At 41.8% G+C, this 229,378-nt stretch overlaps 6 protein-coding genes and 1 long non-coding RNA gene across 23 annotated transcripts; 3 read left to right on the top strand and 4 right to left on the bottom strand.

Annotated features, from left to right (window-relative positions):
- The first annotated feature begins 4,879 nt into the window (after positions 1-4,879).
- Positions 4,880-29,226, top strand: NPC1 (NPC intracellular cholesterol transporter 1). Its single transcript, XM_015855421.2, has 25 exons — positions 4,880-5,082; positions 11,614-11,736; positions 12,952-13,058; positions 13,494-13,669; positions 14,542-14,709; positions 15,349-15,598; positions 17,446-17,522; positions 17,977-18,347; positions 18,658-18,884; positions 19,299-19,399; positions 19,658-19,760; positions 20,461-20,650; positions 21,034-21,216; positions 21,926-22,040; positions 22,563-22,690; positions 22,782-22,922; positions 23,401-23,490; positions 23,601-23,791; positions 24,569-24,684; positions 25,238-25,367; positions 25,669-25,869; positions 26,134-26,365; positions 27,013-27,126; positions 27,842-28,004; positions 28,615-29,226. Exons 1-25 carry the CDS (start codon positions 5,002-5,004, stop codon positions 28,695-28,697), a joined length of 3,861 nt encoding a protein of 1,286 aa, XP_015710907.1. The 5' UTR covers positions 4,880-5,001; the 3' UTR covers positions 28,698-29,226.
- On the bottom strand, positions 29,136-41,113 carry RMC1 (regulator of MON1-CCZ1). Of its 2 annotated transcripts, none has more exons than XM_015855422.2 (20): positions 40,801-41,112; positions 39,385-39,461; positions 38,735-38,819; positions 37,755-37,811; positions 37,124-37,210; positions 36,597-36,737; positions 35,300-35,403; positions 34,864-34,953; positions 34,657-34,762; positions 33,869-33,980; positions 33,454-33,498; positions 33,027-33,080; positions 32,115-32,243; positions 31,697-31,803; positions 30,910-31,029; positions 30,675-30,752; positions 30,409-30,513; positions 30,255-30,323; positions 29,895-30,120; positions 29,136-29,313 (listed from the first exon to the last, which is right to left on the bottom strand). In XM_015855422.2, the coding sequence occupies exons 1-20, from the start codon at positions 40,975-40,977 to the stop codon at positions 29,234-29,236; spliced, it is 2,049 nt and encodes a 682-aa protein (XP_015710908.1). In that variant the 5' UTR covers positions 40,978-41,112; the 3' UTR covers positions 29,136-29,233. The 2 variants fall into 2 exon arrangements, with proteins under 2 accessions (XP_015710908.1, XP_015710909.1); XM_015855423.2 differs by having other exon boundaries at positions 29,249-29,313; positions 29,895-29,947; positions 40,801-41,113.
- A 725-nt stretch (positions 41,114-41,838) lies between these two features.
- On the bottom strand, positions 41,839-52,433 carry RIOK3 (RIO kinase 3). Of its 2 annotated transcripts, none has more exons than XM_015855439.2 (13): positions 52,220-52,433; positions 51,280-51,401; positions 49,885-50,030; positions 49,670-49,774; positions 49,473-49,582; positions 49,128-49,271; positions 47,601-47,728; positions 46,923-47,114; positions 45,882-46,041; positions 44,888-44,968; positions 44,711-44,800; positions 43,957-44,064; positions 41,839-43,073 (listed from the first exon to the last, which is right to left on the bottom strand). In XM_015855439.2, the coding sequence occupies exons 1-13, from the start codon at positions 52,424-52,426 to the stop codon at positions 42,972-42,974; spliced, it is 1,695 nt and encodes a 564-aa protein (XP_015710925.1). In that variant the 5' UTR covers positions 52,427-52,433; the 3' UTR covers positions 41,839-42,971. The 2 variants fall into 2 exon arrangements, with proteins under 2 accessions (XP_015710925.1, XP_015710926.1); XM_015855440.2 differs by having other exon boundaries at positions 46,923-47,111.
- Positions 52,434-53,981: 1,548 nt separating this feature from the next.
- Positions 53,982-104,149, top strand: TMEM241 (transmembrane protein 241). Of its 8 annotated transcripts, none has more exons than XM_032442693.1 (15): positions 54,008-54,156; positions 54,566-54,612; positions 57,119-57,196; positions 63,674-63,770; positions 66,971-67,048; positions 68,195-68,220; positions 69,674-69,725; positions 70,965-71,013; positions 72,259-72,304; positions 73,236-73,271; positions 79,229-79,263; positions 80,503-80,572; positions 81,981-82,074; positions 87,411-87,515; positions 100,703-100,767. In XM_032442693.1, the coding sequence occupies exons 1-14, from the start codon at positions 54,085-54,087 to the stop codon at positions 87,468-87,470; spliced, it is 840 nt and encodes a 279-aa protein (XP_032298584.1). In that variant the 5' UTR covers positions 54,008-54,084; the 3' UTR covers positions 87,471-87,515; positions 100,703-100,767. The 8 variants fall into 8 exon arrangements, with proteins under 8 accessions (XP_015710921.1, XP_015710920.1, XP_032298584.1 ...); XM_015855429.2 differs by lacking the exon at positions 87,411-87,515 and adding an exon at positions 103,476-104,149 and having other exon boundaries at positions 54,009-54,156; positions 68,198-68,220; XM_015855428.2 differs by lacking the exon at positions 87,411-87,515 and adding an exon at positions 103,476-104,149 and having other exon boundaries at positions 54,009-54,156.
- Positions 104,150-113,080: 8,931 nt separating this feature from the next.
- On the bottom strand, positions 113,081-169,148 carry CABLES1 (Cdk5 and Abl enzyme substrate 1). 2 transcript variants are annotated; one of them, XM_015855404.2, is made up of 10 exons: positions 168,529-169,148; positions 145,143-145,214; positions 142,483-142,575; positions 136,198-136,275; positions 127,828-127,927; positions 126,168-126,324; positions 125,202-125,305; positions 116,228-116,334; positions 115,149-115,356; positions 113,081-113,957 (listed from the first exon to the last, which is right to left on the bottom strand). In XM_015855404.2, exons 1-10 carry the CDS (start codon positions 169,020-169,022, stop codon positions 113,817-113,819), a joined length of 1,554 nt encoding a protein of 517 aa, XP_015710890.1. In that variant the 5' UTR covers positions 169,023-169,148; the 3' UTR covers positions 113,081-113,816. The 2 variants fall into 2 exon arrangements, with proteins under 2 accessions (XP_015710890.1, XP_015710891.1); XM_015855405.2 differs by lacking the exon at positions 136,198-136,275.
- A 236-nt stretch (positions 169,149-169,384) lies between these two features.
- Positions 169,385-188,445, top strand: LOC107310083. 2 transcript variants are annotated; one of them, XR_001553472.2, is made up of 3 exons: positions 169,385-172,167; positions 177,215-183,348; positions 185,785-188,445. It is a non-coding gene; the product is annotated as an uncharacterized LOC107310083 (long non-coding RNA). The 2 variants fall into 2 exon arrangements; XR_004306197.1 differs by lacking the exon at positions 185,785-188,445 and having other exon boundaries at positions 169,385-171,291; positions 171,876-172,167; positions 177,215-184,621.
- A 259-nt stretch (positions 188,446-188,704) lies between these two features.
- On the bottom strand, positions 188,705-222,738 carry RBBP8 (RB binding protein 8, endonuclease). Of its 6 annotated transcripts, none has more exons than XM_032442691.1 (20): positions 222,605-222,738; positions 218,091-218,212; positions 217,118-217,341; positions 211,724-211,766; positions 208,428-208,523; positions 207,674-207,786; positions 206,889-206,964; positions 204,385-204,554; positions 203,204-203,302; positions 202,045-202,142; positions 201,286-201,413; positions 199,787-200,672; positions 199,579-199,705; positions 198,980-199,077; positions 197,980-198,094; positions 197,026-197,196; positions 196,184-196,253; positions 195,075-195,171; positions 190,990-191,131; positions 188,705-189,301 (listed from the first exon to the last, which is right to left on the bottom strand). In XM_032442691.1, the coding sequence occupies exons 3-20, from the start codon at positions 217,227-217,229 to the stop codon at positions 189,204-189,206; spliced, it is 2,739 nt and encodes a 912-aa protein (XP_032298582.1). In that variant the 5' UTR covers positions 217,230-217,341; positions 218,091-218,212; positions 222,605-222,738; the 3' UTR covers positions 188,705-189,203. The 6 variants fall into 6 exon arrangements, with proteins under 6 accessions (XP_032298582.1, XP_015710885.1, XP_015710887.1 ...); XM_015855399.2 differs by lacking the exon at positions 222,605-222,738 and adding an exon at positions 218,530-218,609; XM_015855401.2 differs by lacking the exon at positions 222,605-222,738 and adding an exon at positions 218,530-218,603 and having other exon boundaries at positions 218,091-218,196.
- Positions 222,739-229,378: the final 6,640 nt, after the last annotated feature.

Raw genomic sequence — 229,378 nt, 5'->3', positions numbered from 1 at the left:
CCATTTTGTTCTGACTGTGTTGACAAGGCATTCTCACTGGACTAATGCTTTAATGTCCTGCTTTTAATGTTTGAGGCCNATCTAAGCTGCTGTTAAATAAACCATTTTGTTCTGACTGTGTTGACAAGGCATTCTCACTGGACTAATGCTTTAATGTCCTGCTTTTAATGTTTGAGGCCATTCACTCAGAGCTGCTCCAAGCTCTGCATAGTGCTGCACTTTGTCATCGAGCAGGGAACAGCACTGCAACCTGTGCTGTGCCAGCTGGGAACACAGCTATGTCAGAGCATATTTTTACCATGGCAAATGTTTCACTGACTCAGATACACAGATAGAGCCCAAAGATAAACAGGTTGATCTTCAGGTGCACTGTAGATCTCAAACCTGACTCCTGTTCCTCCTCCCCAGTCAGATTTTGGCAGTGTCCACAGGAACCTCCTCTGATGGTTCTGCCTGTATTCTCCATTTTGACAACAAATCCTGAGTTAAACATCAAATGGCAGCATGTTGCTCACAGGCACAATAACCTGATGTTAATGCAAACTCACGGCCTTAAGCAGCCATTAGTAGGGTAAACTTCTGAATTTGTTACTATATTAGAGTTTATGCATGGTATCTAGCATGGGTACACACCTTAGGTATTTGCTTGTGGCAACCTATCAGTTATCTTTGAACTCTGCTGCAATAATAAGATGCCTTTCCATACTGTTTTCCTTCAGCAGCTCCCTGATCCATACCTGTTTTTGTATATCATGGACTGCTTTTTGCCATGGTGCCATGTTAAAGAAGAGCAAATTGTCCTGGAAGCATCAGAACCCAGTCAGATAATAGCAAGTCTGCCACAAACTTAGGTCAAGCTTTGAATCCTTTGAATTCAATTCCCAAGCTTATGCAAATAGATAATATATATCTCCACCTAGAAGGTAGTTATGTCAAAAATAAATGCAGAATACATGTGACTATAGGACTTGCTAAGTTTAGATTGGGATACAGTGGAACAGGTTGGTGGAGCAGCCATACAAATACACCAGGGCAGATACAAAGATGAAAAGATAAAAGGGCTTGATTCAGCATCACCTGACACACTACACTTATATTTAACACTAGTGGCAGCTTCAGGCTGATTACTGGTAGCTCCTTTTGGTAGCATTTGATCCCATGTGGAGAGTCTGAAGCCAAGAGCATCTGACCAAATTAATAGCTACACTGAGGTGAGCGTAATTAAAAGTCAAACAGGCCTCCACAGGTAGGGAAGGTTAACTAATGAAAAAAGAAAAAAATTGCTTACAACTTTAGGTAGGAAACATCAGCTTCGGTTAGTGCAAGTATTACTCTGATTTAGCTCGAGAAATAATCTTGGAACATGCTGCAGTGGTTTCAACTGGCTCTACAAAAATGTGGAGGTGTGAGAAACTCAGGGAAACCTGCAAACTCACCTGTTGTAGCTTGTCTCCACAAAGGTTGCGAGATTTCCAAGCAGAATATCCTGCCTTCCTATGCGCTTGTGGATTGTGTTGCTTAACGCAGCTCCCACTTCTTGCAATGGCTTCTGGGTGCTATCGCAACAGAAATAATAAAGGCTTGTAATAAATGATGGGGGGAAAAAAAGCAGCAATGGACATTTTAATTGACTTTGCTGCAAAGCAATCAGGTAATTTTTCCATCTGGCTGTGCAAGTCATTCTTCAGACAGATTGCAATCTGGAAATTGCACGGTCATTAACACTAGATGACACAAGTCTCATTTCTGCACTGAGTAAAGCGATGGAAACACTTCTGAATGCAAAGCTCAGGGCTTTCTGTCAAAGCAGAACAAGCAAAACAGGTGCTTATTTTACACAAGCTTCCAGGCAGACACTTCTGTGCCAAAATGATAATGCAGTGAGGGAAAGTGTTTATTTGATTGTAGTGGATGATTGAATCATGGTCATTAAGGTAGGAAAAGACCACTAAGACCTTCTAGTCCAACTGTCAGGAATAGTTTGGTGTAGCGGGGCACCAAACGTCATCCTACGGTATGAATTAATATTGGCACCTTCTTACAGGCAGGAAAACTTAATTATGTGTATACCAATTGAGAACCAAAATAAATATCCCCTTCCTTCCAAGGAGACAATCCTTGAAAGCTACGTATAACCTTGGGCTTAAAAGGAGCCTTAAAAAATGTAACTTGACAGATGTCCTTAAGCAAGAACAGCTGGCAGTGGGGACAGGCACTTCTGTGCCACAGAAAAGGCAGTGAGCTGCTGGCAGCATTGATCTGAGTTAAATACTACTTTTTCCTGATTCTAAGCTAACTTAAAGATGAAACAAAGTGCTGACTTCATAACCAACAACACTTGCAACACTCATGCCAGAGAGCTGCTACATCTAGCTTCGTATCCTCATCCCCTAATTGTGGCAGAGAGCTTCAACCAAGACTAAGGGCTGCAATAGGACTGAAGAAATACCCAGCCCTGTTCTGTGGGCTGGTAGTATGCAGAAGCAACACAAACGCAGATAAATGCTCAGGTTTCCACATCTGCCAAGAAAAAAGATTACAAAACTCACTCTGACCAAGACAGGTTTAGTCTGATCAGAGTTTGTTAATAACTCTTTTATTATTGTAATCCACTTTGCTTACTTACTCTTGGGAGTGTAGAAAATCTGGAGGCACTATGTGAAGGGATTGCACTGGAATAACAACATGAATGTACACAGCCTTCTAAACATAGATATCAAGCCAGGATTCAGAGAAAGGCTGAAGTATTACCATCTCTCTGTACTGTAGTAGACAAGTTATATGGTGTATGGTGTTATGGCCTTAATTAGCTCATGGTGGAAACTGCCACAGCAATTTTGCAGTAAAGAATATGGTGGTTGGACTGGACAACACACTGAACATGACTCAACAGTATGAAAAACCAACCACTTCATAGGTTGTACCAACAAGGGTGTAGCCAGTAGGTCAAGTGTTGTTATTCCTCACCGACTCATAACGCCACACCTGGATTCCTGTGACCAGTTTTGAGCTCCCCATAGTTAAAAAAGACACTGATGATCTGGGGCAAGTCCAGCTCAGTTCCTGCATGCTGGCTGAGATAACTGTGGCTTTTCAACCTGGCTCAGGGGACATATTACTGCTCCTCAAGACTATGTAATGGAAAGATGCAGGGCAGCTGGAGTCACGCTCTCCTGACAGGCAAAGTGGTAGCACAGACTCAAGCTGGAATACAGATAAATCTCATTAGGTACAGGACAGAATATTTTACTATCTGTGTAGTCACACGGTGGAACAGTTTGCTCAGAGAGGCTGCAAAGTCTCCATCTCTGAAACAATTAAAACACAAGTGGAAAATTCCCTGTCCAACCTGACCTAAATGTGCTCTGCTTTCAACAGAAAGCTGAACTACAGTGACCCTCAAGATGTTCCTGCCAACATTAATTAGCCTGTGAATATACGATACCAAGGAGAACCTGCATTTTTGTCAGCAGATGGCAATAGCATCTAAATTACGTATTTTATCCCATGAGTATAACGTGCACTAAGGAGCAACAAAGGCAAAAAAGCAGCGGGGGAATCAGTAAGAAGCTGCAGTGAATGTGCCACACCTGCTTGTCGCGTTTCCTTTGAGGCAGATCTGAAACAGATCAGCAGAGTGGAATCTCCTTACACCCAATGATTGCAACAGCGGTCAGGCCAACTGATGTCAGCAGGTCGGCACGGCAAACAGACTCCTGCAAGGCAAACCCAGGGGCAGCAAAGTCCCTGTGAAATCAACACCAAGAGCTGATTTCTGCCGTGCAACCCGAGCTGCCTCCCTTCGACATTATTTTTATTGCAGCTGCACTGCCAAATGGCCAAATACACATGGGACTGTGAGAGTAACGCTTTGAATTTGTGGGTTTATAAGTTTAGAGACAAAAAAAGAGAAGCTTTTGCCTAAGCTGTTACAGTAAAAATACATTATAAGCTATGTGATTAGTACTTCCACGCTTATAAGAAAATAGCAAACATACTGTTGGTACAACCCACACCCTCCCATTCTAAGGAGGCACAATTTTGTTCTGAAGACAGTGGAGCACAGCACGCAGCTGTCACTAAATGTTTAGCCGTGTGGAAAGTAGCAGCAATGGCAAGCCACGAGACTCAGGCAGATCACGAGACCCAACTAAAATAAGTACTTATGAGTTCCCCGAACAGCAAGTTTACTTCCATCTCCAGGGACTGGCTTGCTCAGGACGCAACTATCAGGCGGCCAATGTGACAGGGCTACTTCTGTGGTCATACCACTGTTGTTGAGGCAATGACCGCAGGCTTGAGCCACTGGCCAAACCAAGCCTGCCTCACCTCGACGCACTGCCATCGTTCAGGGCACTTTGCGAGCTGTGGGCACCACAGAATTACAGAATTATCAAGGTTGGAAAAGACCTAGAAGATCATCTAGTCCAACCATTACCAATACTTCCCAGCTAAATCATATTCATCAACACAACATCCAGACGTTTCTTGAACACTCCCGTGGTCGGTGACTCCACCACCTCCCTGCGCAGTGCATTCCAATGCCTGACTACCCTTTCTGAGAAGTAATACTTCCTAATGTCCAGCCTGAATCTCCCCTGGCGCAGCTTAAAACCATTCCCTCTAGTTCTATCACTGATTACACAAGAGAAGAGGCCAACCCCCAGCTCACTACAACCTCCCTTCAGGAAGTTATAGAGAGCAATAAGGTCTCCCCTCAGCCTCCTCTTCTCCACTACGGACTGTATCCATACGGCACCGTGAGGGGCGGCCCGGCCATGGCGTGAGGCGCGACCCCGCCCGCCGCCGGGGAGTGTCGGTCCGCTGTTGGCGGCGGTTGGCGGAGCCGAGCGGGTGCGGCCCCCCCTGCGGGCTGGAAGCGGCTTCGGCGGGACTGTAGCACCGCCCGGCTTGGTTGGAGGAGCGGCCCTTCCGGACCTGCGCGGCCATCTCTCTCTTTCCTTTCTGCTTCTCCTCACTGCCGCCCGTTGCTGCGCCGCCATGGGGGGCCCGCAAGGCAGCCCCGGGCCGGGCACCCGCCGCCTGCTCCTCTTTCTTCTCCTGCTGCTGTCCGTAGCACAGGTATGGGGGTACGGGGGGGAGCAGCGGCGGTTCAGCTGGAGCCGGACGCCTGCGATCCCGTCATCAGGCTGTGTTGTGAGGCTACCGGAGGGGCTGTGGGGTGGTGGCGGCTGGGCTGCGCGGTGTCACCGCAGGGTTGGCTTGGGGGCCCGGCCGGGAGCGCCGCTGAGCCCCGGAGAACGAGATTGATTTTAGCGAGCTTTGTGCCCCGCTGCTGGAGAAAGCTGCGATGAGCCCTGTTATGCAATGCTGGCTGCGTGTGAGTAGCCGTGCAGTCACATGCCTGTGTAGAGCCTTGCGAGTGTCACCGGTGCCTGGTGCGGTTTGCTGCCAGTGTTTACTGTGGAAGGTGGTAGCTCCCCGTGAGGCCTCCCAGTCCGCTGTGCTTCTGTGTGCTCCGAGTTGGAGTCCCTTTGCTAAGTTGCTTTGGGATGGGGACGCCTTAATTACTTTCTCAGACAGTTTGTTTATCTCGTTGTCCAAGGCACCAGTGGAAAAACTTCACTCATAGAAGCTCATCAGTTTATCAGTGACTTGTGGTCTCCAGGTGGGCAGCTGATAGACTTTGCACCTGCCAAGCGCTCCTTTCTGTCATGGTTTTGGTTTTTACTCAACAACGTGAGGATGAGGTGTGGCCTGGGCTGGTACAGTACTAAGAGATGCTGTACTTCAACAGCTCAGCATCCTCCTCCCACCAGGGGTGTGACATGAGTTCCACTGCAGAAAGATCTTGTTGATTTCTACAGCAGAGGATGTGGCTCTGTGGTTTATAAAAGGTTAATATGGCAAAGTGACGGTACAAAACTGAAGGCTGTATGCCTGATGGAAGAAGGCAGAATTGGAGTGGCAGAGCAGGGGAATGAAAACAAACTCGGACTTGAAGTTGTTGCTGTTATCTGTTATTTACAGCCTAACATTCCACAAAGTAGACCTTGATATCTCTCAAAGAGAAGCTGCACCTTCGGCTAGGCTGTATTTGTGTAGTTCTTGCTTGCAGGAGAGAAACTTTTTGAAGGTTTACGCATCCCCTCTCAAGCATACTGGTAGAATATTTCCATGCTTTCTGTTGTGGTGAGGGCCAAACTCATCTCACCTACCCTGCTGCTGGCTGGGAGCTTAACTACCTGCCTATAAGCTGCATTGAGAGCCTCGGCTCTTTTATTATCAACGTCTTAATGTGCTAGGTGGCATTTTGTGTGCTTAGCATCAGCTGATGCAGTTAGTAATTATACCAAAACGCAGGCTGTCAATTAGTGGTTAAGCAAGGCTGGACACTTGTTTCCCATCAGTAACTGGGATCCCAAGCTATGAGGTCAGATTAACTTAAATGATTCTGAAATCCTTCCTGGTGGACATTAGTGGCTGATGCTGCTCGTTCCCTGCCTTGCCAGGTGGTCTGTAGTTTTGTGTGTGGCCTCTGGTGGGAAGGTCTGAAATGCTTCTGTGGGGGAACCTGCATGTCAGGGATTGCAGCATAGCTTCAGAACAGGACGGGAAGAGTAGATGCTTCCTGGAAAATCAGGAATGACTTGTTTGTAGTCATTCTGGATGGAAAGTGAGAAAGATGTTTTAGGAGTGGAGAGATGACTGAGGTGACTGAGTGGAACAGTGCCTGACCTGGCAGTAGCCAGAACATGCCATCTAGGTGTTGTTCCTGTTCCTCTGCAGGGCATCGCAGATATTTTCTTGTGCCAGCTGCTGTTAGGGCCTTGTGCTTTCAGTCTGTGCATGTAGTAGTGCATCTGTCTTTTCTCCCAATAAAATCAAGCCATTGTCAGTTAACACCAGCCTGCTTCCCTGGATACTCAACTACCATCATTATTGTAGGTTTCTCTTCCTATGGAACCATCATGTTCCTGTGATGTGCTTGTATAACTCCAGACTTAGGACTTGTTTTGCCTGGCCAAGAGTACCTAATTATTTTTCCTTCCTGAGGGGAATAGTTGCTTACCCATGGGCAAAGGAACAAGAGGAAGTTAGCTGATGGGGCTTCTCTAGACTGGTTGCTTTTGAACAGAATACTGGAAGAGACAGTGTAAGAACTAGAAATCTGTAGAGTCTTCTTTAGCTCAGGGATCCCCTTCTGATAGGGAGAGCTGTCAGATAGTGGGCAGATTTATGGACTCAACCTGCTTGTCTGCCTCCATAAGCCAATGCTGTTTATTAAAGATGACACAGTACCATGTTCCCTTAGAGCTCAGTTCTTCAAGCTGGGGCATTATTCCACTGTTGAGGGTGGTATGGACTAGATATCAATGGAGTTAAAAGGGGAAGAATGTTATTTCTTGAAATTGCTTGTCTTGCCATCAAATATCTCAATATCATTTTCTATGTTAGATGAAGGAAGGGGGAAACAGCTGTATCTGATGCTGCTGCCTTTTCCATACATTAGCGATCTTAGTTTGGAGAGCCAAACAAAGTTCTCTTGTTTTCTGGAATTTGCAAGGTTACAAGTAGCCTCTGTTTCTATATACAGGGATGTTGTTGTTCTTTGTCTGCTTCGCAGCTACATAATCACTGCTGATAGCTCATGTTTCTGCAAGCATTGAAGGTTATGGGTTTGTTTCAAAGTGCAGTTGGAGAAACTTGGACCAAAGCAAATGTGTTTATGATCTGTTGAAACGCCGGTTCTATTACAAACAAATGATAATGTCTGGGAACAGGAAAGTTGTAACAGAACCTGTGTGGAGTGTTATTGATAGTCATGGAATGATAACGTGTTCTTATGTACAAGTTTGCTATTGGGATTCCTGGAGCCCAGACGTGAGGTGAAGCTTTTGTTTAGACAGAGAAATTCAACCAGAAGTAGGAGTTTACTTTCCTCAGCTCTGGGTAATGGGAGGATAGTGTTAGTGCCAGGTGGTTTCTGAACTCTGCTGGGGGCAGGGGGAAGCTGCTTTAATTCAAAGGTAACTTTCTATTGCTTGCAAGAGTACTCATGAAAGACTCATTTCAAGATACTGAGGACTTGATGTGGTCATGTGGGCTTGCGGTGAAGCCTTCTGGAGTATCTTGTGTTGTTTAGAGGGGAATTAGCTTTTCATTGTGTCCTGGGACCAGGGGAACTTCTGCATGTTTAAGCATGATGATTAAGAGACTTGGAAGCCTGACTCTATCAGCAGCAGCTTTGTTGGCTGTGACTTATTTACAATGCCAGTTACTCATTTGTATCTTTTCCTACCTGTGAAGGTATGCTTGTCTGGAAGAGTGGAGAGAACAAAGTACTTATTGTGACTTACCCTCTGTTAGAGGGCTTTGGGGAAAGAACTTTCAGCTCTATCTTATCAGTGATGAAGTAGTTATTTAGTGACTGGTAGTATCCCTGCTTGCTCTCTGATGAGCCCAGCACTCTCCCATACTTTGTAGCTGACTCAGAGGTGAGCGTGCTGTTCGATTGCCGCTGTCTGAGGGCTGTGTTGCAGACTTCTGACTGATGACTTTTTGATTGGCTTTTATGCATACTGACCCAGTTCTTGTAAATCAGGTAACACCTGAGCCCTATCAGCCCAGGGAGGTAATTCAAACTCCTTTTAGTGAGATCCTGCTGGGTCACATTGTGAGTCTCTGTTCACTGGAATTGGACTATTGGTGTTTACACTGAAGTACAATGAAGTTTTATAAGTTACAGTTCTAGGTCTAAGTGATCTATTACAAGCAACTGACACATTCACCCTCTCTAAACGGGCCAAAAGTCTGAGAGAAGTGTCTTGTTTTTTTCCACTGTAAGTTTTATCCATCTCAGACTTCAGTAATGAGGCTCTAAGCTGTATATTCAAATTACAAGTATAAACAGCCACTAAGGCAAAATACCTTGTCTTGCTTTATTTTCTTAAGTGTTTAGCTGAATGCTTCTTCTTGCATGACCTCTCGTGTGAGGAAGCTGCTTTATTTTTCATCCTGGAAATGATAGCAGAAAGACTTAAAGGTGAATTTGTTATCATGTAGTTGTCTATAATACAGTCCATACTTGATTTTGTTGTACCTGTGTAGTTAAAACCAAGGAGCTGCTAACTCAGAATAGTAATTGCATTGGTAAAAGCAGCAGAACTTACCAGTCTGCCTGATGTGTTAACTGAAATTAAAGTAAAGCTTCCTACTGTAGAAGTGCCCTCCCTGAAAACCTGAAGATTTCTGTGTGAATAGTGAAGTTTTCTTCTTTGGAAGAAGTCTCTTCAGAAAGAGGAGGTTGAGCTCTGGAATTTCACAATCAAGATGTGTTCAATTCAGAAACTTGGTGCAGCACAGAAGGTGTTTTGAGACATGATTGCAAACCATTCTAGACTAAATGTGACGACCTGATTGAGATACAAGAAATGCCTAATCCAGTCCTCACTGGTAGTAATAAGCAGCTCAAGTCTTTGCCCTTTCCTAAGAATAGTAGTTAGTCTTTGTTTCTCGAGGAGGTGATTCAGTTGCTTCTGACGTTGGTGTAAGTCTTCCTTCTGCTAGAAGGTTTATTTGCTGATAGAACTGGTCTGTATAGATGCAAGGAAGCAGAGGTCGAGTTGATGACTTCGCACATAGTTGGATGTAAGCTTAGACACTGAGTTTTGTTATTTGTGAAATGAATATACATTGTGTTTCTATGGGCAGTCTCCAAGTTGCTATTGTGATTTAGCTTCTTGGCTTATCACAGAATGACCCGGGTTGGAAGGGACCTCAAGGATCATGTAGTTCCAACCCCCCTGCCTGGCAGGGCCACCAAACTTATGCTGGATGTTAGACATATATAAGAATATGGGAATACTTAACAGCTGGTTACAGATTTAGTTACAAGAAATACTTAAGTAGATAAGCAAAGTAGCAGCAGTCTTGTGTGGTACTTGGGTTGAATTCTGAATCGCTGGTTTACAGTGAGTGACTTGGGTTTGAGCTGTGTTCCTAGGTTAAGTTAAAGGGAGAAACTAACAAGTTCAGGTAAGCAAACATTTATCAGACATGAGAATCCAATTACTAGTATGCCTTTGCAAAGAATTTGGTGTGATTCAGCATAGGAATGGATGTCATGGAAGCACTATTGTAATCATAGGTAGCTCTAGGATGTGATGAATGCAGCCTTTCAGGGTCCTCCCCAGTCAGTAAACAGATTTATTCATGGTCCAGCACTCAGTTCAGCAGTCTGCCCTTGCTGCATAAGCATATGATGTTTCTACAGATGCGAAGTCAAGGCTGTTCAGGAGATAAAAATAGGTCAGTTATCTTTAAAACCGTACCACACAGTGTTCTGATGCTTGTTTGCTTGCAGGAACACAGTACATGTTTATGCGGTCCACATTCTGTTTGCATCCCAGGTGTTTAGCAAAACTCTAGAGCTGTTCTCAAGCTTTCACTATAAACAGTTTGTTGTTGTGTTCATTCTTAAAGGTTTTAACTTCAAGAATAAATACCCTGATTTAGTGCTTCAGATGTCTCAGTGCAAGCACTAATGAGCAGAAATTCAAGGCATTCAAGGTGCAGTTGTGCGCTTTCAATTCCCTTTATTTTATGCATACAGTAAAGAACTGATTTGAAGTTCTTTAGTAATATCCAGTCCTAAGGATCTGTAAAATGCTGCTTTGCCTTCCCTGTTTGGATGTGGCGTGTTTTTTGTCCACAAGTGCTGATGGAGGGCATCCCTTCGGTTTCTTGCAATAAATGATGTTCTATGGTGAGTGCAGAGCCGTGAAGTCCTGTTTTGGAATCCTATTATGCCGTTGCTTCCTCTGAATCTGTCAGTGAGTGGATGAATGTGCAAGAAGGACTAAAAGGTTGTAGGGAGAACTGAAAATGTTACGTGTGGACAATGTACTTCCTTTCATGTTCACTGACTCACACTCTAAAATAAGTTTAACCCGCTAATCATGTGCACTGTTCTACATGAAGAAACAGTTTTTTCCCTTTTGTTTGGGAATGCTTTGCAAGTATTGGTTTAGGGTTTTTCTTCAGTAACTCTTGCACTTAGGAATTATGCAGTCTGTGACTGGGCAGAGAGGGGTGGAATTCTGAGCTGGAGGTACAACGCTGTGTTCATATATGACCTCATTGCAGCCTTTCATTATCTGAAGGGAACCTACACCCAGGAGGGGAGTAAACTCTTCGAAAGGGCTGACAATAGCAGGACATGGGGAATTTTAAATTGAAAGAGGGAAGATTTAGGTTGGATGTTCAGGGGGAAGTTCTTCACTAGGAGAGCCCTGGAACAGGCTGCCCAGGGAGGTTGTGGATGCCCCGTCCTTGGAGGTGTTCAAGGCCAGGTTGGACGGGGCCCTGGGCAACCTGATCTAGTAAATGTGTATGTTTGGTGGCCCTGCCAGGCAGGGGGGTTGGAACTACATGATCCTTGAGGTCCCTTCCAACCCGGGTCATTCTGTGATATATGCCATGTCAATACATGCTTTCCTCGATGGATGCTTTCTGTAGCATGAACATCTAAATTACAAGTTATCTAATCTGGGTTATAAATGGCTGTTGGAATAGTAGTGGAGCAGTAATATGCAAACTGTCTAGAAGTTGAAAAATTCATTAATAATTACTTACCTGGTGTTGATTTAGGTACTTCCACAACAGTGCATCTGGTACGGAGAATGTGGAGTTGCATCTGGAGACAAAAGATACAACTGTGCTTATAATGGACCACCTATAGATCTACCAGAGGATGGCTATGACTTGATGCAGGTGAATACACTTCTCTTGTACTTCTGAGTTCTGTTTCGGGTTTTGTTGGACCCGCACTGTGACTTTTAGCCATATCATATTCACTTGGTTGAAAGGTAAACGTTGATTCTCTCATTTCTCAGATCTAGCTTGTAGCCCCAGCTGTGTGAAGGTGATAGACTGCTGTTTCTATACAGGTATATGAGATGCCTCCAAACCATGTGATCTACATACAAACTTTCACAAACAAAATCTTAAATGTAGGAATGCTGCACTTTCCTGCTTATTTTCTCACTGCTTTGAGCACTTGCACTACTTAGTCTGACTGTTTTTAGGACTCTGATTTGTGACATTTATCAGTTATGTCCTTTGTATTTCTAATGGAGAAGACTAAAAGTGTATTCTGGCAGATAATTGTTCTGATCCCTTCCTTAATTAGGAAGGCAGTGACTGACACCAGCCATTCAAATGGAGCAAACTTTGTCCAAGTTCTGTTTCTGCAGCTGTGTCTAGTATTAAACAGTGTTTCCCTATTGGGGTTTCTGTTTTCAGAATGATGAAAAATGAAGTTAAAATAGTTTCTGGATTTGATGCACAACATAGGATGATATTGCCAGACTTGTCTTCTGGCAGATGGTGATTTGAAGCTTTAGTGTGGAATAACTACAAAGTAATGGCTTGGCTGTCAGCAGTAACAAATTAAATATGTAGGTGAGCTGACTGTGTTACACTTTTGGAGGACTTAATAACATAGAAGAAATGTACGGTATAGATTACACTAGTGTTAAAATAAATGCATTACTTGTTTATAAACTGGCTATTAAATAGTTCTTCCAGGTAATCGGTGACTCTGCTTAGTGGCTTGCCTTCTAAGGCTTGAGAATCTGATGCTGTTCAGGAGATGCATTGAAGGATAAGCTGCAGGAATGCTTCAGAGTTGGATAAACTTGTCCTCTTACTAATAGACTCTCAGCTACCATTATCATTCTATATATAGACCCCAGTGACTAAAGATCATCTGAAAGAGCTTTTTAAAGGAAATGATACCCTGAATAATACCAATGGTTCTTCTGTCCATGTTCACTAATGAATCTCACTGGCTGGACTGATTCTTTCATCTCTCACAACTACAATTATCCTCTGCAACATGCTGAAATAAAACTAATGAGTTTTGAGATCTTAAGCATGCTTTTCCTTCTTTCCCCTGTGCTCATCTCGGTATTATTTATATTTCAGGAACTCTGTCCAGGTTTATTCTTTGGCAATGTCAGTACTTGCTGTGATATCCTTCAGCTTCAGACTTTGAAAAACAACTTGCAGCTGCCTCTACAGTTTCTTTCCAGGTATGTTAATGAATGGCAAAGCAGCTAGAGCTTTTTAAAATTAGAAAGCACATCAGGCCACTTCAGCTGAAGCAAGCTGTAGATATAGTAATTTCATTTAAAGCCTTATTGCAGTGAGCTCTTGAAAAGACTTTATCCCTGTCAGGAAGCTTTAACTCTGTGAAGCAACTTCTTACAGTCTAGACTGAGTGAGTTGGCATAAACACTAGTGCAGTTTGTCTTGAGCTACTTCATTAGTAACAAAGCCTTCAGAAGAGGGTGAAAAAAGTGCTGTACAGTCTTATTCAGTTTCTCTGTATTAATATATTAAATACAAACTTTAAATGCTTTGTTTTATAACTGAGCAGAATGTTTACACTTGGTGTGTAAATCAAATCAGATATGCTTCATCTTTACCTCTTAATCTGATTATTGTTCATTAACTTTCCTACCCAGGTGTCCATCATGTTTCTACAACTTGATTAACCTCTTCTGTGAACTGACTTGCAGTCCAAATCAGTCTGACTTTTTGAATGTTACAAGCACCATCCCTTATTATGATCCAGTTTCAAAAGAAAACAGAAGTAGTATTACAGAGCTGCAGTACTTCATTGGAGAACGCTTTGCAAATGGTGAGTAAGCAATATACTGATGCGCTTTTATCAAGGTAACAAGATCAAGCCTCTTTTAGGACACGCTGGGAGGTGAACAGGGGACAACTGTCTTTTGTAGTATAAGGCATTAAGCAGATGCCAATAGGTCTCCCTTAAAACATCTACATTTGATAGCAGACATTGCACTGATACTTGTAGTGTTTTTGAAGGTTCAGCTGAGATTGAAAGTCTATATTTTTAATAGCTGATAACTGATTTCTTTATCTTCAGAAAAGTGAAGTTGTTTCTGAGTATCACAAGCGTACCTAATGTTGGATCTATTTGGTAGTGAACTTTCTACTGTGAATTGCCTGATTTCTGAGGCATACAGTTAGTTTCACTGCAAAGTGAACTATTCTAGTCTCTTGTCAAATCCAAGTATCTTTTTCCTAAAAACAAGTAGTTTAGGCTGTATTTTACTTTTATGGCAAACGTGAAGAATTAATTTGGTCTCTGTGTTTTTTGTACAGTGGCATGTAAGTAAGTCATGAGGCATTTGAAAAAGACTTACGGCCTACGACTCAAAAGTTCCTGAAGTACTGTCTCAGTCATAACTTCTCCCAAAGAGAAATTTCATGTTAGAAGGAACAGGATCTAATAAAGAAGGTTCTGGTACTGTAGATCAGATTCAGCAGGCCTGCTTAGACTAAGATGTAGTGTTTTGTTACAGCTAACCTTAATTGCTATAAATAGAGCTGAAAGCATTACCTTGTTATCTTACAGTATTTTCTCTTGAAAGCTGTAAGCATTTTCTTTTGAACTTCGAGTCTTCACTTAGTTCCCAAACTCAGAACTCTTGCTCGAGTGCTAATACTGATTTAATGACATCTGTCTTCATATGTTGTTTCTAGAAATGTATAATGCCTGCAAAGATGTTGAGGCTCCATCAAGTAATGTTAAGGCACTGGGGCTGCTGTGTGGAAAGGATGCCAAAGACTGCAATGCTACCAACTGGATTGAGTACATGTTTAATAAGGATAATGGACAAACTCCTTTCAGCATTATTCCCATCTTTTCAGGTAAAAAATAAATACATAAATAAATAAATGAAGGGGAGAAAACAAGAATTGGCTGTGAATCTTCTGTCAGAGGCCGTATGCAATAGTTAGTATGCTAACTCATTAAACATCTGCCTAGTAATGACTACCTGCAGTCAGGCTTTCAAAGCAGTGTAGCCTATACTGAATCTTATTTATTTTTTACTTCAAAGTTGCAATCGCTTTCTGTTCAGCTTACTACTGCAGGTGCTAAAACTCAATGAGAGGTGGACTGATCTTAGAGAACTGGATAGTTTCTATTCTTTGGCAATCTAGGGCAATACTCTGATCTTTCATGGTTTTAATAAGGAAGTTGTTCTGTTCCTCAGTCTGAACAGATGGGGGCAAGGGTTTTATGACAGCTTGTTGCTAGGGGCGGTAGGAGTGCTTGTTAGTTCTTCAGATTAAAGTGTTCTAAAAACATGATTACTAGGTATATGTATCTAAGGAGTTTTAGTGCCTGCATGGAGGAAGGGAATAGTTTTACCTGCTGCAGGACAAGAAAAGCTACGACTTATGAAAGGGACTGTCACGTACAGGGTTCATTTTGAACTAGAAAGCTTGTATTATAGAAATTTTTACCTGGTAGTAAACTGACTCTATAACTTTGATATTTCATAGATGTTCCTGTCCATGGAATGAATCCTATGAACAATGCTACCAAAGGCTGTAATGAGTCTGTGGATGATTCAACAGGGCCATGCAGCTGTCAAGACTGTTCAATTGTTTGTGGTCCAAAACCTCAGCCACCTCCGTTACCTGTTCCTTGGCTTTTATTTGGTTTGGATGCTGTGTATATCATCATGTGGATCTCTTACATGGGGTTTCTACTCATATTTTTTGCTCTAGTTTTTGGAGTCTGGTGTTACAGGTAAAACACTTCAGATGTACAGCTCTGAAAGTAATTTGCTTCTTTGTGAGAACTTTGCTTATGCTTCAAGGATCACCCAGCCTAAAGTCGTGTTGTGCGGCAGGTGCTTATGCATGCAGAGGCTGTTCTGATACTTAAAAGTATGGTGTAGGAAGTGAATGCAGAAGCCTTTAACTGACATGAAACTTTCATATGTTGCCTAGCTCAGGACCAAGTAGGCTAACTTTCAACTTGCATAATGTAATTGTAGGAGCTCAACTCATAGTCACTGGGAGCAATACCTGATATTGCTGGTCACGTGCAGTTACAGCAGACTTGTGCATTTGAGTTCATGCTCATGAAAATCTGAGGAAATGCGTATGTTTGCTTCCCCTGATTGACATGAGGCTTTTGTGGTATAGAGTAAAGTCTCACTTGAACTGTATCAGTTTTTCTGGATGGTATGAATTAAGATATCAAAGAACTGCCTTCCAGGAGTGAAGTAAGCTACAATCACACGTCAAACTCTAGACACCAAAGGGCTTTACAAAAGTGCTTGAAACCAGGTCAGTCCATTAATATCTTGGCTACAGCAACTGCATTTAAACAAGCTTGTCCTGCTCACTGTTAAACTGTGCTGCTGCCATCCTGTTCTTTTCCTCAAACAATGTTTTTCGTGAAGTAATAGAAGTGACCTAGGAAATTCCAGTGATGGAGAGGCCTGTTTGCCACAAATGTGGTTTCATTAAACCCTCCATTACTCCTGGCTATTGTTACATATGAAACGAAGTATTTGTACTCTCCCCACCTGACTTGGTCAGGTCATGTGGCTGGGGGAAGAATCACTGAAATGAAAGTTTATTGAAGATTATTAACTTGCAGAAACTCAACTCGCAATCCCTAGGAGACAGCAATATCAGATTCTGGTGGCCACATAGCTATAGCAGACCAACTGGAATGTATGTTTAGACTAATGCTTGTACCAAAACAATCACTGCCCTTACAGATAATTGCTAGCTGCTTTTCTCTTTTATCCTGTTCTGAAAATACTAACACTGAGCTTCCCATGATTACAGTATTTTTAAAGTAATGCATAGCAAGCAGCTTCTCTGTGCTACACAATGCTCTTTAGTAAGAACAGAAGCTGCTATGGTTATAAATGCTTTGGTGTGGTTGTACTAGCCATCCTGAGCAGTGGAAGCCTATTAGTATTTACTGATAACGTTTTCTAGAGGTTTCAACTAACATCCTTAAGTAGGGTTGAACTTTTCAGTGCAACTTTAATACTGTTCAGTTATGACTAAGAATCTAAAATTGCTATGTAATAAGCTTGAAACTGTGTGGACAAGTGTGTACAACAAACCTATGCCATGCAATATAAGCAATATAGGTCAACTATAAGTGTTCAATGCCTTCAGGGCAGAAAAAGAATGCTTTTTCGTCTTGTTTTGCTTTGCCATTTTGTCAGTCTGAGTACATGTAACTTGAGCTATTAATGAAGTCAGGTATTTCTAATGTGGATGTCTCTTGCTAGGGATCAAGCTCTTTTAATCCTTCTAAACAGATTACAGCCTTGACAGCTGTCTCATGCTTTTCCAGCTTGGATCAATAACACGTTCCCTATGTAAAGTTTAGAACACCAGTAGCATTCAGAGCAGGTAGAACCTCCTTAAAATGATTAATACAGAGTGATAACATTAGCAGGACAGCACAGTCTACTTGACTGACTGGGGGTAGAAGGGACAAGATGCCTACAATTACTGGATGAGTCATATGCCCAATTTACTACTAGCTTTGGAAACTATTTCTGCTGTACGTATGCAAGAAATCTTGTGAAATTAGGGTTAACAGTCTTTTTTCTCTTACAGGAGGCGGCATTTTGTCTCTGAGTATACACCAATTGACAGTAATGTAGCCTTTTCTGTGAACTCTCATCGTGACAATGGTATGTCTTGGATAAAAGCATCAGATTTATTAAAATTGGCTTAAATTTTTCCACTTCTATGGGTAGACTTGAACGTTTAGCTTTGCTAGCCCATATAATCAGTTCCTAAATGACTCTATTTAGATTGCCTGGCTAGTATTGCTCTAGGTTTGCAGTAATACTTAACTCTATTTTACTGGATGCCAGAAGCCCTTGCTGCACAGGTTATGGATGTAGTAATGCTGCTATGGAGTTCTGGAGTGCTTTGTATCTTCTTGCATTGAAAGAGGCAGTGTAATTACGAGCTGGCCTCTGGCCTTTGCCCTCAGTCAAAGGTTAATCCCTGGATCTGACCATCAGTGTAAATGCTTCTTCCAGTGCTTACTACAGAGAGTAAAATCTTAGCTGTTTCACTGTGTTTCAAGGAAATACTGTTAAACCGATTACTCAAACATTCCGTATTTACTTCTTACAGGGAAAATTACCTGTGGTGAGAGGCTTGGTGAAAGGTTTGAGAATGGCCTGAAGATGACATTTACATCATGGGGTGCTTTCTGTGTCAGAAATCCACGCCCAGTTATCCTCTTCTCTGTGGTCTTTATTGCGATGTGCTGTTCAGGCTTTGTATATATTAAAGCAACTACAAACCCTGTAGATCTCTGGTCAGCTCCAAGCAGCCAAGCCCGCAAGGAGAAGGAATACTTCGATAAACACTTTGGGCCTTTCTTTCGTACTGAGCAACTTATTATTCAAGCCCCAAACAGCCATCCAGACATCTATTCACCTTACCCATCAGGAGCAGATGTGCCTTTTGGACCTCCACTCAATAAAGATATTCTCCATCAGGTAACTGGAACTTCGAAAGAAAAAACCCAAACATTGATAACAGGTGTAATCAGAAGGAGTTGTCTTCCATCTGTAAGGTGATATGTCTAGCCAAATAGTCATTAATTATATCCAGGTACATCAAAAATCATGCTATAAAATCCTTATTTGCTGTAATCCTTACTGTAAAAGCAACAGTGACTTGTGCACTCCTATTGACTTGCTGTGGCCTTCAGAAACATCTAGAAATGTAGTATACACTTAAGAATAGCAAAAGAAAGCATTTTCCTTATGAGATAGGACTTAAATTCAATTTTATTTCTTTTTCCAGGTGCTTGATTTGCAAGATGCTATTGTAAACCTAGCTGCATCTTTTGACAATGAGACTGTAATGCTGAAGGACATTTGCCTGGCTCCTCTTGCTCCCTACAACAACAACTGCACCATATTCAGTGTACTCAACTACTTCCAAAACAGTCATTCTGTTCTAGATCACACTGTGGGGGATGAGTTCTTTGTCTATGCTGACTATCACACTCACTTCTTATATTGTGTTCGGTAAGCAGCACGATTAGGTGTTTTACAAACTGTAGGCAAGCTGAAATCTTTTCATGCTGGCAGACAAAACTAGTCAGTTCTTGCCGTTTCCTTGAAGTACTCATCCCTTTTTCAATCCACAATACTGTGTTAAAGTACAGGTCAGCATAGTGTATTTGTCTTATTACTTCTCTGCTTAGTACTTAGCATGTTTCAGACACTTCTGATAAATAGAATTCTGATGGACAAGACAGACACTAAGCTTTCATTTAAGTTTGTAGTGAGATAGAAGCCAATCCTTTCCTTAGAGGCTTAGAAGACCAGCAGTTTTATCTTATTTCCTTTTGGACAGTTATAAAACATCAGCTTCTTACTGTTTTTGTCTATTGGTGCTGTGCTTCACTTGCTGATAACTATTGCTGGTCATCTCTTTAGGGCTCCAGCATCACTGAATGACACAAGTTTGCTTCATGATCCTTGCTTAGGAGCATTTGGTGGGCCTGTCTTTCCATGGCTGGTGTTAGGGGGATATGATGGTAAGTGACAAAACAGTGTGCAGTTAAAATCTCCAGCACATTCTTGCTTGCTGTCTTTAGTGTTGAGGTTGCATTCTCATTGACATGACTGTTCAAAAGCACTCCCGAGAAAATTTTATTTATTTATTTGGTCAATCAATAGAATTATAGTGGTGGGATTACTTTGAACAATACCCTTTAAAGCTTAATTACACCTGCCTATGCTAGAATGTAAGTTCAATTTCATAATGCCTGGTTCTTTTTTTTTCTATTCTACAGGTGATAACTATAATAATGCTACTGCTCTTATTATTACTTTTCCTGTTAGTAACTACTACAATGATTCCAAGAAGATGATGAAAGCCCTGGCATGGGAAAAAGAGTAAGTAGCATTCTTCTATTCTGAAATGTATATAGAAATTAAAGCAACTTTTAAACATAAATGCATGCAAAACACCTGTACTATACTGACAGTTTATTGGTGTAACTACAGGGAAGAAAGACAGAGAGCTGTTGGAAAGGGTCCAGAGGAGGGCCACAAAGATGATCAGGGGGCTGGAGCACCTCCCCTATGAGGACAGGCTGAGGGAGTTGGGCTTGTTCAGCCTGGAGAAAAGAAGGCTGGGGGGTGACCTCATTGCAGCCTTTCAGTACCTAAAGGGTACCTATAATCAGGAGGGGAGTAAACTCTTTGAAAGGGCTGATAATAGTAGGACAAAGGGAAATAGTTTTAAGTTGAAAGAGGGAAGATTTAGGTTGGATGTTAGGAGGAAGTTCTTCACTAGAAGAGGGATGAGGTCCTGGAACAGGCTGCCCAGGGAGGTTGTGGATGCCCCATCCTTGGAGGTGTTCAAGGCCAGGTTGGACGGGGCCCTGGGCAACCTGATCTAGTAAATGTGTATGTTTGGTGGCCCTGCCAGGCAGGGGGGTTGGAACTACATGATCCTTGAGGTCCCTTCCAACCCGGGTCATTCTGTGATTCTGTGACTATGACTGGTCAAAAGGTTCCCTTCATCCGATATATTTTATTTATTTTTTTTAAAGTATGACTGACTCTTCCCTTTTTTTTTTTTTTCCCTAAGGTTTATTAACTTTTTGAAGAACTACGATAACCCAAATTTGACTATATCATTTTCTGCTGAACGGAGCATTGAAGATGAAATCAATCGTGAAAGCAGGAGTGATGTCAGCACTGTTGTAATAAGCTATGTTGTAATGTTTGTGTATATCTCCATAGCTTTGGGACATATCCAGAGCTGGGGAAGGTTGCTGGTATGTTTACTGTTCTCATTTCTTTAAACTATTTTTGCTTTAAATAGCTTTCCAGGTAGTTTTGCTGACAAGATGAAACATAAGTGTTCATAAAGCATTGAGTCCTCTTTGGGCAGGAGCTGAAGGAGGCATTGTCTTGTTATACTTGACAATTTACTTGTGCTTCATAGCCTCTACTAGATCTATTTTCATTTGGTACATGCAATTAACTTCAACTATTAAGGCTTTTAGCTCCAGGTTTAAGTACTCTGGCTCTTCAAAAGAACCAGGGAAGTAAGCTTCTTACTAACTGCATTCTACATAAGAATGTGTTTTTCTGCCTTTGCTATAGTCTCTTATGTGGTGATGCTGGTTTGGCTAACAGTCATTAAAACTTTTTTTAGGTGGATTCAAAGATCTCCCTGGGCATCGCAGGCATCCTGATCGTCCTGAGCTCAGTGGCATGTTCCATAGGCATTTTCAGTTACTTTGGAGTCCCGGTGACACTAATTGTGGTAGAAGTTATTCCCTTCTTGGTGCTGGCTATCGGGGTGGACAACATTTTTATCATAGTCCAGACACTTCAGGTATTTATTACTTTGTGCAGTTTTATAAATGTTTATTTCTTATTTTTTAAATTACCATTCTTTAGAGTAGAAAGTCTTCAGTGCTCGGCCCAATGTGAGCAGCTCTAGATTCTCATTGGATATCTAGTAGCATGGAAGAAAGCCAAGACTGTGCAGTTGCTCTTCACCCCTTCCAGAATGAAGTTAAAAGCCTTTACTCATGCTTAGCTATTGATTGATACTAAATTTGTTTAATTTGGCTTCTAGTATGCATCTAAGGATATGTGAGTGAGTTTAGTATCTCCCTTGCTTAGTTGTAGAACTCTTGCACTATTTTAATATTTCAGTGCATTATGAGTAGTGATCATTTACTAAACTATATGCTCATATCAACTTTTGACGGTAATATTCAGTGGGTGGGTAATCTGCTTTCCAACTTAACAGGCTTGATAAAGTGCTAAAACAAACCCTGGCACTGCTTCTAGTGGATGTGTGGCTTTGGCTGAGGTGCTGAATTTGCCTCAAATGTAACTTAAAATATTGTAGTAAGGCAATAAGGGTGGGAGTGAGGGAAGTGTTCATGCTGTACTTGTATTAGAGAATCAGCTTATATAACATTTATCAGTGCTGCATTGATAACTCACAATCTGGAATATTTGGATATTTAAAGGTATACAAAATAACTTAGTAGGAATCATGGAACTTATTAACTTATTATCTGTCAAAACAGAGAGATGAGCGTCTTGAGGGTGAAACTCTTGATAAACAGATTGGCAGAGTCCTGGGAGATGTGGCACCTAGCATGTTTCTCTCATCTTTTTCTGAGACTGTGGCTTTCTTCTTAGGTAAGGCCCTTATCTTCAAATGTTATGGAAGTTGCATCATACTTGCATATTGTAAGAATAACTGTAGCACTAAAACATAAACAGAGCAGAAGTTGTAGAGGAAGCTTTAGCTTCACTTTTTCGTTGTTGTAATCAAATTTAGTTGCTTCTCAGCTGGAGATGGATCTAAGACTACTGGCACAGTGAAGTTCTGTATAAAGAACCTGACAGGTTCAGAATCAGTTTTGATTAAACAGCTGGAGCTTTGTACTGTATTGTTACTACAGCTGAAAATTTGGTGCTGGAAATAAACCAAATATCAGACTGACGCTTTCGTTGCACTTAATGATCTGCTTGGAAAAAAGATGCCCCTGTGATATAATTTACTTGAGATTCAGTATGTTGGAGGCATATCTTATGCTGGCACCCTTCAAGTGTAAATCAAACTTACTGTATGACAGGGCTGGTTTACATCTAAAGTCATTTGCTGTTGGCTATCCCATAGTAGAGGGAACTTACTTGTTAAACTGGCTTGCTTTTCAGGGACACTGTCTACCATGCCAGCAGTCCGCACGTTCTCTCTGTTTGCTGGAATGGCTGTGCTCATAGATTTTATCCTTCAAGTCACCTGCTTTGTAAGTCTCCTGGGCTTGGATATTAGGCGCCAAGAGGTGAGTATAACTACATCTGTAACTTGTGTATGATGGGGGTGTCATCTGCAGAACTGTACTAAAACTGGCTTATTTTGCAATCCATTTCTAGAGGAATAGACTAGATATTCTGTGTTGCATCAAAGGCAGTGAAGAAATGAGGGGAGTCCAACGCTCCGAGAGCATCTTATTTCTGTTCTTCAAAAACTTCTATTCTCCATATCTGCTTAAGGATTGGATGAGACCCATAGTGGTATGTATACTGTGTTTAAAGCAAGCAGCCATCTAAACCTGAGCAAGAATGCTGTGTCTGAAAGTTCTATATTGAAGAAATATCTTCAGTAACAAAACAAAATTCTAGTATTTTTTTTACTTCAGCATTAGTATTGGGATGAGATTTCATACCTGCAAGAGTACCTCTATGCTGTATTAATCCAGAGTCTTACTGTTGCCAGAGAGAACAGTGTCTGGCTCAGTTTGAAGTTATGGTGCTTATTTACAGAAGGCATTCAGCATATCTTTTGCTGTTACCTTCCGTGCCTAAATTCTTCCTTAGGAAATCAGTCCCTTTTGTAACCCTGGGTTTTACTGCTATTGGTTTACTAAACTTGAGTTTAAGCTAGGACCTTTTTATATTGGTAAATTACAGAACTCACAATATTAGTAGATTCTAGAACTCTCTTGCTTGTTGATTTTACAGTTTTCTCTTCCTGAACCTGCTTTCTTTGCAGATTGCCTTGTTTGTGGGTGTTCTGTCATTCAGCACAGCAGTGATACACAACGTAGAGATTGGACTTGATCAGTCTCTTTCAATGCCAGATGTAAGTCTTAAGACCATGTGTCTGCTCTTCAATTTGAAGTTGAAATTGAAGCTTGATGTCTTGTGCTACCTCAGTATTATGTAACAGTAACTGAAAGCTTTCTCTTTAAGGATTCCTACGTAGTGAATTACTTCCAACAGTTCAGCAAATACATGCACACAGGTCCTCCTGTCTACTTTGTTCTAGAAGAAGGGCACAACTACACCTCTCTGGAAGGGCAAAACATGGTGTGTGGTGGAACGGGATGTAATAATGATTCACTTGTCCAGCAAGTCTTCAATGCTGCAGAAATTAGTAGCTAGTAAGTATTTTGTGCTTTTTTCTACATGGAAGAGATGTAGCTGACCAGTGTGTCTGTTAAGTTTAGAAACAGCTGTTGATTGCACCACTGGCATTGTAGTATTCACTTTATACTGAGGCTTATGGTGGGCGGAAGGGAAGAAGCTGTGGCAGTCTCCTAGATGAGGCTGGATCCTGTCTGGACTGGTAGGATGTACTGATGTACTTTGCTTTGGAAAAGGGCCTTGATGATCCTTTGAGGAGTCGTGAAGCATCAGAGGAAAAACTCATGAAAGCCTCTCAGTGTATTTGTATGTGAAAGTGAAACCTAGCAAAGCTTATCTTCTAAATTTGGATAAGCCAGCCTAACAAATCTGTAATATGTTGGCACCTGTAAATGGAAAGTGCATTTGTATCACAGCAGTAAGTGTAAATGAAGACAGTATCTTCTGAGTTCAGTTTGCTGTAGTTCAGAGGTTTTCTGTCTTCCTGATAAAATGGAGAGCGCTGCTTGATCAAAAAGGCAGTGATAGCTGGGAGAGGGTGAAATGTGAAATGGGCTGGGGGTGGTATGGAGGATTGTGGTTGCCTATGGAACTCAAAAGAAGTTCCTGCTGTTTTCTAGCTGTTGTGTTAACAAATAAAACTAGCTCTTAGGTGAGGTACTGGAGTAGGGGACTATGTGGTAAGCTGAGGAGCTTGGATATAATGAGCTGAAAGAGAATAAGTTAGCACTGGAAAAATCAAAGATGTTATGGAATGAAATATTAAATTACCAAAGAGTATGTTATTTTGTTAGCACGAGGATAGGCTATGCCCCATCGTCCTGGATTGATGACTATTTTGACTGGGTGAAACCACAGTCGTCCTGTTGCAGAGTCTACAATACCACGGGACAGTTCTGCAATGCTTCAGGTACTACCATTTGTCTCATTGATAGGGCATTCACAAAATATTTCATGGTATGAGTCAGGTGAATAGCTTTCCTTCATGTGAGTAGAGGCCTCTTGAGTTGCCCTCGAAATTGTTTGAACTGCTGTTCAAGTGAACTTACCTATTTAGTATTGTCATGCTGCTGGTAGAAGACAGCTCACCTGGACGGTCAATGTGATTACTATTCTAAGAATAACTTGGATTGTTATGTGATGTAATGAAACCAGCAAAAGCTTACTATCCATTTTTGTTCACATCCTTCAGTTTGATACAACTCTTATTGGGTCTGATGTAGATGATGCAAAAGTAAATAACAGTTGTCTTAAAGACCTTGTTGTAGTAGTAATAAAAAAAAAAAACAAACACCCGTGACTTTGAATTTAATGCAGAATTGTGGGCCTGTTCAGTTGTATCTTCTATAAAAATGCTTTTTATGTACTTATATTTGGTATTATTGCAAGTCAGAAGTTAGTGTTAAGACAAAGACTATTTTAATCTGTTGTCAACCTCCAACCCTCTTTCTGTATTTCTGCAGTCACAGATCCATCCTGCACTCGTTGTCGACCACTGACACAAGAAGGCAAGCAAAGACCACAGGGTGAAGATTTCATGACATTCTTGCCAATGTTCCTGTCTGACAACCCTAATCCTAAATGTGGCAAGGGGTAAGAGTCATATTCCACGTATCCATCTTTTCCATAGGTTACTCTATCTTTCCTCATGTGGAAGATGCTCCAGGCCTTTTATTGCCTTTGTGTTCCTCCACCAGGCCACAAAGACAGGAGATTCATGTCCTTTTTTTTTTAACTGGGGAGCCTGGAACTGGACACTCATATTCTAAGTATGGCCTCACCAAGGCAGAGTAGAATGGGAGGATCACCTCCCTCAACCTGCTGGCTGTGTTCTCTTTAATGCACCCCAGGTTACTGTTGGTGTTCATTGACATGTGAAATTCTGTTTATACAGAGGACATGCTGCATATGGCTCAGCTGTTGACTTGATAAACAATGGAACTGATGTTGGGGCTACTTACTTTATGACGTACCACACTGTCCTGAAAAAATCATCTGACTATATTGACTCTATGAAGAAAGCTCGGGACATAGCAGCCAATATCACTGAAACCATGGGCATCAAAGAGAAGAACTATCGTGTGTTTGCTTACAGGTATGCTTAAAACATTTTTGCAGGAGGTATGCTAAGGGGCAGAATTAATTTGTACAGCTAAGCAGCTTTGTTACATGTTCACTCAATGCTTCAAAGTACAATTTAAAGCACATCTATTATCTATAATGGAATTAAGACAAGGGGGATTAAGAATTGTTTTGAAGTCTGGAGTCCCTTCTTAATGGAAATAACATGGATCTGTGCAGAAATGGTTCTGTTCCTGGCAAGTAGGATGCCTAACTACAGCATCTGTTCTTTCCACAGTGTGTTTTATGTCTTCTATGAACAATATTTGACAATTGTGAATGATGCCATCTTTAACCTCTGCGTCTCCTTGGGATCAATATTTTTGGTGACAGCTCTGCTGCTTGGATTTGAAGTATGGGCTGCTGTTGTGGTTACAGTAACTATCGCTATGATAATCGTCAACATGTTTGGAGTGATGTGGCTCTGGGGCATCAGCTTGAATGCAGTTTCATTAGTAAATCTCGTCATGGTGAGTTTGCAGGATGTTTGTTTCTGTTTCCAAGTATTGAACAGCTATCAGTATCATGACACTGAGTATTTTGCCACATAACTCTGATGTACCTGAACTGCAGTAGTACTATCTTAATCCTTCTAGATGATCTATAGAAATAGTTTGTCAAGTAACCCAGTATAAATACAACAATTGAACTGTAAGCTGTATGTTTGCTGTGTTTGCCAGCTTTTCAATGTTGAAAATGATTAATTTCCACTTAAAAAATAATAATCATTAAGTGTTAATGTCCCTAACCCTGTAGTATCCAATAGTATGAGTACGTACTCACTGTAAAGCCGTGCTATTGCAACTAGAGCCTAGAAACTGATTACCATGCTCAGCATGTGCTGCTGAGTTTGGCTTCCTTCAACATCAAGCAACTTTCGAACTCTAAAAACACTCCGTGTTGTGATTTTTGTATAATTAAATTGCCTGCTTAGTAATGACTGGTGCTGTACAGCACTCAAAAGCCCTTAGTGACAAACTGATGCTCGATTTGTCACTTCTGGTGGCAAGTTCAACCTTGGAAACTCATACTTTATAACCTGTCTAGAGTTCTTAGAAGAGATGTTACCATCAAAATGCTTATCTAAATGATATTGTGTCTGTCTCCTGCCATCTAGAGCTGTGGCATTGCTGTGGAGTTCTGCAGCCACGTGACGAGAGCATTCACTGTTAGTACCAAGGGCAGTAGAGTGGAGCGTGCGGAAGAAGCTCTGTCTCACATGGGCAGTTCAGTAAGTACCTGTCTACTCTGTAGAGGGGAAAAGGAATAGCTAAGTTTGAACTGTATAACTTGAGGATAATGATGTAGTCTGAAGATCACCTTGCTTCTTTAGGGGGAATAACTTATCGAAACTGCTGATGACTCAACCTAAGCTTCTACAAGTAATAGGGTTGATCAAGACTTGATTAACTTTATATTAGCTGACATTACTACTACCCAGCATTAGAGAATGGAGCTAAAAGTTTGAGCTGAAACAGGAGACTAATTGAGTTGTCCCACTGAAGTTGTATGTGCTTCTCTACCAAATGCTTGGAGGTGACTGGGAAAGGTCATGAACAGGGGATGGCATTGGAGCTCTGAGAACATAAGCAACCCAGGTGTGGCTGGAACAAGTTGTTCTAGTGCTGGATGTACTTGACTCAGGAAAGGGACTTCACTGAACTGTGAGTCACCTCAAGTAGTGGCTGTATTTAGTATCTAACTGCCTGAAGTCAAAATCAAACTAGAATGGTTTGGCTGTACAGTTTGTACCAGTTTGGTACCATATTGAACCAAACCTGTGGCATCAAGTCAGGGCTAGAAGGTGGATGCTTCTCTTGAGTAGAGCTTTTAGTTCTAAAGATTAATAGGGAAGCTGGCACACTATATCTGGGAGCCTCAAGTGACCTAAGCGTTTCTGAGCAGAAACTGTTTTTCTTAAGTAATAACTGCTTTTTAATCAACAGGTCTTCAGTGGAATCACACTAACCAAATTTGGAGGAATTGTAGTACTGGCTTTTTCCAAGTCTCAGATCTTTAAAATATTCTACTTCAGGATGTACTTAGCTATGGTTCTGCTGGGAGCAACACATGGACTAGTATTTCTTCCAGTTCTGCTTAGTTACATAGGTAAGACGTAGCAGCCTATTCTAAAGTGCACTTAAAAACATCTTGCTACCTGTAGATACTTTTCTCTAGCTAAATGAAAAGGATTGCATCAGCCTATGCCATGCAAGCAGTCTGATCCCTTAGATTAAGAGGGCTGACTGGCATTATGCTGTTACAGGCAGGCTAAACTGAAGCAGCCAGTCTGTACACTGTGCTTGGTCTGCACTGTTGTTAATGGAGTTGTCTGCCTAAGCATGTGTGGCACAACTGTCAAACTTGGGAACAGGATGATGGGGGGGAAGCTACAGACCTGTTGTAGGACATGGGTCTGTTTGTGAGTGATCTCACATCACAATTAGGAAAACCTAAATGCAGTCTTCCTTGTATCTGGAAGCTTGTGTGTATGACTTCTTAGCTCTCCCCCAGGAAGTCCAGCAAATCCTTGTCAGTCTTGTTAGCTATTGTCCCATGCTGCAGCTATTACCAGCTGAACACAAGCATGCAGCTGAAGACTTATCAGTGTTAAGCTGGCCAAAGAGGAGTAAGGTCATGGATGGCTCCTCCGGGCAGCTGCTGGCTGATATGCTGTAATGTTGAGACTTTGGAGTGACTCTTGTTTTCTTTTCCTCAGGTCCATCAGTAAATAAAGCTAAAACTCATGCTGCACAGGAGAGGTCCAGAGGCACAGAACGAGAGAGACTCCTCTACTTCTAGTTTTTAACAGTGTTCAGTGGACTCTATGAACTGTGGCTTAGGCCCAACTCCTCTTAAGAACTGAAGCTCAGCAGTGTTCTGTGACTATCACACTGTAACCACCACTGACTCAACTCCTGCACAGATTCAACTAGGAGATAGCAGCTGCAGCTTTGGACACGGCTTCAAACTCAGGAAACGCTACGCGTGGCTCATGTAACAGTATTATTACTAAACCTAGATGTGTTAAGATTACTAAAACACTTCTGTTTTCAAGAGGTTGCATCTCTTCTAGAAACTTAAACCAGCTGCACTGCAAGTTGAATAGCTGTTTTGTACGAGATTGGACTGCTCAACCACTGACACTAATTTTAAATGCAGGTCAATGCAATTTTTGTCTCTATTTTTAGGGGGGAAGCCATCACAAGTTGTAATATTTTTTAGTACAATTTGCCAAAATGTCTTGTATATACTTTATTATAAAATAGCAATTTTGTAGTTCAAAAATCTACTTAAATGCAATAAATTAAGTTTATACATTCCAATGGAAGAGGGTTTCAGAACGTTGTGGGCTTCATAAGAGCTTGTTCTCCAAATACTTGTTTGAAGAAGGTGACGTGTTCTTCACAGTGCTCACCTGAGAGAGAAAAAGGATGTTAATGGGGGAAGGGAGAAACTGAGAAGCAGGACAGCACAGCTTGGGTTGTCTTGTGGTAAAGCAGGTGTCTGGTGCTTTGATCTGGGAACTGTATCAAACTCCTGCCCACACAAGGTCTCTCAGTCTTCAGGTTCAAGATGCTGAAATTGAATTCTGAGCCTCCCCGCTACCTCATGATTAACAAACCATTGCTGGGACAGGCAGTTCTGCTTAGGTTTTAAAGTGAGAGGAATTGTAGCATAAACCAGGCCTTGCATTTTGTCATGTGTGGGAACAGTCAAGACGCAGCCTTTGCATGCAGGTGTCTTTTTGTGGCTTTAGGAAGAAACATTAATTGGAGATACCAGCTTTGCTAAATTAAGCACTGCAGACTACTGCAAGCCAACCAAGTTAGCTTAAGCTGAGAGTTTGTGTTTGGCTTCAGCTTGTTTTACTTTAAAGTACACTGTTTAAAGGGGTAAGCCAAGTTAACTGTGGAAGTATGCTTGAAGGTAAGCCTAAGTACAGACACAGTTCTGTTTGCACAGCTTGAATCATCTGTTTAGCTTCTTATTGCTTACCTGGTGTGAAACTTGGGTTTCCCCGTAATCGCTGATTTCTTTGCTCAAAGAATCTGAAAATAGTGTAGAAAAGCATCTCATCATCTGCTTGTTTTGCTGCATCAAGGAATTTGCGGGCTGAAATGCTGTCATGTCCTCCAATACCCCTGATGAATCGCAAGGCAGCCAAAACTTGGTGTTTGGACAACAGAACTTCCACTATTTCATCATTTGCTGTGGAGAGCCTCTGTAAAATCAATCACAGCTCTAAGGCTATGTTTCTAACAGATGAGTTAGATGTGAGCTTGTCACCTGAAGCTCAGTCAGGTTAAGTCTAAGCCACATGTGTGACATGGACATACTACAGTTTGAAATGCTTACTTTCAACATGTCCAGAGAGAGCTGATGTGCAGGAGGGTAAATGCTTTCCAGGGACAGTAATAGACAAGCCTAGAGCAAAAATGGGAATAACAATGAAGTTCTGAAGACTCCTCACCTCCATCACTGGCTTTTGGAAGCAACCTGACTTACGTACCAAGGGCTTTGAGTCACTGAGCACGTGATACTGCAGAAACTGATGGAGCGTGTAGAACAAGTTATGTTGAACGAGGGTTTTGATGACCAGCTCGTACAAGTAGTGCTGCGAATACAGGAAGACCTCCATCAAAGGCATGTCTCAGTACCAGTCTTCAGGTGTAGAAAGTGGGATTATTGTATAGGATTTAACACATGACCGAGACTGGTTTGAAATTTCAAGCAACTTCATACAGTGAGGTGGTACAGTGCACGTAAATGCTTTACCTGAACTGCAATCTGGAACTGGTTAAGAGAGCGAATGTATTCCATCAAGACTGCTATAGTGAATTTATGAGGTGCTTCCTAAACAAGACAAGAAGTATTAGCAGGAAAAGCCAGAGAAGTACAACCTACTGACAAGTTGTTTCCTGATCTGGGTAAGGGGAAAGGGTGTAAGACCCTGCACGTAGTCTCACATAAAACGTAGCAGGTGGTTTTATTTCTGTCACAATTAACTTACCTTCTTCTCTGTAAATACAGATAAAACATGGGTGTACATGTCAGACTGGTCAATAACTGCCTGAGTGCGGACTGGCCGTTTCAGGAGTGGATTACTTCTACTCTGGCCTGCTTCTACCACCTACAAGGAAAAAAGAAGTGAAGAACGCAGTACTTTTGGGAGTATAGTTGGGGTTAAATCTTATTTAAACAGAACGTTTATAATTATAGCTCCCAGTTAAAAACATGCTTTGTTATTATGAGAATTTGCACCTATGAATTCACATTCACTCAGCTCACAGCAGGGACCTCTAAGTTTAATACAGCTTTTAAGTGACCGATGTAGCTACTGCTGTGTATCTCAAATCCAGGAGATGAACAAGCTTACTATATTGATTGATGCAGGCCCACACCCTTACACTGAAATCCTGCTAAGGTTGTACTACATGAGTAGAATGTGATAATAAGTGCTGCATACATTTTACAGTGACTATTTCAGTAGTCTCTAACTATTAAAATAGTCTCAAGACTCAAAGCTGCTCTTTGAACCCCTACCCAATCTTAACGTATTCTAGGGTCTGTTACCTGCCTTATGGAGATGAACTACGCAGCACCTACTGTAGCAGAGTGCTGAACAAATGTTATCCCCAAGTGTGTGACAACCTGCACCTTGTACAAGACTTTCTGCTGCCAGGGACCGACCTGAGGGTAGGTGTGACAAGCAGGTATTTTGGCTCTGCTATCATGTAACCTGAAATTCGAATAGGATAATGCTATCTCTGTAAGCTGCTGTAGCTAACATGGTTTACCATAGTATAGCTTTGCTCAGCTTCCAAGTACTTCTTATATTCATGATTCAGTTTGTCAAAAACAGTTGCAATCACAGACAGTGATCCCCTTTCCGGCTCACTGAGCACTGAAAAGATAAAAAAAAACAAAAAGAAACCTATGAGGAAAAGTAACAAAAGGAGTTTAGAGTTCCCTTTTCTAAAAGGAGATCTCTACTCTGTGCTAAACTTAAATGGGATTGTTCATTATTAAATGGATTTTAACTAAATGGGGATGGGGGAGGCCAAATTATTTTGTGCTGCTAATTCCTCTTTAGAATGGTGACTGAATGTACTACAGTTATCTACCATTCCATATGACAGCTCAGATCTCAGAACAGCCCAGCTAACCTGGCAGTACTGCACATTCTGGGTATGCAGACAAAGCGTTTGCACTTACTTTGAGAGCACACGGCTAGGATAACCATTTTGCATTCTTTCCTTTGGAGAAGGAAATCCATTAGTCTTCCTTTATCGAGCAAAAGCTTTACTACAGGCTCAAGCTTCACTTGAAGATTCCAGAGATAACCTTAATTTGAAGGAATAACAAACTATTATCTGAGATCATACATTCAGATACCCCCATTTTCCACATCAAATGAGAACACACACAGCATGCAGCCTGTTTGCCTTTCTAACTCTGTTTTAGAGCAGTGTTACCTCTGGAGAGATTTTAATAAGGATATGTTCATCCCATTACCACCATGAAGAGCTGCTGCTTTACCAGGTAGAGCTGATTCGGCCCTCTGTGTACTAATGCTATAAACTTGAACAACAGAGTTAAGGTTTTGTTACCTTAGCATTACCTGAGCTCTGCTGTGGAGGTTATGATTGAAAATAACGCTGATTGTTTACTGTCATTGGGTTGGTTGCTGCTGAGCTGTGTATACACAATGTATCTCCTATTTCTCACACTGCTTTGACAGTGCATAAGCTGGGGCTGCACAAGGAGGGAGGGGGCAGCTGGCCCAACCCGCCTTTACCCTGTGTCATGCTCAACCACCGAAGCAAGGAGGAGAAAAGGAGGAGGAAGTGGGGACAGTCAAGGTTATGATATTTGTCTTCTTAAGTAAACATTTCCTGTGCTTGAAGCCCGGCTTTCCTAACACTGGAACAGTTTGTTCTTGTTTTGCTCAGCCTGCACATGCAGCTGTTCTTTCCCTACTGAACCGAATCTCAACCCACAAGTTTTCTCACTTTGACCAGATTCACTTTCCCATCCAGCTGGGGATGGTACCTGGCTTCCTGATGAGGTTAAACCACCTCTATTAACCCCCACTTTACACTGAATTACAAGAGTCAGACAGCTCACCTTCACTTGCACTGATGATGATATCAGGTTGAAAGACAATCCACGATGATGAATCTAAATATTAAGGTTCAATACTTTTCTCAACACTGATTCAGAACCATTGCTACTATATTAGTTACTGTACTGAAACAGAATTGGTTGACATACCTTCATTTACTGCCACAGCTGTGCAAAGCCTAAAACCATACCTTTGGAATTCTATTTGCTTTAATCTTTTTCAGTATCTTTCCTTTACCGTGGCATCTCTTACTGCTTCAGTATCTTCAGATACTGAATGCAGTGTCCTTCATAGGAGCCTCTGCTATTTCCTCTTGAAGTGATAGTCAGGCTTAATTGCTACAGCTGGATTTAGCTAGTCAGGATATCAAGTGCTGTTTTTTTCCAGGCGTGGAATGTAGCTGACACTTTAAGAGTATTTAAAGGATACAGAGTTTACAGGGAACAGGAGACTGACTTGTCACAGAGGCTGGAACTGCAAAAAAATTGACAGCAATTAAGAACAGCAGTACATGGCAGCTCCTCCATGCTACCAAACGACAAGCCCCACACTTACACATCTAGCAGCCCTACAGCATGCAGGCAGAAAAAGAAGCTATATAGCTAAATATCTATAAAGATATAGCATGCAGCTAAAATAACAACTGCTTTTCTGTAGTAGGCACAGATCTGGGACAAGAGTTACTGTTCACTTCCTTGTTATCATCATCTCTTCCTCATTCTTTCCTAGACATGTACAGTGGCAGTAAGCAGCACCCTGAAGGCTGAAGCACTATGGTATACCAGCTGCTGCATTTCAATAGTCTTGCTAACAGGTCAGAACATCCATTACACAGCAGTTCTACCTGCTACAGGAACTTGATAGGGTTGTATTGACCGAGGTGGAAGAACAAATTGGTGGATGGTAGTGGACCCGTCAAAATCTCCTCTTAGCTTGATGTCAAATATGACCGAAGTCTGAAATTGAGAAGAAAAATTAGTTTTCACAACTCGTGGGTTTACACTAATATGTTTCACTTATAATTCATATTAATGCTACATCAACTAGTCAGCCTAACAATTTACGCTAACCCAGTTCTTAAAGGAGCACAGAAAAGACAATTCCAGAAGCTAAAGCCTTTCCATGCATTAAGCACAAAACACTACTCAGGTTTTCCACTGCTCAAGCTGTGTTATAAAGAATAAGGACAAGTAAGTTTTACCTATACTAGCACATGTCTAAGGTTACATGCGTTCTTTAAAGTCTGTACAGACCTGGGCCTTCAAATAAAAAAGCTGAAGTTTTGTCCTATAAACTGATCATCCCAATTACTGTGATAGAAGAAGTTGTTAGGATAAATAACTATCCAGGTTCACTTTCTACATTGCATTAAAAGCATACAGAGTGCAGCAGCAGAGTATTGCAATGAAGTAATAAAAAATAAAAGTAAAAAGAAACAGGCATTAGAAAAGGCCCCAGTGTTATCTACAAGGCAAAAGGATGCATTTGATTCTTAGCCTCATATTTGTTCCTCCTGTAAATACTCTGGCTGTTGGCACAGCTAACCACACACAGAAGTATTCCTTAGAACTAACAGGTAGAGCTATTAAAATCTGTCCGTAAGTAAGACAAGAACATGTAAATAAACCAGACCTCAGTATCCTGATGATGTACTACCACCAAGTTATCCACAACGTTTAGTGCAAACTTTCCTGTTCTGTTCAGCTTTAAGATGTGTGTCTTCTTACAGGGACCCTCTCTATATGGAAACAGAGAAGAGCTGGTCAGTAAACCTATTTAAAACAGAAAAGCACAAGACTCTTAGGCACACATGAGGTATCACTCATATTCTTCTCTCACCTTGGCAAGTGATAGAGGACTACTTCTGCTCCTGTACTATTGGAAGTCCTTGAGTGATGCCTCAAATAGAGAACGTAAAGCTGCCCGTATCTAGTGAGACAACAGCATTAAAACATTGAAAATAAAGAGTGGGGACAGAGTTGAGAACAAGGACATCCTTTTAAAGCAAAGGCTGAAAGTTTACTCTACCAGAATATTAGAACCGTGTTCTAATTAATTGTTTGATTTAGGTAATCTCACCCCTTTTCATCTAGGATAAAAGTGAAACACTAAAACAAGAGTTGACAAATTACAGGGTGCAGCCTAATACTCAAGCACATTAGACATCCAAAACCAATTCCACCAGCACATCTGTTCAGAAATGAAACTGTCTCAGCCTCCCCCAGCTGTCATACTTTCCCACAGAATGATAAGGCCAGACTAGTCAGATACATACATCGTAGCCATAGCAATATCCCTTTCGGAGAGGCTGAGCTTGGAGGATTTGGGTGCCACAGGTAGCTCAATTTCGAATTTGGAGAGCTTTGACATCGTCCCACTCTATTGAAAAAACAACAGAAACCTGCTGTTAAGATACCAAACTGAAAGGCCTGGGCCAACCTTTAACCAAACATTATGTTAATAGCACCCCCATGAGGTGAAGAGTGGTAGTAGTCCTAAAGAAAAACATTTCTCCACAGGGATCCTAAACACACTTCTTGTATTACAAAATTAGCAGCATCTTCACCTTGCTATCACAGCTTCAGCTTGAAAAACGTTTTAACTTTAATTATGTCAATCCAAGTCTGTATGCTAACGCCATTTAAAACGGCCTTGAGATCTCAAACGTAAGTTCTCCCCACTTTCACAGCAAAACACACAGTCCAGAACCTAAATAAATGCTACTGGAAAGGGGAAAATGTCAGTCATTCTTACCAGTTACAGTCTGAACACAAAATTAGTTCCTTAACTGCACTCTGGCACACACAGTATTAAGGAGAGGAAAGCATGACACAAGTCCTTATAAAGAAAGCAGTGGGAAGAAGGTTATACTGAGACACCTCAGAGAACAACACTTCAGGACCCTGTACAGACCCTAAGAGATCAGTGCAAACCAGAATACCCATCTAAACATTTTTTTTGTCATATAAGTATATGAGTTGTCAAGTATTACATCATTCATTTTCTCTTCCTCTTTCTCAAGATCAACTGTATAAAATTAGCTGAGCCCCTCTGTTTCCAAAGAGGACATGAGATAGAAGCGACCATTTTAAGCCACTCACTGTGAACTAGCTTACAGATTTTTGCCTTGCCTCCTTTGCTTATTGCCATTAAAAGATGTGAACTCAGACACCCCTCTTGGAAGAAATTCAGGAAAGTAAACTCTTCGAAAGGGCTGACAATAGCAGGACAAGGGGAAATGGTTTTACGTTGAAAGAGAGAAGATTTAGGTTGGATGTTAGGGGGAAGTTCTTCACTAGGAGAGTGGTTAGGCCCTGGAACAGGCTGCCCAGGGAGGTTGTGGATGCCCCGTCCTTGGAGGTGTTCAGGACCAGGTTGGACGGGGCCCTGGGCAACCTGATCTAGTAAGTGTGTATGTTTGGTGGCCCTGCCAGGCAGGGGGGTTGGAACTACATGATCCTTGAGGTCCCTTCCAACCCGGGTCATTCTGTGATTCTGTGAAAGCAGTAGAATATTTGAGTGAAGTAGCAGCCTTACACAGGAAGCACATAGAATGGAATACAACAATTTACCTTGAAATAGAATGGCTGCAGGACATTGCCAAGGACAGTGGTTGACAGAAGAATGACAGAGCTCTCTGGACAGTACATGTACCAGTTGACATTGATACTCTGATTCTTCAGAAGTTTCAAACTTCGTTTCTCCGGTAATACCTGGAAGCACGAGATGTTACCATTATATTATTCCTGGATTCCAACAGCATAAGTAGCACACAGCTATGGAGGAAGTTCACAATATCCCTTGCCATGAATGCCAGAAAGGGCAATTTATTCCTCAGAGTTCTCAAAAAACACAAGCAAAGAGCATCTCTTCATAAAGAGTTCTCAATGCTTAATTCAGTATTCCATCTTTGGATCTTTGCTTCGTTTCCCCGGCCCCCAAAAAAGTATTCATCTTAAAGAAAAATAATCACAGCCTGAATAAAAGAGCGGAACAACAACAATAAAAGACACACCATTTCTGAATTTGAGAGACAGAAGAGCAGAATTCAGAGATACTGGCCAAAGTACATCTGTCCTACAGGAGTAATTTGTATTACCTGATAGAATTCGATTCCTTGATCTGTGATGAAGACAATTTCTGTTGAACTTGTCCAGCAGAATCCTAGAATATTGGCATTCTTCATCTTTACACAAGCAAGCAAACAAACAACCTTTTACTTGGAAAATTAATTATTCAGATAAGCGAACATTATTAAACAAAGAACGTGAGATCAAAGACTATTTGGCTCTCCAGTCCCTGGGGTTCATGCATTTCACAGCTAAATTCCCAGTAGGCATCTGAAACTTCTGTAGAAGACTCCCAACGTAAGTACTGCACTGCCTCCATTTTGGAAGCATGTATGATTTACAAGCTTATTATACAGCCTGTTTTATTTCCACCCCCTGAGCACAACCAAGTTCTGGTTCAAACCATCCTGACCAGTTCAGCCAATTCCTGGCAAGAAAAGCCTGTTCCTTCCAAGCCATGAAAACCACGTGCTTTTGTGGTACTGTCATCTGTTGGTTTAGCTCAATTCAAATAAACAGTGGTGACTACGCACCTCCTTTATTCCTCAGCAGTGTTTTGGAATGTATCTCCTTAGTTCTCACAGAGAACAGAGGCTGCCAGCATAACCAGCATTAGAGCTTCAGCCAAGCATATAAGCTTTGGATGTTTGCTTCACTTACCTTACATTCCTGTGTATATTCTATCTGAGGGCTGTCGGGAATAAAATTCAAGAAATCCTGCAACAACACACACAAAGCACATTCACAGTTACTAAGCATGGAATATTACAGACACAAGATAACAAATATTAGCTAATCAAATAATTTCAGGCAAGATAGAATCATAGAATTACCCAGGCTGGAAAAGACCTTGAAGATCAAGTCCAACTGCAGCCTAACCGGTACCCTAACTCTAACAACCCTACACTAAATCATATCCCTGAGCACCACATCCAAACGGCTCTTAAACACAACCAGGGATGGCGATTCAACCACCTCCCTGGGGAGCCTATTCCAGTACATAACTACCCTTTCTGTAAAGAAGTGTTTCCTAACATCCAACCTAAACTTGCCCTGGTGCAACTTGAGGCCATTTCCCCTCATCCTGTCACCTGTCACCAGTGAGAAGAGACCTGCCCCACTCTCACTGTAAGCACCTTTCAGGTACTGGAAGAGGGCGATAAGGTCTCCCCTCAGCCTCCTTTTCCCCAGACTAAACAGCCCCAGCTCCCTCAGCCTCTCCTCGTAGGGTTGATTCTCCAAGCCCTTCACAAGCCTCATTGCCTTTCTCTGGACCTGCTCCAGTACCTCCATGTCTTTCCTGTGCTGAGGTGCCCAAAACTGAACACAGTACTCAAGGTGAGGCCTCACCAATGCCGAGAAAGATAAGCAGAACTAAGCTTGACATATTACATCCTACTTCACCACAGCTGTAATTTTTTTATAGCACTCAGCTCCACCCACCCCACCTTTCTTCAGCGATGACGCTCATGCAACAATAACGTTGCTTGGCATCTGCTCAGCCCCAGGGTTAGGGATGAATTTTCACTACAGCTGCTGACAGCCCACAGAACTCCCTCTCTTCTCAGAGGCTCCTTCTCTGGTACTTGAAGTATCTGAGCTCCAATGCCCTCCCTGCCTGCAGGGTGTCGGAGTCTTACCACACTCTTTGATGTTCTCTGCACAGCGAGTATCTTGTTTCCCAAGGAAAACTTGATGCACTTCACTTCTCCCTTGTCCTCCATCCTACGGAGGAAGTAAAAGAAGTTATGGAAATACTGTTTAAAATAGCCTGTAACAGAATTCTGGAATACACCCTCTAAAAGAGGACGAGAGGAAAAAAGGCGTAACATTCAAGCCTGTGTTCTCAATCCAGTCCTAACGCTTCCCCAAGTGCTGTAACACTGACATCCGCTGCTCAGCTCCTTTATGACCATGACTGCTGCTAATGGACCCAAATCCACTTGCATTCCCACTAGGATACATCAGCCCCTAGAGGAAATTCTGAAGTCAAAGGGCAGAGTGAAGCCGTTTTCACACCATTAGGAAAGAAGTATAAATATAAAGCAATTCTTACCAAACCAGAGTCAGTACAATTGGCACAATTATGGCAATTTAATTGCCAGGGTGTGCTACTAAGTCCAGATAAACAGAGAGCTACACAGACAGCTTAACTGCAAGAAGATTATGTCTGCTCACGACTATGCACAGGTTTTATGCCAGAGACACAGTAAAAGATGAGGGTTAAGTGTCACATCGTTCTATGACTATGGAATACCATCCTCAGACAACAAAGGGGAAAGTGCCTTACCTGAATGAAATGGAATTTCTATCCTCCAAACCTTTAACAACAACTCCTGTAGCTCCACCAGATCGAACAGCGAAAACCTATTAATAAAATAATTATATATCAATTAAAAACAATTATTTCCTCTGAAAATTCAAGTTGATAATAATACTTGAACTACCGGCATGATAAAATAGTAAAAGTTGTACCACCTTTTTTGGTTTGCTCTGTAAAAACATCTGAGACATGAGATAAGCTGCTAAGCAGGAAAACAGCTCAGGGAGCAGGAAGCGAAGAGGTACAACTCACTGACCCAGAACGTTTATCTTGTCAGAGCATGTTCTTAGATAGGAAGAGCTCAACAGTAACCCACAGCTTTGCCCGTACAAAAGATGTTTCAGCTGTCTTACATTAATAATCTAAAGAATTCCTTATTACAACTACACATATGTTTATATAAAGCCTGCTAGAGAAGTCATGCTGTTAGAGAACTGGGAAGCCACACAGAAGCAGCAGACACACAGATCACAACTCAGACTAATAGGTACTTTGCTCTGTTTCTGTGCAGCTTTATTACATCCACACTAGGATACAGTGCTCCCAGCTCTCAAAATATAAGGAAAGGATTGAGGTTTATAAAGAGAAAGGACACCAGTCGCTCTATATGCTAAGCAGCAGCACAACACAAATGCCATTAATACTCTCCCCCTCTTCAAGCATGATCACAGGATCATAAGGGTTGGAAAGGACCTTTGGGATTGTCTAGTCCAAGCCTCTTGCAAAGCAGGCTCCCTACAGCAGGTTTCACAGCAAGGCATCTTGGAGCACTGGAACAGGCTGCCCAGGGAGGTGGTGGAGTCTCCTTCTCTGGAGATATTCAAGACCCGCCTGGACGCCTACCTGTGTGACGTGGTGTAGGGAGCCTGCTTTGGCAGGGGGGTTGGACTCGATGATCTCTAGAGGTCCCTTCCAACCCCTACAATTCTGTGATCTAGACAGGTCTTGAGCGTCTCCAAAGGAGATCCCACAAACTGTGCTACTTCCATGGGGAAGAAAACGTGAATGCTTCAATGCTGTGAATGCTGTATGTAATGGTTACCTCTGTACCGTCAGACAGCTGACGGTACCCACATCAATCCAAGCACTGTGCCATACCTTTACAAATAGCAAAACCCAGTTTATCTGCTGACACTACAGCTCGGCCTAGAGCACCTCCAGGGATGGGGCACCGCAGCTTCTATGGGCAGCTGTGCCAGCGCCTCGCCAGAGAAGAAAAGCGAACCGCAGAGCTCGGCAGCCGAAGGGAGCCGCAGGGAAGCAGCCCCGCGGCCTGCTCGGGAGGCGCAGGGCCATAGGGACAAGCCGAGCCCACAGAGCCGCTGCCTCAGTGCCCGGCAGACATAGGCCCTCTCTTGAGGCACAGCCCGGCGCCGCACCCACCTGCTTGTTGGCCTCATCGAAGAAGACGCAGTTGACGGGGTTGGCCTTCTCGAAGTGCACGGGCCGCGCACACAGCGCCAGGTAGCAGCCATCCCCGCCGCCATCTCCTCCTTCTCCTCCTCCCGCTCCCTCCGGCGCCGCTTCCTCCCCCGGCGGCGGCGGCGCCTCGCGGCTCATGGCGGCGGCTGGCAGCGCCTACGGTGCCCAACGCAGCTCCCGGCTGCGGCCGCTTCCTGTTTACACTGCCGCCCTCCTCACATGACGAGGGAGAGGCCTGACTTAAAGGCCCGACTTAAAGGCCCACAGGGAGACGCGAGGAGCCGGGCGGTGCAGCAATGGGGAGCTCCGCCCCTCAGCCGCCCCCAGCACGGCAGAGCCTTGAGGGCCAAATGGTCCGTCTCCCCTGCAGTGAACAAGGGAACCTACAGCTACAGCTGGTTGCTCACAGCCCCATCCAACCTGACCCGGAGTGTGTTCAGGGATGCAGCACCCACCATCCCTCTGGGCACTCAGTCCCAGTGTCTCACCATCACAGAATCACAGAATGACCCGGGTTGGAAGGGACCTCAAGGATCATGTAGTTCCAACCCCCCTGCCTGGCAGGGCCACCAAACATACACCTTTACTAGATCAGGTTGCCCAGGGCCCCGTCCAACCTGGCCTTGAACACCTCCAAGGACGGGGCATCCACAACCTCCCTGGGCAGCCTGTTCCAGGGCCTAACCACTCTCCTAGTGAAGAACTTCCCCCTAACATCCAACCTAAATCTTCCCTCTTTTAACTTAAAACCATTTCCCCGTGTCCTGCTATTGTCAGCCCTTTCGAAGAGTTCACTCCCCTCCTGGGAGTAAGTTCCCTTTAGGTATTGAAGGTATACCACCCTTATGGTAAGAAGCTTCTTCCTCACATCCTATCTGGTACAGACTCTAAAGTCATGAACCGCTTTACCAAAAGCAAGGGGTAGAAGCAAGATGATTGTCTCATTCAAAGCACTGAGGATCAGGGCTGGTTAGTAAAACACAAAGAACCACACAAGAACACCGTTTCAGTTTTTACTTTGCCACCACTCCTCCAATGAATATAAACAAAACCAAATCGCTTCCACAGCACACTGGGAGAACGGCACACAGCAACCATATATTTTGCTTGATAAAGAGCAGCACCAGAAACTGCAATCAGAGTTTGACAAGTTGAGCAGAAATCCCATATCAGTCCACAAAACCAGGTCATCTTTAAATGCGCTTCAGTTTAAACTTCAGTAAACTTTTAGAAGTAATTCTGATGAGTATTTAGTTTTCAGAGTATATGATTCTCTTCTATATGAATTAAGATTGGTGCTCTACTCAGATTTTCAGTGCAGATGCAAGATTATACAGGGTTTTTTTCTTTTCTTATTTTACACTAAGTTCTTTAATTACTTGTTTGTTTTTTTAAGACCAAAGGTAACTAAACTTACTTTGTTAAGCAACTTGGATTTCTCAGCATGTCAGACAAGTCCTCTGCTAGCTAAGACCCATTTCTTGTACTATCAAATTGTATTTACTGAGACAGTGAGAGCCAAGTTCCATGTACTTTAAGTGACAAAGTTTAGGCTTTTCCACATACAAAGGCATTATTTTGTTACATTAACAATCTAATTACTACAGCACACAGTTTGACTTTCGATTTTGGTTGGGATGAAGAGGGGTGAGATGCTCATTAACACTGTTTCCATCCACAATTTTGAAGTAGTTTTACAAGTAGCAACAGGGGAAGAAAAAACCCTCTCCTAGTGTGCTTTCTCAGTAGATGATTTAAATGATATGTAACTTTTGGGAGGGGAAAATAAACCCACTAAAACAAAAGCTCTGAATCATGCAAAATATGACCAGCTCGGCTCTATCAGCCTGGTGTGAGCAGACAATTGGTGATGCTGGCAGACCACCCCCAGCAGTAGAGACAGCCCATCCTCCCAGTGCCAGCCTGATGCGTGGGCCCAGTTAAAAACAAAGCAAACGAGAAGAAAAAACACACTGAGGCATCACCATACGCTCATTGTGTTTTCCATTTTGGCAATCCCAGTCAACCACTCCCTCAACGTTGGTAGTTGACGTTTACCACTGCACCAACAAAGTCAGTAGCAGCAAGTCTGTGGCGTTGTTGTTGTTCTTAAAGCAGCTACACACCCAGTGCTATTCATTGTATATAGGTGGGTCTCCATCAGTTGAAAACGTGGACACCTTCTTTCCATGATTCTGCACGTGATCTTCATTCATCTTCTCCAAGGCTTCAATCTAGAGAGCCAAGAAATAAACTCACATTGAAATTAGAAAGCCATGCTTGCTCCAGAATCATGCTAAATAGTACTAACAATGTATATTGTGAGTAAGCTCACAATGCAGTCAGTGAGACAATTTCCCCCTTGTTCCCCTAAGAAATCAATCAGTAACTTAATGTTGGAACGGTCTGAGAAATTCTCATGACTATTTTGCTCCATTCATCAGTTGAAGGACTTGCACCACAAGTTAAACGCTCCAACCTGTTTATCCTGGACAAGCATAAACCTGCAACGTTATCATGATTCAAGTACAATTGCTATGTAGCCTTAATTTAATCAGTAGGTGGGGAATTTCTGACAGCTTGTAAGTGCCTGTGAACAGGATGCTCCCCTTGAGGAGTGACAACCACAATTTGACAGTAAAACAGTGAAAGGGGACCAGAAATCCCCAGTCTATACTTAGATTAACATGAGTTCATATGTGTAACATTAGGCCTGAAGACTGAAAATGCAAACTCTTTAAAAAGAGTTCAAATTTAAAGTATGAAAAACAAGTAGTAATTTCTTAATTTCAACAAAGCTTATTCTAAGAAAGGAGAGATGTAAGGCAAGACAACAACAGCATCTTTTAAATGCAAACAGATCGCTATTTCCCTTAGCTCTGGGAAAAGCAATTATACACAAGGACTTTTTACATCTGGGAGCAGATCACCAGGAATAGGGTGGAAAAGTCTGAGTTTCTGACAACTGTTTCTATGAGGAGGAAATAACCATTTAAAAAAGATGCAAAATGTTTTCTGAAGTTATGCTCACATTAATCATACAAACTAAACTTGGAAAGTTAAGTACTGCAATGGCTACAAGCTAACCACATTGAAATGTTAAACACGAAGTTATACCTCTGCTTGGAAATCTACTTCATTTTCAGCTGTGATATTTAAACCCGAGACAGCATTGAAGAGTTCACGCTCATTAAGTGCTTCTGCCACACCTCCCTTCTGGAAGAACTACGTGAAAGAAAAAGCACACATTAAACAAGGGAAAACAAAATACTGCGCCAGGGCAAGTTTAGGTTGGATATTAGGAAGAACTTCTTTACAGAAAGGGTAGTTAAGTACTGGAATAGGCTCCCCAGGGAGGTGGTTGAATCGCCATCCCTGAATGTGTTTAAGAGCCGTTTGGATGTGGTGCTCAGGGATATGATTTAGCGTAGGGTTGTTAGAGTTAGGGTACTGGTTAGGCTGCGGTTGGACTTGATGATCTTCAAGGTCTTTTCCAACCTGGGTAATTCTATGATTCTATGATTTCTAGTTTTCCACAAGTTACAATTTTAGAAGCTTTTAGAGAAAAATGATGGTTTTGATTTTGATGGCCAATGGGTAACAACTGAGGGCAGTTTAAATCCACCACTACTGTTTTATTCTTCCCCAGATATTGCCTTTCAGAGGAGAACGCCATCAGTACTGACTTCATGCAAGAAGAATCTTACACAAATCCAGCCACAATTATTTCGTGGAGTTACACTAATTGATTTTTAATTGATTCTGAATTCCACTGTTGCTGCTGTATCTTAGAAAGACATCCTTCATAACAGAGGACTGTCAGCTACCTGACAATCAGGGTTGTCAGAGGATTGCAGCTAGGAAGTCCTACCTGCGAAACATTCCTGCAGTCTCTGAACAAAAATTCAAGTCCATGAGGATGAGTTGGCTCCACAGACTGACTGACATCAATAAGCCAAACCTGTAAGCAGAGACAGCAGTTCACTTTGCTTTAGCATTTCATATTAGACGAAACCTTTCCTTCCTACGTCATTAAAAATAGGCTCACCTTTCCGTCATGCCAAAGCATGTTGTATTCACTCAGATCAGCGTGGACCAGATTACACTCTTTATACAACTGTTGCATCATCTGCAAGGAACCAAATCAATGAACAAAGTGTGCTAAATTCCAAATAAATAACAGTCACACAACTGCCAAAACAATGAAGCATTTCCCCCCCCCCCCCCACACACACAAAATTTATGTACTTTCTTCCAAACCCTCAATAACATTTCACAGGGAATTGCAGTTTGGGTGAAATGCCAGCAAATTAAGCTTCTATCACTGACCTTTGTCAAGCCAGTCTGATAAACATGCATCAGCTCTGCCAGCAGTCTGAGCACATTAGACAGATAAACATTCTTCAGCTGTATCCGCCACTCTTGCTCAATCGCACAGGGCCAGTTTTAGAATCCCAATTAGTATTGATACTCTGCTCATTAGAAACAGGGTTGTGTTGCTCTGTCAGTCTCAACATCTGACATAGATAGTACCAAACTGCTGTTGGATTTTGCTTGCTTTTATAAACTAATTGGAAACTAACAGAAAGCAGATATTTAGAAGGTGCATGTCTGAACCATATACAATAGAACACATACCATATTCTAATTCATTTCTGATTTCTACACTCATTTCTTTTTGTTTTTTGAAGTGAGAGGTTTACTACTAAAGCACAATTAATCATTATCAACCAAGTGTTTTGCAAACCCAGGAAGACAGAGAAATTTCCAAACCAAACACTGCTTCTCCAAAAGGAGGAGGAGTTCTTGCTCATGAGTTCTCTATGGCAAAATACCCTGTCACCAAATTCCAGCATGTCTTCTATTCAGATTATTTTTTTCTAGGGCTTCATTTCTTATTTATTCTAAGTAACTCATTAAACAGCAGCAAAATAAGCCTTTGGACTCTCCATACTTGGAAATTGATCCTAGAAAGTAAATAAATGCTGATTTGTCCTTCACGTCATTCAATAAAAGTAGATGTCACAGCGGCATTGCCTTACATCAAGAACTTGATAGTAGGCCTTTTTCATATCTTCACTATTAAGCTTCACATCCTTTAGTTTAGGTGCTGGGACTTGATCCTGGCCAATGAAAGACATAACCAAGACGTGTTTCTTAAGGATAACCACTTGAGGACAAGGAATTCCTGCATTCTGCATTCTGTGGATAAAGACAAATAAATATTGATAAATATTTATATAAATAAATATTTATATAAATAAATATCAAGAATAAAAATAAAGCAATAACAATTAAAAAAAAACACAATCTAGTTATGGCTTGTTCAGTTCAAAGCTGCATGCGAGAGATCTGACCCAGAAGTCACAGAATCACAGAATGACCCGGGTTGGAAGGGACCTCAAGGATCATGTAGTTCCAACCCCCTGCCTAGCAGGGCCACCAAACATACACATTTACTAGATCAGGTTGCCCAGGGCCCCGTCCAACCTGGCCTTGAACACCTCCAAGGACGGGGCATCCACAACCTCCCTGGGCAACCTGTTCCAGGGCCTAACCACTCTCCTAGTGAAGAACTTCCCCCCAACATCCAACTTAAATCTTCCCTCTTTCAACTTAAAACCATTTCCCCTTGTCCTGCTATTGTCAGCCCTTTCGAAGAGTTTACTCCCCTCCTGGGTGTAGGTTCCCTTCAGGTATTGAAAGGCTGCAATGAGGTCACCCCGCAACCTTCCCTTCTCCAGGCTGAAGTCTTTGACACAGAGGACTGTTAAGTGGTTACGTATTTCTACCCCTCTACATTTCACTTAGGACTCTAAAGTCTGAGTTATCCAAAATGTGCCTAAAAATGGTAATGGAAAACTAATTACTTATACAGCTAGAGGCTGCTAACTTCACAGGCTTATAAATTCAACTGCCAAATCCCTGAAGACGCTCTTAATTCATTAAACTGTAAGAAAACAGATGCTTATTCAGTCTATGCCAACAACAAATGTAGACTTCTACCCAAACACATTCTAACTTTCTAAAGCAGAGAGTAGGAAACCAACAAGCATTTAATAAAATAGACTGCTTATTTTTACCTTGTTAAGTTATGCATTTCTTTCTCAGCCCACATGCGAATAATCTTCCGCGGATTCAATTTACTGAAGCGGTCTTTGAACCTGTAGTCATCCTTGATGTATTTGTCACGGTTTTTGAATTCATTGAGAGTGGTTTTGAACACCTTAATGGCACATTCTGGAGGTATAACTTTATCATCTTCAGTTGCACTTCTCGTGGAAAAGAGTCAAGCACACAACAACATTCACTATTCACATCCTCGCAAGAAAACGTACATTTGCTTTATTGCTTTTTTGTTACTGTATCAAGCTTGAAAATCACTTTGAGTTACGTTTGTAAAGGCTGTTGAGCTTGAATATGAAATATTTGATTTTTGGAACTTTGATCATATGTTATCAACCTTCAAGTAGCCCAAGATCATCATGATGGCTTTCTAGCCCAGGGTAGGTCAGTGGGAACAGACCTTCACAGAACGCTACAGTTGACTTGTTCCTAACACATCTCCAGAGAAGAAAGTGGAAGGTTTGGGGTTTTTTGGCGCTATTTGGCTTGCAGAACTTATCACTGCATACATATGAACTAAAAGTTCAAGTCCTGGCAATGAAATAAACACAGATTGTTCAAATATGTTGAGCTTTCTCCTTTTTAGGCTCTCTCTAGCACTTCAGGCTACTGTCAGTAACAAACAACATACTTACTTTCCTCCATATGCATGAAAAACAACAGATTCTTTCCCCGTGCTGATGCAGCCTGTGATGGTCTCTAGCATTCCACCACTGACCATCTTGTACAGAAGTAAACGTGTTTTAGGATCCACTGCTTTCTCCTGCGGGTGAGAAATAAGTACATGAATTATTAAAATAACCCTTTGCTTTTACAATGAGTTTATAGTATTTATACACTATAGGTGCCTAACTGCATGGGAAAAATAGCATATTAAAAGTGCTCTCTCCATTGACAAGGTGGGGCCTAAGCCCTGGTCAAGCAGGGATACTTAGAGCAGGGTGACCAGGACTGCATTCAAGCAGCAGCTGAAGACCTCCAATGAGGACACTCCATAGCTTCTGGGCAACTTGTGCCAATGTCAGATGGAAATTCTTATGTTCCATTTACACACATTGCCTCTCATCCTGGCACTGGACACCACTGAAGAGAGCCTGGTCCCATCTTCTCTGAGTGCTCCCTTCTGGTATTTATATATCTGATGAGACACCCCCAAGCCTACTCTCCAGGCTGAACACTCCCAGCCCTCCCAGCCTTGCTTCACAGGAAAGATACTCCAGCCCCTTCATCATCTCAGTGGCCCACTGCTGGACTCAGTCCATGCCTCTCTTGTACTGCAGAGCTGAGAACTGGACCAGCACTCCAGTAGCAGCCTCACCAGCACTGAGTAGAGAGCAGGGATCACCTCTCTCAACCCACTGGCAATACCTTGCCTAAAGCAGCCCAGGATGCCATCAGCCTTCTTGACTGAAGGTCTGGGTGTGCTGACGACTGGGTGTGCTGCTGGCCCATGTTCACCTCACTGGCTACCAGGTCCTTTTCTGCTAGACTGCTTTCTACCAACTAGGTGGCCCCCAGCACACTTCTGGTTCCAGGAACTGTTCCAACCCAGTGCAGGACATGGCATCTCTCCTTGCTGAACTGTAGAACATTGCTGCCTGCCCACCTCTCCAGCTTGTCAAGATCCCTCTGAATTGCTGCACAATCCTGTAGCGAGCCAGCTACCTCCCCCAGACCTCCTAGACTCACATAATCCATTAATTTACTGTAGGTACACTCTGCTGCATGGTCTAGACTCAGATTATTCCTTAAGAGAACTTCCTATAGTGTTTTCAAGAACAATCCCAAATATCGCATTACTTTTGTATAAGCTACAGTAAAGTAAAACATCTAAGTCTGAAAGACTTCACAGCAGGAATTACCACAGGCACAGTTCCAGACTCATTAAAGCTATCTACTGACTTCCTAAGTTATTAAGGAAAAATTTATTAAGTCACCTCATCTTCCTGAAACTTGCTATGAGGACAGATGTTTGCACAGCCACATGCTTCAGGGTATTTGCTGGATGATTTCTATACACAATCTCTAGGCTCATTTAGCAGAGTTAAAGACAGGTTTAAAACAACCTCTTTTACTAAAAACAGTATTCATCAAGGAATTACCAAAACAGTATTTTACCATTACATAAGATAGAGAGGATAAAAAGACTTAAAAAAACATACTGCAGTGGAATGTTCTTTCTTTTCATGGAGCCTTGCACTTCGACGTTCCTCAGAGTATGCATGCTGCTTTAAGGCATTGAAGACTTGATTTGACAGCTTTAAGTCCATCCCAATTCCATCCCCAACTTGAAACTCCGGTGCAAACTACAAGTAGAGGTAACTGTTAGGTATTGGTACTAGCAGACAACAGTTGGCAAAAGCAGGAATTTCTCATTCTCATCTGCAAAAAATCTAAGGCAGATTAAGGCTTAAGGGATAACATGCTACAAAATGAGTTTCAAAGCATCAAAAATGTATTGCTCTGAGCTCAGAACTCAGAGTGAATCTTCCTAAGCTTTCACTTACATTTTCCATACGAGCAGTGTTCTTTCTTCCACAAACCACTTCATCGTGTTTAGTAGTAATGTCCTTTCCTTTCCCTATGAAACCCTTTTTTGGTGTAATAGTAGGTTTATCTGCCAGCATTAAGAAAAACATGTCAAACTTGACATCAAAGCAAACATCGCTAACGCTCATAAAGACTGGTTAGTACTACCACATACCTGCCCTATAAGGATCATGCCGAGTATCCTGCCAATCCACTTCATCCTCTGAGCTGTCACTGTCAAAGGGATGCACCTTCCGATAATTTTCAAAGGATATGGAGACTTAAGAAACAAAACAAATAAGCATATCTGTGGTCAGCAAGCATTTGTTACTCCCTCACAGCTCTGTCAATGTAAGTAGAATGCCTCAAATATTTCCATAGCAGAAATACCTTTGCTGTCTCCGTTGAATTTCTTCTCTTCACGCCGAAGCTGTGCATCATATTCCCTGTCAAATTCCATCTGCAGCATCTGAGCAAGCATTAGGTCACTAGAAGTGTCAACATTTTCTCCTGTAATAAATGGTCCTTCTGCAACACTATGTAAAATGAAAAAACAAAGTAGAAGAAGAAGACTGTGTATATTAATCTACATAGAAACATTGCTCTATATTATTTAATCATTCTATACAACAAAACCCACTGCAGAGCTGTATACAAACTAACAGATCTTAATGGTGACCCCCTAAACTCTTTTTGCCTCTCCTTTATAAGGCAAACGTTACTTCAGTGCCTTGGTTTACCATTCTGTAAGCAGCACAATGCTTGACTTTAAGATGCCCCTTAGGAAAGGGAAAGAAATAACACAGCTAGAAAGATACATGGAGAAAATATATAGTTATATTGAAAAATAAAAACAAAAGTCTCATAGAACTCTTTGAGTTGGAAGGGACCCTAAAAGGTCACCTAGTCCTGATCTCCTGCAGTGAGCAGGGATGCCTACAGCTACATCAGGTTGCTCAGTGCCCTGTCCAGCCTGACCTTGAATATCTCCAGACACAACCTGTGTCTTTGGGCAACCTGTCCCAGCACCTAACCACCCTTATCATTAAAAAAAAAAATAAAAATCTCCTTCTATCCAATCTAGATCTCCCTTATTTTAGTTTGAAACCATTTCCCACTTGCCCTATCACAGCAGACTTTGCTAAAGTGTCTGTCCCCTTCCTTCTTACAGCCCCCCTTTAGATACTGAAAGGCTGCTCTCAGGTCTCCCTGGAGCCTTCTTTTCTCCATGCTGAACAGCCTCAGCTCTCTCAGCCTGTTCCTTGTAGGGAAGGTGTTCCATCCTTTACATGATGTGTGTGACCTTCCTCTGGACGTGCTCTAACAAGTTCAGCTTTGTGTCATCAACGTTGCATTGTTCTGCCTCACAGAAAAGGCCAAAGGTAGAATTTGCATGAATTTAGGTCCAGTAAACTCTTGGCAATAGCATTAAAGTACTTGGAGAATACAAGCGATACACAACCTGACAGTTTGAAAACTGAACTTATATATACATAAAACCCTCTAAAAAAGAAGAAATTACATTTCCGACAACTTACCTCAAAACACAGCCTATGGACTCAATTAAGGCAATCAAAACAATAGAAAAGAAATAGCAAGAAAGGACAAAAGAGCCTCTAAGGAAGAGTTTTAACTAGAGAAGCCATATTCACTGTAAAGGTAGAGTTTGGAAATGATAAGCGAAGAACGTACTATGCTGCTCCACTACAAGCACAGAGCACAAAGGATGACAGATAATGGCGACTTACAGCTGTAGAGCTCGCTAATCCCGGATTTTAAACTTACGCAACTACTTCAGGAAAAGCAGCATTTTCCTCCTCCAGCTGCAGCTCTTTTGCCAGCTGTTCACTCATCACATCGGCAAGGGAACATGATATGGAGGCAGTTTTTGGAGTTCCCCAGGGACACTGTAAATAAATATTTTGTTTGAGTCGATGAGAAGTGCAATGGCAACACTGATAACCAGGACAATTAGCAACCAGAGGCTCTAAAACAAGCTGGTGTAATCCCATAAGAGCTTGTGTTCTCTAGACATGGAGAAAAGCATAAGGAACTGTGGCACAGGGGGATACCTTGGAATCACAGAATGGCCCGGGTTGAAAAGGACCACAATGATCATCCGGTTTCAACCCCCTGCTATGTGCAGGGCCACCAACCACCAGACCAGGCTGCCCAGAGCCACATCCAGCCTGGCCTTGAATGCCTCCAGGGATGGGGCATCCACAGCCTCCTTGGGCAACCTGTTCCAGTGCATCACCACCCTATGTGTGAAAAACTTCCTCCTAATGTCTAACCTACACCTCCCCTGTCTTAACACAAAACCATTCCCTTGTCCTATCGCTGTCCACCCCTAGTACCTCAAGGAGTAGCTCCTTAAGCTGAGAAAGGTGTGTCTGAAAAGACATCGATGGTTATTTCCTAGCAGACAAGAAGGAGAAAAGCTTCACCCCCAGAAGACAGAAAGAAGCCTTTCCACAAAGTTTGTTTACAAGTTAACACCATAAAGAAACCTTCAGAGCTACAAAAGCCCACACACAACTTGAATCTGCAAAAGTAGGGCTGGAATCCAGGCAGCTTGGGGTGGACAGCCCAACCAGCAACACGCCGAGAGGCCCCGCGGAGAAAGGCCCCGTTTATCGGCCTCTCCACTAAAGATTAACTCCCGGCCGCCTCCAGGGCCTGCCCGTGAGCAACAGGCCGCCATCTCACCCCCCTCCCCGCTCACCTTGTTCTGCCAGGCTGGGCCCGGCCCGGCCTCGGGGGGGGCGGCGGCGACTCCTACCGGGTCCATCTGCACACGGAGAGACGGAAAGAAAGGAGGACGAGGACGGAGACGATGTGAATACTCCGGCGAACAGCAGCACTCTGAACGGCTGAGCTTTCCGGGTTCGGCCTCAATCCCGGTACCGTCACCGGCCGAGCCGCTCCCCATTGGGCGGCGGGAGGGATGGGACGAGCCTTCCGGTGATGTCAGCGGGGTGGGGGGGTGGGGAAAGAAGGGGGAAAGGTCGCTTTTGGTTGGGGAAATAATCGGGAAAAGAATAAGTGAATAAATGTATTCCATCCTGCAATCGAACGCCCTGCAAATACAAACTTAATAGAGGTGTTTCGTGGGTGATCCTCTGCCTGCTGCACCTCCATTTTAAGTGTAACGTTCACCTCAAACCAGCCCCTATGCAGGAGGGAACCAGCCCCTGTGCAGAAGGGAACCAGCCCCACAGTTGGCTTTCTAGGGCAAGAGAAATGGGGCAGGGTCTCACAGCATCCCCTGAGTGGGGTGGGGGATGTTCCCTGTGTGACATCTGGAGGGCAGTCCCCACCGATACCACTGACGTTGGCTCTCAGGCATGCAGGGTTCCATGTTCTCGGCCAAAGTTCGTCTGATGTCATTAGCAACCAGCGATGATGTAAGGCATTACAGCCTCTCAATGCAACCTCTTCTGGTGTTCACTGCAGGGCAGGCATCAAAGCACTAGGGTAGCTCCTGGACCAGGCTGTTAACTCCCGAACCAGGCAGTGACTCCTATACCAGACCAGTAACTCCCAAACCAGGCCGTGACTCTCTTCTAGGCCCATAGCTCCTGAATCAGTCCAGTAGCTCCTGCCTACACTGCCTAGAGCAGAAACTTCCCTTAATTTTACTCAAAATATTTCTGAAGTTGTTTAGCAATTAGTGGAGGAGTTACCATCCCTGAAGGTGCTCAAGAAAAGTGTAGATGTGGTATTGAGGGACATTGGTTAGTGGGCAACATTGGTGATAGGTTGGACTGGATGAGCTTGGAGGTCATTTCCAACCTTAATGATTCCCTCATTATATGATCTTCATTTTTCAACCTGCACTTTAAGGGATGGACCAAACCTGTCAGCACTAGGAATCAGATGTTGGTCTGGGGCCATCATACCACACAAGATTGCAACTCATGAACCAGTGTGCTTGAATTTGCCTTGGTGCAGCTTCCAACCTGCCTGCAGACTTTGTCTTTTGAGGCTTCAGCTTCAGAGCAGGCTAAACAGGTTCATCTTATGACCAAGGCCCCGTCCTTGGAGGTGTTCAAGACCAGGTTGGACGGGGCCCTGGGCAACCTGATCTAGTAAATGTGTATGTTTGGTGGCCCTGCCAGGCAGGGGGGTTGGAACTACATGATCCTTGAGGTCCCTTCCAACCCGGGTCATTCTGTGATTCTGGGATTAGATTTGCCCTCTGTTTTACCAATTAGTTTCCTCTCTTCCCAGTTTAGGGCACACCCACCAGTCCCTTATTTGTGTCACTTTATTCTATGCCCCTAAAATAGGGTGCACACATACAGGGAGAGCCCTGCACTTTGCCTGCTGAGCAAAGTCAAGATGAGATCAGCAAACATAGGGCCTTGCTTACACCTGGCCTGCAATAAAACGATGCCCAGTGACGGGAACTGGGTTGGACACATCTGTCACTGCTGTGCTACCTCCCTGCCATATTTAGGGCATACACGGTCATTGGTGTACATAAGCACAGCTGTAAAATGCATTGCCCCTTTAAGGAGGAGGTGCTATGGGAGCACCGCGATGGCTGCCGCGGGCGGTGCGGGGCCCGGCGGGCGGCGGTGACCGATGTACCTGAAGCGGCCGGCGGGCGGCCTCGCCTTCTGCCTCTTCTATTTGGCGTCCTGCTTCACCAACAAGGTGAGCTCGGCCCCGTGTAGCTGGATGGCTCTACGTGGCAGTGCCCGGGGAGGTGCGGCTGTCTAACAACCGCGGGGATCGCAACACAGATGGCCACGATGTGCCCAGCCCAGAAGTGAACTGCTTGAACTTAGTTTGAAATAGTTTGCGTTGTATGGTGTAGACTACACAGTGGCCGCTCCTTCCTGTCCAGTTTATCGTAGGACTTTAGAATGGGTTGGGTTGGCAGGGACCTCAAAGCCCACCCAGTCCCACCCCGTGCTATAGGCAGGGCTGCCCCCAGCAGCTCAGCTGCCCAGAGCCCCATTCTTTATTTTAATAGTAGCTTCTTCTATTTCCTTGCAATTACATGTTAATGTTATAACTGTGTGTGTGCTTGATGTCCATTAATTTGGTGTTTGTTTTCCAGTATGTCCTGTCTGTCCTGAACTTTACCTACCCTACCCTTTTTCAAGGGTAAGTACCGTTTTAAGAATACAGTTGGTTGAAAAATGATTTCAGTCAATAAATTCAGTCAGTAAATGTCTTGCTGTCCCATGCTGGAGCTACTTTTGGTACTTCATTTCATTACTGGCTTTTACAGTCAAGAGAATGTACTTAATGAAGCCTTAGTAAAGCAGGCATTCGTTTGTCCTGGTCAGTTTTTAAGCATCACAATGGTGATTTAATTAAGATATATGGACTCTATCAGTTCCCAGTTTTCTGCAAATTTTATGCTTCAGTGTAGAAAGGTGGCAGTTATAGCACAGATTGTCTGAATTGAGAATGGCACTTGTGTATAACGTCGATTTGGTGTATTCTTTTCTAGTGTGTTAATGAAAGCTGGCCTTTAACTCATCTTTAGACATACACCAATACAGTGCTGCTTATTTTTATGCTTAGTCTTTGTAGTAGCTGTGTGTCGTAAGTCCCTACCATATCTTGATGAGAAATTTAATGCTTTGCCAAATATAAGCTTGTCATTGTTAATAATTTGTGAGGTGTTTAGTGAAATTCTGGCCTATTGTATTCCAGTCTTCTTCCATTTGCTCTTTTGAGTCACTGGTTTAATCTGTGGACACTTAGATATCTTTTATTCCCTTTTTGCTGCTTAGCATGGGTTATGGTTTTGCCTGACTTACAACTCCAGGGCTGTAATTACTTCTAGGAATAACTCCCCTGGGAATCTCCAGCTTCTTTGAGTGTACTCAGCTCTACTAAATATGCAACAAGTGCTTCCTTCAGTTCTGTCACTTGTGTGCTAACGGTCTCTTGGACAAGTCTTTTAACACACAGGAAAAGGGCTTTGAGTAATGTATGTAAAATACAAGCCTGGTAAGTCAATAGTAAAAAGCGTTTGCTCAGTGGCTGTATAGGATCTGTGTTACCACATTTACTTCCTTTTTTTTCCCCGTTATTTAGAAATACATCTCAGCATCTTAGTAATTCTGTTTTTTAAAAGTGACCATTTCTTTGAAAATTAAGTGATTCAATACACTTTCATTTAAACCAAAGGCAGCTGAGCAAAGGGACGAAGGGTAATGTCCAATCACACCGTTCATTGATGTTTGTTCCCTGTATAACCTAAGATGTAGTGCTAAGGATTTGGAGCTCTTAATGATGTCAAGGTCTGCCCTTAAAACCTGAAATGATATTAAATGATGGGAATTAATCACTGGTTTGGAATAGAGCATGATCAAGCCTTCAGCAGATGAGGGATACCTGGCATCAAGCTCTTATATGCCCCCTGTCCAAAAAAGATGAAGTGAGCTGTGATAGTGGTTTTGGATGTTCATCAAACCCTCGTGAGCAGAGAGCTCACTCTTTTCTGACTATGTCCAGCTGTATGCCATGCTGCATAGAGCATTTATGTGTGTATGAGAGAGAAAGATATTAAATAATTGCTTAAATGCATTGCAGTGACTGGGAATAATCAACAAACCCACTTTTATACCTGATATATATTTAATGTGATTTAACACTGTAGCGTAGTGTCTGCCTGAGCTGTACTACATGTCTGGGTACTTTTACCTGAGAGGCACCTCCCTGGAAGCCATTAGCCTGAAAAAGGAGGAATGGTCATTTATTATAAAGCTTTAAAAAGTCACTATTTGTCGCTACTGGTCTTAAATTATCTGCAAGGATTGCTAAGGCCTCACACACTACTTCCATAGCAAACTAAGGAATGCCACTGTGACAGGATAAGTGACTTGATATATAAGTCAATTCAGAATACATGAAATTGTTTTATAGCATTTGAATGAGAAAACTGCAGTATTCTGGTTTATATGCTAAATTATCTGGCTGTAATTTTTTTTTCCTCTATAGGCTCTGAAGCAGAGGCTCATGCAGTGTGATGATTTGATTGTTAAAGGCACTTCAATTACTGCATGCTACATGCCATTTGAGTTATAGGCAGTGTATAATCTAGGCCCAGCGTGAATAACAACAAGAAGTCATAAAGCTAATGTATGAAATTACCAGGACTGTACACTTCATCCCTGGGACTTATTAGTTAATTGAGCTGAGATCAGTCTGTGAATCCTGAAATCATATTTACTTGCTCTAGCAATAGCAGTTTATATATGTACAGATGTTTATTTCTTGTCACAGTCCTTGCCTCACTTGCATCTTTAGGTTGTGGTTTTAACATCACTATGATTACTAAATATTTTGTTGGAAGAAACAGTGAAGTGAGGATTCAATAACATGACTAAGGAAGTTGTAGTACCTGGTTCTATTTAAAATGCTTGAAATATGAGATTGAAAGCATCAGAGTAATAAAAAATCTGGAGGATAAGACGGCCCAGAAAACAATAGATTTAAAGAGTAGTGCCGTTCCTGGTAACCTGGAAGAGCAGTAGATGACTGTAGTCCTATGTGCGCTCAGGAAAGTTCTAGGAATTTTAAGGTCATGCTCCACATGGTTTAAAAAACACCAAAAAACGAATGATTTACGGATTCTGTTCTATGTCTATTTCAGGTGGCAGGCATTAGTTGGTGGACTTCTGCTTCATGTCTCCTGGAAGTTGGGTTGGGTGGAGATAAACTTGTGTTCAAGGTACTGTGAGGTTTTCAGTATCTGCTACAAACTTACTTCTTATATTTCACTAGTTTACCATGTCACTAACTTGCTGAAACGTGAGATGATATATGTATCTGTATGTGTGTGTTCTGCCTCACTTGTGTTGGAGAGATCTTATGTTTCTGTCTAATCAATGTTCAGTCACGCACTTCCACATATTACTAATATAGAGTGGATTCAGTTTCACCTTGGCAAGATAAAGAAGCATAACCATTAGAGAAGGCCACGAGAATAATAATCCACTGTCATTTTTTACATCTCTTCCTTGAATCATCTGAAAAATACCAGGAGAGAGAAGCCTCAGTAATGCATTCATTGTCAGCCCCTTCCCTAAAATCTCAGTGCAGTGCAGTCAGCAAATGTGATTTGACACCTTCTTTGTAAGAGTTGAGTCTCATAAATGGGAGTCATTCAGCCTTATGCAAATCTCTATATGCATAAGTGCACAGCAAGAGTAACCAGTGCAGTGTGCAGGAATGGTGCAATGATCAAACTCCAAATTCAGGTGTTCTTCGGTGGATTAAGGTCATCTGCTTGAACTGAGTGTCTTAACTCTGAAGCTGGGATGTCAGGCTGGTTGACTGTCAGAATTTCCTTTTAATGTGATTTTTTTCAGTGATTTGTATTATCATGTGGCAGGTGATGGGTTTTCTGTTTGGAATATAAGCAGTAAACTTGTAAATCCAAAGCTCTTCATTGAGAGTGAAATCTCTGCATCCATGTGAGGCACTGGCTAGAGATGGCCAGGCCCAAAGAGTTGTGGTCAATGGAGTGGAATCCAGTTGGTGGCCAGTCACAAGCAGCATCCCCCAGGGCTCAGTACTGGGGCCGCTTCTGTTTAACATCTTCATTGTTGATCTGGATGAGGGGATTGAGTGCACTCTCAGTAAGATTGTAGACAACACCAGGTTGGGAGGGAGTGTTGAGGCGACCGATGTCATTTACCTGGACCTGAGCAAGGCCTTTGACATGGTCCCCCATCACATCCTCATCTCCAAATGGAGGGGTGGATTTGACATGGTGGACAAACTAGATGGATAAGCAATTGGTTGAAGGCCGCAGGACAGAGGGTGGTGGTCAATGGCTCTATTGTCCAGGTAGCCGAGAGGCCGGTAAACGAGCGCGTCCCTCAAGGTCGGCTTGCGGACCGGGCGCTTTAACATCTTATTAATGACACTCGATGAGGGAATGGAGTGCAACCCTCAGCAAGTTTTGCTGATGACACAAGCTGAGTGTGTGCCAAGTCGACTACGTGGAGGGAACAGAGTGCCATTCAGAGGGAACCTTGACAGGCTGGAAAGCTGGCTCGGGATGAACCTAATGAGTTCAATCACGGCCACAAGTGCAAGGTTGCACTTGGGCCGGAAGAACCCCAGGCACCTGTACAGGCTGGGGAAGTTTGTCCTTGAGAGCAGCTCGGCTGGAAAAAGAACCTAGGGGTCCTGCATAAGATGGAGTAAACTTAACAGTGCAGCCAGACAGTGCGCTCTTGGCAAGCCCCGCGAAAGGCAAAGTGGATCCTGGGCTCCATCAGGAGAGGGTGGGTCAGCAGGGATAGGAGTGTGATCGTACCTCTCTACTCTGCTCTGTGTGAGCGCCCCATCTGGAGTACTGTGTCCAGTGTGGAGCCCTCAGCTACAAAAAAAGATATGGAGATCTTTGGAAAGGTCCAGCAGGAGGGCCACAAAGATGATCAGGGGCTGGGTAGCACCTCCCCTATTGGGGACAGGGCTGAGTGGAAGTTGGGTTGTTCAGCCTGGAGAGAGGTAAGGTTGACGAGAGATGAACCTCATTGCAGCCTTACTCAAACTACCTGAAGGGAACCTACTCCCAGAGAAGGGGAGTTAACTCTTTCGAAAGGGCTGATGAAATAGCAGGCGACTAGGGAAATGGTATTAGTTGAAGGAGGGAAGATTATGTATCGGATGTTGAGGGAAAGTCTTTACTAGAAGGGTGGTCTTGGTCTGAACAGGCTGCCAAGGCAAGCTTGTCCCGGATTGCCCCGCTCCTTGGATAGGTAGTTCAAGACCAGCGTTGGACAGGGCCCTGGGCAACCTGCATCTTAGTAGAATGTGTATGTTTGGTGGCCCTGCCAGGCAGGGGGGTTGGAACTACATGATCCTTGAGGTCCCTTCCAACCCGGGTAATTCTGTGATTCTGTGATTCTGTGTTGATCTGCCTGAGGGGAGAAGGGCACTACAGAGGGACCTGGATAGACTGGATCGATGGGCCAAGGTTAACGGCATGAGTTTCAATACGGCCAAGTGTCAGGTCCTGCATTTTGGTCACAACAACCCCAGGCAACCCTACAGGCTTGGGGAGATGTGGCTGGAAAGCTCCCAGATGGAAAGGGACCTTGATGTGCTGATGGACAGATAGCTGAATATGAGCCAGCAGTGTGCCCAGGTGGACAAGAAGGCCAATGGCATCCTGGCTTGTATCAAGAATGATGTGGTGAGCAGGACTAGGGAAGTCATCCTGCCCCTGTACTCGGCATTGGTGAGGCCTCACCTTGTGTACTGTGTTCAGTTTTGGGCACCTCAGCACAGGAAAGACATGGAGGTACTGGAGCAGGTCCAGAGAAGGGCAACGAGACTTGTGAAGGGCTTGGAAAACCAGCCGTACGAGGAAAGGCTGAGGGAGCTGGGGATGTTTAGTCTGGGGAAAAGGAGGCTGAGGGGAGACCTTATTGCTCTCTTCTGGTATCTGAAAGGTGCCTACAGTGAGAGTGGGGCAGGTCTCTTCTCACTGGTGACAGGTGACAGGACGAGGGGAAATGGCCTCAAGTTGCTCTGAGGTAAGTTTAGGTTGGATATTAGGAAACACTTCTTTATAGAAAGGGTAGTTATGTACTAGAATAAGCTCCCCAGGGAGGTTGTTGAGTCCCATCCCTGGATGTGTTTAAGAGCCGTTTGGATGTGGTGTTCAGAGATATGACTTAGCAGAGGGTTGTTAGAGTTAGGGTTCTGGTTAGGCTGAGGTTGGCCTTGATGATCTTTGAGGTCTTTTCCAACCTGAGTAATTTTATGATTCTATGATCTTTGTGTAAAGAGAAACAGGCTAAGTTCTGTTTTTATGTGCTTGCAGGTGTCCACATCCCCACTGAAACCTAAACAAAGCTGTAAAGGGAAACAAGATTTAACTTCCTATCTTTTATCTACAATGTAGATAAGATGCAGATATGGAGTTCAGAACTCTCATTGATTTTGACAGAGGCTGGATTAGGTTCCAAACTTTGTTTAAGCAATGGCTACTGATATACATTGTCACCAAATGTATTCTGCTTACGCATATTTTGTCTTTGCAGTACAGCTTAAAAGGCAAAGGACTTTGCCTTTTTAATTCAGTTTTTTGTCAGTAGTTGAGAAAATACTTTTGCTTTAAGTTGTGACAGTAAAAGAAGCTGAATAATTTTTCCAGCTTGGAAAATATATTTTTATTTTGCCATAACTTGAAAGACATCTAAGATAATACTGCACAAGAGCCACATGTCAAAGAGGATGTTTTTGTATGAGAAAACTGGGCATAAAATTAGTTTGTGTTTTGCAGATTGAGACTTCCGGCCAGTAGATGTCAGCATACTCTAAGGAAAATGGTTAAAATACATCTTGGGAAAGCTCTGTGGTGATTTTCTAGAATATTAGTTTTGGACAAAACAATATGGCCAGAATTAATTATTTGGCTATAATTCAGACTAGCACTTAAACATGAATTTAAATCTGCTTTTCTTCAGAATGATTAAGTGCATGCTTTGTGCTTTGTTGAACTCAACTTTCAGCGTAGATCTCTGTCTTAAAAACAAACAAGCAAACAAAAAACAACCAACCAAAGAACCCCATCGTATTTCAAAGCTTCTCTCAGTCATCTCCTCTCAAACTCCTTCACCCTGCAAAGATGTTTTCCTAGTGGACCGAGAAGAGCTTTCTCCCTTCCCCCCCCCCCTCCCCCCTTCCAGCATCTTGTTGTCTGCATCTGTCTTTTTGGTATATGTGTAGAATGTTTAAGAATACTGTTTCCAGTCCCCAGTCTTCTCATGCTGCAGGTTATAATCTGTGTACTTCCACAAAGCCCAGAGTATTTCTGTTCTGCAGACAGATCTCATGAGTTTTCTGAGCTGGTTCAAGGTACACCATAGTATTTCAGAAGAATTGTTTTACTACCTAGAGATGAGCACCCTTTGTCTGAAGTTTGTGTCAGAGTCAGAAATACTAGCTTCACAATAAAACCAAATAAAAACAAGTCTTTAGACCCATTAAACTTATTATTTACATTATCTGCTCTTTGGTTTGATGAATATCTTGTTTTTTATCTGTTTCTCTTCACTACTGCCAACTGCAAGAGATTCTCACCATCACTGTTGCTTCTTCAAGGTGAATAACAACTGTCTGCAAAATCTGTGTCCAAAACAGGACTCAGTGGAGTGCAGCAGAACGTGTGTGCCATTCACATAATGCCTCCAGTGCCATGATCTGCTGCCCACCTTCTGCCTGACCCCAGTAGGCACCTAAGTCCTATGTTCTGGTTGGCATTTCTTCCACTGTTGAATTTTTTCCAGCTCAGAAACTCACATAAACCAAAACTTCAAAGTCTGGTTTTAGGGAAGCTTCCCACTGACTTAAATGGGCTTCAAATCTAGCCCTACTACATAAATTCATCAGGGTTTTTTACGTCACTAAACTTGCTTGTTTTGCACGTATGTGGCTGTGTTGCCAACATAAGGAGCTGCTATTTGGTTTGCATACAAGACAGATTGTTGGTGCTGACACATTACATCAAACATCCATGCATTCTTTTTCAGTCCTGAAATTCCCACTTGGCAGCATAAAATTCTCCTGTCGCATCATGGGAAAAGCATCTTAAGTCCTTTTCCATTGCACTTCACAGCACTGCACTGGAAACAGAGACATATTTGGGATGCCTAGAATTTAGTGGTGGGGAACATGAAAGAACGATATTTTTATGCACTAAATGGAAATTCAGTTTTCATCTTGTTTTCCTTTCTTCTTCCCAGCCCTCCCTTTTCTTCTTCCTTTCCTTCTTGCTTCAATTTACTGCAAGTCCAGTTGGGGTGGGGTTTTGTTTTGTGGTAAACTCATTGATAATGAGGCATGACAGGTTTAGGTCCTGATTTTAAAGAGCAAATTTTTATATCAGCAAAAGGATCTAAAGTCTATTCTTTTGTTGCTCTGTTGTTTTTTTTTTTTACCAAGTTCCTTATATAAAGGTTTATATATATACATATATATATATATATATATATGTACACCTCTCTAGATATAAAGAAAGGGGACATTATGTTGTTGGGTTGTTTTTTTTTTTCCTTGTATTAAAGGTAACTAAAATCCTTGGGCATGTTTTATCTTGTTTAGACTGTTCTGTTTTCATCTTCATTTGTCTTTTTTTTTTGAATTTCATGAAGTATTGTAATACAGTGGTACCTATAATTGCATTTTGACACTTACGTGCTAGTTAGAAGCATAATCCCAGTTAATGAACTGCAAATACTTTGGCTTCATCTTAAAAATGAGTGTTACATGCTAATATTGACTTGACTCTTGACTTTAGTTCAAGACTTAGGAAGAATGAATGAAGGCAGCAGAGTCTTCTTCATTCCTGGGAAGCCTCTGAGTTAGTCCTTTGCATCTCTGCCCCTCAAAGTCTTATGTTACTCTCTCTGATGTTTACCACCTACCTGAACCTTTTTTTTCTCAAAAGTACCCAAATCAGAAAAGGAACAGTGCAAATTCCAGGGCTCCTTCTCAAAATTGAAACCTGACTCGACTGCCATAACCAAGATTAAATTAAAAAAAAACCAACAACAAAACAAAGCAGCATCAATCTGCAATGACTTAATTCCTCCATTAATTGTCAAAATGCCTCCAGGAGTTTGGCTTAGTCAAAGCGGTGTCATTAGGAAATCTCCAGAGACAGGCTCCCACAGAGACAATCCGATCTTCACCAGAAATCTCTTTTTAAATCTGGCTGAGAAATGAAGAAATGAATGTGTGGGTGGGCAAGTGTATTTGTACATGGTGAAAATGTGTGCTGTCTGCATGAGTGCACCATTTTATGCCTTCATTGGAAAGTTTTTCTTCCTTTTACAGAGCAACAAGGAAATGATTGAAATGAAGTTTCTTTCCCTTAAAGCTAATAGGAATAACTGCTATAAAATAATACAGTTATTGAATGATAAGAGCCAGGGAAAGAGTGAAAAAGAGGCAGAAAGAAAAGCAGTAATATTGTCCACCTGGGATTAGATGAAGTGGTTCATTTCTGTCTCAAGAGACTTGCTTAATAAGTGAGAGGAATTCTGGACAATCAGACAGTGAATTTAATATGCACACTTCTGAATATATGTGTGCATACATATGTTTTATTCCTTGCAAGTAACTGCTGCTATCTGCATGTTAACAGAATGTAAAAGAAGTAATGAGATTTGAATTGTTTTCACAGGTCTGAAATCCTGTCCTGGCTTCCTGCGTCGGTAATTTTTGTGGGCATTATTTATGCTGGCTCTAGGGCACTGTCTAGACTGGTAAGAAACACACAGGTAGACATCAGTTCTGCATTGCCTCTACTTTATGAGCAAAGAATGTTCTCTTCATACAAGGGATTAATGCTGTTCTTGGGTTGGGTGGAAAAAGGAGGGGGAGGGCTTCAAATAATACATAATCTATTAACATTGTTAGAGCAATGGTCCAGTTTTACAAAGTGTAGAGCAGTAACAAAAAGAACAAAGTGCCTTCAGCTTTCCTTGAGCTCTCTCAGTCTGAAGAACTGTTCATTGCTCCACAGTACTCAGGATTTTGCAGACAGATCCACTGTTCTGAATTGTGCAGGTAGGGAAGAAGTTAATGAAGTTACTGGCTCTAACTTTGCAAAAGGGCTAACGGGACACATTTCTGGGGGAAATCTTTCCAAGAAAAGGATGAAAACCATTTCTGTGAGAGGCTTTGATGCTTTATGGGATTTGAAAAAATAAATTGAAAGTTGGGAAGAGATTATGGGAAGGGTTTGATTCATCAGGTTTATTATCCGTTTTGAACTACAGTGACCTATGAAATGTTTAATGGGGCGATGTCAAATCTGCCTTCATTAGAATTGGATGCCTTTTACTTAAGTGAGCCAGTGTTTCTTGGAAAGTAAAAAAATATACGTAATATAAATAAATGAAAATGCAAATATTCTAAAATAAATCAGCTACGTGATTTTTTACAATTGTTTTACTGCTGTTCATGCTCTAGTTCCCTTCTGTTTTCTGTCAGTTTGCATTATATTCCAGATCCAGCTTACTTCTACCAATTCCTAAACCCCAAGAGAGATCAAAAGGGAATTTTTAGACAAGACACTTCTTGCAATGATCCCTTGAATGTCCAAGTGGAAAGACAGGACAGAAAAGGATGCTTGGGCTCTGTCCACTCAAATAAAGTGGTAGGCCTCATCTTACACCCCAGTGATCTTTGGGAAGGATGGCTGTATGCTTGGAAGCCATATGCCTCCAGGTTAGCCTTGTATCATGGTGATTGCATTCACTTCCTCTTGGTTCCTTGTCAAAGCAATAATCCACAAGGCTTCCCGGTTGTAAACTCAGGAAAGATCTCTAAGTAAAGAGTTGTTTTGAAATAGCAATAAACCTTTGGCAGAAGCATCTTTTCTGCCTGATCACCTGTGAGTTGGAGGAGGTATGAATCACATCCTGAGTCCTGTAAATTATCTTGTTTCCCTGCCTTGCCTACTCTGTGATCATTGAAAAGTAAGAGGTACTGGCTTGGCATAGGGCCTGTGAAAAGTTTTTGGTGTGGATCCCAAAGGCATTCTTGAGGAGCATCACCCATTTCTGCATGTGTTGTTGTTGTTGTTTGTGGATGGGCCTAGTTTTGTGGCCAATTCTGAAGAAGCAGCAGAATGACAAGTAGTCTTAGGCTATAGCTAGGATGTAATGCTGGCCCCAAATTCAAACCTATGGACAAGCTTTATTTACAGTAAATTTGCCTACAACGGTTTTGTGATGTGGGGAGAAGGAAAATGGGCTCTCCCACATCCTTGTACCAGAAATGGCTCATTTTGCAAATTTACTTGTGTTAATGGAATTTCTACAGTAGAAATCACATGAACTTTTTTGATCAGAAACACGGATGCCTGCTTTCAAACAGCCCTGTATAGAGACGGGATCTTAGTTTCCATTTGTAACCTCTCCAAGAGACACAGAAAGGCTCTCCTGCCCAAGAGCTGAGGGTTGAGACTGGAGCAGCGCTGCCTAGCTCTGAACTGTGATGCATTAGCCAAAGTATGCAAAACTGTGAGGGGAGGTTTGTACAGAGTCTGTTCACCCTGCCTGTCCAAACAGTAAACCTTTCCTTTTGTGAGTATTAAGCCCACTCACAAATTTAAAAAAGTCACATCAAAGACAATAGGCATATGGAGAAGGTTAGCAAGGCTAGGCAAACTGGAGCCATTCTTGGCTCTGAAACATATTGGAAAGAGCCAAAAGCAGGGGGGGAGGAAAGAAAATCCATCAAATTGGCTTCATGAAAGGATGAATGTAGGTTTTGCTGTCGTCTTACCTTGTTTATGGTTGTTTTTATTGTTTTATGGTATTTTCTGTTATTTCAGGCTTAGGATGCTTGTGTTAGGTACTTCTGTTTTATTATGTTTAGTTGTCCAGCAACAAGATTGACAATTGGATTCCAGAACTGATAAAGCAGGAGCTGACAACTTCACGCCAGTTGTGTTTGTGTGGTTTTCATTCACTGCTAATTTAGAGGTGTTAAGAGTTATCTCGGTGAAACTGTTGTATTTCTGGATCCACCCTCACTGTTATTATGGCTTAAAGTGTTTGATAAGTGATGCTTATCCTGCTTTGCGGGCAAGAAAAGAAAGATCCAGAAAACAGAGATTTCTGATTACAAAGTCGAGTCAAAGAGGTATTTGCTACCTGATATTTACAAGGCAGAGACGTCAGTATGAATTTATCTCATTCTCTACTCATGTGATTTAAATGCTGTCCATAAGCAGGGAAACACTGCTTCCTGAAACTGCCTTAGCCTTTAGACTATCTTAATCAGAGCAGATAATTGCTTCTCTTGTGACTGTCTGAGAGACCAAAGATCTGATTTGGAGGATTTATTGTGAACCGCTAATTTGAGTTGGTTTTGCCTGGAGTGATGGGCGTTTTATTCATTGTTGTTATCACTGGGATTTGTTTCTTAATGATTTCATATTGAGATCACGTCCAGGTGCCTCAATGAGTATAATTTCAACATCGCTTTTGTGTGAACTATTATTACATTTCTACCTAAATTTCTGGCAGATCTTCCTAGCAGTAACTGAAAACAATTGCCTAAAATCATCTTACCCAAAATACTGTTGCTAGGAGTAACACTGTATTTGTACCAGCAGAAGGAGATGGGAAAATAATGAGAACAGTTTACTGTGGAGATTGTAGGTATGCAAACAAGGAGGTAAAACCAGAGGCAGAAACCTGTGGCAGTTCTCACAATGGTAGCTCTGTATGAACATCTGGACAGGGCACTCAAAAGTGGTATTTAAAGAGACATGTGCCTTGTAATAGTGATTGCGCTCTTGGAACGAGTCTAAATTCCTTTAGGAGATGTAATGTGGGTCTACAATTTAAAAAGCAAGCAAAATAATACAAAAACCTGGGGCAGTTTTCCCGAACAGGAACACCCTTCCTAGCGCTGTGACTGTTCTGAGTTAATTCCAGGCATTTTTGTTCTCTCCTGATGGCAGCCAATTCCAGTGTTCCTCACTATACAGAACGCAGCAGAAGTCATAACCTGTGGCTTCCAGAAGTTTGTGCAGAAAGAGGTAATTTCACCTGTTAATTAGTATGTTCAAGACACCTCCTGTGAAATATGCCTTATAACAAGACATCTAATTTCTTTTTATGCAGGCATTAGTGCTATGTGCTTTTTTAATCTCGTTGTGATAGCAAGCCACTAATGAGTCCCAGGGGGAGATTCACTTTTGACAATTATCTATATTGATGTTTTCTTTTCTCTTTTAGTGGATGAAAGACTACAAGTGCATACTGACGGCTTAATTTCCATTTTTAAGACTGGCTGAGTCCAGTTAGTCTTTTCCTTTTGAGAATTAATGTTTCTCTCATGCTGTACTTGTGAATTTCATCATTTGAGCAGAGGGGAAGGAAGACTAGGTCCTTAGGTCCAACTAGTTTAACGTATCTAGTATTCAATATATGTCTCAATAGATGGATCACATCTCTACATGGGATATTGGAAAAATAACGCATTTTAGGCTTTGTTTTAGGAGTCTGTCCCAAGGCTTGCTAAAGTGAGGAGAATAATTCCTGCTTACTTTAGTAAGATGTCTGTTTCTCTTCAGCTACACTGGAGATCTTTCTTTCTAGGCTATGAAAGGCTTTTCTAATTGTGTGGCCAGAGAGGTACTGTATGAGGTACTGCTGGGAATTGACAAAATCATTTCTGAAACGGTGCGTGGCTTGTAGTGGAAGAGATCTTCCATTCATTACTCCTGCAGTGTATATAGAATGAAAATAAATGCCAGGTTTGCTACTTGTTATAACTGAAGACCTCCCTAAGGTTATGGATAAGTGTCGTAACAGTGTGCGCCATTGGGAAACTTCGATGAATTTAGACCAAGACTGGTTTGGTTGGGGATGAACCTAATTCATTAAGTATAATCAGTACTTGAATATCTACAGTACACAGTTCTGGTATACCTAAGATGAGTGTAAGAACCAGGTGTAACATTCATGTCTGTTTTTAGGTCTACTTGGTGTTTGTTTGTTTCCCCAAATTCAATTTGCTAAGCAGTACTCAAACATAATAGTCTGTCCAGTGTTGTCCCCTGTCTTTTTCATGTGCTTGGTGAAGTAAGATCATCTGTGATTGCTCTCCTGTTTTGAAAGGAAAAAGCACTCTTTCACTATGTTTTTAAATAATGCAGCTAATTTTGTGTTCTTTTTTACAGCAGATCTCTCATCTGAAAGTCTGTAGGTAAGTTTTAAAAACCATTCAGATTCAGTTTCATCTTGTTTTGGCTCCAGTTTCTGCATTTGCTTCAAATAGTAGCACACCAAAACAATGAAGAGTCTAAGACAGATTCCTGTGGGCGGTAAGCGTAAGTTGCAACATACAAGTAATTAAATATTTTTAAAATGCATTTTCTTTCTTCTTTTATACTATTGCTTAAATGGATGCTTCTTTTTTTTCTCTCCTTATAAAAATAGCCAGAAGGTTGGCTTGATGAATAACAAAACAGTGCTTGCAAGAATGTTTTTGAAAGGAGATGGAACTCGAGTTTGATATTTCAGTGGATAATATTAAGCAGTAAGAGAAAGATAATGGATAGAAAATAGCTAAAAATGCCTTTCCGAAGGAGGAAAGGTGGGTGACATCTGGCATCATTCTGCATCATTGGTATTAAGTTACACAACCTTACCAGTCTTGGTTGGCTCCGGTTGTTTAGGCTACAAAAAGGAGATCGTGACAAACAGAAGTCATCCATCTGCATACTGAAAGTTTCATTCTTCCCACTCATTCCCTTGAAGACAGTATATTTGCTGCCCTCCACGTTTCTTAATCTTTTAACTGTACTTAGACTGAACAATATTGGTTTATTTTTCAGTGTGCTTGGTGGCACTGATTTCCAACTTCCTCCCTGTTGTTCCCATTATCTGGCTTACCATGGCCATGTTTTCACTACTGGATTATTGTCAAGGATACCAGTTGGGCTTGTTGTTATTGTTTTTTATCTTCTTTATTCTGTGTTTTCCTTCTGTGTCCCTGGAGAGCAGGAAAATGAGCAATAAAAGCAAATATGTGCTGATATTAATACTGGCAGTCCATAGGAATTCTACATTCACATATTGTGTGTAACCTGTAGAAATACCAGTCAGCTGCAGTTTAAGATTTTTAGCCTAGTTCTGTGGACTAGGGAAGGACCTGTGCTATCCTTAAGCCCTTTCTACCATGCTGCCATTCACATGTACTTTACTCTTTGTTCTGGAGTTAACAGCATAACTTTCAGTGGAGTCACTACTGCTGAAGTCATTGTAATACACGATTTACCTTGGTGATGGATCTTTTTGGTAGCTCTTTGTGCCCACAAATGAGTTGGTTTTGGTTTTCTGAACTAACCTAAGGGAGCCAAATGGTGAGTGAAGAACAATACTCCCTACAAATTTCTTTGTTTTCATCACTGCTGAGATGGTTTGTCCTGATTTTCTTCTTGTTCAGCTTAGCTCTGTATTAATTATGAAGAATGCCATATAGAAAATATAATTTTGTTGGTAGAAAGTACTTTATAAATATCTGGAATAAAAATGAAGCCATATAAATACATATATAGTTGTAAAATTAAGTGGAAGTGTCAGTATTTCACCAAGAGTACAATTCTAGGTTACAAGCTTTTGATCTTGCTTTTCTTTGTTTTACCTCTTATCCACAGTGCGCTGTTCCTCCTGGTAGCAGCAGTGTGCCTTCCTTTATGTGACACGCAGGTGAGCTCTGTTTTGTAAAGAGTTTGACCATTATATTTCTTAGTGAATAAAGGATTCAGCTTTTACTTGTAAGCTAGGGCAGGATTCCTGCAAAGGATTTGTAAACGTGTCCTATTACCATGTTACAGTGTGTTTGCATTCTAGTAAAACCTCTGACCAGGACACACATGGAGCTTTTAGATGAAGCCAGGGGCTGGGGATACCGTGGTGTACCTTCTTAAAGGGATTAATGAATCACTTAGGTTTGAATTTGTTGCAAGCACACTGAGTGTTCTCCTGAATTAGGTATGTAGTCACTCGACAGGCTTGTTGTAGTTGCTGGAGAAAGGACAGTTATCTCTAGATCTAGATTAGATCATGGATCTACAGACATGGACATGCCTGTCTTTCTCTTTTGGAGGCTTTAGAGGCTTTTGGAGGCTTTCTCTTTTGGAGGCTCCTTTCTTGATTTAGACTTCAGTTAATAGCTGAAGGTAAGTGGGAAGAATCCGGGTCTTGTCTGGATGTTTCCAATCAAGCAGCAGTATTTCACCTGAGCTAACTCTGTTTGTGGTACATGGTGCAGAGTAGGAACTTCTTGTGCATAGTTGTGAAAGCAGACATCATTTTTCTCAATTGATTATGAAGGAAGCCTACCTTTGCTGGGAGCATTTTTTTGGATACACTGCAGTTAATGAGAACCTTGGAGAAACAGACTGCTTGGCTGCTGCAGGGGCTGCTAGGGGAAAGGGGGCAAGGGAGCACCACTTCCAATACCTTAGTGGTGTTCCTCTGATCCACTTGTCCCTCCGTGACTGCCTATCCATCTGTACTGGGAGGTCAAAAGTTAACTTTTCTGCTAAGTGAAGAATGGCTATGATACAAGAATATACAGGCTGGAGTCCATAGTCTCAGGTCATCTAAAATGATATTTGTATCCAAAAGAAACAGAGATGTTTTTAACAGGGTTGAGAACCTGCGTAACAGGACACAGCTACCAGGCATGTGCCATATCTCTAAAGGGAACAGAAAAAACGTCTCTAGCCTTCTTTAGTTTTCTTTTAATTGGTGCTGTAGCTCCCACTGTACTTGCTTTATGAAACTAACTGCAGGGAAATAGCAGTGCTTATCTATATATGAATGTGGTTAAGTGGTCATAGTGGTGATGAGCTGATGGTTGAACTAGATGATCTTAGAAGTCTTTTCCAACCTTAATGATTCCACGCTACCTTTATTTACCTAGATGTTTTTTTATTGCAGTTTGATCCAAACGGTTATCTGTGGGCTTTAATTCACTTGATCTGTGTTGGTAAGTCATCTTCTTTTGGAGGAGCAGCTATGAAGAGTGAATCTAGTGAAGAAGCAAGTCAACGTTATTATGATTTCTTTTTTATATTTAGGGTTTTTGACGTAAGAAACATTTTACAATAAAAAAGGATGATAAAGATAAGAAAATGCTTTCCTCTCAGAGCCTTTAAGTAGAAGGCAACAACAGATCAGACAGAGTAGATGGGTGAGAAAATACATATACATTTAAATCAACACTGAAATTGTCTGGAGTTTTTAATATATATATATATATATGTATATATTCTAAAGGGTTTTTGTATTTTGCTTTTGTTGGATACACTGTAATTCTTCCCTAAAAAGCTGAAAACAGCCAGATAAAAATAAAAAAATAAAAAAAAAAAATCTGAAGAAAAGCTGAGTAGCAGTATGTAAGTAGGAGATTTGAGTATTTTGGAACATTAAGCTGCATAGTAAGGGATTTGTATTTGGTTCTTAGATCTCCTATAAATGGAGCGATGTATTTCCATGTTAAATCTTGTCTGCAAATTAGGGATGATTCCTTCTTTATTTTGTCTATTCATGCTGTGAAATTTGCAAGTCACAGGTTATGTGTCTTTAATTTGTGTTTAAGGAGATCTAGAGATCGTGCGCTAAAATGTTGTTGATATATAAATAAGTAGTTTTTTCCCCATAGGAAGTGTCATGAACTCCTGCTCATTTAGATAGAACAAAAAACCTAGGGATTTACCACTTGAAATATTTACTTGCTGTAACTAGGGATGAGCTGAGACTTCTTTGTGAAACATTGCTAACTGAAAAGCAAATTGGTAATGAATGCAAAGAGCCTGGAGATCCCACAAACAGCAAAGATGGCTCAGAACAGATAACTGTGGGGTCTCCATAGATGAACATATCACAGAAGTTACCCAGAAAAATGGGCGGGTTGATGAACCCATTCTACAGCACTTTTCTTTATATATTTGCACATGCACATGTATTTCCCTCCCATGTTTTTTAGTTCATGATCTGGAGTCATCTCCTCTTCAGAAGAACTAGCAGAAACACACAGTGTGAAGTGTTCTCAGAGGTTAACACTCTGGAAACCATTAATTTGAAGTGATAGGTTGATTTTACTCACGTTTTAAGCATCTTTTGTGCCTCATTGCTAAGTGTGATTCAGAGAGGTCTGTCAGTACCATGACCAAATAAGCTGTTTGTCAGAATGATTGCATGTTATGGTAAATCCTTGTCATTTCAATTACAGGGGCTTACAGAGTATTTCACAAGTTATGGAAACCTAATTCTTTAAGGTAATGTGTTTTCATGTTCTTTTAAATAAAAGGAGATTGCTTTCAAAGAAGACTGATGTATTTAGCAGTCAGGTAAACTGTAGAGATCTCTGCTTTATCTGTGTGAACTGGATCACTCCATGGTTAATCGTTAACGATTTTTGATACAAGAAGAGCCATACTGTTGATAATCCCAGCAATACCATGTGGTTATTGATGTTTGTGCTGCTAGCACAAACACCGAATTAGCTCTAAACAGTGTGTTATCAAAGGATGATGATTCAGTCCTGGAAAAAGATCCTATAGTTACTGGCACTGACATTAAGAGGAAATGTTAGTTTGTGTTAACCTGAAAGCTGCATCGTTTGAGTGTGTCAGTGTGTCTCCCTTTGCGACTCAGTCTCATAAATGTTTAACAGCTGGTGGGGTGCCACAGGATGTCAGTGTCTGTGCAACTCAAAAACCTTGAAATATTGCACCAGTCCTATATGCAGTCTAGAACGTCAGCCATACAGAAGTTGTTTTGTGCAGTGTTCATATGGCATATGCGTGGTGTTTGCAGTCATCTGTATTGGGATGGATTTGTTGCTGCTGCATGTTATGTATATGTACGTAACATGTATATAAGGTTCAGAGAGGCTCCTTTAATTCAACATCATTTTCCATCTTTGTTTAAATTTTAGCCTGGCTCACCGTATCTGTACTTTCAGTGTAACAAAATAGCAACAGAAGTTTGTGCAAATGCCATGTAAATTAATATGCTCATAAACTATTAACATAATGTTGTAGTATGAATGTTTATAAAATATATCTAATAATATAAGCATGCTACATAATTTCAACGTAATGTAGATACGTCGCAATATTGTGCTACTACTTAATATAGAGATCTATTTATATCAATGAACAGTGTTACTGAAAGAATACCTTATTTTTTCCTCTTCTCTCCCAGTGACTTGGACCAACAGTACATCAACTATGTATTCAGGTAAATGAATAAGCCTTTGATACACCATGGCTGGTTTATTTAGCATATATTTTCATCTTCAAACATGACTTCTTTAGGAAACTCAGAGCTACCACTACTTAAATATATTTATTTAGCAAGACATTGAACAGAAGAAAAATATGGCTTAACAGCTGCATGATTTTGGCTGTGGTTGTAGGTGGACATGCCAATGTACACCTGGGGAGGTAACGAGGTGTTAATTATGAATTTTTAATCACCGTGTGCACAAGTGATCTCTCTTTTCCAGAAATAATATTTACAGAGTAACTCCTTGGCAAAACCTTCACCACAGAAAATCCAACTTGTACCAAATTGCCAGAGGGGGAGGCAGTGATTATAAAAGTACCATGTGCAAAGAACATGAGCAATAACTGACTGTTGAGAGTGCTGTTAGTAGAATTGAGTAATTCAGACGTTTAGTTGTTTTTCCGATTTGGAGATATAAAACTGGCTTGTTATTTTGCAGTTAGTGAAAGAGCCTGAGTCACCAACCAGAGTCCCCTGTATTTTTCTCAAAAACAAAATATTTTAAAGAAAGATTAAAAAAAAAAAACCCAGACCTTTATCCAAAGAGCCATGCAAACCAGAGCACCTTGCATGCATGACTTCCACTAGATTTTTGTTACTTAAATTAAGTCATACAGAACTTTTACTACATCCTCATCCATCCATAATCGCATCTGCTTGTATATATTGGCCTCTTGGAATGGTAAATAAAGTTGTATGAGTATCCTCTGTACTATGAGACCATTTGTATGGAGCTCTAAGGAAAGAGGATGGTTCAAAGGACTGAAAGATAAAAATTAACTTAGGTCAAAGTGGAACGCAGAGCAGAAGTTAGGCATAAGCATAGGAAATTGAAGTTGTTCTTATGATTTGATTGCGTGCTTTAGTCTGACCACATTAAAGGTTCCTGATAGGAATACATCAGAAATGCTGCTGTAGGATGATTATTTGACATCAGTTTGCATCATGAATATCATCAACATGGTAACAGCATATACCTCTTTCTGTTGTAGTTCATTCAGCTCTTCTGCTTCCATAAGAAAGTAATGCAGGCCACCGATGTGAGATTTGTGTGCTTGCAGTGTCTGTTCACCAGGATTCCAAGTGTTAAAAATACCTGAACATCAATTTGCTTGAAGCAGGCTCTTGTTTTAAATGAGTTGTTGTTTTCTATTTAGTGCAAAGTGCAAAGAAAATCAATTTTACTCAGAGGACATGGTTGTTTATTGAAATTGTTCTGAAGTGTGGTAGTCATGGAGCTTGCAGATACGCTGCTGTGTGCAGAGATAATCTGTGAAGTCTTGAATGAGGTACAACTGTATGTCTGATGTTGAAATAAGAATCATTAAACAAGCAGTAAAATCAGTAGGGTTTTTTTTTGTTGTTTATCAGCTGCCTGACTCTGGCTCTTGGTTGTTATTTTAGCTGAAAATTACATCTGGGCCTGAACCTTTAAATTCAGATTTTGGCCAAGGTCTTAATTTTGCAACTGCAATTGAAAAGTTTGTGCCGTGTTCCTTGCCATGTTAGTTGATGGGATCCTTTGAAGTCTGTGAAGCTGTGTCCAGCAGAGAGCAGGAGCACTACATCACATGGAAAGGATGAATATTGTTATGGAGGTTTTCAGAAAGGAGAAGCTTCTCATTAAGGAACTGTGACATACACTCATGTGTGTTTAAGAACTCAGAGTTCCTATACTTCTTGCAGAGGAGCTGTGCAGATCGAGATGACTTTTTTAGCATGTCCTTTAAAGCAGAAATGTGTTCTTGAACACCAAGGGCACTGGCAGGATTTTTCCTTTCATGAGACCTGTCAGCATGTAGTTACCTTTGACAGGTCTACCACTCCCCACATTTGGATGAAGCTGGTCATTGTGTTTGAGAGCTGACAGAGAATTATTGCAAAAACTTAATTTCTGGAGAAAACAGGCCAAAATATTTTTAAATCACACTGAATAGAAGACGTTTTACTCTGAAACCTACATGAACACAAACTCCTGATAGGCAATTCTTGGTCAAAATTACTGTAAATGTGCTTCTCTGTTGTAGATGGTGCCCAGCATGAAGTTTTGTGAGATAGCAAGCTGATTCCTCTAAGTAAGGCTTCTCCAAGAGTGTTTTGGACATAATAGGATCCTGGTTCCACCTCCAAGACAAGACAGACTGACATGTACCAGTGGTCTTGTCTGCATGAGCATTTATGAGGGAACTTCCTGGTGAGATATTAGTGCACCTTCTTCCTGTTAGCATCACTGTAGTAGCCATTACAGTATCTTATTTCTAAGCTAGATCAGACAGCTGGCATGTGACTGTATTTGGACAGGAACTTTTCAGATCTGAAGAAATGCTTGCCAAGGACAAAAGTGTGGTGATCTTCTTAAGCCATCATTTACAGCGTGATTATTAAATGGCTTTTTAAAACAGAGTGCACCACCTTTCTAGCCAGTGTTGTACTGTATTGACCGAGACAAGCTTGAGCAGTGGCACAATTGAACCTCATGTTCAGATCTAAGTGCAAGGTCTAACATTGGGATTACAGCAGCCCCCACAATAAGTACAAGCTGTGGGATGTAAGAATGGAGCACAGCCCCACTGAAAAGGACGTGGTGGTGCTGGTGGGTAGAAAGCTGGTCGTGAGCCAGCAATATGCCCTCACAGCCCGGAAAACCAGCCATGTCCTGAGCTGCATCAAAAGAAGCGTGGCCAGCAGGGTGAGGAAGGTCCTGCCCCTCTGCTCTGCACTGGTGAGACCTTGCCTGGAGTACTGCATCCAGATGTGGAGTCCTCAGTACAGGAGAGACACAGACCTGTTAGAGTGCACCCGGAGGAGGGCCACAAAAATGATGCAAGGGATGGAACACCTCTCCTACAAGGACAAGCTGAGAGAGCTGGGGAGAAGCTTGGAGAAGAGAAGGCTCTAGGGAGATCTGACTGGATTTTTAGTATTTAGGGGAGGGAAGGGGACAGAGTGGAGTTTTAGATGGGACACTAGGAATAATTTTTTTTTTACAATAAGGGTGGCAAGGCACTGAGGCAGGTTGCCCAGAGAGGTGGTGGATGTGCTGTCCCTGGAGATATTCATTGTCAGCTTGGACAGTGTTCTGAGGAACCTGATGTAGCTGTAGGTGTCCCTGTTCATTGCAGGGGAGATGGACTAGATGATCTTCAAGGGTCCCTTCCAACTGAAATGATTCTATGATTGTATTTCTCTGCCTTCTGACTCCTGCACTACTGATATTTCTGATAATTCCTAGTGGTTTTTATTTGATGTTGTGTGTTTTTTCCCAGTAATTTTACATTTTCTTTTATTCTTTTCCAGTCCCTCGCTTTTCACCAAGGTAGGAGCCAGATTTCTTTCCCCAGCTGGCTGGGAAGGTGTAGGATGAAGGGACAGACATTTCTGCCTGGAATGCTGATGGATATATAATGTCTTAGAAGTGGGTCACAGCTTGGGCTCTCTCCTATGTTGAGGCAGGTAGAGATATGTTACTTATTGTGGGGCACCTGGAGGAAAGTTTCAGTGCATCCTAATATCTATTACTATCTGGTATTTGTTCACGAGAGCGTGCCAGATGACCTAATAGGTACCAGTGCAGAGAAACAAAGACTTACAGCAGTAGCAGAGATATGGGGAAAGACTTTTTTGCTGCTCAGTTAAACTGTATCTGACTACGAAAGAACTGTGAATGTCATTCTTGTGAATTAAAAAAGCTGCCATGGATATTCTGCAAGAGATAGAGGCAGCTTTGCAGGCATAAATTGCTTTCCTTGCTGACAAAACCTCCTTTTTAGCTGGGGAGGAAGCCTCGGGTGGCTAAGCTCCCAGTGCAGAGTAAGAAGGGAGCAGAGTAACCCTGTGTGAGGATTTTGATCCAGGATCATATCTAGGCTGTCCTTCTGGAACCCGCTGGATCCCTTATTTGATTTTATAACATACTCATGCCTTCTTTATTGATATTCTGTTTAGGGCAGAGTTGCAGCACAGCTTTAATGCCATCTAGCTCTTTGACCTTAACCTTCCCCACACTTCACAGGGAAGGTTTTGTTTTCTTCCTTATGTTTTCTTTGGGCTGAGGCCTGGGAGGTCTGGTATAGTTATCAACCCCTCTTGGTTCCAGAAGGAAGTCTCCCTTTGAGCATTTTCCAATCTTGCTGTTTTATTTTGTTTGAAAAGTGATCATGCAAAAAGCAAAAGTGAAGAAACACAGCTTAGTCATAATTCTCATCGCTGCTGATAGTTTTGCTTCCAGTCTCCTGTTGTCTTACTGAGTCAAAAGCAATAGGCCTTTGCTTCCTTTTGTGTCCTTACCAGGGAACTGTGGAGTTGGGCCTCCTTTTTTGTGGATGTCTTTTAGCTATCCAGCACAGGGAGGTTGTACATGTATGGGTAAGAAGGGTGGGAGAGACTTGCGTAGTGAGTAATGTGCTTTTTGTCATTTAATGTCTTTGTGATAACTTCTTTTAAAAAGATGTGTAAATGTTGACAATGTGAACATAGTGTACCAGTCTATGCTTTTCAAAGAGTCTGTATGAAATATTAAGCCTAAAGTACCCAACTGCCTGTAATTCACGAACAGTCTCTATCTTCATCCCTCTGCTTTCCATGTCTGATTTTGGTGGCAAGATTCTCTTCTGAGGCTTTGCTGGTCACAGGATGCCCATGCACTTTGACACTTGGGTATCAGTGCCTCTGCAAGTAATGCTCAGAGCATGCTGAGGTCCAGCCACAAAGCGCAATCGCTTGATTGCTTGGAGATCTGGGACTAGTTGAGGTCCAGCTTGGAAATTACAGCAGTGTTAATTCTGAATAATGGACTGGTGTAAGCGCACACTGATGATAGTGTAGTGCCCTAGGTATATCATTTACAGCACGTTTTCTAGCCATTGCCATGTGTGCTGGAAACCACTCTGAGCTGTTTCTCTGCCTTAACTTATCAGGCAACATTCTACTGACTGACTGACTTTGTGCTTTCCTGCTATTACTGGGCCCAGCGAACTGTAAAGGTCACTGGTAATTAACCAGGGAAAAATACCTAACGTTAGCATTCATAACTGTAATGAATGTCTTTTCACCTTCCTAAGTGCAGTGAAGAGAAAATACTCTCTTCTCCTCCTTCTTGTACTTTGGTTTTGTGATGAATGTGTGTTGTTAGTGTCTGGAGGAAACTGCAGTTCTACTTCGGAAGACTTTCTTGCTTCTCCCAACCTACAGTGTTCCACCTTTGAAACCACGTGGAATTAAAACAACTGGGAAAAAAAAAAAAAATCTATATGAAGAATTAATAGTGCTGAAGTAGGCTTTGTACCACAAACTCAGAGTGTGATGACCATGTAGGACCTCAGAACTCTTAATTAGTTCTTCAGTTGATGATCTGGTCGCAGCTCATTTTCTTGCTCATTTGTTTGAGTTTGAGGGAGTTTGTCGGGCAGCATGGAGACCAAGGTGCTACTTAATAATTGCCTCCACTTTCATGAAAGGGAGTTAAAAAGGTGACCAAGCCAAGTTCTTCTAAGGAGTGGCAGGTGGTGTAACATGGAACAACAGCCACTAGTTGCTTCTGATAGTTTGAAAACTGAATATCAGGAGAAACTTCTTCACTTGGAGGGTGGAGTAGCTCTGGAACAAGTTACCCGGAGAGGTGTGGAGTCTCCCTGCTGGAAAGTTTTTGAGACCTGCCTTTTGAGATGGAGCCATAGAAGACATGTTTAAGTATTGGTGATAGCCCTCTTGCAAGTTAAAGATGGTATTAAGGCAACCCTGAAGATTCCTTTCAAACTGCCTTTTAAAAATATATATATGCCTCATTCATTCTACTTCACTGCAGTAAGTTTCACCACGAATAAAATTGCAAAGCTATCAATTAATAATGTTTGGATAATGTCATATCTACTGCAATATGGAATTAATCTTTTTATTGTGTTATTTTTTAGTGTGGTGCTGTTGGCTTCTGCATCCCATCCGGCAGGTAAAGTGGATTAAGTTGTTCCTTCTTCAGATTTCCATACTGCCATTCCTTTACATGCTTCTTTTTAGAGGCCAGTCCTTATAGAAGGAATTCTCTGGAATTTAATTGCAATGTAACTGATAATATATTGGTCAGACAACATTGTGTAATTCTTGTAATACTTACTAGTATCTTTCTGAAGTGCCCTTTGCAAAGAAACTGTGTGAGACAACCAAAAAACTCCAGCATTTAAGGTGATAACGTGGTAAAGAACAAGGATTCCCTCAGTGAACACGACCTCTTGAGAGCAGTGTTCCAGCACTCACAATATAATTGAGTTTCCTTCTCTGCGTTTCCCTCAGTGCTATGCAAACATTTTGTTTTGTTGCTTTAAGAAGTATTCCATCCTTGTGGCAGGATTTGAAGTAGCAGAAGATCACAGGCTAAAGTAAAAGAAACAATATTGAATGGTGCAGAATATTCCTCTCATATGTGTATCTAACCTTTAAAATAATGAAGGTGCCCATTTGTTGCTCTCATTAAAACATTTTCCAAATCAGAAAAGCAAAGGAAAAAACATTCAAATAAACTTGAATATCCCCTTTAGAATGGTCATTTGTCTTGTTTATCTAGAGTTTCCCCATCAATAGAGACAGAAATGCATTCAAAATGTAAGCATTTCAAAATGTGAAAGATGGAGCATCTTCTTAATCTATAGAGGCCAAGGGCTGTAGGAACCCCAGGAATCGTTGCTATTAAGAACAGCCAGAACTCAGGCTCTTGGAAATGCAAGTACTCCAGAGCTCTGTCTTGATCTGGAAGGACTCTCTGAAGCCTCTTGACTTTGCTCTGTGTTGCAAAGTTCAAATTCCAAAGGGAGAAGCAGCCAACATGTATCCGTGTTTCTTGTTGCTTCAATAGGAACAATAACAAGCTCTGAAATAAAAGAAGCTACTAGCACCGGCAACTGTTGCTTCAGCTGGATCATCTGTATTCTAGCAAAGAATGCTCTTAAGTTTTATATAATTCTTTTCCCCCTTTCAAGCAAAGGCAGGAACTGTCTAGAATCAAGGTCACGTGGAAATTAAGCAGGCTAGAAATGTGAAAAGCGTCATAAATGAAAAGTCAGCCAGCTGTAAAGACTCAAAGGAATGTTAAACTGGTAATGTTCATATAATTACTGTACCCTGCTTTTAACAGAGGGTAATTTATTGCTATTTTTTTCCTATGTTCCACTGAGTATATTGCTTTGTCCCTCAGGTGATCTCTTCAGTGCCTTGGACTTTCCATTCCTCTACTTCTATAGATTCCATAGCAGTTGCTGTGCCAGGTAATTCCTCTGGTGGACATGTTATGTGGACATGTGAATTTTTTTCAAAATAAGAGATAATGTTAAGTTTCAACCTTGACCCTCAGTTAAAAATTCCAGAAGATTCAGAACCTTAGTTATACTCAGTTTGTGCTGGCCTAAGCCAGTAGAACTCCAGAGAATATGTATCAGTGCATATTTGTGGCTATTCATTTGAAAGCACGAGATTCAAATGTCCTGGACCTTGGCTTGTTACAAATGAGGTAAATGTAATTGTTTAAGTTTTGGGTATGTTTTCTGTAGGTCTTAATTACCTCAAGAAATTTATTTAATTTTTTTTTTTTTAAATTTAAAAAAATGGAATATTTTTCCCCTCTAAAAAGAAAATATTTTTCAATGCTGTCTGATGACAAAAATATTTCCTGATTGCTAGGTATTCTGTTTGTATTTTGATTCTGCATTAAAAGGTGCCCTGCCTAGATAGTTTTATGATATGGAAGTGTTGTTTGCTTATTTGTTTGAGAATGAACTGTACACTGAACTGCAATAAATACATTGCAGTTAGCTGTTGTTGAATAACTTGTTCCCCTGCAGCTAAGGTGAAATCTGCTTCTTCTTGAAGAATCACAGAATAAAAGGGCAGTTTGGATTGGAAGGGACCCTTAAGGTCACCTACTCCCAACCCCCCTGCTATAGACAGGGACATCTCCCTCTAGACCAGGTTGCTCACAGCCCCATCCAGCCTGGCCTTGAACTCCTTCAGGGTTGAGGCAGCCTGTTCCAGCGTCTCACCACCCTCTCAGTAAAGTCCTCAGGGCTGCTCTCCAGCCATTCTCTGCTCAGCCTGTATTTGTGCTTGGGATTGCCCCAACCCAGGTGCAAGACCTTGCACTTGGCCTTGCTGAACTTCATGAGTTTGGCATGAGCCCACCTCTCAAGCCTGTCCAGGTCCCTCTGGATGGCATCCCTTCCCTGTAGTGTATCAACTACACTGCTCAGCTTGGTGTTGTCTGTAAACTTGCTGAGGATGCACTCAGTCTCACTGTTGATGTCACCTACAAAGATGTTGAATAGCACCAGTCCATGCACTGATTCCTGAGCAGTGCCACTTGTCATTGGTCTCCACTTGGACATTGAGCTGTTGACCCTATGTTTCCAATTATCTCTACTTTTCTGATTACACAAGTGTATTACAGACTAGCCATTAAGACTTGCTTTACTCAGCCTCCAGTCACTGACTGAACAAAACCCCAGATTTGCTGGATATAGTGTAAGCTTTTTTGTTGACCAGCTTGCTTTGTTCAAATGAGATTAACACTACTTGAAGGGTGCCTGTTCAGTTCTGCATTAGGAAAACTGAGGTGCTTGTTAAAGATTGCTTAATTGAAATTAAGAGATTTTATTGACAAGTTTTCCTTATCCTTTGCAGTGGCCTCTTGGGATTCTTTCTGATGTTGCACACAGTGAAGCTAAAAAGCAGCACAACCTCAGGGCAATATGCAGCATGGAGTTTCCTTGCAAAGGTAAGAAAAAACCCATACAGGAACACAGGAGGACAGAAGAAGTCCTGCATTTCCTTAGTTTCCTCTGCTGTTCCTACTTGATGGGGCCTGTCCATTGAGGCGGCTCGTAGACATTATGTATCCATCAGGTATCAATTGAGTCCATAGTAAACCTGGATCATAAGCAAAGGCAAAACACTTTATATAGATCTAGTTCAGTGGAGCTGTTCTGATTACTGCAGCTGAGGATTTGGCCTACTGAATTCAAGCAATATAAATTGATACATACCAAAGGTGTTTTGGAGAAAAATGTTTTTCCTGATGGTGTGTGCATCAGCTCTTACCAGTATGTCGGAATCAAGAGCTAAGAGCAGTTCTGTGAAGGTCGGTGTCAGAACTCCTACTGCCATCATCATGGGACAGAGAATGTCATTTACCTTGACATTACCAAAGCTTTTGATAGTATCTGCCGCAGTGTTCTTGTATCCAAATGAGACTTACTGTCTGGACGGTCAGTTAGGTGGATGAAATTGTGGTTGGAAAATCTGGCTCAGAGCGTTCCTATTCTTACTAGAGGCTTGTGACAACTCGAGTAGACAGGGGTCTATCCTGGGATCCATCCTGTTTAACATCTCTATTGGAGAATAAGAGACAGTAGAGGGCACTCAAGTTTGCAAAGGAAACTCAAGTGAGAGGAACAGCAACTGAAGCTTCTTGGTTTGTTCAGTACAGAGAGCTTTATTATGGTCTTTGTGGCCTAGGCTTCCTCACAAGGGGTGTGAAGAAGCAGTTGTTAATCTCTCTAGTGATGGTGATTGGACCCAAGGAAACAGCATGGAGCTGCATCAGGAGAGGATCAGATTGGGTGCTAAGAAAGGATTCTTCTCCAAAAGGGGGTTGGGCACTGGAACAAGATCCCCAGGGTGGTTATTTCAGCACCAAGATGCATTTAGACAATACTCTCAGATGTATGGTTTGAATTTTGAGTGGTCCTTGATGGGAGCTAGGAGTTGGACTCAGTGATCCTTGTGGGTTCCTTCTAGTTCAGGATCTTTTATGATTCTATGACCAGTCAGTAGCACCAAAGGACAGTGTTGCCCTCCAATGGGACTTGGACAGACTGGAGGTATGAGTCTTGCATAATTCAGCAGAGACAGATGTGAAGTCCTGCACGTAGGAAGGAAGTGTCCCTGGCAATATTACAAGCTGGAGACTGCCTGGCTGGGAAGCAGCTCTGTGGGAAAGAACCTAGGGATTTTGGTAGACAGCAAGCTGGCCATGAGCCACAGCATGCCCTAACAATAAAGAAGACCAAATGTGTCCTGAATTGTATTAGAAGTAGCAAAGACAGTAAATTAATGGAAGCCATCATTTCATGCCACTCACCTTTTGTTAGACCCCATCTGGAGTTGGGAGTCATGAAATCATAGAATCATTTAGGTTGGAAAAGACCTTCAAGATCATCAAGTCTGATCAATAACCTGACCTACCAAGTCCAATCACTAAATGATGTCCTTTTGTTCCATGACAGTGTCTCTTAAATACCTCAAGGGATGGGGGCTCTACTGCTGCTCTGGGCAGCATGTTCCGATGCTTGACCACCCTTTCCACAGATAAATTCTTTCTAATGTCCAATCCAAACCTTCCCTGGTGCAACTTGAGGCTGTTTCATGCATGCTATCACGTCACCTGAGAAAAGTGGCTGATACCCTCTTTGCTGCAACCTTACAGGTAGTTGTAGTGAGCAATGAGGTTTCCCCCCAGCCTCATCTTCTCCAGACTAAGCAACCTCCGTTCCCTTGGTCGCTCCTCATAAGTCTTGTTTTCTAGCCCTTTCACTAGCTTTGTTGTTCCTGTCTGAACACATCCGAACAACTTAATAGAATTCTTGTGGTGAGGGATCCCAAAATGAACATGATATTCAAGGTGCCACATACAAGGGAACAATCATTTTCCTAGTCCTTCTAACAGCACTAATTTTGATGCAAGCCAGGATGCCCTTGGCCCTTTTCTGCTGAGCATCTTCCCAGACACTCTTACCCAAGCTACATGTACTGCTACATAGGAGTGTTATGACCCAAGTGTGGGACTTGACAATTTGCCTTGTTGAATGCAGTTGAACTTGGCCCACTTATCTAGCATATCCAGTACAGAATTTTCTTTAGGGTCCTTTGATAAAAGGAAGACACTGATGAACTCTACTGATTTTTGCACAGTCACCAAAATAGTCAGGGGGCTTAGCGATAATGCCCTCTGAGGAAAGGCTGCAGGACTTTGGGTTTATTCAGTCTGGAGATGAACAGCTGGAAAGATCCCTCTGGGAGAAAGTCCCCCTGGGAGACACTTAGCAGCAGCTCCTTCAGGTATTCTAGGGAAGCTGTGCAGTCTCCATCTGTGAAAGTTTTCGAGATCCAACCACACGAAGTGGTAAGCAACCTGCTCTGATGTCCTTAGATCAGTTCCTACAGGAGTTGCCCCATGATTTGTGAATCGAGAGTCTGTCTGTACTTGTTGTAAGTTACTAACAGCTTGTTTATTAAATTATCAATAGTAAATGCAGTCAGAAGAGCTGATCTGTCTCCTTTTCCCTTGCTAGATATTGCTTAGTTTTCAGTACCCTCAACTAGGTCATATGAAAACCACAGCCTTGTTATGCTGATGATGATCACAACCTTCCAACTACACTGAATGAAAGTGTTACCTTAAGAAAAAGTAAACTTGCACAATGTGCCTCTTTAGAATCTGTACGGAGACTATTCTTTGTTGATTTTGGGGTTTATTTTTGGGTTTTGGTTGTTTTTCTGGCTATAACAAGAAGGGAGCAGTGTGGCTCATTTTTGCTTTACCAGCTGTTTCAGCACTGTACAATTCACACAGAGTTTCTCACAAGTTTAAGTTTTCCGCAAACATTCTGAATGCACACATTTTAATGCCTCACCTTTCTTGCTCCTCAGTGTCAGGTCAGCTGACTTGAAGCTTACTCCTAAACTTATGGTTTTTAATTCTCTGGGCTGGAGATAGGAACAGCTGGCTCTGCTAGTAGGTATCGTGAATAAAAAGAAATGGTTCTACATATGGTATTTGTGACCTATCTGTAAAAAATTTAAGCAAAGATGTGTTGTGAAATATAATTTAAGCAGTTTGGGTCCTTCCCAGCTGAAGTGAATTAGTGCTACAAAGTCTGGATTGGATCAAAGCTTTCCGAAAGTTCAAGTATTTCTAGATTTGTGGGGGTTTGGCCAGCTCTAGATAGAAATTAGACAAAGTTTGTTCGAGCCTCTGTTGTCAGTGAGTGCTTTTTGTAGCAACTGAAGATTTTAGCTTGTATCACTGTGATAATTCAATCTGTTCTCCAGCCTTAAAAATCAGCATGCAGCACGTGGTGTAATTACTCATCTCACTTAGGAAGGTTTTTGTAACAGAACAAATTAGTCCTTTACCTACTGTAACTTCTAACCTTGTGCTCAAATTATATGCCTTGTCTTGAATTCAAAGCGGGAAATAAGCAATAAGGATGTGAGATATTTCTATCATTTCTGAGTAATTTTGTCAAAACTAGCAGCTTCCTCAGTGTCTTTCACTAGTGTTTAAAGCTCACTATGAGAATGTTTTAGGGCTCAGTTATACCCATTTGAGACAGTATTAGGACCATGGAGGAACTGCTGCTCTCATTGCTGAAACGCAACTGATTTTGGGGTAGAAGACAGTGAATGCTTCAAGAATTCAGGTACACATCAGTTTTAGAATGGAACAGACACAGGCGGGTAGAAAGCAATGAGCTGAACGGGTGCTTGCCTGCAAAGGTAAGGGCTGACCTACCAGCTCCTGCAAAATTCTCACTGGTTATCTTGTAACAATAAGGAACACTGATTTACATGTGGAGTAGGTAAGAAGAATCATATCTACCCCATTACTAATGCTACTTCCTGCAGGTGTTAAGAGACATTGTAGGTACATGCTGATCCAACCCAAGCCAGGATGTGAGGGCTGTCTCAAACACATCATAAGCCATGAAAGGTACAGAAAAGCAATATTTAAGTAGTGCTGTAAAAAATGTCTTAAAACTCAAGTGTGCAAAAAAAAAAAAAAAAAAAAAAAAAAGAAGGAAAAAAAAGGAAATGGATGTGGATAAAGAATACAGATAAAAACTATTTGAATTTGGACCTGGAGAATGAGATCCGGTGGGGAGGGTGATAAGGGGGCAAAGTGTGGGTAAAAACAGCAGCTTTACGTTCCTTCCCACTTGAGCATTTTTCTTGTATTGAGTAGTGCCCTAGATCAGCCTCTTAATCTCGCAGTCTGACTGCAGTTTTTAGCAGCAGTTGGAAAGGAGAAGCACTTGAGTCCAGAATATGTTTATCCTGCAAATGAGCCAAGAAGAGAGAAAGCTGTAGCCCTCAGACAGCGAGCAGCACAGGCCTCTAGGGAGGTGCAGAGAATTGCAGAATCTGTTTCCCATTTGGATGCTTTGTACCTATGTGACTGACAAGCTGGGGCTGAGATTGCTGCCACCACTTCATTTCTTGTTAAGTACTGATAGACCAATAAACTAGCTGTGAGGTTTAGTTGGGCTTCTTTAAAGATCCAAGGATGCATTCTTTGTGAAGCCCACATATTTGGACTCCTTGCTCTTTAATATTTCATTCACTTTAAAACTAGAGCTGGGTCATAACTCGCTTTTACAATGGTTACTTTGGCGGTGGCAACTTAATCATTGCATGAGGCTTTTAAATTCTTCCCTGTAATGATTTTTGACAGCTTTCATGTCAAAGCATTGCTCTGTGCATTAACAGCTGAAGCGCGGGTTTCATCTGTGTGTATAACCCTGTGTGATATCTTTGGTGACAAACACACTGCACTTGTGCTGTGAAAGCAAACAGTGTGTGCATTAGTCATATCTGTATAGATTGGTGAGGAATGCCAAAAAATCGCTAAAGTGATATGAAAAACAAACAGAAAAGTCTTTTAAGAAGCCCGAGAAATAGGGAATGCTTTGTCATAGCCTTGCATGGATTTAATCCCCAGGAGAGCAGGGATTTGAAGCTGCATGAGATTTCTCATTTTAATTTGAAAGCTGTGCTAGCATCATGGGTTGTGTATTGGAAAGAAAAACTGGAGATGCTCATATATACAGACAGAAGCATCTGGTGAGAGCGCTAATGAGCCCTAACAGTGCTGTCAGGGAGTTTGTTTAGATTAAGGCTGCCAATCTATATCTGATGATGAAACCTGTTAGTGCCTCTAAAAATTAAGCAGCAGAAATAAATCACATCATGAATAGAAGGGAGCAGTGGTATCTCTTAACTTTCAGCAAGATACTTGTTACTTATGAATTTATACTCCTATTTCTTATTTAGTGTTATCCAAGTAAAACGTACAGCAATGAATTCAGCATGTTTCCAGTAGGAACCTATTAAGACAAGTTTTGCAAGTGGAAGAATAAAAGGAAAGGGCAGTAGAAGGTGAGTTTAGGATTCTCTCTTTCTCCTTTCTTTGAAGAAAGCAAGTTGAATAACTGAGATCAGAGAGCACTGAATTTTTCACTCATTTTCTTGTACATTGTCTGGAAGAAAATTCATGCAAGAGTATGCATGTCTTTTCTTTATGCCCACCCAGTGCACAATTGTGTAATGTCTAGTATATGCAAATCATGTTGGAAGCTCCTTGATACGTAAGTGCATCCCCTGACAGCTGCTTTGGTTCCTTGTTTGTGAACTTTAGAAGTATTTGCTCCAGGTCTCCCTGTATTTTATGCTGGCTGCCAGGCACTGCAAAAGTACTTCTGCAAAAATGTCTGAAAGAACATCTTATCCACAGGTCCCACATAACTAACTGCACTTACACCCCAGCAGTTTTGGTCCTCCCCCAGAGCACCTAACAGCTCTTCAGGGTGTCTCCGATAGTCTTTGATTTTAGATTTTGTGTCTTTGTATCCGCTCCTTATGTCCCAGTGGTGTCTTGAAGAGAAAGGATAGAGTATATCCATCTTCATACGATAAAGGATGATAACTCTCCTAAAGATTAGAAAGCAATGACATATTTTTAGTGAAGCAGATATTCACTTTTTTTCCCCACTTATCCTAAGAGAGGCTACGGCTACAAATCTTCTGGGGCTCCTAGCCTGGTTATGCTCACTGCTCCTCTTCACCCATAGCAATTGACTTCAGAATTTTATCTACTTAATTTAAAGAGACAAACCAACTCAGAGCAATAACACAAATTCATCTCTTTTCCACATTTTTGCAGTTTTAATCCTTTTCCTAAGGCACATGTGCTCCTAATGTCCATTTCTTAGTTGCTGTCTTGCACTGCTGCTTAGCATGTAAGTGCTATGAAATATTCTGGTCCATAACATCAGCTCCTTACTTCTGCTGAGGGGTGTTTACTTCCAGAAAGAAGTGCCACTGTAAGAGTCTTGCTGTTGGCACCAGATGAAGCAAATGGCTCCCTTGTGCATCTCTGTCCTGATGGGAGAGGATTCAGGATAAACAGTTGTGTTTAAAGATTTGATGTGTGTATCGCAACCAGAAGAAGAATGTGTTTGGCTGCCTGGCACTCATCCGTTTGGTTGTATTGCAGACTGAAGTCTCTCTTCTTTGTGTGCTACTGTATGCAGGCAAAAGTGACAGTGAGATTCTTGGCTAAAATGATGTTGCTTTCTTGGCATGGACCTTGCAAAACTTTATGCAAGAATGTCATAAACTCCCACTGCAGTTCCATAAACACAGTGTGCGCTGCATGCAAGGCTGTCTCAAGATCTCTTCTCCCTCGACCTGGAAAGACTGCAGATGTAAGTCAAAGGATCTCCCTGTGAGAGAGAGATTTGTGTGCTGGAACAGACTAGTCTGTGCTGGTGGGTGCCCTCTGTGCACCAGTGGGGTTTGAAGTGCATCTCTAACCAGAGAGGGCATTTCCATGACACTAATGCTTTCATGTATGCCAAGGAGGAGTTAAGTAGAAGTGAATTTCTTCTGTCTCCATGCCATGTGTACTTTTATGCATGTGGATGTGCATACACCTGCATAAACATGACTAAGGATGGTAAAAATTCTTATTAACTTGTGGTCAGCCCTCACTGTTTGAAATATGTAACTTTATTCTTGACACATGTATTTGATTCCTGTCAGTCACCATGGGGACTGTGAAATACATTAGAAGAGAAGATGTGTTTCTCAGTGGAACTTGACGAGCTGGTGAGGTAATCAGTGTGCTCTTAACTGCATCTTATAGATTATAAAAAAAAACCAGTTGCAGAAACCAGTAAGTATAGGGTTTTGAGTAGTTTCCATGGAGACAACTTGATAGTTACGTTGTAGCATCCAGTACTAATTATGCCATGTAATTGTTGGGAAGACATCGGTCTCCATAACAACACCTCTGTGCTACATGACCACTAAGCTAAGTGGCACAGGCTCCCTGGGGCATGAGCCCAGTTCAAGGAAGCTGTCTTGTAAGAATGGCTGAGACTTACTGGAGATTTTGCATCTCCAAGTAATGGCAAGTTTTGAGGTGTTTATTAGCAGGCGTTATATAGGGCTACAGTTGTGTATCCACTGTAAATAGCAGCTGCACAACTTCTGGGCACGAAGGGATCACACGGGTAAGTACATAAGGTTGTGTGTTGCAGCCTGGGGTTGGTATTGCAGTACAATCTGTGCTCAATATAATAGACATATAATCTCAGCAGACACGAATTGATAGATCGAGCCCAAAGAGATGCTCTGAATTAGTTTTTCTTCTGTCCATCATTAATATCCAGTGCACTGTGTACATTTGGGATTGCTGTTCTCTTGAACATGAAGATAACTTCAGGGTTGCTAATTTTGTATGTATTTTTCTCCCCTGCCCTTGAGAGACTGTCTCTATAGACTTGACAGTGGAAAATGACAATTTAAAAATAGATTTTGCCTGATGTATGGAATTTTGAACTGCAGAGGGTGTGGGTTCGTCGGTTCCACTGCGTAATTGATTCCCATTCTCCTCTGTTTCTATCTAGTCTCCTAGAGTTAGTTATATATGGAGAGCTGAGCCTGGGGGATGAATCATAAGTGTGATAAAGAGATGACAAAAGAATAAGGGCTGGTTTGGAAATAGTTTCTATCAGTAATGTACCGATGTAAATGCCAAAATTATATGGGGAAACAATTTACTGTCTAACATACCAATGCGGAAGGTTTCAAAACTTCATCCATGTAGGCTTCCAAAAATGACCAAACTAAAAAACAAAACAGAAAAAAACCCATGTTCTTCTCCTTTCTGGTTCTTGGTTCTTTTCAGGATCTGGATTGCTGACTGCTTTTTTTTTGGTTCTTAGAGACCTTCCTGTGTCTCCAAGCTGTGTCACAAATCTGGAGCCTGATCGCTGACCTTTGGTAGGCACTTGGTGTCACACTCCAGGCTGCTTTCTTCACAAACTTCTGATGGCAGTGAGATGATGCTGTCTGGAATGAGCCTTTCCGTCTCTCTTCCCCTCCTTCATCCAACTCAGAACTCAAAATCTTAAGTGCAAAATCTCAAGTGCATTCATTTCTCAATCTCACTTAAGGATTGAGATTTTGACTTTTGTTGGAAGTCAGCAAACAGCCATAGGGCTCTGGGGAAGGCAAACTGAATGGCTGATGTCCCTTGCTTTATATCCAGTCCCTGAGATATGTGGTGCTCAGGGAAATTCCATAAGCTTCAAACTATCCTGGGATATGACTGCAGGCTGTTTCTGTCCTATCCCTAGCTAGCATAGGAAGGAAGGGGCAGAGTCCAGCTTTTTCTCCATGCTTATTGCTATGGATGGCTGTCCTAAGAGGGAATAAGGCAATGGGTCATCTTACAGAGGCTTCCTCACTCTTACCAAGGGATTGCTTGGCCAAAGGCTGCGGTCGCTTCTGTCACTGCCATGAGACACTCAGGGACTGCTGATGCCCACAGTGCTGAATGTGTAACCCTGTGTCACTGTTCATAAAGGGCCTTTACTCAAAATGGACTAGCTGTGTTAACGCCTTAAAAAACATCTTTTCTTAAGTATCGCCTTTTAAAAGTTTTTGATGGCATATTTTGACCTTTTCTAGCAGTAAATGATTAGAAAGCCCTGGAAAGATTGTTAGTTTTGAATGGAAAATTAAAACCTTAAAGAATACCAATTCTTCTTTGCAATCTTTAGCATAATAATAATAATAATAATAGCATGTTGATTTATTTCCATTACATCATTACTAAAGCAGCAGAAACACATCAGAAAGTGGCAAGGCAGAGACTGTGGCTCTGTTACTGTTGGGTTGTACAGAAAGGGGTCAGCAAAGGGTCTCAGTTATCTGGTCTGGGAATTGCTTGTTTATGAATTAGGTTTTCCCTAAGGAATTGTGAGATGGGAAATACAATAGGAAATGGACTTTATACATGCACAGAAATACCAAAGCTGTACGTGGGGGAGAGATGTTGATGGAAACTTGCTATTTTTTGCTAACAGATTAAAAACAAAACAAAAACAAAAAAGCATGATTACGTATCCCAAAGTTTCCTATGCTATTTTCAGTACTAGTGCTATCCCCATAGAGTTCTGAGTTAGTCATGACAGAAAATTGTTTTAATATTGACAAAGAGTATAAACACTTATTTAAGTGTTTCTATAGATTATAATAATGGGGAAAGGGCATTATATTGGCTTTCACACCTAAAGTATTCCCCTTAAACTAGATGTCCTTGCTGCCTCTAGCAGTGCCTTTCGGTGCCATTTTTGCCTTTGCAAAAATGTTCATTTCCTTGGGTGCATGGAAACATGTTGATGCAGCCTGTAACATATCTGCCTTTGGCCCCAGTTTTACCATGGTTACGTCACTGTTGAAGTCTTCTTTCAGAGATCACGGTCCCTTGAACTCTGTTCTTTGACACTTCCAGAGAGAACAGACAGTGATGGAAAGTATCAGCCATGCAGTTGGACTTTAGTGAGAATTATATGGTGGGCGGAATGGTGAAGAATTATTACAGCCACTAAAAGCCATCTTTTCCTATAAATACAGTTTTCTACCACAATGCCAATGGATTCTACCTCCAGGAAACTCAGGCTAATTTTTCTCATCTTATGATCTGCTCCCTGGATTCATTCCCTGGACGTCAGCTGACTCATCACTGAGCCATTGCTGTGGGGATGTCATGGTTCACCTGTGAGAAGCTTGAAATTGCCTCATCTTTTACCTTTAGTCTGAGATCCTGATGCTGTAAGGCAGGCTGTTAGGGTGATCATTCCTGCCTGATCTGGCTACCAGGTCACCTACTGGAACCTAGTGTTTGGGAGGAAGACAGACACTGGCAGATGCTAAGCTCAGTACTTTGCAAGCAGCCAATTTCTTTTGTGCCAGATACATATAGCAAACTGTCAGTTTGCCTATTCAATTTGCCTCTAAAGTGTGACAATGAAAAATAGGATCTTCTTACGTGGGTTATCAGCCTTCTCTGTCTCTTTTCAGTAATCTCTATTTCATAATCTCATAAGGGTTAGATGAGGTGAAGAACAACTTGAAATGCCAAAAGGCTACTGCTGAGCTTAACATAAGATGAAGTGTATTTTATTGCAGTATTTTAAGCAGCAGAGCATTAGAACAGCTGGTCATTCCTCAGAACTGAATAAATAAATAAAAATAAAAATTCAAATCAGACAAATAAATACTTCTTTAGTATAGTGTACCGTATTGCTGACTGGTAACATTTAGGGCATTACACAGAATAAAGCACTGAGACAACTGGCTGTAGTGAAAAAAGAATAGCGTGTTTTTTTACAGGTTCAGATGCACTCAAATGGCATGGGTGTGTTTCCCATAAGTTATGGTCAATATACAGGTCATTTTTCTCTGATGTGAATGTTGACTGCAGACTTGCTGCAAATTCTCCTGATGCCTCTGACATCAACTAGATAACTTTATTAAACCATCCCTTGGTTCGCTCCAGGTGTTGTTTGTGATCTTGATAGGTAGAACACACACTGCTGCTGTTGTTGCTGTTATTTGATAAATGCTTGCTCCATTACACAAATATTTAATAATTCATAAAATAAAAGCAAGATGATGAATCATGTTGCCCTGCCAGCTTCTGAGATCAAAGGTTTAAAGCGAGAGATGAGATGGCAGGAACAATTTAAGGCCATTGCAATAGCAAGCCAGAATGCAAGGGAAAAGAGACTCCTCAACAAACTGAATGGCAAAAGGAGAGCAGTTTAGCATTACAGTGCATGAAGCAGGAGGCATTGAGACTTAAGTTTGATATAACCTAGAAATACACATGTATTTAATCTTTTGGTTAGATATGCATTAACAGTCAGTCTTGTAGCACTGCTCAGCAAAGACAGTCAGTTACTTGGCCTAACGAAGCCTTCATTTATCCCTCTTTTAATGACCTTTGTTGCCCTTATTTGACAAGGCTTCAGCTGCTACACGGATTGTGCCTCTCTGCACAATTTATGTAAGCAGATGCTGTTAGTCTGGTGCATATATGCCCACTTGTTTGAATCATGGTTGATCCTGATTCCATATCAGCAAAGCATGCTACAGGGAGAACTTAATTTCTCCTCTGTACAGCAGATTAAAGCTGAGAGAAATATCAGTATCTGGATTACATTTTCAGTGGTCACATTTAAGAGAAACATTTAAATATAGAAGTGCAGTAAAAATTGAATTCAGTACTATAACCTTTGTATACTTTATAGACTGGTGGTTATTGTCCATATCAGCTATCTCAGCAGTTCCAGAAAGGGGAAATGTATGTTCTGGCCATTATATCTATATGTAATAGAGGGCACATGCTTCTTCATTTTGTTTTATTTTATGAAAGGAATCTGATGTCTGTGTGGAGTGGCTCCTTGGTGTCCAAAAGGAAGTAGCTACCATAACCTTCAATCAAATACCATCTTTTACAAGAGGCAGAGGTTTTTTATAAAGTCTCAGGATATCTGTCAAAATGAGTTACGATTACTTGTAATTCTTCAGTCATATCCCATCAGTGGTGTATGTTTATACATTTCCATGCTATATATAGTACGCGTGTATATATGAATGGTTGTAGATGTGTGTTTATACACTGGTAGGCCTTCCTGAAAATAGGAAGTCTTGTTCATGTCTGATCATTATAAACATGACATGATATCCTGTCTTTCATAACAGGAGAATTTTCTCATGCAAAATCTATTAATTGCATCCGGTAATCCACGTATCCATCTTTACTTTCTGTATAGTCAGGGTCTTGGTTGTGTTGGTCATCAAATCCTGGAAACAGAAAGTATAAACTAAATACAGCACTGAGAAAATTGTCATAATTGTGCTAGAAAGTAGAGACTGGACACCTAATTCCCAAAGTACTGGAAGCACATGCATATGTCCAGACATAGAAACGCAGAGGATTCTCTGACTTTTACAGTCCTGCTAGATGGAAGTTCGAAATCTGCTTTCTCATAGCAGTTGAGAAGCTAAGACGTAGAGATACTCCTCTGACAGATATTCTTTTTAGTTTTGGTAGACATAAAAAACAAATGAAACTTAAAAACACCCGATGATTTTGCTAAATGTGAACATTTATACTTCTGTTCTGAAAACATGTTAGAGGGCATTTTGCCGAGTTTGGCATTTATTCAATGACTCTTCACCTCCTTTTAGTCTCTCTTATGCAGTGAATGTAATGTGTAGGTGGTGAGAAGTTAATTACTGTGAAAGTCAGATTGATTAATTTAGACTAGAAGTAAGTTTTATCTTTATTTTTAAGTGTTCAGCTGCCATGGCATGTCTAGGCACTGACTCCTTTTGAGTCACTGTACGTGGAACCAATTGATTTTGCTGCTATTGTTTTAGTAAAACTACAATTATAAAGGACAGAGGAAAGTGGCCAAGCCTCTTTTGAGGAAAATGTCCTTTAGGGAAGCTGTTGATTTTTGCAGGCATTTAGGCAAATGTGAAATGAAGAAATCTACAGCAGCTGGTAGAACAGCTGTTCGGTTGAATCCATGCTTCGTGGATCGTGAATTGATCAGCTCTGTTGCCATTACCACGTTGCCACCATTCTGGGGAAGTTCTTATTTCCATGTCAGATCTGAAACTAAACAGTGCAAGTTTGATTTTGGTCTGGTTTTGCTTGCAGAATTCTTTCAGGTGCTGTGCCTATGAGGATCTGCTGTGCACAGTATCTGAAACTGATCATGGCACTTTATTTTGACCTATCACCATGGGAGTAAAATCAATACTTCTTTTTTTCTCCATGTTTTCTTTATATTTTTTCCCTTCTGTTTAACGATCCACACATGTCTGACTTCAGTTCTAGTCCCATCCTACTTTTCTTGCAAGGGACATTGAGTACCACAGTTACCATCTACAGCAGGTGTTTTTGTTCTACTGCCTACTCTTCCCAGCTGAGGTAGCTTTCCAGTGCCCCCAACAGCCTCCAGTAGTCAGTGAGTTTATTGGTATTTCTGACTGTCGGTGCTGACTTTCTGCAGTGTGTGGAACTTCACTGTCAGCACTCGATCTACAGACATCTACTCTAAGGTCTGGCTTATTTCAAAAGGCTTCTCAATACACAGTGGACCACTCTAGTTAGTGTTTAGCTAGGGGATAGTCAGATCCCTCCGTATTCTCGCACGTATTTGTCTGTCCCCGTCAATGCCTTCTTGGTAGTCATTTTAACCCACTGTACTGGATTGTCTTGATGTAGCTGTTTTCAGCTGTGCTAGCAGTGATCCATTTCCCTGGTGAATTTTGACAGTTATCTTAGCAGCTGGTGAAAGCATGAAGAAAAGGGATGCAACAAATATTCTGTCTATAAAAAGCTTGACATTGCTTTAATTCCACCAGTAGAGTGAAAACAAAGGTTATGCACATCAGAAGCTTTTTTTCCTGATGTTTTGAGAAGATGACCTGGTGATAAATAGGAAGATTTATTTTGAACAGTAAGTGAACTTGATGAGCCATTTCAAAACACTGTCTTTAGATGAAATACGCGTCTTTGTAAGGACAGAGGTTTTGGCAGCTTGGGGAAGGGAGGTTACAGAGGTCGGCTGCATGTACACAAATTAAGGAAAACTTTATTATAATGTATTCTGTGTTCATTTGCAGCAAGAACTGTGACATTTAACTTCGTAGTTTAACAATGAGTCAAAGGAAATATTCTATTTATACGGTGTGCGCAGATATATTTGTAATACTAACAAATCGTGGTTATGTCTGGACTAAATCCCCCATGTCTTTCAGTCTCAGATAGGAAGATTAAATCAAAATCTACATGTTGAAAATGTCCTCACTGGTGTTGCTGGTTATCTAAATAATGAGTTCCCAAACACTTCAGAAATGTCAGATTTTCAAAATCCAAAGCCAATTTCTGCAGCTTCAAAATCTTTCTCTAAGGTAACTGTGAAGTCAGAGATGGAGAGGATCACTGATAGGTTGGTCAGGAAGGGAACATTTACCTATCCAGTTCTCACCCATTTTGGTGAGCAGCTGAATTTGGGAATCTTTCCTAACCAAGAAGCTTGAAACCTCTGCTCATCCCACTTGTGGATTGAAATTCCAGGGCCCCACATTCCTCTGCCTGGTCAGGCTGTGGTGTGCCAGTACCCAAAGCTCAGCCTTTCTAACAGGCAGGATGTGAACATTTCAGCACAGAAGAAAAAGTTTTTCCTCTGAAGGGATTCCTCACAATCCTTACTCCAGGTTCTTTAACCACAGTTCAAGCTTTGCCAACTTCTGATGAGTTATCTTTGATGGCTGCCATTTCTGCAGTGCACAAACACTGGAACTTTTGCATGTCCCTGGTCATTAGGTACAGCCTCATCAGTTTCTGTTTCACTGTTTGCACTCTTCAATTCTTTCCTTATCACTGAATCTTGTCAAAGTATGTCACTCCCATTCAGAGACTGAAACAGGGATCTCAACAGCTTTGTTTTGCACTGTGGAGGCCATGATATAAGTTGGGGAATGAGTGTGTTTCTCTGCTCTTCCAGCTTTTCTAGCTGAGTCCAACCCCACTTCTAGTACTTGTATCAGAAGTAATTACAAGAAGTAAGTTGTAAAACGCTGCTGTTTATAATGGACATTTCTGTGTGGTATAATCCAGCCAGAGGACAAGGTCACCCTCTGTTTTCTCTTCTGATTCTTTTTCACTCCCTCTACTGGAAGGTCTATGGAAAGAAATCCCTTCTGGTTTTTGTTTGTTAGTTGGTTTCATTATCTAACTACTCAGACCCAGTCTTTACTCCAGTCCTACAGAATTCATAGAATCGTAGAATGGCTTGTGTTGAAAGGGATCTCAGAGATCATCTAGATCCAGCCCTAGAGTTGTCAGTCACTGAATCTGGCTCTAGACCAGGCTGCCCAGGGCCCCATCCAACCTCGCCTTGAGCACATCCAAGGATGCTGTGCCCATGGCAGTCATTGCACTAAGCTTCTTTCTTCTCCTTCCTGGGGGGATTTGCAATCCTAGGTGATGCAGGCTATCTGCCTTGCTGTGGAAGCTGTTTCAGGTAGAGCAAGCTAGGGTGGACCAATGGGTGGGGGCCTAGAGCAGTGCAGGAGATTGGAGCATTTTCCTTTTATTCACAGACCTGGTCCCAGATAAGTATACCTCACAAAGGTGCAGTTATTTCCTTCAGTGCTGATGTGTATTGTAAAGAACTGAAACTGCTCTTCATTGCAACAACAAATGTCCCTTGTAAGGTGCACATTTTTGTTAACATATAAAATAACTTTAAATAAATCATTGATTGGAACTATAAAAATAGTTGAGATTAAGGTAGAATAAGTGTTAATTGTGTGCTCCCTTCAAATGCGTGTTGTTTCCATGGTACAACAGTGTGACACGGTAAATGTAGAATGGTTTATTTTAAGAAGTAAAAGAAAAACAACAGTCTTTTTTTTTGGGGGGGGGGGAGGTGGGCAAGGGAGCACTTGAAAGGATTTCTCAGGAACAATTTCAGCTCACATGGAAATGTTTTGTTAGATGATGCCACACTTGGATGTTTTTCCTAATCGCTGAAAGCTGTTTCAGAATGTTGTGAAAACGTTCACAGTATAAATGTTTTTAAAAAGAGCTTTTGCAGCACTGCACAGTCACAGTTCCTACAAGCACACGAGTAGCCACAGCTCACGGAACTATTCCTGTGTCTAAAATGGCTAGGCTTTGGCCATCCAGTCTGTATCAATTGGGAGAATAATCACCAATATCAAAGTCTTGGGGGGGGGGGATCGTTGTTTAAAACAGACCGGTTTTAGCTAATGAACATTTTCTTTTCCACCTCCTAGTTTCAGTGGTTCGGCACTAAAATAGGTTTAAAGTCATTACCTTTAGTTCTGCCCTTTGCTCACTCCTTCTCCAAAGGCAGCTGAACGCCTGGGAGGACAACGGTGACCTTTAAGATGAAGAAAGAGAGATTACTACACTTAGCGTGATTTTTAGTTCAAAGGACATCTAGAACGTCAATGTAGGTGTACTTTTGTAAAACTAAATATGTGTGCACTTAAAGCACTTCAAGAAATGCTGAACTGTAGTAAAAGGAACATTGGCTTCGGAGCAATGTGCCTGGAGTTCAGAGGCTGCTCTTGGAGCAAATCTGACTGTTAGATTCCCTGAACACTTGTTTCTTTGTTTTTAAACGTGCCCCTTTTTTACACAAACAATCCAAGCTGGACATTTTAGTGATGTTTTTCTTTCTTTCTCTCTTTTTTTTCCTTGTGCACACTTACTTCATGTGCTCTTCCAGCCCACGTTTTGTTTCTCTTTGGCACTGAGGCACTCTTACATAACTCTCCAAAAATACAGCAGTGTTCTCCAGCCATGGTCCAAAAGGCTGCAGCCCGCAGGAGCATTTTTGCAGTGTTTTGGGATGATGGCAGTAGAATGGTGTATTGTTTTTGATAAGGCCTGCGCTCACGGGGTTCTTAAATGCTTGTTTCTCTGCTCTTGGCCTCTTCTCAAGATTCTAATAAACACGACTCTAAAATGGAGTGGGCGACACAGCTTCGACTTGTGTCACTTCTCAATTGCTGCACTTCGGTTTCTTTCAGGAGAGCAACTTAAAGAAAACAACGCTCTGTAAATGTCACAGCTGCCATCCTTCATAAATTCATGTTTACATGCTGCGTATTTTTTCATCATAAATCAGCATTAGCCTAAGATAAGCTCGGTGCCAATATTTCTATGGTCATTCACACTGATGTAAGCACTGCAGCTGCTGTAAGGTGTGCAAGGGAAGAACCCAGCCCTGTGGTGTGAGGTGTAGCTGTATGTTGGAGTGCTGTTTGGAACTGACAGATATCCAGCCTAGCATAAGAGGTAAAGTGCATAAAGGTGCATCATCTGAGTGCTCTGACTGCCACTGCTCAGGCTGTATGTCAGCTCCCTCTGGCTGCAGATGATTGTGGAACAGGTCAAGGTGTGACCTGAGTGTGAACAGGTGAGTTTTGAGGAATAACTCTCATTTTGTGACCCATCCTTCTCCCATATCAGTCTCTTCTGGCCGTGCTTGGTTATTCATATGTTCACTTGTGTATATATTTTACTGTCACGTAGCTGAGGGCTGCCAGCTTTACGTTATTGCCCCCCTCCAACTAACTCCTTCAGCGGGGTTGGAGGATTGATGTACTAGCATCTCTTCTGCTGCTGCTTATGATCCACAGATTCAGAAACCTGTTTTCTAAAATGCAGCCATAGCAGATACGATGGGTATTGACTAATAGACTGTCAGCTCGACCTCTGGTGTGCAGAGTTTACTACAGAGAATCGTTTACTTCTCTGCTGGACGTGTATTAGTGTTTTAACAGGTCTCTAATAGCTTCAGGGATGAGGTTCCTGCTGTCTCTCCTGAGAGTCAGCTAGACAAACAACTATTAGGAAATCTTAGCTGATAATTATTTAAATGTTTTGTTTCTTAATTTCATCTTTTGACTTGGGCAACTTTGTATTATTCTAAATAGTTCCTTTCATTCCTCAGCGCTCATGTTTCCCAACTATTTGTAAATCATTCCCACAGGCATTGCTTATCCTAACTGTTGACTGAAAATCAATCCCTGCATCTAATGACTCTGTCACTGTTCTCTGAACTCTTTCCATCTTACATTATCCATCTGGCAACAAAATGTCCAAAACCGAGGGCAGCCTGCAGATGCGGTAGCTCCATAACAGGGGCTGGGATCTGTTGTGAGCCATTGTATGTCAGGAACTAGCTGTTTTCTGGGATCATTGCTGCAAAAATGTAAAGTCATTCGCCCCCATCTTCTCTGCCCAGACACCTTGGTGTAAGAAAGGATTTATAAACCCATTGAAGCTGCACTGTTTTTATCTACCTCATTCTCTCTTCTCTTTTTCCTGTCCTTTCTACACTCTTCAGGCGCTCATTCTCATCAGAAATATGAGGCTCTTAAAGCCCGGGACCTGACTGGTTTCCCCAGTCTACATTACCATTGGCAAATAAAAGATACCATGTTTCCACACTGGTCCATCTGGGATATGCAGCAGGGGACCTTCTGCTCTGGTTCCATTTTTGCAATGGAATGTAATGGTTAAAAAAGCAAGAGGGAAAAAAAAAGTAACGATGTATGCGGAGATTTAATTTCAGCTCAAGTAATTCAGTTTTCATTTGTGATGTCACAAGGTCACAAGGTTGTTTTTTATTCTCCTTTCAATTTCGCAGGTTATCACTGCTGGCTTATCACCGTTCTTCTTTGCCATGACTGCCAATGTACTGACAATTTCCTGGTAAGTGCCTATGTGAGCTTTGTTCTTAACTGTAAAAATGAATTGACACACTGTGCTTCGCGTGGAAACACTTTTCAAATGGCAAGTTCTATTAGTGCCAGTAATATTTCGAACATAAGGAGAACCAGGTGTGCAGTGACGGATTCAGTATGGTAATAAGAGCAGGAGATTGTTTCTTCTGCTTCTGTGGGAGAATGTGGACATTTTGGACAGTAGGCCCCACCATAATTCACTCAATGTGTTTTACAGCTAGGTAGATGGATGCAGCTGGCTCATAAATGACCCACTCAAAGTCATATTGTAAATCTGTGGCAGAATAGGAACTAAAATGTAGGAGTCGTAGTTCAGTAACAACATCTTTTTAGCCAATAGATTCATGTTTCTGAACAGGCCCCGATGCCATCTGTACTCTGAATGCAAAACTATGAGAAAATAATAGAAAAATAATACTAATTAACTTCTTCCAAAGCTGTGTCTGGATTTTGTAACACATGGCCACACCTTACGAATCGCCTGCCCATTATTGCGTGTGTCTTGGTAGTGTTTTGGCTATCGGCAAACCTCTGAAAATAGTTTCTTAGATGATAGCAGCTGCAGAGCACTCATGAGATCGTTAATCACTGAGTTTTTTAGTGCTGTTCCAGTGTTGCAATAGACCATATCATACCTTAATTTCTGAGTGATGATCAAATGTGGTCAGCTGTGCCCTCCACAATGAACAGCAGACAGAGGATTTCACAGATGGTAAACCAAAGGTTAAAAAAAAATAAGAAGGGTTGGCATTTAGCCATGGTTTTTTGCTCTGCTTCGTCTTGAAGCTGTAATGATGGTTTCTGTTGGCTTGGTAGTCTGGTGAGTATGGGCTGCGTGGGCATGTGGGTGTCTGAAGTCCTACAGAAAGGGGTTCTTCTTCTCCTCTAATGTAAGACACGAGATGTTAAAAAGCAATTTAAATGCAAGTACATTTTCATAGAGCAGTGCTGTATAATTTAATATCTTTTGTATAGGATGCTGCTGCAGTGACAGATTGGGCATTTTTTGAAGCCTCTGTTAAAAAATGTTGTAGAAAATGTAACTATAGAAAGAAAAAGGGAGAGAAGAGACATAGACAGGCTTGAGCAGTGGGTCCAAGTGAGAGAGTTGGGGCTGTTCAGTCTAGAGAAAAGAAGGCTCCATTGAGACATAAGAGCAGCCTTTTAGTATCTAATGATAGACTTTAGGAAAGAAGGGGACAGACTCTTTAGCAGGGTCTGTTGTGATAGGACAAGGGGAAATGGTTTCAGACTGAAGGAGGGGAGATTTAGGTTGGTGATAGGAGTTTTTTTACAGTAAGGGTGGTGAGGGACTGGAGCAGGTTGCACAGAGAAGTGATGGATGTCCCATCCCTGGACACCTTTGGGGTCAGGCTGGATGGAGGAGCTCTGAGCAGCCTGATGTAGCTGCAGGTGTCCTTGTTCATTGCAGAGGAGTTAGGTTAGATGGCCTTTAAGGGTCCCTTCCAACTCAAGTGATTCAATGATTTAAGAGTTGTTTCTAAAACTGTTGGGTATAGTTCTTCATATATTCAGTGGGCTTTTCTCCTTAGAAAAAAGAATTATTATCCATCCTTGGCTTCCAAAGAAAACCACGCAGAGGATGTGTTTGTAGCTGGAGATGAAATCTAAACAAGACATGGGGTTAACCCTCTCCAGAAAGCACTCAGGTGCTCATAGGCACATGCGGTTTAGATCTGATTGTAAAGCACACAGTCCTCACAGCCCCTTGATCCTTGGTGGTAGTTCCACAACCGGATGTATTCCATCTCCAGAGCAGGAGATGCACCTTCCTCCCAGGGCTGCTCACTGTGGAAGTGTAAGGTCTTGTGCTATTGTTACATGATGTTTGTTCCTCTCACGAACAAGGGGAGTGTTTGATCTCTAAAACAGCTCACCAAAACTAAGGCTATAAGGGGATGCAATGCTGTTAAAGACCAGAGAGCCTTCAGCCTTACATGCATACAAAACAACCCAACTCTTACAAATGAACTTAACAGAAGTTTGTCTTGTTTATGAAATTCATTAAGGAGCTTTTCTGTTTCATAAGCTAACTAAGCCATTAGGCTCAGAGGAAAGGTCAGAACACTCAGATTTGCACAGTTATGAAAGCAGAGAAGAGTCAGTTTCCTATCGTATTCCTCTCAGATTTGGGGATTATTGCAGACATTGAGTGGGTTGACGGCTTAGTTTGGTGAATGGTTTTGCTGGTAAAAACCATTCATCCTAATTTGGAGCCCTGCTTCTGGCCCGAGCCTTGGAGAGCAGTGTGCCAGCACTGTGCTGTGAGCAATGGGAGAAGGAAACCCCTGCCATTGCAGCCAGGGCAGCGCTTTTCCATCAGCTTACTCAAGAACTGCAGCTAGCACAGGGATTGCTATTGGCCTCCCTAGGCCATGGGGATCTCCCCAGAGCAGAATGCAGTTACTTTTCTCATTAGATGCAGTCTTTTCTACGTAGCCCTAATATATCCCACTTTTCTGGTGGGATCTGTAAAATAAATGTTTCTTTTTTCAGCCTCTTCCTAGCAAGAGAAATGAAAACATCACCAGGGATACGGTCTCTAAGTTGAAATGTATTTAGACGAATACCTTTCCCTTCATGCTGTGCTGTTTGGCATCGTATCAAGTAAAGGGACTTGCCTGATGCTGAATTTGTGGTATCCTTTGTTTACAGCCTTGTGATCAGCGGAGTTGGAGAAGCTTTGCTTGTTTACACTGAGAGAACAGGCACGTAAAGAGGAACCAGATCTCAGCAGCTGGGAAAAGAGCTGACTCGCAACTCAGAAACCCTATCACAAATCAAATACAACAGCAGGAATGAAGAAGTGCAACCAAGCACAGGGAGAGGGACCTATTGCCTTTTGCTGTGCCATCAGTAGTGCTGGTAAGAGAGCAGCATACTTAGTAGACTCATTGTGAGCCTTTGCCTCAAAGCACAACACAAACTATTTCCGATTGATGTGGTAAAAGAAAATCTGCTTGGCCTCACGCCTATGACTTCATGCAGGAACCTCCCAGTAGCAGCTTCTTGCACAGGGAATTGAACTCAGGAAAAGCAACGTTCCCCACTGGATGCCCCCAGTTGTTTTGTTGAACTGTTGACAGCAGGTCGTACCAAACAATGTCAGAGCCCGGATCCTGCTGTGAGTTCAGTATCAGGACGGATGGCCTTGGTTTCCAACTGTTCAGTAAAGCAGCAAGCTGCTGCACGCAGGTCTGTAGTCACGTTGTCTGAGCTGGCACCGTGATGGAGGCCATGGGGCTTCTGGAGATAATTCCCACATGGAACTGCGGTGGGTTGAAAGTTTTGCCAAATGGGGAAATGAGCAATAAATCTTCATGTCTGTAGTTCTTGCTCCTTGTGTGTGTTTTTTCTCCTCCTTTTCCCCCAGCTGCTTGAATTTTTTGTCAGCTGGAAGGGGTGGAAGGACTCACACTGTTCCCAGTGGTGGTTTGTCTCTTAAATTATTGCAAGAGGCAACAGAGATTATAAAACTTGAATGAATGTCTCAAAGAGTGTGAGGCAATTTATCTCAAGTGTTCTTGAAGTAATTTTATTTCTGGTTGCTTAATGGATGCTCAAAATTAGCCTTGATATATTAGTGCCTGGGAAAGAATGTATGAAAGTGATATTTAATGTTGAGTTGATAATATTGTGGGGAATGTCTACACGGTAAAGGGAGCTTGACAGCAAGTCATCAATGAGGAGATGTCTTGAATGACATTTGGCATCTGTGAGACATGGTTTAGTGGCTTAGTGGGTAGTAATGGTGATAGGAGGATGGTTGAACTAGATGATCTTGTAGGTCCTTTCCAGTCTTGTGATTCTATGATCTAAAATGTAGTTCCTTAATTCCTTGAATTGACAACATTTCCTTCATAACCAGGGAAAGGAGAGAGGAGCCCTGACAAAAGTGACTCTTCAGGAATAGATTGCTCTGTTAATGGAACTCAAAGACCTCCTGAAAGCTCTCGTATCTCTAGCTTGTAGTAGGCTGCAGATACAGCTAAGACAAACCTGTTTCATACCTTTAAAATCCATCTTGGTGCATTCGGAGCAGTGCACGGCAATGGCCCTGCAGCTGGTGAAGTACCTCGGTTTTTCAGCCTGTTTTTAAGGAGCTTCTGAAGGCCTGGCAGTTCCTGGGGACTGGGGTGAGATGGGGATTAGCTGCTCGTCCTGAGGGGATGCAGGTCCATGGCTGCCTCAGCGCCGCTGGGGTCAAACTGCTCTGGCAGAAAGTCCCAAACCACACAGAGCTTTTCTGATCTTACCTTGTTTATACTTAATTTTTCTTCTTCTTTTTTTTTCTTTCTTTTTTTTCTTTCCATTCCCCCCTGAAGTAATTGGTTCGTATTATCTGCTGCCCAGGCACAGCCTGTGTGCCTGTGTGTATGGCTGGCCTTTGGGATAGAGGCTCTTGAAGCCAAGTGGCATGGAAGAAGTAATGTACCTATTAAAAATCTTAGTAAAACACTGAAATATCTGTTAAAGGATGCAGCTCTGAATTACTGCTCTTTTGTTATCAACTCTTTTGGAGCTTGTGGAAGAGTGCATATATATTTCTGCTCATGTATCCCATCCTCACACAAGATCTGAAGGATTCAAGAAGTGTGATGTGGACATGTTTTGCAAAGGATGTTTCTATTGAGTATTGAAGAAAAGCTAGTTACTGGGAGCTGTGCTAAGGAAAGGAGGCCTTCTTCCAACTATTTTACCTGCAAACTACAGGGGGATGGATGCTTAAAGAAAACTCCATAGCAGATTTGCCTCACTCAGAACAGAAGCTGAATGAGCAGCTTTAAGGCAGATCATCTGCTATGTGAAGCAGGCACCAGACCCAGTGTGACACCTTAATCCTGTTCCAGACAGGAGCAGGGGGGTTTGTCTGAAGAGAAGGTGTGGGGCTGGGGATGGATATCAGGGGCAGGAGAGGGAAAAGTTCAGATTGAAATAGTTCTGTACCAGGGGATAAAATGGGAAGAGATTTTTCTTCTAGAAATGTATTGTTTATTCATTTCTTTTTTTGATTAAGACATATTACAAATAGATGGCTATTTAGTCCCAGAAAGGAATTAAAGGAGCCTGTGAGGGTTGTGTAACTATTTCCATATTAACTGCCTTGTTTGAGGAGCTTAATCCTTTTGTAACTGCACTTTGACCTCCTGTAAGCTTTCATTTCTACTAGAAAAGTGATTATTTGGGGAGAGTATTAGAGGAAAAGTTGGGCTTTTAGTTCACTGAGACGGGGGAGTGCATCCTCCCTGATCTTGGATGAGAAGGCATTGGGCAGGGCTTTCCTGCCCCTCAGTCTGTTTCCAGAGCAGAAGGGGATAGCCAGCTGGCATGTTATGTTCTTGATTTGGTGATAAATAAAATCACTTTTCCTCCCACAGTCATGCTTGAAAACATGCTTAGTGTGTTTTAAGTCTTGTTCATGCGATGCAGATTTAAAAGCAGATGGCTCAGAGTTGGTTCAGCCACCACTTTGGCCTCTATAGAAAAGCTTAGTGCACAGTTCTGTAAAACAGGCAATGTCTTTTCCAACCTCTTCCTCCCAGAAGGGGAGTGGGGACAGTAAATGAGAAACATAATGTGAGCCAGAAGTGTGCGCTTGTAGCCCGGAAGGCCAATGAGGAAACCTCATTGTGGTCTTCCAATACTTGAAGGGAGTTTATGAGCAGGAGGGAAAATGACATGGTCTGACAGAACAAGGGGCAATGGCTTTTAACTAAAGGAGAGGAGATTTAGTTAGATGTTTGCAAGAAATTCAGAGGGCGGTGAGGCGCTGGCACAGCTTCCCATAGAAGCTGTGGTGCCCCATCCCTGGAGGTGCTCAAGGCCAGGTTGGATGGGGCCCTGGGCAGCTGAGCTGGTTGGGGGCAGCTCTGCCCATGGCACAGGGTGGGACTGGGTGGGCTTTGAGATCCCTTCCAACCCAAACCATTCTAGGCTTCTACGATGATTCCTTTGGGGCAACACTAATTGCTTATTTATTAAATGTCTGCAGCTTTATTCAAAGAATTAGGCTGTAGGATAGACACAGAAGCTAAACATTTCAGCAAGGCAACTTTTGTTTCCTTATTATACTCATCCACTCATCCTGTCTTCAGCATTCATTCAGCTGATGAATACGAGCAGACTGCATGGGATTAGTGCAGATGGCTGCAGCCTCTAGACATGATGAGCTGTAACCAGAGAAAATAAATCTCTGCTTCCAAGGAGAGCCTTACACAACAGAATTTCGTGTGGCTCAGTCCTATTCACAGTGGAACATTAAAACTGCTGAGCAAAGAGCTGTGCGGCTCATGTCATGAATAGGCGTGTTGTGTGGGTAAGTTGCTTACTGCAGCCTCTCCGGTGGAAAGAACTCAACTGTATTGTTTTCTTTTGGGTTAAAACAAACAAACAAACCCATAAAACAAACCGTCTGTGATTCAGAGTTCGACAGAAAAAACAGCGGTCTGGTTCAGCAGCACGAACGCTGAATTGCTGGGCAGCAGCACTGCAAGTTTGGACAGCAGAACCCTTAATGGCCTGATCTGTGTGAAAGCAGGAAAATAACTTCCCATTCCAAATCTCTCTGGTGTTCCTTTTTACTTCTCTTGATCCCGAATCCGTGACACGAAGGCATCCTTTCTGGTTCAAAGTCCTCTCTGTAACCATGGAAGGTTGATTTTAAGGAGTAAACACAGTGGGTATAATGACGGGGTTGAGGTGTGACCTCCAGCTCCCAGCGTTGTGCTGGAAGTGAGCAGCAGGCAGATGGGATGGGAGCCTGCTGAGAGCTCCTGAGCCAGGGGAAACCTGGGTCTGGTACTAAGGGACGTAATAAATCACATAACTTCTTGAAATGACATGCACTGTGTATGCCCATCAGTCAGTCACGATCTCCATTCACTTCCAGTGGACACCAGGCTCCATACAGCTCCCCTAAGTCATAGAATCATTGAATGGATTAGGTAGGAAGGGACCTTCAAGACCTAGTTATAAACCCCACTGTAGGCAGAAGCTTGGACAAAGGTTAGGTTCGTGTCTTGCGAGGGACACCTTATGCTGGGACCTGAGCTAGAAGGAGGTAATGGGAGGTAACGGCATACGATATGGCACCAGCTTTTGCTCCCCTTCATCATCTTATCCAGAAGTGACAATTGAATGGGCTCTGCAAAGGTCTCTGCCTTTTAGCAAAAACAGAGGAGAGCGCACTCTTAACGGAACCAATGAGATCTTACATTGGCCTCTCTGAAAGACTTCACGGAATCTCTTCACGGTGGATTCTTTCATCATCTGGAAGTTGTCTTGCCTTAATAGGAAGGCACAGAGTACCCTGAAATATTTCTGACCATTCCAAAAATATAATTCCAGCTATAGAATTCTGACATCATTTTCCATGAGATGGCTTAAAAACAAACAGTCGTGCCCAAGACCACGGCGTGAGATTTCAGCTGTAACATTCTTCGGGGTCTTGGAGTTTGGGGTGGGTTTTGTTCTGTTGTTTTTTTTCCATCTAACCTATTCAGTTTCCACATCATCATACTGGGTCCCACAGTTATAATTACGGAAAGTATTTTTAATTTTCTGGCTCAATTGCCCAGTTAAATGCAAAAAATAAATGATGTTACGGTGGCAGTACTGTTACAAAATGAATCAGAATTCTTCTCACCTATTTCTCTCTCTTTCTCCCCTTTAAGAAACTCATTGCTGGGATCTGAGGTCATTTGCACCCTGAAAAGCCTATTCTCTGCCCAGCGCAGATGGGTTCCCAGGTCATCCTGTGTCTTGATGGTCGCCTTCAGTGTCTGATGGGGATCAGAACTGTGTAATCTTTAAGATCCCATCCAACCTAAGCCATTCTCTGATAAGGTTTTCAGCAAAGGTTGTTGCTGTGACTCCTTTCTCTCCTTTATGTAAATGCAAAATGGCATCACTGGGACTCCTACTGCTTTCTTACTTCTGGATGAGCACATAAGAAACAGGGAGGCCCAGGTTTAACCAGGTATGTCTCAGAACTTTAAGAAATTAAGGAGAGAGTAACTTGGATGGTTAGCAAATTTAATAGCACAGTGACAGCCCTCTCATTGTGTACCTTCAGAAAACAGAGTTTGCAAAGTGCCTGAACACCCCACAGGTAAGGAGTAGCTCAGACTTCCAAGAAGCCTTCCTTTATCCTTCTAAGCAAATATCTTCTTTGGGTCACAGGCTGCCATTTTCTTTAGTATTTGTCCCTAATTACTGAGTTGCCGCCATCAATTAAATTCACCATTTTTCTTCCTGGCCTCCTGCAGCTTTAATCTGAAACTTTCCAATTTCCTGCCCATGGACACCATCACGGCCTGAACAGGGTCCAACTTTCCATTATTGGACACAGCAGGCTTTTAAAATAAATCAGATGAAGGGTGGGGAATACAGCCCGGATGCTGTGAGAGAGTCAGCCCGACTCAACCCAGCATTGCACCAATGTCTTCCTGCTTTACTTTGGGGTTACTGGAATAATAAAACGTAAACTAAAAGGGGGAAAAAAAACCAACAGCAGTGAGTTAAAAGCACCTGAAAGGCAGCAAAGAGGAAAAAGGATCTGAGAAGAGGATCCAAGAGCTCTTAATCCATCTACACAACAAGTAATTTGTACTGTGACACCTGAATGTTCTGTAGTACCTCTGGTGCAGTGACTTGTGTGCTCTACTGACTGGCAGGGCTGCAACTTTGTGCAGTGTCATGCAGGTTAAATGAAATCAGAGGCTGGGTGCTGGGCATGAAATCATTACTGTCTCTTCTGCTTAGGTTGTTGTCTAATTCAGCTCCAGTCTGTGCGGAAATAAGGTGTTATACAGGCCCTGGGCAGGGCTGCTCCCCCAGGGCCCCATCCAACCTGGCCTTGAGCACCTCCAGGGATGGAGCACCACAGGTTCTCTGAAAGGCCACAATGAGTTCTTCCCAAAAGGCTTCTCCAGGCTGAACAACCACAGCTCCCTCAGCCTTTATTCAGAGAAGTGCTGGACTTTGTCCATCTAAGAAGTCTAAATCCTGCTTCAATGTTTCCTTAAAATGCTCTGTGAGGAGCTGTGGCGCAGTTGGTTTGTGGACTGCAACGTGGGAGATCGTGACTGTCTCACTGCTGGCCAAGCCAGGCTGCTCATTGAGGCTGTGCTTTCGCCTATAGCTCAGTATTTTGGCTGCTGCTCTTGCTATTTGTCCTGAGATTTTACACTGGGATCTGTGCAATGCTTTTGTTTGGTTTCTGGTGAACGAAGGCTGTCCTTTGAGCACATCTGGACCAGAAGCTGACAGGCTGCAGGGCCTCACAGTGTTGCCAGCGGGTAGGAACAAGGTCTCAGAGAGCCATCTTTCTTTGCGTACAAGCTTCCACAAATGGATGTGTCCGAAAATTCTTTTCCTCTTTCCTTTTTATTTACTTTTTTTTTTTCCTTCACCTTTTCTACAAGGTTTAAGACAGCAGATGGATGAGCAAATGAAGTTCAGGCCCTCCTCCCACACCTCCACCCCTTCCCCAAAGGCGCAACCTGGGACAGATTTCAGTCTCAGTAGTGACGCTGGCACTGCTGTTGCTGTGAATGCTCGGTCTCTCACTTCTCCAAACAACTTTTACCTTGTTCTTTTTGTTTTTAATGTGGAGACTGGTGCCAAAATGCGCTAGCATCGTGGGAAGGTGTTATCTCCTAACAAACTCCTCTGCCTCCAGCGAAAAGGCTCCGTATCATGTGGTTGAAGCAACAAGCTGATGTTACTTCATTTTGAAGTCATTGCAGACTACTCCAAAGATGCCACTGGCATTCGTTGAGTTGCTTTGGAAGATGATCAGCAAAGCATTCTGTGTATTGTTTGTACATTCTGGGGCCCATGTAAATCAAACTGCTGTTCCCAACACCACAAATACCCATTTGCAATTATGGGGCTCTGTGGAATACAGAGGAGGAGCCAAAAAAGACCTTGGCTGGAGAAAAGATCCAGGAATTGAGGAATGTGCAGGAGATGAACACCTGGAGATGCCCAGACCTTCTTAATTAGCAGCTTTATGTCCCCGAGGAAGAAAAAACCAGAACCATTTGACACATCTATTTTTCAATAGTTTTATTTTTTTAAACTTTTATTGTTTTTTGTTTTTTTTTTTTCTAGAAAAAGCAAAAAAACTCTGCATGGTAGAGTGAATGGTTTGTCATTTCAGAACAGAACAGGTGATACGGAATGGATGATTTCCCAAACTACTGGAAGTTGAATCTAAAATCATTTGCAAATCAACACTCGTTACCATGTAAGACAAAGGCAAACAATCAACTTCTGTTTGTCGCTTGGTACAGATTCCCTCTGTTACTTCAGCCTGAATTCTCCCAGGGTTGGAGAACATGGGCACATGCTGCCCGTTGTCCTAACCACCATCGTACTGACCACGCTTTGTGCTTTGAGATCTAGCATCATCATATGGCTTTATATATGTTCCTAAGCGAACAGTGCAACAACGCCACCATCTTAAGTGTTTATTCCACATCGGAACTCTAACTGAATGTCACTCCAAAACCCTTTCCCGCCCCCAAAACAACAACAATAATGAGAACGTAAAGCAGAAAGTCTCCAGCAATCAGATTTCCTCCCAGAAATCTGTGTAAACTGTGGATCGGGATCGGGTAGCAGCACAGGAGACAAAAGATGTGACAGCATGATTCAATAGCGTCTCTAAAGACTACTGTAAGACTGCCATTCTTTAGTCTGTATCTTGCAATCACATTTTGCTTTTTCCCTGCAATACTCTGAAGCAACATCAAAAACGAAAATCAAGACTCAAAAGCAAAAGGCAGAACCTTTGCAGAAGGTAAAGCCTCCTCTTAGCTTTGAGCAGTCACTGTTGAGAACCGATCTCTGCCACCAGAAGCAAATCTTGAACGTATATACACGATTGTGGTGGGGAGGGCAGCAGCCAAGGACAGAAGGCCCCGGGGCAGATCTGCTGACCGCCATGGTCTGCACACAGCTGCTGTGCTGCCGTGGGCACTCGGCCCTTCTCCTCCTGGGCTGCTGGGGCTGGGAGGCTGTGGGAGTGGGAAAGGGGGGCTGCATGGGGGAGGGAAGTGCACACTTTTCACCCAACCCCAGTCCAGTTGGAATGTATCTAATCAGTTATTAGATAACTATATTAGTAATAACCACAAGCCAGCGCAGTTGACCCTCCCCCTTAAAATGGGGGGAGAGCAACAGCATCAGACTATTTCCCATTTGTCCTGACACATTTCAGATACCTTTTCCAGATCCTAGAGAGCAATCGTATGCAGGCGTGTTTCGTACTAGAATTTAAAGGAGTCAAAGCTGGTAAAGAAACTGGATGTTTCCTGGCCTAACCAAAGGAAGTGATAAAACTGGTTAAAGTAAGAATGAAAGAAAATAAGCATTAGTGTGTGTACATCCTCTGGCATGTCCCACCTCCGGACCTTCTGCTCACAAGCCCTTCCCATACTCTGAGCAAGCACTCCCGAACTTACAGAGGTAAGGCTTCAGCTACAATCTCATGGTCGAGATTTATTTAAAAGATATCAAAAATGTTAAGGATTCGACCATACAGGATCTGCGTGGGGCATGTGGAGGGCAAGGCTTGGGAAGTGAACCTGTGCAGGAGGAGACTGGACACGGGTGTGATGCCCACAATGCCACCAGCTGAGCCATGTCTGTGAGCACAGCCCAGAGTGCAGCATCAGGGGGTGCAGGGGACACTCGGGTGCCCAGTCGGAGCCGTGGGAGTTGCAGGAAGGCTTCATGTTGAACTCCAGTATTGAAATGTCGAAAGGAACAGGACCTTTAAATTAAATGGGCGCCGATTGTAGGTTTTGCACGGCCAATTTTCATTAAAAAACAGAACTTGAACAACAGCTGCTGCCCCTGCTGCTGCTGGAGCCTTAACACAACTGTCACACTGCTGAGCCCTACTTTTATTTTGTTTTTTTCTTAATAAAACACTGTTTTAAGATACAGCACAATCAATGTGCTTATTATGCACTCTAACATAGAGCACAGAAATACAACACTACAGAGTGCAAGTCTTAACCATCTCCACAGTGGGAAAAGTGCGAAGGTTAAAAATAAGCATGTGGCTTAACACAAGGTATTTTTAAAAAACATGACATGGAAATCTCATACTAATGCTTTCACCTTTATCACAAACACAACTGAAAACTTATGGTCAGCTGCTGATTCTTCTCTCCTGACAGTAGTGTGATCCTTTCAAAAGTAAGATGCTGGAAAGATCAGAGAATTAGGAAACAATAAGACGAGCGTCCAAAAATGATCCCATTTACCGCTTTTCCAGTAGTTACGCTTTTCAACAAGTAAAACCGCGTAAGGTCACCTTGATCTTCCCCCTCAGTAACCAATACAGGCTGAAACAGCAAAGCCACCCACATGGACACAGGTCAGGTCTGCATCGCGCACACACACACACATCTACACACAAACACCCCACAGGAAAAAGTGCACTTTCAATTGCTGATACAAAAATAGATTGGCACATTCTTTTTGACACAGTGAAGATATCCTCTTTAAAAGCTTCTTTTTTTTTTTCTTTTTCACAACGTTAAGGAGTCCTTTTGTGAGTTGCAGCAGGTCTGTAGAAAAAGCACTACGAGAATGCACTCAAGTGGGCTTTCAGGGTTTGTGTGATTGAGAGAGGGGTGGCAATAGAGGCTGCCCCTCAGGCTTTTGTACGACTGATGACAGGTAGCTTGTAGGTCTGCAGTCCCCGCTGGTAGGGTCAGTTGCCATCCAGTTTCAGCACATTAACCATGTACCAACATCTCAGTCTCCACCTGCTTTGAGAAAGTAACGACATCTAAATTTGTCAAAGCCAAGTCTTAAGTCAACGCAGCGTCTTCCCATCAGTTGTTGAAAAAAACTGGTTTGGAGAGGGAGAGAGTGAAGTGTTAGGAGTCTGATTTTGCATTTCCAGTAGTAACTGCAGCTCAGGAGAGCCAGGTGGGAACAGTCCGGAGCCCCTTCCCAGCAGGGCAGCCAGTGCTAGGAGTTCTGGATCAAGCGTCTGTAGTGCGGCATCACTTCGTGCTCGGGAAGGTGGAGAGCAAACTCCAAGGCCACCAGCACCGGGAATTCAAAGGCAATCAGCTCTCGCCTGTTCAGCCGGAACTTCTCTTCCAGTTTCTGTACCAGCAGCCCATGAAACAAATGAAAAGGACTTTATCAATGAGGATTTGGCTTTCTAGTGCTTACTTACAGATGATGTTATTCACGCTTGCACCTAAGTGTTTGCCAATATTTCCCACTGATTTTACTGGGGAACTGGTTTACAAAGTTCAGCCAGATTCGCTATTTCTGTTTATTTCACTCATTTTCACTCTGCCATCTCACTCATTCCTGCTCTAGCAGATGCATCTTCCAAAGATTACAGTCATTACCAATGCAGAAACACCTAGCTTTGTGCAGTCACTTGTGTAGTGGAATACATGCACCTTCTAAGTGCCCACAGAATTCCTCTCTGCTTGAAATCACAGATTCTGTTTCAAGCATTGCACTGTTACAACACCTTTTTAGGGAAATTATTTATGCTACAATTAGATACATTTGACTGTAATGCCTCAGAGGCAAAAAGTGTCATCTAAAACAACTCTAAGTACAGCATATATTAGAAACTGCTATTCCCAAAGGAACTCAGATAGATTTCATACTTGCTTTCTGCTGTACTGTACTAAACCTTCCATCTGTTCTGCTGTTCTCACTGGATTTGGATGCTAGAAGGCAGCCAGCCCTTCAGAAATATTCTCCCCCACTCCACTCTTACGAGCTCCCTTTGCTTGCTGCACTGTTGCCCGCTGGATCTAATGAAAACCCCCGTGTGACTTAAGGGTGGACCAATGATTCAGAATTGGCAGGTCTTCCAGCTTCCACTCAGCTTATTTTTTCCTGACTATTTAAAGAATATTTTAATAAACTCACTATCAAGCCAGTTCTAAGGCTGGGGCAGAAGGATATGAGTCCAGTTCTACCTCCAACAGAGTTCCCGTGTCTCTTGAAGTGAGTTGGTCGTACTCAGCTATGAGACTGATTTTCTGTTGTGTTAAACCAGATTGGTGCCTCGGTGCTTGCAAACGTATTATGGAATAAGACACCCTTCTGTTTCTTAGCTCTTTAGTATGGAGTGGGTAGAAGACCAAACACTTTCTTCCACACACACAAAAATAAGTTAGGGTGAACTGTCTAATGGAAACCATGTCCACTTGCCCTAAAGCTTAACTTGATACGTAGAGGAAAGCATGACTACTGATAAACAGGCTTGTATACACCACGCACTGGCACTTAATGTAGAGAGAACACAGGAACTGTATGGATACCTACATCTATAAGATGCTTGACTTCGTGTTTTCTGAGGTCACTGCCAATTTTGGCTGCTAAAAGGACACAGGCTCCAGCACAAAGCTTTCTATTCTGCTTGTTCAGCTTCCCCTTGAGAGCGAGCTTCTCAAAGTAGACAAAGGCCATGGCTACTGTGGGCTCTTCAAAACCACATTCTTCTTGAGCAAGCTTGCGCATCTCTCTCTTCAAGCTGAGTAAAGAGACCAGACAAGTATGCTGTGAATTACATCTTAAAGATTACTCATTTCACCGTAGGAGTCATTATTGCAGAGATTCCTTTTTAATCAAATGGAAAGGAAAAGCGTAATCTGCTGGGCAGGTATGTTTATGCTCTATTTTGGGAACACACTGTATCGCTTGTTTTGACTGAATCCTTTCCCTCCTACAGACAGCTGTATCAAACTGCAGAAGTAACTGAAGAGCTCTGACATTTTTTAGTGAAAATATTTCACTGGAAGTCTTAAGCTATACATAACTTATTTAGTAGCAATGGATTGATTGCTTGTGATCTACATGCAACTTTGCAGTTGGTTCTGACTGATCAAATCCAAACTTGCTATGCACTGCAGAACTCTAGTTACAGAGCAACAGGAATCAGTATCCTTTTGGCCACGTCAGTCACATTAAGTCACCATTACTTTGGTATGTATAGACTGCTACATTAGAAACAGTGACAAAATACTACAGCTTTGCAGTGAAACTGATCACTTGTTTTGCTTCTGGCTGTGCTCTTTGCAAAAGGCACAAAAGCCAACAGTGCCATAAGTCTGATGTCTCTTTTTTTTGTATTATTTTTTCTGGATCTGATAATATAGTGCAAGCACAGCTCACATTCTCATCCTCTTATATGTGGACACTGACACCTGAGTGGTACATGTTTGCATAGTCCCCCATCTTGTTTCCAGAGCCCACTAATCAAAGCAATCATCTGACTTATTCTGCTCCCCTGCAGGTCCTAGAAAATCAATCAGTGCTGTGTGTTTCTTCAAGTACAACAGCAATCACACCGCGATGTGAGACAGCCATATCACACTGCAGCCATAGCAAGCTTTGCAACGTACCTTCTTATTTTACTGAGGGTTAACTTGATGTGAGGGAACTTCTCCTTAAACGTCTCATTCATGTCCTTTTTGAGATCTGATGGCTTCACATAGTCTATGACTGTGGTCTGTAACACATGGTTGAGAGAAAATCACTCTTATAGTTTATAACAAACAAGATCACTCAATCTCTGCAAGCAAGAAATATCAAACAAATGCCAGTCAGTCTTAATGATTTCACAGACAGGAAAAATGAAGTCTGAATTAAGGTAACAATTTCTTTGCAGCTGTTCCATCAGAAAGGGTGACCTGAGATCAGAGATGAATGTTCAGCACAAGCCCTGAACAGCACATACCTTATTATGAGCCTTCCAAATACTGCTGAGAATGAGCTTAAGCCAAACGTGGGTGGATGAAACCTAGCTGACAATTCTTGCTAAGCCAAAATAAGTTATCACAATAATTGATTCAATGACTGGACTTTGTGTGTGGCTCTGAAACATACTGCCAGTCTCTAACTGATTGCTCAAAGGAATTGCTGGCACAAATTCTTGACTACTAGATTTATGACAAAATAGGTAATTGGCCTAAATGGCGAGTAATTCAATAGAATGAAAGATACAGCCTCAAAAATTACGTACTAAGCAAACAGAAATACTGAGTTAGAACAACATGAGAAGTATACAGCCTATTTCCTTTACCTTGAGATTCCTGTTCTTCTTCGTCATCCCTGGATGTGTTTAAAAACTGTTTGGATGTGGTGCTCAGGGCCATGGTTTAACAGAGGGTTGTTAGTTAGGGTACTATGGTTAGGTTGTGGTTGGACTCAATGATCTTTATAGTCTTTTCCAACCTGAAAAAATTTTCTCATCCCCTTAAGAATTTCTGTATTTAGCAGAGGGCCCTCCAGGCCCAATCTGTGTGCCAGCAGCAGCAGCTATGGGTGTGCAGCACTTCTCTCATTCCATCAGTCTTCATTCAGGAAACACTCTGCCAAAACTATCTACCACTACTCACTTGGTCTAAAACTATCAGCCAAACAACAGCAAACCCTTCTTTTTAGTAAAGTGCCAATTCTCTTCCTGGCTTTGGCTGTTCCGACCTTGAACAAAAGCATGGAAGACAATACAGTCTCAGAGTATCCAGCTCCTGTCTTGTCTTTCCCTTCTAATTCTGTTTATGGTTAAACTACATTGTGTTAACTGTAAACAAAGAGTGGCAGAAAGAGACACACAAAAAACACCACATTATGCCTTTATAGAAGAAGAAACCTCCCTGTATTATATCCTTACGGGAATCTAAATCAACTGAAAAGACCCAACTGAATATGTTTTGTTATTTTCTTTCCTTTTTTCCCCAGTAATTAAACCTGAAAGGGTTTGGGGAAGGGAGAATATGGCTTTGGAGAGCAACTGGACAACTCTTTTTTATCAGTCCCTGGCTGGATCGGACATGAGCATGAATAAGAGCAAAAAGCAACTAACTTGTCCTGCATTTTGTTTAAGAGCTATGGTACTGAAATAAGGGGTAATAACAGGAATTTAGAAGGAAGCAGACTGTGCTTCTCCCCTAAATAGCTCACAGCAGTATTTGAGGCAAACGAGCTATAATGAAGAGGAAAAAGCCAACTTCTTGGCACATGGAGTTGTTGCAGTCATACGTACCTTTAACAATGAAGGCTATTCAGCTATCTAACTTGCAGTGTGAAAAGCGTAATTTGCCCAGATAAATTGCTCCCCGTGACATCTTGGCAGGTAATTTTGCTAGGCATGTCAAGCGCAACAGCTGCTCGCCACAAACTATAAATGCTCACAAGCCCCCTCTGACACAGTTACATCCTAAGCACCAATCCAAATTTTTCTCAATAAAGAGAATGGTTCCTTATAAAATTCTGCCCTATGAAGGAGAGCTACCAGTTATAAGAAACTATGAAAAAGGAGCACATCACGTCAACTTTCTACAGCCAACTCTGCTGTCCTGCATATGCATGTATGAGCCAGAGCACAGGCCCAGGCAGTCCCCACAGTGTTCTGAAGGTAACATCCACATTTGGTCTTCAGGCTGAGGCAGGCAGCTTGCTACCATGCCTGAATAAAAAGAAGAAAGGTAAAGATGGAGAGGAGAAACCCTGCCCTACTTGGTCTAGAAGACAAAAGCATCGCCTGGATGCATGGGTCTGCCTGTTGCCAGGCCTGCTGAAGGCAGAAGGAAGAGCAGATTTGGCTGAATGTACAGTCACCTGCTTGTAGGGGTCCCACTGCAGCCCAGCAGGGTTCAGTCCTCATAAGCTGAAGAACAAACTCTTGCTACCGACTACTAAGTCCAAAGTTTATTTTGTATACTACCGACATTTTTTGGTTGTCTTGGACAAGCCTGGAAAGAATGAGCTTGGTGCTACTTTGCAAAGTTATACCACACCTTGTTCCAAGCTTCACTGCAAACCTAACTACTCGTTGCTTGCTCTCTGTTACCGCAGAGCTCCTTAGTTTTATCTTAGTTATCTTCCACAAAGCCACCACGGGTTTTCCTGGCAGACCTGCTCTCGGCTCCTTCCAGGTCATCATTTCCACCTACACAGAGAACACCAAACAGCATGGATGAGCTGTGCAGGACAGAAACCACCTCGCAGAGTGAGTGAGGTCCCAAGCACCCTGCAGAGCCAGCTGGAGGGCTGTATGCAGGTTATGCTGGCCAGCAGGCTGTGCTTGCCTCCACATCTAGCATATGGAGGCACTCAAGACCAGGTTGGATGGGGCCTTGGGCAGCTGAGCTGCTGGAGGGCAGCCCTGCCCATGGCATGGGGTGGGACTGGGTGGGCTCTGAGGTCTCTTCCAACCCAAACCATTCTATGATGAGACACATATGTGATCCTGCAGCTGTCTCATGGGTACCTTATACACTGCTCTGCTTTTACGGGGGAGTCCTCTGAGCCAGCTGACTGCCAGGAGACCTGCCTGTATTTAAATAGATTCTTTGTTAAAAAAAAAAAAAAAAAAGTTATTTTTAAAAAGAGAAATAATATGTAAAGTGAAACATTCAGAGGCTTGAGAATAAGCAGACAGCTTAAAACTGAAAATGGAAAGGAGGTACAACTATTTTTAAACACAGAGATTTGTCAATTCTCTGCTGGTGATAAGGATCTGCGATAAAGATCTCCCCCCTCCAACTCTGAATACTGCTGCTTCCTGCTAGACAACAGTCTCTATGATATAAATCACAATAATGAAATCCAGATGAAAGCCAGTGTGTGCTGGTTTTGATTCATGTAACAGGATAACAGCAGCATGTTTGAACACACTGGCTCTAAGGCAGCTGTCTCATCTTGTCAGTGCCATGCTGGAGAGCAAAACTAACTGTCCTTCTTCTCAGGAAAAGGAATTGTGCAACTTATTTTCTTTTTTCCCACGATTTTTTTGGTAGCTGCTGCAGAAGCCTGACTTGTCTCTGAACAGCAGGTTGCCCCTTGCCCAGCTGATGCCTACAGAAATGACAAATTGGGGATGCTGCCCATCAGAGGGGCAGCGTTCTCTCTGCCACACTGTGCACTTATGAGGCTGTGGAGAAATCCCAGCCCCAGCTACCCCTTCACCTGTTCAAGCATCCTCTGTCTGTCCTTTTCCCGCAGGCACGGCTTGCACCACTGAACATTCCATGGAGCAGGAAAGGGAATGGAATGGAGGAAACCTCAGTGTGTGCACAAGGCCAGATGCATGGCCAGGGTGTCCTAGTGACCTACAAGGGCCAGCTAAGACCTTACTGCTGAAATGGGAGTGCTCTGACCTGTTTGTTTGCCACCTTTTCTCCTGTTCAGCATTTTCTCTTCCTTTTCTCTCCTCTGCTTTAGAAATTTTATTTCTCTTGGGCTGTCTGGGAATCACAAACAAAACTGCTGTATCAAAAAGTCATCACTGCAAGCAAGGTTGAGTTCTGTCAGTCTGGAACAGCTCTGTATTGCCCACACAAGAGCACTGTACAACACCAATGCTCCAAATTTTATCAAGAGGTTGCAAACGCTTCCCTAAAAGGAGCACGACATTTTTCCATCCAACTGTTCTCAATCATAGACAACGCTATTCTCTAGCAGTTAGGCACTCAGCACTGCTAGGGCTGTCACATACACCAGCACATTACTGGGAATGACCCACCCTTCTCCCCCAACACTCTTAATCTCCCATGTTTGTAACTTCTGTCATCCAGGCTCGTCTGTCTTGTTTCTCCCAGCTTGCTTGCACAAAACACATTTCGCTTTAGTATTCAGAAATACCCCTCTGTGAGCTCTGCTCACGTTCTCCGTATACAAATCTGTAGATGTATATTTTAGTTTGGCGATGGGAGTTGCACAAGACGAATGGAAGCTTTGATAGATGGTGGCTGACAGATGCCTGGACAACATGACGAATGCTCGGGCTGAGGGGCTCTGCTCTGCACACTTTTTGCATGGCTGGCAGTTTTGAACTTGGAGGTTAACTTGTGTGCTATTCGCACGCATTTTCAAGCAGCTGCTTTCTCACAGGAAAGCTGTATATATAGTTTCCTAAATACAGGAGGAGGGAGGATGCCTGAAATGGTTGGAAAGATTGGCAGGATGAAATAGCATTGAAAATAAACCCTACTTTGGCATGCTACCAGTAAAAGATGACCTAGACTTGGGTGCCTCTACCTTCCCCTTAAGAAAGGTGAAATCAGACTGAAAAAGGTGAAGAAATGGAAGTTATACAATAAATTCTCTTCAGCTGCCTTACCTTGGACCTTGATAAATGCACTCCATGAAGAGCATACACAAGTCCATCAGGTTTAAACAGACTGTCAGTAGCACAGTGGTAAGTTCTCAACCACGCAGCAAGAAGTCAGTGACACTACTGCCTTAGGGCATGCCATACATGAGCTGTGTAGCTGTGAACAGTCTGTAACTCAGTGTATATGGAGGTGCCTAAGTATGCATGTATGTGGGAAATCCTGCTAGAGCAGAAGCTTAAAACAGTCATGGAAAATAGGAGTCATTCCTTTATAATGGTAATAATAACTATGCAGCAAAGAAAAAAGGAAGACTAAAAGAAGTTTCCATTGTTAAAAAGTTACTTTCAAAGACCTTAAACTGAAATATTTAGAATTTCACAAAGCAAACCATCTGAAAACTCCCTCTTTGAGTGCACATAAGGATGCCAGTTTATTTTATCCTGTTAACACACTGAAATAGTTCTCCATTAATACAGTGCTCCATTGTCACAAAATACATGCTTACTGGAGCCTCAGCCAAATATAGCATCAAATCCATACAGCACTGGCTTTAACTATGAATATATACCACCACTGCAATCCTCTGCTCCCTGAGACTTTTGAGTATGAGGCGAGCAGCTGATAAGAAAGCAATCTGGAGAGGTTTAATTTATATCTACAGAAGCAGCTCAAAGAATATGGTGCCGATGCCAAAGGCCGCTGCCTGCAAGTGGAGTACTTCTGACCTTGGTGCTCCTTGTGAAAGACAGCAATGAGGAGCTGAATGCACTCCAGCATCGTGCAGGGCTTTTGTCAGACCACACAGATGGAACAGCGAGCAGTTCTAATTTTAAAACCGGATTGGAAGACCAATATCTAATAATGCAGCCTGGCTGTGCTCAACACCGGTGCTTCAATTGGCAGATGCAGGCTGATGGCCAGCTTGCTGCAAGAGCCCTACAGCCTTTTGTAACACTCTTTTTTGTTTTGATATCATTAAATCAATACATTGGAACTGTCATTAAGGACTAAAACCCAATTTCCAAGTGTATCCCTTGGGCACGGATAGATGTCTACTGCAGGGACGTTGTTACAAGAGGGTCACTCAAAGTCAAGTTGCTACTGACCTAGGCTTCCTCTTTTCCTGCAAGTTCTAGTAGCAGAGAGCAGCCATGTGAACACACTCCTGTGCTCTTGCGTTAGCAACAGAACCAAAGCTGTGGGGGTTGGTTGCATGCTGCTGACTGAGTTTTCTCCCCCTGCACAGAAAGTGTTTCCTGCTGCTTACAACAATACAGGATGAGCACAGAGACACTGCAGAACCTGGCTGCATGCTGGTCAATGTGAGACACTAGTGAAGAAGTCACTGTTCTGCCTGGTAGCTGGTGAAAGTTCCTTTTCGAGGGAGATTTAAGGATCTGCAAGAATTCCTGCTTCAGCAGTATCAGCCAGGAAGACATCTGTTAGCCATGACATGATGTTTCCCTCCCCCCGCCCCCCCCAGCATGAATTCTTCTACCTCTTACTGTTTATACTGCAGCAGAGATTGTCGACTCTCCTACAAAGACAGTCTAAAGGGAAATAATTTCTCTGGGGTAGACTAGAATTTACATATGACTAATGCAATTAACAGAAGCGGTGGGGTTTGTGCTGGACAATTATTTAAACTGCCTCTTCTGATTTGTTCATCAGGCTGTTTTTGGGCATCACTTTTAGAAATACATCAGGGGAGTGCACAGCCTTTAAAGCCAGGAACTTCGCTGCAAAAAAATAAAGAAGACAGATCCAAAAGTACTTTTCCTCGCCCACAACTATCGTTGAAGAGGAAGCTCTGCTATTCCTAGGAACCAGCTGAGGACTTGCAGTTAAAAATGCTCTGCAAATCAGCACTAATTCTGCTGACCATAAAGCTAATGTGAGTGATAATAACTTCAGGTTCCACTAAACTGGAGGGAGCAGCATGTTCCATAGGCGCAAGTGCTAACTGCACTTATTTCAGACTAAAAGTCAAGCAGGACCACACATTTTGTCTGTCTTATGCCTCAGGATAAAGCCTGCAGTATTTATGCAAGCAGAATCCATGTAAATCTCAGTAGTGCTGTAGCAGAGGAGCAATCCTGGCCTGAAAGCAGATGGTGGGTTCTCAGGTGCCCTATCTGTGCATTCAGTGATTCTACAGCCAGGAGCACCATGCAAATCTGCTGCAGCTCAGCATCTAAAACACGGTTTGTTCACATCCTCGTCACTCACCTTCCTCTGCTAATTGCTCTGACATCTATGAGGAGGGGGAAAGCCCAACAGCTTGCAGCTGCCAAACATTAATGTTAAATGCTGGCCAAGAACTGAAACTTCAATTACAAACTGCAGCTCTCCACACACAGTGCTGACACCAGAGCCACTCTCAGCTGCTTGGGCACTCAGGGGAAGCAGCAGCTGAAGCACTATTCCACCTGGGGCCGCAGGTTGCTTGGAGCTCTGTACAGCAGGATGACAATGCTGTGGTCATTTCACAGAATGTTTTTATATCTGGGAAAGAAAACGCTTTGAAATTACAGCCTGTTACGCTCCCGTTCACACCAGTGTGAACTGCAGGGAGTGGCAACACAAGCTGAGCCCAGAAAGCGTAAGATAGACACAATACCAACTCGATGCATGCAATCCAAGCTGCCAAAGCCTGTTTAAACCTGCAGGCTCCCGGGACACTCCAGCATGACCTTTCCTCCCTTCTCTCAATGAAGGAAGCACCAGCCCCTTGTGAAATCCCTCAGCCAAGTGCTGAAGAACAAACACCCGCTCCTTGGTTCCTTGTCAAGCTCCTGTGTTGCATCACAGCAAAATCTTGGATCTTGGACAAGAAAGCTCTTGGCTCGTGCCAGCTATTCCCACCATCAAAAACAACACAGCACTTCATTTCCTTCTGTCTGTTCTCAGATCAGTGCCTTCCTTTAGAGAAGGAACAAACAATGACAATGATATTAACAGTCACCTTTCAAGATCACTTTTCACCATGAATGCACCTAGTTATACCTCTCTCACAGGGGAAAGCCCCAGCCAGCTCACCACAATACAAGCACAGTCACAGATCTCAAAATGTTGTGGTTTACTGGTGTATATAAAAGGAGGGCACCCACATATCCAACCATGTCTGCCTCAAGCCAAGATGAGACGGCCTCAAAGACTTTGGGTGACCTTAGAGGACTCAGATTGGCTGGAGCCTGAGGAAGGTTGGAAACACAATCATGATTGCTAAGCTACGTTCATTTTGGATGCCAGTTAACAACATTTTTCTGTTTGATGGAAGACAGCTCCCCATCCATGACAATAACCATATTAAAACCTAACAAATATCTTCCCACCCAGATGCAGCTCACAAAAAAGGATGACACTTAGTGGGTTGCCAGCCAAACATAATTTGACAGCCTTAAAAGAAAAACTGGCTGAAATTAAGCTGAGAACTGACTGAACTTCTCAATCGGTTTTTAACCCAAATGCAGCCTCAGAGCTCAGTGAAGCCTTTCTGTACAACAGACAGAGCAAGGAGATTTGCTACAATTGATGTGACGCATGTAAAATACATTTATATTCAAGAACGTGCACCTACCAATGCTATTATCAAGTCAAGACCAGTTAGGGGGCAGAAGAGAACCTGCAAAGACTGTATCTTTAAATACATCAGGAGTTTCTTTCTTCCAAGTGAGAATGTGAACGACTCTTCAGCTGCAACATTTCAAATCCTACCCTATTTGTATATTGCTGAGAGTGATAATAGTGAAAAACATACAGATTCTGCTCATAATTGCTGCAATGAAAGGAAGGACTGTCCCATGGTGAAGTAAACACCTGGGAAACATAGGCTATACAAGACACCGAGGTTCTATTCTGATGAGGGAATGATAAGCATCAAAATACAATGCAGTTTCAAGACTCTGGAAAAACCCTAATGGGCATTCTCCTATTTTGTAATAGATGCCAGTTAGAGGAAGTATAAATTTTCCTCTGTATGAGAGAGAATGAACGCATTGTTCGACGAGCCTTTCATCTAAACCATTTATGAAATACAGTGGTAACAAAAGCATTTACTGTTGTAATACCTCCGCAAGTTTGTTTTTACATGTCCCAGTAAGTAACTGTCAGTTAGAACAAAGCATTTCAAACAGCTGTTATTAGTAGATTAAAAATAATAATAATCTTCTTAAATTGCAGCCAAATGCAACCTCAACCTTCTAAATACTGTTACCAACATTTACCTACGCTACACCCAGTTCTGCATATCACTTACCATATATGAAGGAAATATTAAAACCCGCTTATGTTTGCCACATGGCCACTGGGGATCATCTAAAAGATTTGGGTCATATTCAACATAGTCTCCCAGGTCACTGCCTAGAAAACAACAGTAAAAATAACAGAGGGATTTATTACATCTAGAGATTTCTTGGTGTAATGTTAGTGACAAACTGTGAACTTGGTAATGCACAAAATGATCTTCATGTGGGACGTATGAAAGAGGAAAAACATTTTGTATATGATATCAATTCTAAATACTTCAGTAATGTGTAACACAACTCGGAAAGATACAGGAGATCGAAGGCTAATTAACTACCTGGTAAATATGAACTTAGGGCTTAGAGAACTGCACAGTTATTTGAAGCTCCATAATGAGGCCACAGGCCAAAAGTCTGGCAAACAAACGTGGCCTCACGTACCCTGCCTTGCTCAGGTGAGAGGAAAGTCAGTGGGGAGGTTTTGTTGAATTTTATTCCCAGCAACAAGTTCTCCTCTGTTTATGGAGATGTTTTGATTTGTTTCATTTAACATACTGAAGTATCTTAAGCATACAGTGCTTTGGCATACATTTTGTGCCCAATTTTGTAAACACAGCACCTTCCAGTCTAATAAAGGTCAAAAGTATGATCTACTCCTTCAGCTTATGACTATCATGTTGCCATTGTGTATTTTCCACAGCAAACGAAGGTGATGAGCCTTTTGTGGTAGGAAGGCTGGCAGTATGACACGGAACCAGCGATTGTGTTTACTCAGCTTTCCATGATCTGAAAGCCAGCTTTGCTGAACAAAAGGGAACAAGCAAGGAGAAAGGTGTTCTGAGTTCTGTTATCTACTGCAAGAGACTGTTCCTTGATTAATTTAAGCACAAAAGTGACTGGCAGAGACAAAGCGTCTCCCCATATAATTGCCTATTGCCAGACTATGCAAATATATTAAAGCAAGCTTCTTGGTGAGTTACCTGCATCGATGCTCCCCTGGGTGCTGTTAGCTCTTGCCAAAGAAAGGCTACGATGGCTTGCATTGCGAAACTGAGAGAAGGATGATGTGGAGTCTATCGTGTTCCTCCGAGTTCCTAGAGCATTGGTTGGAAACAGGAACTGTGTATACGAAACAGTCTAAAAAGAAAGTCAGAATATACAGATTTACTATCAGCTCAGCTGAGCAGGATCCCTTTGGTGCTCTCCAGTTTGAAGCAAGGGAAGCCCAATTAGCAAAGGACTTTCTGGTTTAATAGTTAGGCACAGATAACACATCACCTACGTGTGCTTCAGTGTTGTCAGTTTATCCATGCAAAAAAGCTTTTGCAAACGCATTAGTTCTTCAACAAAACAAAACCACAAACATACACATAAGCTCTAATACACTGGATTTACAAAATCCTACTCAAGGGTCAGATATACAAACATGAATGTCTTTTCCACTGGGCCTTCTCTGTAGCAGACTTCAGCTTTTTTTTTTTTTAAACTGAAGTAGCATTTTTCTATACAGGTCCCTCAGCACACATCAGCCAGAGGCAAATCACTTGAACACCTCTTAACTTAAGCACTTTCTCTGTTTTTTTTTTTGTCCTTCAGGATTTGGTCTGGCAAAGTCTTACTGGTATCATAAGTGAGCTACCAGCTTACAGCAATGGCTACAGATCATTCACTGCCTGGTCTTACAGCATGGACCCCATGTGAATGAATAACTTGTGATAAAATTAACTTTAAAGTGAACCAATTCCCTGCTTGCATTCTTGGCCAGAAACAGACCTTGCTTCTAAGTTTATTTAAAAAAATAACATTGAAAGGAAGAAAAAAAAAATAATGAGTCTCAGACTCCAGACTGGTTTATGAGAAGGTCAGAACAGGTATCAAATAAAACATGCGAGCCTTAATTTATTTATAAGCAGACAGATTGTCCTCAAGAATTTACAGTCTGGGGTCTGGACTGTAACTCGGTTAGGTGAGCACACCATGTGCAGCAGCACTGACCTAGTGCCTTTAAATCCAGAAATGTCAGCAGGCTGGATAAACAAAGCCATCAGAAGTAAATCAGGTTTTCAGAAAAAAAAAATAAAAAAAAAAATCATATGTGATTAAAATAATCTTTCCTCTGTAGATTTGTTTAAAATAGATCAATTTTCCCTAAAGATTCATTAACTACTTATTCTATTCAAATGAACGCACACCAGGATCCAGTTTATATTAGCGTCCTCCTGCTCCTCTAGACAAATGATTATGTTGAGTAAGATATATTTTATTAAATAAAATTGAAAGCAAACAGAATTACATCTTACAGCTATCACCAGATATTATTTTCAAGCTCCTAACAACATACTCCGCACTGATATCTCCTTCTAGGGCCAAGGGAACACCGAGTGATTCAGTAATGCTCTGCAGACTTAGACATTGCCAGAGGCAGATTTCATCAGCAAAGCTGTTAGCAATGACAGTGAGGACACTGACACTTTCTGAATTTCTGCTGGTCTTATTTACAGTTTGTACGTACTGTGCTTAAACTACTCTGTAATGCTGCACGTTGCTGGTCATTTTTACATTTGTGCTTGTTGTTAGTTATGCCCCATTTTTTCCTTACTACAAAAAAGCCTAATGAAGTAGGAACTGAAGTATCCCCACCTTCCCGTCTGCTCCGAGCTCCACACCTTCAAGACCAATGATCTCTTTCAGACACACTCCAGAAGAATGGCATTGGCGTCCACCATCCAACTTCATGTCCCTAGGGAACAGAAACCAGAGCAGAAACAGTTCTAAGTACACGCCTCTTATTTACCTTTCACAATGCACTGCTGAAAGAAGGTAGCATTAACTCAAACGTATTAATGCAAAGCATTAATTAAAGCAGACCAGACAATTTCTATAGGCAGGACTGTGTTGCATGTAATATGTTACAGCAAAAACCTACCTTGCTCCTAGTTGCACCTCAGATTCTACCTATGCTGCAAAACCTTTCCTCATCACTGGGGACACTTGACATAGCTCAGTATGGACAGGGAACTGCAGGTCCTACCAGATTCAGATAACACCCAATGGTCTAGACATGTATCATAATAGTCTGATGCTTCTACAATACATGCCCCAGTGTCCCAAGCTGCAATGCAGAGAAGTAACAGCCCAGAAAAGCCTTTGGGAGGAATTTCTGCACCTTTAAGCACATGAGTGTCTGAAGTTCAGTGAATGTCTTTCTGGAGGCCTCAAAGGGAATGCAGGCTTTCCTGTCACCTGGAATGGAAATCTGTGTTCCTGCTTTAGAAGGGCTGATGCTTTTGGCTTTGTACACTCAGAGGTAAATGAGATGCCTGAGGCAATCAGGCTGTATCCCATGTTTTAACCTCACGATCAAAATGTGACTGAAGATAAAAAGGACAAAGATCAAGCTTCTGCTCCACAAATGGTGACTGCACAGAACTCCGAATGTTTATCTTGTGATATTTTTCTGGATGATTTCCACCAAGGTCTAAATGATGTACTTAAAAACCACAGCGGGAGAGATGCTGACACTGAAGCTTGGAGAAGGCTCTTCATTTGACTGCTGCCCTAGGTTTACTCCTGCATTCTCTCTGCATACCCCACCTCCTTGTCTTCATAAGTAGTCACTCATTTTACTTCTCTGAAAATCGACAACCAGTGAGTTCCCAGCAAGTCATATATCTTGCTTCTATAAAAATCCAACATACCTGTTTGCTGGAAAACATACCTCTAAGGCAAAAGAAAACACTGCATCCACGTTTTAACCCAAAGCAAGCACTGTTAACTCACTGCCTGAGCTTCTCTTCATGCAGTGTCACATTATCATTTTGCTTCCTGACACCATATTACTTAGAGGCTGCACAAATAATGACATAAAAATAACCTTTTGTCAGAGGCATCAGATTAGCCTCTCTGTACTTGGGCAGAACATGTTTAAAGGAACGACATCTTCTAGAAACACATACTAAATAGCAGCAGGTCTTATCTATGAAACAAACATACAATTTGAGGAAGTCCCCAGAAAAACAAAACAAAAACCTGGTTTATCTTCAGTAATATCAGAATAGCTTTGGTTCCTTCCACAAAGATAATGAGGAAGAAATAATGCCATTGTAAGTTTCAAAGCAACACACACAGAAAACTCTCCATGCAATTAACAGAGAAGGCTCAATAGCTTTGTTAAATCATCCAACAAATATCTGGCATCATTTAAGGAGTCAGCAGAGCAGCTTTTCAAAACCAGAGTGGCTCTGGGGACTTAAATGAAATCAGTTCTCTGGGAGCAGAGATCAGGGTCAGCTGCAAGTGTGAGCATGCAGAGGAATGACTCCTGGACATTAGCAAGAGATCAATGAAGATTAGTGTCTCAATTTTTCACATCTTTCTGATGTTTTAAAAGAAGCCTCTAGCTTCAGAATCCTGCAAGCAACACTGCAGTTATTCTCCCTCATCCTAAGTGTTTCGCGAGTGCTTGTAAGAGTCTGTTTTCCTTTACACATGTTCTTTATTTCTAGGTAGCAAGATTGATTATGTTGAAAAACAGTAATAAAATAATAATCTTTGCATAGAAACTTATCTATAAAACTGAGAATTTAACTCGTTCTCGAGGAAAAGCAGTGCAAAATAACACACAGCTTCTTATCACTGTACAGATGAAAAGGATCATCCCAGCTTATACTTCTGCTCATAGAAGATCCTGGCAAACACTTGATATGAGATTCCTAGGAGACTTCAGCTAATCCTTTTGAGTTCCTTATTGCTAAGACCAACAATAAGCTAGGCAAGTTTCTAATGGGAGAGCCATCATTTTTCTTCTCACTTCTTCCTACTAAGAAAACTTCACCAATGCCTCAGCAAGGCTCAAGTTGGATGCCTGTGACTGGGTCAGCTAAATAAAATAATAATAAAAAAAACCTTTCTGGAGTCTAAATTAAGGCAGGTTATTGTTTCTGTGGTGGGTAAAAGCAAGCTAGAGACCCAAGAGTGCTGGAGGACCTTCCCCACCCTGCGCTGCGGTTTTACTGCTGGAGTAGGCCCAGCACAGCCTCTTCCTCACCAAACCTTCCAAATCCCAAAAGCAACTAGGAAAGCAGGGGATGCCTCTGCTTTGCTTGCTGCAAAACAAGTGAACCATGCCTAGGGAATAAGTATGATGGTTGTTTTGGGATCGCCAATGCACAAGCACAGCAAATCACCAACACCAAGATCTCCAGGACATGGCACCATGGGCAACAGGCTCCACAGGGGGGGGGAGCACAGAGGATCAGCACTTGGAAAAAAATGAACCAACACAAGAAACAGTAAGCTTCCTTTGTATTTAAGGTATTTAGATTATCATGGCACTGAGGAACTGCACAAACTAACATGCAGTAGTAAGAGCTGTTTACAAAATGCAGAGTAGGAAAGACAGTCCTTGCCAAATAGGCTTTTAAGTGAAGAAAACTTCCTTCCTTCCTTCTCTTCCTCGTTTTCAGTTTTCCTGTGGTTCACTTTCCAAAAGTGCTTTTTCACAATATTTTTCAGGGATTCAAAACCCTTGAATCTAATTGAGAAGTTAAAATAAATCATGGGAACCCAGTGACTACCTTCACTTTATTTGAGCAGGGAAAATGAAAAGAATTCACATGACCAGCCCAGTTTTTGACAACATTTGGGGAGTTACCCTGATTTACGTAAATAACTGTGTTCTATATGTGTGTACCATTTCCAGAAAGTGAACTGCTGAGCAGTGTTAGAAACTACACTCACAACTAAGCACTGTTGCAGCTATCCCAGATGGGAAGAAAAAGAAGAAAATTAGTTTCTCTAATTCAGAGATTCTCCTGGAACAGAACCGAGTAACCTGTGAATCCAAATTTGTTGTGGGATGGGAAAAGGTTTTATCAAACAGGCAAATAAGAATCAAAACAAGAATTCTTAGCCTTTGTGTTTTATTAGTCAGGCAAGGATTAACAGAATACAAATTAGATAGTGTTACTTTTGGAAGTATAACATTTCTTTAATGAATCAAATATTATGATTTGATGTGATCTGTAAAGCTGCATGCAGGAGTCCTGCTGGGCACTTACTCTTGAAATGACAGCAACACTTTAATCTGTGAATAATTCAGAAGCCTATTAAATATTAAATAGATCTATAGATGCAAGAAAAAGCCTTCTACCTACTGCAAAGGGAATCTGATAATTGTTACTTAGAGTTATAAGCCTTTTGTGCTTATATTTTTTGCTCAGTGATTCCTGACTGCTCAGATTTATTCCATAAGGAAGCGCAGCTCACAAGATGTCAAAAAAAATACTGCTCTCATCCTTTGCTGCCAATAATTTCTACTTATTGTCTCTTGTTTACAGGAATGAAGACAATGACAACTTTGGAAAAGATGAACTGCCAGTAGGGCCAAAAGCAAAGTTTCCACTAACTGTGACCGACAGCTTTAATGGGTTGAGAGTTTTCGGACCCTAATTAGTGTTGCTAGAACATCTGAAGATTCAATATATGGGGAAAGGAGGTGGAGAAACTCACAGAATGACTGATCTAGTGGGCCAGCATCCTTTTCTCTGTACAGACACGTTCAGGTGTCAGATCTTTGTCTTGATGTTTTGCCCAACATGGAGTAGAAGTTCAGAACTTAAACCTATTAGCCTCTGAGATTTGTTGCTTATCTTCAATCTGAGGAAACAGGGAACCTCATAAAAATGAGCAATGACAGATCTGTAAAATTCACCTACGCAATTAGTTTCAAAATGTCATGTTGTGCTGAGGGCAAAGGGAAACAGTTTTCTTTGTCTTTCTGTAAAGCCAGCATGCACTTGGTTTTGGTTTTGTTCAGTTGGGTAGAAACAAGGAAAATAAACTGCCTCTCACACAAAAATTGGCAAGGAACTTTGTAATAAGCCTGCACAATGTAAGAAAGTATGCTGCTTTGCTATGAGCTTATGTCTACTACCCTGATGGCAATTTAGAAGCTCTCATTTCTCCTCTAAATGTTTCTGTTTTCTACAGTCACAGCAATGGTTGCTGGCCGATCTGCCAAAGCAACTGACTACAGGACGCAGTCTGAGACAAACTCATCTAAAATGTTTTTTTTTCCCTCATTTTGCATACAACTTTCTTACTCAGTTAAAACATCGAAGACAGACAAAGATAGTGGAATTCAGATAATGAAACCCTTTGGGAATGCCAGGCCCATGGGCTCATTGATCACTGTGGCTACATGTGATTTGAGATGATTGCAATGAAAACTTCTTGCTCTCAGCATCATCGAACTCATTAGTGATCCTGCCAGGCCTTCCAGAGACAAAGTGAAATTCAGAGGTGATCTATCTTTAGAAACTAGAAGAAAGCAGTCTGCAGCATATCTGAGAATAACACATTTCTTTTTAATCTAACGACTTAAATCTTTACTTCAGAAAAATGATCAATTTTCTGTGCTTCAATCGATTTGATTACTCATACTGTATTATTTTCTTTAACTGGAGGCAGGCTTAGTCAGATAAGCTCCTATACTGCTACCAGAGAGCAATATTCAGCAGCTATGCTTACAGCAGGGTAACTTTCTAATGCCTTAATTCGATGCCATGAAGAATAAACACGATTGTGAACTGCTGGTTTTATAAGGACACACACTATCAGATGCCCTGGATTTTTCTGTACATTAGATCATCACCTCCAGCCCCAGTCACAGGCAGTCATCTTGACCCTAGCTGATAGCTGGATGCAAAACCAGCTGAATCTGCATGACACTGCCAGCTCTACTCCTTCCACAGCTCCTTTACATTCATCTTCTAGACAGACCTTTAGAGAAACGTGGAAGCTCTTAGAAAGCTACTGTAACACCACTAACTAAAATACTACAATAGATATGATTTCAATATGTGAATGAAAATGAATGCTTAGTTTTTGTTACTAACAAAAACAAGCCTAAAAAGCCTCTTTTCAAAACATGTTTTTAAACTGTGAGCTATAAAGACGTGAGATACTCTAAGTTTCTAAATACTATTTCTAAGTGCTCCACACATCCCTGTGTGGCAACAGTGTGCGTGTTTCCCAGGTAAGCAAGATTTTGCTCAGCAGAAAAAAAATTCAGGTCATGAATAATACTCTTAGCCACGAAGATCTTGAGTACATTGAAACATAGCGACTGCACATGCAAATCTGCAGTACTACTGGCAGCCCTTCAACTGCCTTACCACTAACCTGTGCACCAGACAATGACCTTGTATTTCATAAAAGCATAATCAAAGCCAAGCATTCAACCAGTATTACTGGTGCTGCTAATAATGCACGCTTCTGCAGACTGGTTGCTAACCATAAAGAGTTTGTGTGTCTGCTAATTTAGTAAGACAGGCAATACTGCTGTAACAGTGCAGTCAGTATGGGCCAGCTCTCCCATCACGGCCCTTATTTACCATTAAGCAGTGCACAGGGTCTGCCAACTTAGGGCTGTAATACTGTAGGACCTTGGGGCCAAGGGAGGGCAGCAGGCAAGACTTCTGCTTCTTTCCACTGCTGACAGCCTTCCCAATGCTGCTGTAATCTGGCTATGTCTGCTCTTGCAGCTACTCTGGCAGACTAGATGAGAGTTAAGCTCATTACCCAACTCTTGATCATGCAGACAGGTGAAGCTGTGACTGCCATCACACCACCCACAAAGATGTGGGTAACCTTACAGTAATCAGACCTGAAGAGAAGACATTATGGCCCAGATCTGTGTAAGTATCCATTTCTTTTTCAGCAGCAGGAATGCATCTCAAAACCTTGATGGATCTTTAATTCTCACTTTCCTCTTGCACAAAACCACTGTAAGCTAGAGCATTAGTTTTCCATCAAAGCATGGACAAAACTCTGAGGAAACAAAATTCTAGTGACTGCTACTGTTCATGACTTCATTCTCTCCAACATACCACTCTTTGCTTTACACTTGCCTCTTTCCACCAAAAGTAAAGCACATAATTTCCCTGGCAAATGGTGTACCCCCCTCTCAGCCCCAGGGGCTGCAAGCCACACTCCAGCGAACCTGCTGCTACCTGGCTGCAGGGGAGAGGGATCTGGGATAGATATACCACGGGACAACTCAAATTTAGTCCTCTTGTGTTTCTCCCCAAACACTCACTTGTATTTAAGAACATAGCTTGAGGAAAATTCTTGCTATTGGAGAGAATGGTGGGTAAGGTCTATAGCATACTACCTGCATATGGCTGCTAAGGGGTCACAAAGTCCCATCCATTATGGCCAAGAGCACAGAATTTAGCTGTGTCGGCAAGAATTGCCTTTCAGGCAGGTTTTAAATCGATCTGTTAGCGCAGTTCAGCTGCCAGCCTTGATATAGTGAACTCTTCTGTGCTGCCTACAATGTAGTGGGGCTGGCAGCCTCCCCAAACACAGCTGTGCCAGGAGGTCTCCTCACAGACCACAGAGCCTACAAGTTGGAGCAGAGGAGGAGAAGCAGCAGCAACTCTGCCATGTGCTCCTGCCACATGGTGCAGTCTCTCCTACATGAACATTCAACCTGTTCTCCTGCTTCCCTTAGGACTCGCTGTTTTAATTGCACACATGTCCAAAATTCCCTGCTGGAAAGATTTTCTTCTTCTCCTTAGTTAGTCAATGAAATTTACAGAACATAAACCAGCCAGGACAGATGCATCAGCAATCCAGAGAGAAAGCAAAGCTAAAGGATGCTGCCACTACAAAAGGCTACCAGTGTCCCACTCCTATCACCCATCCAAAATGTGTGTAGTAGTAAACAACTACTGTGCAGCCTGAACAGAGTGGCTACAGTTTATTACATAGTGCCTCATCTGTTCATAGCACCAGCTGTTCCTGGAAGGAGGTGCCACTTAATTGTTTCTCTCTTCCTCCAATGCTCTGGAAGAAAGTCAGAGGGCATTTTATTTTACTTTTTTATCTTGGCTTTTTAACAAAGGGAATGGGGCTGGATTAATGTGTACTGGCACTTTTTACCTTGTCATCCCCATCCCTTCTTGCTGTGCAACATTACACGTTGAAATAATATTTAGGCTTGCAGCTGGATCCAATATGAGTTTAATTTTGAAGATATAACCAGTCATCAGTGTTTCAAAATACATTCACTTTTCAATAAAGAGGCCATTTCTAGAGGGCAATGACCATAAATGAATGACAGTGCACCAAAGAAGAATGAACAAAGCTGCCAATCTGTCAAGAATTTCCCTGATGTGTCATCCCTGTTCAATTAAGGGAAAAGTTTTCCTGTAAGACACAGGAAAGCAAGTCAACTTTCATACAAAGGTACTTCCTTTCCTTCTTGCATTAGAAATAATCTCCCCTTCTTTTGAATTACTGATGCATGAGCAGATGTTGCAAATAGCTCTTTAGAATTAAACAGATGACTGAAAAATATGAGCCAAGTTCATCTTCTGTGAGCTGGATGAACTTGATGCTAAGTGATTTGTGAGTCTTTCAAACCCACCTCCCTGTATCAGCCAAATATTTCCTTGCTGGGGTCTGCAGGCACTCAGCCAACATTAACTGCTGGCAACTCTCAGCTCTCTGGGGAGCGTCCAGGCCTTAACCCTCTGCACCAGAGGCACAGAGCTGCAGCCTTCAAGATGACACTTCCTCCCTCAATCCAGTTTCATTGCAAGAGTAAAAAAGCTTTAAAGAACAGCTTCAATCCAAACAATCTTTTCTATCAGAGGTCTCAGTCAATCAAAGTTGTTCTGTCTGCAGTACTTCTTTGGTCAAAGAAGAGTGAAGTCAGAAGAAACAATAAAGGCTGTGGATATTTCAGGAACATAAAATTGAGACAGGGTAGTTTTTTCTCTAGTTTAATAGACAAAAATACTACAACACATATACATAAAGTAGGAAGTGAGAATTGCAATTTTAACCTGATAATGTCCCACAATGCAAACATTTCTAAATGCATTTATCTTTTCTCAGAGCAGACATTTAAAAGCATTAGCTTCTGACATTCTGTTATCTGTACTCAGTTCTACATGCAGGCCCAGAAAGACTACATAGTATGTGTATAAATATACATACCCGACTTGGGTACAGTCTCGATATGGCAGCACTGAAAATATGCTGCAGAAGGATCTTCTGCTGCTGATAAGGACTATTCTAAAATATAAAAGAAAATAAAAGAAATCAAAGACTAAAATTTAGAAATCCCACCACAATAAGCAAAGCAACAGGTGTTATCATTGAGGAATCCATCATCACAAAACTTCCATCGCCAACAATTTTTCCCTCCTCTTCTTGTATCTCATGATAAGGTATTGCATAACCGACTCTTTACAGAAATGCAGAAGCACGTGCCATATACTGCAAGCAGTGGAGTCCCATCCCCTAAGCAGGCTTTCTAAGAAAAAAAACATTGAACACATCTTACTTGGATTCCAGAACAGATGCTTTTCTAAAAGTCCTAGTGAAAGAGAGTCCACCAAGAGCCAAGGAGCTGTTCTGACAATTCATCAACTCACCTACAGCAAAACTAACAAATCCATCAGCACCAGCAGTCACCTGGGATACACACAACTCAGCAGCTGATTTAAGACCCTGCATTTATTGGACAAACTCAAGATTTTCAGCTCTCTGTTCTTGAAATACTTCTATGGATGAAGTCAAAGTCTGCTGTTATGATAAGCTTTCAAATCTTTCCACTGTTTCTCCCCCAGTCTTCTCCTGTCCTTCTCTATCATCCTTCTTGGCCTCTGGGCATTACCACTAGATTCAGCACCTGCACAGACAGCAGTGTCATCTAAGCATCTTCCAAGTTTCACTCTTACCTTTAAGATTAGTATCTAGCCCTGAAGATTCACCTGCCTCTGTACAAAGTAATCCCATTAGCCCTCTTGTTTATGATGTTGCACTGACACTCAGGCGTGACTTACCACATCACCCCATTGCCCCATTCTCCTCCAGCACCATGTCTATCTCGATTACTCACTATCTGGATTGGATCTTCCTCCTGTAAACATGGCATGCCTTTGTTCACAACAGGCAGGCAGCTCAACATTTGGCTATATGAAAGTGTAATTTCTATGCCTGCACAGAGCTTATCTCAGAATCCAGGGCTCTCTTGCAGCAACTATTCTATGCTTTTAACCAGTTTCCAAATTTCTGCAACATCTTCAAAGCCACCACATGGCATTAAATCAAATACCCCAGAGCAACCTATCTGTTTTACATCTACACTATTTAGACATCAACCTCTGACATATCATCAAGAAACTATCATCAAAACTACCTTGAGGTCAAGACTCATAAAACTACACAGACTTCCAAAAGCTCAATAATTAAAGTTTTAGGAGGTGAAGCTGAGCAAGAAGCCAATTCAACTGAGATATAAGATATACAATAGATAAATATTTATAAATATACCATCTTTGCTCATTAGCTTCAGGACACCAACCATTAAACAATTGTACAGCACATGCTGAAAAGACCCTTTTTCCCCCTAACACTAGCCAGTGGACTACTGCTTCTCAAACTTCTCTAAGATACAGCGATGACAACTTCTACACTTCTAACCTTTTTAGTGTTACAATTTACCTATGTTTCACCTTCCCACTTGCGGCCCAAAGTGCTAGAACTTATTAAATTCTAGACCTTATTGCTGGGTTGGTTGTCAGGGCTGTTTCACTTCTTTCTTTTGATTTTCTCAGTGTTGTCTGTCACAGTTCCCTATGAGGTGAGGATTTCACCCACACTTTTCATCTTTGTCCTGTGCCAGTCAAAGTTGGATGACAGACCCCAGCAAGTTACTTTGTTCTTTATTGTCTGAAATCACCTTACACACCTCTAAGACTTGCACCCCCTCATACTGTTTTTAAAGTACCATTTCCTTATGGAATCAGCTTAGTCACAGTTCTTGGAAAAGGCTCAGGCTCCCTAGAGAGATGCTGCATGCAAGCGTCAGCTCTTTGGAAAAATGCAGAATGATCAATCTTCCCTCTCCTAGTTCATTCTATCACACCAATTCTGTTTTCTTCCTTAAAAGTATATTTAAAAGCAAAGCGGTATTTACCTTTTAACAAAAGGGGTCTCTAATAATGAACATACAAACAGCATCAGGAAACCATCCTGGAGCAGATGCAGTATGATCTGAATTCTTTAACAGCTCTCATTTAAGGTAACTATCTCATATCAAATAAGACAGACCCATGGTGATGCAGTAAGTTATAAGCTAGGGGAATCACTTCTCACATTTGAGAAAGACAGAACACAAACAAACCCCCCTCCCCTCCCCAAACTGGCATATGATTAATTTTATGCCTGCCATTGCTTATTGCTGAATGGCTGCTACCCACAACAGCTTGCTTGTTCACTGAAAGCCTTGTTTGCTGATGTATGAAACTTGGCACAGGTTTCGAGGCTGACATCAGAAAGCATCTCTGAATTCAGAAAACCACAGTACCCAGCAGGCATATTTTCCCCATTGCCTCTGGCTGCTCCTGGAACACAGCACTTCCACTAATGTCCCATAACTCCCTTAAAGAAAAATAAACGGGTGCCTTCCATGCCTTTGCAGTTGGCACTGTAGACAACAATGGGAATCTACCACAGAAAGCTTGACATGTATCAGGAAGAATCAGATCAGAAAGGAAACAAAGCATCAGCAGAGAGCCTGGGTTGTATTCTTTTTCCCTCCAGATTTCTTTCCCTTGGGAACCAAACACAGCAAAAGACTCCAAATGTAAACATGATAAGCATTATATGCATCACATACGTGCTGAATATTTCTTCATATGTGACTGATGATGGTTGAGCAGCAAGACTTTCTTTCCCTGCAGGTAAAGGTGAATACACAGACCATAAATGCCATCTTGGTACCAGACATCATTTTGGAGTCTCCCAGGTTTAAGCTGAGCCTATGTGAAAGTGGTCAAGAATAACCATCAACAGTGGTGAGACCACTCAGTCAACCCCTTAGTGTGCACATGTGCATCATCAAAATTAAAAGGGCAGCAAAACAGACCTTTCATAGCCTATGGGTTCTGTTTGGTTTTGGCACAGAACCATATACTAATGGAAATTTGAGAAAGCAGTGGCATGGGAGTGGGAGAGGAGTATTGTTTTACTGCTATATAGGATGACTCCAGAAATGTTCCTGTCACATTCTTGCCCTGACTTGTTTGTTCAGCTGGCTCATGTTGCTATTTTGGTGGCCTCTTTCTGCTAGATAGGAAATCTTCTGCTTCACAGTTTATGGAAGAGACCACCAATAAACCTGCTGAGTAAAGGCAGTAGGTCTCATAGGGTGAAACCACATGCTGGTGGTTATATTTCCTAATCCATACAACTGGTTGGCTCGCTTTTGCCTTTTAATGGAAAATTTATTTTGTACTGTTTTACTAGACTGCTTTGACAGTACTGTCTAGGAAATCTAGTCTTCCAGTCCCTTTAGTAAACCACATCCTACAAATCTGAAGAAACTGGTTTAACCACTGCGTGAAACTATCAACGGGAAGCTTTACAAAGAATTGCTGATATGCTGTGATGTGTGTAGGTGGTTTTATTCAGTTCTAAAATACCTGAACCACTGTCAGACCAATGGCCAGTCCTGCCTTGGTGGAGGCTTTCACCAGAGCAGTGCTGCTCAACATGTGCCGCCACCAGAGATAAGAGGGGAAGTGGTCTCAGCACTCCAGGGCAAGGAAAGTCACAGGCTGAGAGCAACAAATAAGGGCAGTCAAGGAAGGAAAAAGAGCACTGAGCAACGAACCACACTACGCTTTTCTCTGCCATGAAACTCAGACACATGCCAGAGAAAGAATAATTAAAAGCACAAGCTATCTTGAAGCCCAGCTATCAAATTAAAAATGTATTAGTGTAGACGCTTTCAAAGCTGAGTTCCTCAAGTCAAGCCACACAAAAGGGCATTTTGCAATGACAGAAGGGTCATAGGTTTTGGGGAGCTCCAAAAGCCTGATTCCAGCTAGGCTGAGCCTTCCTGCACACCCACATGAGCTGTCTGGGAAAAGATCCTGAGCAATGCAAGGAGAAAGATTTACCACCCACTGCAATACCTGAACAACTGCATCACAGGCAACTGTGCAAGTCTAAAGGTACTCAGAACCTCTGATTCTAGGTTGAATTTATAAAACACATTCACCTGACCTTCCAGGGGACCTTTTCATCCAGAATAACATAACTCCAGTGACTGCAACAGACCAGTTTCCAGACCCCATGGAAAAGCAGGGTATGTGCTCAGATTACTTACTGCTAGAGATAGCTGGCCATAGAGGACGCAAAGTGTTTTTATATTTTATTTTTAGTTAATATCATTGTGACTCTTTACCCATAGGATAAAAGCATTTCTAAACTGCCTCTGTCTTTTCTTACTGTTATCTGTGTTCTAGATAGAGGGATCTTTATTATGATTACGAAAATATTCTAGAAAGTTGTGTCTGTTGATAAAGAAGCCAACTGAATAACAAAAGCTTATGCGCTGTTTTCTCAGCAAGAAAAATATTCTGTTTTATTATCAGATGCAATAACCAATACATAAGTTAAGCCAAAACACTGTATATATCCTGCAAATGTATTTTTGCAACAGATGGAAAAAATGAGTGATTTTGTAGATTGTTTGCAAACCATTTATTCTTTCTTTTACAGGTAATGTTTCTATCAAGTTTATGCCTGTATTTTATATGCATATCTCAGAAATTACTCCTTCTCTGATGAATTTACATAATACTTTATGAATAAGCGGGGTTTTTTTGCTGTAAGAAATTCCCAGAGCATGCATATATTCATGTACAAACCGGACTAAAATTGGAGAGCTGCTTTTTAGAGTTGGATTCTATGTGTATTTGTTGTTTAGACAATAATCAGCAGCTAGTCAGACAATAGCTAAGTCAATAGCTCTGCATGCATCTGCCTGCAACAAAAACTGTTTCGAAAAATCTATCACTTCCCAGAGCCACATTCTGTGGTATTTATGTTGATAACTACCTTTCACTGTATTCAACTACATATGTGAGAATAAATGCAAGGCACTCTTGCTTCAGCCAAGATTAACTTTCCAGAATTTGAAATACATAAGCTGTGGCTTGATGTAATATCAGAATTTCAAACTAAAATAGGATTTTCAAAATAAGAGAGGTCAGATTTAGACTGGATATAAAGAAAAAGGTAGGGGTTTTTGTTGTTTGTTTTTGAGGATTTTTCTTTACAATAAGGGTAATTACACACTGGAAGAGTTTGTCCAGAGATGTGGTGGATGCCCCATCCCTGGAGACACTCAAGGTCAGGCCAGACCAGTCTCTGATGTAGCTGCACATGTCCCTGTTTGTTGTAGGGGAGCTGGACTAGATGACCTTTAAGGGTCCCTTCCAACTCAAATGATTCCACAATGATGGCTCTATAATGCTGATTTTCATTGATTCAAGTTCACGTTTGATAAAAATCACAAGCTATGCCCACAAATTGTTTCACAGATTCACCATAGTTCTTGGTCACAACAGTTTTATGAGAATAAATAAATGCAAGGGTCAGCTCACAGCAGGACAGTTTAATCTATATGAAACCTGGTCAGGTAACCTATTCAGGTTTGCACAGAAAAGAATAGGATCATAAAGCACGTGGTGAAATCGTCTTAAGAAAAAGAACAGAGAGGTGTCTTTATAAGTAGGAAGAAGGTAGCTTCACTTCTGAGATAGATGACACCAGAATAAAGAACCTATCTGGTTGATGGGAACAAAATAGACACCGTGCCATTGCAGCAAGGGGGAGCATGCAGCTGCACAACTCTGCTGCTGCCTGTTAGTGTGAGATGGGTAGTGCACAGCCCCACTCAGGGTGTGCATACATCTCCCAGTGTCCCTGAGTACACCCCCTGCCTATGCCTGCCCAGAAGATAAGGCTCTCACTTGTCACCTCATCACAACCATCCCCATCTGAATGCTTACCAGTGAGCACCTTGCATGTGGAAGGGCACAATGGTGAAAAACCAGAACCCGTCACGTTCATCATCCATCTTGTAAGACTCAAGACAATTTTAATACCCTTCCCTCCAGCTGTCTTCCTGAGTCAGGTAACTCTCCTTCTAGAGGCAGCCCTGACAATTTGGCTAACTCTACACTTATCCCTGCATTCCTTAATAGACACAGGCCTTGCAAATCTATTGACAAGCACTGTCACTGACTGGTATCCAATCAAATAAGGAGACTGCACTTTCATCAGCTACTTTGATGTTCTCTATCGACTACTCATTTGGTAACAGGAAGAGCACACTGCCCTGATTCATAGGGATACTGAACCTTGCCTGCTCCCATACCCCACCAGTTGCCCTTGCAGAAGCAGCCTTTGCATGCACAGTACCTGCCATTTCTGGTGTCGTGCTGCCGCATGTTCTTGATAAAATGAACCTTCTTAAAGTTCTTTGGTCTGGGTGATCCTGAGAGAGTCCGACATCTGAAAAATAAATCAGTTGGGAAAAAAAAATAATATACATTATAAATATATATGTATATATATAAATATATACTCAGTTCCCTGCTGTACAGGCAAGGAGTCTACACAAAGGCAGGAAGGAAAGACGAGACAAATGATCTGAGGCCCCCTGTTTTAGGAATCAGCAAGAACAATGAAAACAATAAGTCTGGAAATGACAGCTCAAATAAAACAACAAAAAAAGTAATTAAAAATAATAATAAGAAAAGGCAGCAGCACCCCTCCCTTCATGCAGAAAAACACATTTAAAAAAATCTCGGCAAAATAAAACTTCCTGTATTCTGCTGTGACAGCTCAGCTTAAGCTTTTGGAGGGAAAAAATAATGCAAAACAAAATGTGGTAGATCCTGATGAGATATTTTTCCCCCCCTCACATCAACAGCTACATTTCTGTATCCTTCTTGGCTATTGATAAGGGAGATACTGAGGTGTTTTCTTATTTTAACTGCAGAAAGATTTAAAATCTTTCACTTAACAAGGCATCATTACTCGCTTTTAACTCTATCACTTCCCATGCCCGTGGGATGCAGAACAATGGAAAATAAAACAAACCACCTCAAAAAAGAATAATTCTCTTCAAAATATTAATCCTTCAATTTATTTTATATTCAATCGCTTTTAGAAACTGCAATTAGAGAAAGAAATTAGCAGAGGAAGAAGAGATGAGACAAGCAACAGACTCTCCGTCCTTCCAGCCTGTTTAATAAACCACAACATGCTGTGTAAGCTCTCTCCATTTCATCTTACTGCTGTTTTGTTCCAAGTCATGGAGCACACACTCCAGAGATAACTCTCAAAAGCAGTGCAGGGGACCAGCACAGTCCTTCTGTGTTGTGCCTCCACTGCCTACTTTCCATTCCTCTCCAACATACAGGCAGAGCTTGGTTGCTTCCTGGCCTCCTGAGGTCATTCTGTTGGACTCCCCTCTAAGAAAAATGTTGAGGGAACTGGGCTTGTTTAGCTTGGAGAAGAGAAGGCTCTGAGAAGACCTCATTGTAGCCTTCTAATACTTGAAGGGTATACTCCTATAAACAGGAGGAGGTGTGTCTGTTTGTGAGGGTGAATATCAACAGGAGGGAGAATGGCTGTTCATGAGGGTGGATAGTGATAAGACAAGGGGGAATGGTTTTAAACTGAGACGGGGGAGGTTTAGGTTGGATATTAGGAGGAAGTTTTTCACTCAGAGGGTGGTGACGCACTGGAACAGGTTGCCCAAGGAGGCTGTGGATGCCCCATCCCTGCAGGCATTCAAGGCCAGGATGGATGTGGCTCTGGGCAGCCTGGTCTGATGGTTGGTGACCCTGCACACAGCAGGGGGTTTGAAACCAGGTGATCATTGTGGTCCTTTTCAATCCAGGCCATTCTATGATTCATCCTATGATTCTGTGACTGAAACTGCAGCCCACTGTTCCCAAGCCACCAGGGCATGCCAGTTCCCATAGATGCCATCACTATGACCCCACGGCCAGGTCCCCATCGCTGTGCTATTTTTACCTTCCCCTGTTAGTAAAGCCCTTACAATATCTTCTTTCTCTGTGGTTGCAATTAGATTTGTTTCTTCCTTCACAGGAAAACACCACCAAGTGAGCAGTTCTACCACCTATTTCGCAAATTAGCAAACAGAAATACTGCCGCGCATGCCATGCTTTGTATCTTTTGCCAATTATATTTGTTTGAATCATTTATGAGAATGCTTCATAACGCACTGGTAAGCACTCAATGGTAAGCTTTGCTAAAATAATCAAGTCTTTGTAACAGGGCAATTGGTACAGCCTCTGCTATTAAGTCTTTGCTTTGAAGTAGGCAGAGACAGCCAATCTGCATGTGGATAAACAAGGCTATAGGCTAAACACCAACATAAACCAGCTGAATTACAGGTCCCAGGATAAAGAGACATTCAACATTAAGCTGCTGCCCAGTTTAACAGCTGACCTGGAAGCATACCGCGCACTGGTCAGATTACTGATCAGCCCATTTCTGAGCTGCTAAACAGTTGCTCCATTTTCCATCACTCCAGAGGATTGCCTAGTGACTAATTACTACAGTCCCCAGAGAAGCTGTGGCCTCTTGGATGCAGAAACCAAACCACAATGAAGCTCATGATGTAACGTGGATGGGAGGAATGAAATAGTAGTCAAAAATCAGCACACAAAGCCACTAATGCTAGTTATTGAAATAAGATCGTGTACAATGGGAGAAACAAATACCTTAAAAATCCATAACAAACAGTACTGAAAAATAATAACCTTAAAAAGCTTATTTTATTAAAGCAGCTGTACCTATGTTTTTGAAGTAGGAAGTTAGGAATTAGCCATTTTTGTCAGTGGCAGCTCAACTTCTCTATCAAATCTCAATAGTGGCTTTCTATTTAATAACCAAGAGCTAGGAAACATGTAATTCCCACTGCCTACCATCTTGCGGGGTGTGTGAGGTTTCAATACCATTATCCATACGAAGAACATCTTAATGTGCACATTCAACTACTGCCTCACAAACCAGTAACTGGATAGGGAATAAACAGAAATCACCTGCGTAGTGGGGCATTTTCCTCTATGTCCTCCAAGGTCTCCAGAGAAGATCGTTGGGAGATCAGCCGACGTCTACAGAAAAGAAACACAAAACATTACCACCGATTAGGGTGCATCACAAAGTACTCTGAGCTGATACTGAGTAAAGTTTACAGGCCACAGTTAACTATCCGAGCCACACGTTTGGGTAATAATCAAGTTTCATTTCTGTTATCTTATTAAATCTATTTGATTCCCAGCAGAAAAAGACAAACTGATTTCACACATGCTTCTGCAGCAAAACAGCAAGTAAAACTTCACATTCCCAACAGCTCCTCCTTCATTTAGGCTTGCAACTTTTCCTTTCCGTAAGGGTTTAACACCCACCCACCAGCAGCCCCTCCTCACTTGCTGTGTTACTGTCATCCACACTGTTACAGGGGACAGTTCTCATTTTCTCTATTCCTCTTTGCCTGTTCACCCCCCCACCTCCCCTTTTTTTAATGCCAATTGTTTCTCAGCCATGTTCATCTCTGACTATCTCATCACTTGCTAGGAGTGACTAAATGAGAGAAGAATGCTGACCGAGCTGTCAGCAGAGGGTATGTAACTGTCATTTGTGAAAAGGAGCTCTGCTCATCTCTCCGAGCAGCACCAAGCAGTCTGTGCTTTAGACCAGATTTTTACAGCTGAGTCTGATCCATTGTCAACATCTGCAAAATTAAGTTGTGAAGGAAACCTCACTATTTCCAGTTTTCTAGTTATTCAGGTGGGCACAGGAGGGAGCTTCCAGCACAGCCTCCCTGAAGCAGCTGCTGCTCCCTAAGCATCCCAACAGCAGCACAAAACTGGGAGCTGCACCCAGGCTTACAAAACCATCATAAATAACCAAAAATGTGATGATACAGCCCACCCAGAGCGTAACATGGAAAATCATGTTCCTTGCTGGCAATCACCAAATCACAGCCAGCCTCTTCTCCCAGGTAACAGTGATAGGATGAAAGGGAATGGCCTCAAGCTGTGTCAGGGGAGGTTCAGGCTGGATAGTAGGAAAAATAGCTTCTCAGAAGGAGTGGAGAGGCAGTGGCACAGGCTGCCCAGAGGGGTGGTGCAGTCACCATCCCTGGAGGTGCTCAAGAAAAGGGTAGTTGAGGCACTGATGGTCATGGTTAGTGGGCACGGTGGGATGGGTTGATGACTGGACTAGATGAGCTTAGAGTTCTTTTCCAACTTTAATGGTTCTACAAGACAGAGAAGTGGGAGTTTTCAGCCACCAATATTGCTAGTATAGCAAATGATAACTGCTGCTTTTTATTACTGCTGTACATGTTATTAGGTTAAAAACACAGGCACCAGTTCTAGGGCAGCTCTGAACACTGATCACCCAGTTGCCTGCTCCCTGTTTCAGTTCCTCCTGCATCCCTTGTTGGTCTCAACTTGTTACACACAGCACTGGGATTCTGCCTCCTGGCTTCTGCTTGCTAATCCTGAAAGCCACACAGGCTGGCTGGAAATCCCTGCACCTCCTGGCACAAAAGAGCTCATGCTGAGCTTTACCAGTAGTGACTCTGCAGTGCTGCAGGGACCTAAATGTGGCAAGTTAAGTCTGCATGGCTTCTGAAAGAAGCAAGGGGATGCTCTGTGCTCATCCACGGCTGGAAGGGGAGCATGAATAGCTGAGCTCCCTTCCAGCTAGTGTGAATGTAAGCAAAACCCTGGATATGTTCATCCGGGAAGGAAGGAGCACATAGACCACGAGAAAAGAAGCAGCACAAGTCACACACAAGCTGACAACAACATGCTTTGGAGCTGCCCATGCTATCTATCCCCTATGCTGGCAGCCAGCAAGGATATCCAGCACAGCATCTCACCCAGCTGTGAACTGCCACATCTTTCACCTCTCCCCAAGCTGTTCCTTTTAATCAGTTCAGCTCCTGGCACACACACACAGAAGCACCGCTGAAGATTTGCAGCAGCTCTGCTTAAATCCTTTCATACCACCCAGGAACCGCACCCTCTTTTCACCGAAGAAGCTCAGCAGCAATGAAGTATGTGCAATTATTCTGCTTTCAAATCTTTACTTTGAGGCCTAATTAAGATGACCTAAATACCAATATTTATAAGCTTTCCACAGCTGGATATTATACCAGAGATGCCAACTAATGAACTTACCTGCTGTGAACTAACTCACATCCTGCACCACAGCACATATGAAAAAAACAGTTTTGGAAGAGCAAAGCTTTTGAAAGGGGGGGGGTTCCAGGGAATACAAGCCAAACCAGTTTTCCACTGACTTTGTTAAAAATTAATCACTTCGACTTACATTTAATATTTAAATTGATTCACCTTATTCCCTTCTGCAGGCAAGTGGTCAGGGCTTGTCTATACAACTTTCAAAAGGGTTACTTTCAAAACATTGATTAACGTGCTAGATGTGGAGACTGGCAGTAAAATAAACAACCTGAACTGGCTTACAGCACAAATCACCAACACTCCGATGCAAAGCTGTGTTGATACCTATTTTGCACTAAGAAGGTCCTATTACTGTAATAATGAGGGGACAATCCTACTGTTAAGTAAGAGATCAAAACAAAGTAGCCCTGTGTGACTCATACAAGATCCATGTTCTTGGATAAGTCCTTGTGCAGATGTATTTGAATGCAAGAATGTTTTAAAATTTATGGAGAGCGAATATCAGCCAGATAATGAACACTAAAATGCAACTGTTCTTACTAATAAAATGAGAGATGCTTCAGGAGAAATGAACATTTCTCCTAGTCCAAGCAAAGCCTCAAGAAACATGGCCCCAGTTTAACTACTACTCCTTTAGGTATCCCCAACCCCTCTCCCTTCACCCCAGTGGGCACAGAAGCAAGCAGTGTTAGCTCTGCAAGATGATAACTCCATAGGACTTGGCTGCAGTCTCATGCAAATTGTTGGTTTTGTTGGTTTTTGTGTTTTTTTTTCCTTTAAATCTTCAAAGAATGTATAATATCACTTTCCCTTAAGCCTCAATCTAAAATATTTTCTCCACTCATTTCCTCCCTGTTTCCTGTGCAATTATTACATGAGCACAGAAACTACTAATAGCCTAACATCAAATTTCCAACCAAAGCCAAAAAAAGACACTAAAAAGATACTCGATGCACTGGCATTTTAAATCGTTGTTTTCTAAGACATTCATGGCCCTGTTTGCACGCCAGATTTATCTCTGACCAGCTGTTTGAGTCCCTGTAGAAGTTTCTTAAGACTTAAAATGTTATCTCTGTTTCTCCTTTACAAAGTCAGATTATCATGTGGCTCAATTAAGGAAAAAAAGAAAGGAAAAAAAAAAAAAAAGGAAAATGAAACAAAGCAGTTCTGTAACCAAAACTGCAAACAGTCAAATAAAGTACCCTGCAGAAAGATTTGCTGTAATAAACCCATTCATCTATGGAAAATTATCTTTATCATCAATTGCTGCAAAATCCTCAGTTCAATAAAGTTAAACCTACACAACTGTCGGCCCCTTAAGACAGGAGGTGATAAAAACAAAGCCGCAATCAGAACACTGGATAAATTCACCCAGGAAGGAAGGAAGCAGATGATAATCCAAGAGATAAGGGAAAATAAATCCATGCATAATGACCTTCCAGCTCAGCTAGGAAACTAGGAAAAAAGAGCTGTATTTTAAATGTGCTTAATGTCTATGGAAGTTGTGGGTGCAGGTCCCCCTGCTTCCATTGAGATTACAAACCTCCAGGGGTGTAGGCACTGAACAGGTAGGGTCAGCACACAGAAATGTAGCACCCATCAGAGCAAGCATCTCCAATCTGTAAGAGACAGATTATTTTTCTCCAGACTTTAATAGGGTCACCAAGAAAGTGGGACTTGATTCATCGCCACTTCAATCCACCCAGAAATAGTGCTGCAAAGTTCCTGAAGGAGCCAAGCAGCACTGCCTGGGAAGAGCCATGCTCAACACACAGCTCACTCAGTGGTCAGGGTGTTATCTGCATCCCAGCTCCATGGGATCAGCATGAACAGGACAGCCTTCCACAAGGCTTTTAAAAGACACCACAGTAAAAGCAAGCAGCCGTTTCTCTCCAACCCCATCAACCTGCTGGCTAAGCAACATACCCACACCCCTAGGGCAAGCTGCTGTCAAGTAACACATCCCTCTGAAATATCATACAAGTCAATTAACAATCCCTCTGAAATATCGTGCAAGTCAATTAATACATCCCTCTGAAATATCATAGGCATCAGCTGTGTGCGAATCACCACTCCCTCATGACCCCTAACTGCATGACCTGCAACTAACCCAGATGAGGGCCTGCTAATGAGTCACCTCTCGCCCTCTGCCTGAAGTTCTTCCTGGGTTTCCTATGTATCAGCTCATTTTCTTCCTATCTTTTACCACTGTTGCACAGGAAGACAAACACAGAAAAAACAACCCTGAGGCTATTAAAAATTACTAAGGAAAACAGAGCTTCACGCAGCTACCCAAACTGATATGAGGCAGTACTTAATTATGCACTATTGTAATTACAAAGCAGAGCCTTTCTCTGCAAAAACATGCAACTCAATTCAGAACTTTAAAATTGCCCAGTGTATTGGCAAGGCTATCTACATCAACAGTTAAGGCATCTGGCATACACCAAAAATGGGGTGTTATGTTAAGTCAGCAGCCCAATCCAAACATATGCACAGGATGTATACCAAGAGAATGCTGTTTAGCTGTCACTTACACCCAGGCAGGATGAAAACCTGGTTTAAAACCACAACTTTCTGCAAGGTGTCTCTGACACAGAACTCCTGGGCTAACAAGGCCCCGGCAACCTGTTCCTATCAGGGTACATGTTGGAAGAAGAGAGGCCTCCAGACCTTTGGCCAGATATAACTAGAACAAGATCCTGACAAAATGCTTCCTTGGTTTCCATCAACCCATTGGGTAGAAAGCAATGGGATGAGTGGAAACCTGTGTCATGAACACGTTTCCTCCCAAAGTAGATGGTATCCTACCTCTACTACCATCCAAATCTCTCTCTAGGCCTCACAATACATAAAACAGAGGCTTTGAAATCCTGCACTCAAACTGCTGACCTGTCTGCACATAACTTCTAAACATAAAAAATATTGATCTTGCTGTCTTGAAGGAAAGACTATTATAATTTATTTGCATGCAATTTATACCAGCATCAAATACACAGATCTCTGAAGACACAGGGGACTGGCACAAGAATTGCTGAGATGAAAACTGTTCATAGACAGTATGGTGTGTGCACATGTATGTGTGTAGGAAAGCAGGAGACAGGGTTGTCTGAAGCATCCTGCACAATCCCTCCTGATACATATTAATTCTCAGCTTTACTAGAAGGCTTCCAAAATTAAGCAGTGATACGAAATCTCTGATGAAGGGAAAAAAAGAGGATTACGTCTAGTCAATGGAAGAGCAATCAACAAGCGTTGTTGAATTTGAGTCCCCTTTCATTTCACCTTCCCCAGCTGATTTCCCGATTAACAGAAGACAGATCTTGTTTGAAACCTACCATCTCTCTGTAGCAGCTGCCTCTGCACCCTGTCCTCCTGCTGCTATCTATGCCCCAGCCACAACAAGAGCTACAGCGGCAATTCAGAAAGATTCATTTAAAGGCAAAAGAGCTCTTGATGTTCCCAAAATCTGCATCCTCTAATATATGGAACCAGTGATTTACAGATCTACCGTCTGCACTTCCCTGACTCTGCAGCAGTGTGATAGCTTTCAGAAGGCTTGTGTACCATGATTTATGTTGAATGTGCCAGAACACTGCCACGGCTGTATTTTTTAGAACAGCCATTACCTCATAACCTGACACATTATCATTGCAGGCATCATCGGGCACCAGCTCAATTAAAAACGGTACTCAAAAGTAGCGAAGAAGCAAAAGGTATTAACTGTGCGTTCTATGAATACAAAGAGGCTTGCCAGAGCTGATACTATAGCATTGTAAAAAACACAAAATAAAACACGGACCACAATAGCCTGTTTAATCAACATCAACCTAACAGATTCTACATGTGTTGCTTACACCTGATAGACTCAGTGCATTGTAAAATGATAATTACTTGTAGGTCCATGGGCAGTGTTGCACCTTAGGAATAGGTATCCTTAGGATCAGACTTCTAAGAGAAGAAGAAGAATCAAACCTAAAACCAAAGACCCTATTTGAATTAGGCCACGCTCCAAAGACAGCTTTGAAATTATCTAGTCCAATTAAGCTGCATTTTAGAGCAATCAAAGTTATTAACTACACACCTGGAAACCCAGGCTATAGATGGTGTCACAACATCTGGAAAAACACGTGCACTAAGACAACTGGAAAAAAACCCTTCCACTCTCTCCTGTGTATGCAATGACAATCTCCTGTGTATGATACAATTAAGACTGTTAGCTTTTCCTGTTTGTTTCCCTTTATTTCATTCAGGGTATTTCTTCAATTATCTATGGCTCTACCTCATAACCTCACCTCCAGGTGCATGGGCAATGTATTCTACAACCCCAAATCTTAACATTAGATTCAGAAAAGATGTGACCAGGCACCAACACACCTTTTCTTTACAAATTCATCTTAGACATTATGAATTACCCTACGATATTCTTCCGGCAGAGAAAATAAGTCCTTATGAGAGCAGAACAATGACCAATCTGAGCAAGTGAAAGCTAGCATGAGGTATTTCATGCGTGATATATAAACTCCAGCACAGATTGTGACAATATAAAGACTTTACCAGTGCATGCTTTGGATTCAGTTCTGGGCACATTTGCCATAAATTCCCTCAGGATCAGATGCTTGTCTCACCACCCTATTACATATCTGGGAGCAAACTCTGGTCGTGCCCTCTTCTTGGCCATGCACAGCTAAAACACAAGCCAATTCATACCATTCAGAAAAGCCCAACACTGATATCTGTGAGCTCGAATATGGGCCTCATAAGAGACAGCTCTGTTTCCTACCAGTCTTCTTGCTCAGGACAGGCCTGAAGCCACGCAGCATGGCTGCCCTGGGAAGAGCAAGCTCCTTCTGCTTCTCCCCCACTCCTACCACTGTGACTAGGCACAGCATTTGCCTGGGCTGATAGGTGGGAGCAGAAGATTAGATCATTTTCTCCTCTCCCCGCTGCGGTCTCCTGCTCAGCAGCATACTGTAACTGGCACATTCCCAGCCTGAGGTTGCTCTCCCATGGTACATATCTCTATTAAAAATTAAAATGTTTTTAGAAGCCATTTCACTCCTTATAGAACTCTTACTTCATACAATCTGCACCGTGGAAGATCAACTATGAACCGAAGACAATGAAGACATTGCACAGTAAAGAAGGTAAGAGGTTGGCAGAGCTACAGCTAACACCAGGGTAAACCACTTCAAGTGTTCCTTCACCTGATCTAATCTAGCGTGTGTACAAGAAAATAAATATGTAAAGCAATCATTAATAATAGAGTTGCAACCTATCTGCTGGTAGAGATAGTTAATCGATAATGGTTCACACCCAAACCTTACAGTGAGGCTGGAGGATCCGAGTTACCCAGCTCTTAACAACCACAAACAAATTACTGACATAATTATGCAGCTGCCTGTGGACAGGAGCTGTGGGGCAAAGTTTTACGTATGCAGTGCAGAAATATAACAGAAAATAGAAATAAAAATTATCAAGCTTTTCTTTCACTAACAGACATTTTTAAGCCCATTTTTTTTTCCTCGGTGTTTCATTTGTTTATATCCACACACGTTATAGATGGTTTTAGGAAGAAAACAACCCCAAGGCTATGCAGAAGTGCATGTAGTTTATACTTCAGTCTTTGCTATCTGCCTGAAACAAATCAATCACATAGGCATTTCCTCAGCACTAGCAGGACTAAGGATAAAGCACACACGGATGTAAGCTGACAAAGACTTGTTGTTTGTTAGTCTCCTCCTTCCTTTCTCCTCTAGAACTCTTGGTGCTTTTACCAACACCCTTCACAACATGGGGCCAGCACTCCTTCCAGAGGCTGCGCTACTGACTAATCCTCAATCATTGAGAGGATGTTTCTTGATAACATAAAACAAGGCACTCTGTCATCTGACTCGGTGGTAATTTTAAAGCTCTGCAATGAATTGCAATGAATCTGCGGCTCGTTAGCAATGAATTACATTGATGAAAGGTTACATGGAACCAAGGACAAGTTTTACTGAGCATCTCCAGGCAGTTTTTTTTTTCCAGGCCATCAGCTCTCTGCTACCCAATGATCACACCTTGTACTTCAGAAAGTCAACTGCCTGTTCCCCTTATAATAAATAAATGTGTGTATATATACACACACATATATGTATAACGTACAAAGAGCCCCTCTCACGCTAAGGCAGCCCATTCCAGGATTCTGCTCACATCTTTTACAGAGGGATGCTCTGATGTAAGGGCATGGCTAAGAAATTTGGAAGGATTTGCAGATTAATCAGCCAGAGAGAGGATGTGGGTTAGGCCTGCTAGAAGGGTGCTCCTCTGGGATGCTATCTGCAGCTCAGCTTACCACAGACAAAAGGAAACACGCTTGGGAATGCGAATGAATTAGGATGTCACAAAAAGTAATTCAATTTGGACCAGTGGGGATTTACTTTTGGTTAGTTACCTGCAAGATCTTTATTTAACTGTAATCTTGGCACAACATCTAGTACTGACATTCACTTGGACCACATATTATCAAACCTAATTTTTAGAGCAGTGATAACTTATTCCAAGTTTTTTGGATCACGTCTATATTGTGTGTGTGTGCATTTCATTCATATTGCCAGTGTGGAAGCAGTAAGTGGAACAAGACAGCTAATTAGTCATTCTTCATTTCTGTCCTCAATAACCACAGAAGTCTTTTTTTCTTTCTGCAGGCATTGTCTTACATCAAACAATTCACAGATAACAAAAACGTTCTCTTCCTGAAGGCACATAAGTATTTTGATACAGAAGATGAAACAGCATTAGAAATTACTGGCAACACTTCTTCCCTTCCCTATCCACTGGAGAAGGTCCATTAGAACGCATTGCTAATATGTAACTACATTACCAGACTGACAAATTCTGCACACTTGGCTGTTTTGGTACTACAGAGCACAAGCCATTAATAGCTGACTGCCTCATTCAAATGAAACAACACAATTATCAGATGTAACTTACACAATTAATACTACTGCTGCCAGCACTTTCAGCCCAGATTTGGTTCTTTTATAGCTCATTTGAAGTCTTTAGGGGACATGTTATTAGTACATCTGTCCTGCTGTAAACATAATTATCATGCAAAGTTCTATTTATCATGCTGAGCAGGAAGCACTTTGTATCAGCCTTTCAGCTTGAGCACACTGATAAACAGGCATGGGAATGCATCTGCCCCAGCTAGCCAGAACTGTGCTCCCTGCCAGGGGTATTGCTGTAGCTTCCTAGTTGAGTCCACAGCAGTTTTCTGACCAGGCTCACGATTCGTGCTACCCTCAGATCCGTATTTCATGCTGCTTGCTTGAAACGTTAACAAGCTTCATGGACTCTGCTGCTCTCTGCTCCCCACTCCACCCCCTGACCCAGCAAACTCCTGTGCAGGCTAATAGAGCTGCTGCTGAGGGAGCACATCACCATCTGCTTTACCACAATCACTAAAGATGGGCTACAAGAAAAAAAGGGGGCAAACTCTTCAGCGAGGTTTGCTGTGATGGGACAAGGGGAAATGGTTTTCAACCAGAAGAGGGGATATATAGGCTGGATATAAAGAAAGGCCAGGCACAAGAAGGCATAAGTGAAACATGCTAACTCACACTATAATGGATTTTGCCTAACGTGGATACGTGGTTTTAAAAGTGACACCTAAGATTCTGGTACTTACATGCAGAATAACTGGAAGCTTGATAAACAGAGAAACAGCCCTCGTGGACACCTGTTAACCTCCAGAGACCTACAGAACTTCCTAACACAAAAATAAGGTGAAATGAAATAAAGGTCAGCCCTGTGTAGACCTCCTGCAAACTGCTGCTTCATAATTGGGTTAAGCCAGCCTCATTTAGTGCTAATTAACTTACATTGTGACCAAAAAGTCAGTGGGCATCTAAAACAGTCACAGGGAGCAGGTTTATGCTGGACTCCTTCAGGCTCAACAGATGAAACAGCACACAGGGCTCTGGAGAGCGCTGACCAGACCTCCACCTTCAGGTACCTGACAGCACAGCTGCAAGGTAGATGGTGTTATGCTTGCTGTGGAGGAAACAAAGCAACTTAAGGGCAGCAAAATGTGAAGTTAATCATTTTTCTTTATCAGTTTATGCTCATTTCCATCTGGCATTTAAGTACTGCCTAGCAGGACTCATGGGGCTTGCAGGCTGCCCTGTGCTCAATGGAATCTCACTGCTGCAGCACAGGGCTGCAGAGGAGACCAAGTCCCAGTGGCATCAGGAAGCAAAAGTTGTTTCAGAAAGAAATTACTTCACTGCTGATAGATGTGTGATAAAGCGTACAGAGTGTTTTTTAAAGCATAGGAGAAATTCACAAATCTAAACTAAGACAACTGCTATTGCAGGCTGCTGCTGGTCCACACAGAACAGTCTCATGTTCATAGAATACTAAATCCACTGTTAATACTTGGACCAATTATGGATTGTATTTTAGGCAACTTATTCCCAGATCATTCTGATGTTTCATTTAATTTTGCTAAGACGGGGTAGCTGTGAGAAATGAGCTAGTGCAGCACTTGAATCAATTATTCCCTTTCAATTCAAGAACTGCGCGTATCCAGACTGCTTAATTTCTCCCATACATCTGCGTTTGCACATCTTCCTTCTCTGAAGAGCTTTCAAAAGCTGAAGTTTTAATCACAGGACTATTTTTGATCCTAATTTTCCAAGCTGCAGTAAAGCTGCTTCGTGACCTAATCTGATGGTAAATGTACCATCATTATGCAGTGGTTTCAAGGCAGTCGTACACTAACCAGTCATAACGTTTCTTATTTTTAATCACTAACTTACCAGGTGCCCGTTGTCCAATTAGAGCTATCAGTCTGCAGACATCACTTCAACCAAGGTCAGCAAATGACTTGTTGAAGTTAAGTGCTGCCTGGCGTGAATAAAGCACATTGCAGAGCTCTGCCTCAACATTAACCTCCTCGGCCATAGCCTGGTGCACAAATGCTGCGAGCAAAGGCAAATCTGCTTTAACTCACACCGAGCTCAGACTTCTGCTAACAAAAGAGCTGGATGAGCAGAAACTTCAGGAGCACCAACCACGTTATAAATGACCCCCCAAAAAATATGTATACATATATATATTCACCTTTACAGAGGACATAAATGTTACTTACTGTTGGAACACAGCACCCTTCTGAAGGATTCTGTTTCCTCAAAATAAAAGCTCACAGTTTGCTCTGGTTTGGTTCACAAGAATTAACAGCTGTGTTTCGAGGCAGATGGAAAATCTGGCTTACACACAGCTTCCCCCTCTTCCCCACATCTAACAGCTTGCTGATAAGACCACAAGAAAGGTGGCAACTGCCACTGAAACTATCATCTCCCCAAAATCATAATCTCCATACAGTAAATATAATGAGCTTTCTTAGTGCCACACTGCAACAGTGTATAAGAGGATTGCATAAGCAAAGTTATATTCAAATCCACTGAAAACGCAATGAATTCTCCACGAGCTGTAATTAATGACAGATTTCATCAATATTCACTTATCCAACTCCTTTGCTTTTAGGCTTGCGTCCCACTAACACAGGAACAAACCCACCTGCTCTAATGCCAAAGGACAGCAATTTTCTCAGCAATTCATAGTACTGATCCTCTGACACAGAGAATCTAGCCTCTAAAACGGGAGCAGGCAGAAGACACTGGTTTATATTCATGAAGTTACACCTTCCCCAAGCAACACAAAGGCCAACAGCCCAGAAGACCAGCTCCTCAGGGCAGCCCTCCAAAAGGCTGCCTGTAGCCACAAAGTGAGAAAAATTACAAGGAGAAGCCGCATGCCCCAGCCAGGCTCCCAGTTCACATCTCACTACCTAAAGTCAATTAAACAAAAGAGCCTAGGGAAAAAAAACTCTGCAGTGCCTTGAGCTGCTGCCAGCAACAGAGGAGGGATGGGAAAGTAAGGAGGAAAACAGGAATAAAGAAGCTGTGTCCCATCCCAACACATCGACAGTGACAATTTTGCACTACCTCTTCTGGTGTTGCTTCTACCGCTGTCTATGACTGTTATAACAAAAAATCATTAGGTCAGGCAGACCCAGGTGTCCCAATGGGACACAACTCATGATTGCTTCTGAGGCTTGAAGAGAGAATTAGGGGCAGTCAGCCCTATAGCTTGAGCCTGGCCACTGCTGGGACCAGGTCCAGGCAAGAACTGATAGCGAGCTGCTCATAGGCACCATACCCACATAAAGCAGGTAATTCTGACAAAGCTCCCAGCTAGATTTGAACATCTCAGCACTACAGGGGACGACACCCAGACTCATGACAGGTTAACAGGCTGTTGGGCATTTAGCATGACCTGGAGCATCTGACTGGCTTTGTTGGGGCAGGCAGAGGGGCCGCCTGTACACGTCCACAAGCAAACCGCATTTCAAAGTGGGAGGTGGCTGCCTTGCAGAAAATAATTTAGCTGTCTTAAAAGTTAAAAAGACAGAAGTTCATCCTGACCACACTGCAAGATCTTGAAGCTCGTAATATTGGAGTAAGATTCGCTGCAATGGAGATGGAGAGAATGATAAGGATTCCTTTATCATAGCATGTAATTTGGAAACATTAGAGCTTCTAACACCCTAAAAATCTCAACAAATGCTAAGCCACCATTTATGGTATCTGTTGCTTGGTCCTTCATTGTCCCAAACCAGAAATGACATGCATACACCTGCCATATCTCAATGATTACTGAACTTACACGTGCGGAAAGTTGAAGAGATGTAGGGGGTATGGCTCTGCTCCCACATGCCAGCTAAAAGCTAAATATTTCTGACAGCTGAAACATCAAATGGGGATATAACAACAGAATTGTTTATTAAGCTTACTTTGTGCATTCACTTGAACCAGCAGCTATTTCAAACCTAATTCCTTCAGCCTGCCTTTATAGGAGAGGTGCTCCAACCCATGGATCATCTTCTTGGCTCTCCTCTGGACTCCCTCCAAAAGCTCCACACCTTTTCTGTACTGGAGGCCCCAGACTCGAATGCAATACTCCAGATGGGGCCTCACAAGGGCAGAACAGAGGGGGACAATCCCTTTGTTTGCACTGCTGGCCGCCTGTCTTCTGATAGAGCCCAGGATACGACTGGCCTTCTGGGCTGCAAGTGCACACTGCTGGCTCAGTTTAAGTGTTCATCAACCAGAACTCCTAAGTTCTTTGCAGAAGGGCTACTCTCAAGGAGTCCTTCTCCCAGAATAAAGAAGGATATAAAGTGTGAAATGCCTCGAAAAAAATCTCACCCTGACATCACTTTGTGAAAAAAGCAGATGCTTGTCCAGACCTCCATGACTTAGTGTGCAGTACTCTACCAGGTTGTAGTAAGCAATAATCACCTTTAACATTAAAAGAACTAGATAAGCAAGAAGAGTCCCTAGTGCCAAGCACTTGATCTGATTCTGTACAAACTCATGCACCTGGACACCCGTAAAAGCACTAACACTGAATGACTAATCACTTCTGCAGAAACCTTGACTGACAGGGCTCTTGCTCAAATGAATCCATCTAACCACTCCTTTTGGCTCTCTGTGTTAGGCAATGATTTTGTGAAGCCAAAGGCAACAAGCTACCTGTGAGAGTAAGGCTGAACGGACCAGCAGCTGTCTGCAGGATCAGGCTCTGTTTTTATAAAGCCATTTCTCACTGTCAGAAGCTCATTCAGAAATACTTGTTGCAAATTAATCACTTCTTTCAAAGGATATAACTAAGAGAGGATTTACTTCAGAACAGCGTTAGTGGTGAAAGCACATAAAAATCTTTTAAAAAGACAGATCTTAAGACTTATAGATGCCACAGATGTTAAATGCAGACATAAAAATTCTAACAGAGTTAAAATGATTTTCATGTGAACCAGCTAACCTTATAATATCACACATCTTAGATCATCTGACTTCTGCGTCCGTCTGCATATTCAGCATCACGGCCCCAAGCTGAATAAACACAGGCAGAGAAGAAAGAGATTCTTGTTTCCTGGTAAAGCTTTTGGCATTAAAGAACCAAAAGCAGGGCAAAAGGCCCATTCAAAAATGTGTCACAAAACACTTCACCACAGATCGAGGAGCTTTGTTGCGAGGAGAAAAAAACCAATGTGCTGCACAATAATATTGCCTAACGGGATTACATACACACAACATTACTTCTCATTTACGATCTTCTGTTAGTAAGGAGTTATATGGGAGCTGAAATCCTACTGCACTGATACCAGTTGCATCACTTTAGGAAAGATATCAAGTGAACAAGTGAGGATACAGACCACACGGCTGTTACTGAAAATACTTAATCTTACAAGGAGGATGTCACACAGGCAATTAAACAAGCAATATACCCTCCAGAACCACTACATTTTATTATCTATACACGCACATCATTCTTCTATTTCTAAGAAGGAAGACAAGAACCAAACTTAGCATGCATTTTTGGTCACATCATTCTTCCAAATTATACATAAGTTGCATCTGAGTAATATACAGAAGAAAGCACTCTGATGGCAGCACTACTACATATATTAAGATGAACTAAGCTCAGCATCCTCCCAAGCTTGTTTGCATATTGAATTTTCTCTGTTTTTATTAGCTAGAAAGAGTGCAAAGAAAGAGGTCCCAAACCTACATATTTCCCCCAGCTGGTTCTCTCCCTTGTTTTTCCTAACACACCTACCTACATGCATGCAGTGCTGTGAAGGTTTAAAAATAAATCAATTGAAAACAAAATCTGGGTGTAAAACCACTATAGTTGTAGACAGGAACTACAACAACAGGAAAATAAATAAATAAATCAAAACCCACAGTATTTTAGCAACTGGTAACGTTTACACTCCCACCACCTAATACAGAACAAACATCCTTGTGTAAACTAATGAGGACAAACACGGTGTTAAGATACAGCCATTGTTTGAAGTGAAATACACATTCGTTCAGCTTTCATAGTACAGCTCCAGTCCTACTATTAAGCTCTGCAGGCTTTACCCCACCTTTCAGACTGCAGAAACAGACGCACTCTGAGTGCCTGCCACCAGCTTGGGCTGTGCAGGAGGATGAAGATGGAGAAGTCTTACAGGCTGAGGATGCTGTGAGCTGTTCTGCCAGCAAGCCCGGTCCAGCTGCTCAATCCCTCTACAGCTGCCTAAAAGGAGACCATAGGGAGGTGGGGAGGTCCACCTGTTCTTCAGGTAACAGCAATAGGACAAGAGGGAATGGCCTCAAACTGTAGAAGGGAAGGTTCAGGTTGGATATGAAGAAAAACTTCTCATAAAGAGTGGCTGGGCATTGGAACAAGCTGTGCAGGGCAGCGGTAGTGTTACCATCTTCTGAAGGTACTCAAAAACTGTGTGGATGTGGCACTCAGGGTCATGGTTAGAGGGCATGATGGAGACAGATTGACAGGATGGACTAGGTATCTTAATTCCAACTCTGCTCTCATTCTATACTTGAGAAAACAACCCCAAGAGCAGAGAGTCATTTCTCATTAGATAAGAACAATCTGCACTTCAATTTTCAGTTTCTTTGGGCCCATACATGTTAATACTTAAAAAATGTAGGAGACCTGCAGTTATATGGCTACAAACACCAGATTTTGAGTTACATAAGGAGAGTTTCTGGCCATTTCTCTTGATGCATCATCACAAAGCAAGTTCTCTGACTCAGAAGCATGCTGCTAGCTCCAATAACACAGAATCACAACTACAGCCTGCAGCGTCAAGTGCTCCCCTCAAAAATGAGAGGGTAGACAAGTATATGAAGCAGAGCAGGGCAGGTAAGTGCAGGAAGCAAAATTTGCAGGAAATAAAGGAAAAGCATGAACAGTCTTTTTAAAGTGAGATTTTGCAAAGGAGTCCTGAGAGCTTTTCCAATTCACGGTTCAGAGACTTGAAAACAAAACAATCTCAGCTTGAACTGCTCCACTGCTGTTCTCTCTTCAGCCCCAATGGCACAAGACATAACTAATCCAGAAAAAGACACTGCAGAAGCAAAGCCTGATCTTCATTACCATAACCTCCTATCTTAGGAACATGGATGCAATGGTCAAGAGCTTCTCGAAAGTCATGCTCCTTCTAGCACATGCAGATGATACATGCGTACACTGAAGAAAAAAAGACCATGTTGAAATTTTCCTGGGAACTGTACAAAACAGAACAAGTACAAGACAAGTGCTGGTTATACAAAAGATTGTGCCATCCTCAACCGCTGTTATCACGTTCATTTACCCAGTACAATATTCAAGATAGGCAATTGCTTGACAGACTGGAAACATTACCTCTGCACCTACAATAGAACAGACAGGCCTGATCCTGTTCCCATTTGTACCTGAGCAGTTCAGACCATTCCTTTTCACTTGCCTCAACATTTGCAAACATGCAATGGTTCACAAGGTCTTTTCCACTTCAGCCCCTTCTTCTCCATCCCTCGCCACCTCTCCCAGTGTAATAAATTATAACCCACATCACTGTGAGGTACTGCAGAAAACAGCAAGGAGGACTGGGGGTTAGTTCATAAACAACATGAAAAAGCATCAGGATTTCCCATGGCCTTGAGCACAGCATCAGTCCCACACTATAAAAGTTTCCTGCTCCTGTTGCAAGGATGTACCATGCCAGAAGATGAATGTTCTGAGCTCAAGACTCAATGGGAGAAAATACATATTTCCATTAGCATCGTGCATTCAGTCTTAACACTAAGTACTGCTGCATTAACCTTAAAAATGACTACAAGAAGTGTGCTGACAAATTAATACCATTTATTTATTTTTTTAAATGCATTTGCTCCAGTTCTGCTCCCTGTTACACTTGAGCACTCTCTTTGACTTGCACAGCTCCAAATCAACACAGAACGAACAGAAGCACAAAACCTTTCAAAACAAAGACCGTTCCTTAAAATCAATATCCACAGACACTTTCTGCTGCTTGCAAGTCTGCTCATGATTCCTGTGGTACCTGAAGCTGCTTCTGAAATGGAAAAGAGACTTAATTTGAGGTAAGTTGTGCACACATGACATGTGGATTTTGTAGATAAACTGCAGAAAAAGGTCTCTATGGGGGTACTTAACAAAGGTACTTTGGGTTCTTCTGTAAATGGTTTTACATTTTTAAGTAACCAGCTCCTATCTGTAACCTTTTCTGTATAAGGCTATGTGAAAAGGTGGCATTCTACAAACAACATTTAGGGTTCAAACACAGTTTTGAGCAAGGAAAACAGCCTTATAAAACTAAAGAGGTTCCCAAGATACATAAGAGTTGAAGACAGGAGGTTGCATTAACTCTGTTTTAGAAAGCATAATTATGCCTTTGTATTTTAAAGAACATTTTTCTGATACTATTAATAGCAGCTTGAGATTTTTCCATGTCTTTTTACGTAACACTCTGCAGTACCTGCTCAGCTCACCTACCGGAGCAATTAAATCATACTTTGCACTGTCACATCAGAAAGCGCTTTTCCTCTCTTCACTTTAACCAAAATACACGCCAGTGTTTTACAGTGCTTAATTACGGAAATGATATCATTCACTTGGAGCAACATGGAAAACTACTAAGTTTGCTTGTTAATTACCAAGTCTGCTCAACACTCTGCCTAAGTGCCAGGCATCAAAATGGAGTCATCTTTTTCATGTAGTTCTGTCACCTAACAAGGGCAGCCCTCTGTGCTCTGCAAACCAAGCACACCCCTACAGACACGTGTGCAATTCTTCTGTCAGCCCGCATTTGCCAGGGTGGAACTGATTGAAAACTAGACTGAGAAAGGAGGAAGTGAGCCTCCTTTTCTGCTGGATCTGCAAGTATTAACTCAAGCACAGAAGCAACAGGAAAATAAAACTCTTTGTCTGTAGAGAGGCATGACTGACAAGGCACAAAGAATAAAGTTGGTAAGGAAAAAGACTCAAAAAGATGTTTTCAAGACAAGACATGATCCAGACCACAGCTGATCTCTAGCTTCTGTTCTCTATTATATCCTTTAGATAGGCTGAGCACAGTGAGATGGAAAGTACAAGGTCCCCAAACACTACTGTGAGCAAGAAGGTATGGACTGTACACAAGGAGATCTGTGCTGTCCATACAGATGGCACACATGGGTCAAGTACACCTAGAGGCCAAGGGTCTTCACTAGGAGAGTGGTTAGGCCCTGGAACAGGCTGCCCAGGGAGGTTGTGGATGCCCCGTCCTTGGAGGTGTTCAAGACCAGGTTGGACGGGGCCCTGGGCAACCTGATCTAGTAAATGTGTATGTTTGGTGGCCCTGCCAGGCAGGGGGTTGGAACTACATGATCCTTGAGGTCCCTTCCAACCCAGGTCATTCTGTGATTCTGAGTGACCTTTTGGCTCTTTTATCCATCTCTCCATGTTTCAGATGGAAGATGTTCTTCCTGAAGGTCCTTGGGGTGGCAAAGCTCTGCTCTCCCCTGCTCCAGCACCATGTGTCCAAGAGACTAAGACTGAGCAGATCTACCTCCAAAGCAGGCAAGAAATGCAGTGCTGTCTGTACCCTCCAAAGAGCACATCATCACACTGGGGCTGGAATTTCTTCTGCTGCTAGCAGCTGAGAACAGGCTGTTCCAGCGTCAGCTCTATAGAAAAGCAACGGTAATAACATCTGAATCTTTCATCATAATGAAATTAAAATCCAGCCACAGTGCCAGCATGCACTCCTGTCAGACAGGGAGACACCTCAATTCAATTCCCCCATCTCCCTTCTGGTTTCTTAACCTCCATGTGACCCAGTCTTGTTGGAGGGTGTTATGGCTAGGACCTCTCCCCTGCTTTTCATCCCCCACAGACACAGCAGAACTAAATGATGCTGCGAATACTGAAGCCTACTGCTGCAAAGTGAGAAGAGCTAACTTTTTAGTCCTATACATCCTATCCAAAGACCAGGGTAAGAAAATAAAGTAGAACTCCCCCCCCAATTTGTTCCATGAGTCTCACTCCAGTTGAGTAATGTGGTGCACAGAGAGATCAGCATAGTGTCACCTTACAGATTTTTCCTGTTGCACAAAATTAGGGGATTTTTTTTCCTCCTTCACGGTAAGATTTATGTTTCTTTTGAATGCTTTTATCTATAAAATGATGTTCTTATAGCTGATTTGTCTTGACAGCACTCAGGTTTGAAAACCTAATTACATTTGCCATGGCAACACGATTACCTGCAGGAACACCAAAATGCAACCCATAGTTGTCCCACTGAAAAGTTTTATAAATAAAGTTATAAATAAAGTTACCTAGCATTCTATTTTTTTATCCTACCAATACTGTACAGAAGAGTCCATGATAATGTAAAGATTTATTTACAGGCCTAACTTTATGCACTGACCCTTGATTTAACCGAGTAATTTCATTCATACATAAATGCATAGTTAAGAGCTTGTGGGATCCGGGGTCAGAGAGAACATAAAACTCCTTTTGCCATCCAAGAAAAACAGGAGGAAAAAAAATACATTTCAATTGTGGAAAGAGAGTCTTTCTTTCCCTAAGCCTCAAAATTGCTAGTCTAATTTATAATAACATGGGAAAAAGGAAAACTGCTTACTAAGAACATGTAATTGTCCTTTATATTCATATACAGGGCAATGGAGCCCTTTTTAATAAATAGATAGGTAGATAGTTCCTAAAGAAGGGAAGCCAACCTTTGTTTAACTTTCCATTCACTTCTAAATTTTCCATAACAGAAAACTTTCCTTCAGCAAGAACTGAAATGCAGCCACTAAGAGCAATGTTGACTCTGAAACACATCATTAGAACAGAAAATACATTTAGCATTCATGACAGGAAGGCAGTTGCTACACATACAACACAGCAGCCACTGTAGAGGAACCTCACAGTTCCTTAAATACATGCTCTTCTAAATCTGCATACTGCATCCTGAAAAGCAAACTTGATGACTAATTAATGCTCTAGTAGTTGTGCACACTATGTTCTGTCCCAGCTCTTCTTCAGCACTGACAGCAAGGAGTTTATTTCTTGTCTGATTGGTATTATCTTTCTCACTGGTTGAAGACGTTTGCTGTGTATTATAGTAAAAGCTGAAATATGCCAGAACAAACTTCTGAATGATTTTACATAAAGCTCTGTGAATTAAGAAAACAAAGCTGATGTAATTATGCTGTCTACTGGCCTACGCACCCTCCTATCACTGTACTACAGTGACTTCTGAACAACTGGTCAGCCTCAACTGCCATCTGAAATAGGACAGTGGTTCTACATGCTCTAAGGAAGCAACAGGGAGAGGCTCAAACCTGTGCCTTGATCACAGGGAATCAAAGAACGGTTTGTGTTGGAAGGGACCTCAAAGCCCACCCAGTCCCACCCCGTGCCGTGGGCAGGGCTGCCCCCCAGCAGCTCAGCTGCCCAGGGCCCCATCCAACCTGGCCTTGAGCACCTCCAGGGATGGGGCACCACAGCTTCTAATGGGCAGCTGTGCCAGCGCCTCACCACTCTCTAAGTAATGAATTTCTTCCTAAAGTCATATTAAGATTAGAGGCGGGTGCCAGTCCGTACAGATGCTGGGCTGGCCTCGTTCAGCATGTGCACAGCTCAGAAGGTAAACCGGACTTTGCACTTCCTTCACAGGGCCCATGAGGAGCCTGCAAGCTGGGTGCACAGGGACAGCAAGTCCCTTCCTGGCATCAAAGACTTGGGCAGGGCCTGCAGCGCTGAGAACAAGCCGCAGCAGGACACTCGTACAACCACTCAAACAGCCCCTTTTACAGAGCCTTAATCCCCATCTTGAATACCCCTTCTTTGAGGTGGCACAGGACAGCCATTTAGCCTCCTGAAATGATGGCTGAAGTCACCCAAGCATCCCCTCCTTCAGAGGCACGGATAAGCAGTGTACACAAGGTCACACACCTATGAAAAGACTTAGTTCAGCATGTGCACTTCCCATTCATTTCTCAGACCATTAAATCACTGTTTTCACGCTGTTCTTGTCTACATCATTCTAAAACTCAGGCTGCCTGAAGGGCTTTAGGTTCAGTGAATAACAGAGCCTCAATTGCACACGAAAGGTCCAATGCCATTCTAGTGTATGTTTGGTGGCCCTGCCAGGCAGGGGGGTTGGAACTACATGATCCTTGAGGCCCCTTCCAACCCGGGTCATTCTGTGATTCTGTGTGTGATTCTGTGGCTTACAAGCAAACTCCTGAGGCTGGCAAGATCCCAGAGGACAGACAGTGCCCTCCACTTCTGTTCTGCTCCTCCTTTGAAACTCTGCCTGTAACACACTCATTTCCATGTATCTCTTCTTTTGCCCAGCTCCACAGTAAAACTGGGAGGCTTCCTGGAGCACCCATACCCAGCAAGGCCCACAACAGCCAAGCGACTCTACAGTTTCAGCACTTCTTTTTATAAGATGAATACTGGGGCAAAACATCACTGTTTTAAATACCCAAATACTTTCATATCTTCAATGTGAGTCTGAGTTTGTGCACAATAAAACTCTGGCAGTGAATGGAAAGCTGAGCGAGGAAACCGTCTCCCCTCTGCATTGTCAGAGCTGAATGAGACGGGAGGTGGAAGGCACAGGCAATTTCTAATGGGTAGAAACGAATTGAATCTTTACAAGCTTTAATAATCATACGTTAATTTCAGAATTAGTCAGGAAATGAGATTCGTGCTGCAGGTCAGTATGTTCTGAAGACAAATCCGCTCAAAGCACAGTAGCTTGAATGCCTGTTCTTAGAGAACCCCCCTTCCCCCAGCAGTTACTCAGCAGATATCCCTTTCCGTTGCCTTTCTCAGGCCAGATGCTCTGAGCACAAACTCACCCTCCCATCTGCTGTCATACGGTGACACAGACAAACACAACTGGAAGCGCCGCTTCAACTTCAAATCCACTCATTGATTTGTTTCCTTGGCAAAACCACATTCCTTCCCGACAACCTGAGCCATGATGAGATCACAGAATCACACAATTATCAAGGTTGGAAAAGACCTAGAAGATCATCTAGTCCAACCATTATCAATACTTCCAAGCTATTGAATCAATTAATTTAACACGAACCAAAACGTGGCACAACCTGACCCCAGGTTCTACCATGTAGCCGAGACAAACTTCTTCAACCCCACACAAGAGCCTTAAGCATCAACAAGGCAACTCCTGCACCAGCCTTCTCCCTTTCCATGTCATTACACACCAGCCTCCAAGCAGCTCCACGCTCCTCCTTGTGCCATTGGTGCCTTGTGAAGACACACAGAGCTCAAACCCGAACCACGTTAATGATAACCTTGTTAAATATAAACCAGTCTGCAATTAGACAAACTGCTAACACAAACAGCAAAGTCAGGAAGGAACTGAGCATCAACAATGATTTCTGAGAACTAAATAAAAACAACATAACACCCAACGGGATAACAGAAGGTGGTTCTTGGAGCCTAAGCACAGAGGACTGCTCTGTCAAATGACATGGACTCACTTCCAAGCCTGCTGCAAGGATTGCAAACGGGTAGGAGGTGGCAAACAGGGGCATGGCGAAGTAACAAGAGGCTGAGGAAGAAGTGATGCAGGTGGGACCAAGGACCACGAGCGGGATGCACGGGTGCAAGGGAAAGCACGGAGGATGCTCCAGAGCACAGGAAACGTTCAGACTCAGAGTGATGATGGGCTGTGACCCAGCAGCGGGCTGCGGGCTGGAAGGTAGGGCTGACACCTCCAGAAAGCCATCAGTACACCCAGATGGAAGGTGAGAAATAGGGAGAACAGCTGAAACATTACCTCCGGAACACCTCGGCTTTCTACAAGCGAGTTGGGTCTGACAGCGATTTTTCCGCCGCGATCCACGCTTTAATTACCCTTCCTAGCCCTTGCAATAACAACACGTGATTCCAAGCCTACCTATGTGTCCGAGGGAGACGCAAGGAGTGAGCGTGGCTAATGGGGAATGTGGGAGCGGCAGGCGACTCGGAGCGCGGTCCCCTCTCTCCCTCCAGCCTCGGCTATCCGAGAAGCGCAAGCAAACTCATTTTGCACCCACAAACAGCCCATATGTATTTGCACAGTTCTACACACGCTCGCAGCTTCTCAGCACAAAGTCTCCGCTTTTCGAGCAGGTGGGACGAGCTCGTTTCGAGGCAGAGTCAAGCGAAAGCCCACGGCCACACTTAGCACCGGTGTCGGCGATGGGGACCCCGCAGCCGTTCTCTCGGCCTGCGGACGGGACTCGGCACCTGCCCGTCCCCTCTCCCGCCCCTCCCCTCCGCCTCGCCCCCCGGCTCCGCTTACCGCGATCGCTGCAGCTCGAAGGCAGCGGCGGGGCCCGGCTGCCCCAGGTCGCATCCGCCGGGGCCCTGCGGGCTGGCACGGCCGAAGGCGGCGGGCAGCACCCCGGCCGTGAAGGAGTTGAGGCGGCCGCGACTCCCCGCCGGCCCCGCGGCGCCCAGGAAGGCGGCGGCCGGCACCTGCACGGCGGCGAAGGCGTCTTCCTCCTCGTCCTCCTCCTCCTCGCGGGGCCGGGGCGGGTCGCTGGGCGCTGCCGGGGGGCTGCCGAGCCGCGGCGGCGGGGCCTGGCGGGGCCTGGAGGCGGCTGTAGCGGGGCCGTCGGCGCCCGGCGGCGGGGGCCGGCCGTCGAGGGAGATGCTGGTGAGGAAGGAGAGCGCGGCCTGTCTCCGCCGGGGGTCGCCGCGCGTTGTTGGCGGTCCCTTCCTGGGGCACGGCTCCGGCGGCGACAGGGGCCCGGCGGGCGCGGGGCTGCCCGGGCTGGCTGCGGCCGCCGCCATTGTCGGCCCCCTTCGCTTCCCTCTGTGTGCCGCCCTTCAGGCCGCCGTGCTAGCGGGGCGCGGGCGGGCGGCGGGGCATGGGTGCCGTCGGTGGGGCCGCCGCCCCGTCGGGCCGCATGGATGGAAGCTCGGCGGGGCTGCCCTCCGCCAGGCAGTGCCGAGCCCCCGCCGCCCGCCCTGCCCCTATTTATGGGGCGTGCAACAACACGGCAATCACGTGTGGGAAACGGGGAGCTGCAGGAAAACAAAAGCCCGGCCAGCAGCCCGGAGGAGGAGGAGGGAGAAGGCAGAAGGGTGGGTCTCCGGCAGCTCCCTCCTTTCAACCTCTCTCGGTGTGCTTTTTTTTTTTTTCTTTCTCTTTTTTTTTTTTTCCTCCCCCGTTCCCTCCTCCTCCTCCTCCTCTTCTTCCCTTCCTGGATGCGAGGGGGCGGGCGGGAGCCGGGGGAGGTGGAGTCTGTGCCCGCGGTGAGCGGCACGTGGCTCTCCGGGCTGGCACCGCTACCGCTGCGGGTCGTGGGGCGGCCCGGAGCTCTCGGCTCCCTCCTGCAGCATCCCATAGGCTTCCCAAGCGCTCAGCTCCATCCCCAGCCTTGTGCTTCGGAGCGAACGCTCTGCATCCCGCTCACACTCTCATCCCCGGCCCCGCAAGGTGCGCCCGCATCCCAAAGCAGTGGCCGCCCGGCTTTCTGCTCCGTCCCATCAGTCTTGTGATGGTAATTTCATCAACGGCTTATATAAGGGTTGGATAACACAAACACGGCAACATATGGTTCGTGCGAGATAGCAACGTGTGCCTCCGTAACGTGTTACAATGGCTTGTGTGTGGCTCAGCCCCGCTGCCTCTGCAGACCCCCAGCAAATGCCTCTGTGCTGGCATAAATGAGCTGCGCTGTGTATGTATGTTCTGTCTTATCCAACAGTGTTATTGGAGGGGGATTAAAACATCCCTTCCTTTGCACAAAATAATGGACTCCAGAGCACCAGAGTACAGGGATAATTGGCATGTTAGAAATAACAGGCTCTCTAGACCTATTTATATGTTTAGTTGCGAATACAAATGAATATGTGCGACCTAAGGTGAATGTTCTTTTCCAGTTCCTTGCATCCTTTTGATCTGTGCTTAGCAAGGCTTTAGGTGACTCCACGTGCTACAGGAGTCCCATTTGCTGGAGGTTATGTGGAAACGTTAAACAAATTGACTTTGCTGGCTGAAACTTGTTTTCTTTGATGGGGAGCAGTGGTGGACTAGAGGAAATAGCAAAGTTGAAAGGAAAACCAAAAACACATATTCTGGAAACTCGCTTCTGTGACTGGTTTTTAAATCATTTTCCTCTTCAATTTCTCTTCCAACCAACCAGCTCTACCCAAGTGCAAGCAAAAGTTTTTATTTCAGAGGTCACGGGCTTATGTAAGTGGTTGGACGACAAGTGGTAACAGGAGTGGTAGAGCGTGATAACTTCTTTACCCAGTGCACCAGAGCTGGAAGAGAGACTCATCAGCTGTGGGTGTTTGGAGACAGTGAGGAACGTGGGGTGACACAGGTGAGTGGAGACGCTGGGTTTAAAGACATCAGGGAGGGCGGAGGGTGTTTGGACAAAAAGTGAAAGCGCAGCAATTTGCCACTCTGAGAAATGAGCCCGTAAAAATGGCGCCTCTGCTTTCACAGAAAAGCGAACCCAAGTGCAGAAGCCTTATGCTGTCGTGGTTTTAACATCTGCTGTCTTGGTTTTAATCTAGTCAGTGCAAAGTCCTGTTGCAATGCAAGGGTGAAGAGCAAGTATGGAAGGCCACAGAAGCCGAAGCTGTACTCCTGGATGGCTTGCCTCCCCACACTGAAAAACATCGCTTTGTAGAGTTGAAAACTTTGCCTGGAGCTTTTAGTCAGAGACAGGATTTGTACTGAATTTAGAGTTAACTCTGTGAAACTACCCAGCCCTGAGCCACCAACATGAGTTACCAGGGCAGTGTTTGAGTGTCCTCAGCTTACTGCTTGTGTGCTTTAGTGATAAAAACAGGCTTCTCACTGTCACTGCCACTTGTTAGAGCTGTGGAGTGGGGGCAGTGAGTGGAAGGAAAAGTAAATGTGATTCACTCCTGTAGTTCTGACAGCACTGTTTTCTACCTGTCAGGACCAGCCTGGTAATGCTGTTACACAAAACTCAGCAAAGAAGGCACCTGGAGGCAGTACTTTGTTGCTTCTGTAGCTGACAATGGGAACAATCGTCACCAGTGGTCATGGGCCTCACTGTCAGGTCCCAGCAGATTTTGGGTAATCTCTGAGCACACTTGCTGTGTGAGACTTTGGAGAAACAGCAAATATGCAATCTTACAAATGTTTGGGTTTTTATTTCTTCTCTTCCCAAAGTCTCTTTGTGGAATAGAATTGCTTTTTAGTCGAGGAAATAGTTGTAACATTGAAGGAAAACTTGGAATGTGAATTTAATAATCCTTCTGCTTAAAAAGGAGCATTTAGCAGAAATAAAGTAGAGAGAACTTAAACGCATTTCACTGAAAGCCATAGTCAGGAATGGAAATTGGACAAGGACGGTGCAAATTCTTTATGAAAGACTAATGCTGCATCTGGATAGTAAAGGCCTGTTCCAGTGCCAGACCCCAACCTTCAGTCTGTTGTAAATTTAGGCTGATTCTCAGAAATGCTAAGTACTCGCTTCCCATTGGAAAACTTTCAGGAGGCTGAGTGTTTTATTTTTCTGGGCCTCCTTTACTAATTGAGTATAAAAGCTTGTCGCTAACCTGCTTGTCATCTTTGACAAACAGATACCCTGGAAGTGCACAGGTCCACGGTTGTCTCTTTATGAAGAACCTAACTTTGTTTTTTTGCCTTGTTCTAAGGTATGCACCAACAGTAGCCGGTGAATGTAAAACCAAATTCTTGCATGGCGATTATGAAGTGGGAGAGAGTTGTGATTGCCTAACATTACGGCTGGAGCAGCGTGAGCAAGATCCCATGTGGATGAGCAGAAGCAGATACCCGCAGCCGAGGTGAAATGTTGCCTGCACGAATCAGCTGACATGCAGATCATAAGGGCACAGAACCTCATTATTTAAGATGTCAGAGGTGTGGCACACGCGGTGTCGATGCGCCTGCTGTACTGCCTGGAGCGGTTCCTGAGATCACCGGAAGGTGAGCAGTGGGCAGCAGGGCCAATTGGGTAGATATTTGTCTCTTAAAGAAATTAGGGCACTCTAATTAAGTAGTGAGACCTGGAATCCATATCATTACCCTGACACAAGGTATCTTTAGGTGAGGCTGGTGGCAACAGCTTTTTATTAAGTTGACTTAGCATTTTCCAATGCAAGACCGTGGTGTTTTCTTTGTTAGATCCTCTCTTTTTTTTCAGGAAACTTTGGTCAAAGTCATTATGGCAGCTCAAAGAGCAGGAACAAGGAAAAGTCACATTGCTTCTCCCACGTTAGAAAGTCTTCTGACCTTTCCTTTGAAATACCCAAGCATGTCTGCACTGAAACAAGAATGTAGGAGGCTTCTGTGTTTGAGGTGGGGCCGGGAAAGGAGGAAGGAATGCCCTTCCTATCAAAATGCACCCACCTCTTGTCCTGTTTTAAGCCTTTGAATCGTGTAATGTGCCCATGGTTCTAGCTAGAGACTTCTTAACACTTAGCTGATGAAGCTGCCAGAAGTTATGCCTTCCTTGAGCAAATTTCAGCCTTCTAAAGCAGCCGAGAACATCCAGACCCCAGGCCTACAAGGGATGTTCCCAGCTGCTCTGGGCTGTGGTGGAGGCAGCTGCCAAAATGCAGGTTCAGGGCATGCAAGCAGTGTGGAGGAGCGAACCATGTGTTTGGGTGCACAGAGGGAAGGAGCTGCGTGAGAAAGAAACACCATCCTCCCTTCAGCAAGGGGCTGAGGAGCTTCACACTTAGTATGAATTTTCCTTCCTCATTTCTTGGATGCTTGAATTTTTAAGGTAACTCCTTCAGCTTGGGCTGGATTTGAGGATTTTTGTTGTCATCGTTGTTTGTTTGCTGTATACACTTTGCAGTCTCTTAAAGACCTGTCTTCAAGACAGGAGTTCTGTTTTTCTAGCTGCTGCTAAAATGCTGTCCCATACTGCAATGAGCTTACAGATGAATAGACAAAACAAGGAAGGTGGCCACGTCCAAACTGCAACTGGAATGTAGCAGTTTCTGGCTCCTATTTGAGTGATTAAATGGGAACAGGGCCACACAGCTCCTCCCTTCTCTAGGAAAACAAAAACTGTGGACACTTGTAGAGAAAACAACCCCAATCTCTGTCCTTGTCTCGGTGAGGTTTTCTTCTGTGGAATCAGAAATGTCTTGGCAGTATCACAACAAGTTAATGTAGGTGTGAGATTAAAAATGGAGCAGTCTTTATTCAGATGAACAAATGTCCTGCACTCCTGGCAATCTCCTTAAGCAGCGGCATAAATAAAAAGCAGCTTGCAATGGCAGTGGATCAGAACAACAGCACTGATGGCTAAAAAGAACTTTAATACTGTTTTCATAAAGTGACAGCTGTGATTTACTCCATTCTTTACCATTTAGAGATAACTTGGACTCAAGTATAGAACTGCTGGATGTTAAGATTTCAGCAGGAAGCCTGGGAGAACATCCGTCATCACCGCGGCTTGTGTTAATTTTTAATCATCTCCAGATAATTTTAAAACATAGCTGCAGGTTTCTGAAACATTCATGTGAGCAAGTCTGTAAGTAAGTTGGCTGCCTTGGGTAGGAAAATCCTCCAGTTCGCAGGACAGGCTGACCAAGGAGCTGTGAGAGAGCAAAAATGCTGTTGACACCTACTGAGACACAGTCTTCAATGAGAGTAAGAACATTAAATAAATAGTATCTGAAGTTCCCAGAGGGACGTGCTGGCGGAGCGCTTCACTGCAGAGACTCTCACACAAGTTCAGCCTGACTGGAAATGTTTAATATACAAGAGAGAGAGAAAAAAGTTCAAGAGATTTTTTTTTCTTCTCTTCTTGAAACTATTAAATTCAGGGAGTGCGACTCCAGTGGGAATGAAGGAGGAGAATGGAAAACATTTTGGTGGGCTGAGCTGAGGTTTTGCATCTTCTTAGTGGCATTCTTCTGCCTCTGTGCAGTGTGATACCAAGCACCGTGCTTGTGTTATAGTACCCAGCAAGGTCAGCTCTGCCTCTTTCCCAGGGTAGCCAGAAAAGCTGGCACAACACATTGAGCAAGATAGAAACGGCGGCAACCTTGGTGGGGCTGGGACCTGTCTCGGCCATGGGCAGCTTTGCAGCTTTGCGCCCTGCAAACCCCTGAGTTGCTAGAGTCAGCACTGTTGATGTTTATGTATGCTCACCAGAAGCACTTTCTGAGGGGCTGAGGGCCTTAGAATTCTCAGGAGGTGGCCCAACCCAGGCATGGATGCCTAAGAGAGATGTCTGGAGGGAGAAGAGGGACTGAATTCAAATGAAAAAGACCAAATTTCAAGTTTCCTTGAACCCCAAGGAAAGGATAAATCCTTTAAGCTGTGAGGAAGTAACTGCTGAAAAAATTCCATAAAATCAGTTCTAAAGTTTATCACAGAATAAAACTCAGTTAAGGGCCAGAAAGGAAATTGAACAGTTCAAAGATATGGCAGTGTGGCAAAAGGGAAAAGCTCTGCTAGAATGACTTTTTGTACATATTTGGTGTATCTGCAGTTCTTTCGTTTTGAATCTTGACACACTGGTAATTCCCTCTTCCAAAGTTCAGATCACTGGTTTCAGTCTCATTTACTGCAATGCCTGGCTTTTGTACCAGATTTTCCTCTCTCGTTCAGATAGATACACACCAAGAGAAACTAAATTTTGCAGATATATATGATGTATATGTATAGAAGTATATGTATGTATGTTTAGGGATAGAAAGATGTTTTGTTTTGCCCTGCAGGGATGTAATTTCAACTGGATCTAATAGGACATAATGCATACGGCTCAAACTAGAGCAGCTGCAAGAATATGCAGCAGAACTATTCTGCTGGCTGTTTTTGGAAACATTTTAGCCATCTCCATTATACCAGCATGACTGCGTTCCTATGGGAACAAGCTTCCTCATAGCAAGAATCTTCTATAACAAGAGCAGGTGACTCCTGGTAAAAAAACTTGGGGCTCAGCGCACAGGTAATATTTTGTAAATATCAGATACTCTGCAGTGCTTTGTCTAAACTCACTCATTTTCAAAATCGATTACATTTATTTTTCCCCCCAACTCTGTCAATGAGGCAAAACAGAGCAAGCCCTGTTAAAACCATCACTGAGACTTCTTATTAGATCTGCAATAGTAAAAGCTTGTTTGCACCTTCATAGCAACTGCTGTGTTGCTTGAAAAGCTGCAAGCAAGAGCAGTACCCCTATTGAAGGGCACCATAATGTAGCATGAGGGTGTAGTAGACTTCAAAAGAACTATCAGTGACTTAAAGTAGTGTTCTTTGTGAGGGAGCCTTTTAGAATCTGACTTTGTGTTATCATCTGCCTTAAATACGTATCTCCTCTGAAGAAGGATCTTGGGTTGTATGTTGTAAGAGTAATACATTGTCTTAGTGTTTACTTGCAGCAGGAACAATGCCTACAGGAAGGAACCCTTGGACTTTACAGCTCTCAAGGATGCCCTGGAAATAAAGAATTATAGGAGAAAAAAAAAACCCATCATTCTGACTGATGAGTTAGAGAATGAAGCAGTCACTGTAGCTTGCTGAATGCTTCTTTGAACCGGTATTCTGAGCCTTCATACCTTGCACTGAAGCTGATCAAATGTATCTGCTTTATTTTTAACTCTGAACTGGTAAAACTACCAGCAAAGTATCCACTGTGCACGTAAGTGATATGAAGGAAGCAGAACTTAATCTGCAGCTCTTTGCCAGCAGATAATGAATGAACATAGCTGGAAGTTGTAGCAAGGCCGGGATTCGAATTTCAAGGCAAGCTTGTAAGTTGTGGGGAAGTAGGCGGTTAAACTAAGTCAGTTGTGCTGTGTATCAAGGGTATCGATGTAAACAAATGGAACAAAGATGTCAGAGTTGTATCCTCTGGTCTTGTCCCTATCCCTCCTGTAATCACAGCTACAACTACTTGGGTTCAACCCTCAGCACTGGTTCATTGCTTTACCTGTGCTGGTGCAGTCATGGCTTTCCTTGCTGAGGCGGTATCTAAAGAAATGTTTAATGATCGCAAAACATGTTTTTGTGCTTCAGAAGGTACAGGAATTTTGAGCTGTGACACCTAACCAGCGTTTCAGTGGAGCCACTGTTCTGATAGTAAATGATGAAGCATACACCATATGCTTGGAAACAAGTACTTGCAGCTGCTGTCTTTAGAACAATCCTCCTGCTCAGAGGAGAACCATGCAGTAAAAACATGGGTGTGTTAATTCTTCGTGTGCTTGATAAGATGTGAATTTGTTTGTGTAGCCACCTGCTTGCCAACTAGAACAAGGTGGGTTGAGGGTTATGGTACTTTTATTGCTCTGCATGAAACAAACTTGGATACAGAGAAAAACAATGAACCACAAAGGCTGTAAGAATAATAAATGGAGAGCCATTTTTTTGTCTGGGAACTTCAAAATCTTAAACTCAGCAGGTATGAGTTTCTGGAGGGGACGTATATGGAAAAGAAAGCAACGACAGTACCTTATAATACAATACAAGCACTACAGAGCAACAGGAGGTAACAAAGAAGAATTGGCTCACCTCTTCCAATGGCCAGTTACAGCTCAGCAGGGCTGCAATCTTTATCCAAAGGGATGCTGCTCCCTTGGCTGCTAACTCTTAATTGAGAGTGAGGAGGGGCAGAGCCAGGCTCCACCCCTTCCAGTCAAGCAGGTGCATGGCTTGCACTTGAGTTCCCCGGGTTGGCCATTCCTTCTCACCTGGTGCTCAGCAATTGCTTCAGGCCCTGACTATTTGTGGAAATATCTTGGAGAGTATTGATTGAATCTACCAAATGTCATTTGGCTCCCCGGATGTGGGAATGGCTGGCTCTCCACCTGCCCTCCAGTCAAAGCTCCCCCCTGGAAGCAGATGCTGTCTCCAGTCTGGGAAGTGCTCTGTGCTCATACTTTGCCTCCCTCGAAAGCCACATGGCCCTGCCTGCACAGTTGCTGATTTCAGCAAGGCTCTTTGAAGTCCATCAAAGCAGTCTTTAATGCAGCGTGACCGACTTAAAGGCTTTTTTCTTTTTCATCAGCTTCATGAGGAATAAAGCACATCTGATGCGGGACACAGCAGCGCTTTCTCTTGTGCTGGAGGATGGGCACTCCAGCAGGACAGACTGCCAGAGGAACAACATCTCTACTCTGACTCCTTCTGACAGGACTGATGGAGCCGTTTTTCTGGTGAATTTGCACTCAAATTTCCTTTAACTCTCAACAGGGGGAAAGAACTGAGTCGTGACCTTATGGTCCGAATGTGAGCAGACAACCTGTTGCAGTGAACACACGCAGAGGAAAGAACAGCCATGATTCAAGGCAGCGGGATCCTCAACTCGAGGTCATCGTTTTTTGTGAAGGCAGGGGGTAATGGCTGGCTGTCACCCATAGGATTATATCCTGCTGTTCCTGGAGTGGCCTGAAATGAAACCTCTAATGCCAGCAGGGATAAACTCCAGGGCAGGGGAGGCTGGGATGTCTGTGTCCCACTGACCTTCATGCTGCCAGCCTGGAGTTTTGTGGAGCCTCGGTGTTGGTGCTTGTTGTGAGGTTTTTGCTATCAGGTCCAGAATTCAATGGGGATTGAAATAGTTGCCCCTGTACTGCAGATCCCTCACCAAAATCATAGCTGAGGGTTCCCTGTCCTGCTGGAGGTATCATGGAAAAGGTTTACAACCCAGCGCTTATTTCCAAGATGTGTAGTTTGGTTAAAAAAAAAACCAACCAGTTAGATTCACAAGCTTATTTTATGCTGGATTTAAAGCAGTGTGTTCTTCTAGGAATGCAGCATGAATAAATGCAAGCTCTAAATTATGCTGACCTTTCAATTAGAAATTTTCCACCACCTATCATTCCAGGACAAATATTGATTGAACAGTCCGTGTGTGTGTGTGAAGCGCGGCCTGACACCCGGTGTGACCTTCCTCTTCTGCCTCTGATTCACCAGTGGTGGCTTTAAGCTTCCTTTTGTACCAAAACCTCGTTTCATAACTGAACTCCCTGCTCTTTGGAACCTGAGTTTCTTCGTTTGTTTGCTCAGCGAGCTGAGATCTGTTGGGATATTTCTGTGTTTGTTTTGGTTGTTAGCTTTGTTGCCGTCTGAAATGGCCCGGGGCTGCTTTGTTCAAGGCCATTTTTCTGGAAGGGTTTTGTTCTGCACAAGTTTGTGGGTATCACCCGTGTGATTTCTGCTCCATTGTGTGCTGCTCGCCCGCTCAGGGCCATATTGTGTTTGCATGTGTGCATGTGTGCAGCTCTCAGCATCCACCGAGCATGGGAAAATGTCTTTGCACCGGGAGATTTCATCGCTGAATTTCCATCTCTCCAAATCCTATAGAAAATATTGTATTTTGATCAATTTTATAAATCAAAGAATCGTAGAATGGCTTAGGCTGAAAGGGACCCTAAAGATCATCTAGCTCCAACTCCTGAATGCTCTTAAAAATATCAACGAACAGCATTAGCCTTCCTCAGACTGTGCTGTTTTCGGAGCAGAAACAAAGTCATATATTCCAGTCGCAATGTAGCAGGTTTATTCAACCATGGATTCTCCAAAGGCTGGGTTTGGCCTCAGTGTTTTTAGTAAAAGCACCATTTAATATCACACAATCACAGAACTGCAGGGGTTGGAAGGGACCTCTCAGATCATTGAGTCCAACTCACTCTAATGCAGCTTCCCTGTAGTAGGTCGCATGGGTATGCATCCAGATGGGTCTTGAATATCTCCACAGAAGGACACTCCACAACCTCTCTGAGCAGCCTGTTCCAGTGCTCCATCACTCTGACAGTAACCAGTTTCTCCCTTGTGTTAGTATCGAACTTCCCGTGTTTCAGTTTCTGCCCATTGCCCCATGTTCTATTGCTGCACACCACCCTCATCAACTTGACTCCCACACCATAGGTATTTATACACAGTTATGAGATCCCCTCACAGCCTTCTCCAGATGGAAGAACCCCAGGTCTTTAGGTATCTTAGTCTAGGTACCTTAGTCTTTAGGTATCTTAGTCTGTCTAGGTATCACCAAAACTGCTGATGTGCAGGCCTGCAGCTCCCACCAAGGACACACACAGCCATGGAGCACACAGTGCTGCCTTCTGACCCCTGCAAGGAACAATGTTACTTCTCACGTTAATGAAAAATACCCATACTGCTTCCTTCTGAGATTACGGCCCGTACTTCTATATATAATGCATATGCCATATATAAAACGTAAACACATGCACACACTATATATATGCACACTATATATATATCCCTTCCTCCCCATCCCATTTCCTTCTCACAGACCAAATGTTCCCAGTGAGAGGACGGCAAATTTCCATCACAAATGCTTTTCCCCTGACTGTTTTTTGTTTTCTAAGCCTGTGACATGAAAGCAGACATAATATTTTCATTTTGGTTCTCTATAAATAAACAGAAATCTCATTTCCAGAAAGCATTAGTGGAGCAAGTCAAGTCCAGAGGCAGAAGATCACCCTGGTTCTCTGCTGCTGAGCCCCGCTGTGTCCCTAGGGTTGTGCTGGAACCAGTAAGGGGTTCACAAGGAAACACGGACCCCCTCAAATTAAAGTACAAGCTAGGTCTGGTTCTGCTGCCTTGCTCTGTTTCCTTGGCTTTAAATTACCCCTGGGGGTACAGGTCATTCTATGCAAGAGACGGAGCCTGAAGTGAGGTGTTCATTCCCTGTGCCTTTTCCTAATGACAGTGGTTCTGTGGGCCTCCAAGCTGATGTGCTACTCTTAGAGAGCAAGGCATTCAGATTTAAATGCTGGTACCAGGGGAAGAGGGACTTATTCAGGCTGTGGCCCTCAGTGAGTGCCGTGCTCATGGATGTGGAACAGCTACTGCATTTGGGTCACTGTATTGAGCGCTCTCTGGGACAGGCAGATGTCCTTGCTTAGTGCCCTGGCACTGGCTCTGGAAACAGTGCCCTACAGTGGTGCTGTAGCTCCTTGCAGTGCCACAGGTGGCCCAGCCTCACGGCCCAGTGTGCGCCCACATGGTGTTTCGGGGTTTTTAAAGGGAATTCTAAAGGATCTCAGGAATGTTAGAGGGTTTGAAAGCTTTCTGCTTTCGCAAGGTTTTTCCAGTGCTTGTTTACGGTTTAGATGCTCAGAGCAAACAGATGCTTGTTTAGAAGCAGGTCAGAAGTCCCAGACTTGTAGGAGACGCTGTCTGCCTTGTTTTCCACTGTTTAGTACCCAAAGCTAAGCACGTAAACTGCATCTGTGAGGAACCTGAGAGGTTCCCCTGCCCCGGGCACAACTTCTCACTCACCCTGAGATCCCTCGCAGCACACGTAGTGGGACACCATCTCTGCACAAGCTGCAGAAACTTGTGCAAACATCACTGCTTGTTTAGAAGGTGAGGAGCTAAATGATTTATTAGTGTGCTCAGCAATGAGGCTGAGAAGGTTCTTCTCAGGTTGGCTTTTATCACTGACACCTTACGGGGTCACGGTTACTGGAAAATTCCTCGTAACTGGATAGTGGGAGGGAGGGAAGCGTGTGGAATAGCCATCTGAGGGGCATGGCCCCACTCCGATGACATTGAAGGGGACAAGTTGCTGCCATGACACTGGCAATGAATGGGTCTCTGCAGAGGTAAAAGAGCTGTAGGGCTTTTATGATAAGGTTGGGTTCTGCCTTTCAAAAGAATGCCAGACCTGAAGAGCAGCAGATATTCTCTGGGTGGCCTGTGGGGTCAGCAGCCACAGAAATAACCACGTTATTTAATTTTCCTACTCTGTTCCCAATACTTTTCCATTTGTATGATATATTCTTGGTTAGTATATAGCATAAATATATAGAGAGAAGGTAGAGCTCCCACACTCTAAGTGGTAATAAAATGCAGAACAAAGAGGGAGGTGGGATTTGAAATGAAGTCAGCCAGACTGAAATATCTGAAGCACCGTTTGTGTGATGGCTGAAGGAAAACCATTAGAGCAGGAGGGTAATCCAGACAGTGAGTTCTGAAAGTGGCTGCAGAACAGGCCATGGTCAAACAAAAGGATCTCCTCCATCCTTACATTAACATGCTTCTCAAAGCTCAGGGAATCAGAGGATATTTTCTCTCCAAACTCCCTCAGCATGGTTTGCCCTCTGCTAGTGACCCAACCTACAGCTAAGCCGTTTGCAACGGGATGTGGATTGCTTTCTGATTGCTTAACTTTGGCATGTTCCATGAGCATGCTGAGACTCTCACCCTTTGCAACAAAACCCCCTTTTGAAAGCACTTCAAAAGACCGAGTCCGGATTTGTGAGAGATACGGGAAATTGCTGAGGAAAATATTTTACCAAGAGGAAAGCAGACAAACGCTTGGCAGGCAAGCAGTTTTGTTCCTGATGAGGGATGTAAGTCTGGGATTTAGGAGAGCTGAGAAGAGCTGGAAGAAATGTACAAGCTTCGAGGGGTACGATAGACCCTCTGTTATAATGGTTTGCTTAAATGTAACCTTGTGCTTTGTAGACAAAATGCATGCCACAGATGTATTTGAGAGCATGAGGATGAGGCCCTGGAATAGGTTGCCCAGAAAGGCATTGGATGCCCCGTCCCTATAGACAATGAAGGTCAGGCTGGATGGGGCTCTGAGCAACCTTTTCTTCTGTAGGTGTCCCTGTTCACTGCAGGGGAGTTGGACCAGATGGCCTTCAAAGGGTCCCTTCCAACTCAAATGATTGTATGGTTTTAAGTCACTGTGTGCACAGGGCTGTGGACCCCAAAGATTCCCTGTGGGCCAAGAGCAGCTTGGTCAGTGCGGATGAGCGCAAGCAGGCTTTGGCTGGGATCCTTCCCAGTTTCCCTTCTGGTCTCTCTCCATTTGTGAGTAAGCAGTGAAGGGGGTCCCGGAGCTCTCCTTGTGGAAAGCAGGATGGTCCAACTTGGTAGCAAACAGAATGACAAAAACGAAGCACTGGCTTTGGGGAGACTCCTGCAAATCTCATCATTGCGCAATGAAGGCAGTTCCCTTCACCAGAATGACTCAGTGTTTACTGCTGCTCAGGGGGCTCTGCTGGTGCAAAAAATGCAACCGTGGGTTATGGGGACGTGGGTGAGAAACCTCGCTGTAAGTCATGTCAAGTTTACTTATTCATTTGGAATTATCATTTGTAGTCTCTTGGTAATAAATGCCTTACGTCTTAGTGTTCATTTTCTCATGTTTTTCCCAGTTCAATCCTAGGACAAACAGATTCTGAACGAATTTTTGTCTGAGGAAGCCCAGAAGATCCACTTTTATGTATTCTGAATTGAAAGTGGTTTTCTTCACAACGGGAAATATATCTCTTAAAACATTGTTTCAATGCTAGTTCACATTTGCTTTAATATAAATCCCTTTATAAATGATGCCTTTCCTGTAGAGAAACTATAAACGCAGTGATTTCAAACAGCCAGCATAGTGAGACACACAGGCCATTCCTTCCTCAGAAATGCAGAATGCCTTTCAGACTTCACCAAGATAACACCTGGTGTCACTGCTGACACGAGGAGGCTGAGGAGCACGATGATTTTTTTGCCACCCCTGCCCCTCTGAGACAGGTAACTCATTCCCCATGGGTTTGAGAAGGCTTGTATTTCTGGTGGTCTGAAGTGCTTCTCTGATACGGAACAAGAGAGAAGTCGGGGGAAGAATGGCTTAAAGCCTAATCTTCATTTCTTTTTATATTTGTTTTTCTTCTTGAGTGTCAAATTATTAGGACTGCATTTAAAGAGTTCTCTTGCTTTGTCTGAGTGATTTGCTAAGCAGTTAACAATTCATTGCTAATTAACAGATAGTATTTGGCAAGCCAGAGAGCTGAAAGGTATTAATTCAATTGATACCCAGTGAGCACCATGCATGCAAAGAGCAGAGTGATTTCAGAACAGAGTGTCACAATGAATCTGAATTTTTTGCCTTTTAATCTGACAGCTATTAGATAAATTTAATTACATCGGCACAGAGTGAAATACCTGCAGCAAGTTTAATATTTCAGACCCAATTCTTCTAGATGTAACTTTGTGGAAAATGTTGCCTTTTTGTTCCAAATTAGCACGCTGATACAATTTGAGACACTGGATGTTTCCCTGGAAAGGAAATAGTCACCTTTCTGATGGGCAAGGATCAGTGCCTTGGTTCCAATGATAACCATCCTTACACATGCGATGGAGTATCCGTGCTTTCACAAACTGACTGAGGTAAATGAAAATCTGAATTAAAATAATTGCCTCTTCTAGGACATCTGCTCTACATTAAGAGAATATCAACTCATTATCTGATACGCATTATCCGAGATTATGTTAGCAGTTTTTTCATGCTTCTTTTTTTCATGCTTCTTTTTTTCATGCTTCTTTTCAATTGCAGCTCGAATTCCCAAGCTCTCCCAAATGGTGAGTCATTAGGAATGCCATTTCAAAGACTGTATTTAATCTCTTCATCTTTTCCCACAACTGATTTACCCAAGGGCACAAGTGAAGCACACATAGCAGATTCCCAAAGGTCCCCAAAATCATGATTTCTTTCCTATCTAGCCTTATTTTCCTCCCACTTTATTTAAAACCATTCTAAAAAGACTCAATGAGTTGGTAATTTTAACTATGAGGTATTGGGTAGCTTTTATCACCGCAGAAAGGTTATCTGATGTGAATTCTGTCTCCACTTATTCTTCTTTCAAACATCCGATCCCTGCCCCTGTCACCTGGCTGTTCCAACTGTCCTTTCACTACAGGTCTATATAGTTCTTCCCCAGCACCATGTCATTTAGATGTAGACATTGTGGGTGCCCTGTCCCTGGCCATGCACAGGGTTGGGCTGGATGTGGCTCAGAGCACCCTGATGTTGCTGTAGGCGTCCCTGTTCATTGCAGAGGTGTTGGACAAGATGACCTTTAAGGGTCCTTCTTACCAACTCAGACAATTCTGTGATTCTATTCTGTACATAAACAGCGTGCCCAGGGAGGCCAATGTCTTTCCATGTGTGAATTCCAATGATATTCTAGAGGAGAGGCAAACCTTCTGTACTAATGAGTGGGAGAAAGAAAACACAATTACAACTCATGAAAAAATGTATCAAAATGACTATCAAGGGAAGATTTATCCACATGGATAGCACCCATTGTTTCAAACTTAATGGTCAGATGTATTTTTATGCCACATCCTTGATTTAAGATACAGCACCCACAAAACTGCAAAGTTTAACCCAAGCTGTGCTGACACTGCACTTCACAACCTGTAACGTAATTCACAGAAGTCACTGTTGTGTCTACAGCACATTGTTTTTCCATGTACTGGAGGCATACAGAACACAAACTGACCTCCAAGACTGCAAGCAAAGCACAAAGTTGTGAGAAAAATGCTTGAAATCTCAGCTTTTATCTAATGAAACTAATCTAATGAGGTGCCAGAGGAGGTTCAGGCTGGGTATTAGGAACAATTTCTTCTCAGAAAGTGGTGAAGCAGTGGCACAGGCTGCCCAGGGAGGTGGTGGAGTCACCATCCATGGAGGTGTTCAAGAACTGTGTGAACGCGGCACTGAGGGACATGGCTAGTGGGCATGGTGAGGATGGGCTGATGGTTGGACTAGTTGATCTTAGTGGTTGTTTCCAGCCTTAACGATTCTATTGATTTGGTCCATCTTTCACTGAGTGGAGCTTTGTGCTTACATCTGCCTCCTCTTGCACTTCCCTTGGTGGTTGTTCACACACAGACAAAGAAAAGGCTCTCTCAAATTTTATGCTCAGTCTGTGCAGGGACCAACACAAAGATTGAATCTGCTTAGACTGAGCAGTCTTCCTGCACTAACATGTGGAAGAGAACATCAGTAGTTCTTTCTTCTTGCAAGCAATGAAATAGCTTGCCTGCAGATGCTTTAACAACACCCAATGCCTGCACTCCAAGGAGCCTGAGAAACAGTTTATGATCCAAGCCTTTCTTTTGGGGCTAGTGTCTCTGGATCAGGTAGACAGTGCTCTGGATGTGCTGAAGTCATCGCTTTGCCATCTTCGTGTTTTTGGGAGTGGCAGTAGGTCACCAGCTGTACCATCATTAGGCCTATGCCATTGTCTTAACATCTCAAACTTAAATATATGTTAGCAGTCATTAGCAACACAGGGAGGCTACTCTGTGCTCCAGTGCTAACAGAAGCTCTGCTGGAACTGCTGAGAGCTACCTGGGATCTAAATTAAGAGAAGCTGACTTTCAGAAATCACTTCAACCCATTCCAAGGGAGGGTGTCAGTCTTGATGGTTGGCTTTATAACACCAGCTTTTTGGGGATTGCTACTATGACATTCTTACCAATAGAAGTGAGATGAGGTTACCCATGTGAACATCAAGTCTTCATCTCCTCCCAGCCATGGCTAATCAAATAACATTATATATCCACATTTTCATTTAAATGATGAACAAATCCTAACATTAATTACCATACCCTCCCCCTTATTTCATAAAATGAGAAGGGGTAGCATGTACATAAGTCACCTTCACTTCAACTTGAGAATATTGGCTTCAAATCAGAAAACATATGAAGACTTAGCTCATGAATGCTGTTTTCAGTCAACCATCCCATTTTCCTCCAGGCATTAATCCACTTCATCTTAGCTTTTGTCTGCATTTTTTTCTTCTTCACTACTCACAGATGTGGAGAAAAACAGCCCAAATAATCCACAGTCCACACTTCCGACTGCAATCACAAGGCACTGCTGCTGCCATAAAAATGGCCAATGCTACTTTTGAACATAACAAGTTGTGAATGCACGTAACAGAGGTAAGTTGGCATTAGAAACTGCTATTACAAATCACTGCTAATAGCTGAAGCTGCATTTCTAAAAATAGTAGATTTCAGTCAGCTTTTTTTTTTGTAAACAAGTTGCTCAAATTTCTGGTATTTCTTTAGGAATTTCTCTCTTTGAAAGGGAAAGCATAGTGTATCTCAGCTATTGTATGTATTCTTGTTTCTAGATGCTGAAATATGTGTTTTGTGTTTTAAGGGCAACTGATGTCTTAAAATACCAGCTAACCAAAGTGGAAATAGTAGCTCTTACACTCTTCTTGAAGTAAACACAGTTCCTTACTGTCCTCTAGTGGAATAGTACAACCTTCACAATCACCAATGAACTTTCAAAGAAAAAAGTAATTAATACAAAATTCATTTGATTGTATGTGTTTCACTGTTCCTTACCCCAAACCTCTGCAAACTGCCTTTTGTACTTCAGCTGAAACACTAATGCTCTTTGAAGTAAATAAACCTTATTGAACGGCCATCTAAATAATGATACATACACCTATATGTCTGCAGACACAGGAGATGCATCATGTTTCTAGTGACACAACTCTTAAGCTATTGCTAGGCTGGCAGATGCAGACCAAAAGATGGGACACACCACATTTTCAAGGGGGACTGGCATCTTAGGTAGTAAGATGCTCTAATAAATACACTCTGCAATTTTTGCAGTACCAACAAGTGTAATGTGAACCTAAGTGTAACTATACTGATGGACACATGCCAAGGTAGATACTTCCCCTAGGATACTCTTCTAGTTTCCTGTAAACCAAGCTTAAAGAATGTCTGAGGCAACAGTATTATCTTTAGCGCATACCATCCTTGATGACTTTGTCCCATCTTTCTCTTTTTAACCTGCCCAAACTGTGTGTATCCATAATATACTGCAGCAGTTCCACAGTATCCAACATTCAATTGGATATGCAGGGAAACGCTCCTTTCCTCTTGTAATGAAACCTTCTATATGATGCTCCTTAGGAACAACCTTTCCTATTTACAGATTCCACACCTCTTGACTTCACCGGCATTTATTACATCCCTTTTTTGGTGTGTCCTGTTCAGATGCTTTGCAAATTCTGCCGTCTCCCGTTCTTTTCTAGTTATACTAGTGTCCCCCCTGACAGTGAATTGTTAACTTTCTACTTTGCCTTCCATCCCTTCTCAGAAACTTACAGTTAGGCTGAACACAACAGATCCTAGCTGAATTCTGTTATAACTTCCTATCGCTGTGGTGATTTGATATTCCTTCAAACAGGGATAATCCATGAGATAACTTTCCCTTTCATATCCTGACAAATTGGATCTGCCAGGAGCTGAACCTTACTTTGATACTATCAGTGAATCTAACAGACACCTAGAATGACTTATCTTTCAATGTGGCATAGACTCTGATTTTATCCATAGCTCTGCAAATCTTGCTCAATAGGTTGTGGGGTTTTTTTTTCCCCTCTGGTTAAATTCAGTGCTTGTACTAATCCATAAAACTAATCAGGTGGCTGCTCCACTGTTCTCCTTGGAGTCTTTTTAAAAATCCAATAGTAGAATCGTCACTATGTAGTTCCCAAATAGCAGAACTGCTTAGAAGTGACAAGTTCCATGTTACAGTTAAGAGGTCAGCAGTTTCCTCCGACCTTCTAATCTGTGGGAATACCCCCCAGTCCTGGCAGCCTGCTGACACTCACTGCATCCCCCTTTTCTACTACCTCACTTCACCACAGCTCCTCTTACTCTTCCTGCAAGGACATTTCCTTAGGCACTTTTATAATGAACATGGGTGCAAAAGACTTTTTCTTGTCAACTCCAGCGTTCACACACTAGTTTGATCATTTAACAATGCACTGTAAAGCTTGCTCTCTGACACTTCTTAAGAACAGGATTTATAGTTAAAAAACTACTCTCTCATGCAGTCTGTTCCACAATAAATTTTACATTGGCTGCATTAGTCTCCATGTTTGTTAATATAATTTCCTTGCGAGGCTTTCTCTAATTAAAAGCAGCCTCCTGCCTATCTTTCTCAAGGACTTTTTTTTTTTTTTTTTTCCTAATTTTAAAGACTGGTAAACATTTATTCAGAGAATAAAATCATTGATGTAAAATATTTTTCAAGATACCTGGAGCATTTCTAATTCTGGCTGCACCTACCGATTTTCTGCAGAGTATTCACGTTTCTCAGAATGTTAGGTTCACCTTGGCATGGATTCTTCAACCTACTGCTATACTGTGTAAACACTTATTGTCAGCACATATTAGGATACATGGGAATATCTAAAGATTTTCACTATTATTTGGCTTTCTGCCTTTGCCACGACATAAGATTTCCCTTTGTGATGCTAAGACAAAAGTTAATCAGCTAAGCAGCATAGTACCCTATTCTTAAGTGATCCTGTCCGCCAAGGTAAAAATATTACCTGGCCTCCTTCATTTTTTTCTTAGCCTCCAAACACAAGTATGGAGTTAACAATAATCCCCACTGCAAAGAATTAAAATACCTCTGGAGAAGGATTCTCTGGAGAATCCTTCATAATCTAGTGGATAGCAGTAGTCATTGCCTAGGAGAACCCAATGCACAGCTGTCATACAAATTTAGAAGTGACAATGTTTATCTCCCTATCAATAAAGGAGATATTATAACTTAAAACAACAACAAAAATGAAAAACTGGATATTCTAATTTAAACAAGGAAGAAATGTGGCACTGTACATTTAACACTACTATTTTAAGAAAGAAAAAGACTGTACAGGTTTTTAAAGTTCCAGAACTATTAACAGTAGATACCTTTCCAATTTAATACACTTTTATTAAAAGCAGATAAGACTTACTTCTAGAAGAAAAAGTTTATTTATAAAAATCCAGTGCAAAACGGAAGCACCCTACAAAATCAGCATTTCTGATCCCACTGACAGGCACTTAGACCTCGCAAGAAGAACTGTGATCTCAGTGACTTCCAAGAAGTTACACAATAACAAAAAGATTAGACGGATTTGCTGAAGTTGTAGCAGTTGACTTCAAAGAAAAGAAAAAGACTCGTCGTTTGACAGGTGCAAAAAAATAATACAAAATGTATTAAACACAATATGAAACAAACATACATTAAATAGTTCGGTTTCCTGGTAGACACTTCAGATTTTCAAATGAATTTTTATAAAATTTACATATTTAACGAAATGATTGATCATTGTGAAGAACGGGTCTCTATTTCAAGTTTATATTAACTATAAATACCTAAGGACAAGAAAGACGCTCTTCAAGTTGGTATGCTTTACTTCCCCATCATTTTATGTCTTCTGCTCTTTGCCTTTTGGAGAGAACGTTACAGCATAAGGCTGCCGTCTTTTTGGACGTTGGCAGGGCGCGACATCCTCTTTAATATACCCTAAAAAGCATAAGAGCACATCTAGAGTAATAAATATAATACAACAACATGCATAGCTTTAGTTTCATTTTTTGCTTACCCTCAAAAAATCTGATTATTTCCCCCTCCCTCCCTTGACACGAAGTTACAGATCCCAGGGTGTTGTATCATTAATGAAAACACTCAATTGCATTCTGGAGGGTGACTACCAAGTAATGCAGTACTGACAAGTAAGCCCGAAGAGAAGAATGGAGGCTATGAACTGTTCGTCTAAATACAAAATTGCATTTCTCCTCATCTTTTCTGCAGAAGATTTCACACAGGAGTAACGAAGTATGTTGGTACTGCAAATTCAGTTGTCTGACAAAATTAGCTTCTTAAAATGTATTCCAGTCACATACAGGAAGAATTTAGGCACACGTGTTTTGTGATTTTAGAATACATCCCAATGTTTTGAGAGCATTCTCTTCTATTAAAGACTTGTCTAACTGGAAGAAGCCATACCGACAGATAAAACACACTTTGAACAGCTTTCTGATAAGGAAAGTGCATAGGAAATTTCTAAAACACACTCAACTTTGCTAGCACTGACAGTAAGCAGGCACTTCATGCAAATCAGTTACAGCAGCTGGATTTTGTCAAACCTTTACTGTTTATCAGCAGTAACATCCGTTGAGGTGAGAGCAGTAGATTCCTACTTCATAATTGGAAAATGCTTTCTATACAATCCTCAGTTATTTTAAAAATCCAATTGGTTCTAAATACCAAGAAGAAATAGAAAATACATCCTACATACATGCCTAACTTCTGATAACTAGTTGTTCATCATCACTGGAACCCTTCCCAGTGTTCCTGCTGCACAGTCACCTTTATGAAGGAAGGACAGATCTGAAGTCTGCCTTTCACATGCCGTTAAGGACTATTAACAACTGACCAGCTCTTATGCTAGCAGAACAAGGAGATTGCTAAGAAGCTAATTTAACAGCACTGCAAGTAGATTCCAAATGAGTAGTAACGGACAACCTCTGTAAAGGATATCTTGATCACTTGATGCTATAAAATGGACATTGCTTAATCTAGATCAGCTTTCTCCTCAGTTGGAATACATGCAACGTTGGCTCCAAAGGCAACCAAGAGGAAGGACAATGATTTGTTCATCTTATAAAGATAACCATCTCAAACCATAGAAGAATTCTCACCACTATCTCATAAACTAAGGTACAGAAGGAATGATTTAGCCACAGCCACAGGGAACGTGTATTAAGAACTACCAAAACACATCTGGCCCTCAACTTTTCCATTTTTATTATAAGGCACTCCCAAGATACAGACAAATAAGATCAGTGGGGCTGCATGTCTGTCCTCAGTGAGTGCAACCTCTCAGGCTTTGCCTCTGAAGATGCTGACCCAGTTCCTGCTTTGGTTGAAAGACAAGTAGGGTTTCCAACTATGACAACACCAATTACTTCTGCCTTCTCTACCTAGTTCATGAGAAAGTTTCCCTATATTCTCTTCTTCCTAGTAGTACAACAGCTGCTAAAAAAAAGACAATATTAATTCAAAATAATGGTTACTATTAAGTAAATGCATCTCAGAAAGGCTAGATGAGAAAGGCTGCCTGACAGACTAGAAACAAAGCACTTTTTAATGCCCTTTTTTTTTTCCCCTAAAATGGTTTCCTGGATTTATGAGCTATTTTTCACACTAACCTCTTTCCATACAAGTTTGAGTGGAAGGAAATCCAACCTCCCAGAAATTTTCAGGTGTATTTGGTGGAATGTAGCGAAATCTGTGCCTTGAACAGGCAGCTAGCTTCTTTTCTCTCTCCTCTTCTGGAATATCTGCATAATACTGTATGTGAGAAAAAAAAAAATCCAAGTTAACAGATTTATATGTATAGAGGAACTACTTTACACAGTGACAGTGTCAATCAATGTTTATTAACACAGTTATCTAAAAGTAGTGGCGAGGAGAGCCTAGAGGAGAGCCTAGAGTAAAGATTTGTCATCCAGATGACAAATATCTGGCTGTTATCCTAAAAGTTTACAAAGTTTACAGATTAAGCATAGCCTTACAGTGGCACATTTGTTAGCTTTATGTCTTTTAGCATACCACAGGTAAAAGGTTTAGTAATGTGTATAATTACTTATGTCAACAGTTTTACTGGCTGATTTCATGAAGCTGGCACAGGTGTCAAGGTAGATACGAGTTTCCTAGTAAACAAAGTTTCAACTTGCATTTACAAATAGAAAAAGTAAACATCATGCTACAAAATTTATGCTGCAAAATTATTTCCAGAATCCAAATTTAGAGCTTACAGCAAACTTAAGTCAAAATCCTTCCTGTTTTATTATCTTCAAACTAGGAGCACACAAATAGAGGGCTGGAACACTTCTACTATGAGGAAAGGCTGAGAGAACTGGGCTTGCTTAACTTGGAGAAGAGAAGGCTTTGGGGAGACCTCATTGTGGCCTTCCAGTACCTGAAGGGAGCATATAAACAGGAGTGAGAATGGCTGTTTATGAGGGTGGATAGTGATAGGACAAGGGGGAATAGTTTCAAACTGAGACAGGGGAGGTTTGGGTTAGATATTAGGAGGAAGTTCTTCACACAGAGGGTGGTGATGCACTGGAAAAGGTTGCCCAAGGAGGCTGTGGATGCCCCATCCCTTGAGGCATTCAAGGCCAGGCTGGATGTGGCTCTGGGCAGCCTGGTCTGGTGGTTGGCGACCCTGCACACAGCAGGGGGTTGAAACCAGATGATTATTGTGGTCCTTTTCAACCCAGACCATTCTATGAAATAGCCAGTTTAACATGTTGATTGACCACTGAGACTCCAGATACTACTTAACAGTTGTACTTCTTTTAAAGTAAGTAGTACATTTATTAGCTACTTTGTATTTAAATTAATAAATACATCTGCTGCTGTGCTAGGGACTGCACTGCAAAAAGTACACACATCCTTCAAGCTTCTTTGCTGCATGTTCCCTTAAATATAATGAAAACAAACAATGGACTTTTCAGTGCAATTCTGTAGTGTTTTAACTTGTGATTCTAGTTCAACATCTCCTAAAACAGCAATTGGGCAGTTAACTATCACAAGATACTACAGTACTTTCAAAGCTGAAAGCATTATAAGATTCAAGCAGCATGGAAATGCTAAGTTTGGATTGCACAAGAAGCCTGGCCCTCATAAAGTGCTAAAACAACTTCATCAAAATCATGATTCAAAAAAAAATGCAGAATTGAAACCTCATTAAGTCAGCTGTAAAGTAATCTAGAGTGGAAATCAGAAAAGGAACATAATACTTCTGTCAGTAGAGATTACTTTACTTCCTGTCTCCATCTACCGGCAGCATTTAAAAAAATCTACTTATTTAGAACAGTGAAGTACACTGATAAATTCCTTTTTTCCTAATAGATAGCAGGCAAAGCATAAAATAGACATAAAAATCTTGCAGTTTCCAAACTGCTAACAGCAGAACTCCTTTCAGTGCCTGTATCTGGAGAAATTCAGCTTGCTACTGTCTCATCCATTGCTCACTTCAAAGCAAAGAGCCCACGGCCCAAGGTCAGAACCTGAGTGGGTATCAACAGTACAGGGATTGAGTCAGATGAAGTGGCCTTCAAAGACTCAGCTGGAAAAACATCTGTCAGTCTGTTACAGATGCAGAGACTAATGAAAAAAGAGGAACAGGCATCTAGTACATATATCAGTATTCACATCAGTAATCCCCCCTGTGGTGCAAGTGGTAGAAGTGCCGCTCTGCTACATAGAGGCTCGAATCCCAGGGGCTGGACTCGATGATCTCTAAGGTCCCTTCCAACCCGCACGAGACTATGATACTATGATGATGATACTAATAAAAGTTAAGAAATGATGTGGACTCAGAGTCTACAAAATGAGTAATAAAAATTCTACAGTATCTGTGTGATTATTAGCTGAGTCTTTTTTAAGGATAAGTGGATCACATTATGTTTGTCCTATATACAGTTGGAATTTTAGAAAGTAACCTACTGAAAATTTGCAACGTACTTCATTTTGGTAAAGGACTAAACAGATCATGACTGGTAGGGAGTATTTATGTATCAAACAGTGACAAATAAGGCACAGTTTTAGAGGAACAGAATTAAAAAAACCAAATAAATCAAGCTAAACAATCCAAAGTAATTAAAAGTAACTTTATTTTAGCTCGTTTTGAAATGTTTTGGGTTGGTCAAGACTGAAAAAGTGACACATGGCTGCTATTGAGAAAAAAATAACTCAGCTGCCTTCTAGATGGAGATATCCACATCATCCTCAACCCCACACAGAACAGTGCAGCTAGGTTTTCCTATGTGGGAAAAGATGCACCCGCAGTACATTCACCATAAAGTAACTGTTTACAGAACTTAACTTTTATCTGCGGTCTTAAAGAGAACAAATCTTTCAAATGCTCTTCCTGTTAGTTTAGCACAGTTGCTTAGCGAGTTCTGTAATCTAAATGTATATTAAAACACCCAACTCTGATTATCCCTCTGGAAGTGTAGTGAGACTGAATCACACTAACATTTTATTTTATTAACTCTAAGCAGCTCCTGCATGCAGTCTTTCTCTGATCTCACTGAGAAGTCGTCATAACAGAAGACATCTTACTGTATTTTACACTGTGAGATCTTTGAAATAGTCTTATGACCAGGACATAAAGGACCCAAATACCAGTTTGCCAGAGCACATGCAGAAGTCAGATCTCTCACATCAGCTCATACTGAACAGGCAACCCCTCTAATATTGCTTCCAGCACTTAGCTAGAAACTATTTACTGATTTCAACCCACTCCCTAAGCATTTCCTCAGACTTAGGAAACTTTTCAAAACCTTCTGGCTAATAAGCCATGACTTCTTAAAGTACTACTTATGCTTTGTCTAATACTCCCTTTTTTTCCCCACAGGCATTTCATTGAAAGGTAGCTTTATCATGCATGTTACAGTGTTATTGCCAAGCATTCCTCACATTCTAAGATATTCATCTTGAATGGCCTAGACTTTAAAATAATAATAAAAATAAATATATATATATATAACCTTTTTAAAGGCTGAATGTAGAAACCCAATACTGTAAAAATCCTGGCTATTAATGTTTCCAGAATTACCACTCTAATTAAGTTATCAGGAAGTAACAAGAACTGGATTGACTGATCTGTAGCTTACAGATGCAGGAAATTGAAAGCTAGCATGTGGCTCCTGGGACAAGAAATAGACTAAAGGTTTTGGTTTTTCTTCCCTTCAATATCCCATTTTCTTTCAAACTATCTGAATTAAGCACATTTTTGAAAATGGTATTTATTGTTGACTGTAAAAATTATTCTAATTTAATGAGTTTTACCAAGGATATTTTTCAGGAACATGTTTTTGACCAAAACGTAGTCCAATAAATCTCTTCAGCTAAGTAAATGTAACTTAGCTATAGAATGACCAGCAGCAGGATCTATGAACAGCACTGGTTCCAAAAGACTCCTAAGAGAATCCATCATTATTCAGCCATTAATCAGCACTTCTGGCATGTTAACTTATGAAATTATTCCCTAACTAACTCAGCCTTCTCAGAATCAAATTAAATATGTCCTTTCTATGCATGTAATTATGTCAATATTGTATCTTTCTTCAAATGATATGTAAGCAGTTCAGTAATTTTAAAGGAAAAAACTTGTAAAGGAGAGACGAAAAACCCCATACTATTCTCCTGGTAATATAATTTTTTGTGTATGTTTGCATATACCTTCACATAGAAGACCAAAACTACCAACACTACTTACAATTTCACATTCCTTACAAGTATGCCCTTGCAATTTTCTTCTTTCCTCTTTGTTTCGAATCACCTCAATATGAGGAAAATCTAACATAGTATTCTTCCTGAAAAACAAAAATGTTGTCATATGATAAAGCATTTATTTCCTCTACATGTCTGAGAATTTCCCTTTTTTTACTTTTTTCTTTTAGGATAAAATAATGGTTAGCTTAAAAAAGTCACAGCATCCACAAAACCCAAACATACTACATTTCATACTTTAATATGATTACTTTAGTAATTAAAATAGTTCCAGAGTTTTAAAAATACAATAAAATCCTTTAAAAAAACCCACACATATGCATGGCAAGTGTTTATGGCTTTTCATCATATAAAAGTGGCTTGATCTGAATTACTCAAAAATGTGAGTTCTGAAGAACACATTTTGGGACTCAGAAGATCCTGCACTGATCACAGCAGGACATTCCTCCTGCAGATATTCAAACACTGAACTAAGATTGTTTTCAAATAAGATGCTCTCTCTTGAAACCACAAAACACCAAACAAATTCTTTATCTGTGAAGAAAACAGGCCAATGTTAAAATAAAAAGACAGTAATTATTAAAGTGAAGGGCTTGGTATCATTATGAAGACCCAGACTATCAATGATGATTAGGCAGAAAGGCAACAAAGGAAGCCCCAAGACACAGTTATTTTGCATCCCTCATTTATTGCCTAGAGGAAGGAAAAAAAAAGCCCAGAGATAACAACTTTTTTCTTATTTATACAAGCGACCCATCAGCTCTTTGATGATAAACACACACATGGCTACACGCCCACAAGAAACCACAGGGATTACAAAATACTTCGTTCAATGGGATTATAAAGAGCAGAAATATCATTCCTTCCTTTGCAACAGATATAATTGATATTCCTTAACGTGTGTCTTTTTTCCCCTCTACTTCAGCTTTTATCTAATTCACAGTATCTTTTTACCTGCGCATCTTCAGCTGCTAATAAGTTGCATATGAACTGGTTTGTTCTCTGGCAGAACAAGTTCTCTTTAAAAAGTAAATACCCTTAGAATACCCATGTTAAACAAACTACTTTTATTATTATTTATATTAGGCAAATTACCTTTCATCGCTTTTGAAATATGGCTCCACAAAAGCTTTCTGTTTGGCTTTATCTTGTTTATCCTCATGCTCTGTAAACACACAGAACAAAAAGCCACATGTCACATAAGGTTAAAAGACTGCCTGCTGAAACAGCCTACTAATCATTTTAGAGACATTAAGTACAACAAAAGCCATGTTCATGCTGCTCTGAGGTAGGAGATACAAATAGAAAGTAAAAATAATATAGAATTAGTTGGTCAATGATTGCAAAGCATTAGGGGGGAAGAAGAAAAAGAGCAGTGAGATAAGATGAGCAGAATAGGAGTGGAAAGGCTGCTTAAAATACAAAATACTGAGAAATCTCAATATAGGTGGGGAACACAGAAAGCAAGTAAATCACAGTCCTAACCTACAGCCAAAAACTGGTGTTTTCCTTAGGTGTAATTCTGTTGTACAGCTTCTATGTCAACTTCCATTGCAGCTCCCATATTTGTATGTGTGTAATATAGATGAATCAACAGAACAATTTTTGTATCTGTTATATTAATGTACTACAATGAGTGAATCATCCCATGAACTTATGAACAATGAACTCACAGTTTATTTAAACACAGCCATCCCTGGTTGTGTTTAAGAGCCGTTTGGATGTGGTGCTCAGGGATATGATTTAGTGTAGGGTTTTTAGAGTTAGGGTACTGGTTAGGCTGCGGTTGGACTTGATCTTCAAGGTCTTTTCCAACCTGGGTAATTCTATGATTCTATGATTTGACGTATCCGTTCCTATAGAACAGACCCTGACTACAACTTTTGCAGTCTGACCAGACTAATAAAGAAGAGATAAAAGATAAACATATGTCTCACTCTTCAGTTTCTTGTTTGCTACTGTTATTCCTCTGTCCAGTTCTTCACCATGCACGGTTTCTTTTTCATCACATGCAGAAAGACTATCTTCTGGTAGGCATGATTCATATTCTTCATCAGCTGTCCGATCAAACATTTCTGTTATGGTATCATTCATTTTTTTTTCTCTTCCTATTGTGGGGAAAAAAAAAAAAAAACACAACAAAACACGTGAGCAACGAACATTCCAAATCAGTCCCAACAATTTAAGTAAAGAAGGGATGCTTTGACTGAATGTATATAAAGAACTGGCATCTTCTTCCAGCTCCAGTACTGATTAACTCAATAATAATACATAATGCAAAATCTTGAAACAGAAACAAAGCAACGACAGCAAACAACCCCTAACAAGCAAAAAACAAGAGACCAAAAAACAAAGAATGACAAGCACCACCCTCAAAGAAAAAACCAGAACACAATCACTGTTAGAAGACATGGCCCTGCAACTGTGATTCACCATATATCATATGTTAGATGCAATATAAACACATCTGAGTTTATTTTAACTATACTAGTTCTAATTGCATGCTATTAAAAATGAGAAATAACTTTCCATAGGAAGTCTGATATGATTATCTATCAGCCTTTCAAAGCACTTAGTGGTAAGCATGCTCATTCCAGGCTAGAACATAGGGGAAAAAAACTGTTTAAGCATGGTAAAAGCATGGTTTTGGCTTTGTCTTACAACAAACCTTGTTTAGAGAATGTAAGTTTGAACAAAGAAACAACCATTATCCACTGTAGTAGGAGACAGGTTGATCTTTGTAACTGCAAAAAATAAGTGTGCTTTTTGCTGCAAGCCAGTTTGTATTGTCTAATCACATATGGGGAAAAAACATCCTTTCTTTTCCCCTCCCCCCCCCCAATAAATAAATAAATAAATCAAAACAAAGAGGGGAAAAATTAAAGTCTTACTTGGACTGCTTTCCTGTGTTTGCTCTTGATTTTTCATTTTCAGTAGCACACTTTCACTAACATATGTATAATCCATATCAACAACTTCTCCTCCGATTCTTGACTGAGAATCATCCTGAATAAAAAGAAAGGACAATTACACCCAGAAGCAATTGTTGTAATCAACAGTACTACTATACATCTAAAACTATTTTTGTCCAAAGAGTTTCCAGGAACAGTGACGTTTGTCTGGCAAATTACATTACTTGCTAGACAAGAAGAAACTGCTTTAAGTTTTCATGTTAAAATTCTACAGAGAAAAACACATTAGGATAGATCTCATTTGAGAGAAAGCCAACAAATTCTCAGAAAGAAAGGAGGATTCTCAGCCATCCTGCTATTTCTAATAGGCAACCTGTACACAAATATAAGGACAATTGTCATGAACTGCACAACTTCTATTACTTAACAAAGAGAGATGTCTTCATGAATGTTTTCACAGGGAAAAAAAATCACAGAATCACACAATGACCCAGGTTGGAAGGGACCTCAAGGATCATGAAGCTCCAACCCCCCTGCCTGGCAGGGCCACCAAACTTCCATGTTTACTAGATCAGGTTGCCCAGGGCCCCGTCCAACCTGGCCTTGAACACCACACCTCCAGGGATGGGGCATCCACAGTGTCCCTGGGTAGTCTATTCCAGACATACTGGAAAAATCATGAGATTTAAAACATTTTTCTGTTCAACAAAATTCTAAGATACCATCAAGTCCATCTGTTTCACCCTGAATACCCACCACATGGCAAAGTCTATCAAATACAACAAGACAGTTGAAATGCTACAGGATAACTGAATAAACAAACATTATATAGGAGCATGAAAAAGCATCATGTGTCCCAAATTGATTTTAGTTAGCAAGTAGGTTTTATCTGCCTGGAATGAAGGTCATGATATTACTTCTAAAGTCTTTTTGTCCAACATTATGGAACATGCCAACCTGTTGCAAAGCGATGGCTCACCTTTGTATCAATCACAGTTACATCCATTTTGTACTGTGCAAGGTCAGCTCCTGGGTCTATGCTCCACTGAAGGTTTTCTAAAGGTTTTTCTTTCAGGTCTGAATATGACAAGAAAAGACAAATCAGAACCAAACTCTGAATCTTCAGAGAAAACATTTCAGGGTTTGTTGTTTCTCTCTCTCTCTCTCTCTCTTTTTTTTTTTTTAAAACAAAAATTAACATAAATAAATAAGACAGTGAAATAGGATTTCAGGAAGCCTGAGTTTAAGCTAGCTGTAATTCATGTGCTGCAGTAAGGCACTGTGCAGACAAACATGCTAAATAAATGAGATATAATATTATTCATTATTTGTTGAGTTTACAGCTGAATGTCAATGATATATTCATTATACAGTGACAAAAGAATATGGGAAAGATATTACTAAAGTAAAGCCTAATGAGATACAGAAGATTATAACTGAAAATCTTGAGAAGCACAGAACAGAAAATGACTAAATATGAAGCAGAAAAATGATCAATGTGGGAAAAGGCAGGATATAAAGAATTCTATTCATCTGTAGCATAAACCATGAGGATAAGGTACTAAAATGAAGAATTACCTTGCTCATTTGGCTGTACTTTATTTTTTGATAGTCTACAGGGGTTTGGTTGAAGTACAGATGCTGGTTCAGACTCTCCGTGCCCTGTCCTTGTTTTCTTTCTGTTTGGTACATGGTCACTGGCAACCTAACAACATATTGCAATTTTATTGTTTCCCAATATTTACATTTAGCATTTCAAGAGAAGAAAAACTGAGAAAAAACATACCTTCACATCATTAAAAAGTTGTTCTGTGTCTACAGTACTTGGCAGTGGTGTAATTTTTAAGGGAGGGACTTCTTCTTTCATTTGGATCTGTTTTTTTGTATCTGCAAATGTTTTTGCCAGCACCGCCTCTTGTATGTAGGGCTCCTCTTGCATACCTCTGCCAAACAAGCTCCTCTCGTTGTTGGCATTCTGAACTGACGATGAACCCTCATGATTGGGCTTCCCTAGCTGCAAAAAAACGTCATACAGAGTCACCTGCTTCAGTTTATTTTTACAGGTCTCCTCATTTCCTTGTTTTTTCTCTTGACAACGAACTCCACAGAAGCGATCAGACAGATCCAAGGGCTTATCGCCTGTGTGTTCCCCATTAACGTGCTGAATATCTGATAGAAAGGGTACAGAGTTCTCTTTGTTGAAAGATGCTTTTTCACAGCTAATTTCATTCTCATCTTCAGCTTTCTTTCTCTTTGCACACCTTCCCTCTGGCTGCTTCTGGTGTATGAGAAGGAAATCACTCTTGATCACCTCATTTTTAGCTGCACAAGTGTTTCCAACTGAAGTTGCAACTTCATTATTATTCTTTTTCACAACCATTTGCCTGTTGACAGAGACTTGGCTGATAACAGAATTGATTTCGGTTCCAAGATTCAGTGGTGCGACAAAAGCAACATCTTCAGATTTTGACCTATTTTTATGAGATCTAGAACCGGAAGGATGGTTGAAGAGGTTGATTTTGACATTATGCTTCGAATCAGAATCTAAAATACAAGACGCATGACTTGTACTTGAGTTGCTTCGTGTATTGCTAGAAGCTCCAAAAACAGGAGAAACTACCTGAGAATCCCAGTCAACACGTGGTGGAGTGTTTTGAGATGGACCTGAAAAACTGAACACAGTAAGAGATTAAATCATTTTCTGGTGGTTGGGGAAAGAAAGAGAGGGAAAAAAAATCTAAGCACTTTCCATCAATGATCTGCAAGAAGCTGTCAGAAAACAGAAGAAAAAAAGAACAGGGAAGCTTTAGGTCTAGGAAGAAAGGAATCTCTCCTACTGAAGGACTGTCCTTTAAGCGCTGTGAAATGGTAGAAAGAGGGAAGGGTTGAGAAAATAATCTATGTAGGCTCTTGAACAGATTTTATAACCATGACAACAGACTCTCAAAGCTTCTGCAAGAGAAGAGAAAGAGTAAAAATTTTATTTTCGGTTTCTTGTGGTTTTCTGGTTTTGTTTTGGAACTGCTCTGGTTTTCACTTGCAATCAATAAAACATATAGAAGATCATTCAGGGAAGGACTGCGTACATCGAAAGCTCACAAAGCACAACTCTGAAAGGGAAGTAAAAGTCCACAGCTTTGCATTTTATCAGTTCCTTTGCTTCTAGTGGTGACTTACTTACATCAAAGAAAACAGTATAATATGAAAATAGTTTTATATCTGTGTCTGTACCTTTAAAGGAAGACACTGTTTAAAACAACATTATTTTAACAAGTGGAAACACACCCCAAACTGTTGTCTTCATTTCTTGATTCAGGAGCTGAGTGCTTTCTTGAGTCTTCAGAACGTATGCCCTCTGGAGCCTGGTTCATCGCAGTACTAGCGTGGGGAGAACTCAGTACACTTTGGGACTCCTTGCAAATCATGAAGCAAAACAAAGAATGGAAGTGTTAAAAGCTGTTAAAGTCTGTAAGCATGCTAGATTTAGACATAAGTACTCCAAAGCCCCATTCAAATATAACCATTCACCTTGAAAAGTAACAAAAAAAAAAGATTAACTTTTCACCAGCAGCTTTTAAAGAAATCTAATGGAAACTTAAAAATTCCTTCAGATACATACATATAAACACAGGTACTATTTCTTCTTAAAGGAAAAAAGTACTATCATCTTAATTGTACTTACAAAGCAAAAACAATGGATACATCAAGAGTCTCAACACCAAGTAAGCTTTCTTAGTGTGCTATGACTTGATTACTGCACAAGCAGTGCCTAAGATTTATGCCACTGCCTTTGTCAAACTTGAAATACACGTTCATAGCAAGAACCACAGCCCTCCAGTCTCCTCTGAGTGCAGACAAGTCAGCTCAGTTACCTTCCCTATTGCTATAGGAATCCTTTATTACGTAAGAAAAAGAAAGCTAGAGTGAGCTTACTGGAACTCTAAATAAGTTCTGCAGAATTTTAATGCCAAATTGAAAAACATTTCTTTCCAAAACAACTGGCAAAAAAGTTAATTATGTGGGAAAACTGTAAGTAATACTTACGGATTCATCCTGAACAGCAAGTCCAATTGTTTCTGCAACAACCGCAGCCAAGTTAAAAGATGGCTTTGTAACAGGATAACCTCCCATCCTTGGTTTATCTTTATGAATATAAAGAAATTCACTTACTAACTTACATATATAAATATAGTATTATATTCTACTTACACAAGGGATACAGACTCCAAACTAAAACAAAATAATATCACAAACTGAAATCTAATTATTATAGAAATAGCTTAACCTGTTTCAGATAGAATCACATGGAAGCAATGAGTGGAGCAGAGGGAAGAAAGCATTTCTGATGAGAACAAACTGCTGCACTATCACACAGACATAGAATTCCTGTTGGTATCAAATTCCCCAAAATTAAAATACAAATCTACGCGGAACTTATATTTCAAACTCCAGTCCAGCGCATGAACTATCTGAGAACAACACGTAGAACAAGAAAACTGGATATTTATAGAAAAATGAATGTGTTGGTTATTTCTTCGGTGACACTTCTATTCCTGTATTTTTACTACGAAAGCCAAGATGTGAGTTTCCCTTCTTTTAGGGAAATAATGTTATTCCATTTATTAAACTGAGACAAAGTGATAATACAGCGAGAAAGTAAAAGAACTACAAATGACAACCCCGACCTGCATGAGTAATTTCAACACTGACCCTCTCAATCATTTATAGTTAAATACTTTAGAGGAAAAAATCAGGGACACAAAATTCTTGTCAAAGAACTGTTTATGGAGAAAGATTTAAAGACTTATAAACCATTCACAAGAAGTAAGGGATAATTAATAGAAGCACTTATGTTACATACTCACGTCAGAACAAGTGCTCAGAGTGTTTTATCTCATGTTATAGTTGGAAACTCATATATAACTCAATTAAACAAGTTTCCCAAAACAGTTCAGGAGTAAGAGCTGCACTGAGGTTCTTTTCATTTATTGACTTAAAGCCCTACTGCTATGCCACAAGATTGCATTATCTACTGGCATTGCGGTAGGCAGTTCAGAAGCAGTTCTGAGATTAAATGTTACTTCCTTTTTCTGGATCCTTTGTTTAAAGGGGAGGATCACAAACTGAACCACAGTTTATAATTCCTCAGCTGTAGTAAGATTTGCCTTGATTCAAATAGAACTAAAACTATTAATACACTTACTTGGTACAGGGGACAGTTGTGGATCACAGGTGTCTGCCACTAGCATCTCTTCTTCATGATGACTGCTCGCTTGTGTGGAATACAGTGGAATTTGAAACTCTAGGAAAAGTTATATAAACATTATCATATGATGAAACTACATCTCCTACTTTCACAGTTATGAGCAGACATAGAACCAATGTCCTAGTCCTAATAGCAGTTGAATATGAATTTTGGTGTTAATAGATCCATTCTCCTAAACACACCTGATTATTTTTAATATTTCATGTTAATTCTCTGTCTCTCACATATATCTCTTGCTAGTCAGCCGTGACACTGACACAAAACTATATCACTTTCTACACTGCATAAGCAGTAGGTATCTAATCAATATTTCATTTGCTAATACAGCATTGAAAGTATTAAAGAGTAAACTGTCAAAGAGAATAAATTTCTGCACCAGCTAAGTTAATGAAAAAGCCAAAAAAAAAACACCTGTGATCTGAATAATGGCCAATCTTCTGTGTACCACATAGCCCTGGACATCAATTGCTTTTCTTAACCATTAACCAGATTTCCTATGTATCGTTAGAATACAAACCTCGAAAATATCTGTTACGGTCAAAATGCTTTAAAGCTATTTCTGTGACATTACAGAAGCAAGTTTGGAAATCAAATAAGCAAAGTATTTCCAGACTTCAGCACAAAAACAAAAAGAAAAAGCAAAGATTGTATTGGTGCTAGGAAAAAAAAAAAGATCATGTAGCTACTAGAATCAGATATTTGTTGGTTTTAGAGATATTACTTTGATTCAGAAGAATTGCAGAAAGTGGCAAAACATTTGTTTCACTCTCCACTAGGCGGTGATAAAGCTGTGCACAAAAGTCAAACTAACAGTTTTGGTGTTATAGCAGATTTATGAGTGAGGAAACTGTTGCACTATTAGAAGGTTAAGATAAGGTTTGAGCTGTGATGTAACAGTTGCAGCTAAAGCCGTTTTTTCACTCAACATATTCATACACATTGATATAAATTGCATTAATAGGAAAAAAAACTACAAACCAAAAAACTGGCAGAACAACTGAGATTTTGTTGTTGTTGTTTTATTCTCAGTCTTTGCAATCAAACTTATGTTTTTCACTCTTTAAAGGGATAAAGTTCTGAAATGTAAAAAAAACCAAACCCAATCAACCATCTCTTACCACTGTTGCTCTTTGCCAGTTCCAAATCTGGGTGCGTATGCTCTGTATATCGGATATGCCTATTCTCTTTTTTCCTCCTCATACGATTAATCATTGAAAAAGAAGAAGTAAGAACTGGAGAATCAGGAATGACACCTTCTTCTACATCCAGTGCTTGTTGCTTTTGCTCCCTGGAGACCAAATTAAGTGGGATAATAAAACCACAAGTTCACAAGATGCAAAGATTTAGTTTTAGGACAATCACACAGATTAAGAAAACAAGAATTCAGAAGACACAGACATCTCAATTACATCACTGAAAAATAAATACATATATACTGCTACAATCAAGCTTTTAAACAGAACAAATTCACAATTGCCCAAATGAACCCAAGAACAGCACACAGCCCCAGCTCTTCACATTTGAAACGAGCCTCCTACTATTGCACCACAGAAAGTATTTTCCTTGGGAGGGGAAAGAGGGGGGCAGAAAACACCAGCCAACAAAAAGCAGCAAACAAGAATTGAGTCATTTCTGACTCATCCTCTGAAGGATATTATTTAAGGAAAAATACTCAAATGGATGGACTAACCTATTCTTCCTGGGTGGAATTCCATGCATACCCTGAGTATGCTCTCTTCAAACATAGGATGAAGCTTTCAAACAATTTCAAACTGTAATGAACAGTGTGATACCAAGAGCAACTCCTTTACAGAGCATTTGATGTTATATCTTATTCATCTTACAGAAGCTTTCATAGAGTAGCAGAAAAAGCAATGTAAATCACTCATAAAAGCAATGTAAACAATATGAAAAATGAGTTAACATTCTTTTCTCTCACAGTCATCTCTAACAGTATATTTTAGAGTCAGTATACAAAAATTTGCTTCACAAATAACTAGAACTTTCTTTCCAAAAACTCTTATCTCTCATGGTAAGAAAGCAAAAACAAAGCTAATTCCAATTCCTTTAACTTCAATTGTGTTTGTTTAGTACCTAATGAATGCATTGCTCCCTGTAGTATGGTTGTGGTAGTAGAAAATGGAAGAGGCAGTGAAAGATAAACATAAGGAAAACTAACTCTGCCTGCTTGGTCATCTTTGGTAGCATTCTTCCTCATGACTCTCAGGAGAAATCATGGGCCAAAAGATAATTTCTCAACTATAAAGAGAAAAACGTAAAGTCTTGATCTAGAGGAAACAGGGATACGTTTCTGTCTGCATTAAAATGAACCATGGTAGCTTACATAAAATAAGTTAATAAGATGGTGGGAAAACTATTGGAAGCTGTCTGGCTTCAGAGGAAAGTTTTTTTAAGGCTTTCCTTTTTACCATGACTAACTGAACATTTAACACCAAACACTGATTTGTCTATTTTCATTCTATTCACCTAGTTGCATCACAAATTTAAGTCAGCTGATGGAGTACTCGTTACATTTACTGGCACAGCCCTGTACAAACAATTGGCCTGCTATAAATATTTTTCCATATCTGAGCTCTGTGCAAGCCAAAACGCAGTTCCTGAGTGCCATCACAAAAAAATAAAAAAGCTGTTGCCAGAGACACCATACGTTATAAATATGCATTAAATCATCCCAGAGTTGTGGAAACATTTATTTAAGATCTCTGAAAATGTTTTGGTAGAAATGCCCCTTTACTCATCCCTTCCACAGATAATGAAATACTAATTTCATGAAGAATCAGATAATACAGACCTTCTAAAAGTTAACATTTCACTTTTATGAAGGATTCTTAGATTTTCTGCTGAAATACTAAGCCTCGGTAACAGAACATGTAGCATTGCAAAAGCCTAATTTTCTCTCCTGCACTAAAAACAAACTGCTACCTTACACTAATCTGGTGGTGTCATACAGAACTTAATTGCTAATTCTAAATTAAGCAACAGGATATCATTGTATTGAAATTAGCAAAGGTGGTGACTGTATTACAAACAGCAGGACCAGCCTCATTAAATCACTCTTAATCCACTCAACTCCGCGCTCATTTAGACAACCACTTACCATGCTGAACAAATTACTTAGTGTCATGTTGACCATTCTTAACTTCCTTACAGTGGCTACAGATTCTTATTACAAACTCAATTGAAAGACTAGGGATCTAGACAGAAAAACCTGAATGGATCTGTGTGGCGCCAATTCATTTTTATTAATGCCTCTTCAAGCTACAATGGAGATTCATTCTCAGAATGAATTATACAGTAGAAAAAACAGAGACCTGTTACTGTTATACATATATATACATATACATACATACATACATACATACATATATATATATATATATATATATATATTCAAGTTCTGTAAACAAAGATGTCAGTATTACATCGTTCATGTAAAATGGCATGGGACCATTTTCACAGTCTATAAAAAGGAATAAAATACTACCTTTTCACAGTCTATTAAAAGGAATAAACTCAAGTTTAAAAGACTTACAAGTCAGGATTTGTATTCTCAGACACTACTATCAAGATTCAATAAAAACCAGAAACTCTCAAAACTTACTCCAATTCCTTCTGCAGTTGCTGGAACTGTTCAGATATCTTTTTATTTTCATCCTGCAAGCTGTTTTTCTCATTCACTGCAATTAATGCGGAATAACAAAATAAATTCACACCTGGTATCATTGTGTTATATACAATTTTGTCAGGTCTTCTAAGGACACTGAATCAGTTCTTAAATCTTAATACCACACATCCTCTGTGCCTTACCAAAATGAATTTTCAAGTTAGTCATTAGAAGTGTTATAAAGGGATTGGTAGAAAAGGCAAAGGTTTCACAGTTACAACATTATCACATTAGCTCCACACAATCATTAATTACTCTTGTCCATGTGCATATAAGTGAGCCAGTGTTGTAAAGATGAAGGACTTGCTCTCTCAGATCCATGAACAAAATTACCAAAGGACACAAGCTTGTCTCAGGCAACTTTAGAACTTGCTACTTTCTGATCACTAGTTACTTCTGAAGTCAAGGCTGCTTTATGTTATCTGTCATTTTATGCTTTGACTCCAGGAACAAAAGCAGCCACACTTTAGCTGCACTACTTCATGTTGTAAGACTTTTCACATCAATACGATTGCAGTGTTAGCACTTCAATCTAAGTGAAGGTGGCTCTGATGACGAGTAGTTGCCACATGTTATGTATTTTCAGAATGCAGAATCTCCTGACAGAACTTCTTGAACTTACAAAGATGCACCATAGAGATATTCTATAGTCATAAGAATTCATGAAGGACTAATTTATAAAACACGCTGCTTTTGTCTACAGACTTGTGGATAAAACTTACTAAGCTCAGTGATGAGTTTAAGATTCTGCTGTCGGATGTTCTCAAACTCCAGCTGTTTCTTTCTCATATGTTCTTCAGTTACAGCACAACGATCACATAATCCCGCTCTCAACCTTTAGTAAAATTAAGAGAATAAAGCTTCATCAAAATAATGCCATACATAAAGCAGCTATCCATACTTAACTGGCAGTTTGAACTTTAAAACTATCAAACCAGTAAAACAAAAAGGGCAAATATGCAAATCAGCTGGTAACAAATATCAAACAAACATGAACACTTTTAACTTGACACCAAATATGACCATATACCATGAGAAGAACTGAAGAATACAAAAGGAATAGAAGTGGAACCAAAATGTCGTGTGAGGCACTGCCTCCATGTTCTCTAATGATCTAGATTAGTTGTTTAAAGCTCATCTATGACCAGGAAAAAACACAGTTATCAACACTCTTCATCTGACACATTCATTTATGCTGTGAAATGTGTGTTCGCTTCACAGATAATAATAGTCTGTGGCTTTCTGCATCCCAGGCTAACCAGTTAAACTTCAATTTTCCTTTACTGAGCTAAGCATGCTAAGAATGTAGAAAATAACAATTTGATTCATTCAGTAGAATTTAAATTCTGTGCTTCTTTAAAACACAGTCTGGCCTGTATTAGAAAAGGACTGACTTACAAACAAGCAAGACTACAAAACAGACTCTGAAAGAACACCACAAACCCCCAAACTAAAACAAAAAACACACTAGTTCACCTGTCTTCTAGAACCTTGATTGTATCATGAAGCGCCTTTTGCTGCTCTCTGAGCTGTTGGTTCTTGGTGTAAAACTCTTCAAGCCTCTCTGCATCCCTAAAATCAAAGGAAAAAAGAAAGGTTATTTCCAACTTTAAGTTACAGCTTTTACCTTTTCAGTAGAGAATTACCTCTGGTATATTTCTTTTGTATTATTGGATAAGGCAATAGATGCCCAGTAAAAAAAAAACCAAGCTGAAGATAAACAAATGGTAATTTAGAAATGCCTGAATTAGAAAGGCAGTCAGTTAGTTTCTAATTCTATCACTGCAGTTGAACTACTGTTGCTATGCCTGTCTTTTGCACAAGACAAAATTCAATTAACAACAGTCAAGACACAAAATCTAATAGCACTCAACTAATAATGTCATCGAAGGTAAGCTTGAGCACTTCCTACATCAGTGTCTTGCTGAGGAGCTAACTGGGAGCTTTCACAACCTGCTTATTTTGCACTTACTTGTAGCACAGCAAGCCACATTAGGTCTGTAAATCTTAAAACCTGTTAAAGGTTGACCTCATGCAGCAATTCCCAGTCTGTAGAACATGGATTTTCAGAACACGAATGAGAAGTGAACTCTTCCCAAACATTTCAGAAATGGAAGTAGCTTGGAAAAAAAAAATTCTCTACAGAACAGGACTGTTAAAATAATAACGAACATTTCTTCCTCAAAAGAGCTAAGGAAAACCAGCAGCATGAAATTCCCAACTTTAGCTCCCTTTGACTTTTATTATCCAACCACAGCACCTCCAGGATTCAAATGAAGGACAAGCAACTGAGATAATTATTCTACAAGCCAATACAGCTTTTAGAAGTGAAGCGGGTGAATCTATGCAATATCTAACTTCTGAGAACTAATTCCTAGCTCTTGTTTTTAACACTGAATCTTCTGTGTATTCCAAGAAAGCAGATGTTTCTTCTCAGCACCCCAAGATGAACTTTTAAGAAAGCCAAGAAAAGAGCTGAGACGAGAAGACAAGAACAAACACAACAGGTAAAGAAAATATATTTACTGACTTGTTTATACAATTCTTTCACACAGACACACTTTCAAATCAGCACTTCCTTTAAGATACATTAATCAAATATTAGCATACCGCTGGTCACATGATTACTAGAGAAAAACAAGAAATTAACCATCACAGGTCATAACGTGAATGGGACAGCAGGAGCCTCTAAAGCACACAATCAAGACATATTTTATTAAATCTGAAACTTTTAAAGGAGTTCTTTAATTTACTTCTGCACAACCATCCAGGCTATATTGTCCTTTTCAACTCCTTAAGCAACATAAAATGGTTAAATGGTAACAGTATGATGGACTCCTGGACTTGTACTTTGATATAGAGAAGGCAAAGGTCTTTTACTTCAGTTCATTAACCAAGTACAGCTGGGCCATGGAAAATGAAATGCCTGCAGAAAGCAGTCTATTCTTCTGATGCCTGTGACAAGAAATATCTGATATTTTTTGGTTTGTGAAACTTACAGAAGTCTGAATACACGCAATTTTAAAATCTTTTCCCAAGCTACTTTGAAGTCATGCCTTACTCTATGTCATTATCTGTAAAAATACCTAGTAATAACTAACAATCCACCTCCTCCACTTAAATCCTACAAGAAGTCACAGTAAGATATTAAAATGACAGGAGGAATAAGGCTTTTTATTTTTCATTCCAGTCCAGTTGATAAACTTAACAGACAGTTTTGGCAATGAGGCACTCTTCATAATGAACGGTCCCTGACCTAGCATTTACGAGTCACCAGACCCAATGTTGAGGTGGGATACAATATAAGGCACTCATTGTCAGCCGATTACAAAGTCTGAAACATTAAACCACAGGTATTCAGATGCATCAAGGAGAACAAGATCTCCTACATAAGAGTATTGTATCTACAGTGCGGTAATCGGATTCCAACAAACAATAATTAAAGCATTCGATGCATGTTCAGTCACATCACTGATAACAGTCAGCATCTTGAAAAGTAGTTGATTAATTTAAGATTTAAGATGCGGAAGCAACTGATGATATACTAGATTGAGTTAACAATAACAGCAAGAGACTAGAAATGAAACTACAACTTTGTGAACTGTACATAATAACAAGATATTAAACTTTTTTCTACCCTAGGAAAGTACATACAGTCTTTAAGTATAAAACATGACAGCAAAGACATCCTAACTGAAAGGAATCTAATAACTGCAATAGCTCATCCATAGGCAGTAGCATAAATACATCTATTGTGATACTGCACAAAAGTTGACCAACCTTGTTCCTGAGGAGCGGGTGCACATGTGGAGGCACTGGGAGTTAGCGACATGAGAATTCTTGGGAATTAAGCCCTGCAGTGGGCTTGGGGTATTGCTATGTAAATGCAGAGGGTGCCTCATGGTTAAGAGCCTAGAGCATCTCCCCTGTGAGGAGAGACTAAGGGAACTAGGTCTGTTTAGCCTTGAGAAAAGAAGGCTGAGAGGGGATTTGATCCAGGTTTATAAGTACCTGAGGTGTGGGGGCCATAGTGGCGTGGCTGGTCTCTTTTCAGTAGTGCATGGGGACAGCACTAGGGGTAATGGGATGAAAGTACAGCATAGGAAGTTCCGCACGAATGTGTGCAAGAACTTCTTTATGGTGAGGATGACGGAGCACTGGAACAGGCTGCCCAGGGAGGTGGTGGAGTCTCCTTCTCTGGAGATATTCAAGACCCGCCTGGACGCCTACCTGTGTGACGTGGTGTAGGGAGCCTGCTTTGGCAGGGGGTTGGACTCGATGATCTCTAGAGGTCCCTTCCAACCCCTACAATTCTGTGATGGTACTGGAATAAGATGAACGCTGTTCTGGGAGTGATTTGTTAACCCTTCCTTCTGTGATCCTGTCCTGCACTGTTCCTTCAGCTGCCACCACTACCTCCTAGCAGCTTCTATGTAGCATCTATAAACCCACACACTGTTCAAACATTACAGATTTTTGTCTAGTTATCTACTAGAAGTTATCTAGGAAAGGGAAAAACACAGGCATAACACAACCAAAGCCAATTTCTTCCAAAAGATAAATGAGAAGAAGCAAGGCCAGTTTTCCTGGAAGTTAGACACAGATATAATTGCAGAAGAAAAGTAGTAATAGCAGACAATGAAGTGAATAAACAAACATGGAGAAGGTAGTATTATTTCAGAATGCAATTCCACCACATTACAGGAATAACAGGTCATTAACTGTACTTAGACCCTCCTTTAATTAGTTGAATCATCAGTATGACTACTTACAAGCATCTTTCCTTTTTCAGCTTGGATATTTTCAGTTGTAAGCCTGAAAAGTGAAAAGAAAATACACATTATACAACACTCTTGAAGAATAAAGTCTTGTTTTGCCAAAGACGTATGTACAAGAGAGAAAATAGTAACTAATTTCGAGAGAAAAAGAGTCAATTCTTGGGTATGTTCTGCAATATCCTGGAAACAAATAAAGCCATTACAATCTCCAGGAAACAAGGACTTCTTAAACACTCAGATTTGCACTTAACAGCACCCTTTTGGAAAAAGAAGGGGAAAAACAACCAAAACAACAAACCACAAAACCACATACATATGAATACCAATGTTTTTTCATATGCATACATAATACAAAATACATTCTGTGCATATATAAATGCATGATACCACACTTGAAATCTAGCACACAATCAGTGAATCAAAGGCAAACACAATCAAATAAAAAAATGTAAATCAAGTAACATATCCATTATGCTCTTACTATAGGAAAAGAGGGTTAAGGCTGCTAGTAAACTTCTTTTTTTCCCTTTTCACCTACCACACTTGATTGGAATCAGCTCAAAGTGGAAAACTACTTGCTTGAGAATGCTCACTTTTCAGGACAATTAAAACATAATGGCCAGGCCAGCCAAAAACTTGATGAACCCACAGCACTGCTAGAAGACTCTAGTGAGACATTGAGATAAAAAAATACACTTACTGCTTAAAAGGGAAAAAAAAAGTATTGAGAAATATGGCAAGATTTCTTTCATCTGTAAGTGTCCAACACCTGTGAGATGTTAAGTTCTGTCATGCATATCAGCACAGAAAGGGTTTTGGTTTTTTTTGCTATTCATTAAGTCAATTAGGCATCTACAATTAGAACTCCTATAAAGGGTGCTTTAATGCTGCTCCACACCCATCGGAAGGAATGAAGCTGCACAACAATGCATCTCCTGTATGAACAGGTAGTTCGTTCAGCAAGTATTCAGGATTGTAACACTGGCAATCTGAGCCACAAATTGAAGAGGCAGCACTCAAAAGACTTAGTACTGTGCTGCAGGTAACATAATCTCACCTCTCACCTGAATGCAGGAGGAACTAAACCAGCTCCTTAGAGGTTGTGTTTTTTCTTAATTCAAATGACTGCAATGAGAAGGAAGGAAACCCGCTTGTTACATTTCTCCGAGTGCACTGAATTACTACATTAGTTGTGATCTCTTACTTTTGCTCTTCCAGAGCGTTGGAAACTCTAACCAAGATAAGGTTAGAGTTCCAGGTTTATAAATACCTGAGGTGTGGGAGCCATAGTGGTGAGGCTGGACTCTTCATTAGTGCATGGGGACAGGACTAGGGGTAATGGGATGAAAGTACAGCATAGGAAGTTCCGCACGAATGTGCGCAAGAACTTCTTTACTGTGAGGGTGACGGAGCACTGGAACAGGCTGCCCAGGGAGGTGGTGGAGTCTCCTTCTCTGGAGATATTCAAGACCCGCCTGGACGCCTACCTGTGTGACGTGGTGTAGGGAGCCTGCTTTGGCAGGGGGGTTGGACTCCATGATCTCTAGAGGTCCCTTCCAACCCCTACATTTCTGTGATTCTGTAACATGAACGAACTTCATTTCCTTATTTAACCATCTACAAAGCATACAAACATGTGCAGCCACGCTATCTACATTCCATATTCACATGATACTCCTATGTAATAGACAAGCTACAGACGACAGTAAGTTACCTATAGCTCATCAGTGCTTTAGCAAATGACACTGTTTCCATTAAGATGATGGAGACTTGCTTTAAACTGTCATTAAGAGGATTAAATATACAACATTGTCTTTTAAAAAATTACAAGTTGATTAAATTATGTACCTGTACGGTTTGAATTAATGGACATGAAAAATACCGCTCAGGAGAATTTTCAAATGCAATAATTCTATCTTCTTAAGATTGACAGTGCTTGGGAAGCCTGCAGAGTCTGACTTCTAGGAATGGGTCAGACAAGCTTATGTCAGCAGGGACACAAAAAATCCTACCTTAAGGGTACAGAAATTGACAGGATGATCTTCCATGTTCCCTTCTAGCTCTGTTTTCTATGATTACTTTCTTTTGAAGAGTCTTTTAGCCATTTCCTTACTGATGGCAATCAATGAGATTGCTTTCCTCATAGCTTTCCCTGCTTCAAGGACTACAGGTTCTCCCCCCTCCCCCTATTCCTCCATTATCAGTTTCAGATAAGGAAAAACTGAAAAGAATTAAGTGATACCTTGTACACTTAACTCTCTCTTCACATTTCTATGTGAAAATATAAAACTTTACACTAAAAAGAACAATATCTGAATTCATCCACAGGAACTATACTGATAAAAATGTGCAGAAAGCATCCATGTGATTACTTTGAGTTAGATTTAAGTATTAAACACCTCCAAAACTTCATCACCTTATAACACTATCACACTGCTTTCTAATTTGTATGAGCTATGCAAGTGTTTCACACATTCCATAGGTAGGAATAAAAGCAAGCATAGCTTTAATAACCATTATTCCAAGTTGCTGAGCAGGCTTGAAGTCCATGGAAAATCAATGAACCCTGACCATGCCAGATATGTTCAGGAACTGGGTTGTAGGAGTCCTGTTGTTGGCTATGATGATTTGGAGAGGAAATGCTAAATATTTTGTCTGGAGAGCCAAAGTTTCAATTTTATTTATTTATTTTCAGGCTGGACATTAGGAAGTATTACTTCTCGGAAAGGGCAGTCAGGCATTGGAATGCACTGCCCAGGGAGGTGGTGGAGTCACCGACCATGGGAGAGTTCAAGAAATGTTTGGATGTTGTGTTGAGGAATATGATTTAGCTGGGAAGTATTGGTGATGGTTGGACTAGATGATCTTCTAGGTCTTTTCCAACCTTGATAACTCTGTGATTCTGTGAAATACACGCCAATCATACCCTGTGGATTGTACTCATACACACTTCTCCAACTACTAACTTTCACTTAATCCAACATCCACCATCTCTAAAATGCATTTTTGCTGACATTCAGATTGGAAACTCATGAGTCAATTTTAATTCTTATTTATAGACTTCAGAAACAAGCGAAGTCCAGGCAAGCCTGTGTTTGATGTTTCTAAAATATCTCCCAGTAACATTTTCTATAAGAGGATCCCCACCTTTTGAAAAAATTAACTCTCCTTAAGGCATGTCTTTGATGTTATCACGGAAGACCTAATTTTACCTAACACGGTGCGGGACACACTGACAAAGGGCTGGGCATGAAAAAGTCTGCCGAGTGGCAAAATGATCTGGCCCCACCCAACATACATTCTAAAGAGCATCTTTATATGCATAAAGAAACCCAAAATGCTAAATCACGTGCTGCACATCCCAAGAAATTAGAGAAGGGGTCACTTAATATCACCCTCCACATTAGAGCTTTCTGGTTTTCAAGTTTTTGTTGTTCAGACATGCCGTAGATTGCCAGATCCCATTCTGTCAGTAATTCTGCTTTTATCTGGAGCTTACATCACACCCACTCTGCAAAGAGTTTTTTTTTTTAAAGTAAAATCTCAATAAGGTAGTAATATTTTTTTTTCTGTGATTCAGGAGACAGTATAAAATTCTATTTAATATGGCCATTTTTTAATGGAACAAAAAGTTACTAACTGGCATCTCTCTCCTTTAGGTTAGGTTTTTCTCTGCAATTACTAACAGAAGGCATGAAGGATCAGCATTACACATAGTTGAGATCTTAGGTATGAAACATCTCAACATTACCGACCAATTCTCACAGTTTTTAAAGTTCACAAGAGATTATTTAACTGCACCAAAATGGTCAGACCTACATCAGGTTTGAGGCTTAAGAACATGACCAAGGCTACTAGAATGGTCCGCCTATAAAGATCCACTTGTACAACTAAAGCTCCTAATTCACAAAATACTCAACTGCTATTATCCCAGCCTATTTTATGCATAGCAGTCATAGAATCATAGAATTACCCAGGTTGGAAAAGACCTTGAAGATCATCAAGTCCAACCGCAGCCTAACCAGAACCCTAACTCTAAAAACCCTACACTAAATCATATCCCTGAGCACCACATCCAAACGGCTCTTAAACACAACCAGGGATGGCGATTCAACCNTACACTAAATCATATCCCTGAGCACCACATCCAAACGGCTCTTAAACACAACCAGGGATGGCGATTCAACCACCTCCCTGGGGAGCCTATTCCAGTACCTAACTACCCTTTCTGTAAAGAAGTTCTTCCTAATATCCAACCTAAACTTGCCCTTGGCACAACTTGAGGCCATTTCCCCTCGTCCTGTTACTATGTTGACAATGTTGAGTATGCAAATGTTGAGTACACAATGTTGAGTATGCAAATGCTGTCCTAATTCCATTCATAAAATGGATTGTGTGGCTTCCAATAACTAGATACAATTTCCAACTGAGTATTCTTAGCACACCATGTTATGAATACAACTTGAGAAACAATATTACAATTATAAATATACAGTGTGATAATTCATCTCTGACTGTTGCCATTTTCCCACACCACTGAAGAATAGAAAGGCACTAACAGTCAAACCATATTTAAATTAGCATCACACCGGTCACTAAATACATATAAGAACAAGCAACGTTTTTATAAATAGCACCAAGAAATTGCAGGACCCTGAAAATTTAGGGAATACTTTTTACTTTATTAATTGTAACCTGCAGTGGAACTTGGAATAAGTCAGGTGAAATTATGCAGTTGATTGTTCGGTCATCATTTTGATGTACTTGATGTAATTAAAAAATATAAAAACAACTGGTAACTTTAAATCATAATCACAGAATCACAGAATTGTAGGGGTTGGAAGGGACCTCTAGAGATCATCGAGTCCAACCCCCCTGCCAAAGCAGGCTCCCTACACCACGTCACACAGGTAGGCGTCCAGGTGGGTCTTGAATATCTCCAGAGAAGGAGACTCCACCACCTCCCTGGGCAGCCTGTTCCAGTGCTCCGTCACCCTCACCATAAAGAAGTTCTTCCTTGCATTCGTGCGGGACTTCTTACGCTGTACTTTCATCCCATTACCCCTAGTCCTGTCCCCACACACTACTGAAAAATAATATTAAAGCCAAGCCACCATTTGAGTAGTAAGCAAAAAGAGATCCCACATTACAGTGTAAATCATCTAACCTACCAAATCATTTCTAGCTGTCTGCACTTTAAATGGGATTCTTTTAAATCAGGCTTAGACAGACAGTCCGTAGTGAGTGTTTGTAATCACCCAGTCCATCATCTTGCATAACACAAGACATTAAGGATGCATTTAAGTTCCACACACACGGAGCAGTACTCTGGTTCAGATCTCCCTAGCGGTATCAGCTAAAGTTCTCTTTCACAGGAAGCTGCTTTACCTTGCACTTCTTTATCGTGACATTCTTTCAGTTTGGACCAAAGTTCCTTGAAGAAATCTCCAGCAGGTTCTGCAGAACTGGGGCTCCCACAAGTTCCCCCAGACGCATTCATCTTGTTTTCACTTCTCTCGACTTCTTTCACTTGCTTGCAGAACTGGCGCGCTCTCGTACTTTAAGTTTTAAACAGCATAGTTAAGAAGCTGTTTCTGAAGACAGGTGTATGCCTGTAATGACAGATCGACAACACTTATGTTTGCATTTATCAGAGCATAACACGCAGCCATGGATGAAAGACAAAGCTCACACATATTCTTGTCAAGCTGCACCTATTCGCTGACAGTCACACTATAAGTATGGAAGATGCAAATATTGTGCTGTAACTAATTACTGCCCCTTCTACTCCCCTCCCCTTAAACAGTTATCACATTAAAAGTATATTAAGATGTTCACGTGTAATTCTTTTATCTTAGCAGTGATGATTCCCTACAGAGAAAGCATGGTACACAGATGTAGACAGTGCACTGGATGTCCAATATAGACACATTCAGGTAATTGCTCTCCTTCAGTTCCCCTTGAATGTGTCTACTGGTTTAAGCTGGTGGTCAGTGACCTAACCTAGGAGCTGGAGGCCTTGGATCCCGTTTCCTTTCTCAAACCTCTGTGTATAGAGTTAAGTGAGTTGCTTTCATTTCAGTTTGCGCATCTTTAACATGAAATAAAAACAATGGAATAAATGGAACATAGCAATACTTGAGCCATATGTTTTTTACAGCGTAGAAAGGAGTTACTGGGGTGTTACTGCATCTCAGTACTGACACTGAGATGCATTAGCAGCAGCTGACAGAACATCCAGCAATCTTTAGGCTTGCCAGATTAGCTTTAATACACCACATCTCTTAAAAAACTCAGTGGCCCATTTCAGTACCTGATTTCAAACTGTCTCACACTCTTATAGAACAGTAGATAAGGTTACCTTTACAAGTCAGCAATGCCTACAGCTCTTCAGTTGGACGGCACTCTGCTCACATCTTCGGGGCTGACACACTCCTCTTTGCTCGCTGCCATCATACAGTGCCTCCCTACGGAACCGACGGCCTAGTGACATTGGGAATGGCTCTTATATCCCTATCTCCAACCGCAGATACTTCAGTAAACATCCTTTTTTTTCCCTCAAAAACATCCGGGCCGCGCTCCCGGGCAAAAGGCTCCTCTCCCGGAGCTCTCCTCACCCCCTAACCCAGAAATACGGCTCCAGCGCTGCGCCCTCACCCCACAAGCGGAGCTCGCCGTGCCTCCCGGCCATAAAACGCCTGACAACCGGCCAGCCACGGCGATGGAGGGGGGTGAAGGGGCTCTCCCCACAGCCGGCAGCGGCCGGTAGCAGAGGGCGGTGAGTAGGAAGGCGCCGTTACCTGGTTGGATCCCGGCGGCTCCGCGGGAAGCGGCGGGAAAAGCGAAAGCGCCTTCCCGGCCTGTGGGGAGGAGCCTGGGGTAGATCTCGCGAGAGCCATGGTGTGAGGGGATGGCTGGTGTATGTGATAAGCTGTGTGTCACTTGGGGTTTTTATCAATTTAATCGTTTATTTTACCCAAGTTGCAGGTGAACTTTCTGTATTTGATTGGAACCATCTCTGCTGTGAAGTAATCCCACTGATCTTTGGTTCATAATACATCGATTAGTGCCATCCTTTCACCGGTGATCTGTTTGCAAGCGCCTTAGTCTTAGTCTAGTGGCAGCTTTGTATTCTGCTCTTGAAGCTTCTCCAATCTAAAACTTAGTGGTGTAGGAAAGCAATCATTCCCTTGCAGTTAAAAGAAACAGGTGTCTTAGGTACATACACGAACCTGATAAGTAGCAATAAAATCGCCCTCTTCCTGATTTGTTGGGTGCTTTGACCACAAATGTTTCTGTGTATAGGAAGCGCTCCAGAAAACAGTGTCATCAGTTTTATTTCCCAATAAAAGTAGCTAATTTTCATATTTGTTCACACTGAATGAACTTTACAGCAATATAATTCCATTGACTTCTGCAGTGCTGTCCTTATCTGTGTATCAGTAAGCGATAACGGATGAAGACCAGCAGTTGAACTTCACATTTATCTCCCTTCCAGATTTATTTGATTTTTATGTATTTCATAATCACGTATTTGATCGTGAATTACTGCACAGATCCCTGGCTCATTAAATGTACTAGAAAACTACTGAAGAGCCATTTATTGCACATCCACGTATACTGGATATCTTAAGTTGGCTAAGTCTGACAAGAACTCATCTCATTCATCTCCTAAGGACAAACACCACACCTAGACAATAAAACTGGAAAAAAGGCTTCACTGATCTGCCTGAACAGAGGCAAAACTTTTTGTAGTGTCTTGGCTTAAGTTCAGGTTTCAAAATAATATGGCACAGTAAATGAAGTGGCAGAATACTTATCCATGAGCAACTCTGAAGAAGGGAACCTGATTTAATCCCAGCTAATCAACTGATGATGGAAATTCTATTGTAAGAGTACTGCAATGTTGTAGCACAGATAAAATAACAATTAAGAAAAGCCTTTATGACCCCTCCTTTTTTTTTTCCTGATGAGGCTGCATCAATGTCTCTAAGCATTCAGATAACACTGCGTTCAGATAAGAACTAGCCCACTGCATATGCATACAAAATAGGGTTAAAAGAGATTAGCAGATAACTTACATTTTTCTGTTTCTATAGATTTAGATGCAAAGATTAAAACCAGCTTTGAATTGTAATGGGGAACTCTGATTTAGGTATTTAATTGTTTTGAATACAACGATAAATATATCACTCTTTTCCTGTATGTATAGATATATATACACACTGGTGAACTCCTTATTTATTTACATAAGATTTAGCAGATTCCACATACACATCCATGGCCAGTGTGCTCCCAACCTCCCTGAGATGCAGATCTGCACAGAGGGATAAATATGTTGCTAAACATCTAGGCATGTTCATTTCATGAACTTTATGTTGCATTTGCCAATGAAGACATCAAAGGAGCCCAGCTTTGTATGCAGTGAATAGGAGCTTGTGGCAGTTCAGCTGTTACCTGAACCCCCTAAACAGGGTTTGACTAGGAGTGCAGGAAGTGGAGGTCCTCTGAGTGGTATGATTTCATACATCTGGGAATGCATGCAGTGCATACCATTGCGCTGTCTGGCACTGGTATTATTTGCTTTTTCTGCCACTCCATCACCCCCCACTAGCTGAATGTGATTCTTCTCAAGCTGCTTGCGTAGCCACTTCTGAAATGGAGCCAAGATCAAATTCCCTGATGCCACTAACAATGTTCACTTTAACGGACTCTCTTCTTTGAAGTGCTTTCACTGCTCATCTGTAGTCAGAAGCAGCTTGAATTTGTTCAGCTGAAACTCACAGATATTTTAGAGAGTCTTGATGGTGAAGAAACCCATTCCAGGACCTGAGGGATTCTGTTTCAGGACCACAGTGCAGTGTTCATAGCCCTCAGACTCTAAGGAGAGCACCTGTTTGAGTGAGCTGTGTGCAGAAATGTTTTGCTCTAACTGATATTTCTCAGGTTGTCATGAGTAATCATGAATAGCTTTGCATATATATTTCAGCCCTGGAAAGCTATTTCAGCATGGAAGGCTGAAATAAAAATGTACAGCTCTGTGTACAAAATCGTGCCATCTACCTTCTGCTGTAGTGAATGACAAGAATTCAGGACAGGAAAATAACACAATGGGAAACTTTTTACTTACCTTTAGGGGGAAAAAATATCTGAACAACAGCCCCTGCCTTCCAAGCCCCTTCCTCCCCCCCCCCCCCCCCCACTTCTAAAGAAAGAAGAGAAAAGAAGAGAAGCAGCTAAGAAAACCCAAATAAAGCAGAACACAAATTGCAGAGAGAGAAGATGGCAAACAGTATTTTGTAAAGCTGATTTATTTGGTCTGAATTTTAAGAAAGGTACTGTGTTCCAGCACTGTAGCTTTAGAAATCAAAACTCTCTTGTAGCATTTTATAGGTTCTACAGAGTCTCTGCTCAAACCATGCAGTTCAGCCAGTTCCATTTTTTTTTTTCCTTTGGAGAGCAGAATTTGCAAAATTTCTTTCTGTATTTAATAGGAAAATCGACAATGATGATAAAATTTAAACTTTTTTTTTAAATTATTATTATGTTGTTATTGTTTTTATGTTTTGGGGGAGTGTAAAACTTTAGGGAATCTCTGTGTCCTTTGTGTTACTTCATATTGGAAGAATAGTTTTAACACAGAGATACAATGTGACTAATGAGAAGATCATTTAATCTGCTACTCGTTGGGTTTTTTAGCTGCTTAGGAGATTTTTTAGATTGGTATTTTACAGAAGGATAATAATGTTCATTTTTAATCAACCTGGAAATAGCAGGCAATAAATACCTCCATAACTGAAGCTTCCTGTTAGGTGACTACTATAACTTCTTTCTTAATGCCGTACAGATCTTTTTGCATCTAGCAGCTTGTGTCCACTGGGAACACTGATTTATTTACATTTTTAACATCATGAAAGAAAACTCATAATAATTTCACTTGAAGATAGACTAAATTATGACTCCCAGGGAGCCAGAAATAACTGTGAAAGGGTTTTTAAAAATGCAGTTACATGGATGGTGAGAACATTCACATTTAGTGAAGGTAAAGAGTTATTTTGTCCTAACAGGCATGACAAAACCTGTCTTCATTCCTTTCTGTTCAGCTCAGCAAGTGCTTCTGTGCTCCAGTAGTTAATCAGTTACCAGATTCCACAGCTTTTGTTTTCACACTGTTTAATTTTTCTTATTTGACACCATACTTGTGAATGGATTCACTTGCTGATACAGGTACAACCTTCAGGTTTGCCTGCTCTTTATGCCTAGGATTGCTTTTTGTTGCTGTTGCCACCACCGTTACCTGGTATGTTCTAAACAGGAAAACTTCTGGTAATTATGTAGAAAGGAAGCGGTAAGAATGACAAGCACATTTCCTATTTTACCAGGAAGCCAATTCTCAACATGTAAATCTAGTTTTAATTAACTCACCTCATAAAACTGAATAATTAAATAAAAACAGTAATCCAACATGAACCAGTAATAGCACATCTTGCTGTAGTCGCACTACACCTCTTCACAGCAAGAAGACTTAGCTTACATACGCTGTATGAAAGAGGAGACCAAGAGGTAACACTCAAGTGACACACTCTATGTACTAACTCATTGGCAGTGAAGTTTCTCTCTCAGTCCATGCACGGTCCCTTAAACTGCCTCCAGTAAATACTCCAGCAGACAGATGTTGAGCTGAGCACAAGAAGGGTCAAAAAGCTGCTCTCCCCAAAATCCTGTCACCAAGCACCACAGAGGCTGGCAGTACCCAGACACCTTAAGGAGATCATATATGTAAGAAGCCATTATACCATTTTAAGCATCAGATAATTTTTTTTTTTTCTTAAGGTTATCTTAAATTAATTTTAAATAAAGGCTTTCAAAACTCACCCTTCTCTTTGAATTGTGCAAAGTTCTGCTCCTGATCGGGGTGATAAATGTTTACTATTGACTTCCCCTCCAGCTATAAACCTCAAGCGTAAGTAAGATGAGGAAGCCACCGTGGACCACACTAGAGAGTGCCGAGAGGAGATCTGCTGCTCCTAGGATATATACAATGTGCAATGGATAACCTAATATGCCTTTCATTTAACTGGCTGGGCAGGTTTCTGCATTCTGGAGAGTGTGGAATCATACCAGAATTTGTTGGCATAACAGGCTCGTCTGACCGGTTCCTGGGGCGCCGGGAACCAGCACAACCAGTTTGCATCAAAGGCCGCCCAACATGCTGCAGCTCAGCACTGGGGAGGCTTCGTGCCTCACGCCTCCGTCAGCTCGCGGCGTGCTGCTCAGAGGGAATGATGTAGCCTCCAGCAAAATAATTTACAGAGGGGTGAGGGAGTGATACATTCATGGTAAGTGTAGCAAGACTGTGGTGTTATAAAATTTCTTTCGTTTTATGTGCTGATGCACTGGGCTAGAGGTCTTGCTCAGTGTGACTGCAAAAGGAAATTTGTCAGAAAATACCTTTTTTGTAGTACTAACACCAAATCTTGAGTGTGAAAAGACAGAAACTAGGCTCCAATTCAGCCTTGCTTCGTAGAATCACAGAGTTGTTTGAGTTGGAAGGGAGCTTTAAAGGTCATCTAGTCCCCTGCAGGTTGCTCAGAGCCCCTCCAACCTGACCTTGAATGTCTCCAAGGATGGGGCATCCACCACCTCTCTGGGCAACCTGTTCCACTGCTTCACTACCCTTACTGTAGAAAACTTCTTCCTTACATCCAATCTAAATCTCCCCTGTTCCAGTTTGAAACCATTTCCTCTTTTCCTATCACCACAGATCTTGCTGAAGGGTTTGTCCCCTTTTTTTGTTCTAACCCCCATTACAGTCCTGCTCTAAGTACTTAAGCATATCTACATGTATGTATAGAACTCTGCATAGCTTTGCTATATGTTAGGGACAGGATCCTGGGAGCCTGCTTGTGAAATGCACACCTCACGCCTTCCATGGAGGTCTGGGTTAGTATAAGCTGCTCTGAATTACCACACATGATATTTCAAGGTGAAACAAATTGCAGAACACCGAGGGTATGGGACATGCTTCCATAACCATGAGGAACTACTGGTGAGGCAACACCCTTCTCTGAAGGATACAGAAGCCGCTCTACTACAATTGCACACAGGCTGTAAGCAGCAGCTGTGCTGCTTCATATTCATGGCTGGGAGGCAAGAATACTTCATATTAGTCCTGTGTACTGCATATTTATTCAAGCTGTAGGCAGAGAGCAGGATATGCCCCGACAGAATCCTGCATCTGTGTCAACTTATTACATTCTTTCAAATACAAATATAAACCATAATTTTCAGATCTACTTCTGTGATTGTCTGAGATCTTGACTCAAATCAGCAGGAGCTGTAGGAGTTCAGCACTCCTGGAAATGGAATCATGGATGCCTATAATCAGCCTGCTAAACTCAGCTTGGGCAGATTCCTTTATCTTTTACTTAGGTACCTAAATTTAAACATTTTATCTTGAAAAAAATTGTCATTATTTAATGTTGCTGAAGACTCTAAGTCCTGAAACCTATGTTTGTTCATAAACTTATCCTATAGTGGCATAAGTTATCCTTTTTTAGATCTTCATTTCTGAATTTTAATTATAGATAACTAGTAAGTAGTCAGAATAGGAAATTACCATCAACATTCACCACTGTTGTGCACCACGTTTTTTCATCGTTGACCAGAATAGGTTAAAGAAATAAAGCTGATATTTGCATATGCTCTATTCAGACTATTGCACTACTGTTTCACTACAGTTACTCTTCTCATAAGACTACATTTTTTGACAGTCCTGAGAGAAAGGCTTAATTCTGCAGAAAGCAACTGGATTACTAACTGAGCTGAAATGACAGATGTACACTGTTTGTGCTTGCAGTCGCACCACCTAAGGGTATGATTTCGTACGACTAAGCAAGGCTGGGCTTGGTCAGTATTTGAGAGGTGATTTACAGGAAAGTCCATGGCAGGAAGTGGATTTGGTGATTCAGTGGGCTGTACTGAGTAATTGGGCATCATTGCCAAATGTGATAGATATACAGGTTCTGTATATGCAATAGTTTTGTTGCCCATTTGAAAGGGAAATTTTATAGAATCCAAGCCCTCCTCATAGGCACTACATTTGGAACCTTAAATTCTCATCCAGAGTGAAAACACCATGTGTGGAAACAGTGCCTTTAATTTGCTTTAGTGTGTGTCACATAATTGGATAAACTGCCTAACTGATTAACATAGGTAAATTACAACTCTAAGTAGCTGTTAGACTATAGAGGGTGGAGAAGGCTCTGCTTGTGGAGTAGACTGAAGAAAAGCTTCAAAGTTGGCCTGCTCCTTCCAGCTATGTCAGATGATCTCATAAACGATGCCACCTGAAACTTTACGTCTAGCATCCTGAGCTCATCATGGCAAGAGCAGAACTGAGGAAAGAATATTCTAACCATTCTTAGATGGGTACAATAAACACCAGCCTTCTTGATAACATTTCTCCATCTTAAACCTGGAACCCTATTAGCATATCTGTTATTCAGCCTTTAACGCATGTTGGGCTTGCCGTTTAACTGCTTTCTGGACTATGAAGATAGAGGGACAGCAGGCATCTTCATTATCTATTCTCTTGATTTGATGCCTTGAACAGGAATTAGAACACATTTGCACCTTTCCAGCCTCTTGTTCACCTGAAACAAAGCCACCATGTACACACTTTACACACTCAGTAGGATCTTCTCATCTAAGGTTGCTAGTGGGGGTGAGGCCTTAAACTAGACCTTCACATTTCCAGAATTAAAGAAAGCAAAGGTTCTGAAGACAAAGGTTATTACATACCTCAATACAGTTTTGGGTAAGCATGACTTGACTGTTCTCAACTTTCTAACTCCTGACAGTTCTAAAAATACATATACCACAGAAATAGTCACCATACGATCAGACTTGCTTAGAGCTGTCCCTGAGATTTCTCTTCCTCCTGAACAAGTCAGTGTGTTTATCTGAAACATTGATATTCAAATCCTGTCTCCTTTCTAATACATTGTGCAACAAGGAGACCTTAATAATCAGTGCTTTCAAATCAAACCTATTATAAATGCTTTTCCAAATGAGAACAGATTTGTTTTTTACATCTTCAGCTTCAACTAAGAAAAGTCACATAATGCTTATCTTCAAATCCTTCCAACTTACACAATGATCACATGAAGTCTTCTTCAAGAGAAGAGACTCAGAGAGGTGCAATTCTGAAAAGTAGGCAATCTAAATGGTGCAGGCTTGAACTTGTTCTTATAGTAAAGGTATGCACAAACATTCATGTCTACAAGTATTCATTACAGAAAGTTTACAACATACCTCCCGGTAGCTATCAAAAGCTGCTCAGGGCTTTCACAAACAAATTCAGATAACACATATGCCCCCACACCCTATCAGAGTTAGGTAATATTTCTCTACTTGGCTGCAAGGACAGCAAGACTTCTGGTTCCTAAGGAGCAACCTGAAAGAAACACCAAGTGCTGTCTTGGATGGGGCAGGCAGGTAACAGGTAACTTCTGACCCAGGACTTAGCCAGAACAAAATGCCTCCCAGTGAGCCAAAGGATGAAACCAAAAGTGGATTTAGATGTCTTTCTGAGCAATAATAGCTTTGAAATTTGCTAGTACTGATTTGCTAATGAGAACATTTTCTCACTTATCTCAGCTGAGACAGCAGAGCTGAGCACTGGCAGTATGTAAGAAAAAATCAAAGGAGAACTTCCATTGTTCTCCATAAATCTCCATAATGATACAAGAGAGGAAAAATCCTCAAAACATTGCTCTTCTACTTGTCAGCTTGCACCTTTCTCCCCAGTTCTGAAGACTGCCATTAACAATCAATCCATTTCAGTAATTTAGCAAACTGTTACAGTAATTTGCGTAATTTTGGATGCATGGAGGGCTCCACACAGACTACAGTGCTACAGGAATGTTTTGAGGGGAATGTTGTAAGAGCAGAATTACTGCTTAGCATTCCAGCATTCCATTTTGCTCTCAGAGGGGAAGAGAGAAGAACCTCAGACTATTAGGCTGGATTTGCTGCTCTGGAATGAGATCACACAAAGGGCTGGAAGAGGTCATCCATCCCAACACATTGTCCTTTCCAGCACTAAGAGGGATCAGACATTATATTTTGGGGGGGAGAGAAGGGGGAAAAAGAAAAAAAAGAGACTTTTGCAGACTAAAGTATCAGTATCCCTCATAATTGTTTTTTCACTATGTCTATTGCCTTAATTATTATTACTAAGCATTGTAGCTTATCCCTTTATAGACATTTAGGCATATTTTGTCCTTTTGTTGTTGTTGTTGTTAGGAAAAGAATTTTTACGGAAGAGTTAATGTTTGCTATAAAGATGATCAATGTCCAGAGAGCAGGATGCAGAAGTGGCATTGCTGGTGTTTTTGTTTTTAATCTGATGAATGAATACTTTTTGTTGTTACTTTTCTTCTGTTTCAGATGGCACTGCATTAAGTAACAAGCCTTCCATGGGGTGATGTGAAAACATGGGATAACAAGGACCTCTGAATTAGCTTTTCCCCTGCTGAAACTAGATATTTTATTTTTGCATTTTGTTTTCTACATCTTTACTTTTTTTCAGCACAAGAGCTGCCTTCCTGCCTTAAGGTGATTGAGCTTGTGCTTAGAGCCTCTTCTGCAGTCCTTTGTCAGATCTTGGGAAGTCCAATTCCCAGCTACTCATTTATCTAATGTTTTACTAACGCATCAGGTACTTTCAACAAGGAGCTACAGTTTTCTATTGCAGGAATCTAGTTGAAATGTCCTTACTTATATTAGGTTTCTCTTTGTGTTTCATATTGCCAAATGTAATTACAGTTTAAATCTTGTTGTTCCTGAAGAAAGACCCACTGAATTTACCCAAGATTATTCACTAGGTCTGTTTTAAAAGAAGAATGCATACTTGTTGTTTTTCAGTTCTTTGAGTGAGAAACACATTTTTGGCTTAAAACTTGACATTTGTGAGCAAATACCTTTTGGTTAGAAACCTTTAAAAGCCCCTTTGTTACTAAACTCTCTCAAAATCCAGAATAAGATAAAGCCAACAGCTCTTATGCTCTGTTACTTCATTCAGTGGTTCATTGTAGCATTTTTTCTTCCAATAGCTAAAGCCTCTTCAGTTTCTTATGTTTCTTATACCTAGAAATAGCAAGATCAGGAGAGTGGTGGGAAAACAGGTGAAAGCAAATGTATGCCCCAATTTTACAACTGAAAAAACAAAAAGGACCTTTGCAATTAATACCTCTCAGGTAAATTTCTGAATTTCTTAAGTTAAATGGAGTTTTGCTAATGACTTCAGAGAAGCCAGATTTTTAATCTTCTTTTCCTGCCCTCTTGTTTTGTCCAGAATAGCTTTCTGGATTGAGACTCTAAGGTAGCTACTTGGTTCTTTGGGGCAACAGGGAAAAACAAACTCTATCTAGTTAGTATGCATACTATAGGTCCACATATTATTGTAACCTGAGAATGTCTTCCAGGCCTTGCATGATAAAAGCAGCAAATGAAGACACAGACCCTTCAAGCCTCCAGCTTTGACCCTTAGCCTGTAACCTGAACCATAAATACACTTGTATCAACAGTTCAGTGCATCGCTGGCGGATCACTAACCAACTGTCATCCAGTGGCAATCTATCTCTGGTAGACTGGATTCTGTGGGAGAGGTGTAGCAGCATTTGTTGCAGAAAGCAGGAAAACACACTGCTTAGTAATTCGCTCAGAGAAGTCTATTAGTGGCAGACTCCCCAGCTGCACAGTAGTGTTCTTCCATCATGATTCTTGCTCCTAGGGAGCAGGATATGTCAAACACATCCTTTTGCCTTGAAATGCACTTAAGTACTTTGTTGCGTGCTAGAAAAGAGGTATTGCAGGAATATTTGTAATGAAATGCACTTAGTTGTATTTAGTGTTTTTGCTTTCTGAATGACTGCTCCTCTGAGGTTAAATGGCAGTAATTTGCCAGGTGCTACTTAAATATATATGTAGAATATATAGAATAAGGCCAATCCTCAGTCTATCTCCAAAGCAGCTAACCTGCTTTTTCATCCACTTCACAAGCTGAAACTTACTTTAGTTAAAGGGCATTATGAGATGGGATTCTGAATCTGAAGTTAACTGCTCTTGTTTCAAAAGCAGTCACTCAAAACAAATGAGTAACCTATAGAAAACCCATTGAAACTTGTGTTTGTACAGACCATGTCTGATTCCTTAACAATGTCCTGTGTTTCCTATAGATAATCAAAGTTAAAAATAAATGTCCTCTGTTCTCATACTCATTTTATTTGCTCATTATAAGAAAAGATCTGACTTTTTACATCTTTTCTGGGAGGTCCTATTTGTCACTGTTCCCTTTATTAAATTCAGTATTGTCACTTCTAACAGTTATCCACTATTCCTACTTAAGTGGCTGAGCAGTCACTTAAGTCTAGGCTTAATCACACCAAACTAAATGAATTTCTATGAAAGGTAATGGAATCAACAGGGAGCTACTTGTTTCATCCAGTTTCCTCTGCTGCCTCTGTCAGTTCCTCAACTTCTATCATTGGTTGTTTGTATTCAGCAACTACCAGAGAGTTGTAATCACAGAATCACAGGATAGCTGAAGTACTGGCAAACATTGACAGGGCAGGCAAAAGTGGT

Source organism: Coturnix japonica, chromosome 2 (assembly GCF_001577835.2).
Source record: "Coturnix japonica isolate 7356 chromosome 2, Coturnix japonica 2.1, whole genome shotgun sequence".
Classification (NCBI taxonomy): domain Eukaryota; kingdom Metazoa; phylum Chordata; class Aves; order Galliformes; family Phasianidae; genus Coturnix; species Coturnix japonica.
This window is presented reverse-complemented; position numbering and strand designations above follow the sequence as displayed.

Coding starts and splice junctions, on each gene's coding strand:
- RIOK3 (XM_015855439.2), bottom strand. CDS start 52,426: ATGGGGAGCGGCTCGGCCGGTGACGGTACCGGGATTGAGGCCGAACCC. Junction 49,272..49,472: donor ACACTGCTCGTATGGAAAAT/GTAAGTGAAAGC, acceptor CTCTACTTGTAG/TTTGCACCGGAGTTTCAAGT. Junction 44,065..44,710: donor ACTGCAGGAATGTTTCGCAG/GTAGGACTTCCT, acceptor TCTTTCACGTAG/TTCTTCCAGAAGGGAGGTGT.
- NPC1 (XM_015855421.2), top strand. CDS start 5,002: ATGGGGGGCCCGCAAGGCAGCCCCGGGCCGGGCACCCGCCGCCTGCTC. Junction 11,737..12,951: donor ATGGCTATGACTTGATGCAG/GTGAATACACTT, acceptor TTTATATTTCAG/GAACTCTGTCCAGGTTTATT. Junction 19,400..19,657: donor GGTGTTAGGGGGATATGATG/GTAAGTGACAAA, acceptor TCTATTCTACAG/GTGATAACTATAATAATGCT.
- RMC1 (XM_015855422.2), bottom strand. CDS start 40,977: ATGAGCCGCGAGGCGCCGCCGCCGCCGGGGGAGGAAGCGGCGCCGGAG. Junction 34,763..34,863: donor GTCCTCTATCACTTGCCAAG/GTGAGAGAAGAA, acceptor GTTTCCATATAG/AGAGGGTCCCTGTAAGAAGA. Junction 31,804..32,114: donor CCTAGCCGTGTGCTCTCAAA/GTAAGTGCAAAC, acceptor TTATCTTTTCAG/TGCTCAGTGAGCCGGAAAGG.
- TMEM241 (XM_015855428.2), top strand. CDS start 54,085: ATGTACCTGAAGCGGCCGGCGGGCGGCCTCGCCTTCTGCCTCTTCTAT. Junction 68,221..69,673: donor TCTCATCTGAAAGTCTGTAG/GTAAGTTTTAAA, acceptor TCTTATCCACAG/TGCGCTGTTCCTCCTGGTAG. Junction 72,305..73,235: donor TGGAAACCTAATTCTTTAAG/GTAATGTGTTTT, acceptor CTTCTCTCCCAG/TGACTTGGACCAACAGTACA.
- CABLES1 (XM_015855404.2), bottom strand. CDS start 169,022: ATGGCGGCGGCCGCAGCCAGCCCGGGCAGCCCCGCGCCCGCCGGGCCC. Junction 145,215..168,528: donor TTCGAGCTGCAGCGATCGCG/GTAAGCGGAGCC, acceptor TCTTTTCTGTAG/ACGTCGGCTGATCTCCCAAC. Junction 142,576..145,142: donor GAAAATGCCCCACTACGCAG/GTGATTTCTGTT, acceptor TTTATTTTTCAG/ATGTCGGACTCTCTCAGGAT.
- RBBP8 (XM_032442691.1), bottom strand. CDS start 217,229: ATGAATGCGTCTGGGGGAACTTGTGGGAGCCCCAGTTCTGCAGAACCT. Junction 203,303..204,384: donor ACTGGCAAAGAGCAACAGTG/GTAAGAGATGGT, acceptor AACTTTTCCTAG/AGTTTCAAATTCCACTGTAT. Junction 198,095..198,979: donor TAACTGTGATTGATACAAAG/GTGAGCCATCGC, acceptor CTTTTTATTCAG/GATGATTCTCAGTCAAGAAT.